Here is a 205,373-nt window from a genome sequence, read left to right as displayed (position 1 = left end):
GTCTATTTCTTTAGAGTCTTAAGCAAAGAAGAAAACTGAAACTCTTTTTTTTTTCTGTATCAATTGACTTTTTAAAGCCTCCCCAGGAGGAGAAAGGAGCCACTGGAGGGGGCCAGTATCAAAGTTGAAGAACAAAGATGACAGGTCAAGAGACACTTCTGTTTACATCAGCATGCTCTGCACCAATGTACCAGAGAATACATCAAAGCCACTACTAATGCCAGCTCTGGATCTCTTTGCTAGCAAATGAAACGTGGAAATATTTTCCTGACTGCCATCTAAAGTAAAACAGTTGCAAAGCACTCTCGTTTGATTGGGAACATTTGAGCTTTCAATTTTTCATAGTTACCCTGGCCTTATCCAAAATAAACGATGCCTCTAGGAGAATGAGACTGGCGATGTCATATATTGTAGTAAATGTAACCTGTCTACATGACTGAATCTTCTAGAATGCTGCTTATTTTTTTAATATGTTAAACCCCAGGTGCACTCTAAGGCTATTTACAAAAATAAAAGTGAACAGAAATATGTCTGTTCCTTCCCATTTAAAAGCACCCATTTAGTTGTTGTTCCCACAAACACCCATTCCTCCCCTCACCTTTCCCTCCTCCCAAGAACTGATTTACTCCACGGCATCCTGGGAAAGCAGAGAGTTATGATCATTTCTATTTTGGAAGTCAGGAGGTTTAACAGAGAGGTTGTGTGATTTGTCCAAGGCTTTGCAAAAGCCCTAAGGCAAACTGAGAAAAGAATCCACTTCTCTTGACCTCCTTGTCTGTGCCTTGTCTGCAAGGCTGCCCGTCTTCCTCGCAGCTGACAGAACTACTGACAAGGGCGAAGTCCGTATTGATCCTGTAGTTAGACACTGAAAAAACACCATCATTTAGCATCAGTTGGTTCCCGTAGGAGTCACATCCCTTGGACAGAATTTGACACTTAGAAGTACTAATTTTTAAGCCTAATTATACCTACTGTAATACCAATATCAGCACTTGATAAGTTGCTGGTTAATAAACGATAAGAAAATGCAAAAGATTTTTTCAAAACTAGTAAATATAGCTGTGATACATAGGGATGCTTTGCCAGAGAAGGTGTATGTAACTCTTTTCACCCTGCACCCCAGGCTCAGGGGTACCGTAGCTCATCAGGGATACGGGAGCTCATCAGTACGTGGCACAGATGGAAAGCCAAAGATCCAGTCTCAGCAGTGCCACACGGGCAGTGGGACAAACCCCTCCTGTGCCCTCAGAATGCAGCTGCCTCCTCACTGGCTCATCAGTCGGCACTGCAAAAGAAAACAAAATCAATTGAAATCTCCCCATTTCAGCAAGCTGAGTATGAACACGAGTAGGTGAGTGTACAGCTTGATAATGCACCCCCTTTGTAGAGTCACTGCTTGTTCACTTCCCCACCCAGTTTCCATTGTGAGAGCCTCTCAGGCCATCTCCTCTGATGGGCAGTGCTCCACTCAGGGGATTTTGGACAGACACTCAGAACAGCAACGTTTTGGAGCCGAGTAATCTACAATAGAAGGAAGAGGAAGATAAGCGCATTGTTAGTTTCTGCTCATACGCAATCAGAGCAGACAAAACATCCATCATCCTGTACAATATTAGTCTTTAAATATTCAGCTTTATCAGTTTCCCCATTCCTAATCCATCATTAACCACCCCATGAAGTCTCAGCTGATTAGCCCCACCTCTGCAGCTCAGCAAACCATTAACTCTTTATTATTTGTATTTAATTGAACATCAGTAGCAGTAGAAAATTCCAACCAGACACATTTCAGAAGCAGAACAAAGGAGATGGTCTCCTGCCTAAGGAATTCATGTTTTGGACAAGAGTGAAGTGCAGCAAAGAGGAAGTGACAACCATGCTGAACAAAGGCTTACCCATGTACCCTCAATTAAATTCCCTACCCCACAAATTTCTAGATTTTTTTTATGGATTTATTTTCAATGAGTTCCATCTCCTTATCCCTTAAAATCAGAGAAGATGATGTGATTTGGGAGGGTTCTGCAAGAAAAAAATGGTATTTTTTATGCTAGGTGAAAAATGGTTTGAAAAACACTACCTAAACCATGGAACAGTTATCAGGTAGTGATAAAACTAGGGATTATAGTCATAGGAAACTGGCAAATATACACTACATACACATTTTATGTGGACTTAAAGAAATGGAAATTGATTTCTCAGTTAAAATGCTTACTTCTTGGGGATTAAATATAGGTAATTTATGAAGTGTTATTTAGATTTTGCTGGTTTCTATTCACATGCATAATCAAAACATAGATACTACTCTAAATGAGTGGTTTTTTCTGCTGGTACTCCTGGGCTTGGACACCTTTTTCTTTCTTTCTCTTTTTATTACTTAGACTGGAAGCTAAGGCTGGTTGCACATTTCCTCTGAAGTAAATTTTGTAGAAGAAATCAGTGTCTTTGTTACCTCCACCGGGGTTTCTGTACCTTTCTATTTGTGAGTCCCCTTTGAAACATGCCTGAAAGATCCAGTTCCCAAGAAAGCCACTACCCACTCCCTGAGCAGAGCTGCACAGCATGAGCACTCCACACCAGAAACTCAGCACTGGCTTGCTGTTTGCTGATCAACTTTAAAGCCCAGAGCACTGGAGGAAACAGTTTTTTAAGGGACTTCTCTACCACTGTGCCCACTCACTGCTTTGCTACCAGGTGGAGAGTAATGCCTGTCTGGGAACCAAGCTCAGTATATGAAAGTGAACATGGATGATACAGAAAATGTTTTTTCAATTTGAGTTGGAAAACTCAAGTTAAAACCATTTGAATCCATCCTTGTAATTCTGTGTCTGAACAAAATAATGTATTTTAAGTTGCATTGACTAAATGGCTTTGAGGAAATTAAAAAGCTATCCATCCATAATATACGGTGCTATCTATATACTTTACCCCAGTCTAGGTAAATGCTTCTGTTAAAAAAAGGTATTGTCCAGTACTATTCCCTCTGCTTTTGAATTTATTCTGATGTCAGTCTGTTGAAGACAAAAGTGATGACTCTCAGGGTACAAGGGGTGATGCATTTATATTTACCTAGCACTCGACTTACTTGCATCTGTTCTCCTTTTAATCCCTGTAATTAATATGCCTGCCTCTTCATGAACTAAAATAGTTCATATTTGGACATCACAGCAATCATAGTTGCTGCTGCAGAAGGACAAGAGGAAGAACAATTGAGTTTGGCCAGCACAGTTAAGTAACCTATACAAGGGAAAACATAAGCCACTAATGCAAAATAGAATATGAGAGCATTGAGTCAGATGAAAGTACAGCTTGTCTCCCATAAGAGCCAGAATGAAATGATTCAGGCGATAGTTGAGAAATGATGCAAATATGGAGAAATAAGTTCTGTGGTGTGTCCACCCAACTTCCAACTGACTGCATTTTGGGGACTTCTTGAGCCAGATGCTCTGTCAAGTCTATCATGTTTTATAAATGAACATGGAGTGATTTCTCAGATCTTCCAAGTCTGGTTTTTTCAAGCTCTTCTTTGAATCTGTTTGCACCTATTTCCCTCCAAACATCCTGTGGATACTGTGTTCCCCAGTTTTTTTTAATGTGTTGTGTGGAAGAACCCCACTTCATTTAATTTATTTCAAGCTTCCTACCTGCAATCAGAACCATTGAGGAATGCCCAAACTAGTCTAAAATAATCTTGAACAACATCTCCATCCATTTATGCTTTATTAATTCCCCTCATCTTCTTTCTTTCCTCTGTAATGCCCTCTTTCTTTTTCCTAATTTCTGGAGGGTGTCACAAGCTCTAAAGGCATCCAATTTTACAAATGCATGTCTATCACATAGCAAAATTCAAATGATTGAAAGCACAGCAGTCCTTCAGGGACAGAGTCTTCTGCAATGATGTCACTTACTTGTAAGTTTAGTCTTAAACTTTGGCACCTCAGTTGCTTTCTGAGCTCTTGAATGACAGTGACCTGATTTTCAGAGGTGCTTAGCACCCACCAGGTCTCCGGGGGAGCTGCAGGCACTCCACAAGCACAAGAGAACACTTTTATGCAAAACATTTGCCTGACTCTGGGCACTCAAGTATTAAATTGTTGCTCTGGATTCAGCTTCACAGTGTAGTGACACAGGAAATCGTCAGCCCTGGAGTGAAGTTAAGAGCCTTAGGACTGCCAGTACAACCCCTACTTATGGTGATTTAAGGTAAGTAGTACTCTTTAATTAAATATTCCTAAATGTGAATATTCCCTTCTATTTTTTTTCAGGATCAGTGGCAAATTCTACAGAGGAGAATCATCCTACAAGTTTCACATACTATAAATGTACAGGTTTGTTATATCGGGAGTGCTGCTGGAACATCTGATTTTCAGCTTTGTATCTGTTTCCACAGTAAAACACCAAAACTTCAACTTACATTTTCACCTGCACAATCATCTAATAGATACACTTTCCATCTACCCTATAATTTTTTCTCTTTCTCTGTTCCTCTCTTGGAACTTGTTCAGACCTATTCTCTAGCCAAAAGTGGGTGGGTTTCTTTCCCTTCAGTGTACTCCTCTTTGCATTTCTTTTTGCTTTCTCGCCACCTTTCTATGTGTCAGCCTTGTTCCATTTCTTCTCCCCGGTGGCATTCAGAACTCCTGCTACTTTCATACACTCTCACCATTTTAAGCTGCTTTCCCACATGCTGCCTTTCACAGAACACCTTCCATCCAGTGATTTCCAAAGCACAGATGCTTGTTCACTTTCCATGATGGCAACAACAGCTCTAAAGGAAACATATCGTTTCCCCTCCTGCAATTCATGCACAAATGCCTGGCATGTGCTGCCTGGAGAAAGTCTTTCAACTTTGAATTTCCTTGCTTTTGTGGAATCTGTGAAAAAGTCTGATAAATTACAGCTTTGACAGTTATTTCAAATAACTTTATTTGCAGCCAGCTGAGGTAAAATCTGTCAATGGTGCCATCCTTGTGTTCTTTGAAAGGTTGTTGGTGTTTCATGAGGGAACTCAAAGTCAAGCTGGTTCAAAGGGAGGCTCACATTTCATTTTTTTCCAGGAAGGGTAGCTAATGGTGACAGGACTGCCTTACAAGACATAAGAGCTGAGGTCTAGTTGAGGCCATGAGTCTCTTCCAGTACATGTGTTTTGCAACTTTATCTCTCGCCTGATGATTTCTCATCTGTGAAACAGCTGTAATACTAACTGGGAGCTGTAATATTAGTTAACAGCACACAAGAAGACCCCAACTAATCATATGAGTGCAAGGTTTTGGAGTTGACCTTGGACCTGGTTTTAGTGTTGGCAGTTTGGGCAAGGCCAAGTCTGCAGCTCCTCTCACCATGGCTCAAGAGACAAGAGCTGTGACACACAGGGTGCAGCAGCAACTTCTCACATTGTCCCGAGGGCTGAGAGGAAGAAATAATACAGAGCCTTGGCTTTGAAAGCCACTGAGGCCTGAGCTTGCAGGAACTGTGGTGCACCTGGGGACCTCCAGTGATACTCAGGATAAACACCAGCATTGCAGGGTTTGCCATGTGTGTGAGCAGGATTTCAGTGCATGCTAATGAAAATAAGCACAGTGTTCCTGACCCTCTACTCCCAGAAGCTGTCCAAAGCTGAAGTCTCATGGGAAGCCTTTGCTGAGCCATCTGGGTGGATGGAAGCTATATGTGACTGTCTCCCATCTACACCCTCTGGTGACCTGAAAACAAGTGGTGAGAACATGTCAATTCTGCTTTAACCAGTAGCACTCTGAAAAGAAATCTATAACCACACTGGACTTCAAGAATCTTGGATGGAGAAGGATGATCATCTTTTAAGGCAAAAAATCCTGCCTGTGTAGGATTCTCAGAACTGTCTTTGAGCAAAATCTACTTATGGTAAGAGACATAGATTATTATCATTAATGTTACATGCATGATTTAATTAGGAAAAGCCACGCAGTTCATGAAAACAAAATATTTCCAGCTAATAGTATTACTAATTACCTAGAAGATCATGAATCAAAACAAATTTAATAAGATGCAGGAGAAAAGGCTGACAAGAATCTCATGAATTTCAGGAAAGAAATGTGAAATCCTGCACGCAGATCAGAACAATATTTGTGGTAACAAAGCTGGGGAAGCAGCTAAAAAGCAGCCTTGCAGGGAAGGCCCTGGGGACCCTGGTATCCAACAATCTGAACAGGAGCCAGCAGTGCAGCCTTGCAGCAAAGATTGCTGGGGTGCACTAGGAAGAGCACTGCTGCAGGTTAATGGATGTGATCCTTCCTCTCTACTCAGCTCTGGTGAGACACACCTGGACAGCTGGGTCAAGATCTGAGCTCCACCATGTCAGAGACATGGACACACTGGAACAAGGACTGTGGAAGGCCATGGAGATGATACAGGGGCTGAAGCATCTGATGTTTGAGAGGCTGAGACATTTGGGATTGTTTAGCAAGGAGAAGAGGAAGGTCCAGGGAATGTAGGATCAATGTGTATAAGTACCCAAATGGGGGGAGGCAAGTAGAAAAGACAGAACCAGGCTTTTCTCTGATAGGACAAGAGGCACATGGGCACAAATCGAAGTATACCAAATTCCATGTAAACATAAGAAAAGTTGTTTTTTTTTTACTATGAATGTGGTCAAACACTGGAAGAGGCAGCCCAGAGATGCTATAGAACCTACATCCTTTCTCATACTCACTCACAGAACCAACCTGCTTTGCTTTGAGCAGCGAGGTTGGACTGTGTGATCTCCAGAGGTCTTTTCCAATCACAGCAATTCTTTGATTTGCTAGATATGTGCCCCATCCTAGTCCTGAATATATCTCTCTTATGCATGCCCAAGATGCGTTTGGATTTTTTGACAGACTTTTCACCACATCAATGTGAAGGCATTGCCATTGTATATTAGGATATGTAACATTAATGTAAATGTAACTGAGAAGATCAAGAGATTGTATCACATGTTATGCAGGATTCTGGGGGACGCTGGCAGGAAAACAAGAATTGCAGTAGAAGAGTAATTGTCAAATAATGACATGTCAAAGCTCAACTTTTACCAACTCTAAATCATTTAGTATAGATTAGTGTAGTTCCCTTGACATGTTTCTTTGGGTCCTGGAAAGAAATGAATAACCCACTGTATCTTGTACATGCAATGCAGGGGGTAATTTGGACAAAATGATGTAATGTTTTTGAAAACATGACAAGAAAACTAAGGATGAAGAAACTCCAGAATGACTTTATGAATGAAAAGAACCTGCAATTGCTTTCCATCCCTTGACAGATGTTACTTAAACTGACATACTATATCATGCAACAAAGCTTACAGGGGAAATACAGGATTATGAGAAAATGTATAAACCACTATCATTATTGTAAAAAAATGTTTTATTCTACACAAAGAGACAAAAAAAGTAGGGGTACTTTTTAGGAAGAACTTGATGTAGACTAAGTTACCAGTATTTTCAGGAATTAGCAAATTAATCTATTTTTTAAAAAAAGAATGAAGTTAAAAAGAAGGGAGAACTTTCTGATGTATCCCAATCTCACACAATCTTTCCCCCTCTTCTCCTGACATTGTAGCATCTGGAAGTCTTGCCTATTTTTAAAGTAAAACCAGGAAGACTTTCTCCTGCCTCCTTCTGTACGGAGAAGTGAAATAATCGGAAGGGGAGGAAACAGTTGTTGTCAAGAAATGGTAGGTAAAGAAATGAATATGCCTTGTCTATAAACATTCTCAGTTCACCTCAGAGGGAGGTTTACAGCTTACAACTGTTGCAGGGAGAACAATTCTCCACCCCTCACCAGTTCCCTGCTTTTAATGTGTGTAAAAAACCAGGGGCACAGCACACATGGAGTGAGGAGGGTGCCTCAGTACCTCAGAGCTTCTCCAAAGCAGCCTTTGGAGATCAGCATTTTAGGTGTCAGCCCCAATGAAAGAAGAAACCCTCAAGAAAGTAGGGCTTAGTAAATGCTCTTACCAACCTGTGTGACAGAGCAAGTGGAGCACCACTTTGGACCAAATGAAACTTCAAAAATTCACAAAGTCTCTTTTTAAAAGATTAATTTCATTCTGAGGTACAGACCTTAGCTGTAATGAAGCTGCAAACCCATAGTTTGTCACAGCCGAGTTCAAGTCTGGTATAATCTGTCTAAGTTTTTTGCTCATCCATAGGTCCTTTATTTTTCTCTACCTGATTTTTGGCATTGCATTCAATATGAAAGCATCACAGAAGAGTCACTGAATAACCAGAGTGGATAGACAGAGTGTAGTAGTAGACAGATGATAAAGATTTTTCCCCACAGTCAATACTGATGTCCGGGACATATTTTTACTAATTTGTTTTTTAATGTGTTGCTCCCTTACAAAAAGGTTTAATATTGATTGACTTTTAATAGTATGGGTGTTCTCTTGTGCTGCAGACTTCTTCTTGCTTACTTTTGTTGTAAGGAACATGAGAAAATTAACAGGAAACAAAAAGGCATTTTAACAGGACCCCTGGAAGTATTTAACAAAGAATCATAGAAACAAGTTAACTTTTCTTTCTGTTTATCAAATTATGTGAGGATTCAGGCCAAAAGAGCAATTGTTATTAATAACTTAATAAGTTATATAAAGTTTCTCCCTTTTTGCCAGAAATTTAAAAAAGCATTAATGGTGGTAAGGCACTGTCTTGCCATTAATTCATACAGATTTGACATTGATACCCTAAAGCAGCACAAAAAAAAAAAAAAACAAAAAGAAAAAAGAAATATTCATCAATATTAAAATATCTCCAAACATTTCCAGACCTTTGTATTTGGAAAGCTGCCACTACTCCATTTCAACTGCCATACTGAGTCTGCTTTGCAAAAGCTACCTCTTGACATTTTGCAGAACCACCTCTAATCATCTAAGGAAGCTCTGGATTGAGATTAGTATCCACAGCAGAAAGGAATCTACAGACACTACTGTGTGCGAGTAATGCTGTGGGCGCTCGTCCAAGCTCAGGAACGAGTGGAATGTACCCCTTCTCCAAGGTATGGATGAAAAAACATCGCTGAAGTGAAAGTGGGGTTTGGGTGGAACTGAAGCAAGAGAGAAGCTCATATATATGTTTTCCATGTGTATGAAAATGACTGTCTACTTATTAAAAAAATATATTGGGAGCCAATATTTTAATTATTCACTGCATTTATTTGCTTCTGATGGCATAAATAATCTATCATCTTAGCGTGCCAAACAAAAAGTCAGAGGAACATTTCCACTTCAAGTCAAACAAAAAAAATATATAAACCAACGTAACGGAACTTTTCTGTGAACTCACATAATGAATTTCTTTGTTTAATTAAACACTTCAGCAAACCAAATACCTGAATTTAAATTGCTGTTTATTATGGCTTCCCCTCGGATACAGGTGAAAGACTGCATAGACATATGTTTTCCACGGTGACTGGCATTACCAAGCAACCTGATGGAGAGCTGACAACAACTTGGCAAGCAGGGAATAATAAGGTAAATTATCAGCGATATTAAGAGAACCCAATTACGAGCCTCACCTTTACTTTGGCCTGCGACGTCTGGGGCTGCTACTTGGAGGCAAAAAAAAAATAGACAACAGCCTCCCTTTTTACCTTCAGCTTTCCCCCTGCGAGTGTGGGTGGACGTGTGGGTTATACGTGCATAATCGCACGCAGACTGGTGCTTAAACACGTTTCGGTGTCCGCGGCTCCATGATGCGTTTCCCACCGCGCTGGGAAGGAGCGGGACAGGAGGGGGAGCTCTCGCCGCAGCCGCCGGGCGGGGATGCTGCTCCTCGGGCCGGGGCCGCGGCCCCTCCGCCCCCGCCGGGCAGCACCGGGCTCCGGGATGGTCCCGCTTGTCCCGGCTTTGCCTCTGAAAACCGGCGCGTTGTTTCCAGAGCGGCCCCAGAGCACCGCTCGCTTGTTGCTGCAGCCTTCTAAAAACCTTTGGCTTTGAAGCCGTCGTGCTGCTTACATATTTAGCAGCTGGAAAAATCAGGTCTGCTTGTTTATCTTGTCCTCCCCAGCAGGAAAAAAACCCGAGAAGAAATAGCTCATTAATAATATTAAAGAGACTTATGCATTGATAAAGGCCAAAATAAAGAACTTGGAGAAAAGTGTTTCTTTTGTGTTACCTAAAAAGCAGCTCTGGTATGTGGATAGACCCCCTTTTAAAACATTTAAACATTAATAAATAGAATATAAACAATAGAATATAAATTAAACCTGGGGTGATTTATTTTAGGCAATTCATTTGCACATGTAATTTTATATGATACTTATTTTTCAGAAGTCCAAATTACTGTGCTTGCAAAAAACCCAAGTGCAAATTCAGAGCTGGAAGCAAATCTGGATAGAACAAAAATAAGGAACTTGGTAAAACATGGAGCCTTGGGTGTAGAGCATGTGCTTGAGCAATGGAAGGAAAAGCTCAGGTACTTGCCACGACTTAGAGACCACCAGAAGGTGGACTCCCATAGTTTCTTCCCAACTTTAAAAGTGACCAAAAAGCCAACAAGCTTCAAACCCTTGAACCATCTTGACAGCAAGAGACTTTCTCTGATGCACTGTAGTTAGAGCACACTCTCTAATAGAGTGCTTTTAAATCACCTTCGAAATTTCACAAGGAATTTGGTCTCATTAAACTCAGGAGTAAACTCTTCACTGATTCCCACATGATCAGGGTTTCCTCTTTGGCTGCAAACTGCTTACTGATACCACATAACCCAGTATCTCTGTCTCCTAAAATAAATCTGAGCAGTTCTACTGATCCTATATGTCACCTTTATTCACCTGTTTAAGATGTTTGCAGAATCCATATTGAGAACTACAGAACAGGATTCTTTACCAAAAATACAGGTTTTTATACAAAAAATATGTGGTGCTGCCACAGTTCAGTAAATGTGTTTAATGTTAGGGTGCTTGTAATGTAAATAGCAGATTTATTTTCTCATAACTTTTTGGAGATGTTCAGATCAATGCCATTGTATGGCTGACAAATGTGTGGCTTCCATAGATTCTGATATTCTGCCTCCCCTTATGAATTCACGAGTTACCACTAAAACCTGAAAGTGTTCCTTTTTGTTAGTCATTCCCTCACACTTAGTAACAAGTGGAATAATTAGATGGTTTCCAAAACTTATTTCAGTACCTCTGATGTGTGTCAGATAACGTCTGAGCACTCTAAATGCATGAACTTCTGTGTTGACAGTTGATGGTCCTCCATATGCTGCCACTAGAAGAACAACTTCCCAAGAATATGCAGTGTAATAATATGCAATACATAAAGGTAATAACAGCTCTAGAAAAGTAGGAATCGTGACAGTTGCAGAAATAACCAGCTGTCAGATGGAGATATTATTATTAGGATACAGAGAGGTACAACTTTTGTATCCATCCCAGTCCTACATTAAATACTGAGATAAACAGGGCATGTTTTAAGACTGTGGCTTTCATCTGGTGGTTGACAAGGTACTGGGGGACTGGAGGTTCTTTTTAAAGAGCTTATCAGAAGTAGCTGAGAAAACGAGCCTACTGTCAGGAGAAATAAGTTCACATCTCCATTCAAAAGTATGCAGAAAAATACTGTGAAAAAACCCCAGCTGAATGCTGTTACTTTTGGTGATCAAGAAGTGAGAATCAGCATTCAGAACCGGTAGCAAAAGGGGTGGGAAGTGCTTCAATTTGCAGCCAAACCTTCAGATGCTAGTCAGGAAAACTGGAATGACAGACTTGATCCCAAAGAAAATTCATTCTGGTCTACTCACTCTAACCTGCTGTAGTCACATCACCTAGGCTTGCAAATACCTTCTGCAAAGTATCTTCCAACATTAAAGGAAGTTCTGTTTATGTTGGGAGTTTGAGATTAATCTTTTTGTCAGATTGTCGACTCAAACCTGTTAAATTTATGCAGTGCTTAATGAAACAGTGTCAGGGCTTTATTATGATACACATAGTAAGTGTTGAGAAGCAGTCCTCTGATGTTTCACTGAACAAGAGCATTTGAGGCAGTACTCTATTTAGCAAGAAATTTTAAGGTTTTCCTTAAAACTCTTCCATCCACTCTAGAGAGAAATTAGCCATATGTCTAATACAAGAACTAGTTTTGTCCTTTTCATTAGAATGACACTGTATCAGCAAGGTGGTGGCTGTTCAAAGCAGAATAGTCATCTGAGGCTGGCTGGCTTTTTCCAGCCAAAGGTTTCAAAGATCCATGTGAGTTTGTGTTTAAAAGCAACTTTCCCTTGTGCTGTCTGTTTTATTCTAATTGTGCAAAAGAATACTCTGAGATTCTAGGAATATCTCCTGTACTTAATGAGAGCTTAACTGTGCCCATTTGTTTGTAATAGAATACGGTAAGCAAAACATAGAGGTGAGGCTGGTGGTGGTGGTGGGGCACAGGAGGAGGGAAACCTCCCTACTGAGCACCATCCTTTGGACGTTACCTGTAGCCAAAAGTTAGTTTCCACAAGTTTGAGAAATCACTGTATTTTAAAATACTGCAAGCAAGAAAAAAAAAAAAAAAAAAACAAAAAAAAACCACCTTGTTTTCTTCTCATGCTTGCTGCTTGGTGGGTTTGACCCCAGACCTTGTGTTCCTGGGGTGTGTGGAACAGACCGACCCTACAGCACGAGCCCTGCTGTGGCTGAACTCCTGCAACTCTGCTGCCAGCAGAGCCTTCTCGGGGGTCTCAGCGAGGTCCTGCTGCTCTGCGAAAAACAAACCATCAGGGCTGGCTTTTTCTCAACATCTGCCTGATTCTTTCAGGCAGCGAGGGGAGTGGCAGCACCTTCGCCTCGCAGCGGCCGTGACCTTACCACTGCGGATGTGCTCTAGGATTTTACAGGTTCAGTCTGGTTGCTATCTCATCTTTTGATGCTCGATGCTCTAACAGCTGAGACTGTGCAAAATCCCCGTTTCTTCTTATTCTCAAAGTCACGGGGAAAAATGTTCCCCGTGTCTCTAGAAATCACTCTGACAGGCAGGCAAGGCTCATTTTAGTAACGAAACGAACAAAGTTGTGCTCAACTTTTCATGCTAAAAAGTGCCAGTGATTTAAAGCTTCGGAAACAGAGAATATAAATTAAACATTGTTGCACACAAACCGAACTTGTCTTTGACAGGCTAAACAGAGATTTTTATGGGGAGCCTACTCATGCCCACACGGAAAGCAGTTCATTTTCGACTGTGGGTTTGGGTGTTTTGATAAAAACCGTATCATTTTAAGGTGCACCGCAGTCATAATGAGAAACCCCGTACGATTACAATTTTGACTGTCGGAACAATGGACACCCCCGTGCCGTAATGCGTTGTATCGGGTAATCAGGGACTGCCAGGGAAAGCGGGAAAGCAGAGCCTAGGAATAATCAATGTATCGCCCCCAGCGTGCGCTGTAATCCGGCACCTCCTCGCTGAAGCGCGTCCCACCAAACCATTCATCCGCACCTCCCCGCCGCAGATAAAGGGAAAACCAGAAGTGATCAGGGGAAAAGCCTCGGTGAAAGCGGCGGGGACGGGACGGGACGGAAGCGGACGGGTCGGGTCGGCTGCGTAGGGGGCACAGAGCGGCCCGACCCCTCGGGCGTTCGGGGGGAGCACCGGGCTCCCCTCCCCATCCCGGGCTGGGGGCGGGGGCGGGTGCGCACCGCCCCCTCCCCTCCGCCGCGCTCCGCTCCGCCCGGTGCTCGGCGCCTCCCCCCTCCCCGGCTCCCATGGCGGGCAGCGGCGGCCGATTCGGTGCCGGCAAGCCCCGCCCGCCGGCGGTCCGGGGCCGGCCTCCCCCTTCCCTCCGCCGCCCCCTCCGCGGCAGCCCGCCAGCAGCGCCACAGCAGGCGCGGGGCCGGCTCGCTCCGTGCTGCCTCCCGCCCGCCCGCCCCGCCGCTCCCATGCGGGCCGGCGGCGAGGCAGAAGATGGCTGACTCGCCGGGGCACCCGCGCCCCTGCCCGCCCGCGCCCCCCGCCCGCCCGCCGCCGCCGCCGCCGCGCTCCCCCCGGGCCCTCCGCGGCGCCGCCTGCCACCACTGAGAGCCGCCGCCGCCGCCCCCCCGCGCCCCTCCCGGCCCCCCCAGAGCACCAGCAGCCATTTCATCTCCACCACCACCACCACCAAGTAGGCGCAAAAAATGGCAGAAATGGAGAAAGAAGGGAGACCTCCCGAAAATAAAAGGAGCAGGAAGCCGGCTCACCCGGTGAAGCGGGAGATCAACGAGGAGATGAAGGTAGGTGCCTGTGATGGGGACGGGAGCGGGGTCCCCCCCCGCACCCCCGCCTCCGAGCATGGAGATGAAATAAGAAAGGATCTCTTGTCATTTTTTTTTTTTTGTAGGATGCACTGAATGTGTCTCAACTCCGCCTCCTGGGCTGCAAACAGAGACGAATTCACAGGCTGCAAATCCTGTTCATTGACCAGCTTTATTTATTTTTTAAAAATAACTCTCTCGTTGGGCTTTTAAGCTCCTCGGGTGCCAATGATGAGCCTTTTTTTTTTACTCCTCTTTCTTTCTATAGTCACCCCCTCAGGTAGCTGCGAAGCCCCCAAAGTTAGGAAAGAAAGAGATCTCTTTTAAACACTGTATTTCTGTCCTTTTTTCAATCGCCAGCTGCAGCTGTGTAATTAAATTGTCAAAGTGAAACGTTGCGGTCTGAGCCGTGCATCAGTCCGGCGCTTGAGACCCCTTTTCTCCCCGTGCCCCTTTCGCCTCCTCCTCCACTGCACCGCTTGGCTCCGCGGCTCGCGGCAGCGCAGGGGTGTCGCTGGAAGGTGGCTTGTCCGAGGGCTTGTCCGAGGGTTTGTCCGAGGGCTGCCTCTGATGGAAGTGTGTATTCACCGCGCGGAGGGCTGTCCTGCTTGATAGGAACCGGTGCCACTCCAGCTGTGCTCCGGCGGCCGCTCCAGATGTTGGGATGGCTGCGATGGCACAAACCCGCTATTTTGGAACTTCTTTTATCATTAGGTCGCTGTTCCAGGCTGGACCGGTCCTGTTTTTTGCGCCGGTTTTCCATGTCTGTTCCCTGCCTGTTTGCTGTCTGTAATTCCCCAAAGTTGGTAACAATGTATTGCTAGACTTCAGCTGAACTTGTTGTTAAATGCGCAGATAAAGTGACTAAAACAGCGTAGTCTGGCTATGAGATAAAGCTGCTGAGATTTAATTTGAATATGTCATTTATTAAAAGGCTGATTATAAGTGGAAGACTGCCTGGAAAATGTCACTCGTTCACATAGTATGTATACTATATAGGCGAGTGTATAAATATGTATGATGCCTAGTGAAAATATCTTTGCTTTCCGGTACATTGATCTCCCCATATAAAATTAAACGGGAATGCGCCGTCCCCTCCCCTCTCCCCTCTTTTGCACACCAGTAATTTCGGTTAGGTGCCCTTTCCTGCCCGAGGCTGCCTGTGTATTGAGCGTGTACATGGGTCTGTGTGCACTTCAAGTGTGAATGTGGACAAGAGTAGTATTAGGGGTACAAACAAAATAATGTGCTGGTGCATCTCTTTGGAAACAAGCTGTAGTAGCTTCAAGTCCAGAGGAGCGGGATCTTTCTTTGTGAGATATGTGACACATCCTATTTTCGGAGAGGGCTCTGTGCAGCCACCGGAGAGTCACTGCTCATTGTAATCCCACATAGTTTTGAGGACTGCAGAGGTCTGTAGTGCAGGGCATTGGCCCCTCAGAGCATCGCCTAATGCGATCTATATGGATTGCAGCTTTTAAGTTTCATAGGTTCTAGAATTACAAATTAGCTAATTTTAATCAAAACATGTGAAATGTTATCCTGGCTGGATATAAAGGCTGACTGTGCTGGATCCTCTGGGTTTGTTTTGTTTACTTTGGCTGCAGGCACACTCAGCGGTTTGGGAGATAGTTGTTCTTCTACAGTATAACAGATGTTTGTCTGAAAGGGTGAGGAAGAAACAAAAACAACATTGTGTGAAGGAGAAAAATTACACAATTTTAAACTAATGCTTTGGTATTAAGCACTGGCATTAACCTTTGTGTAGAGAGTTTCTCTTTTTTAATCATGGCTAACTGCTTAAGGTTAAGGAACCTCAGTATTTCAGCTGACTTAAAAACTAAAGGTGTATAGAAAGGACATTTTGAACCCATGTAGTTTCTTGTTGACAGTAAGACAGCTGATGGCAGAACCTTCCATAGCCCACCTTTCAGCATAAACTATGCTATATGTGCTATGCATTTTTAGTAGGGCTGTTGGCTGCTGTCATCTAAGAAGGGAAAAAGAGGGGTGAGGAAAAATAAGTAGTTTGAATTTTTGACTGGTTGAGAAAGTTAAAATCCTGTGGTGATCATTTACCCTTGTTCTTTACTGGTGAACTGACGTCTAGTTGTTCTTAATAAACCCGGAGAATACACAAATGTAACAAATTGGTTACAGTGTGCAGAATGTTTGCAGTGAGATGACAGAAGGAGCACAATGTGCCCTTGTGTAGGTTTGTATCTGTAATGTTCAAACAGGCTGGCTGTTTCCCTTCATCTGAACTGCTTTCATCTGGACCAGTGTAAAATAAGCTCTGGTAAGTAATCACAGCAGAGCAGAAAGAAAGGAATGTATACAGCAATAGACAGCCTAAGCTGTAAAAACTGTAACCTGAGTATCAGCAGCAGATCAGATATCAAGGCTTTAAGGTAGGGGAAATGAAAGAGATGAAGGGGAGGAAAAGACGAGAGAGGGAATGGAAAAGTCAGCTTGGAAAGTAAAGGAGAAGTAGGAGGGCCCCCTCAGGGAAATTTGGCTCAGGGGTTAGGGAATTTTATCATGGTGTACAGTGACCTACTCAGGTTTCAGCCCACGTTGGATCAGATTGCCTCCCTTTGCTAGCAGAAAGAAAAAGGACTGGTGTATATGTGATTTCTTTTTTCCCCCCTTTGGATAATAAAAAGGCCATTGGTGCAAGTGTCTATTTTAAGTACAGTAAATTCAAGGCACTATGAATGAGCAATAATATTACCTCATCACAGAGACTTCCTTTGAGATTTGCTGTTTGATACAGGCAGATATTTACTCGAGAAGGATCACAACACCTAACTGCTTGCTTTAGTGTTTTCCAACAGTAGTGTCACAGTTTGGTTTTAACATGACTGGATGGATATTCAGGTTGCTCGCTCTTTCCTTATGCCAGATATTGAGTTACGTTTTTTTATCACTAACCTGATGTACACGATGGTTATAACAAATTTTAATTTGATACAATGTTGTGTGCAAAAAGTACATGACTCTGCACAGTTTTCTGATATTACGTTTCAATGAAAAATATATTCACGAGGAACTGTTTTGTTACACTGTGACCTTTACAGCCACTCTTTTATATTTTCTAGTTGTTTTTTCTTTTGTCCTCCTTCCTCCTTCAGATGAGACTTTCCAGTGTTTCTTCCAGAGGTAGCATTCACCTCAAGCTCTGGAGGAAAAGCAGATGGTTATTCTGAAATTCAGCTTGGTGTCATTTTCACTTGCTGGTGTATAACAGAACAACTCATAGATCCAAACCTATTGTCATCAGGGAACCCACTACTGTTTTAAGACCAAAATATCTGTAAAAGTTAAATTGATGAAAGCACTTGTCTAGGCACAGTGGTGGATCCCCCATCCATCTCTCCTCCCTTATTTCCATTTGTATTTCCATTTGCCATCCTGCTGCCAGGAAGCAGTGCTGCTCAGGAGGAATAGCTAGGTGCTCTGCAATGCTGTGAGGTGAGGTTACATCCAGTACTGAATTGCACTGGAAGTTCTCCTGCACAGATGAGGCACTGTATCCATGTGTCCCTAGCAGTTGAAAGATAAGCAATTAATTCATGTTGTAATTTCACAGGGATGCTCCATGTGCCCAAGGAGTTTGCTGTCCATAAATATTCTCAAGAACTAATTTGTATCTAAAATTGGGCTTTGTTCCTGGTGCCTAGAGCTTAGGGCAGCCCCATCTGTTATCATTTAATAGTAAACTGATCAGAATATCTTTCAGTTTAGTGTTTAAATAGTCCCTGTTTGGCATTTGAAAGTACTACTGTGAGAAGGAGGAAAGCGGTGAAGCAGGCGTAGCAGCCGTGCGCCTGGAGCGAGCCAGTTTGCTCAGAGCGCTCGGAAGATTCCAAGGAAACTCCTCCCTTCTCTCCTGAAAAGCAAAAAATATCTTTGGGAAAGTGGAAAAGCAGACAGACTTTATCAATTGCATTATTTCAGGAGACCAAGGTTTTTCTGTGGAGTATGCATGGAAGTTTTGTGGGATGGCTGCAGAGGGGTTGCCTGTCTGCACAGGGAGCCTCACCTGGCAGGGCACTGCAGAAATAGTGCTTCCCCAAACAAAGTGGGTTATACAGAACCAAATGTACATGGGAGGACAAAGGAAAGTAAAGCATAATGGAATTGTTCTTTCTGGTAGTGTAAAGGTCTAATCACAGAATTCAGTATGGCGACAACATAAACAAGCAAAGAATGTGAGGGCTGGGAAAAAAGATCCAAGTTTGTGTAGTGCCCCTAGAAACATTTTTATTTCCTTGATGCAGTGAAAGTGAAAAGTGAATTTGTGGGGCTCTGCACTGAGTGGGTTATGCAGGCAAGGAAATGGAGTGGAGCCACTATGCTTCCTCCCAGATCTGAAATAAACATTCAGCAGTAAAACCTCGAAGAAAATGAGTCTGACAGACTCATGCTCCCCTGTGTTTCCTGCCTCCATGTTTGCCAGGCCCCATTCAGTGAAGCCAGGCCTTGCCCTCTGTGAGTAATGTTCATAGAGGAGGAAAGTCAAGAGATCTAAGATGGAAAGACACGTGTGGCATAGTTTGAGAATGTATTAATTAGCAAAGATTTGGGGAAATGATGCATTGTAATGTAAAAAAATCAAACTGTAGGTGTATTGTTACGATGAAATGAATCCTAAAGTGGGAATAAATGTGATTATATTTTTACTGCCTAGCATATAAGTCAGACTCAGAAAGGAGGGAAACTGCAGTCTAGCGCATCAACACACTCTTCTTCATCTTTCAGGGGAATAGGGAGCAAATTCAAGTAGAAATACCAATGAGCATAGCAGTCAGTTATCCTGGCTCTTCCAGGAGGGAAGGTATTTCTGTGTAGTAGAAGAGTAGAGAAATCATACAGTTAAAACATGCAAATTCCACATTGCCCCACTGTGGTGATAAGTGCTTTGGGACTTAGCAGTGGGCAAAAGCTGGGTTGCCATCTCTTGGGAAGGAAGGGCTTCGGCTGTGGTGTGTGACTGGGGACAGCGGAGCGTTTTCGGGCCGGTTTCTTTGGCAGGCGTGAGCTGGTTGTGCCGCAGCCGTAGTGAATGCTCGGGCAGTCAGCAGCTGTAATGGTGCTCTGTCAGCTATGGAAGAGCAGGAGGTTTGGCTCCTGTGGGATGTTAACCAACTGCCTGGGTGCACTGGCAGCTGCAGAGGGGACTGGTGTTTCCTCTGTGGTCTCAAAAATGTGTGCTTGGTGCCTGGCACGGCAGAATGAGCACAGAAGGACGTGGGACTGGATTTCTGTGGTTTTCTTCTCAGCTCTGATGCTGACCCACACTGTGGGTGGCACCAGGGCTCGGTCTCTGTTTTTACACAGGGGACTGAGCATTGCCTCCACACCTGGCTGAAGTTAGACTCCATGCTGTACATCTGCAATGAAATCTGTGGGTCCCTACAGGGGGGGCTCCTTTTGGTCTCAGTGGATATAAGGGTCCCAGCTTAGCAGTGTGGTTGCTGACCTGAGATTTTACTGATTATGAGTAAGGTTTTCTCTCTACACTAGTCTTTCACATCATCCCAGCCCTTTGGCACAGCTGTGGGAGTGGGGTGGCAGCCTCATCCTGCAGATGCTCCACATCCTTTTGGGGAATGAGTCTGAAAGTAAGCATGGACTACCTTAATGTCTCTGCTGTCCTGTTCCTGCCAAAGCTTTGAATTGCAGCTCCTTGCACATCTTCCATTGGTTATCCACACCTGCCTTCACATCTTCCTAGTCTTTGGCAGGTCTATGATCTTGCAATTCCTCTGGCTCCTGTCTAGCCTGCTTGATCACAGCTGTTTCTGCATTCCTGCTTCAGTATTGAGTCCACGTTCCTGCTTTTCTCAAGCCTCAGTGTTACAATTGTCACCATTCCTTTCACTAAGCCTTTGACCCTTGTGCATCTTTCAGTGATGTTCTGCTCTGCATGTACAGGTTGTGTATTAATATGCTTTCTTCCTTTCCTTAGCTTCACCAGGAACTGGTCTTTGTCTCCCTTATTTTTTTCTTTTCTTCTTTCCCCCTTTCCCTGCATTCATACAGAGAAAAATTATCTAATCATTTGTGTATTGACTATCAGCCACCACACTGATCTTTACAAATCCCATCTCGTTACCATGTCTTGAATCCATGTGTTTTGTATCTATCATTGAAATGGAAGAAGGGGAAATACATGAAAACAATGAATTAGTAGTGGTCAGCTTCAGGGCAGTGGCTTCAGCATGATCTTAGCATAACTGTCAGGGTGTTAGACATCTCTGCAAATAGGTGTTGTGGTCAGGAGTCTGAGGGAAGGTGATGTTGTTTTTTGGATACCCATCTATGCAGTAGAGTCAGTGTGGAAAAAAACACTTTTCAGGTTTGACACTCAGCTTGCTGAGGATGGGGTCATGCTTTCCATTTGCTGTGAATAGAGCGTGGTGTAATGGAGCTCTGACTGTTAGTCACTGAGAGAATGGTATTAAGGGTGACTTGCATCATTGTAGTAGGTAAGATAAATTATGAAGGAGAATGTCTTAATTGTTTTCTTCTTTTATTTTTTTTTAAGTCCAAGCCACTCTTTTTGGGAAATCAGTGTAAAACGGTGCTTACTTTTGTTATTGCTGGCATGCAACCTCATTGTACTCTCATTGAAGTTAATAGAAAAGACCCCATTGATTTACTATTTTATAAAAGAGTCAGATCTCTATGATGACTGATTTTGAAATCCAATGTATTTTTTGTCAGTATGAGTGTTCATTTTGGTGCATCACTTATCATGGATAGTTTAAATGAGATGTGAAAGGTACTTAAATTTCGTGCCATTGCAAACCCAGCCATCATTTTGACTACATTTCAAGGAGACAGATGCATGTATGAATTTTCGGGAAAAAACAAACATATGTACAACCTTGCTTATGTATTCCTTGACAAGTAATTAGAAATTATTCATTGTCTGAGTTGATCAGCAGTGCAAATAAAACACAAAGCATCCACAGGAGGCAAATTTAGAGCTACTCAATTAATTTGGTTGCATGGGGTTTAAATTGGTAAGACTTTGTCTATTGGTCTCTACCTTGCTAGATTAGTCTCTAGGGCTGTGTCTTCATAGTTGAAATTTAGCAAAGCAAGGGAAGCTGGCAGACCTTGCCTTTGGGCCTCCGTGGCCCAAAGAGAAAAAGAGAAAAGTTTTCTAAAAAGCTAAAAGAAAAAAAAAATAAAAAAGAAAAACAACTTCTAGAAAAAATTTAAATTTTGCTAGTATTTAAAACACAATACTGCATCATTTAAATTATTTAGATAGTTGTTAGCCACATTTGCACTGCATTGTACTTATTGAAAGCTGTAGTAGTGGCATAACTCACATATCATACTTATAATGCTGAGTCTAGAAGCAGAGGTGGGATAATGGAATGTTTTCCAGAAATCTTGGGCTGCACAGGACAGCCACAGAATTGTGACTTCCATCAGATGGTAAGGTAAAAATGCATAGGGGAAAAAACAAAAGGAAATGGGTGCTTTAGGAGTCTGCTCTGGGGTTTTCTTTTCCTGAAATGTGTTTGTTGCATAATTGCAGAGATGATACTCTTGGAAGAGTACAAATTGCTTGTGTTTATTGCTTATAGCTGCTTTACAGTGCTCCTTGAGTGACAGGAACACCTATGTAATCTGGTGTGATGAATGAGCCAGGAGCAGTGCAGCGCTCAGAGGTTCTGGGACACACCGCCTGCTGCAGCTTTGAATTCAAAAGCAATTATCATCTGATTAATTTTATTTATTTGTTTAAATGACTGGAGAATTGCTGTGTTCTATCATTAGACTTTCTCCCACTCAAAAATTTAGCTAGAGCGGTTACTAGACAAAATCTGGCAACCTGCAAATTTGACATTCACCATTTGTTTTGAATTGGTGTTGTATTCTCCTTATTCCCTTGCCAGAGTCCTGGGAGGCAGTGCTTATCAGAGGCATTAATTTGGATGTCAAGATCTTGGAGGAATATGAAGTTTGGAATTTGTTCTAGGAGAGTGTTAATAAAAAAAATTGCAAAAAATTGCAAAAACCAAGTAGAAAGGCTCTGTGTGTGGCTTTTTTGTTTCAACTTATAGTTGTCATACTACTTGAAACTGATCTTTGCCATTGCAGTAATTTGTTAGCTGGTTTCCCTTGGCAGTTTCCTAAGTCCATAAGCTGTGGAGCTCTGTGGCACTATTTGGTTTCAGAAAGCTTTGTTGCCTGGCTGCAGATTTCTTAACTTACTCCACTAAATCTCCTGGCCCAGTAATGAGCATTTTCTACAGAAATATTTTTGCCTCATGACCTAGAGGACATATTTTTAATAGAAATTGAGGGTTATGACAGTCATGTTCCATACTTTACATTTCCATGCAAACATAAAATGTAACCACTCAGCCGCTTGGAAATTGGTTTGAAAATAAATACGGCAAAATTGAGAAAGGTTTTCTTAAACAAATATAAGAAACATTTGTATGAAAAATGATGGTAGAATGCTGTCACAGTGAAGAATCTTTAAGTGCTTTGACTATGCAAGGGCTTAAAACTGAGAAAAAATGTCTGCTGCGATTTTATTTGATTTGGTTCATGGGCATCTCAAGGAACTGTAATTGTGTCAGTGACCTGCTCCAGCTGAAAAGACTGTAATGCAGTAAGATTGATTAACTGCTGGCTGGAAAAAAAAATCTTGGTTTTCTGTTATTCTCTTGCTGCAGTCTTAAATATTTTATGGCAACACAGACAAGTTTGTGTGAGGAATGTATGTTAAAATATTTCTGACATTGAATGTCAGAGCAAAAGTCATAAATTACTCTCCTTTTCATTTTCTTTAAATTACAGACATATGAGTCTCTGTCATAATTACATGTGCCAGTCGGAGATTTAAATGCGTTTCACTTTATGCACTTGAGTTATGAAATGAACATTTGTCTTTGAGGAGGTGGGCCAAACCTGACACTTCCTCATGTAGCACAGATATGGTTCGATTTATGCAGTCCTCCCTTCCTTCCAAATGGTTATTGATTACATAAATAAGTAGGTAATTTTTCTTTTTCAGAACTTTGCTGAAAACACTATGAATGAGCTCCTTGGCTGGTATGGTTATGATAAGGTAGAACTGAAAGATGGAGAAGATATTGAATTCAGGAACTACTCAGCAGATGGGGAAAGCCGCCAGCACATTTCTGTTCTCAAAGGTAACGAGACTTCATGTTTCTGTGTTCATGTAAAGAGAGATTAATAGCTCAACCTGTCTGATTGGTGTTGATTGCAAAGCATGTTCTGCTGTTGTGTCTTGGTTGCTTTACATAAAAATACCTGAGAGTACCTTGTGGCACAGGGAAGCTGATAGGCTATGGGAAAAGTAATTTAACAAATTTGCTATTGGTGTATTGATATATTGTTATATATTGATATATATCTTCACAAATAATGCTTTTCATGTGTCAGTTGAAAGCCATGTGTCTGTGGTATCAACAAACAAACTACTCACAACTGGAGAAGGGAAGGAGTACTTTCTTAGCAGGGTGGCCTTAAGGAACCCTTTGGCTTCCCATACTAAGGCTGGTTGGCCTGCAACTTTTTAAAATATTGAAAGATTTTTAACTGGAATATTCACACATGTAGGAACAAGTGTGAATGTTCACAAAAAGCTTCTCATCCATGTTTGTACTATACTGTCTTCTGCACTGTGGTAGAAATTTTCCATGGATGAAGTTTGTTTGAGACATTGCTGAATCTTTGTGATTCAAAATGTAAAGGCTGAGAGCCCGTTGGTTTGTTTGGTCATTCAGTTCTTGCCTTCTGACTCCTCAGTCTCAGGGAATGGATAGGGGCTTGTCATCAGGGTAAGGAGAAGAGTAGAAAATTGCTGCATCTTGACTTATCCAACAGGAGTTCCTCAAAGGTGAGGTAAAGAGAGGAGGTTCCAGCAGCTTTTATCCACTTGGAGTGCTGCTTTTCACTGTGTTCATGCACAGCAGTGCTTGGGTTTTCTTTCTGATAGCCAGTAGCAGCACTGTATTCAGTGAGTGTTGCAATGAGTAGACACCAGAGAGACCAGTGCTGAGGGACAGATGGCTAGGAAAAAGGGGAAGAAATTAAAGGTAAGGTGAAACAACCTAATTGTGTTAAAATGGAATGTTTGCAGCTTGTTAGTACTATAACAACATTGGTGATCAATATTTATTTTTCATTGAAAACATAATGTCATTAAGCTACTTTTGAAGAAACTTGTGCCTGTGTAGTAATACAATTAACTTGTTTCTGTTTTAATAAATGCATCCTTTACTGAATGATTACTGGCTACAGTCTATGCTTGATCAAAATTGTGAAATATTTTTTTAACAGGCACATGATACAAATCATGTTTTATGTACCATATATGTCAAATGCCTGTGACAGATAGAAATTTTTGGTGTATGCAGTTTTTGGGAGGGGAAAAAGCATATTTCTTGTTCTGAAAGATGGGAGAAGAGGGAGTCCCATGGCTGGGAGCTATTAGAGAAATTCTTAGAAATAAGAATCAAGAGGTGATTTGGGATTAAAGAATTAGAATAATAACTGTCATCATTTTATGCATGCTTTGCTGTGATTTCAATATTTTGTTCCTTTATTTAAATTCCTTTTATTATTACTACTCATATTATTTATAGAGAATAGGAATTCTTTTATTCTTCAGTTCATGCTCCTTGTACTGGTGATATCACAGCACACCAAGTGTGATCACCATGCAAACAGTAGAAATGAAGTACAAGAATAGGATGCCATTGACTAAATCAGGCATACTAAGGCTATACATGACAAAATAATCCCACCTTTTACCTTCTGCAAAAAGAAAGTGTGAGTTTGATTTTGAAAAAAGAATGGAGCACTTCTGGAGATTACTGCAAAGTATCAATTTCTTTAAAAGGGAAAATACCTTGGATTTTTGTGCACTATTCTTATATTAGGGTAAGTAATTTAATGAAGAGATTGGTGAAAGTATGTAGGGCCATTTAAGAAATTTATGTGTCATACTGTACAATGTGTTCTTTGTGTTTTACAGAAAATTCTTTGCCAAAACCAAAATTACCTGAGGACAGTGTTATTTCACCGTACAATATAAACCCAAGCTACCCAGGGCTTGCCACAGGAAATGGACTATCAGACTCACCAGCAGGGTCGAAGGATCATGGGAATGTACCTATAATTGTCCCATTAATTCCACCACCTTTCATAAAGCCACCAGCAGGTAAATCCTAATGAACATGTAAAAATGGTTACTGTTATTGACAACGTCCTGAGATCCCAGTGTCTTAGCAAGAGGGCTGATTTCAAAATGATTAAAATCCAGTCACAGGGTACTTTAAAAATGAATGGGAGAGTGGCTTTAATCACTTTAGTATTCTTGAAAAACTCCTGCAAATGCAATGACAACAAACTTGCATTGCTTGTGACATTCCTCATGCTGGATTATGCTCTCAGCACTTCAACAGCATTTGCTTTTAGGAAAAAAAAAAAGCTTTTGTTCTGGTGAATAAAGCCTTTAACTAAATTAATGGAAGATTATTAAATTAAAAATAGGCTGCATGGAGGAAACAGTGAAAGAGACAAAGCCATCAAATCAGTATCATGTCTTTATATCAGGTTAACAAGCTCATACTGGGAATACTGTCTCTTGATTCCCATTGAAATCCCTGACCGCTGTCTCTCAAGGGTTTAATATGATTTTGACTCTACCCAGGAGACTGCATTGAGACGTTTTACATTTTCATTAGATTTTTATCAGGAGTGGTTTTCTAACATGCCATTCCTCAGAGTTTGCATGAAAAATGATTTATTCCCCTCTGCATGCTGCTTACTGTAATCTGTGGAAGGAGCTCTTACGGCTACACCAGGGTGATTAATTGTTGTGTTATTGTTTATTGCTCCACACGGTGTGAAAATTGGTGAATCCAGATAGGAGCAGGTGGCATCCTGCTTCCATGGGAGTCCCTGGGTGCTGTTGTGGTTGTTCTTGAGTGACCAAGGCACTGAGGAATGCAGGGTGACATGCAACTCCTACCCAAGAACATCAGCTCTCCACACACAGGGCCAAAGATGTGCCAGCAGGTGCCAGGGTGCTTCTGCAGAGGCAGAACTGCTTATAGGATCAGGTCCCAAGTCACCTCTGCCCTTCGTGATATTGTCTAAAGGTAGCTGTAAAATACTGATTGATCCCAGAAAGTGTTTGCCTGTTCTTGGTCTTGTAATAGACTACAGTTGCCCCTCCTAAATTACTGTTATGCCATTGAGTTTTATCTCTAAAGAAGTATATAATATTCAATGAATAATTTCCAAATGTTACTCAATACGTGCTCGTTGCCAAAGACTTTCAATCTATTTTATATGATATTTGCTAATTACCAAAGTTATTTGGGCCCATTCCTGCAGCCTTTACACAGCTAAAGATCTCAGGCCATATGGGCTGGATCCTCAGCTGTTGTTGATTTGGCCCTAAAGCTTTAATCAAGGGCTTGTGCCATCCCAAGCTATTTTCCCCTCCAATCTGAGTCACGAATGAATCCAGAATGCTGAATTTGTGGTATGTGAACACAAGGCTATAGCATGCATTGTGAAAATTGCCAGAGTTGCTGGATTTTTATGACACCAAATAAGCAGGAGGAGATTGAACTATGAAGTAGAAAAACAAATTACTGCAACAGTAGTTAAGTGGACACAAGGGAATCTTGGCCAAGTCAACTGCCTTCTGTTCTTTGCCTGTCCACCTGCAACATATGATCCTGTGTTCAAATGTACCTCTAAGGGTAATGTGTAGAGAGAGCTTTTCATAAGTCTTTCCCACCTTTAGGTTTTTAATTAATTCATTAACAATGAATAATGTTGTTGTACCTGCACAGGAGATATGAATGCATAATCTCTGCCTCCTCTGACTTTATCCCATGATCGGTAATGAGCACTAGATTACCATGACTTCTGAGCAGATGAATGTATTTATCTTATCTTTGTTTTAGAGACCAAAGCTTGGGAGGATTGGAGGGGGAGGAGAATCACCACCTTGTGGGATTTGCAGCAAGCATGGGTAGTAATGGTTTTGTTTTATCTTAGGGTGTTGGTGCCCTAGCCATGATCACCCTGAAGAGCCTGGCAAGAAACAACTGGTAGGAAAGGGAGTACAAAGGCTCCAGGAGAGCCAGTGTGCAAGGCAGTGGTCTTGGCACTGCACTCTGACACCGTTTTGTGGGCACTACATCAAAGCAGAAAACTTCAGAGTGATACAAGGCTAGACAAGAGTAACTCTGGGGATGTTTTCTTGGAGTCCCTCACAAGCATAGGGGGATGACTTTGGCAACAGCACAAAGGTGCTTCTTTGACTTGAGCAGGCAAATGATTAAACTCACATTAATTAATAAGGTGAAGGTTGACATTTTCAGCATGGGGGACAGTCAGGCTATGACTGACCTGCCACAAAAGCATTTATCCACGTTTGAGTGGATAAATGAAGTAAGGGAGCAGAGGAGAGAGGCAGAAGGAGGCCAAGAGCAAGTTTCAAGGTTAAAATGCTGGGCAGAAAAAGGGATCTTTGCAGCATATTTTGTGTGGACACACAGAGGGCAAAGCTACATTACAGACCAGAGAGAACACCAGGTAGTGATGCACTGCAGTGATTGGGAGGCTAAGAATTAGGATGTGCCCAGAGTTTGTGAATGGTGAGAAAAGCTTTTAGATATTGTACAGGAGAAAAATCTACAAGACTTCACTATAGCTCAAAAGGGAGTGCCCACAGGTGAAAATGATACCTAAATCATGAACCTGAAGGACAGAAAAAATGGTGCAGTCCATCCTTATTGAGCGAATAATATGGAGTGAGCACTCAGGGAGAAATTATTAAGACTTTAATTCTTGCTGTATTGATCTTGAACAGAAGGGTCAGCATGAGTAAAGAGGTGTCAGAGAGACAGGCTGAGGTATTCATTTGGACAGGAGTGTAATGGTCTGAAGAGGATAAGCAGATCCATTGAATTATTAGTTGAATAATTTTGCTGATAAGATTCAATACAGGTAAGAGGAGGCAGAGCAGAGCATGGGGCGTGCTCACAAACCTGAAGAGCAGCCAGAAGGAAACTGTGCACTGACATAGCAATTGCAGAGGTAGAAAAGACAGTCAGGAAGCCAAGGGAAGCAGGATTTCTAGGAAGGCAAATACAATTCTTTATCAGAAACAGCTATCAGTTTGAAAAAGTGGAGGAAGGGGTGCTGATCCTAAACTATCTAGGAAGCTGCCATTGAAGATTTCAGCAGACTAGGTTTTCCTTGAGTGTGCTGGAAAGCTTTGAACAAGGGTCGTGCTTGCATTCATATTTTGTATGACCAGGCTAAAACCTTGAAGAGTTGACAAAATTACCTTTCTTCCCCTCATGCCTATTTCGCAATAAAGTGGTTTTTGTTTTGGTGGTTTTTGTTTTGTTTTTTGGGGGTTTTTTGCTTTGTTTGGGTTTTTTTTTAAATTTGAAAACCAAATAATTTTGAGCAGTCTGACTAAAATTTTATCTTCAAGCTGTTCAGTTTCTGCTTTAATCAAATGAAATGTTAGGTTCCAATTTGCTTATATGATTCTGGAAAGAATTAGGGTGCTACTAACCAAATAGAAACAGCTCCAGTAAAGGCACTCTCTCCTTGCTGTACCTCATAATTAAACCCAAAGAAGGTTGAGTTTAATGCATGGGTCCTATGTGGTGCACTGAGTATCTACAGACTCAGGTTATGGTGTGTCAATGGAGGATGCTAAATCCAGTCATGGGAAGCATCCACCAGGAGAATGCAAGTTACTTGGATGGGAGGCTGTCTGCAAGAGCACTCCCCTGATCTGCAGCACCAGCCAGAGAGACCACACTGGAACAGTGCCCAAGTCAAACATCACTTTATAAGTCAGCATCAGCCATCCAGCCTGAATCTAGAAGCATGTGAGAAGTCAATGCAGCCTCCAGAGTGTTGCTGTAGGAGTCTCCTTGTGGCTAGTAAGAGTCCATCTTGCCCAGCTGGTTGGCAACTACATTTAGATCTGGCTGCAGATTCTCAATGATCTTCAGGGTTAGTCTTGAGTACAGCCTCTTGCAACAAAGTGATCCTAAGATTAGTTCTGCTTGCTGTTAGAAGGTTCTTATTTCCTGCACAGCAATGTAAAGAAGGCTTGTGAGGTTTTTTTATTTTGCTTGATTGGTTGGTTGATTTTTTTCCCATTTTAAAAGTCTCATATAAATAGTGAGGAACAGCAATGCAATAGCCTGGAATGACCCAGAACTAAAAATCTCCACAGTTGTGTGGGGTATATGACCTTAATATATAGTGTGCAAACCTTCTGTAATTCTGCAGCCTTTAATGCCAGAGTAAATTTGAGAGGGCACTTAGGGTGACTCTGCCCTTTTACTCAGGCAAGTCTGGACAACTCTTGTTACCTGGGATGAAGGAAGGCTGAAATCAGGGTAGTCAAAGAAGAATGCAAAAAATTCTTTCAATGCGGGTGAGAACAAGCTGCCTCCTTCCCCTGGCACCTGCTGGAGGCTATGGTGTCTCAGTTTTCCCATTTCTTTGAGTGCTCTTTGATTTGTTTTATCTTGTGATCCCCATGACAGTACATTGGTTGGTCTGTCCTTTGAGCATGAGGGTCGACAAAATCCTTCCCTTTCCTGCCTCCTCCTTTGTACAAGTGTTGCATGGAGTGTGCCAGCTGCTCAGAGCATCCCAAACAAGCTTCCTGCAATGCTGTGCTGCCAGGGGAGGTCACTGCCCAGGGACACAGGAGAAGGGGAGGCAGAAGGCATGATGACATGCAGTTTACTGAGATTTCCACAGAGGAAAAAAGTACAAGGGAGAAATAATGCTCCCTCCCAAGGTTTTCACAACATTTGGAGAAGGAAAGGGGATGTAGATCCTATAACCCACAGATGAATGTCTCAACAGAATGTTCGGTTCTGTATTATGGCTGAAGTTGTACCAGAAGTTATCAGAAACTTGTGAAGGTGAAGGAGGACTAGGCTGGAGGAATGGTATCTGCTGAGGCAAAATGTCTTAAAGGAGAAGCATTTCCAGTGCTGACTTGTAAAATCAGCCTGTAACCTAGGCTGGCAAAGAAATATCAGATTCAAATGCTAAAGTAAGTATTTAATTATTTTATGGAGGGAATTCATTAATTTTCTGTGTTATGGTTTAGCATTGCTTTAGAATTAAAATTTATAGGAGATTTTGTAAATGCAAGTGCAGATGAGTAACTTTGTGCAACATATGGGAATAAGCAGAGTTCCTGCCCTACAAACATTCTGGAACAGCCTGCTGTAACCTCTCTCAATATTTAAATTGCATTGGAGGAATCTGAAAGCATTAATGTATTTAGCAGGCCACTAAAACTTAATTCCAAGATCACCTGTCAAAATTCACTGAGGAATTGGATCTATAACTACAGTAGCAAGAAGTTTGATTCCAGGCAGAGCCGAGTAGCAGTTTTCCTTAAGTAAAGACCACATTATCAAATCTAGTCAGGTCTGTATATGAAGGAGACTTTCATTTTACTATGCTCTGGATCCCTCTTCAGTATTCTTCTGTGCTCATTTTACTGTGCTCTGGATCCCTCTTCAGCAGATATCTGAAGGCTGCTGAACAGCATTACAGTTTCTCTAACTGTAGGTTTTGCCCTCTGGTAAAGACCACTGCAACTAATCCTATAGTCACTACTCTTCAAATTATTTCTCTTGTTTTCAGTTTGAAGCATCATCAAATTTCCAGTGATTGTAGGGTTATTACTGCCTGGGTTTTTAAATGCCAGTGGTTGCCAGGATGCCTGCCCTATCTAGCCCGCTGTTGATGTCTTTTGCTCTCTCTGGAGGGCCAAACATTTCCTTTGTGCTAAAAAGAAAATAATAAAGTCCATGTATGCACCTTAATAGCATGTATTCAAGTACACAGGGAGTTCCCCCTCTGTTAGCTGAAATAGGTGCGTTTCTTGTTTGCATGTTTAAAACCTGCCTAAATGCCAGCTTTTGTGTTGTGCATTCAGTCCCTTCTGAGCTATGCATAAGAACGTGCCTCAGCTCATGCATAGAAAACGTAGGCAGGCTGTGGTTCCCCAAAATGACTTTTTCAAAAGGGGCTGGGACATTTTGCTTTATTGGCAGAGCAGTGAACTTGAAGAGACTGGTCCTTAAAAGGAAATGCATTGTAGAGGCTCTGATATTTCCATAGCGATGGCTGCAGCAAGCTTTCTATTGTCAGGCCTATATTTCAATCTTCCTCTGGTAGTGACTTTATAAGGTGCTTTTTGTACCTTAAGTTTGTCACGTGCCCCATCTGTTTAGGGGATGAGCACTTAAGGTGATATCACAAGGGAATCTGCAGCAATGTCTCAGAAGTTTTGTTTCTTCACCTTTTTTTAGTTTGAGATTAATTTGGTAAAGCATTTTGGGTGTAAGAAAATTGACTGTAATGGTGCTTCTGCCTTGCTTGGGATCAACAACCTCAGGAACTACTTGGGGATGAAAAATCTGAACGCATGCTACTTCGTTTTCTTCAATAGTGATCTGGGATTTCAGGAGCAGCAGGAGAGTAACTTGGAATTATCCAATTCTGAAATCCTGGCAGGTCCCAGTGGAAACAGTGAGCCCTTAATGTTATTGCTGCAGATGCTCAAGTTAAGTTAAGATCTTAAGTCTTTTAAAAGGAAGTTTTGCAGCTTTTGATTAGAAAGTAACAGTGAAAGCAGTTAAAATATTTAAAGTTATATATACACCAGTGGATTGAGTGCAGTTCCCAGCTCAAAGTAAAAGGGCTTTATAGCTCCCTACCCAAAAACCTAGGATCCAAGTTGCCTGGGTCAGGGGGTAGGATGCAGCAAAGAGAGAAAGAGAGGAAAGTAGTAGTGGAGAAAAATGGCTTCTGATAGTGTGATGGAAGGAAACTCATGCTAGAGATGAGTTGGTTGGCTGGAAGACATGGAGGAGGGATGAGATTCCAAAATATTTTTTGTATCAGATCATGGATACAACCAAGTCAAGGTACAGGTTTCAGAAAGGCTCGCTCAGTCCGGGTGCCATAGTTGAGATCTCAATCCCATACACTCCATCCTCTTGGTCTTCCTTCTGCATAGCAGTGCTGTGGTTGGGCACCTTTGGGAGAGATGTTATCTTCTTGCCAGAAGAGTTGACTATGTCCTGCTGGATTTCTTGCAAGGAAATATGGAAAATAAGGTTTTGAAGTACCTGTCCTTGAATCATCATAATATGCAGGATTAGAGCTGTAGCTGCATTTAGTTTCACTCAACTTTTTGAAGGTGGAGTTAAAGTTGAAAATACATCTCAGTTCAAAACAGTATTAGTAGAGTATCACAACCTAAAACTTAGTAAACTGATTCAGGATTAACTCCAGAATTGTAGGGATTTCAGGAACATTGCACTAAACACCATAGATCATGCTGGTTTGCTTAGATAAAGAGACAGAGCTGTTCATGATGGATTTACTCCATTGTACTCATTACATTCCTTCACTTCCCCCACCTGTTTAAATTATAGCTCCATATAAGATCGATTAGTGTAAACTGCTGCTCATTGGCTTTAAGAGGAACAATTTTCTGCAGCTCCTTCACATGGGTTTGAAAGGAAAAAAATTCCAAACATTCTGCTTAATTAAGACCTAAAGAGGCGGTGCAAACTTTTGATGATTAATTGAAGCATGCTTTAGACTGATGCATATTTAGTTATTATAATGTGATAATTTTATCTTGTTATACAAACTACTTCCTTTGGGAACATGATTTAACACTGCAAACACTCTGTGTTTATTGCATTGTTCATTATGAAAAATACACAGGATAAAAACCACAAGGAGATATAACTGAACAGTATCTGTGTGTTGGGTGCAGGGAGTACTCCTTCCACTTGTAATGACACAACCCAGAGGCAGAAAATCACAATATTGTAACTCCCACAATATCTCTCCCTGTGAAGAGTTGAGAACTCAGAAAAGTAGAGGCTGGAACTTTAGATCTTGTGCAGTATGTAGAAAGAATTTATCTTTCTATTACCTGGTCTAATTAGAGAGGACAGCAATATGTATGTTCTGCTGAAAGCCCTCCTGTTACTATTCAGTTGTGTCAGTCCCATCTCTTCTTTGTCTCACCTGTGAGAGTGCCCATGCTACCTGTCATAAGTGTGACAGATCTGAGAGCATGCTAAACACTTTGCAAAAGCAGGTCATAAAGTTGCAGGCCCAGATGGAGAGGGGAAAAAAAAGCAGTTATTAAGAAGTATTTTCTTTCACTTCAATATTATCTGTGCCAGGACTTGCAAGTGATATTTTTGTACTTTACAAACATGTGTCAGCATAGCTATATGTGTCCTAAAAGTGATGGTGAATGATCTTCACCAGAAGAGCTGCTCCAGTGGGAGCTCACATGATGGATGTAGGCATGGTGTCAGGATGAGCTCATGTTACTTTAAGCAGATATGCTAAGCTAGACTACCAGCAAAAGATTGACTATGAACAAAGGAGACTATTGCCAATGTAGTAAACTGGGATAATTATTGTGGAGAAGCTTTCTTAGTGCAGTTCTAATCAGGAAAAGATTAGAATAAATGTTGAAGACAGATAACCAGTCTTAAAACTACTGGATTTGAAAAATTCCTACTTCCCTGTGATCTCCTAGCAGCAAGTTCTTCTAGTTGAACACTCTAGGAACAGGGATTTGATACATTTTCCTGAAAGCAGGGCAGGAATCTGGTAAAGTGATTTTCAAAGAATTTGGCCTTGAAAAACAAAGGTCTGTGAAAAAGTGAGAGGAATTTTATCTTGAATGGAATGCAAGATATGAATTTCTGGTTTTAGATTATTCCAGCTTGCATTTAGCAGATGACAGCACTTAAATCCCAAGACTCTGTCTTTTCTTATTTCACACAGTCTTAATGTCTTGAGGCTACGTTATTGCTTCTCACTGCTGGTAGAAATACATGAAGTAATACTTTCTGCCAATGTTGCAGTTCTGAATTTTGGTCACTAAGCTTAATACACTGTAACAAAACATGCCTATTAGTTCTTTTCACAAGGTCTGCACAGATGTTTACCACAACCGGTGTGAAGAAGGAAAGCACACAGTCAGTCAGGTTTGGACCTTTATCATTGTCCCCAGCTGTCACCCATGCCCATAGGGCACAGCTCTGTATTCCCCCAGGTACCAAGCATGGCTCCCTTTCTCTGCTGTTCTTATCATCACTTATGGCTGAAAGAGAATATTTGAGTTTAGACCAAGTTTTCCTCCCACTGGGCTGGATCCAACTGATGGTCCATAGAAATGTGATCGTGGATGTTTTCTATTTCACTTGATGAACTGCATTACAAAAAGTTTGAGTTTGAGTTGCATCAAAAGTTGTCTTAGGCAAATGTACACTTGAGGGAACAAAGATGACTTGAAAAGTGATGTGTTAGTGTCCTGTCCCAGCAAGTGTGTACTCTGAACCCCCTTCTGAAGTACTGCTATTTCCTGGCTGCTTCACATGGCCGTACTCAGTTAATCCTTTTGTAGCAGTGTTCTTGAGTCTATCTAATTGAAGAGGCATCTAGTTCTATTATTGCTTTTACCATGAAATGAAAGGGATTACATTGTTTGATGACTATTGTGGGAAAGGAGAAGAATAGAGAAATAGTTTGAGTTCTTTGTGTATAGCTAGATTATTTCCTTCCCTTTTCCCCTTCCTTCTTTCAAAATGATGACCATTTTGACTAATACTGATGATGCCCCCTGGATATCACATATCACTTCTGGAAGTGCATACAGTGACTGGAAGTAGTAGTTTGTAAACTGTTCTCTGCTATTTTTTTGACCATCAAATCTATGGACCACTAGTGAAGCCGTGCTGCTTCAAGGGATTCTCTGTGAGGTGGTTGTGAAGTTCTGCTGGATGGGACATGGCAAGACAGCAACCTGACACGGAAGGTCCCTCTCTCTCTCCTCTCCTCCCCTTCCCTTGCCAGGATGTGTCTTAGAGGGCTTTGGTAGAGGGAGGTGGACTGAACCTGACTATCCTGCATAACACCTGCAGAAAAGTGCAGAGCAGCGAATAACATGGCTTTTCCATGTAAACAGCTGCTGCTGGTAGCCTGTGTAATTAGAAATAAACAATTATGTGTGTCTTTCTCATCATCTATGGGAGACTGTTCAAGTGAATTAGTGAACAGAAATTGAATGACAGCTGAGGTGTTCCCCCTATCAAATCACTCATGAAAGCCCCTGAGAATCCCAGTGGTGCATCTGTGTTTCCCCTTAAAAACTGTGCCCCAGACAAGCTAACCTGCTTCAAAAAGAGCTACTTCAGCACCTACTTTGCCAGTGAACTCTCTTTCAGCTCTGTAATATTCTTTTTTCATTTATGAGAGTTCCTCTCATCAGAAATGAAGGCTATTAGAAAGGTATCACTGGTAGATCTTCTCTTTTCCAGAGATAAAATGCTTCTTATCAGTAGGGGAATATATGTTACTGTTATCTGAAACAAGAGTCTGCTGTCTGGTTCCTTTGATTCAGAGGATCTTCTGTTGTCCTGGTACATTCAAAGGGGCAGGTTCAGTCTGTAAGGAATTGGTTTATTATGGTGCAAAAGTAGCTGAATCAGGGTGCCTTTGAAAAAGATAAGTGCTGCAAATGGCTCAGGACAAGAATGGGGGAAGAGCTCTAGGTCTGTGCTGGAGTAGTTGGCACCCTAGACAAGACCAGTCTGCAGAGAAAGTGGCATGCAAAAATCACCACCCAGCACCCTGTGTTACAGCAGCCTGGCTGATATTACAGCCAGCTCAGGGCAGGCTTTTTCACCCTAGAGTTGGCTAGTGATAATTTTGGCCAAATTGTTTTGATTTCCCTTCGTGTTCAGTATATGAAGGTGCTTATAATACTGGAAAATCCCACTCTAAAGGGTAAGTGATACAATACATTAAACACAAATCTGTGCTATAACTTGGCCTTAAATGTAGGTTTAAAGGTAGACAGTCTGATTAAAACTAAAAGGTCATTATTTTACATTGTAGAATTTTATTTGTAGCTGTAAATCATAACACAATTTGTGGAAGGAAAAAAGTTATTAAACTGGCAGTATTTATTCCAATAAGGTGAGTAAAATGCAGCACTTAGTTCTGAGTTATGATAGTCAGGGAAAGGAGCCAAATCACTCTGCTAAAAATTAGTTTGCCAATAATTTTACAGAACGATGACAGCGTAGCTTCAAAAACAAATCCTTTATAGGGAAATAGGATGGCTGCATGACAGAATCTCTAAGCTATGAATTCTCCACAGCTCATGGACCAGGAACTGCTTTAACAATTAGTCTCCAGGGATATTTTTTCCCAGAAGTTAGACAATGGCTGCTGTCTGTAACTGAAAGGTCATTCAGTATCACAAACTGGACATAAGAACTGAAGAATTCTGTGTTTTAAGTCAGAAAGATTCCTGCAAACTTCTTGACTTGATCTGTTTAGTAGGCTTAACTATTCACTGCTGTTGTCTGTGAACCTGAGGTGGGAGTGATGACCACAAAAAGATATTGCAAAAGGATATTTACATTAGTAAATAAGCTCGGTGGTATTTTTACATGCCAGAAGGCACACATGCCACATTTGTAACACATGTTAGAGAAGAGCTTGAAAGAGGCTTGTGAACTCTGCCTGAATTAAAATTTGACCAATAAGGATAATGACTGAAAAGTAACCTGGCAGATTTTGGCACAGTGCTGCAACTTCTGCCTTGTTTAAGTCTATGTTTCTGTGACTGCTGAATTCACACAAAAGCTTCCTGTTTTGTATGCTAGTCATTTCAAAATAATACAGAAAAGGGGTGTTTTATGTTCCTTCTTATTTAGAAGAGGGCTTGTGTTAGAGACCTGCCTTGGTGCAGCACCTTCTGGCTGTTTTTTATCAGCAGCTTGCTGAGCAGAGCATCTCAGGGACTCACTGCAGCAGACTGTAAGTAACAAGAGCAAAACAGCAATACCCACTAAACCTTCAGTCTTGGTTACTCGTTTAATAAAGTGTTGTGCGCTCTAAAGCATGCTAAAAAGTTCTCAAGATTTCCAGACATTTTCAGCAGTGCACAATTTTTGGAGTTAATCATCTTTTCCAGCCATTTTAGAAGCTTTGCCAGGCTGCTGAGTCTGGCTGGCACAGGTCACTGGCTGCCTGAGGATGAAGCTGGTGATCACAGGCAGGCACAGTTCTGATCTCTGACAGTGAGGGAGTTAGCAATAAGATGAGCTGGTGCTGCTTGTGTCTAAGAGTAAGTGTGCAGATGTCTGAGGAAGGTGTTTGCATCTCATGTAAACATTGTTCTTATATTTTTGTTGTAGAAGATGATGTGTCAAATGTACAAATAATGTGTGCCTGGTGCCAGAAAGTTGGAATCAAGCGCTATTCCCTGAGTATGGGAAGTGAAGTGAAATGCTTCTGCAGCGAGAAGTGCTTTGCAGCTTGCCGAAGAGCATATTTCAAGAGAAACAAGGTAAGAGAAATAAGGAAAGATGTAACCTACATAGACATGGCTTTAATCAGGCCCAGCCTGAGTCTCATTTAGCATCTAATAGAAACTCTTTTCTTTTGTTTTCTCTGTTTCACCTAGTCCCACCACTTTCCATCTGTATTGTCTGTTGGACTGTCAACCCTTTACTAACCTTCTTTCTTTCAGTTTCTCTCAGCTTTATACTTGGGTTTTGTGAGGGTCAGGAAATTTAAATACTAATAAGCATTAACATAAGACTCTGAATTTGGCCTTAGAGTCTCAGGATACTTCCTACATATACACAGCTAAGAGGAAGTATCAGAGAAGTAGAATAGAGAAAGGCTGTGTATGACAGTGCCACCAAGTCCCATGGCATTGGGGTCATGGCCAGTTGGTAAATGCTTTTAGGGCCTAAGTCTCAGTCCCATCACAATACTGCACATCTTTTCACTGCTGCTAGTGAGCTGTAGTTTCATTCTTTAAAAGTATATAATTTTTAATAACTTATCATTGCTAAAAAATTCAGACACTATTCAATTTTTGGGTTGGGGTAAGCAATGTTGGAACATCTAGAGTAATGTGAACACCCCTCCTACTCAATTTAAATTTAACTCCATCTAAAATTAGAAGCAATCCTAATATTGAATGTCTACAAAAATTGCTGTAATCACTGAAGCACAGTGCCTGAAAATGCCCTCTAGGTTACTTCAGCAGCTGTTTTTCTGCAGCAGAATTTGTAACATGTCATTTAAAGAAAAATAGAGAAGGAACCCCTCAAATTTTTAGTTGTTAAAAAACTAACTGTATCCTTTTGGTGCTTAATAATGTGAGCCTCTGGGTAACTTTATTGTCTTAGAAATGTTTCTCAGTCAGAAAACTCTTTACATTTTGGCTTCCTAAATGATGCCATTTACCCTCATCCTTCAGGACATTCCAAGCCTGTCAAGTTCAAACTGACTTCTGGTCTCTAAATCTGGTCTTTTACATCTGTCATGATAACCAATAAGTACATATGGTTTCTAGACTTCAGATGCAATGTTATAGCAAATTAATCTCCTTTATAAATTTGGGTCACATCATCCTGCCAAAAAAAAAAAAAAAAGCCTGAAGAATTAGGTTGCAAAAATCAGTAGAGTGGAATTTTAGTGGCAGTCTTGGAGAATGAAGCTCATAGTGTCTACTGGAGCAGACAGGCAAGTAAAAGTCACATGAGTATTCTGTGAAGAGTGTTGTTTACATTCTTTTTATCTAGAAGTGTAGAGGAGGGAAACATGTGCTCCTTAGATGCTCCTCATTTGAGAATAAATCTGCAGGGATGTATGTGCATGTGCACATGTGCACTTCTATCGCATGCAGTTCTGTGTGCCTTACAGTGTGCAGGGCAGTCCAGACACTCTGGGCTGACAGGATGCAGATCTCTGTCAGCTGATGCTCCTGTGACTTCCAGTCACAAATTTTCATGGATAAGATCCTTCCTAGTAATGGAGGCATTGTCAGTGATCCTGGTTAACTGGTCCTGTGTGACCAGAACTGATGAGTACCAGATAATTTGGGAAACCTTGGAGAGGCAGATGAAAGGACTTGGTGTATTCTTTCTCACCTACAGCTCAGATCCTGAAATAAGAGATTTAGATCTCCACTAAATGAAAATAAATGTGTGTTAACATAACGCATAGGGTACTTCAACCTTCTAGTAACCCGTTAGTAGTAGAATTCAGTAATAGTTTATGACCATGAATTCAATCAGTGAGGCAGTATATGAAAAAGTTCCCTTTTACCTGACTTACTATTTATTACCCTGGTGCTTTACTGGAGGTCTTCTTGTTCTTGTATTATGAGAGAGGATGAATTAGAGCTTCACATTCTCCTTGGTTCCCTTTCCTACACCTCTGTTAACTTCTGGCAGATGCCAAATATTTCCATCAAGAAAGCTCTCTGTATTCATTATTTTGTATGTGTGTATAGACAGACAGACAGACACACACACATATACAAATATATACAAATAAATACATATACACATATATGTATATAAGCACAATAGATGTTCCTAATATTTTCATATACCATCATATCCCAGTAAAATGTCCTATTATTCACTAAAAAGGTTTCAAACTAACAAAATGCCATGTGGGAGGACTTGGCAAAACATGGTGAGAAAACATTATCATGTTGATTGGCTCTGCTTCAAAGCTAAGCCAGTGAGTTAAATTCTCTTTTTCTTTGGACCTGTGAAACCTGGAATTTCACAGGATTTGGCTGAGCAGAGGAAATCTGTAGCTGTCCCTTGCATGTATTTATGGCATTAGATAATCTGGGGACAGAATATTTAGGAAGTGCTCTTCTTAAATGAAGATAAGCACAGTAAAATTCAGCAGACCCTCACGCTTCTGGTTTTGCACTTCACCTGTTAGTAACAGAGTGGAGTCTTGAGGAATAAGATCAAAAGAACCAGGATGCAATAGTTTCAGATTTAACTGCTGACCTTTGCTCTGTTACTGCTATTCCAACAGCATACCTGTCTTCTCCCTGACTCTAATGCTTATTTATGTATTTTAAGGAGTTATGCCACTCTACACTTTCTCATTTTTCAAACAGAGGAGCAAAACAGTCACGTTTCACCTGCCTTATGCATGTTTTAAACAGGGATCTCTGCCACAATATAGTGTTGTATTACATTAAATATGTACAGCTGCTGCATTTCTGGGAGCTGATAGGACTTTGTGGTCACTTTATTTAAAGCTTGAGTTTCCTAATGGATCACGTTAAGCAGTCTTCCCTCCCTCCCCTAGATAAGAAGTGCTGTAATAAGTGCTTGCCTCGGATGGTAGGACTGTTTAAGCAGTAAGGAATTAGTCATCACTAATGCCTCAAAACAGCACTAAGTAATGCTGTGAATTATCCATCCCTGAATGACAATTGCTGTGTTCAGAATGAGGACTTTTATAATCATTCTAATAAAAAAAATCTTTTCCCATACACAGGGCAAATGCACATTGCAGTGCTGCATGCCACAGATTCCCAGCTGGGAGAAGGCTTGGCATGAGCCCACCCTGAAGAGCCCTGAAAGGGCTCCACAAAGCCCCAGGCCAGCTGGGCACTGGCTGCTCCCAACTTCCAACTCCTTCTCAGCCCTTTCCTGCACTAGGTTTGGCAAGAGCAGCAACACACTGGGATAAGCTGGTGCCTTCCTGGCCTTGGGAGCTCTGAACCCAAGGAGTGAAGTCTGAGGTGCCCATCAGGCTTTCCTGCCTTTTGTCCTGCTGGAGTCTTGTCTATTTGTGCTCTGGAAGCTGGGCCTCGGTATCCTCTGCATCCATGCATAGCCAGGGTTGTCAGGGAGCTTCATGCCTGGAATGGGAAGTTTGTAAAGAAGAAGTCTGGTGCAACCTTAAGTTGCTTTTCTTATAAGAAATGCAAATTTTACTCCAGGTGTTCTAAAGTCATGACCGTTTAAAATTATTTTAGCCAGCAGCCATGCCTTGCAAGAATAGAAATATGTATGTTTTGAAATCATAAAGGCTCCCCCAACAGAATAAATTTATCTAAATTGTCAGTGATAAATGAACAAAAAATTGAGGCCTTTACCCCATTCAGCAAAACCCAAAGCATTTAGACAAGATCCAATTTAGAAAAAAACCTAAAAATAACACCACTGCCACCCCCAAACAAAAAATAGCCCAAATATGCATTCCTGCTCCTGTTTGTCCAGTTCACCCAGTCAAATGTACATATTGTAATAATGTATAATATTGTATATTGAATATTGAATGATGACAACCTGTTGTGTATAATAAAACCGACTAAAAGGAACCATTGCTGGAAAAGCAAGCATTTGGGACTAATGTTAGTAGTACCCAAAGATATAAGATTTGGATGCTTCCTTCTCAGATTTAATTTTAGAGGCCAACTAATACAAAGTTAAGTGCCAAAGAGTCACTTAAGGGCAAAAAGCACTAGACCACCAAGTTTCAGATTATGAAATTTAAAGGGAATGGTTGGACTCATAATTTGATCCAGTGAGTCTGAAACTTGAAAAGATTAATTTTGAAATTAAATTGTTTGACTCAATGGGTCAGAAAACAAATTTATTATGACCAAATAGCCAAACATAGAACTAGAACTGACTTCAAAGAGGCTATAAAATCTGCTCACAGATACATTAAAGAGTAATTTACTTGATTTGACTAAGGCTTTGGAGACATAGCGACTGCAAGGTTCTCAGGCAGTATTTTATACTTGACCTTGTCCCTGCTTCATACTGCCTCACAATTAGGAAGCAAGATAGATGTTTCTGTTTACAGAGCAGTCCAATTTCATTCATGCTAATAAACAAAAAGGCATAAATCAGAAAGTAAAAGTAAGCTACTCTGTAGCACCAAGAAGATGTAAACAAGGATGACTCTTTTCTCCCTGTAAAGTGTAGTGATGGGCAATACTGTGTGTTAGTAGTGCAGACAGGGAGTAGTGCAGACAGGTTTAGGGTCCTTTATCTCATCTGTGTGGCAAAAATGAATGTGAACTATCAAATGGAGCTGTAAGAAGTCATAGACATTTATTTAGTTCTGAGTTCTGTTGCATTAGGAAACCCCTCACATTTTCAAGCTATATTTAAAAATGATAAAGAGCATGCAACGTCATATCACTTTAGTGCTCTTGCCTGCATAATTTTTTGGTTAATTAATATCTATCACTAAGTGATAATATGGACATTTAGATACAAACATGTACTATAAACTGGAGTAAACAGCAGCTATCATTCCCCAGAATTATTACTGAGAATTGTCAGAGAAAGTTCTCTTGATTTCAAGCTTAATTGTGCGGCCTAACAGCGCATGAGAAATATTTAACAATCTCACTGTTAAGTCAATGAGTAATGGCAAAAAAAAGAGCCACTTTCATCTCTTCCTTATGCATCTACAAAATTTAATTTGTAAAGTGATTATTATTCATTGAAATTCAGAAAATTGCTTGGAGCAACTTGATGCAAATAATGCCCTGACCAAAAAAAAGAAAGCTTAGCTGTTCCTTCAGACTCCCTTTCTATAGTTGAAAAACATGGAGCTCTGAATAGAAAATCTGTTTCTCCTAGAGATTTAACTTGCGTTAATCAGGTGTTCAGAAAGGTCAGTGCAGAGCAGGTGTCCCACCATCTTTTCATGCAGTTGCCCATATTTGGTTCTGTGGAGCTGTAGAGAAAAGCAGGATTCAATAAATGGTTCACAAAGCGGCTCCTGCCGCTGCGGGTTTGCGTAGAACGTGCGTGCGTGTATTTGTGTGTGCACAGCTGCGTGTGTGTGTGCGCCTATTGCCACAGCAGCCAATTGAAAAGGTTTCCTGCAAATGCTTGAAGGTAGAGGGGAAAAAGACAACAAACATCTCCATAGCTGTGATTGCTTTGTTGAGACATAAATGAGCGCTGATGAGTGAATGCAGATGAGACGCTGAGTCTGCAGGGGAAACAGCTCAAGTGTGGGGCACAATTGCAAACTTCTTTGAGGAACTGGCTGGAGAAGGAGGGATAAGGAGAATAACCTAATTCAGAAGATGTTTTCAAGGTTTGTGGAGGGTTGAAGGCTGCATATAGTGACCAAGAACCTGGAACAGAGACTGAAATATTAAGAAAATCCTGAGGTGTGAAAAAAATGGGTGGCATTGGTCAGAAAGAAGATTGGCATCATTGTCTTGCTGTCATCAGCTGGCCTGGTTATTTACAGGATGCTAAACCCAGAAATCTCATAGAATTACTTTCCTAAACCAGAGCTAGGATTTTTCATTATTAGAAGAGGCAAATGAAATTCCAAATGAACCCACTGAGGCCATCAGTCAGAATATCTCGCCACTCACCCACAACAAAGCAAAATGTATTGCCATTGCTAACAATGAAATGGGCAGCAGCACCTGACTGATGCCACCAGTGACTTAATGAAGGGATCTGGCAAACCCAGCGTGCTTGTCAGTTTGCGAACTCAGTGGACATTTTAATGTCCATCTGCTGCCATTTAATACTATAAATTTGAATCAAATTCCCATTGTCTGAATTACTAGCAGGTATCCAATCCAATTAAAAGGCGTGTTCACTTTTAATTTTAACCACCATGTCACATTACATCAGTCGTGTTGCATTCTGGCTGCTTTGGTTCTATCAAGATGAATATGCTAATTACAGCTGCCTCTTGGGGGCCAGGCATTTGATTCAAACAAAGCTACCAGTTTATGCAAGGTGTCCTCACATCAGTTTTGGACAGCTTCAACAATTGCACTTTTCCTTTTTCCCAGAAGCAAGTTTTGTTTGCATACAGATGGTACTACAAAAACCACTAATTGTGTTAGGACTTGACTGGAAATGCTTTTAAGTTTCTTGCACACTGAGTGAATGCAGTTTAGAGCAATGATTTGGATTTAAATAGGTGTTCTAGCACCTTGGTATTGGAGAAGTGAAAGAAGTTTCTACCTGCAGAGTGACTGAGGGAGAAATATGGCCAGTAGCCATTTTTCTGGAGGTTACTAAAAAGCTTTACTGAGGCTTTAAATCACATAGGGTGAATTTTTGAAGGGGAGAGGAGAACACTAGAGGATAACAGACATTTTGCTCCTTTAAAAAGTCTGGCAAGATAGACTTCATGGTCTGCATCCATGGCATTTTTACATCACCAAGGGATTTTTGATTAAAGAGTTTAAATCAATAACAGTGATGCATTCAGAAAATGAGCAGATATAATACACACTGGTGCTTACTTTACCTCTGAACCCCTTTGGTTCCAACCTATGTGAGCTAGCCAATTGCTCAAAAAAAGATTGCTCTCCTCTGTTTCACGTCTCAGCTCAGGTCACCTTAGATTAACCTTGGCTTTGTACAAAATTAGGCACCTTTCAGCTTTGTTTTCTCATGCTCAACACAGAATGAGCATCAAGAACAGTCCTTGTTCTGACAAAAGCTCAGGGTATATCTCCAAAGTGAATCTAATTTGCACAGACTATATTTGGTGCCACTCTTCCTTTTCCTAATGAACACATCAATCATTAATACTAATATGAGCTGGGCAAATAAAGAAATGCATATTAAATGTTTGTTCAAAAATATCATGACATTTGAATAAATTATTGCCTTAATGGCATCTGTTCATTTATCAGTCAGCTCATTAACTTAGGGAAATATTGAAAAGGAGGTTGAGTATTTTTTTCACTCTATATATTTTTATTTGAAAACCAAAATTAAGCAAATATGGTTTTCCAAAATGTGTTTGGATTAGGAACAATGTTGTGAGCAACACCATTCGTACACACTTCTGAAAGGGTGTGTGGAATACAGAAATTAGAATTAGCGGCGTAGTTTAACAAGGCAAAATTCCACCCAGGCAGAGTAGCAGGGTGGGCAGAAGTAAAAAACCTGAGGGGCCCAGCTGAAGGTGGAAGGTAATTTCTAGTCCTAAAGTGTCTCAGGAGATGACATTGCTGTCACATTTCGCAAGTGGCAAAGTAATTTGTGCAGGTGAGGCAGCAATTCAGCGGTGTTGCGACATTTCTTGTCAGCTGACAGTCTGTATTTAATCACTCTATTACACTCCCAGTGTGGCGACTTTCCTCTCCACCAGCCATAGAAATCTTGCAATAAATTCAAGGATGAAACTGAGTTCAGACCAAGGGAGTAAATCACAGTGTCTATCTTTTGGGCCTCTTCTAGCCAGAAAATTTCATCCCCTTTAGGTTTGTTTGGAAACCTCTGCTGGTTTATGGGAAGACTGAAGAAACCCTTACACCCATTAACCTTGAGTCTGGCCTTGTGAGTTTAAATGAGGCTAGGAGAGGCCAAATGGATATAACTTATAATCTGCTGGGTGAACAGGAAAATGTACTACTGGGGATTGTTAGTTGAAGTCAGTTTCTTGCCATAAATCAAGCCGTGCTCACTGTGCAGGCGTTAAACTTGATGGAAGAATGAGGTGGATTTTATAGAGCAAAAGTCTGAAAATGTAAAATGTCTTTCCAGTAGAAAATCGTTTCTCCAATAATGTTTGATCACTTGGTGACCAGATAAATTCAGTTACTGGCTGTACTCTGTCAAAACCCCAAGCATTTACAGCTCACCTATTTGAATTTAAGTTGAAAGTAAACATATGTTGTGAGTTGTCAGACTTGATGCGATTTTGTATCTAAAATAAATGTACTCATCTGCTTAGTAATACTTAGAAACAGCCATTTGATGGGTGTGGAGGTGGGGAGCATGTGTCTTCAGATGTTTTTGGTTTATTTGCTCTCCAGCCTAAGAAGCAGGAGGCCAGACCCTGCCTCTGTCACACAGGGGTGGCAGAGATGCTCCAGCAGGAGCCAGTCCATTGGCTGGGATGAGGAGGAGACAGGGCTCTGTTGCTGCCCATTTATTTCCAAAGCAGAGCAGACCATCTCTCCAGCCTTTCTCTGGGCTTTGGGAGGGAAAGGGCCCTTAGTGGGGCATGGTAGCCTGGTGCAGCTTTCTTGGGGAACGTGGGGAACCACCAAGGACTCAACATCTCCATTAGATTGAGTGATTTTCCTCTTAGTACATGGATGGATGCAGCACTGCAGTGTCCTGTATGCCTGTGGCCCTTCTCTCCCTTGAAATTCAAAGTCTCAAATGAAGAGGGAAGCCTGTTGAGTTAGAAATCAAACATCTCAGTCTCAATAACTCTTTTATTATTTTTAATTTAGCCCCCAGGCTTTTGCGGTTGTGGTGCACAGTGCTACTAAAAATTAGGTGGAAGAAAGCTCCTAGAACTCAAAACATAAGTCTTAAAAGATTAATCTGGAGATTAAAGCAGTGCACCGACATTTAAATATTTATGGGGAGAAAGGTTTGAATTATTTCATTGTGTAGTGTTAAAATAATGGTTGACTTTGGCTATTGTTGAATGGTCCAGTCTCATGCCTCCTTTTGCAGAAGCAATTTATCAATATCACTGCCTTGATAAGGCAGCTCCCTCTGAGTTTTGACTAATGTACAAGTATTAAAAGAGAAAGTAGCTGTACTACTGAGTTCAGTGTGTGAAGGTGATAACTTCATCCTGAGGAAGACGGACCAGGAGCTCTGAAAGAGGAGGTTCTAAAATACCAAGGAAAAGGGTTAAACAAGAAAAGTTTTAAAAAGGGGGAGAAAAGAAGCATTGAATCTCTCTGGAGGCTATTTAAGAACACCATATTAGATGCACAGATGGTATGTATACCTCTGAGCAAGGAAAAGTAGAAAGGGGAGAGTAAATCTGGCATAGTTAAGTGAAGAAGTGCATAAGCTTAAAGGGACACTGTCAACTTAAAAATCACACTTTTACTGGAAAATTTGTTACCTACTACTGTTACAAACAACACCTATGATTACTGTAACTGAAAGATGAGACAAAAAACTCCCTCTGCTTTTTTGTGTACTTTCTTTGGGCGTGATCCAGACTCCATTGGCATCAGCGGGTGACATCCCACTGCTTGCAATTAGCTTTAGATCAGGCCCTGTGCATATTTGCCCTGTACATTGTGTACATGCAATTCAATTATTTTGCATCTGGTCTGTTTTCCTATTGTTTCTGTGGTTTTCACACAGCAAGAGAGGAAAAAACCATTTTTTTCCAAATTGGAAGTGTGGTTGTTAAATGATGGAAATGCCACCAGGGTCCTAGGCATACATGTAGCAGAAATACCAAATGTTTTGCCTTTTTAAGACAAAACACTTCCTTCAAAACTTTTGAAGACATGATCAATCAGTTATAGCTAAAGGTTCCTGAGGTGGAGTGCAGAAATTATCTGAAAGGTGCAGGTACCGGGCAGCGTAGGAAGTACAGGAAAAGTACAGAAAAAGTCTCTCTAGAAAACAAAAAGCCACCTGTAAGTCCCCTGTGCCTGTAAGCCATCCAGCCATGGCTCTGACCTCCTCTCAAAAAGTGGAACAGCAGAGAAACGGAATTAAATTTCCGATGTCCGTCTTCACCACAGAGGATGATGAGGAAATTCCTGTCCCAAGGACACTATCCACAGGAAATCAGAATGTGGCCTTATAACAGAAATTGAAGTCTCTTAGGATGAAGTTATGGACCAACTTCAGCAACTCGAGAGCAGTAAATCACCAGGAGCAGATGGTGCTCAGCCGAGTGTTCCTGAGGAAATAAAAGTGTGAAGCAGCAGAGATATTGACAAGGATCTGCAATATATCATTAAAACCAGCAACTGTTCCTGAAAATTTGGAAGCCTTTTGTATGATGCTTAAAAAAACCAAAACAAAAACAGAAAAAGAAAAGGAGACATAAGGTTACTTTCTTCTTGAGCACAGGAAATGAGAGTTCCTAAATAATTTTTATTTAATTTGCTTAACAGCAGAATAAAGTAACTTCAGTTAGGCATGACCTGGCAGGTAGTAACACTGTAAAGAACAGCTGGGATATAATTTTTATACATAGCAGCTTTTAGACAGAGATATTTAGGTAGTTATTTGGACCTCAGGATCATGTTTGCTGGATAGATTGGTTGGTTTTGATGTGTTATTTGGTGTCTATGTATAGTTTGATGCTCTCCATGGAAGCAGTGAATGCAGCATACTTCAGTCCATGTTTTCATAGGAAGCTGGACATTTATATAAGAAACTGCTTGCATTGAAAAGGACTCAAGTTTCCTGCCAAAAGAAAAATTACTTTATAATGCTGAGGAGTGTTTTTGTATGTGCTACACAAAATTTTAATTCAATTTTCTTGAGAAAAATTAGTTGTTTTTTGGGAAAAAAATTGGATTTTCCAACAAAAGGCAGATACTCAATGCACAAACCCACTCAACCACATTCCTGCTTTCTGTGGTTGTACCACATGGGCAAGGAGTAAGAGACAAGTACAGAGATTTTGCCCAGCAACCACGGCTAGTGTGTACACACGCACAGAAATCAGCTGAGGGACGCAAATTAGAAGTTCTAATGGATTTGAAATTTAGTAAAGCACTTGAAATGGCATCTCATGAAATCTTACCCTCAGATTAATTCAAATTACTTTGGATATGAACACTGTCAAGTGGCCTGAAAACAGGCTCAAGGAATAAAGTAAAGGGTGGTGATAAAGAGCAGCATATCAGGTTGTGGATAGAGCAGTGCCAGGGGGACTTTCGTGAGGTTGGTCTTGTTTCATATTTCATTAATGATCTCCAGGAGAGAACAGAGAGCAAGTTCACAAACTCTGCAGCTGATACTGAACTAGGAGGAGTTGCAGATACCAGACAGGACAGAAAATAATTCTCTGGAGGAATTAGAAATAATGAAGAAATCCAACTTGTACTTTTCCAAAAGCAAGATATTATGTCAAGGGGGGATAAAAAAGCAACCTGAAAAAAATATCCTAGGGGAATGAGTGAAGCTATACAACAGCCTGAAGCTGAGGATAGGAGAAGGGCAGTAAGTTGGATGATGCAGATATAATGGTAGTTGAATGAGCAAGGGTCTGGGGTGGTGGAGTGTTGGGGAGGACAGTTGGGTCGTTGCTGTAATGTGGATAGAACAAGGGGTGGCAAGATTTGGAGAGAGTTTGGATATGCAGAGTTCAGTGATGAGACAAATCAAAGATGCTTTAGGGAATATGAAAATGTTAAGCCTGTGGAGAAGTAGGAGAAGGGTGGACTAGAGGTTCATCTTTTGCAGTTTTGGTGTATAATACTCTGAGGTGTTAACACTTGTAGCTGGGGCATGAAATGAGCTGGTTTGCCTGGGACTGACTAAGCTGGGAAAAACAAACACTAGTAAACACAGTGGCTGGCACTGGCAGGGGGATACATACACCATCCTCTGTATTTTCTGTCTCCTTTGGAAATGAAAGGATAGCATTCTTGGATTCAGGAGTTATTAATTCCCAAAAGTACACTGCCCATTTTTAGACTCAACTGTTACAAATAGTTAAAGGCATGAGTGACAGGCCTCTGAAATAAACAGGAGTGCTCTGTTTGGAGTAGCAGTTGAACTGGTACTAAAATTAAATGGTGTAGTTGCAGAGGTTTGATAAAGCTGATTACTGTTAGCAGAGTGTATAACTAAACCAAGTGAAAGAGCAATAGGAACCAAATATCATGCATGAGAGATGTTGCCCGCTGTGTCAGCCCCAGATGCATCCTATAACTGTGTAGACTATAGGATATTTTTCATTCCTTCCTTCAGGTATTGGCTGTTGTCAGCTGCAATTTGCCAGATGAGATGAACAAATGGGCTGATCACTGTGGTGAGACCCATCTTCCTAATCAGAGTGGTTGCCCTGCTGGTATAGCAGGCATGAAGGGCTCTGTGACACAATCCAGATCCAGATTGACATGTCCCATTTGGTTGGGCAAATACATAGCTGGTGTAAACAGGCACAGCTTTATTAAAATAAACAGGGCTGCTTGGATCAGCAGTAATTTTGGCCCAATGTAGGAGCTGTAATGGCTCCATTTAGTTCTTACTGGGTCTGCAGGAGCAGTAGGTTTGGTATCGTTGTACTGGGGAGTTTTTTGTTAATATCACTCAAATGAAAATGTTTTGTCTCACTTTCAGTTATTCTCAAGTCTCTTTTAAAAATTTTCAGCCTTCATAATGCAGTTGTCAGGGTCGCCACACTGCTCTTTTGGAGTATTTTGAAAATGTCAATATTTTCTAGTATTTGCTGTTGGTGAAAATATGGAAAGTGTAAAAAAGACTTCTTATAAAAAGACTAAGGCAGAATGTGAGGTTGTGTTCAATCCCACACAATAAGGGCTGTTTTTAAAGAAGGGTCATGTAGAGCTCTAATTCATTATATCTGGACATTTCAGCATAAAACGTAATGTGTAGCAGCTTCACTATGCCTACCTAACTTTTCCAAAGAACACAGTAGAGATATTACAGCATTTCACCTAGTTTGTAAGTTGTTTCCTAAAATTGATTTCCTAAAGACAGCTTACAGCAAATGTGGTTATTTTGAGCATTTTATTTCTTCAGCCCTGAATTTAGGTTTGAATAACTCAATAGAAATTTCAGAACAGAATATGCAATAGCATGCTGACCACCAGTTTCAAAACAAAGGAAGTATTCTGGTCTTATGAGTGTCAGGGGCAATATTTCCACTGATGTCAGTAGGATGAGAACTGAATCACAAACTTCAAGCCAGTGGTGGCATTACAACAGGAAAAACAAGGAATTTGATATTTGTGCTCTACAACTATAACTTTTTGCTGATAAAGCTGTAAAAGGTATTTTAAATTTACCCTAATTTATATTAAATAAAATAAAGCTCAGGTTTGCCACAGTTAGGCTGGATAGCTCTTTATCTTCCAGTAGCCCAGGACAGGGTGGTATTGCACGTTTTTCCTCCTTTACCATTCTGTTTTATCCTTTCCCTTGCTTTATAATATGGAACCTTTCTATCCTTCACAATGCAGCTACCAAACTTTTAACCTCTCTTTGGCTATGTCTTCCTACATTTCCTATCCTCTTTGTGCATTTTCATTGGTGAGGTTAGGATAAGGTATGGCATTTTCTGTTCCCTATTGTTTTCTGTATTTGCAGCATGTCTTACATTGTCTTAAGGATATTTTCTTAGGTTCCTTTTTTTCATTGAAAGGTACCGAGGAGGGGAGATTCTCAGTTGTTTTTTCTCTGTGCCCTTAATGGGGTTTAACTTACCACCCCATTAAACAGTCATTTATGTGCAATTGTGATTGCTGGAATGTAGGTTGCTATTATTAATCATCTTTCCACTCTTGCTGTTACATTAATCATGTGAGGAGACATGGGCGTAAGTTTGGATCCAACAGGATGACAACTTCTTGTTCGTGGTGATCTGAAATTCAACCCGTGAAGCAAGGAATGACTTTTACAAGTCATTTTCATGTTTGCCAGTTTTGAAGGCAGCTCTGTGCCATTTTGCAGTACTCCATGCTAATTATGACCTGTGTGGATTTAGGGATTTCATGAATAATACAAGAGAAGCAGGAGCAGTTGGGGAAAAAAAAAACCACCCGGTTTCACACGTTGTTTGTGTCAGGGCTTGGTAATGGATTTACCCTCAAACAGAGTCAGCACTAAGAAGACATTCTGGCTTGCAGGGCCTCACACTGTGCATGCAGGAGTCGTTTCAGTTCTGCACGCACGGCGCTCTGGCTGCTCTCCCTTTGTTTCCAAATCGCGCGTGCTCTGCCGCATACGTGTGCCCTCCCATATTTCTACAGGAAATCTACTTTCACGCCCAGGAGGGGAAAAGTCTGGCGTGTTTGCTGCGTGTTCCTTCGGGAAGCAGGCGAGCAAAGAGGATGGTACAGCTGTAGACATTCTGCACGGAGATAATCAGTGCCCCAGCAGGAGCACCTTCTCCACACAGCTGTACAATTCCCTTTGCTCCCTGGAAGGCACTGCACCCTACGTGCAGTTTCCAAGCTACATTTAACACAATTGCCCATCAGCACTTAGGAAGCAGTTACCACAGAAACCCAGCAGAGACCAATTAGTCACATGATTAAATTAATTAAAATAACCCAGGGTATCTGCCATCTTGCTTCTTTCTGCTATGCATAGCACATGACCCAGGCAGAGATGTAATTGGGTAGCATTATTGTGCCTTTTAATCCTAGAATCATCTTCATACTGTACTGTAGGTGGTCTTTGATTTTTCCTTTTCCACGGGTCTACATAAATCCCCTCCCAGAGATCCGTCTTATTCCCCTGCTGTAGAGACGCTTTATTCGTTTTCTGGAGATCTGTGTTATTACACAAAAAAAATTCTCCAGCCCCCTCAATAAGCCAAGTAGTATCAAATTTACAAAACATCAGATTTAACAACAGCAAGATTTGTTATGTTTGGGATAAGAGGATTTGGAAACATTTTGAATTGCACAGCTAAGATTTTTGGAGGTCTTTAATGACAGCTCTAACAATACTTGCCAGGGAGAGCTCTGTAATATGTATTAGCACTTGACCTGAGAATTGTAAAGCACTAAGAAAAGACTGTATGTTGTGTCTTCATTTCACAAGTAATACTGTTACTGCAGTGGGGCGCATTTAAGTGGAACAAGCTGTCTGCCTTGTAATACTTCTTCCTGGGAAAGGCAGGCAGTTTGGTTTCCTCCCTCGCTTTTGAAACCTGGAAGCGCACAGTCATATTCTAACTTAGTAAATCAGTGCTTTGTCCTTGGTCATTTGGCTGCCCTGATAATGGCATCCCTGAATATCCATGTCAACTAGGGTTTTCCTCTATTGTGTCCGTGTCATACTTCTTCATGCACACAAATCATCTCTACCTGAAGCAGCATAAAACACAGAACATTGCAATTTCCATCTCATCAGAGATTTGCTGGTGACTGCTCTAAAGCTACCTTGATCCATACCACCAAAAGAAAGGAAAAATTAATACTATTTCTAGCCCCAGAGTAGAGAGCAGCTTGCCTCTCCAAAGCAGATTCCATACAAACAGACTTGACAAAATAGCATGCATAAATTACACGGCCCTGATGCATTAATTTGTGCCTAACAGAGCAAGTGGCAACAACACTACATCTACAATGGGTGGGTATAAGATGGAAGAAATGAAGTCTGTGGGTTAATGTATAAATAATCAACTGTTACGGAATTTGCAAATATTGTGGAAGAAAACTAGCAGGTTTTGCGTGTGCTGTATTGCTAAAGTGCCGTGCACAAACACATTTGCCAGGCTTAACTGGCTCTGAGTAGCCTGTCAGGAAGGATGTGCACGTTTGGCAGTGCTTAGGCACAGATGCTCAATATGAGATAGGGCCTGGTTGTGAGATGAGGTCTCTATCTACCAGAGTAATGTCAGTGGCAAAAGTGAGCCTCCACTAAGTCATAGCACACTTCGCGAGGTGAAACAAGCTTTGTGCCAGGTATAATGTGGGTCTGTGGTTTTATAGACATTATCCCCAGCTGGCCAGTGTCCCCTGCATCCAGGAGACATGCATGCACATACACAAATTACCAGGCATAAGTGACATCAGTGCTCTGTTTCCATTTTTCTTGTGTTTTACTTATCATGATTTATGTCATGCATCATGGGCTGCTGCAGTGTGCACAATACCTGTGGAAAAGTTGACTGTCTTGCTGTGTTTAATTTTGCTATTTTTGCAGTAAGTGACAATAGGAACACTGGGAAAGAAATTCTTCATGAGATCACCCTGGTTTACACTGTAGTAGTCCCAGAGAAATTGGTTTAATTATGTTCCCTTAAAACTGAGGTTAACTAGAGGCAAAGCTGGTTGAAAGATTGTAGGTGCAGCAGCCATGTGCTCTTGTTTCCAGAATTAAAAAAATGTCCTATAAATAAACTCATGAAAAGAATCATAATAAGAAAGCTTTCTGCTCTGTATTTAAAGTACTGTTTCAACAAATCTGCCTGTGAAGTTCTCAAAGCTTTTCTTCCTTTATAATACAGAAGAAAAGGCTTTTTTTCAAACTAGAGTGAGAAAAAGTTTTGACTGTGTTTTCTTGTCATGCTACATAAAATACACGTGTCTGAAAGCAGAGAACAGGCTCTTCTGTAACAGCTAAAGTGACAGCAAAAGCTGAGGTGGCTGTTTTGAAGTCTCCAATATAAATAGGAAGGGAAGGGGTTTTCTTTGATGTGCAGGAGCTCTGTGTTCTTGATACAATTTTCTTGCTATGGTTTCTGGCTTCTCTCAGGGAACAGACAGGCCTCCTTATCTGAGTTTTACAGAGGAGTGAGTTGTGATGGAGATGTGGGTCCCTCTCCCAGCTGTCCTTGGAGTGGGGTTCATAAATGAGAGAACAGGGACTGAAGTGGTCAGCCCATAGCTCTGTGCCATAGCTGCATTTGGGAGGGATGTGCCAACCTCTTCCCAAACCTGGAGAAAGAGCAGTTCATAGTGACCCTTCTGAGGTACAGCCACTGCTGCTGGAATGCTCCAGGAGCGGACAGATTAGAGGTGGGGATTGCTGAAAACGGAAGCACTGGAGACTAAAGGACATAATGTTTTGGTTGTGGAGGTATCGGGCAGGATCAGCAGGATTTCAGGCTTCCTTTGTAAAAAGGTGAAAAAATTATATTTGGCCTCTTTGAAATAAGAAAAAGGGAGGATATAAAAGGAAACTTGATGAAGTGCAAGCAATTTTGAAATAACTCTTGTGAGTGAGTGGTCCAAACACACAGTGAATTGCATGTGAAAATAAATGAGAGCAAATCAAGATAGTAGAATAATGTTGGTGGAATATTTTCTGCTTACCACAATAAGCAGAACAAAGAATAAAGAGCTGTGTCATAACAATTTGATTTTCCTAGATGTTGTAAACACCTCATCTTCCAGGAAGTGTGATGGGGCTTACAGCTAGACATCCACACCTGGGAAAGTCAGGTCATCTTTAGCCTTTAGTTTGAAGGCAGGCTGAAGCGAGTAGGAAGCTTGAGCTGAGTGGCAGTAAGTGATAAGCATTTGACTTGCATGTTTTTAAACAGGGGGAATGGATAAAGCATGTACTCCTGAATCATTTATGTATGGATTTTTTTTGTGTGCTGGAGGACACTTAAGGTAGTCTTCAGAGCCTAAGTAAATAGTCTAATGCATTGCATGAGAAGGAGTGGCAATGAAAGAGAAATTCAGTGCTCTCTCAGTCAGGAAGAAGGTAATCTAGGTGATAGGAGGTTAATTTTGGGGGATTTCTTTTTGAAAGAAATCACTGCTGCTAGTTCAGAAAGAGCTGGTGAACTCACAGCAGTCCAATATCCAGGATTCATCTATTCCTAATCTCTTCACTCATTTGTATTCCTAAAATGGCTCTGACATTGAACAAGTTAGGGCAGAAATAACCTCCTGGAGGTCATCCAGGCATTTCCCTACAATGCAAGAGGGCTTGTTTAATTTAATCGTAGTCTATGATCACAGTGTTACTAGATAAAAACATATAAAATATAGTCTGAGAGACTGTAAGGAGGTGCTTCTCTTTTGATATATTTCAATAGCTTTCCACAACTCCTTGAAGTTCAGAAGGTTCAAAAGAATAATGAAAAGTTCACAAACTTTCCCAGATTGTGTATAGAATTGTGGGGTTGAATTCTGGTCATTCTAATCAGTTTGTCTCCAGTGATTTCAATAGAGTAAGTTTGATTTTTTTTTTTTTTGGAGCAGCTGTATTCACAAGTGGACCATTGCTTTAAGCATGTTAGCATGAAGGATGTTGCTGGTGTTCTTGATTAGAAACAGCATACAATTTTGGATAAATGTCAGGTGAGAACTATCTAACTAAAAGCTGGGAACAGATTCCTAGTCAGCTGGGATAAAGGAAGGTCCAGGTGATTTTCCAGTTTAGGCATATTCAGCTTGTTCTAAGGCCATTTGGATAGGATCCAGTTTCCATATCCTCTGTGGCTTGTATTATCATTCAGGCTTTATTTGAACTGGAGGAGGAACCATTCTGCTGATGTCTGTTTCTCAAGAATTGCTTTGTCTGAAGGCCCAACACTTTTTACTTCTCTCAGAAGCATTTCCATTAGTCTTGATTTCCTTGTCCATCCTTGTCTCCCTCCTGCCAACAGCTTCTGATTACTCCCTTGACTTTCCCTGTCTGTCATACCTGCTCTCTGTTTCTGCCCTTATGGACCCCAGCACTTCCTACATGCCACTGACACCTCCTGTGAATTCCACAGGAAATCACAGGAAAACTGTTTCTAAATTCCATATAACTAAGGCTTTTTTCCTCCCCTGGAAGCGCTACCTTGTCTTTTAACCTATATTTATGCAAATTCCTTGTGCTAGGAAGCTGTAGTAACTGTGTGCCTGTTACTGCTCTGATATTGCCAGTAGATTCATGATACAATGGCAGCACAACGTGGCTCTGCCTCAGAAGATGACTGCCACTGCAGGTGGCAAGGGGCAAATGCCAAATAGGTAATGCTTTTATGAATGTGCTTTCAACAGATTCTTAGTGGTGTTATTGTTTTCTGTAGAAAGATGACTGGTCCCCTGAGGAACAAATAGTGATTCATGGGAAAATTTTATTTTATGAATGTGATCTGTGGATTGTCATGCCCCTTTTGCTTTCCAGCTGTCCCTTTTGCTTCCCTCTGGTCTCAAGCACCATGGCTGTCCTTTTCACAACTCCTCCAGTCTAAATCCTGGCCCCTTTGAAAGTCAAAGGTGGAACTCAGATGGTTGCAGAAGGGCAGGATTTTAGCCCAACCACTGAGCACATGCCAGTCCCACATTGTAGAGGGTGTGTGTGGCTCTCTCCTGGGGTGAGGCAGCAGTGTAGCAGGCTGAGTTAAGGGAGAGCTTGCCAGCAAGAGCCAGAGGAGAGGCTGAGGACACTAAACCAAGACATGTCAATGTTGTTATTGCTGCTTTTCTGAGCTGCTTACAACACCGCATGCTCCTCTGTCAATTCCACTCAGATTAAAAACCATGATGGAATGTTCCTTTTTGTGCTTCTGAATGGGAAATCAGAGATTACTTAGACACCTAATATGTATCTGAAAAGATAAGTGGGTTTTTTTCCCCTCCTTTGAAGAGTATTGCAAAAAGAAACAGTTGTCATGAACTATCTATAAATTGTTTCCTTCTCAAGAGAATTTATTACCCTTCATCTTTCATCATCCTAAGATATTTACAGGTAGCATCTTCATTACCTTGAACATTCCTGCATGGTTGTACGGGCACACAGTGCGCAGATGCTTAGGAGAGAGTCTCCTTAGTGCCCAAAGACAGGGATTTCTCATTTACTGTTTTCATTTCACTGCACCAAGCTGTGGAGCTGCAGCATAAGCAGCTTCGGACTTACTCAGCCTGCGATATTCAGCGACACACAGAGTTTTGACTGGTCACATTACGTGTCATGTTAAGAGCCTTTTGTCTCCATTCAAGCTTTCTGAAACAAGACAAATTATGATATTTTCCTGTTAATTTCTGTTAATTTCTTTCCTTAATGAGTTTCATTAAAATCAAAGCTTCCGGAAGACTGAGCCATGACAGCTGTCTAAAGACTGTTTCACTTGCTATGGGCTGTTTGGGCTGAATAATTATTTCAGCTTTGTGAGGATTATTTCTTTAAACAAGAACAATGATTCTCTGTTTGGGAAGAGGAACAAATGCTTGGAGTGGTGCAGTATAATTTCACAGCTCTGTCTTGTAGTACTCGATGGCTTTAGGAATACCTGGGAAAAACACATCTCTCTCTGTCTGACATGTTTCTTAATGATTTCACTTAAGGATACAAAGGCAGCTATTTCAGCTGGCAAGAGAGAGAGGGTATTGGCCTTTAATGAAGCAAATCAATTCTGCAATAGAGAGAAGGGCTTATTCTTTGCTCTTGCATTGCTGTGAATGTGACTCAAGAAAGAAAGAAAAATCAAGTCTTTCTGGCTTACCATTCATAAAATATTCCTATAAGTTGCAGGACTGATATTTTGATAAGATAATGGCAAATATTTCAGTTCTTTTATGTTACCAGCACTGTAAAAATGTTAGAGATGCATTGTGTTTTCCACGGCTATCGCAATTAAAAAGACAAGGCTTTTACAAGATAGTTCAGTCTCTTTGCTGAACTGACCAATTTTTTTTTGACATGGAAATTCTTAAATCAAGGGGTGGGAAGATGGGAATTTTACAGTAGTACACTACTTCCCAGTCTCAACTGGACACTTACCACCTGTTTTCACGAGCTGTTGCACCAAATTCCTTGTCAGAGTTGCAGAAAACCCGGCTGGTTTGACGGAGCTCGTGTTCTTATTGTGAGTCTCAGATTTCAACACCCAAATAGTAGATTTTTGTTTGGGGAAACTGAGCATACTCTGAGATTTAGGGACACCTTCTCAACTTCCTAAATCCTTGTTCCTTGACCCCAGTTTCTAATCCTCTGTCCTTCCTGGTGCTGATTTTATCACACTGCTCTTATTCCTTGAAGAATAGAGGCTAGTGACCTCCGCTTAAAATGAGATTGTAGTTAAGAAAGTGGTTATTTAGAAAAACAGCGCCTTCTTGTTTAACAAAGGAATTCTGCATGCTCTATGTGCTTCCTGTGTTGACCCAGATGGATCTTGTCCCTGTCAGTGTGCCTGGAGAATGACCAGATGCCTTCCTACCTCAGTAAGAATCATCAGGGTAATGGTCAAGAAAGCCTGACACGCAGATGTTTTATTACCAGGAGTGAAAATCTTTGAAAGGACACAGCTTAATTTTTGAGTCACAGGTGGATTTTATAGGACAGACAGCAAAGCACAATCCTGTCTGGCCTCAGAAAGCCACTGTTAAAATGGAAAACAAAGCCGAGCGTATCTGATGTAGTAACTGTCAAAGGGGGAGTCTTTTGGAACTGGTCTGAGACAGCAGTCACTGTCTGATGGATCCTCAGGACACAGTAGGGGTCAAAGTGTTTAAGGTAATTGTGAGCTGGCCAGCTGACAGCTGAAGATCTGCAGTGAATTTGCAGCTTGGACAGTTTCGCAGGGAGGAGCCTCTCCCACCAGCAAACAGCTGCATATCAAGCAGAGGTGGGCTTCTGCCACTTTGTTTTGCTTTCTGATGAAGAAGAGCTGTAGCAGTCAGAGGTGCATGCTCTCATCAGGAGAGGAAAGACACCCACAAAGGCACTTGAAAGCCAGGTGGATGGTCCTGCACCACATGAGCCCCTTCCTCCATGGAGCACCCACGAAGGGAGCCACCCTACAGGAACACCACATCTGGGCAGCTCTGATGCAGATGGGCATTTGTAACCTGTCATCATCCCAGCTCTGGAATGAGGGAAAGTGTTTCCTTTGCTCCTCTTGCCAAGCTTGAAATTTCTGAGAGCACAGGACAAAATTAAGCAACCGATTTCCCTGGGGAAAAAAATGGACCTTGTTTGCTTAACTTATACCCGGTCTTCTGAAAATCCAAGCTAAAGTGACTTTGTTAGAGGGAATTGCATGGGCTCTTGACTCCAACTCTGTTGTATAAATCCAGAATCACACCAAAATTTCCTTCTGTCATGTCTTAATTACTGTTGTGACATACAGTATGGGAAATTTCAGCAAGAAATTTCAGTTCCTCTTAAAACTTTCCTCTAAAGAAAAATGAGAAATAAATGAAAGGAATGAATGAGAAATATTAGCATTGTAAAATCAGTCACAATTAGACACTTTTCCCAGGAGACATGCTGTCTTTCTGGTGACTTGTTGGTTTGTTTTGCTTCAGTTCAGTTCTTTGCCTCTCTCTCTTTACTGTTTGATGACGTTTACTGCAGAGACTTGATCTCCAACCATGAAAGCTATTTCAGATTTGCTGAGAACCCCACAGCTTCTGTGCCCTGGGAGCCTTGGAATGAAAGCCTTTGAGTGCGTGATGGGCTTGGCTCTGCCACTTTCTGCTCCATAGCTAAAAGTAGCTGGCATAAACACTTGCTGCCTTTCTTATTGAGTGGCGGCTTTTAGAAATCAGCCCATCTCCTGCATGTTACATGTAGCAAACATAAAGGAGCTGGGTGCTCTGTTATCAGAGAATTGTAGTATGGTTTGTTTTGGAAAGAAATTTCAAGAACATCCAGTTCCAGCTCCCTTGCCATAGGCAGGGACACCTCCCACTAGACCAGGTTGCTCAGGGTCCAACTTCAACCTGGCCTTGAACACTCACAGACAGAGAAGGGGCATCTGTAGCTTCTCCGTGAAACCTGTGCCAATGCCTCATCACTCTCATAATAAAATTTTTCTGCCTAATATCCAGTAAAAACCTACCCTCTTTCAGTTTAAAGACAATCCCTCTTCGCATATGGAGAGGGGATACCCTTGGAGGGATGTTTAGAGTTTACACAAGTGTTGGTCACTTTTTCACATTAATTGCACTGCCCCATGCCCAGCCTGGAAGACAAATCCCAGATTTCTGTGCTTTCAGCCTCAGTGGGATAATCTGGAACCCAGTTACTTTTAGCATATATTGTGCATGGATGTCTAGCTGCCTCTCAATGATGTGGGAGCACTTAATTGAATGTAATCCACGAAAGATTTATTCTCCTGATCAGCTTACTTGTGATTTTAGACTCATCAAATTCCAGCTGTTGCTTAAATCCATTCAGCCATCAAGTCTGTCGATTTTTTTGTGAGTATTCCAGGTCTGTTTCCTGCCACAGCCTAGATATGGGTCTCCTATTAGTCTGTTTTGCATTTAAGTCAATCCAGAATGACACAGGTTTTCCTGGTGTATATGGGGATGAGCAAGGATGTGGGGGAAAAAAAAAGCGCAAGTTCATCTGATGTAGTTGATTCAACAAAAGTAGTTTAGAAACTCCTTTTCTGTAGAACTTCTGCTTCTTGCAGTCATCTGTCTGCAGCAACAAGCATCTGGTGACCAAGAGGGATGAAAAATGATAGGAAAAGGAAATAGGCTTCTCTGAGCTCTCGCAGCATTTGACCAGCCACAGCCACGTGTGGCAGCTCCACCCTTTCGTGAAGCAAGTGTTGTAGCTGCTTCACAACAGTTGTAGTTTTAGGATGTTTAGGATGTTAATTAACTTTAAAGTTTCTAATTACTTCCTGTGAGTGATGGAACTAAACCTAGAGATTCATGTTCATACATGCATTTATGCACACAGTGCGGCTGTTGTATCTTTTCCTCAGAACCAAGTAAAAAGAAATGGCATATCTTGGCACAGCCAAGAGTTTCTCTTCTTTTCCATTACTACATTCTACTTTCCATGTCCCAGAAAGACATAAATGTTGCCACATTCCACCTGTTACCAGGCAAGCGACTGACAGTAGCAAGAGACTGGTTTTGGGTATATTATTATATTATTGAAGGTAATTTTGAAGGTCCTTTACAACTAGTAAAACTGTAGTATTAAAGTTTATAAAAAATGTGTCCAAGGCTAGTATTTTTTTTAAATACATTTTTAATGAAGCATGTTTTAAAGGTCCTGCTCAGGGTCTAGAGAAATTCATTTCCTAGTATCTCCAGCTGCCCTTTCCCTTCCTGTTCAAATGCTTTAGGGAATGTCTCTTAGTAGCTGACAATATTCTAGCAAGCTCTCATTCCAGAAGTGCCGTTTTCTAGGATGCTCATTTGTAATTGTTTGAATTCCTCTGCGCAGCACTGCATTCCTTAGATTGAGAGAGAAAGATTTAAATCCCTGCTGAAAGCCATCACAAGAGTGATGACATTTCTGGTTGCTTCACATATCTCTAGGAGTGCAATCTAAGTTGTTTCCTGGATGACCATGTAATTGAACTCAGAAATGCAGGTAAAACTGAAGAAAACTAGGAGTCAGAGTGAAATTTATTTGTATTCTACTCATTACATGTGCATGTTTTCCTGTGGATATTTGTGTGTTTCAAATCTAGTTGTCTCTTTTTGGCTCAAATCACGACATTCAAAGTTGTTGAATTTCAGGAGTGCTGAACTTTCTCACAACAGGCATAGATTCCTAGAATTTTTTTTTTGTGGTATGAACAGACAGCTGGAAGGCCAGAAAAGCTGTGACCTCCTGGCTTTCAAAAGCCCTTCAATGACAGACCTTTCCTAGAACATGTATAAGAAGGAAAGCTAATCTGTGTCCAGTACTCTCAGGAGATACACACCTGTGTTTTACCCTTTCCCCTCTCAGCCAAAGTGTGGCTGTATTTGCTGTAAAAGTCAAATGTAGCTCCCATCTCTGAAGTCTCTTACCCGTCTCAGAAGCAATTTAATGACCCTTTTCTGGAGGTAGAAATGACAGCCCCAACTCATTTCCATGGGTTACTTTCAAGGTTTGAAAACAGATCCAGAGTTCCCATTTCCAAAATCAGTTCCTGGAGTTTGACTTGCAGGGAGGCCTGTGTGTCTGAAAGCTGCAGCTGAGGTCACCCTGCAGGCCAGACTCATGGCTGCTGGCATCGAGGCCATGGCTGCTGGAGCTGCTCTCATGTGGGAGTGCTTGTGCTGCTGTTGTTAATAGCTGATGAATATGCCCTTCCAAGAGGCATTACACTCCTCCTGGAATAGTGCATGGTTTTGACCTGCACATCACCCAGCTTGGTGACTTGTTCTGCAAAGAGTTATTTAAAAAAAAAAAAATTTTGCACATTCATTGAACCTCTAGCTTTTTACATTGTGAGAGACGGTGGATAGTTAATGGATAGCTACTTTTGCTACTTTTGCTTGGGTAACAAAAATATGGGAGCAAAAATATACCAATACTTTTTGGTATCATAAAAATACAGCATACAACATAGACTACTGTCCCATCCATTGTCTCTCTTTTTATTTTAAGTGGGTAAGTCCTTGTTATTGAATATCTTATTTAAGAACTGTTCCAAAACTCTGATTGCCTTTCACTGATACTATTTCCTCTGGTGCTAACCATGGCCAGGTTTTAAGGAGTAGTCTGCCATGCATTTAAAATAACTTTTGAAAAAGAAAGTTTACCCAGTGTGGACATGCAATTAAAGCAAATTGTTGAAAACGAACTAACATCAGCAGCAATTAGAGCTTGAGGCAAGAGCTTGTTATTTTTCCCTTCCTTTGCTTCTCTTTTATTTTCATATATTTGATAGGAGGAGGGGTGTTTGCTGTATTAAGGGCCTTAATTAAGGGCCTTAAATTGCTCCTTCTTGTCTGTGTGTGACAGTCGTGTCCCCCTTCACTGTGGAGTAGTCAGGGTGTCACTGACAGGGCTGGGGAAGAAGGCAGAGGGCACAGTGCAGTGTAAAAGCCATGGAGCTGTGCTCCCACGGGAGGAGGCAGACTGGCTAAACCTGGCTGGGGGTTGTGCTTCATCCCCTGCAGGGTCAGCATCTGGCTGCAGGACTCCTCCAGTGACATTTGGGCAGCCCCCAGGGGTAGCTGAGTCATGAGGTGCCACCATGCCTGTGCTAGAGGAAGGAAATCTCCTCTCCGCTGAGGGATGTGGTAGCAGCTGGATGAAAGCTCCCTTGTGGGATGGCTCCTCCCTCAGCTCCCACTGACAGGAGGGTCAAGCTCCCCTTTTCCCTTGGGACTGGGTGGGGTCCTGCCTGAGAAAAAGAAGTTTCTGAGAGGAGCAGAAAAGGGTGTGAGTCCCCTGGGGAGTGCCTGTGGAATGCTCTCCCACCATGAGGTGCTCTCCACATCCTCCAGGAAGCCCACCTTGAGAGTCAGTATCACCCCAGGCAGTGGAGGGGCTGAACAGGAGGGATTTTCCTCTCTAGCTGTGGAGCTCTCACAGCATCTGTGGGAAGCAGCACAGGTCAGCCCTGAGAAGTCCAGCACTCAGCAGCATAAGGAATTCATTCCTATGGGATCAGGAAGCAAGTGTGATGTCTCGAGTTATAGCTTTCTTATCAGGGCAGTTCCTCTGTGTCCTAGAAGTGCCATCTCACCTGCATTTTCCTTTTCTGTTTTGCTTACTCACCACACTTCCTCTGCCTACATGCACATATGGAGTCTGTCAGTAGGTAGGGAAGGAGATGTACTACCATCTCACCTAACTCAGCACTTCACAGAGATACATGTAAAACATCCATGGACACAGAGGCCAAACACTTATCAAACCTTTTACACACCCATTCCCACTGCCCTCAGGGCAGGTCTGTACTTCTGCAAGGAGTGGTAGCCCATTGGTCCTCAGATTCGCCTCAGGAGGGTGATACTGGCTGCTGCTGGGGACGAGCCTGAGCTCAGGCAGTTTAGATTTGACCCAGAGTGGCCATTCTTTTTCAGATTTAGATAGAGAGTCCCTGTTTCAAGGTTGTACTGAAAAAAAGCCTAACCAGACATCTGCTTCAACCAGCACCTGAGTTTCCTACCAGGTGTTTCCACTACCTTCAGCCCAATTTGCAGGGGGAGTAGAGAATGCAGGACTGATCCCAGCTTGAAAGCTGCTGTGCTGGGTGAGGAAGAGAGGCACAATAGCTTTTTGACTCCTGCCCACCCCCTCCTTGAATCCCTTCCTAGTGCAGGCTGCCTGCAAGCATAGTGGGGCACCAGGGGGATGATTTGCCTGTTTGCTTCAGTCACTGGGATTGGGAGTCACTGTCCTAGAGCAAACCAGCGATGCTATTTGTGACCCATGGCAGGGAAAGTCCAAAACATGAAGTTAGGGCTGACACTCCCTCTCTAACTTGAGCCACTGTGCTTTTCATCACGATGCCAGGAGTTGTCAGCTGTAACTCCGTCTTTTTTTGGCTTGTGTCACAACCTAATAAGTTATAGGCCAGCTTCTCCTGTCGATGTTTTTGCTGCACAGAAGGCTTCACATTTTGTAAGCTTTTACAGCACAGCTGTGCTCAGAGATAAAACAGAATGTGTATACAGTACAGTATGCATTCAACTGATGCACTAGATTCTTCCCACCATATGTATGGAGTGGTGTGCATTTCACTCCGATACCTCACTGCCAAAACTGCCAGAAGCAAATAAACAAATGGCGGAAGAGAGACACCATATGAGGCAGTGCCAGGCACATGACCCAGACTTCCAGAAAGAGACCCAGGCTGCTTTCAAAGGTTTGTGGTGCACCAATTTTTCCAAGCCTCACCTCCTGCCGTGTGAAATGTTCTGCCAGTGTATGCAGGTTGTTAAAGAGCACTCACAGATTTCCCCTTCCTGCTCAGCAGCCGATGGTGCGGCTTCTTGTGCTCAATACTCTCATTTCACCTTTCTTCCATGCCAGTGATTCCTCATCAAGTTTCTAAACTGAGAGAAGGGAACAATGGAGATGTGCAAAACACTCTAATTCTGAAAGGAATGCTACTCTAAAAAGACAGAACACATGTAATTAGGATAATGAGATTAATAATATTAGTAACAATTTAACAGTTAATATATAAACAATGGGAGACAAATGGTTGTTCCAGCTCCTTCCCCACAAAAAAAGTCACTAAGTTGCATTTCACAGCATCGATGGTGAAGATGCCTGTAATAAACTGACACAAACATTAATTACATAGTTAGATGTAAGTAATTTAGATGGTAATTCTGTTCCTGGAACTCACACTCTGAATATGAAAAGACGATTCCTCGGCTTCTTTTCTCTCTGACCAGGCTGTTGCTAACGAAAAGATGATGGCTACCACCACGGTCCTCCTCCTGCTAGTTAGTACTGGGAAACACAGACAGATTTTCCTGTCTACTGGCCTCAATCTTATGTTAGGCTGAACATCTGTCACTACCCCAGTGGTTATCTTGCTAGCTCTGGCCTTTTCCTAAGCTTAACTTCACTCATGATTGTGTGAAGGGCAAGTAGGTGCTTTCTTCACTTTAGAGTATCTGTAGGCACAGAGGGAAAAAGTGTACTAAGAACAACAGAGGTGAAGCCCATTCCTGTGCTTTACAAAACAAATGCAAAGTCGTCTGGATGCAGGCAAGAGAATTGGGCCTTGAATTTTGATGGAATAAATTAGAGAATAGAAAATTATGTAAAGTTTTTCAGATAGCATCAATATTTAGTAGAGTAAGTGTGCTTAAAGTGTTCATTTAGAGCTGGTTCTTTGCTTGATGCATTTGTACTTCCATGTAGAGGTCATAATTAGAGTACCAGTTTCCTCCAAGCCTTGCTGTCTCCTACTGCAATATACACTGGGACTAAGACAGACTCCACATCTCAGCCAAACAGTGGGGAGCTTGTAGAGCTGTGACAGTGGATGATAGACCAAAGGCCATAGTTCTGCAGGTTTCTCCAAACTCTTTTTAGACAGAAACATCCTTTCAGCTGAGCCCTAAACTGAGATGGATAACTCCCTGTGCTGGAGACAGAAGAGGCAAGCATTCAGTTCACAGCCCGGGGGTGCAGAAACATCAGGAGTGCTTTACTCTCCAAATATTGCAAAGCCTACCAGGCTGCCTAAATTCCAGCCCTTGAATGGAGGCCCCAGGGGCACTCACAGTGCAAGGGTGTGATTTTGACAGTTCCCAGTTCTTCAGCTGTGATACCAGCTTTGCAGAGGAGTGCCTATCTGCATCTTTTTTTTTCCCTGTTGAAGCAGTACCTCTGTTTTTGAGGAAAATGAGACACATGTGTGGCAGCAGACCTATGGCATAGGCCAGCAGCTGGATTTCAGCAGGCCCAGCAACACAATGGGTGGCACATTAGAGGTGACACTGAATAGTCCACAGAATAGTGAGGAAACATTAAAGGAGGTCAGGGCTGCAAGCAAGTATTTGGCTTGTATTTGCAATATCTACTGGCAAGTAGGAGCTATCTAAGGGTCAGTCACATAAGAGCCTGGAATAAACACATGGAAGTTTTGAAAAGCTGACAGTGCCACCATGAAATGGTAGGGGTGGCATGTAAATACTTGTACATATGCCTGACGAGACATCAGTGCTAACTGGGAGTTTGCAGAGTCTGGTGAAGCCCTAAGGGATGCTTTTCAAGACAGGAACTGAGTGAGAAGTTGAAAAGAGAATCATCGAATCATTAAGGTTGGAAAAGACCTTTAATGCCATCAAGTCCAACTGTCAAAACTGATCATCAAGTCCAACCATCAAAATCAGGATTACATGGCAAAACAGGCAGACTTTTGCTGTTTGGTAAGGGGCCAGGTGAGCAGGGGCAGAGCCATTCGAGTGAATGCAGAAGACAGAAAAATATGTTTCTTTCTATTCCTTTTTCAAGTAGAAGCGTACCCATTTTTAAGTCTATCTTCAAGAGTCAAAGTAGTATTTTTTTTTTTTGTAATAGCAATCCACAGAGTTGAAAAAAAGGTGTAGTCTGATAAAACTTGGGGCCTGAAGTAAACTGCTGGGAACAGATAGAAGTGGATTCGTTTTGATTCAAAAACCTGGCCAAAGATCTACTTTGCAACCATTCCCTGTGGAAAATGGTAGTGAAGGGAGCTGGGAGGATGGAGGTGTTTTTCAGCACATTTCATCTTATTGTGACAGAAGGGAGAGCTCAGAATGGGACTTTTCAAATCCCAAGTCAAGTTGGGAAAATAAATTATAGTCGGTTGCCTCCCGTTGCCTAAAAAGATCTGTGTGCTCTGAGCTTTCTTGTGAGTTTGAAGAGACAGTTTCCTGGTTTTAGACATGATATATGTTGTTGGAATCCCTCCAAATGACAGAGGGTTGCAGTGGGCAGTAGAGAACACAGGCATGCCACTGTGATTTAGGAATAACTTTCTGCCAGTGTTGGGAGCAAGCTCAGAGGTGTTTGGGTTAGGTCCCATTTGTCAGTGGGAGCGTGGCATCCCACATGGTCATGACTTCTTCTTATTTAAAATGGAGTGGGAATCCTGGAAAAGGAGGGGTACCTCATTTGGACTATATCAGCTCAGTACTCTGTGAAACGTCTTTGAAAGTAAAACTTTGAATAAAAGCCTTGAAAAAAGGTGGCAGGAGATGAGGAAGAAGTGCTGTGCCTGGTGTTAGACCCAAAGGCAGTGGCAATATTGTGACCTCAGTCCCTGACCTCTACCTGGGCTGCTGGGAATTAAAATGAATGGCCCTCACCACAAGGCAGGTTTTGCTTTTTTCCTGGTTGTATGTGCCACTATCCCACCTTTTATTGCAGCCATTCATCATTGGCAGAAAGACTGGGAGATGATATTAAGGTTGTAGAATATGTCTTTTGTATCAAAGCTTCCCGTTTCTTTTCACCCTCTACTTGCCTGTTCCCTTGCCTATATTCTGTTCCTGTTGGGTTTTGCCCCTCTCTCCAGACCAGTCATCCCTTGGCCCAGCTCATGAATGATTGCTTTAATAATATTACAGCCCCTCCATTTTCACGTGTGAATGACCCAAGTGACATGTGGCTTGTAATCAGACCAGGAAGAGATTTCTACCTTCACCCTTTAAAAGGCCACAGAAAATACAGAGAATAGGATCCTGCCTGTCTTGCAGTGGCCCCAGACAAGCATTTATGGCTGTGCAGTAGCTTGCAGACACTGCCCATTTGAGGGAAAGCTTTACCAGCCACACCTGGCCATTGTTTTTCCTTCTCTGCATTTATTCAAAGCTTGGAACCATGTGTACACCACAAAGATGGGAATTGAAGAAAAAGAGTACATGTAGAATTTACCAGCTGTTTAAGTCTTATTGTTGCCTTCTGTATCGATCAAATCCCTTGCCTCTTAATTGGATATTGACTGTTGTGAGGCAAATAAGGCAAGCTGTCAGAGGGGGGAGGGATGGGGCACGAGGTTTATCTTAATGGTATGTTGATCATGACTAGTCTATAAAAGCCAGTGGGAGAGGAGTTCATTAAACCAGCCTGCAATTGCTTTAAAAAAATATGCTCTGAGTCAAGATGATTAATCATATATGTGACACTGCAATCAGAGAAAATCCGCATTGTTGCTCTGGTATTTACAATGCAAAAGCTTGAAATACGCAAATGCATGAAAACAAATTCACTAGGGGCAGCTATCTGCTTGGTCTGTGAGCCTTAGGTAACCCTTACTAACATCTGACAGGGCTTTTTTTTCTGGTGTTTGTTTTGGGGTTTTTTTTTCTTTTATTTTTTCCTCCTTGGTCTTGTGTTCTGTCTCCCTACTTCTCTGGCAGGCTCATTGGAAATGTGTGCTTGCCCTGTGCCCAAATCTGTCACCTGGACAGGGGAACCCATGTAGAAATGGCAGCAGTGACAAGGGATACTTGAGCTATCTGACAGTGAAACACACAGAACACTTTGGAAATTGATTTTATCTCATAAATGGTAATAATCAGGGAATGTGAAGAGAGAGGGAAAGCTTATTGCCTATGCTGGTGTGAGCTCCCCGTTACACAAATGGGAGCTACTGGCAAGTCTGTCATATATTTTCATTTCTTTCCTGGCCATATTTTAGGCTGGGTATTGGATATGTTGCAATAACTGTCAGGCATGGTCCATTAGTGTCTCTGGATCAGGCCTGTTGTGAATCAGGAGGGAGATTAGCAGGATAGGCTCACGTTTGTGAAGATCCCACACAGCAGTGACTTGTTGAAAAAACGTTCAAGGGGGCAATAAACAAAGTTTATTTCAAATTATTTCAACGTTATGTGTTTGTTATTATATTTATTCTTTGACAATTTGTAAGTAGTTATAAAAAATTTATGATGTGGTTAAAGGTTTGTGCAGTTTGAAAAATTAGCTTTTGAGGAAGCCACCTGAACACTTCTCACATATCACCGTGCCATGAAGTGTCAGAGAAAGGGTAGTGCAGTCCTGTGGAAGGCAGGAGTGCTGCCTGGGTATTGGCTGATAGAGAAAGGAAGAGGCCATAAGTCTGGAATGCAGTAGGAAAGGAATATGAGGCTTAATGCAGAGTTTGCACTTGAGAGCTTTAGGCAGTTCCCTGCTTGAGCAACTGGATTGAGGCTGTACCACCTTATCTTGCATGTGTCCTTATCTTGCTTGAGTCACTTAACATCTCAAACCTTCTACTCCTCTTCCTACAAAAATTAGAAAAGCAATCCAGGGCAGTTGACACGCATGGTTTTAATTCAGTTGCTCTTTCTGGATGTACTGGGAGACTGAAAGTGATCACCAGTTTTTTCTAGGTGTATTATGACCCTTGTAGAAAGGACCATAAATGTACAGCATTGCAAACGGTATAAAAAGAAATACCCTAGTTCTGCCTGGAAGGATGAAAAGTCCAGCAGGAGATCAGGGTTCTTCTACAAAGTATATGAAACAAAACTGGGGGAAGGGGAGGAAAAGTTTTATAGAATCCAGAAAGCTGAATGCATTTTTTGGTGTAATGTTTAAGTGCAGTAGGATGAAAGTTATTACTTTAGCAGGTACTATAGTAGTACTGTTACTAGTATTTCCTTTTGATCCACTTATAATATTCCTTACATTATAATAGAGTTTGCAGCTTGCATTTTAAACATAAACTGTGGAGAATTTTATACCATGAAATCCTGAGTGAAAAATTTAATACATAATGCTGGACCATTCAGAGTCATAGCCTGTGGAAGGCAAGCATTAAAAAAAAAAAAAAAAAAAAAAAAAAAGATCCTTAAATAACTTTTTCAGATTTGCAGGCACATTTGTTTGGATTTTTTAGTGTGCTTCAGTTATGCAAGAAAGTGAACGTGACAGTCCTCAGTTGCTTTGACAAGGATAATTTCAGAAACACTGCCCTATCATTCCACAGTTTGGCACCTTCTCCTTCTTTGTTGTAATGCATTTTTTCTGAATTGGCTTTTCTCAGCAAAACTGCCTGTTTGTCAGGAGATTTTACATGTGTTCAGAAAAGGATGATGAAGTGGTGTGGGCTGGGTTTGGTTAGAATACCAGGTTTGACCTGGTGACTATTTGTTTTTGAAGTCAGGGAGTATTTTGTCTGTCAGCACAGTGGAGAAGTTTGCAGGATATTCAGAATTAGATATTTTCTCAGGGCTTAATCACACTGGCCTCCTGAAGTTGCTTCCATACCAAACTTTCTCCTAAACACGAGGACTTGAAATGTTTTTCTAATCTAGTCAGCCATTAGTGGTTTTGCATTCAGGTTTTGTATTTGCTTTTGAAATGGCAACTAAAATTTGAACAAAGGTTGGAGTTTGGGTCTAGATTCACCACTGTCTGCCCTGAACATGTCCCAGTAAGGCAAGAGCAGCTGTGAGCAAGAGCTGTGACAGCAACAGGGAGCCTTGTCTTGCTGAGGATACCTGCAGAGGATTGAACCTCAGGCTCTGCTTAGGGACTTTGCAGGGACATCTTTGCTCCTTCTTGGGGACCATATAACTTCCCTCTGGGAAAGGGACTCCACAGTTCTGTGTGGTAATGTATGGGAGCCAGGAGCAGCTGAGCGCCAGGGAGAGATTTCAAGGAAGTCTATGGAGAGACCCCAGGCAACAAAATGGCAGCAGAAGCTGTCTCCTGCAGTATGCCCTCTCCTCAGGGGCTGGGCAGAGCTGCATGGGCAGTGCCAAGGTCTGGCTTGTCACGGTGATGTTGTTCTGCTGCTTTCTCTCCACTGGTGCCTTCTTCCAGCATAAACAAGGGCTGGGTTCCTAACTGGAGTAATGGGTGGGGATGTGCACGTGTGTGTTGGTACATGTGCTTGTGTGGCCTGTCTGGGGAGAGGAGAGGAGGCAGCAAGTCAGCAAAAGCCCTTCCAGTTTTCTTTTGCATGCTTAGTAAAGAAGTTACAAGAGGGCATATTCCCAATTTCTTTTTAACTTTGTAGATCACCTCCAGTAGACAGATTGTCTCGCAGACCACTTCCCCTCCTCTTGGCGATCAAATAACATTCCTGTGGTGACTACAGCAGTTGCTTACATGGAAAAATAACATTAGGAAAGTATTTAATGTATTTTTAGCTGTCTTTAAATGCATTTTAGCAGCTGGAAACAAGGGGAGCACGTGACCTGCAAGCTCTCCATAGACCACCACCAAGTGTGCAGGAAGTCACTGCTGGTAAAGAGACTCCAGGCTGGAAAATGTTGGGTAGGGTGGTCATCTCTAACCCGTATGGTCACCAGAGGTCAGGCTAAAGAGATAAGCTCAATTTTTGTGGGATGTAAATGATAACAACTTGATAAACAATCAGCATGACTTTAGGTCCTTTCTTTTCACTGATCTGAGTCTTGGAAGATTTTATGAAATCTTGTTTTGATATGTTTTCAAAATACCTGTGACTTTTTCAAAAAATCTTAAGAAGATTTTAAAGGTTTGGAGTGGCAAAATATTACAACTGTAGAGATTAGTAAATAGAGTGCAGCTGAGAGAGGCAACAAGCAAGTAAATACCGCTTATTCCATCACTCTGTGATTCAGGAAAATCTTGAAATCCTTGTGAAGAGCAAACCTCTCATCAAACATTAGTGGGAGCTTTTCCTTAGGGAGGACTTTCTCTGAGCTGAGGGCTTGCTCATTCCTGTAACTGTGTGGTTGTTGAACCAGGGAACATCCTCTCTGGATCATCTTCCCTGGGCATGTTCCATTCCCAGCACAGGACCCTGGTGTTGGGCTCCCCAACCACCCAGCCCACAGCAAGCACATTCATATTTCTGGGAGAAATATACCCAGCAGGTGGAAGTTTAGTACTATTTTTACTATTGCTGGTACAGTGAATGTAAAGAGCATGATAATTGATTAACTGGGACAACAGAAATGCACAGGAACTAGAATTTCAAGGATTAGGGTCTCCCCGAGGATTTCCTTCGAGTTTCAGTGAAAGGAGAGATAACCTTTGTGGTGGAAACGGAAACAGAGCTTTCAGTTCCCATCTGCAGCCAGCCTCTGGAGACAATGGCATTAAGGGTGATGTGAATTTCCTCTGTTCATCGCCACGGGACAGGAGCCCCGACGCAATTATCTGCACTTCTATAGCAACGCCATTCAGCTCCTTGCAGCTTATTCTCTGTCCTAGCAGAGACATTCAGCTAATGCCTGCTGCCTTGAACGTATCTGGGGGTAGCATTCCCTGTTTCATCTCTTTTAAAGGACATTTATGGAAATCAGGTGGCAATTTTATCCCAAGTAAGCAGACTAATATTCTGTCACTCTGCCTTACTCAAGTGACTGTTGCTCTTAATGTTAGGTGGTTTCGGTTAAGTGGCATTAGAGTTTTGTGGACTAAGCAGTAGGATTTTGTTGCAAATGCATTGTCCCATTTTAGTGGAAGCTTTGCATTAACAAGTTCCATCTTAATAAATTATTTGGCTCAACCTGCCTTGTGACTTATACTATCGTAAGATCCTGCCCTTAATATTAAAATGTAAGCACAGATTTCCTTTCCCAAGGCTAAAGCTGCATAAAAAGGCTTGCACTGAAGCTCAGGAATCCTCTGTCTGGATCAAGACAATTTTTCTCTGAGAATAAGGAGAAGCAAATATCCACGCTCATTGGAGAGGAGGAAATTCTGCTGTAGATTGTTCTTCCTCCGTTGTGTTAAAAAAAGGAATCTTGACTGAATATATAGTCTGTTTCCAAACTATTGGCATCTTTCACAAATATAGGCTGGCTGGCTTACGAACAAATAGCACAGTTTCTGTAGCCAAAGATAGTTGTCATCATGCACTTATTAATGAGTACACATATCTCTGAACATCAAATGCTGTGCTATTTTCAGAGAGATCCTTTCAGATCCTGTTTTCTGGTTTGGTTTTTTAATTTTTTTTTTTCCTTAGCCTCCTGCCATTTTCTTTCAAAGCTCAGTGGTAGATAGCAGAGGAAAAAGGGACCTAGGAAAGGAGATCCTCTCACCTGTCCAGCTTCCCCACATCAGGAGCTACTCCATGCATGTCATTCCTGGCAGATGTTGCCTAATCTGCTCTTAAAAAACTCCAGTGATGGGGCTTTGACAGTCTCCTTAGGCAATCTGCTCCAGTGCTTTGCTGTACCTGTCATTAAGAAGGGCTTCTGATATCTAACCTGCAATTAAAGGCCATGATTTCCCACACAACCCATCATCAGGCTGACCTTACAGACCAACCACCTCCACCAAGTCAGCTGCAGTTTCCTCACTCAATCATCTTTGCCAGCCCCGCTCCTTGGGCAGTGTGCTCTGCTCTGGCAGTAGCAGTGTGTGTGTGTGTGTGTGTGTGTGTGTGTGTGCCACTGGTCTTGCCAAGTGTCCAGCCTGGTGTCCCAGAGGCTGGCAATGGGCCGGTTTCCCTCTCGGATCCCATGCAGCTGACGGGAAGGCGGCTGTCCGCCAGTAGAGGGTATTGAATTAGGAGAATCAGTAAATCCCAGGAGAGGCACTGCCACTGTGAAGTTGCAGCAGTTTTGCACTGATAAAACTAGCAGTGCTAACCATGGTTCCAGGCCTCAGAACATGAGCTGATGCCTTTTCTTGTCCTGGAACAAAATGTGCTGTGAGAGGAGTTGTTCCATATATTACATGTATGCATTCAATCACATCTAGCAGTTAGTGCATACATTTTTTTGATGAGTGCGTTCCTGTAATGATTTTAGCAGTATTAAAGCTTTTTTTAAAAAAATCAGAGTGATCACAGATTTGGCTCAGTTTTTTTTGCACTTGTTTCCTTTTGAACAATAGCATCCCACGGCAGCCAGGCCTGATGGCAAAGCTGTAGATGCCAGCTTGCTGTGAGTGAGATGCTGGGGAACCGAGGCAGTCACGAGGTGTGCAGCAGTGATTGAGAGTGGGTCAATGTAGGCACAGATGCATCACAATATGACCATTGCAAGATAAATTCTGAGCCACTTTTTTAATATGCTTAGAACAGTAATGAACATTGTAAGAGTATTTCCTTCTGCAAATTATTTACGACTGGAAGATGGTAGTAATGAATTAATGGAAAGATACTGGAGAATTAGTCCTGACTGCTCAGAACAGGTGTTTTTTACAATGGAAACCAGCTAGCTAAATTGGGTGTATTTCTGCTGCCTGAGCAAATTTTGGCAGTATGTAGCTAAACAGGTTTTGAGACTAGGAAATTTTAGTGACATCCAAAATTAAGTACAGCAAGATTTAGATCAGTAGGAGCAGGAGCATGTTTCTGTCAGCAGGGGTGAATAACCTTTGTGTAACTGGCAGTTTTGGTAAGCAGGTCAAGTTCAGTGGGGTTTGTCTCTGTATTTTGACAGATGCACTCCAAACACCCTGATATCCATTTCATTTTACAAGGTGTGTGTGTGCACCAAGGCAACACTCCAGAGGGTCACTGGCAGGTTACAATGTGCCAGCCATCACATGCACAATGCAGTGCGTGGTGCCAAGATAAAATTTCAGGGGTCTGGGGGCACCAACAGCGTTCAGAGCCCCACACAACACCTCTGCCCCACCAGTATCTCCCTAGCTGTCCCTCACTGAGCATCCCATTGGCATCTGTTTTCCCAGGCTGACAGGTCTCTTTCTATTTGTGCAAGGCATTTTTAAGGCGTTCATCCCCCAGCTGTCTTCTAGATGACCTGGAAGAACTTCAGTGAGTTGCCCATATTTCTTCAAAGAGGAAAGGACAAAATTTATTTTCAAAATTTATAGAATTTTGAGGTGTGTTTTTTTTAGAAAACCTGGTTAGATTTGAACTTTATATTCCAAGCAGCATGGAGGTAGATTTATTGTGAAAGAGAGCTTTTAGTTTCAAACTAATAATTGGAAGAATACATTTAAATCTTTGTCAGTATAAAAGTGACTTCAGATGTTCAGGAATCCTCTTTCTTGTGGTTTTAAAGGAAAATTTTAAACATTTTTTACCCCACAACTATTGAGGGCTTTGAAAGAAAATACCCATAAACTGTTAGGAATCATACAGAATGAACCTTTTTCCTACTTCCCTTGTGCTTGTAATCATCATCAATTTTAGGTACTTCCCAAAATATACCTTTGGACAAATTTTTCACCATTAAAAATGGCATTTTCTGTTGGGCAAACTGTGCTCACACCCCGTGGCTGACAAGCAGAGGCCCGAGTCAAAGCGTGCTGGAGTCAAGGGGCTTTCACTGAGGTGCAGACCCTGCATGTTTTCCTTATCGCCAGTGCTGTTAGGCCACATCTCCCCTTCCCCAGCCCATCTCCTTGGGGAGAGGCAGAAGCCTGTTTGAAGACAAACAAGTCGCAGAGCCTGCAAGGTGTAAATATCTTTCATAAATGCCAACGCCGAAAAGCCGGCGCGCCGGGCGCGTGACACGCGGTGACAGGCAGCTCTCGGCGTGCGGGGGGTGAGCGAGGTGCCAGCTCTCCCTGCCACAGGCACTGAGGTGTGCCCGGATTGCACCTGGGCATCCCTGGGCACCCCTGTCCTGGGAGCACACACGGGGCAGCAGCAGGGATGGGCGCAGAGCTGCGGCTCCCGGCCCCGCTGCCCCTGCCTGCACCCCTCGTCCCCGATGCGGTCACCCTGCCTCTGCCCTCCTCCTCTCCCCGGCTTCTTTGGGCAGGGGCTGATTTAAATAGGTTGGCAGGGAGCCAGGAGCTCATCATTTTAATGCAGTGTAAAATGGAATGTGCATAATTGTATGCAAGCCATATGTGAGGGAGACAGCTCAGCTGTGAATTTTGGGAGGCTGTGAGAGGGAGAGAGTGAACAGTCAGGAATCAGATGAGATGGAGCGGAACGGAGTGCAAGTGTCACTCAAATGAACAGTGTAATGAGCGTATTGCTGACACTCCTCCTTTCACCTGCTTCTCCCTTTTGCTTTAACTCAAAAAGCAGAAAACGCTCAAGATGAGAAGGGAAAAATACTATATGCAAGCAGGATTGGTAATGGGCTCTGGTAATGTCTCCATTTAGACTTCAGCTTTCTTAATTAACAGTGTAGTTACAAATAACCAGTAACTTTTAATGCATCTTTGTCATTAAATATTTTGACCGCATTTGACTGAAGGATCATTGTTCTCACTCAATGATTGCTCCTTTCAAAGCTTCACTTAAACATGGAGGGGGAATCCATTTATTTGTAATAGTATTACATGTAAATTATGAGTATGAAAGCTTTTATTTTTTTAATTTCTTTTTTGGCCTTACTGTTAAACTGAAAATACAAGTACATCATCTAGGGATTGCTTAAGCATGTCAAAAAGTAAGTTTAAACGAGTACATATGTAATGTAATCCTGAAAAATGCCATGGAGTAAATTGAAACCCTGAGTTACTCAGTTTCCAGCTCAAATATTTCATTTTGGTTTTGTCTTTTGTTGTTCTAATTATTACTCCACAATGAATTTGCATGTTCAATCTAAGCTATGTAAGAAAACAGCATCCCAAGTTCTCATATCTAAAAGGTGTACTATTTAAAGAAACTTTTTAATAATGTTGTATTTTGGGATTCCCGTCTGTTTTAATGATCTGAGCTGTTATGCTTTTAGCTATTTTTTTCCTTCCATTATTTGTAAGTCCCTAAATAGGCCATTATATTTCCCTTCAGGCTAGAGATGAAGATGGACATGCTGAAAATTTTCCCCAGCAGCACTATGCTAAGGAAACTCCAAGACTTGCCTTCAAGAATAACTGCGAACTACTTGTAAGAATAACATACTTACAACAAGTCTAGATTGTTACTTTAGCACAGTGAAAACCGTTTTTTAAAGGCTTTTGTTCATTATGACATACATTATGAAATATGATAGGTTTTTTTTTTACTGTTTTAGCGTTCTAATGCTAGTTCTGCTATCCGTGAACAGTTTAAGATCTTAAATTGCTTGGAAAATATCATATATTTGATGTCAGCACGTGAATGGCCTTGTCTTACTACCTTGTCTTGCACTGGTAAATCAAGGGGAGCCATGCGGGGAGTGGCTGGTGATGCACGGAAAGCCCCCCACCCCTTCCCCCAAGGCACCCCAAAACTCACTCTCCCATGCACCTTTTAGCTCTGCCTTGTTTTCGGGTGGTGGTACTGCATTTTGTTCTGCTAACAGGCAGTCCTCCCTTCAGAGCTCGCCTGTTCCTCCCCTTCATAGCTGCATGCAACCCAGAGCATCCTCTCCTCTCCTCTCCACTCCTCTCCTCTCCATTCCTCTCCTCTGCTGTGGGGAAAGAGCGAAAGCCAGGAAAGCACTTACAGGGAGCCTGGAGTGTTTACAAGCCATAAGAGAGATGATATCTGCTGTGAAAGAATCTCTGTTCCAAGGCAGGGTTAATTCACTGTTCATTTTAGCGTTTGCAGCTAGACAAGATTAAAAGCAAGCAGGAATGCCTATTATATTTCTATTAAATGAATCTGTTGGGACCTAATGTTCTTGATTAGCTTGCGAAAATTAGTGCTCCACCATGAGTTTTTCTGTTTGCCTAAAGTAAACAGAGGATGAATTGTCATACATTTAAAAGAGATTCATGCATGGCTTTCGAAAAGGGAGGTTTAGATACATGCATAGATCTCTCCCTTGCATTCCCCTTTCTTCTCATCTGTACTTAAGTAAAATGTATCATTTGGCTAAATGGAAGTGTTTATGGAGAGCCAGTACACGGGGTTTTACTTTGAAACAACATTTCTTTTTTTCTGGTTGTAACCAGAGAAGAGGCGGGTGGCAGTGCAGGAGCAAGCTGCGTTTTATCTGCATTATTGCCCGTGCCTGCTCCCGCAGGATGCCAGGCCAAGCGCTGCTCTGGGTGCCCCAGGTGCAACAGGCAGTGAAAGTCGAGCTGATGAGCTGATAACCCAGCACTGAAGCTGGCCTCCAGGTCCAGTCAGCTGGCCAGAGAAGCCCACAGCAGGAAGCAGCAGCTCAGGGCTGGTGGCCAGTCCCTGCTCCCCACACTGCCCAGAGCACAGAGCATCTTGGCCACTCCTGCACTACTGAGCCTGCGCCCTCCTGCCCCACAAGTGTCCCCTGCGCTGAGCCAGCCCTTGATTAGGTAAAGACAATGCTTTTTAAACCCATGAGTGTCACTTGGAAGGTTCAGTTTGTTACCAGTATAATTCTCCCCAGCCAAAAGCAAGGTGACCCAGGAGATCTGGTCTTGGGTCCTCTTAAACCCTTTGCAAAGTTCCTGGTGGTTTCTGGGTTAGCAGTGTTACATCCTAAGGAGAGGGGACTAGACAAACACAAAGGGTGGTTCCCTGGTGTACTCATAATTCCTGTGCCAAATAAATGAAGCTTTTTCATCAAGGCCATGCTTAATTACTGTGCTGCTAATCAGGCCTGACAAACCATCACAGCACACCAAGATGCTCCCAAAGTCAGTAGGGCTTCTTGGTGCTGGAGAAACTTAGTAATAGAGACAACATGGATATGTCATGTAATATTTCCATTGAAAATCTGCTTTATATTTAGTGCAAGCCATCAATGAACCAATTAACCCACTTTGTGCTATTAAAATCTAGCATTCTTTTAATGCCCAGTTGCTTATTCCTCTATTAATACACATTTAAGTTTTTGCTTTATTATATCACCACTGTGTCTGGCAAAAGCTCAAGTCATCAAAGTTAGTCTTTCATGTGCTTTTTTGGACAAGTTTCAATTCTTGTTTAAGGAAGTAATAAAAGCAATTTGTTATAGTTTTATTTTTCCTATGCTATTGGAAACAAAATTGGCAGGGATGTAATCTGCACTCAATTTGTATGTGGAAAAAATAGTAGGCAAATAATGAATATGTACCTCTGCTATCTTTAAAGATGTATTTTAGGAACTTTCAGTGAAAATATGATGTTGAGCCTAGGTGTGGGTGGTGGGGGAGCTAGTGTTATTTGTTGAAGGTTCTATGTGTTTCACTGAGAGGTAGTGTTATTCCTTCTACATTTTACTTTATGGAAACAATGCTATATTAAAATGTGCTCAAAATTCGAAAGCTAATTTCACCAGAACTGGCCATCAAGAAACCTTCTTTCTCTTAAAGGCTACTCAGTATCCTTGAGAGAGGAGAAAAAAACCAAAACAAACATAAAAGAAAGGAGTGGGGACAGCTGATCCTCTAAAAAAATATTTTCCCAATGGTGAAAACTTACCCAGAATCTAACAGCACGAGTCAGATGCTGGCTGAGGGAACAGACGAGATTTTATAAATCAAAGAGAAACTGAAACTTGTTTATGCTTTTGAGAATGAGGAAATCCTTGGAGCTTTCTGAGGGCAGTTCAGAGTAAATAGAGTAATAGTCTGTCAGGTAAAATTGGAGGCTTGAGCTCAAAAATGCATTTTTTGCTTTAGGGTTCAGCTGCCATTTTCCAGTGAGGTTAGTTTCGGCAAAGGCAGGCTCCTCAGTTTGGGAAATGCTCATGCTGGGAGAGTGCTGCCAGCCGGGATCCAGGGCTGGGTTGCCGCTGCTGGGTCTGCATGCCAGGGCTCTCCCTCAGGAGCCAGGCTACACTGGCTGAATCTTAACATCCCAGGCCACAGGCACACACAGCAAGCTTTAACTCTTCAGTACTTGGAGAGATTTTAAAGCATGGTAACATAGAGTATTAAAAATTTAACATGGAGGATTACAAATTGTATGCTTTCTTTAGTGCTTACACACCACAAGAGCAGATAATTTGATGAGATAGAACTCAGCTTTTCTGTTTGGTTTTTGTCTTTTTTGAATGTGAGCAAGTTTGATAAGAAATAGAAGGAAGAAAGGTATAATTTAGGCAGAGGAAACCCTGAAGTGTGTTCAGTAGTTCTGCTCATTAAGAAAAGCAGTGACAATTAAATATTCTGGTTAGTATAGGAAGCCATTTTGCAGTTATGGGATTAGAACAGGGAATTCATTTCCCAAGCTAAATCCATATATGTTGTGTCCTGGGATTTGTTGTAGGGCACAAAACCCAAAATGGTTAAGATGCTCTAATCAATGAGCAGATCAGATTCTCCTTGTGGACTTCACAGTATTTTTGAGAATCATGTTGTCTAAAGTTTAGCTATCCATGCTAAATATCGGGAACTACATAAAAGAAATCTATTTTTAAAGAGCCAGGTCAGCATGCTGTCTTGGCCAGCCATCCATTCTTCTCCCATAGGCACTGCCTCAGGATTTCAATTTCTTATTCCATGAGTGGCTGGAAGCTTTTCTTTCAGGCACATCTCTTTGTTTCCAGAAGGAAAAGGCAGAATTTAGTCCCTGCTGTAAGCTGATTGTCAAGAAACAGTACAGTCCAGCTAACAGTGGATGTGGGGAGAAAGATGGGATTAACTGCCGAGAAAGGGGAGGCTGGAGTGAAAAGGCCAGCAAGGAGCTCGCAGCCCCAGCTCTAGCCGGATGAAATTCCTGAGCCATTGCCTAGAGAAAGGAAAAATCCATCTGGCACCTACCCAGGTTAGTCAGGGTAGGGAGAGTCATGCTTGGTTGCCTTTTAACAAAAGTGGGAAAGAAAAACCAGAAGTTCGTCTTTCCTCCCCCCATTTACTCAAATATTGAGTCAAGTTTTCAGATTGGCATGCTGCTCTATGAGGCAAGGAGGGTTTGATGGGTTAAGGAAATGAAACATCAGGTTGCTTTCCAGATAATTTGTTTATGGAGATGATGTGAGTACCACCCACTGCTGTGGGATTATATGTAAAGCAAACAAATAACCAAACAAAACATAAATATCCTGGAAAAAAATTCATTTCCAGTCCTATACCTAGTTGAATCCATGCTTTTTGTGCAGAAAAATCCTCATCTTTTCATCTTTGAAATAAAAAAGTCCTGTTCCTAGTAGTTCTGCTCCGGGAGGATAAATTTGTGAATGCAGTATGAGATGAATTATAAGTCCTAGTGCTTGGAAGCTATTATGTAAAAGACTCAAAATAAAACATGCTTGCTATTGGATTTAATGCAAACTCACCTACGGCTAGTTATCTTTAATCATTGACAAAAAGAGGCAGAGAAAACTCTGAAAACACATCTACAATGGAAACATGAAATGCAAATTGTTCTCTTAGAGCAAAAGGCCTTTGGGGAGGCTCCGGCAAAGCTGTGGTGAGCCAGAGCTGCATCTGATGCTTTGCTTGAAGTCGTGTCACTGTGCTCTGCTGTTCCAGCACTAGAGGCAGAATCAGGACAAGGGGCACGTGTGGGGCACCCAGACAGGGCAGTGGGGATGCAGGCAGGTTAACTTCAGAATTATGGCACTGACATGTGGGAAAGATTTTGCACCTACTAGACTGATATTTGAAAGTACTGAGAGTATTTGTGATCAGATGAGGCTGATAGGTTTTAGTGTTGTAGATGAGTTAAATGTAAATATGCATATTGGTATCCTTTGAAGGTCATGAGAGTTTTGGTTTCAGAAAGTGAGGCTTAAATTCATTTTTTTAAGGTGCCTGACCTGCTTACTGTGCCCCAGTATCAAGCAAAACCACTCCCTATTAGTGCCTCAGCAGCAGAAGAAAATACCTCTCAGGCCATTTAAAATCACAGTGCCTTCAAAAAAGGACTGAATTAGGGAGAAATAGCTTTGCTCATTCTGTCCCTTACCTTTCCACCCTTTTTGTCTCTCCTTTTTGTCTCTCTCTCTTCTTATTCATAGCAGAGTGGAGAGAGGGGAAGAAGTGCACTTCCTCCTGTGCTTATTCTGGATCTTCCCTCTTGGGTGCAAATCAGCAGAGAGAAAGGGAGAGCACTTCCTTCATTCTGGCCAAGGATGGGAATATGCATAGCTTTTGGCCTGAAAGCTGGAGCAGAAGCGCTGCCCAGCAGCTCTGAGGGGTGCAGGGCCACAGCTAGCCTGTCAGGTACAATCCTGTGGTCAGGAGGCAATTCTGCCACCTTGGAGGGGCAGGAGAGGAGAGGGGGAAGAGACCTGTGACACCTTATGGAGTTCCAGATCGTAGAGCTACTGAGTCTGATGAGAGTTTAAAACCTCCACAGCCATGTTTAAATGCTGTTTCAGCATCAACAGATGCTTGTCTCACTGCTGGTGCAGTTTTTTGGTGGTTTTCTGATGGATTTCATCAGTTTCTTGCCTCAGTTTGTCTGAGGGCAACTGGTAGTCCTGCATCAGTTGCGCTGTGGCACACGCAGTGTTTCAAGCAGATGACTGTGCAAAACCCCCAACAACCATCATTGGAAAGCCCACTGTGGGTTTCAGGGTCCTTGGATCAGGCACAGAGAGCTGTCAGAGTGGTGGTTATGGCCCTGGAAAAAAAATATGGGGAAAAGCAATTGTAGCAGTGAATTGATACTGATGCTCTTAAAACCTCAGTAATCTTGGCCACATGAAATCCAACCTTTCTTGTGACTGAAATAACAGTGACGCTTAGGTCATATGGTGGATTAATCGCCTGTAGTGTTTCATTTTCAAAAACTAAATTGTCCATGAGCAATGGCAGAGTATTTTGAAACTAAACTCCCCAAAACCCCACTGAAAACCTTGCACTCTGTTTCTCTTCAAGTAAGGGCAACAAACCAGGAAAAATTATTCTGAATGGTTTTTTGTCCTTGATTGCCACCAGGCTGAATGAAGGGCTAAGTGGCACTTGCATGTTCCTGTTGAGTGCTGTGTAAATGCACTGAAAAAAGGCAGCATTCAGACCGTGGTCCTGTTTGCAGCCCTGGGGAGAGAGAGCCCTGACACCCAGCTCCAGCTGACCCTCCCTGCCTGCTGGCACAGGTAGGCACCAAGGAGCACTGGGTGCCTTGGCATCTGTGCCGGGATCAGCATCCCGCTGGGATAACACGGGATCAAACACAGAGCTGCAGCCTGCCAGCCACCCTGCCACACACTGTCCCCAGGAAATTATAGTCCCTGGGCCTGTCTGCACACATCTATTTACTGGGTAAGAACAAATGCAGCCACTGTCTTGCCCGGCACCCAGGCTGTGTCCTTCTTGGCCCTGCTTTGTAATGATAGGTTTTTCTATCCCACAATGGAAGAGAATCCATTCCTCACATTATGGCAGCATGGACCAGACCTGGGAGGTTTTCTGTGCTGCAAGAGACTTTCTAGAGGATCCTGAGAGATTTCCTTGGTCTTTCAGGCCTTCTGCTCACCTTCCCCTAGTTTGCACCACCATGCTACTTAAAGTATTATGCTTTTATTTCTTAACCCACACCATGCTTAGGACTCCACAACCTCTGATCCAAAGCCCAGTGAAATCAATAAGATCCCTCTTGTTCACTTGAGGTGGGTTCTGAATGACACCTTATGTTTTACAAACAAGAAAAGATGAATGACTACTTTGAGACATCTTCTCCTGTCTGACCAAAAACCTCAGCAGGCCACTAACAGCTAATTTGAAATGTAGAAAACATGATCTTTATTAATAATATCTAAGCCGAAGGCTGACATCAGAGACCTGTTGTAGGAACTAATAGAAAACAAAGGCCAAAGTCTGAGGTAGCAGATTTTCTGCTGGAAAGAAGATCCAAACCTCACTTCTTTTACACCCAGGGTTAGTGAGTGACCAGGACTTTGAGCACAAAGGAGGGTGAGGGATTCCCACAGCTCCCACAGAGGTGGGCAGGGGAGTACCAGTCACCCCTGGAGTGTCAAGGAGAGCCAGTGCCCAGCAACACATAAAATACAAAGTATGAAAGTCACAGGAGCATCAGGAAAGGGAAGAAGGAAGGGAATAAAAGGAATAAAATTCTCCTCCATGGTCAGGGATATGTCTTCCTCCCCAAGCAGGCTGGTACCTCCTGGAGCTCTACATAATCCCCATCTTTTCAACCCGGTGAGCCAAATTAAGGAGGATGATTCAGGGCTCTAAAGAGATGGACCCAAAGGTGTGAAAGGGGTGGGCAGCATGGGAAGAGGGGCAATGGGAATAGGACAGATTTGGGAAATACTATGGCTACAGGCAGTGAGTGTTTGGCCTTCTGGAGCCAAGGGTGAGCCATATCCCCTTTCCCACACCATCCATTTACATATGGGAAGCAACTTTGCCCCAGTGCCTCTAATTTAGCATTTTCCTTCATCCCAATACTGGAGCATTATTTTAGGATGTGGAATTTGACACTTTGTGAGCACAAGCTTGCCTTTTCTCAAAAGGAGGCATATTTTTAATTTTTAACATCACTGTTATTATTATTTCAAAAGAGAAGCAAAATGCATTTGTTAAAAAGGAAAACAATTAAAATCCCATTACAGCTCCTATTCTGTCATCTTCCTTCCCAGGACAAGTATTAAAATTTTCATTAATAAATCTGCACTTACTGATGACCTCTGAATAATTTCTCTAACCTTAATTTATCCTTACTGCAATACTGTGTTGTATTACTCTAGTTTTACTCTTTACTTTCCTTATTTGATATATTTACTGAAGTTACAATTTTTGTATTAAACCTCTTGTCACTAAAAAATTGATTTTTTTAAATATTAAAAAAGCCTGACAATCTTTTTATTTACCACAAATTTAAACATGTAAAAAGTTAAAAAACTACTAGATGAAATTACATTTGTTGATTAGGAGACTACTACTTAATAATGATTTCAATAAATTTTGAAGTAAAAAATCCCGGAAAAAATTGTCAGCCATTCCCCCACCCAAACCTCTATAAATTAAAAAAAAAAAAAAAAAAAAAAAGAAAGAAAAAAAAGAGGGGAAAAAAAAAGAAGGTTCATATCTCTTGGGAAGAAAACCAGTTGAGAATTGTGGCTTAGCTGTAGGAAACTGGCATTCATAACCTGTGTCAGGCACAGCATCACCAGCCAGGCAAGGGAGGGGATTGTCCTGCTCTGCTCTGCTCTGCACTGGGGCGGCCTCATCTCCTGTCCTGTGTGCAGTTTTGGGCACCACAATATAAGAAAGGCATTAAATTATCAGAGTGTCCAAAGGAGGCAACAGAGATGGTTGAGTCAACCAGAGTCAGTTTTATAGAATTTTAAAGAATAAAGATGTATCTTGTTCTAAAGGAAATGAAGTGTGATAAAATTAAAATTCACTGGACTTCCTTCCATATAAATTGGAAATAAAATTTCCCAAGTCATCACCCAAAGCTATAAATAAATATCTTTTTGAGGTCTGTGCAGGGGATGGAGATGGCTCAGTAGGGCCTGTGGGATACACTGGCAGCTACCTGGGGGGAACCATCCCTTGCAACATATCTGTTTGGTATCCAGGGGCTCAGGTTCTTTTTCCCCTCTGACCCTGGCTCTCAGTCATGCAAGGTGTTAATTAGAATGGGTTTTATTGGGTCTGAACAGGTGCCTACATTAACAAGTGTCACTTTTTGTAATGGTGCAGTTGGCTTAGGTCTCATCTTGCTCATGTGTTGTCTTCCCCCTTCCCCCTGAAAAGTGTTTGAAGGCTTTGATCCGTTGTAGAGCCAACATACAGCATTGAGAGTAGGGTTTTGAAAATCAGGAGACTGTATTCTTTTTGTCTCAGAGTTATGATCCAGCCAGTGGGAAGGATGGTTGAGAAGAGCTTGGCCACCATTCAAGCAGACTGCAGGGAGGTTTGGGGCTGCTCTGGGACATTAAGTGTCTGACTCCATCTCATTGGGAATCCCTGGGGCTGTGCAGAGCTTCCAGGAATGACATCCCAAGAAGGAAGATTAGTGCTGCACAGTTGTCCGGGGAAGATCTGAGTGCTGGGAGCACATATCTCACAGCTCACTGTCTGTGGCAGACACTTTTTTTACATCTCAGCAGTGACGTGTATTATATTGCTTTGGGGATGGGAAGAAAAACCCAAAATATAAATCCTGCATTTTATTATAGAAGTTAATACCAACAATTACATAAAATCTAATGAATTTCAGTTCTCACTTAATTGCTTCTGAGTAGTTCACTTAACTTATTATAAAGAAGCAAGGACATATTCATTTAACAAGCAGCAGCAGCCTTGGCCTAGCATCTGCCTACATTCTCTTTTCAATTAATCAATTATAGTCCAATGGTGTGTAATTACACATTAAAAAAGTTATTGGATATCACAGCATGGCTGTCCCAGGGGGCTCATGAATACACTAATATAACACACCTGTAATGACCTGTTCTCATATCTGCAAATTGCTCCCATTTCTCTCTCTCTCTCTCTTGTTGCTAAATGAAGATGAAAGCAATTACCATTAACTTTTTGAGTCACATCTAGTCAATGAGAGAGAAAAAAGATCCCTACCAGCATTCATAATAAATCTGGCTGTTGGTACTCGGAATTTTAACAGTAGCAGGCATCAGGCTTCAAGGCAGTAAATGTGCATCAGGATTATAAAGGGTTGTGGGCATCCCAGGTTTGTTCTGAGCACATGCTACACCCGCAGACAAGAGAAACAGGCAAGGTGGAAGGTCTTGCCAGTTCACTTCCAGGCATAATTTGCCTTTCTTGGTTGGAATCAAACTGAACTCTAGAACTGATCCCTATGCAGTGGCTCTAAAGTCTTTGCATAGCAACTAAGCCGTGTTGCTGCTTTGTTGGGTTTTTTTCCGAATGCGAGAAAGAACAAAATTTACTATGTAATGGCAGAAAGGCTTTGGTTGTGTGAGAGGATACAGGCACCAGTGCTCTCTTATTAATGCATAACAAATGAAACCAAGGAGAGACTCTTAATCTGCATAATGGAGTCTGACAGATTCTAAATTGGTGATTCAGTCAACTAAAGGGTCCAAAAACGCTCTGTGGAAGTGAGTTTTTGATGGCTCCATAAGTCAAAAGGGAGATGATTTCTATCAGCATTTTTATAAATGTTGTCTTGCACAGTGTTATTTTGATGTGCTGTTGTTTCTTACCCTGGGAAGAAGTGTCTGTTTCCCTACAAGAAGTTTGCTTGTTCTTGCTTTCATTTGCAGACCAGGGTCTTTCAGGTGGGTGTACATGCATCAGTATTTTGAGTACAGCTTTTTGCTTGTAGCAATCTGAAATATTCCTATGCTGTACACCTTTCCCCCCAGTCTGGCCCTAACAATTTCAGTGAAATCTTCATTATGCATGAGGTTGCTTCCCTGTTTGAAAACCATGCACATCTCCTTGTGCCTGATGTCTTTCAGGGTAGCAGGATAATCCTGTGGGATTCAGGTGATCAGATGTTGTTCTCAGCTGCATTCACAGTAAGGTGATGGATGTTTCAGTGTGAGCTTCAGCTAGATCAACATTTCACTCTGGTTTTAACCAGTGCCATGTTTCTTCCCAGTTCCACAGCACCCTTTGGTTTAGGACATGGTTCCATTCACATGCCTGGCTGGGGCATCTCAGTATTTGGCATCCAGGCTGGAGTCTCTTTCTAGGTCCAGGAAGGCAAGCACTTGTAGAGTGGGAATTAGGTGTTGATTTAGGATTGCTTAAGCAATGTTTAGACATGCCTGTATCTGCTCATTAACTAGATAAATACCTTCCATAGGACACCTACATTTTAGGTACTACAGTCGGTGGCTGAGCTGCATATTCCTGCATGTGTCCAACATCAGTCTTGCATGTAGAGCCACTCAGAGGGACTGCTTGTATGCTTGGAAGTTAGGTATCTACTAACTTTATGTTTAGGTATGTAGTCTACAGCTTTTAAATGGGGATGCTGTTATTTAATTGCCTTTGCATGCAATTTAAATTTGAGATTAAAATGTTAGAAGTGCAAAATGATGTCTCTTATTGAATGTTGTGTTATACTCCAAATAATGAACAACTGCATCCTTGGTATTTGAAAAGTTCATTTATTATGAATTATTATCTGATGCAGGAGTAAACAAGTACCAAGATTTACTTACAGGTATTTAAAAACAACTTGACTGCCCAGACATAGTAACTGAAGTAAGCAGAGCTGTGTGTGATAATCAGCTAAAAATGTTTCAAACAGAGAAAGGAACACAGTTATAGTCTAGAGTTTTAATATACAATACAATATTCAATTGTACAGGCTGGTTAAATATTCCACCTAAAGTACCTGTCAGTTGCCTCTCCAGCTGTATATTTTCTGTGTGTCTGATGGGGAGGAGGGTAGTATTTCACTCAGTTTTAAAAATTTGGTTTTAGCTCTATTCTCCACTAGAAGCTGTAACTCTTTACATGTCACTTTCCTAATTGAGCGATAAACTCTATATTGTACTAATACACTTTATTATGAGGAATAAACATACTTCTTCTAGACAGGCAGAGGAATAATTGACCACCTGTGGCCTGTCCCAAATGAACATTACTGCACATGACACTGAAATTAATGCGTCCTTAGTCAACATGCAAAGCAGTCATTTTCCAAGTGTTTTTTAGTGCTTGGGAAGGTAATACATCCCAATACGTTTCTGCTTCATTACTACATAGATTCCTGACTGCCAAAGGTAGAAGCACTTGGTATTCACCTGGCTACTGCCCCCTTCTCTCTCTGTTTCTTAGGCATTCAAACAGCAGCTTCATTTGTTCAAAACTTCAAGCAAAGGACGAGGTTCTGGCCCAAGCTAGGGATGCCTTTTCATCACTCTAGCAATGGAAAGAAGCCTCAAAAGTTGGTGCATATGAAATGCACTTAGGTGGCCCCTTTCAGCTGCCAGAGTGGTGTAAAAGAGTCTCAAGGTAGTTGACAATCTGTCCCAAACATAGGATTATGTAGTGCTGGAAGATAGTGCTAGAGACATTGTGCTGTTGTATCATTTTACCAAGCCATCAGGGCCAAAGGATGCTGGAAACTGAAATATTAAAGAGCCAAGAGATTGACTCCATAGATAGAAACGGTAAATGCTTCTCTTATCCATTATTTTTCACTTTGTATTTATAAATCTCTGGGATGGTATTTCATGTAAAATCACTGGATCCTTCAGGATCCAATCTCTTGCTTAAACTGGAAGCATCCAGTACCATACGCAAAGCAAGCAGGTGAGATTCTCAGGTGTGTTTGTGCCTGCAGCCTACAGGGCTTTTCCCAGACCATGTGCCCAGAGAGGAATGGGGGCTTAGCAGGGACAGGCACACCCTTACAGACACAGGGCTTGCACAGGGCCAGGAAAACACGTTCAATTTTATCTTAGGCATATCCTATTTCTTCCTTTCTGAGAGATTGCAGGGGACTGTGTTGAGCAAGCACTGCTCTCCCCAGTGGCTATGCTTGCTTGCTGTATTGCCACAGGGCTCTGGCAATTGCCACTGCACTGCTCCTTCTTTGTTACCACATGATGCACATTTAATGAGGGGTTATAGCTCGTGTGCTTGAGCAGTCCAGCAGTCCAGCTTTAGTTCCCTTTTTCCTCCAGCACAAACAAGGGCAGAAACTCTCCCCAGCAGGAAGGCATGGCCAAGGACCAGATGAGTGCAAGCTGTCTAAAGTTCAAATTATATTAGCTCAAGACCATTATGGTCAGTGAAAGGAAAGGCTGCTGTTGTGCTCCTTGAATAAATGGAGATATTAGTCTGTATTCATTGTCAGAATCCTTCTGTTGGGATCTTGCTGAAATCTCAGTTGCCCTAAGTCACCACACAACTGTAGTGACCTGTGTGATGGCTTTTCTCTCCAGTGCCACCCTGGTGAGATGTATTCCTTGGTATCTCTGAACTGCTGATGGGAGCTCATGTAGGGGCTAGGAAGAACACAGCAGCCTGCTTAGGGGAGCTGCAGTACCTTGCTCATGTATTTGGAAAGCAGGTTGTGCTTGTCTCCATGGAATTAACTATGATCCCACTATTCTTTCCCTCCAGTTCAGCTGTGTCTGGGAGTTTTGGGAGAAGCCTCTATGTAGAGGAGTTTGGCCCAATTACCCCCCTGTGTTGTTAGAAAAACCTGCTGGAAAAAAATCTGATTAGCACAGCAGAGAAAATAATTCAGCTGTAAAATGCTGAGGATTGCCACAAGTGCAGGTTGTGTGCCGAAGGCAGAATGCCTTTTTGGAGGTTTTTGGAGCAATAGAAGCTGCAGTTTGTGGTCTTTGCTGGCTGGTTTTGGTTCCTGGGTGCCCAGCTAGCAAAATGGTGCATGGTGTGGAGAACACACTCTTTATTTTCAGAGTGCCTTTCTGAGTGGCAGAGTGACAGCACATCTATATCATGGTGCACTGACACAGCAGGAGGTGCCACATCCCTCATGTGCAAAGCCCTGGTCCTACACTAAAATCCATCCATGAAGGCAGATACTCACAGCAGAGGGATGAGGTGCTGTGAGCATGGGGATCTCCCAGTGCTCTTGGGGTTCAAAAACTGCAAAAAAGGCAAATCAAAAGTAGCCTGGACCTTGGTGAAACTTCAGGAACTCCATGCAGCTCTGTCTTAAAAGAGGGGTTTAGAGAGTGCCTGGATTGTGGCTCTTGGAGGAAACCAGTAGTGTTTAGACTTCACATTTTATGTTTTCTCACTACTGTTTATTTCCTGGGTGGGATTTGCTCCTTTTTCATAGGTGTTAAGACAATGCCCAAATGAGTTCTGGGAGGAGCCTGATCACCCTGAATTGGAGACAGGTGCTTCATCTGAATATATATACAGTGTGCTTCATCTGAATATATATATATATATATATATATATATATATATATATATATATATACAGTGAATACCTAGAAATGGCAAGGTTCTGTTAGTTCCTCCAGACAGTGCTTTGATTCTAAAGCACTTCTGTATCGTGCTGTGGGCTGGCACAGGGGGAAGAGAAAATCGCTCACTTTTCTGTAAATGGAGAAGCAATGATTATCAGGATCTGGTCTGAGAGAAACCACTCTGCAGTCTCTGCAGTTTGTGCTGCCTTTTAGACCACCTCAGTCTTCAGTGAAGGCACTGGGGGCATTTTGAAGCTTTACCTGTTGTCCTTTGCCTGTAAGCATGACAGAGAAGGAGAATAACTGGGAGGAGATGAGAGAGAAAAGGGCACAGCCTTTTGGTGAGGTCAGGGAAGTGATTTCAGGTGTTTGTGACGCCACATGAACCTTGTATGGTTAGCTTCTTCCTAAGCGTGATGTACCCTGGAGGAAATGGTAACAGGTAGAGATGTGGTGGAAGGAGTGAGAACTACCTGCAGATGTGGCATCTAAATAAATCCAAAGACAATACAACTATTTTTAGCAGAAGTGCAAACAGTGATAGATGCCATGGGGCTGCTGTCACTAAAATTTGTCTATAAGCAACAAATTCATATTTAAACAAGTCAGCTTTGCACATTGAAATGAGCAAACACTGTGCTTGTTTGTTTGTTGTGCAGAAGCCATCAGCTTTCACTCCTTATCCCTTCACCATGGTGGTGATGCAGAGCCATGATGATGGATCATCTGTCTAGCTTATCTGCAAGGCCACAAAACATTTCTATCTTTTATGGCATGATAGGCTGTTCTCATGCAGCAGTGGAAAATAGAAATTTGGGGCTGCCCTTGCAAAAGTAGCATCTCCTGCACAGCACTGCCATTCTGCTAAGCTCACTTGGCACAGTTTGTACAGCTAAGTACATCCATTGTGAGACCCGACACCTGGCTGTACATGAATAAAATCACACAAAATCAGGAGAGGATCAAGCATCAGAGAAGCTTTTGAACGCAGGGGGCAAACCAGCAAGGATGGAGTTCCTGCAGTTTCTCTCCTGCTTAGAGGGGGCCTCTGTCACCTCTGGTATAAGGCCTCTAGCTCACACCAACATTATACTTGGCCAATTATCTTATTTAGGTATCTCATATATATTTAGGTCTTGAAAAAGGTCAACCACAGAGCATGTCTGGGCAGGAGCTTTTGAAGCTGTAGAGCTGGAAGCTTTTCTTCTAGCATTGTTAGAAAATAATTGCTTGTGAATGTCCAGGGATTTGAATTTACATGTTGGAGCTCTGAAAAGCAGGGCAGGAAGGTTTAAAACATTATTGAAACAGCTCCTGCTGGTGTTACACTCGCTGCAGATGCTGAGCAGGGAGCAGGTGGAGCTCGTCGGTGGGCACGGCTGCTGTCCCTCCCCTGCCTGGGTACCCTTGCACTGGGATTCTGTCTCCTGGGCAGCTCCTCTTGTGACTGTCTCCAGCACAAACAGCTCCTCTGCCCAAGGTTCATGCAAGCTGAAACATTTTTATTGAAAGTGCAGTGAGGCAGGGATTGTCTCTGTCGGCTGAGCTGTTTTCACCTAAGTGTACCTACTATTTTCCATTTAAAATTATTTTTGACCTTTGCTCTTGGTTTCCTGCTACTTGCAATTATTTTCTTAGGCTTCTCTTCCTCCACTGAATATCTCCCTTCCTCCATTACTTTATTTTGTTTCTTTCAATTTAACTATCTTCCTCAATTCCATGGTAAATCACGTAACTTTTTTTTACGTCTGCTTGTTCCCGTAGTCTTTGGCTTGTAAGTGCTGTTAGCTGTGGAAAGTCCCCATCCCTAAATGTTGTAAAGCCCAGATGTTGCTAAATGTGATCTTTGCCATCTAAAAGCATGTCAGTTGCCTGCCACAGCTCACAGCTTGATTTCTCAGAATTACCAAACTAGGCGGGTCTCTGAACGCAAGCCCTGAGTTCTTTGCAAGGAAGATTGCCCCAGTGCATGGTATTAGATCAGTCCTTAATGAGGTGCCTGTTCTTTCCTCAGCTCTGTTCCAGATATTCCCTCTGACCCCGGCCAAGTCATTTTATCTCTCTTTGTCTCTGCTTCCATTCATAAAATGAACATAATTGCACTTCTGGTGCTCACGTGGAATTGCGGTGATGAATTCCTCCTGCTTGCTTTGCCTTTACCTCATCCCTTTTGTCTGCACAATTGTCAGAGGGGATAAAACGCCACCGAATCAGGGCTAGCCATGGTTAGCACAAAGCTCCGAGCAGCTGGCCCGGCCACTCGCCGTATCCCAGTAGCACTGACAGCAGAGAGCCAGATTTGTCACTGCACTCTTGTGTGCTTTGAGGAGCTTCCTATGCTCTCTCTGTATAGGGAAAAGAGACGTTTCCAAGGCAGGGTGCTCAGGAGGGCACAGTGGTTGTTGCAGGACAAAGGGATAAAATGGCTACCTTTGAGGGCGTGCTCCACAGGATCCTTAGCAGAAAACATGGGGTCTTAGAAGAGCCAGAAGGAGAGGGAGGGAGGGAGGGAGGGAAGGGGAACATCCCAACTGTAAAACCCATCTCTGGTTTTCCTCCCTGTTGTCCAGCCTCTTTCCCTTACCCCCCCCTCTTTAGTTCTGTGATAACAATAAAATAAAGTAATGCAAGGTAAAGGCATCCCAACAGCACTTTTCTCTCATACACCTGCATCTGAATGCTAATATCATTTAATTATTGTGATGTTTCAAGTGAAGGTGCCCACACACAAATTCAATACTGCATGCCAATTAAACACATGCCACATTGGCAATTGCCACCACTGCCAAGTGGTGCATTTTGGATTTGTCATCTGATTTATTGCCATTTACCTCACATGCCTCAGAGAGCATCACCTGAGTCAGGAGCAGAGAACCAGCCCTGTGTGCGCAAAGCTTGCTCTTAAATCTACACTTCACAAGATAGCAGCAAGTGACATAAAACATCTGTTTTTAAAATACAGCTGGGAGTGTAGTTTTGAAGCATTCTCTCCATCTCATGCAAGGAACACAAGGGCGGTATGAGTTTTGGTAGACAGATGCATATCTCCAAAAGAAAGCAGTGCATACAATACAATTCACATACATAACATATGTCAAAAGACCTTCAATTAGAATCCAAACTAGACAGTAAAGAAAACCCAGCCTGCAGAAGTTTAAATATGTTGGCCAAGTCAACTAAGATCTGCAATCTTGGGCTTCAGTAGCTGAGGGCATACCTGCCTACCAAATAATAAGTGGGGGGCAGGGTGTTTCAATTTTTGGTCGCTTCCTGGTATTGCATTTTTCAGTTCCAGTCAGTCAGCCTTGCATTTTGAGGTGAGCCAGGGAGGCATGCTGCCTTGCTGTGCAGTCTGGACACATTTATAATGTTTTCCTACTCTCCCAACCTCTAAAGTCCTTCTTTGAATACTGTGCACTGCTCACCATGCAAGCAGCTCATTATCCCAGGCATTTCAAGACTAATTTATAGGACATTTGGCTAATTTGCATAAGCCATCCAGTACACAGAACATGTCTCCACAATAAAATAATATGCCAAAATCAGGATTTATGTGAAAACATGAATACAGGGGGGAGGGGGAGGGGAAGGGACAGGAAGGAACACATACAACAACATTTTTTAGAAGCTGTTGTTAGCACCAATCTTTAAATGAATACCCCTGACAAAAAGTCACAGAATCCTGCTCTCCACCTACTGTATGTGAAGCTCCCATATAATTTTCTGCTTTGAATCTTGCTCATCTTTTTATTAAGTAAGATGGGTTTTGATCCTTAAAACAGCATTGAAATATGAATACTTGGCGCTGTTGGCTTTGTCTAAAAAAGAAACAAAATCCCCCAAACTGAATCCAAATCGAGGGCTGCACATTCAGCCATCACTGCGAGGATCCTTGCACATCCACTGCTCTGATTATTACCTCGACACTGGAAAGAGGAGGACTTGTAATCCTTGAAACAGCTGACATCTGAAGCACTGATTCTTCCTGTGCTTTGAGTTAGTCACTCCTTGATCTCTGTGCCTGGCATGCAAGCCTGGCTTTCACTGAAACCTGACCTCGTGGTCCCTTCTTCTGCAGCCCCGTTTCTCTTGTGCCATTCAGAAATGTGCAGCTTCTGTCCTCAGGACTCTGAATTAGAGCTGCATAGGTCAAAGGAGCAAACAGGAGACTTGTCATTATTGGATCCAACACCTGCCCTTGATTTAGATGTCCTTGCATTGTTTTTTTTTTTTTTTAATAACAATAACTAAGTAAGAAGGTTGCAAGGTACTTTTTAAGCAAACCTTTCCTCTCCAAGGTAACACGGGCTTTCCATGATCTCTAATGCATGTCTGCTTCACCTACAGTACAGATGTTTTTGCTCCCTTCCTTGCAAAGCCAGCCTGGGATTTGAAAGTCAAGTTGAATTCTTTCTTCTCTCCCTAATATGTCTTCTGCCATTATGAGGCCTCTGAAGAGCACATTAAGTCCATATTTAGCCCTGTGCAATCTAATTAACTTACAGAATAACTGTGCAGGTGTAACAGAGATCTCAGTTTGATGGCAGCTTTGCTCCACTTATTATAATTGAAGGAACTGTTTGGCCAGCAGCATTTCTATTAGTAGTAATGCTATTTGAAAAGGAAATAACTTAGTTTTGGGCTGAATTTGTAGGAATAGCAGCTAGAATTGCATAAGTGAATGCATATATATCTGTTTACCTGCAAATAGAGGCTAACTGGAGCTGGAAATCACATGTGTAATAAACATGTAATCCTGATGCCATTGCTACAAATTCATTTCCCACAGCAGAGCTATGGTTTCAAGCACCTATTTCAGTGCTCTATTGTTTTGGAAGTTTCAACAGTGTTGGTTATTCATTTTGGTGCATCACATCTAGTTCAGTTAGGGGGAACCTGCTGAGTGTTTAATGTCTGGTTCAGCTTGAACTACAAGCAAATAGAAGGAAATAATATGTTGAGGAAGACAAGGACTCTGGATAAAGATTTTTTTTTTTCCCTGTTCTAGAGCCTGTTCTCTGTTACATGTATTATTCTAGGCTTTGAAATCAGTATTTTTTAATCAGACTGTACTACAGGTTAGGTGGAACTGACAGCGTTATCTATGAACATAGTGATTATTTTCAATAGGAAAAAAATATGCAGTTTTTCATTTCACTGTCTTGAATTGGTTTTTACTTTTCTAAGATTTAAGAAGCACATTTTTATCCTCTGGGGATTTACAGTTTATTTTAGTGTTTTGATTACTTGTGAATAATTTGATAAAAAACCTCAGTGGTGTACAGCATCTAGGTTGGATTTGGCTTTTGACTGATCCCTAATAGCTGAAGTTACTGTGTACAACAAAAACATTTGTAATGCTGTCAGACAGGAACAATCTCTCTTCTGCAACTTGACTCAAATTTGTTATGTGTATAGCTCCGTGAAGTTCACTAGATGTAAATACAGATTAATTATTTAAAAAGTAATAGGAATGAATGAGCTTCCAAACATGTAGTGTTTAATTATTTAAAACCTGTAATGGAATTTCAACCCTCGTGCATACCTCAGATCTCTCGCTGTGCTTGGACAAGTGCCTGAGGTTAACTGGCGTGTCCCCACCTCTTAGTCACATCCCCTCCTGTAGCACAGGGTGACAAATGTGCCTGGTACGTGTGAAGAACAGCCAATATTCTCAGTCATGTCTAATGGTAAATACACTGTACTTAACTCCATCTTCCTTTCCCTGCTACTGTGGTGCATCTCCATATAACAGTGTGTGTAGGAGTGCATAGTTGTAATGAGCCACAGAGAACCAAATCCTAAGGTCAGAGTGTGAGCAAAGCCCCGCTTGATTTCTGGTCCCAGAGGGAGGAAAGAGCCCCACAGGGATGCTGCACTTTGGTTGTTTGGTGGTGGATCAAGGCACCGGCTCTGTGTGAGTGACCGTACTGGATGTTGTACACACATGTGAGAGGACCTGATTCCCATTTCAAAACCCTCCTGCTCCAAGCAGGTTAGGCAGATCTGGGGAAGCCTTCTCCTGGTTGTAAAAGGAGGATCAAAGATACATACTGGAAATAACGAACACAGAAGCCTCCCAGCTTTAGAGACTTGCTTGGTCTCCTTTCATTCCTCTGACAGTGGATGGACACAGAGTTCTGCTGGGACCAGTTCAGAGCCTTAGGTTCCTGCTGTGATCCACCTTCCCAAGATGCCTACATCTATTCACAGACCTGAGCTGGGCAATCAAAATTAATATCTGAAATTGTGCTGTTTGCATTATTTCACTGCCTGCCCTTCTCCTTGTCCAAAGTTACTCAGCAGTTTTGTCTTTGCAGAGAATGACTAATGCCAACATGGCAAGTCCTATCTCAGTGCTGTAGCTATGTAACCTTCCTTCTCCTACTGCTCTAAGTGACTGGATGAGGAGCACTTGACCCAGGATGGGTGTTAAAATAAATTTAAAAGAAAGCTCTTTAAAGAAAAACAAACACTTGAGTTGCATTGAACAAATGCACAGTTAGAAGTCTTTGTATGTGATGGCTGCAGGTCTTCATTTGCCAGCCAGGTCTCAGCAGGTCCGATGAATATTTCGAGTGGTGCTCTACCCTGTGAAATCATTGTCAAAAGTAGTTTTGTGGGAAGACCTAGGGGAGGAAAAAGGCTGGAGAAAGCAAGACCGACTGGGTCCTCTTTGAGGAGGAATCTAAAGAGCAAAGCATTCTTGAGAGCTTTGCAGGGTGATGGTTTGAATATGTTGATTTCTTTTGTCCTGGTGTGCTGCTTCCACATAGCTGCTTTGTCATGCATGTCATGCAAGGAGAAAATCATCTGCATGGTCTTGTAAGTATGAAAGGCTTTGGCATGATGCATTTACATAATAGAATCTGTGCAGTTGCAGTGTGCATCGTGCACCCAGGCAAGGAAGGAGTGCCATCTACAGTAACACAATGCATTGCTAAAGAGTCCTCTGTGATTGTGTTCTCTACTGAACAGTGCATCTGATGCCTTCTGCTGTAATGTACCCTCCTTGGTGAGAAATTAATCCTTTGTGCCAAATTCAACTCTCAGTTACATGATTCAGATTGAAAATCAACACTAGCTTCAGTGGAGTTATCCCAGATTGATCCCAGGATTGCTAAGAATAGATTTGATTTATGTAAATAGCTTAGTGTCAGGTATGTTCTAGTGCTAAACACTTTCCAAACAGAGGGATAAGTAAGACCTTTTCATCGGAATAGGAAAGATAATTTTTTTCACTTCCATGCCTTACTTAGAAAGAAAGAGGTGTCAATCAGCAAGGAAGAAGGCACATTTTGCATTTCTTGAGATCCAGCAAATGTTTTGGGCCTGAGAAGGGCATCACAGTGGGCAAGCAGGGTGTGTGAAGGGCTGGCCCTCCCTCCCTCAGGTGTGGCACATAAGTAAAGCTGCTTGCTGCCCATCACCCTCACAGCTGTTGGCTCCTGTCAAAGGAGGCCTGGCTTCTCTGCAGGAATGTTCTTAGTAAAACAAGAGAGGCATTAGCAGAAGAAGACGACAAGGAAGTTTCACACACATTAGTTCACCATATGTTTGGCTCTAGGCTGCAGTTTCAGCCCTTTGTAACTCCTCATTTATTATTTTCAAGGTTATCCTTGAAAAATCTGAATCCTGAAAAACCATGGTTTCAGATAGCTAGAGACCATAATGTTCATGGTAAATCCTACCTACCAGAAACAGAGTAATCTTTTTATTCTCCTCTCCTCTCCTCTCCTCTCCTCTCCTCTCCTCTCCTCTCCTCTCCTCTCCTCTCCTCTCCTCTCCTCTCCTCTCCTCTCCTCTCCTCTCCTCTCCTCTCCTCTCCTCTCCTCTCCTCTCCTCTCCTCTCCTCTCCTCTCCTCTCCTCTCCTCTCCTCTCCTCTCCTCTCCTCTCCTCTCCTTTTTCCTTGTTTGAGGGATGTGCAGGCTCTTACAATCCCCATCTCTTCCATTCCCTGGCCATTATTTCGTTCTTCCTTGCTCCATGTAGGAGTGACCAAGAGTAATACCCACAGTTGCTCAGAGTAAGCTTCTCTCCACTGGTGATTTTGTGCTAATTAGGAGGGGGAAGGGGAGCTGGGTCTGTACCAAGGGACTCTGGGTTTCAGCCAGGATCAGTGCCTTGCAGCAAGAGAAGTAGAGGACTCAGAATGTTTCCTCTGTGTGCGGCAGAGCAATTTCGCCTACTTGGCTTCGTCTTCTCCAGCCCCCAACTCCAGAGGAAATGGGAAAATGAATTCCACTCCCAGTGCCCAATCTGCAAGAGATGTGACATGTCTCAGTCCTGGGCTGAAACTGATGTGACACATGTTTCCCTGATCCAGGCAGGTTTTGGATCTGGCCCAGGGCTGTTCTAATCAAATGTGGTTTCCAGAGAGAGGGCTGCTTTTCAGACTGAGCATACTCTGGGACGCAGGGTGGTGTGTACCGTTACCAGCAGCTCTCAAAGTGTGAATCACACGCATTCAAATCTCAGACAGCTTCGACTCCCTTCAGAGTTCTGTAGCCTAAACCCAGCAACACCTCTCTTGGGAAGTTTTGTGGGATTTTTTTCATCCATTTTTACTAATGGTCAAGTCAATCTTTCCCTAATCAAGTCAATCTTTTCCTAAGGTAATTTTTTCAAGTTAGTGGCTGATGCAGTCCCTCTAGGATTTTTATATGCTTGGGAAAGGTGGGGAAACATGCAGGGAGCCTGTGTCAGGTCGACTGTGAGACCCAGCCAGTTCTGCTGCAGTCTGTGCCACAGTTATGTATCTGTTACAGCACATAATACAGTGTAATGGGTCCTGGGTCCTGGCCTGTAAAAATTATTGCATGAGAAAGATTACCATGTCATAATAAAAATTGAAGAATTGAAGATCTCTTAGCTATGTAGATAGGGGGAAAACACAAACACACACACACAGACACACAGAGGCACACAGAGACACACACACATATATAATATTTTTTTTTCAAAGCACCCAGAGTCTTGAATTCTGTAAGCTTCTTACAGAATTGCCTGTACAGGCGTGAATCAGAAGAAAACAGCCCACCAGTCTCCCAACAGTCTGAGAGAGTTATGCCACTGTAAAATGGCAGTAGGTGAGAGGGAGAAATTTGACTTAGAGCCCTTCATTACAAACAAAGGGTAATAAATAAAGATTTCCCTAGGTTTCAGATTGTACTCCTACTTCCTATTCTATGGATTAATGAAATTTCAAATCTGGATTACAGTACTATTCTCTAGACCCACTAATATTACATTTAACTCTGAGTGATTTAATGACTGTTCAGTGGTGATTTTGGTTTCAGGTGAAGTGGTATTGGCCCCCAGCAATGCCTTAGGCTAAAAGCATCATATGCTAGCAAAAAACATTAACCTGCCCCTCAAACCTCCTCATTATTACATTTATAGTTCTGTCAACCAATCTGTGAGCAACTAGAGTAGTAACAGGGGGTTTTATTGTTATTTTTATATTCTCTTGAATATAAAAAAGAAAATATACTGGGAAAAATACATATAAGATATTACTAGATATAAATTCTAGCCAGATGGGTAATTTTCCACCTCACAATGTCTGCCATATTATCAGAATAAAGTTTTGATCAGAAAACAAGATGAGTGAACATGTTTATTCAGACACTGAATAAAAAAGCGAATTAATTAGAGAAGTAAATCTTCATCTGGCTTCTGAAGTCATCTGCAGACTTGGTTGCATGAGATTCCTAAGGGTGCAGATTTCTCATTTGGAAAGATTTTGGTCAATACTGATTGAGCCTAGTAAAGTGCCCCTTTGATTTTTACCCTAAGGTTTTTTTTGCTTAACAGCATCTTTATTTCTCAAAAGAATTTGATAGAACAATTGGCAGTGTCAGTTGCTTCCTTTCTTTTCCCAGTTGCTGGGTTGGATGCAGGGAATGCTGCCGTGCCTGGTGCATACAGGCTCTCTTTCTCACTGCCCTTGTTGGCAGATGCTCTGCAGAAGAAACCTTCTGTGGCTGATGTTTAGTCCAGTTCTCCAAAGGAGAAAGGAGTGAGGGGTTCCTGTCATGACAGAAGTGCTGGCCCTGTTGTCAGCTTGGGCACTGATGGGACTCTGCAGCTTGGCTATCCCAAGGATGGAGAAGCTGCTCTGCTGCCTCCTGTAGCTGAACGTGTGGAAATGTAAATTATACAAAAAATTCTCCAATGTCATGGAGGTGAATGTCCTCCTGAGGAACAAAGTGCATTTCCACTCTCTGAGGAAGAGGAAGGAGGGTATTTCCTAGTGCAACCTTCCCCTGCTGCCCCAAAGAGACAACAGGGCCTGGGCACTCTGAGGAAGTATTTCTAAGCCCCAGAAATGTTTTTCCAGATGACAGCTCTGATTTCTTTCTTAAGAGTTCCTGAATATTCAAAGCCAACATTTCTTGTCCTGCTGTCAAGGTGTTTGCAATGCTTTTCCACTGCTGATACCTTGCACAGCGTTAGTGACAGGAGTTTGATGAAGTTCATTTGTATCATCTTTAGGAAGAAGTGAAGCTCCTGCTGGGGCACTAACAGCTTAAGTATGATAAAGCAAAACCTCCTGTTGTGGAAAGGGACAGGCTGTAGTTCACCAAGACTCCCAACTTCACCTACTCAATGTAGTTGTTTCTGTCTGCTGAGTTGTTTCCCACCATCATCACAGGAGCAGGGCAGTTTGGGAATGCACATCATGAGAAGCGTTGGTCTGTACATCAAGTGTTGAACATCAAGGAGACCAATGCCTACATAATCCAAATTAAACTTCTTGACTGACCAGCAGATGTTTGCACCACTGCTCTGCCAAGCTGGCTTCTCATGGTGCCACCCAAGAAATAAGGGCCATGAAGAGCATGGTGGTGGAGACACTCAGTTTACTCCACAGATCCCTCAAATTATGCTCACAAGAAAGGTGGCTACTGACACAGTTGCATGGTCTCCAGTCAGACTAGATTAAGTCTGGAAGAGGAACTGTTACTTGGCCTTTCTGTGTGATGAGGCTTGATGAGAGTCCAGGATCTGAGTGAAGGACTTGATGGCTTGAACTGTGGTTTGCTCTGCCCCACAGACTATTGCATGCCCAAAGGCCAATATACTTGGTGTGGGATGAGGTTTCCAAGGCATGGGAAACCCATGGCATGCCCTTTTGGAAAGGACATTCAGACTGAGGTGTTCTTCAGATGTTTCTGAAATGTGTGAGACAGACTGTCTGACCTACTGAGGGCATTTAACCCCCAGCTCTCTCCTGTTCTTACCCTCCATTTATCTTATGCATCACATTCATTTTATTTAGGACTTCTGTCACTGCTGCAGTGGTGGACTTAGCCAGTACTGAAACAGCCATACAGACATGCCCTTTAATCTGCTCTTGTATAGCACCCCTGTAAAAAACCTTAAAGATTTTAGATTTAAATGCTGCTATTGTCCCATTCTCTGTTATTTTAGCCAGGAACATTTCTGGGGAGAAGAACTTCCCTCTTGGCAAGCCCCACCTCACAGTACATTCATTTTCCCTGAAGTTTCACCCATCATATTTTGGGCTTCACCAGTGGTTTTAGATCCAAAGTTCCTTCTGTGCTTTCAAAGCCTCAGACTGAAGGTGAAAACACAGAGCTCAGCTGTTTATATACAAAATCAAATATGTAGCCACTCTGATGAAATAAGACCCAACCTGGATTTCCATCAGGCATTAGCATAACTCACATTCATTCTTCTTGACTGGGAACATTAAAAAGCCCCCCAACACAAAGGAACCCAAGGGCTTTGAAAAGCCCTATGTTTTAAATACCACAGATGACAACTGCAATGATTCAAAAAATGGAATCAATTTATCATTAGCCATTAATTACCAAATAACTCTATTTTCTCCTTATGCTTCATGTAGCTTAGACTTTTGCATAATTAGGATGAAAAATGGAGACAGAGTGAGTCTTGCATTTAAATGACATAAAATCAGTATTCACTCAGAAAACTGGGTAAGATTTTTGAAAGGACAAGATGTTCAGGAGGGTAACATCAGGGAAAGAAAAAACAATCAGGCAGGCAAGCTTTGGTATCTTTTTTACAGAGAGAAACTTGTCACAGGACAGTTTTAAGTTGTAGGCAACTGCAGTGTTCTGTTTTGTCAACTGTTTTTACACAAAGCTCCAAACATTGTAAAAATCTGTTTTCCTTCACACCTAGCATTGCTATGAGCTATATTGTAACCACATTCACAGTGTGTTAGAGCCTGCCTCGGGGTTCCTTCGCAGCAGGTTTCAGCTGGAATGATTCTTTTTGTTTTTTATAATAATCACTCCATTCAAATGGAACAATCAGTATAAAAAAATTATCACAAGCCATCTTGGATAGAAAAATCTTGCCACAATAAACATGCTGAATGTTTTACAATAAGACATCAAAAATGGTGATCGAGGCTGGATAACTGCTTAGAGCCACACTTAGGATTATGCCTGTTACAGTATTGTTTGACATTTGGTAGTGAAAGAGCATCAATTCCCAGTCATGACAGCTGGGACTTAGTCATAGTTGTCTTCAAAGTAGGCACTGTGAGCTGCCCTCCCCCTTCAGGGACAGTCTGATGCCTGCTGGGGACCCCCAGACAAAGCCCCCAGCCCCATGGGCCAGCACAGAGCGGCTGCAGTGCTGGACAGGCAGATCCTGCACACCCTGCCCAGCCCTGGCTGTGCCCCAGGCTGCCTGGTCCGTGTCAGGAGGAAGCCTGAGCATGGGTGTTTTGGAGGAGGATCAACCAGAGAAATGTGGGACACACTGGTGAGCGACAGCAGCTCCTGGCAAGGCTGCACCCACTCTATCTCTTGGCGCTGGGTGCTGGCAGCTGAATACCTTTTGTGATAACTCAATTAGCTGTGAAAAAAGCACAACAGCATTAGGCTATTGTGCTGATTGTTGCTTACCTCTCCAATGAGTTTGTCATTTTCCATCATCTCTGGGTGGAACACATTATCCCCCTCTTCCTCACTCTAACTCTATTCTTCTGAGCATGGTTGTGTCCTTCTGCAAATCTTCACCTGCCCACCTTCTCAACTGGCATGGCAGTGTGCCTACCTTGCTCTTCTTCATATTTGTCTTTTTCTGAGCCAGGAAATGCTAAAAGGGAACTTTAATTCCTTGGAACAATTTTTGTATCAAACAAATCGGTGTGTGTGCTAAGAACTCAGAGCCTGATGGGGGCTTTGGCTCCTGAGGGGCTGTTCTGCAGCAAGTTATCCTCAGAAGGTGAGCAGAAGAGGAGGTGAAGATTGATACAGACCCAAACTGATGTTTGCAGGAGGTCTCAGTCTAACCCAGAGCTCCACTGGGGCCAGAGCTTCTCTGTGCTCACAAGTGTTGGATACATTAACACTTGAGGTACAGCTCTTGCCCCAAAGTTTTTCAGTTCTTAATCAGGCAACAGACTGCAGAAACAGAGCCATTTGCAGGATTAGCATTGCAGGTGGGCTCTATGAGGGGATTACCTTTTAGGTGACCTGCTCTGAAGAGAAGCCTTGTTGATGGATAAATGGAGAAAAGTAGGGAGGCTGCAGATAGCCACATTGCCCAACAAGCTTGGGGAGCTGTTGAGGACGGCAGAGAGAGGTTTCACACTCCTTTGGAGTCAGTTGGGTACATAGTCCAGCAGGACACACAGATCTACGTTTCTTTCCTTTTGATTGACTGAATTTTCCCCTGGTGTTCTGCTGGGAGTGCTCACAGCCTTGCAAGGGGGCCTGGGGCTCAGGGTGCTTTGGTGTCCGTGCTGCGGCAGCTGCTGGGTGCTCTGCAAAGGGTGTGACTGAGCTGTGTGCTAGAACACTACTTGTGACTCATTTGGCTGTGTGCTAGAAACCTCTGTATGTGTGTTTCTAGCCGCTTCCTAATTTCTAGATTTTTGCTGTGTCCAATGTTTGGCAGACTTCAAAAATCTTGAGCCCTTGCAGAAAAACTTATGGCTGGTGTGTCGGGTTCTCACTGGGCTGCAAGGCAGGAGGGGAGAGGCATTGTGTCCTCACCTTGTGGCTTTTGGGATGGGGTGGGAGCCTCTGCCTCCATGCCTCACACATCCTGACTGGGTGGCAGTACTGGAAACTTCAGGCATCTTCCCAGACCTTTCCAGGACCAGTCTGGGCTAAAAGGAAAGGCAACCAGGGCCAGAACAGGATATAGGAAATGTGCAGTGGTGTTCGTGAAGTCAGAACATATGCCTGAATGTATATAAAGAGACAGCACTTGGATACCACAGTGAGAAAAGGAAATAGGAACTACTCAGCAAAGTAGAATACACGGATTTTATGCCAAGAAATGAGTCTTTGATAATCTTCAGCATCTGTTCAGCATCTTTGATAAAAGCCTGGTCCTCAGATGTGATTCAACCCTCACTTGTGCAAGGCATACCCCAGTGGCATTGTCCTGAGCAAGGAGAGGAGCTTTGTCAGTCACCTTCTGGTCCTGGAGAAGCTGAAAATGGCACGTCTTTGCCTTAGTGACCACTTTCTGTCCTCTTGCCAAGCTTTACCATGGAGCTGATAGTTGTCCAAAGCATTGTGTAAGAGGCATAGGGAATCTTTCATCTGAGCAGGGTTTTTTCCATTGCTACTTGTTCCTGGTTTCTCTAGGGCTGGTGTAAATACCTCTGCAAACAGGTTTTGCCAAGTGTATTTCTTAATGAAGTAGTGTCTGATACTAGATTATTCTTCAAAAGTTAGTGGTGGACTGCACCAATGTGTGAACTTTGTGCCTGCATTTGACAGCCAATTGATTTAAGTATTAATTATCTGGTGCCTGGAGTCCAGGCCCTTTTGGGCACAGCAGAATCCTGTGTTGTGCCTGCAAGGCAGCCTTGTAGCCATGTCTGGACTCCACTTTGGGTGTTTCTATCAAAATAAAGATATGGATGCAAACAGGAATGGCTTTATTCCCACTCTTTGTGTTAGAGACATCTGAGCGTTACGGGATCCCTCAGTGCTGGCTGCCTCAGTGTTCCCATTTCGGGCACGAGCTGTGTTTCTGCTGATGCAGTGTCTTCTGAGTTGTCTCCTGGTGTAGGTTGCTGTGTGTTTCACAGGAAAGCAGATAAATGATACCAAGTCACTGAGCTTATAAGTAACATGCTGGCAAGCTGCCACCAAAATATAAATACATTAAATGTACTGAAGGAATGTTCATTCTGTTGTTTAGCCTTGGATATGCCCCACTTCGGTAAATTTAATCTTCTTGAGGGTTGTTGCACTGCAGCTGAATGAGATAGGCCGTTATCTTAATACTGATCTTTCTGTCATTCAGGATTCATGTTCTGGCATTCATGGTGTGAAGTGTGCTTCTCCCAGAGCGGTCCTAGAAGTGTTTTCCAAGAGAGATGAAGGTGCATAGGAGATCTGTTAGCACCTTGCAAGTTTTCACCCTCTTATCTTGGAAATGTTCATGCTTATTGTCAGTGACACCACTACTGGTCCAACCTCCTGTTGGTAGAAATGTGTAAAATGGTGGCTGTGCCTATGTTTGTTAGGAAATGTCTGTAACTCAGTCTCACAGCATTTATTTTCTTCCTGGGTATTTCTCCTGCAGCTCCTTCCAAAATCCCTGTCCCTGTCTCTGCTGCTGTTGAGATTGGGAACAAAGCTCTTGATGACTCCAGGGTGAGCAGAGGCCATGGTTCGGCAACAGACCCAAAGCCGATGGATTGCATTAAAGAGGAGCCTCTTAATGTTTTCCACTGGTGCTGGGTCAGGACCTCCAAATGTGATCCTACAGCATGAATGCTTGTGACTAATCCCACTGAAAGCTGGGGAGCTGCTCCCATGTGTGAGCACTCCCAAATCCAATGGGCAGTGTCAATAAGCACTCTGCAACAGTCCAGCTCTTCTCTTGGTTGTACAACGAAAAGAAGGAATAAGGCAGGAAAAGGGAAGGAAAGGGAATACATGTGCAGAGAAATTCTGAGCTGGTTGTGAAGAACAGTGATGTTCCATACAGAATGCAAGTACTTAAAAAGATAAGACATCAGCTGTGTGTTCTACAGATAAGAAAATGTTATTTTATAGAATGGAGAGATATATATGTTTTACCTATCACATCTGAACTAATCAGTGTAGGCTTTTAGAAGAAATCTGTAATTACTTTGAGCACATCATTAGTTAGATGTAAAATGAATGATATTGCTGCATTTTATCACCTTTAGTAATATAGCCATTTGTATCATAAATTCATTGACCTCATCTTAAATGATCAATTCTGTAAGACAGACTTGATTCATTAATTCTTAAGTGATATTTTTTTCTCCTTTACTAATTTCCTCATTGTTGTAGAGACAGTTTTTCTGCCTTTTAGTATGGTATTGTGAGGTGTCATATTACCTGCATATTACCTGCATATGAGTCCCACATTTTTGTACCTTTTGTCTTAACTAAGCAGCACAGACTGATTGCTTATGTAAGTAAAAAGAATGAGAGAAAAAACAAAAGAAAATTATGAAATACATGAATGTAGAAGATGGACATTTTACACTGATGTTGTAGCTTCAACACTTTGAGATATTGCATTAAATCAATGAGATAATTATGGAATATTTGGTCTATGCGGGGTATTCAGAGGAATAGATTTGCTGCCTTTAATTTCTATGGCTTTAATTAATTTTATCTACTGATAAAATATACAGAAGGGTATGTGATCAATATGTGAGTGAGGCAGAGTTTCTTGTTCCTCACCGAATTATTGAAAATTGGAGAAATCAGTAGAGAATTTGTAAGCAGGATTTCTAAATATTTTACCAAGGAAGAGAAAATATTTGTTTAGCCAGGAGAGACACAGGAGCCCACTGGAGATAAACAAATCAATACAGCAATAATACAGTGGAGTGTTTCAGTGAATTTTGCAAATGCTAACAAATGAAATTAAATTATTAGAAAAGATGCCACAATTTTTTGTGGAGCTGTATTTCTCTTTCAGTCCCTTTAATTAAGGTCACAGATGGGGCTCTTCCTAGAAAGAGAAGGAGACTGGGTTTGCTCTCTCATATTTCTCAGGCATTTCTTTGGCAGGGGGTTACAAGGTGGTTTATTCCTTGTCCCAAAGGAAGGGCAAGTCTTCAGTGCAGATGCACCTGAAGTCCTGCTCCATCCCTTTCTGCAGGCACCTCTGAGGCCACTCTCCTCCTTGTCTTTCTGCTGCAAATAGATGGTGGTGGGCCAGGGTGGGCTTCATGCTGCCCCAGCCTGCCTCAGGAGCTGTGTGGGAGCTCCTGGTATCTCTTTGTACATCTCCTGGGGTACATGTGGAGTCTCTCTGCATCTTTGCCAGCCCTTGGGGCAAGAGCATACTCTGCAAGCAGCAGGAGGAGTGTGGTGGAGTACATCCTGATTCCATGCATGCAAAATAGATAGCATTTTATGGCTACAGCAGTGAGCTCTCACTCAGAAATAACTTTAAGGTAAATTCAGCAGTTCTACTGAGTTAAATGTATCTTATTACCTCATAGTGTAGACTCACAAATTCCCCTTTTGTCTGCTTTGAAAACAGTGGCAAGCCAGAAAATTTCAGGAGGTTGATTACAGGATGGTTCCATCATGTGTGCTGCCTTGCCAGGTGGGTGGCAAACCCCCAGCCATGCCAAATATGCAGGATGGTTCAGTACCACTGCTGTGTGCTTGCACTATTTGCAGCACAAGCTCCAGGGCTGTCTGTGATGGCCCCTGAGCCTTCCTGTGGGGGGCTGACACCTGATAAAATCCAGGAGCTATTGGAAGTGGCATTGTCCCCTCTGCCCTGCTTGCTGCACTCCTGCTTTCCCATCTGCCCCGCGCCTGGGGGATGCATGCACCATGGCAGTGCAGGCATTTATCCCAGCACTTCTGTGCATTTCACAGCCTTTTTGCCCACACATTTTAGGGTGTGACAACGTCACTGTATGTTCAATGCAGGGCTGGACTTGTTTGCACCAGGAAATTTCCTTTTTTGCCATGGGGCACCATGCTGGAAATACAGACTTACTGATGCCACATGTGCCAAACAGCACCAGCAGCCCCTCTGCTTTATCTCACAGGGCACAGTGTATGCTTGCCCAAGCTAAAAATCTGGGTCCTGCATTCACAAACTTCAGGGCTGACTTAGGGGATGCTGCTTCTCGATTGATTATTTAGCTTGATTTAAATGTTGGGATAAGAGAGAGGAGGGAGTGTGTGCCTGTGTGTGTGAATGGGGAGGGGAGCAAGAGGGAAAGAAACAGTGACCTGGCAGGATAGCCAAAAGGTGGAGGAGTTAAATGGGCTAATAGCCATAGCATACCATGTGTGTGTGTCTATATACATTAAAGATATATTACTGAAAACTCAAGAATGTCGCCACTGTTTATATTAAAGGAAAACTGAGAGTTAAATGAGATGGGTAATCAGATGCCCAGCATATGTTGTTTTGAATTGTTTATATGGCCAACAGTTATTAAAATTAATTATCCTTTTAATGCAGTCTTTTCACAATCATAGTCTTCTTTGGGGTTTTTAGTGTATTTTTTTCCTCTGTACAAAAGATAGAGTCATTTCAAAACAAGCTAATGTGGGCTATTTGGAAAAGGCAGAGCAAACAATACCAGGATATATTATGACATGGTCATAGGCTCAACATGCTGATAGAAAGCACCAAAAATCTCTGTCAGTGGAGTATTTTGAGAACTAATGTAAATGACAAAAATGGGGGGGGTTTGTGTGTGTAAAATTCTGTCAAAAAAGTGAGGCACTGAAAAATCTGACATCTGTTTATCTGTTTATAGCTATGGCAAGATTACTCATATTAATTCTTGTTTAAAATGCCATATGAAGGAAAGGCATTTGTGCAAACAAGAGTCATATTTGAATTGTAGATCATGTCTTCACCATCTGTGAGAGCTGTTGGTGTTGCAAAATTAATGTGTTAATGAAATCACAATAATTTCTCTGAAGTAATGGATTCTGAAGCCTAGAATGACTATTTTTTGAACTTTGGTGTCTAGTGGTTTACAACTGGGAAAACCTTTCACAGCTTAATTAGTTCTGCAGCCTTATTTTAAAAAAAATTGGCTGTGCCTTTACCACACCAACAGCAACACAAAAAAAGGATTAAATGGAAAGCAGAGAAACAAAACAAAATTGAGCCTGCAATGCAAACTTTTTGCCGTAGTATTTGAGAGTTGCTAAACAGGTCCTTGCTTGCCAAGAAGTTTTACTCAAAGTGACTTGTACACAAGAGTGGGCAAACAGCTCAGAAAATAATTCCAGCTTGCTGAAACATCACAAATTGGGACTATTCGAACCTTACGCAAATATCCCAACTTTTTCCAAGTTTCTCCTTGGAACGAAGGGCAAAGAATCAGTGATGGTTTTTGCTTTGTGATGCCATTTTGAAATATCACACTCTTTCCAGCCTATTATTTGATACCCTTGGTAGAATACTAAATGTTACTGTGGGCTGCAGTTTAGCAGAGAATGGTTTGCATTCATTTCCAGCAATTCTCTGAGTCCTTTTCCAGTTCTCGCACTCCTTGTGTAGCGTGGCATCTCAGATGGCACAGGCATCTTAGATTGCCACCAAGGAGTGATCACAGCCATACTCATATGGACTTTGCATGCTTACATATGTGTGTTATAACAGTTTATGCCAGCTGAGGATTCTTTTCTGTGCTTTGGGTTTAAAATATATAAAGCATCATATAAGGTAGAACTGAGATCATGGGAGCCAGAAAAGGGAGTGGCATTCAATTCATTAATATGTTGGGGGGGAAAAAAGGGTGCAGTTTTCACAAATGCGACTTCTTTTTTTCCTGTTAGAAAAATAATGTGTTTAGCAACTGAAAAATTACTTTTAAAATAACACTATGAAGAGAAGATTGCTTTTCTTACCTGATTTGATTTTATTACTGTGTTGTAGGTATGTGACTGGTGTAAGCACATAAGACACACAAAAGAGTATCTGGATTTTGGGGACGGGGAAAGAAGGCTTCAGTTCTGCAGTGCAAAATGTCTCAATCAGTACAAAATGGACATTTTCTACAAAGAGACACAGGCCAATCTTCCAGCTGGACTGTGCAGTACATTACATCCTCCAGTCGAAAATAAAGCAGAAGGCACTGGGGTGCAGCTGCTGACTCCAGATTCTTGGAATATACCGCTAGCAGATGCTCGGAGAAAAGCCCCATCCCCAGCGTCTGCAGCTGGCCAAATTCAAGGACCTGGACCATCAGCGTCTACCACTGCCTCTCCGTCTGACACTGCCAACTGCTCTGTCACTAAAATCCCCACACCAGTTCCCAAACCTATTCCCATCAGTGAGAATCCAAATATTCCACCAGTTTCTGTCCAGCCACCTGCTAGCATTGTGCCTCCAATTGGTGTCCCTCCTCGCAGTCCTCCCATGGTGATGACAAACCGTGGGCCAGTTCCTCTGCCCATATTCATGGAACAGCAAATTATGCAGCAAATCCGTCCACCGTTTATTCGTGGGCCACCTCACCATGCCTCAAATCCTAACAGCCCTCTATCAAATCCAATGATTCCTGGAATTGGTCCCCCACCAGGTGGTCCCAGAAATATGGGTCCCACCTCTAGCCCCATGCACAGGCCAATGCTTTCCCCCCATATCCATCCCCCCACAACACCTACCATGCCTGGGAATCCTCCTGGCTTGTTGCCACCTCCCCCTCCCGGGGCTCCTTTGCCCAGTCTTCCTTTCCCCCCTGTCAGCATGATGCCAAATGGTCCTATGCCTATGCCACAGATGATGAACTTTGGATTGCCATCCCTCGCCCCACTGGTGCCACCCCCAACTCTACTAGTGCCATATCCTGTCATTGTCCCTTTGCCCGTTCCCATCCCCATTCCCATCCCCATCCCTCACATCAACGACTCCAAACCCCCCAACGGCTTCTCCAGCAATGGTGAAAGCTTCATTCCAAGTACCTCCAGCGAGACGCCTGGGGCAAAGCCAACCAATAGCTCTTCATCCCCTCGAGAGTCAAAGCAAGGATCATCCAAATCCTCTGACTCATCACCGAGCTGCTCAGGCCAGTCCCTTAATCAAGCTAAAGTGCTTCAGGAGCACAGTAAAAATGAAGTTGTTGATTTGACTGTCAGACCTAGTAGTCCAGCAAACAGTAAATTTGGTTTCCCCAGCGTGCTGCAGGGTCCACAGGACGGTGTGATAGACCTAACAGTGGGCCACCGGTCTAGGCTGCACAATGTCATCCACAGGGCTCTGCACGCCCAGGTGAAAGTTGAACGTGAACCTAACAGTGTTGTAAATTTGGCTTTTGGTAGCTCAGACAAAAGGAACTGCAGTGACTGCAGGGACAACTGCAGCCCGGTTGACTCAAAAACGTTACCATGCAGTGACGGAGCTCACTGCTGTCCCGTCTCCTTGGCCTCTGGCACGCCAGGACTGGAAGCTGGCGCAGCGGTGTGCAACGTCATTGTGAATGGCACAAAGAGCACAGAGGGTTCCAAGAACCCGGAGCCGCCCCAGGAGCCGAAAAAGCCGCAGTCCCCGGAGGAGCTGGCGGTGAGCGAGCTGGAGTCCGTGAAGGAGAACAACTGCGCCTCGAACTGCCACCTCGAGGGAGAGGCTGGCAAGAAGGCTGGGGAGGAGCCCCTGGCTGGGGGAGACAAACAGGACCCAAACCTTAACAATCCAGCAGACGAGGACCACGCGTATGCTTTGAGGATGCTGCCCAAGACAGGCTGCGTGATCCAGCCTGTGCCAAAACCAGCAGAAAAGACTGCTATTGCGCCGTGCATTATCTCAACGCCAATGCTCAGCACAGGGCCAGAGGATCTGGAGCCACCATTGAAAAGGAGGTGTCTCCGAATTCGAAATCAGAATAAGTAAAGGTTTGTGTAATCACTACTGCCTTCTATGTGAATAGAATTCAGTATTTTCAGGTGTGAGGGCAAACTCATGTGGATGTCGCCTTCATGAAAGAGAAAGATACAAATTACAATTTATGAGCACTTTCAGAAAACTACTGGTATTTGTGTTGTAGTATTGTTTTTTGTGTTGTATTGCATCTGTACTTGTCAGTACTCCATTCATCAGCAGCCTCATTACACTTTTGCTCACAGAACATGTCATGATGGTTCTGGCTGTGAAGTTATTGTGCTGTGTATGTCAAAATCAGTGGTTTTCTGCCTAGAATATGGTACAGGTCTGGGCCATTAATCTGCTTACTTATTCCAGCTGAGTTACATAGCAGCTCAAGCCTTCACGATGACTGAAATTGCCCTGCAGTGTAGCACAGAGCCAGATGACCCAGCAGCTTCCTGCTAGCTCAGATCCAATGGACTTAGCAAATGGTCACCTCCAACCATCTCACTTTGATCTGCCTCCACACTGCATCCTGGCTTTCCACTGAGCTGTTCTCGAGAGACTGAACTCCTCTCCATGGGCTTTCCTTTCTGGGGTATTGGTGCTTAGGGACTGCCTGCTGTTTGGGACCTGCCCACTATAGCTTATTGCAGCAAAACCTCTGCCATGGGGCTTTAGTGAGGTATCTGCCTTTGGTGCAAGTCTCCCACCCTAAAAAAGCAGCTGAGATTTGCCCCAGCCCAGTGCTTGGTGTATGTTTGTGGCTCCTGGTAGGGCTGCAAAGCAAGGCAGAGATTTGGGTATCTCCACCACCCTCCTTGGCTTGTCCAAGGACAGTGCTCCATATGCAGAAACTTCTCATCCTTTGTTTCCACTTTCCAGCCTACTGAATCCCTCTGATAGCATAGCACCTTTGTAAAACTCTTTGTTTAGTATGTGTCTGATGCTTCAAACCTGCAAGTGAGAAACTGTCTAATGAATCTTCCTGTCTGACCATGCAAGAACGCCTCTGGCAGTCACTCTTGTACCACCTGAGCTAGGACAAAGCCCCTCCACAGCTACACACCCCACACTCACACAATCAGACCAGGCTTCCTCACTGGCTTGACCCCAGGTTTTCCACATCAGAGTTCTCAGATATCCCAATCATTATAACAATTTCATCATGGTGCAATAAATAAATAACAAAACAACAGCTCGAGCTGATGCCTTTGAGTAGGGATGCAGAACAAAGGAACCCTGGGCTTTTTTACCTTGTATACCCTCAGAGTCTAAGCACAGGGAAGCCTGGGAGTTGTTGGGGGTGTGTGGTCACCCTGTGTCCTTTGTTATGGAAAGGATCAGTGCCCATTCCCACTCTCTTGCCTGGTGCTCAGGCTTGGGCTCTGGCCCCCCCAGAGCTCAACCTGCAGCTGGCACTGCAGCTGCACACTGTGCTACCTGCACTGAATATATTCCTTAACAAAACTAATGTAATGGAATTTATTTAGATTCACAAGCACGAAGAGCTTCTTTCAGGAAAAGGGGAAATGGTGGGTGTTGCAAGAAATCTGTTCAGCAGTAAAATACTGATGCTTAGCCGGATGTGGCTTGGTGACATGCCAGATTTCATTACAATCCATGGAATATTCTGTAGCCTCCAGTAAATCCCTGTTCCTAGTAGCACAAATAATGACTGCAGTGGTGTTTGGCACCTACAGCCACAGATAGCAGCAGCAGACTGTGTAATCTGGGCCATTGCAGTATCTCCCTGCTCCATCAGTGTGGGCTAATTGCACCATCAAAGATATATAGTATAGCCAGGACTGCCTTCTCATTTGTTAACACAGCCTTCCCTGTGCTCATTGCAGGGCTGGAAACATTTCTTCCCTTGATCACCAACAGTATTTATTTACTTTCTTCGGTGGAATACAACCATTATTCTTTGCTCTCAGCATGTGCTGACACACATAAAAGATACACTAACAAGAAGAGAGGACAACTATCACATTCCTGGACTAGTAATCAGCATATACAGGCACTTGAAAGTCAAATTAATATTTAAATCTTTACACACTCCTAGGTCCTATTAGTGGGGATCCCCCTACCCACCCCTGAGGTATGGAATGTATGTCCCTCAGCAGCAATATCTTTATTGCAAACCCCTGTGTTACCTTTGGAGCTTGAAAGATTCCCGTCATAAATGTATGCATGCTTCTACCTAGGGGTAGTGATTTGATCTAGTGAGAAGGCCACTATTTGGCTGTGTCCTTTTTATTAAATTTTAGGAGAGCCATGGTTAACCCTTTCCTACCTCATTGAAGCTCCTCATAGCTGCTTATTTCAAGACAGTGCTAGAAGACTTGCATATTATGTGCTTACTCTGTAGTCAAAGACAGGCTGATTCTTAGCATCTATTTCTGCTTGCCTGGACTATCCAGGCTGCAGCAGTGCTGCCTCTTCAAGGTCCCAGTCCCATGAAGAGTTTAGTAACATTCAAAGCCAGAGCCTGAACAATCAGAGTGAGTTCTGGCTTCGCCGAGTAATGTGTTTTTGCCTGTTGACATGATTATTCATGACATCACAGATAGTACTTGAGAGAGAAGGTTGGCAAGCTGAACAAGCTGCATTAGAAAGACAAGGATTCTTTATCATTCAGTTACTGTCCTCAGCCCTTTGTATTCTTTAAATGTCAATAACTGCCACTGTGATTATCCTCAGGAATAGCGATTTTCCCTTTTATCCTATTTCATATTTTTCATATTTCTTTGCCTCAGTGTAAGGGTTGTCTTACAGGAAAGTTTTCAGGTTGCCAGGCAAGATTAATCTGACCCAATACAGACATCTGTAACAAAGATGCAGCTGAGCTAATTGTCTAAACTCTCTTTAACCTAGAGAAGCAGGCACTTCAGAGAGACAGCTGAGCTCATCCCAGAGTCAACAACTAAGACAGCTCAGATAAATTGTGCCCTAGGAGTGCCTATTTCTGCCTGCAGTGAGGTAAACTTAGGATGAGTGGCACAGACCTAGATTTCCACACAGACACTGGAAGTTAAGAAGCCCAGCCCAGGTGTCTGCCATTCCCCCTGGGGCTTGTGCAGTAGCATAGCACGGCATGGTGATGGTTATTAGTCTGTGTCCATCCCCTCATTCCTCCAGGAAAAGAAAAGAAGTAGCCTCTGTGCAGAAGATATGGGAGACCAGAGTCCCTAAGTGCTCCAAGGGAAAGAGGATACTCCAAATACTCTGCAGAAGTAAACAGCATGGTAACCATCTCATTCCAGTGCGTACCTCAGTGAAATGCGGGTGGGTTTTGAGCGCCTCAAGGCACGCACGAGTGATTTGTGCAGCTCTGATGATTGATTTGAGGTGAGGACTCTGTGGTTTCACGAAGAGCCCTTCTTTTGCTATTTCAGCATTGCTGGTCATAGCCAGTCTGGGGGAGCAAAAGGGCTGGCTCTGCCTTAGATTTCTGCCCTCCCTGCCTGTGAGGACTGAGCCTGTCTGTGTCTGTGCAGACGAGAACATCAGTGTAGCCTCTTGCACCCGCAGCCCTGAGCTCTGCCATGCACATGGGTTAGTTCCTCCTGCCCAGGCCTCAGGAAGCAGGGGGATAAAGCCCTTCTTCTGCAGTCCAATTGTGGGGAGGATGTCTTAAGAGAGACTCCAACCTCATAGAAATTCTAATAAATTAGAAAGAGGATAGAAGCTGCACTAACAAATGGGTTGATTTGGACCCTTGGAGGTTTGTATTGATAGCGCTGGCTACACTAACCTGGGAGAAAAAAGTCCAGCCAGTTGTCTTTTTCCCTCTTGCTTCTCACCTACTTGAATTGGAAAATCTGAACATATTGCTCTAATGTGCAACTTTTCCTGGATTTTATTTCCCATCAAATTGTGTGACAAGAAGGAAATTAGCCAAATATTTTTACGCTAGAGTTCTGGACAGACAGATTGAATTCATGTAACAGCAACATGGACTCTCTAAAAAGGAATCAGTGCAAGCGTGACCTTTTTGGGCAAGTTGCCAATTTCTGGATTATTTAATGTACCAATTACTTGATTATTGAAAGTGCTAATCAGCAACATCATCCTTGATGTGAAAGTTTAGTTTCTCCATCAGGATGTGGACTGTCAAGCTGTTCTAACTTGATGCAATTTGAAAAACTATCAAAAGATGTCTCAGTGCCAAAGTCCTGCTATGATAAAGGAATGAAGCTAGGAAGAGTATTCTGTTGAGTGTTATATTCTCAAGTTTGAGCAATGTGAGTTTCTAAAATTAGCAGTGTTAGTGTTGCCTGCCTACATGCTTTATGCCCTGGCGGGATCAGTTTTTACCCGCTAGCTTTGATGTCAGTGTTTCCTAAAGCAAAGAAATGAAAACACTGAGGTCTGCTTGGATTTAACATGATAGTTATGTTAAACTAAATGAGAAAACGAAGTGGCACATGCTAAACTCACAACTAGCTTCTGTGTGTGCATATGTGTGTGTGTTGGGTAATCCTGTGTTGGGGACAGAGGGGTCAGGAAAGGAAAGAGTTTTTCTGCTTGTGACAGCAGAATTTCTTCCAGAAGTAATGGAAATAGTAGGTGTATGGCCATCTACAGAGCCAACCTGTATGTCTCAGGGTCAGCATCTGCTGAAAGTGAAAGATCCAAACCTTCAGCTGTCTAGTCCGTGCACTGTACTCGTAAAAATATACAGCAGGCAGAACACTCAGTTCAGAGCAGAAGTAGTATATATCCCACTTTGAGCTCCTCTGCCCATAATGGTCCAGCACAAGATTTCCTACTCTGGTCTGGATTCCTGAGGGAAGGAGCATAGCTATTGACCTCTTTTTTTTTAGCCTTAGAGATTTTAGATCTCCTCTGTCACTGTGGTATCTTATCTACCAACATCTTTCTTACCTCTGCCCAGATTGCTCTGACAAAATTTGACCTTAAACATGTAGTTGAAAATAGTTTTTCTGTATTTGAACACATTTCTATGCTAGTCATCTTTGTTGACATGGTACTACAGGCCAGAGCCTTAGCTGATTTTAACTGGATATAGTTCCACTGGTGCCAAACTAATTTAAATCAGCAGAGTAATTGGACTCATACACTTAACACCTACTCTTCTGCTTCAGAAGTTTTCCTTCACCTGGCTTCTTATGAGCCTACAGAAATTTTCCATTTATCCAAAGGGGGAGAGGAGAGAGTTTTAACACCACAAAGCCTTAAACACATTTGCTTGGAACTGAAGCTTTGCCCTTGAGAGCTGCCTGACTCTGGCAGTGTGATCTTATGTTTCAAAATTGCTTGTATACCTTCTCAGGTATATTAAATCAGAAAAAGGATTTCCCAGGGGAAAAAAAAAAAAAAGGAAAGAAAAAAAATGTTCTCAAAATAGTGAAGTATAAAATGACATACTTCCAGGGTAGCTTTCAGCTCCCACATCTTGCTGGGGTGTGGGAGTGCTAACTTCCGTCTCAGTGGCAGTAAATAGCAGGCTCGTGGTACGCTGCCATAGATCACTGCACACTCTTCTGATGGGCTCCTCCTGCTTTTCTATAAAACCTCCTAGGGCACATGTTTCAAATATGAAATCTGATTCTTGAACTCAGTTTAGAAAATAACTGCACCTAGTCTGAATTGTAAAGGTAATAATCATCTAGGGCTGTTGGCAAACAACACACACGGCCAGAACTTGACAGCCAAAAAAGACATAGCTCAATTGACAGACCCAAAGAAATCTGAAGAACGTATGACACCTACAGACTGTAGCCTACCTGACAGATCCCAGGACCTCAGATCACCCATTTCAGAGATAATTTTGGTGTTTACTTGCCATTATTAGTTTTAATTGTCTTATGAAATTAAAATAATTTGAACTGAAATAAGCACCATGCATTCCCTAAGTTGGTGCAACTCACATTCATATTGAAACAATGAGTTGCTCATAATTCTTTGCCAGGCTTTAAAGACTGTTCAGGCACGTTCATACTTATAAGGTCTAAAATGCTCCTCTTATTTAAATTGGTTCAAAGTGGGTTTGGCTGCACTGAAAAGTGTTAAGTGTGAAACAGCCCTACGGGGAGACTCAAGCTCTTCATCAGCCTGTCCTTGTGCTGTTGAGCTACCAAAGTCAGTGGTACATGGAAATTTTATGGCGGTGGGGAGGAAAGCACCTCTCATAATTAAATACAGAGTCCCTAACAACAAAGACCATAGTAAAACAGACTCTTGTAAAAACACTTGTAAAAACATCATCTAGACATCGATTGCCTTGGCATGCAGGGGCCAAGATGCTGGATGGTATGTGTCTGATTGCCACTGAAATCTGATGAGGAGCTAACAGCCTTTGTGAAGCTTGACCCTGAAACACCATGCCAACCTCAGTGCAGAGCACTGAGCTCTGAACAACTGTGAGAAGATTATAAACTATTTAACAGCAATACCTGAAAGTGAGAGAGAAAAGAGCAAAACGCTTCTGAGGACTGTGGTTGTAAAAAAGTTGGACATACTCAAGCAATGAGGTATAGATTTTAAATAAAATTAAATTATTGTTTGAAAAAACACAGTGGAAGATTGAAGAAAAGTAGAAACAATGCTCTTTGAGCAAGAAGTCAGGCAGAAATCAGACAGTGGCAAGCAAGACTTTCTGAAGCAATTTTTGCTTCCAGATTACCTGCTGAGTCTCTCCTGTTGGTCCCATAAAGGTAAGCACATTTCTGGGTGCCTCCACCAGTCAAAGCCTCACAGCTGAGACCTCCTAATAATGACCTTATTTACATTATTTTGATAATGAGCTGCAGGACTGAAAGTTGTCTTTGGAAACATGTGTGATCATCTCGTGAGAGCCATGAATTGGAGTAACCTCTAACATTCTGCAGAGCCCTCAACTATTTAATGTTTGCTTCTTCCATGAAAATTACAGCTGATTAAATATCTGGGCTTGATCCTGCTCAGTGCTGTGTGCACTCAGTGCTTGGTGCCTCTAATGCAAACTGAAGGCCCCCAGCACGCTACAGCTCGAGGTCCTGCCTCCGACTCCTTTGCGTGGCTTTGCTTCCCCAGACACAACTCTGGTATTTGAAAAGAATGGTATTCCTGTACAACATGTGTCTCAATTTGTAATGATATCCGCCCTGCAGCTGGCTTGCTTTTCCAAGTGTTTCTGAAACATTGCTGCCTTAAATTCGAGCCAACCTTCAACAACAAATTATCTAAAGGCAAAGAGGCTGAACTGCATTTGCTGAGAGGACACCCCTACTCCCTGCTGTGCTCCATCTTCCAGTCCAACTTTTGGACTTTCATGCAGTGTAATGTAATCATCTTCTATGAAGGCAGATATTAAAAAAAAATAAATTAAGAAATAGGGGGTTTCAGGATTGGGTAGTGTTGAGTGACATAACTGTGGAATTCTGACCTCTCTGGAAGGATCTGCATCCCATCATCAGGTGATTGATATTGAAACCTATGGTTAAGGCAATTTTCAGCTATTTATTTGGAGCCCACATGCTTAAATGCAAAACTTTGTGTCGTCTGCTTATGCTCCAAATATTTATAAGGTTTCATGAACTACTTGTGCTGCCACTTCTAAGTTCCTAATCCAAAAAGAGGAGAAAAAAAGCCGCTTCCCACAGGAATTCTCCAATTGAGAGAGTCTTTACACAACTAGAGAGGATACATGACAAAGTCACTGAAAATTTGAATTGTGACCCTAAATTTGAAAGATCAGCTAAAATGCCAATTCAGTTTTATTTGAAGCAGTTTGCCAATTATTGATGAAATGGTTGGTGGTAAAAACATTGTTCCTTTGTCCAATTGTCTTCTTGGGGTGAGGAATAGAGAAAATCTAAACCTGGGCCCAATCCAGGTTTTTCAGTGCCCAGTTCAGTGCTGAAGATAAGGGAGATGCCCTAAGGTATCTGGCACTGCACTGAGGTCTGTGCCAGGTCTCACCCACTTGCTCCTTATGTGCTCTGGACAAGTTTTTCCTCTTCTTTCTCCCACAAGATAATCCATGTGACATTTTTGCCACCTGAGCATGCCGCTTTGCTTTTGGATGAGTCTGCATCTGCTGTTGTTAAGACTTGAAAAGAACCAGAACAAGGGCTGTGAAAACCAGGGAGAAACCCCGTGAGGACAGTGTCACGCATGCAGTCCTGGATGGTTATGGACAGTGGAGTTGTTCATGGGGAAAACGGGAAAATGTTGATTGCATCGTGATATAGGATGCTGAAACTTTTCACTAAGAAAGTTCATTGCTGTTTCAGAAAGTTTTGTTATTGTAATTGTTATATTTTTGTGGCCCACAATAACATTTCAGGTTAAAAAGCCAGGCCCAGGTGTAGCCCAGGTGAGAAGGACTCTCTCAGGGAGACACAGGCTGTGCCTCAGCAAGACACCCATCCTCACCATCCTCCTTACCACCACCAACAGTTAAACTGCCTTTCTCTGGCTATTTAACTGGTTTTACTGGAGAGATCAGGTTGAATAACAAAATTGAGAAGCACCTTGGAATAGTGATTTAGGCTCACAGAAGACTGCTGAAATGCTGAAGTTACGGTTCTGATTCAGACAAAATCAGAGGTTTAAAGAAGGGTTATTGAATCACAGTGGTTGCCTGTTTTCAGGAAAGGAGAGTAGAAGCTGTCTGGATTAGGTTTACCTTCTATTTCAGTTTTTCAGTTTTGGGGTTTTTTTTTGTTTGGTACAGTTTGGTTTTGTGGTTTGGATTTTTTTGGGGGGGTGGGGGGGTTGGTTGCTTTCTTGTTATTTTTTTTTTAAATACCTTGCAAAATTTCAACTTTATCCCAGCTTAGAATGGGAGAATTTGTTGAAAATTTGGCTGGTTTTTTTTTTTTTTTTCAGAGGAAAATCATATCTTCTGCCACATCTGCACACCAGTAGGGCAAAGCACACTACTCACAAGGCTGGCAAACACACTGGTGCTGTACTGACTGGGGGAGACTGGGCTGCCTTGCTGTTGTGGAGATATACCCAATTACAATCAGGACTGGCCCTGGCAGGCTCTGTGGTCTGCCATAGGAGTCACTTCCAGTGTAGAGATTAGAAGTCCAAAACCATGGTGGCATTTTCCTCTTTGCATGATCCATGTACATACCTCAGAATGTCCCAAAATATAAACCAGAGACCCCTCTGTCAGTAGTAGCCTGGAGAAAATGGTGCAACAATTCATAGACTTGGGGGTGTCTTCACCACTTCCTCTGCCTAGGCAAAGAAGGCAAACCCCAGGGCTCTTCCCCAGTGTATTCCCTAAAGTCACAATGTTTGCTCAGATTCCAGCTCATGTTTTGGTAGAAGGGAGAACTGAGTTCCACAGGTGACCCAAAGCTGAGGAGGATCTTTTTAGCTTACAAGGTCAGAGCAGAAGGAAACCACTCTCTTTGAAATCCAGCATTGATGCTTAAGGACTCAGCTTGTTCTCCCATTTGAGCTAAAAGCCCTCCCTGACTTTTGCAATGTGGCATCCCTTCCATTAGCTCATGGAAAGATAAATCATAGAGTATTCAAAGGGGAAGGTTTTAATGAAGAAGCTTGAACTGCTTTAAGAATTGTAAAAAAAATAAAATTAAAAATTACAGAACTATTACAAGTAACAGATGATTCCCGAGTGTTTCCAGGGCTGAGCTTGCTCCCATGCTGACTTTAGCTGCACTCTTGTGGTTTATCTTCAGAGCAGTTTCCCTGAGAAAATAATTGCAGTGCCTTTACTCTAGGGCCATGCATGTCCCAGATGAACCAGGCCTCTTTTAGCACATCAGCATTCATTGTCTGGGTGAATAAAGTGCTGTGCTAAATTATGGAAACTCTGCCATGCCAATCCACATTAACGGTTGTTTCAGCCTCCCCACCCAGTCTCCAATTTTTCCTGAACAATAAGATGTGAATCTGGAGACAGAAATGTTCAACGGGGCATAGAATGACAGGGAAGCAACCATGGAAAAAACTGTGTGTGCATCTGGATGTGTGTATGAGTCCAAAGCCATGTCAATGACATGGCCCCTCTGAGGGAGCAGGACATGACTGGGGAGGCCGCTGTGGAAAAGCAGCTCTTTCTGGTGGCCATCAGGAGCATGCTGCCAGCTTGGCTCCTGGGCAGTGCTGGGAGCAGATACTCAGGGATCAGTGCTGGGGTGTGGGGGAGCATAAGGATGACATCTCCCCACAGCTGAGCCACCCAGCTCCTCAGCATGGAGGGGCAGGGAAGTGAGGAACACTTCCAGCATTTGGCTTTACCAGGCAGGACCAAAATTCCCACCACAGGATAAAGGGCTGTAGCTTTGCAACAGCACCTGGAAGTAGCTGGGTAACTGCAGAGAGGGAGCAAAGAGTGGGGAGGCTTTGCCTGAGCTGCCAGATTGACCTGCCATGCTCTAATTCTGTGCTGCTCTGGGCAAGGACTTAAATCCTTGCAGGTCAGGCATCACCAAAGAGGAAGCTCTGTGTGGGTGAGTGCAGCCTGTGTCACAGCTGCCAGTTGCTCAGGTTTTGACTAACAGCCATGCAGGGCACCAGTGCAGCTCTCACCGGTTGTACAGGAGCACTGCCTCACTATCTGAGCCCACACAGATGAACCTCCAAGCCACCTGCTGGAGCTGGGTCGTCATCCAGTTGAGTTATTCTCCTTCTCCCCACATCAACAATAGGGCAGAAATGAGCCTTCTTACTTGTTCTCTTTCCCTCATCTTTTCCATGCTGCTTCCTGGGTTTGAACTACAGTCTGCCTCTAACTTCTAGGTGGTCTTCCAGCCCGGGATCAGCCCAGGCCTACTTGACTTTGGAAAGCAAGCAAAACCCAGTCTGCTTACCTCAGCACAGCTCACATAAGTTCAGCTCCATGGCTTTACCCTAATGAAAATTCTTTTGTGGTTGATGCAATTTTTCTATCTGATCAGCAATATTTGATGTGTGTTGAAGGCAGGTTCAGCTAGGGTGAAGAGCATATGTCGCTCTCCTGAAAAGTAATTTGGGGTTTTTTGGGGGGAGATATAAATAGCTGACTTTATTGTGCTGGTCATGCACGCTAGTGCTGGCACGAGGTGTGTAGCATTGAGCTCCCAAGCAGTGATGACTGGTGTGTTCTCATTTCTTTACAGAACTTTGCCTGTGATGCCTGATATGGATTTTTATTTTGTAACTTGAATGCTACAAAGATGCATTCATCAAACGAGATTACTGCCATATGAGCCAGTCAACAGGGAAGGTCCTTCCTGCCCTTCTGCACACCCTGTTACACTAAGTCCATCTGCACCACAGGAAAACAGACAGAACTGACACAGCTCTGCTCCAGGCAGAAAGCATCAAGAGCCACTGAACTTCTTTATGCCTTCCCTCCCAAATCCCTTATTGGTCTGTGCTGTCCATGTACTATGAGTCTGGTTAGTGAGGAATGGAAATTCATTTCCCTTGATGTATGGAAAGAGAGAGCAGTATGAGGTTTCAGACATTACAGGTTTAATTTTCTCTGCTTCCCTTTTTACACCAAGACTTCAAGCCAAAAAATGTGACAGAAAGCAGTCATGTGACTCACCTTAGTAGGTGGATAGATCCCAATTCTCAGTCTAGTTCTTGTTCACAGCTCTCTATACACACAAAGAAGCTCATCTCACTGGGCACATTGCCTGAAAGCACAAATGTTACTCCTTAACCTAGATATCCTGGTCTCCATGCCATGGAAGTTTATGTTAGTCAACATATTCCATGTGCCTTCCAGTCTCTGCTGTAAGGAGGGTGGACCTTTGGCAAGGGGATACAGGCAAGTTGTTGAGAGGGATTGCAGAGGAGCCAGTGTGAAGGGAGATTGTGGAGCAGACTGAGAAGGGAAGTGTGCCCCAGCACCAAAACTAAGGCTGATAAGTACTGCAGAGTTTCAGTCCAAATCTGTAGGGGACAGCAGATCCTGTCCAAGGAGATAAAGTCTAAAGCTCCCTGTGTAGAGAGACAGAGGGGACAATCACTGCTAGGTAGCTTATGTGGCCAGCTGATGAGGGAATCACTGGTGCATCTCCCAGTATCCCCTAGAAACACTAAGACTCAGGAGCTTATACCTGCCAGGGTGTTGTTGATAATTAACTATCATTATATCAGCTTCCAGCTTTGTATCACAGGAATTCCTCCATCTCCCTTTCCAGGGGCCTTGGAGGCTGCATGTCCCAATGGCCCTTGAGGCACGAGGGGCCGGCGAGGCCGGAGCAATGGGCTTGTGCCTCGGCCTGGCTGCCTGCCCAGCGTGAGGCCGTGTGGGACCTGAGCTCAGGCAGTGCCCAGCCTGCCTGCAGTGAGCCTCCTGCTGCTCTCCCTGACCCCCTCTGCTTGTCTGCTTTGCAGGAGCGCTCACTGACAGGGTACCTTGCATGGAGAAAGGGAGCAGAGCAAACCACGTCACTGCACCGAATGACACCAGCTGGTCCGCTCACCACCCCTCCGGCTGAAAGTCCAGCAAAGAAAGAGCTTCCTGACATGAAGCCCCCGAGGAAGTCTCGGTCCCACGGGTGCCTTTGACCCAGAAAACAGCACATCATAGATCCACACAGTGTGCTCAGCATTCCTGTGACCACCCCTCTTCTCCTCTTGGAACGCTTTTTCCTCTTCGTTTCTTGCTGGGGGGATTTTTCACCCGGGTTTCAAAAACCACATGGACCAACATAGGTACTTTTCCCTCACTGACTTCGAAGTTCAGATATGTGAGAACTGGACAGTGATACGGATTTTTTTTTTTTAATTTTTTTCCTTTGAAAAACTGCTGTGGTTTTGCTGCTACACTAAGAATCGTGATTTGCATTGTATGGTTTTGGACCTATTCAAGTTTTGATGGGGGAAAGGGGTAATACTGGAGTAGCAACGCTTCAGAGTCATCTCTGTCCTACCCATGATGCACTTTTAAATGAAGAGTTAGAATATTTTATTGGCTAATATACTTTCCTTGTTATTTTTACAAAGGCCACCTTTATCCTTTCTAATGCCATATTTTCAGTGTTACACTTTTATGGCTTTTAATTTTTGATTTGACAGATGTAAGAAGCAGCATGAATAGTTTATACTGTGGTTTTTCAGAGACTGAATGCCAAGAGAACTCAGTAAATGTTTATTCTTCTCAGCTTTCTCTTTAAATTCCCCTAAATAGCGCCCCATTTGGGAACAGAGCAAGAGTGTTGAACTAAAGACCAAAATTCCCTCAAGGTGTAAAATAATCTGAGGGGAATATTTGCTGGGCGTCACGAAAGACTTGGATGAAATTTCAACCCTGATGGTTTTCAGTGATCCAGGAAGGCAGTGAGACAATCTCTCCATATGCATAGCCCTTTCATGATAATTAGAATGGTATGGACAAACCAATGAAAACAAGGGTAAAGTGAGAAAGATCCCCCATGATTCTGTTTCACTGTTTGCTTTCTCCTGTCATGGTTAAGAGAAATGTGCAATTTGATCCTCAATCAGTGGGTGGAGGATAACAGGGTAGAATTTACTTGTGTGCACTTGTACAGTTGTAGCCAAGAGTCCAAAAGTACACTAGAGCATGTTATACTGGCACTGAATTGGTAAGAGAGTTGTGGAGTATCCCATTCTGACAAAAAAAAAGAAAAAAAAAAAAAAGAAAAGAAAAAAAATACAAAAACGTGTAAAAACCCCACAAAAAATCAAAAAGAAAGAAAAAAAACTTAAAAAAAATTTCAGATCACCTTGTGATTCAGTGTAACTGTTTACTAACTCGAATAAAGCAATTGTTCACTCTTGAGTGTTCAGAGTACACCTTTTCTATAAGGCTGCTGCGGGAAAGAGAGGAGGGAGCAGAGTCTCTGTGTCAGCGGTGTTGGGAGCAGGGCAGCAGAGTCAGTTGAACAGAGCCTTGTAGTGATGGTGCACTATGAGCACTATGTATATACTGTATTTCTATATTTTCCTTTGTACAGATTCACTTAAGTCAAGCTACTGTTTTACAGGTGCTCCTTATTTATTAGAGCTGTGAAAGCTTGGAAATCACACCGGGCGAGTAAGCTCGCTTTTTAAAAAAACAAACAAACAAACGAAAAAAAAAAACAACAAAAAAGAAAGGGGTGGGGGGGGGGGGGAATCCAAAAACTCCTGAGTCTAGGGAGAGAGCTCAAAGACATTTTGATGAAACATCTTCAAGACAGCAAGAATCTGAAGCACCCTCAGCGTGCTCTGCTTTCCTTTCGGTCTTGCAATGCTTTTCTCTCTCCCTGACTGGTGTCAGATTTATTAAAACAAAATAAATCTCCAAGAAAAAAATGCACTTAAATGTGCTGTTGTTTTATTTTTTTTTTTTTTTTTCCCTCTTTGTGCATGCAGTTATTCATTCCTATACCTGCCTGGTCACAGACAAGAAGACCCCTGAGTCTGAAGCCACAGAAAAATATGTGTAAGTTGTTCTTGAAAGCTGTATCTATGTCCCTTCCATCTTCGTGCCTCCCTTGACACTTCTCACTTTCTGCAGTGTTTAAGGCATGGGGAGAAAAACTCCTGCACTTAGCACAGTACAGAGTGAGGTCCTGATCTTAGAGAAGATCCCTGGATAGATGCAGTGGCTGCAGCTTTGTTGATTTCGGGAGGATCTGTGCAAGCACCCTTTTCTCATGCTGCCTCTGGGGCAATGTACAGGGAGTATTCTGCCTGTCTTTTGTGAGGATGGGGCTTTTCTGTGCATGAACTCCCCCTGAAATCAGAGGTTCTTCAAAGGACCAAACTCCTCCCAACTGCCCCCAGACTTCTGCCACAGCTGTCTCGCAACAGCGGTTGCTTCCCAGCTCTTGGCCAGCACAGCCAGCGCTGCTGATGGAGGGCTTGGAAATGTCCGGTGAGCTCTGGAACTCTTTGACTGATTTTATTTACCAGCCATGTAAGGCAAACAACAACAGCCTAAGCACGCCTGCTTGGAAGGGCATGTAGAGTGAAGCTTGTCTCCCTAGTAAACAGCTTGCTGCATCTCTATTTATTCATCTGAACTTGGCTGTAAAACGAAGGCCGTGTGTATTGATTTTGCTTTTGTCAGTGGTCCAGAATTGTTAGCACACATTTTCACTCTTCTGAAAAACAACAGACTCTTTAGAGAAATCTTTCTCTCTGGTGAACTGGTTTTCTTTTCCAGAAATGGAATCAGCTTGTCAAAAATCATCAGGACAGCAGAGGTAGAGAAAGTGATCTAGGCTAGAGCTGGCGTCACATGTTTCCAGTGATCACGAACTTGCCTTAGCTTTCCTGAGAATTTGCTCACCTTATACTTTCTTAACATCTTACCCCAAAATTCAGAATGTGAACAACTGCTTTGAACAGCTGAATCGGTTCATTGTTTGCTATTGAAAAAATATCTCCAGCTGCATATATGGGGAGAAATATCCAAGTATACATAAACCTTGAGGAAAATGCAGACCAAATGGTACAATACATTATTCAAGAGAAACCTGCTTTATTTTTGAGGCCAAATCCATGCCTTGTACGATGCCAACAAAATGAATGGAATTACACAAAGGATGTAGAGGTCCTTCGCAATTAACAGGAGCCCAGCAAACACTTGCAGATCGGTGCTCTCCTGCTGCTGACATTATTTATTGAGCACTAAGACCTCATAGCCAAGCCAAGCTCTTTCCTAGGAAACTTGCCATCAAGGAGCCAGACAAAGAAAATCCAGGAGATACAGGGGAAGGTTCCTGTGTGCAGCAGCCATGGCTCCAGCCCTTACACATGGGTTTGGGATGCAGAGACTGTCTCCATCAGCAGGGAGAGGCGGCTTTGCCTCGGGTCTCGGAGCAGCTGGCCGTGCGTGCGCCCCTTCACACTGCCGGGGCAGAGGGGAGTTTGCTGTGATCAAGCTGCATGGGCCCTTCTGCTAGCACTGAATTCTTGCTGTCAGCGAGCATTTTGCCCTTGTGATAAAAGGGGGTCTGTGTACTGCAAGCACTCTGCATTAATTTCCTCCCCTGTTGTCTTAGATGATTTTGAGAGCTTTATTTTTTTCAGAACTACTACACATGACAGTTTTTTGAGTGGCCCGATTCCGTGAATAAGGATGTCCCTCAAAATGAAAACAATTTGTGCTTTTTCCATGCTAAATTATAGAAATAAATTTGCTTTGTTCAAATAAGTGCTGTGAGCCAAATCTGCAAGGATGCTTATCCAAGTGAGATATCCCATTCTGAGGTCCATATTTGGACACTCAAATCAACACTCAGCCAAACACATGCATGAGGCATTTCAATGCCATTTGGAGTGTCCATATATAGAACTGGATGCCCAAACTTCATTGCCTTTGTTTTAAAAATAGACCTGGAATATAAAGACATCATTTAATAATAACAACTATGACAAACATTCTGTGTGCAAACTAAGAGCAAATTTGCTGATGCTGGTTCAGGTTGATTCCCCTGGATTTGCTCTGGATTTACAGAGGTGTAACTCAGAAAAGAAGCAGTCTCTTAAGTTGTTTTGCCTTCCACTCTCACTGGAAGTTGACTTGATATTTGGGATCTGTGAGTAAGGAAAGGTGGTACTCAGTATCCACAAGTGTGCAGCAGAGGGAGAGAGAATCCAGAATTGAGTTGAACCTGCTTCACACTGAATATAACAGCTGAGATGTTTTTAAATGGGGAAAACAGCTTTTCATAGGCTTACACACATTTTAGTTGTCATTTATGTGGTGTTGAGCAAAGAAATGCATTGCTACCTTGAGCAATACTGGACATTTTGCAGAAAACATGGGAAGCACCAGCAAAACACAGAGAGCTGTGGAAAAGCACAGCAGAACAGCAGCTTCTGGCTGTTTGCTTCTAGGAATGGTGGGAGCATGGCTCCTCAGAGGTGCAATGGATGCTGACTGCAGGGCACTGCAGCCCCCCAGAGGGGCACAGGGTATCTGATACAGGGGCGCCCCTCGGTCTGACATGTTGGCCAGTCAAGACCTGCTGGGACCTGAAGTCCTGTGACAATGTGAAGAACTGGCCCAGCCACAAGGAAGAAGAAGAAAATGGTAACTTAGGCCACTGACACTCTCTTTTCTCCAAGCTGTTCCTTGGTCTCTAAAGCATCACCTATCTGCTGGAGCAGGTGTGTCCCAGCCACTTCACCCACTGCCCTACTGAAATAAGCTTTCCAAGCATACTCAAAACACAGAGAGGCAGCCAAATGCCCAGGAGCTTTCCTTGCAAATGATGCAAACATCTAAAAGTTGTGTGTGCCTACATCAATAGTCCAGGCACATGACTGTCACCAGAGATGGGGCAGCATCACCTGCTCCCTCTTGGAGCTCTGTGACATCTGAGCAGCCCACACTTGCTGCAGGTGGAATCCTGCCCCAGGTGGGAAGGAAAGTTTGTTAGGTTGTTATCTGCTGATAAGATAGTTGGGGACAGAGATATGTTGTGATTCTCAGCTCTCAGTAGGCCTGCTTTTGAAGGAGCTTGCTGGACCTATTTAGTAAAAGAAAAAGGCTTGCAGAAGAAGGAATGCTGCCTTCTTTTCCAGAAAAGCGTTGTACTCTGGGGGTTTGCTGAGGGTCCAGGAGACTCAGCTTCACACCCTTTCCTCAGCTGAAGGAAACGAACCCACACAGGCACATGCAAAACAAATTGTTGAGAGAGGCTGTTATCCCTTCCCATGTCCCAAGCCAGAATCAATGTGATACAATCTGTCCTGGCTGGTCTACTGGGGCACAGGTTATGCCAAGAAAGGCAGGAGGGGTTCTCTTCATTTTACAGGGAAGAGACACAAAGATGACATCCACAGTGCCAGGAAGAGGAAGCACAGTCCTCCAGCTAGTGCTTGAGGCTCTCTCCTGGAAAAAAGGCATCTGCTCTTCCTCCCAAAAGGGCTTTAGAGTTGCTTCATTTACAGTGGGCCGTTACAAAGCCCACTTCTGAAGCAAAGGAAGCCTCCCTCAAGCCAGCTCCAGGAGCTGACTTCAGTGTGCTGCAGCCTCGCTGTCCTCCACGCTTCCTGGGCCCTCAGCACAGCAGGACAGGGAGGGCAGGCAGCCAAAGGGCTCCCTGGGGCAGCAGCACTGGCAGCAGCACTGGCAGCAGCACCCAGGCAGCTCTGGAGCAGGGCAGAGTGTGCCAGGCTGGCAGGGCTGCCCCGACACATCTGCCCCACATGCGCTGGGTGATGCCGGCCCTCATTACCCGCCCTCTCCTGAGCACCTCGGGACAGAGATGTGGCTTCTCCTTCTTGCCAAAAGACATTCAGTTCATGCATCCCAGTGGCTGTCATGGTCTTTGGCATGACAGGCCTTATGTGAAATGCAATATTTGGACACACACGCACACAGGGCTCGGGAGCAGCTGGCTGTAGAACTCCCAGTTATCTCCCAAAACTCATGGCTGAGCAGGGGCCTGAGTGCTGAGCACAGCTGGATGCTGGGGAAAGCTCCCTGTTGCCTGCACACCCTTACTAGAGACCCAGCAGGATGATTTATGGGCAGAGTCAGGTAGAGGAGCTGACACAGACCGGTCAGAGAGGATGGGTGCCAGCCCACAGGCTTATTGTCGGTCGACATCCAGGGAATGAGGTGGGAAGAGGGGGGAGCATGAGTCGAATTGCTTAATAACGTGAATTATAAAATCATTTCCTGTGTTAGGGGTTAGGAAAGAGAGCGCAGGACCCGGAGATCTTCCAAACAGAAAACAGCTTTTGTTAAGGCTTTTGGCCTAAGGAGTTTGAGGAGGACTGGGGGGGCGGTGGGAAGGGAAAGTGCTGGCACATTTTTGGCTGCAAGCCTCAGACAACATATTTTTTATTCTAGTCTTTATTTTTCAAAATAAAATTATGGCAAAGAAACAACAAAGAGGGGGGAAGAGGGTGAAATTAGGAGGAACAGTACCCAAGTATATTCCACTTCTTTCTGTCCCTGCCATTAAACACACAGGGTGTCCTTTATTATATACAGTAGCGGGATTAAGCCAGCAGCCCAAAGGCTAGGAATGCAACAAGATCCTTCTATACTTATTGATCCTTTTTGTTTTTTTAGGGAGATTGTTTTCATGAAAGTTTAATTCACCTTTTCTAGCTTTTGAATCTAACTGCCACACATTTTATCCCGCTTCTTTGTGAAATGCTAAATCCATCGGTAGGTTTTAGTTTTCCTGGTGTAACTTTTCAGAAACTGTATATCTGCATAGCAACCCCACTGCAGGCAGCTTATGTCACGGTATCACATGTCAGAAAGATGAAAAGAACTCCAAATCTGAGCTGCTCTGCAAACTTATGTCCCCCATTCTCAGACATATATCTTCTGTACTTAATATAAGTGTCAGGAAGGCAACTTCAAGGCCAGAGAGGTGCAAAGTTTTATCTCGGAGATGACAAAAAAAAAAAAATTACCTCAATTGAGCCTTATGCAGACAGTCAAGTGAGAAACAAAGATTGTCTTTTTCCTCCTCTCCCCATTCCCCCTGACCCCCACCTCCTGTGTCCCTGTTGTCTGCTTCCAACTGCAACCTGAGCCTGAATCCTGAGCCCAGTGTCCAGATTAGAGATTGTTGACTCAGATTTAGTGGTGAAACTTGAGCCAGGCCCTCTTGATGGCATAGCCTTGAAGGAGCAGGTTTACTTCAAGCCAAGAGAGAGATTACATGTCAGACGAGAGCCTGCCTTTTCTTTATCACAAACTTCCTGATCTCCCTCTGTCCTAATAGTGCGTGTGTGTCCCCTGCCTTGTGCCCATTTTCAATTCCTTCTATAGGGTGTCATAAATCAGGAAATTAGCAAGTGTGTAGCTGCCCTTTGCCACAGGCAGAGACAATGAGCTTGCTGTGTTTTTAACCAGTGGGTAGCACTTAACATAATCAATGGAGAGCTACGTGCAGAAAGGATGAAAAATTTGGTCTCGGTCTGACCACTTACAGGGTATTTCTCATCACCCAGGCAAGCTGCTTTTATGAGAATATGACATGCCCTGGAAGCTTGCTCTCCATTTTGCAGGAGAGTCATTAAAAGAAATCATTACATGTTTTTTTTTGTTCCTTGGCACACACGCTGCTTTTCCTTGGCTTCTGATTTCATCCATCTTTCAGGCGCTTCGTGCCTTTAGTAATTTATGTGCAAGATTTTTCCAAACCTCCAAATGTTTTTCCATTTGGCAAACTGTGGAAGCCTCCACAGAATGTAACTGTAGAGTTTTCTTGTACTTCAAAACATGAGCCCTGTTAGCACAAAGATGCATCTAATACTTGTAATCCTGTACATAAAAGCTATAAATTCATCTAAGACAATCAAAGACATCGTTCCTTCTTGTGAGCCTTTACCAGCCTTGTTGCTGTAACCCCTTACTTGATACATGGAAGGAGAATTTCTCTACGAGCATTGTTGTTTTCTTTAACTATAGTTTTTGGAACCTTTATGGTGCCATATGGAGAACTATTTTATTCTGCTGCTGGTAGCTTTCTCAGTACAGGCTATAAATTAGATAATTTTCCTTGTGTCTGATAGCCACACACTATCAGTCAGACACATTTGCTCTCACAGGAAAATCCAGCAGAATTCAAAAGAAAGAGATAATCTTCCCACCATATAGAATCTAGTGGAAATTTTTATTTCCTACTGTAATACTTACAGGAGTTGATTAAAAAAAAGTACCATGTATTTCACTGTCCATTAAGCTCACAGGTTTGTAGACTGCTTTTTACAGAAGTCTCCTCACACTGCTCCTGTCCAGCCCCTCTGTTTTGACAGAGATACAGGCTGGCAGATACTCTGGCTGGGCTTTCTAAGGGCTCCCAAGGGGACCAAGAACTCCTATGCATTTTGGGGAGACTTAAGGAGGTCGCCCAGCAGGGCAAGCATGGCTTCAAGAAGCAGTTAGGCTGCCATGAGTTGCAATCTGGGCTGCTGTGGCTTTCTTCGGGAATGCAAACCCAAGGGGAGATTCATTAAATGTTTTTGATAATGCAGTCCAGTGAGTGACATCCCCGAAATAGCAGGGTATGTAACCATGAGAAAAGAGATCTTTTTTCAGCCATCTATGCTCCTGGGAAATTATCAGACACTGAGGAGCAGGAACAGTATCCTCGCTTTTATGTTTATTTTCAAAATCCCTAAGTAGTTTACAAGGTTGCACTATAAAATACTTTCATTTTCTGGAAGTCCCAACTGGACCAGGTTCCTGAAAAAAGAGTCTGTTTTGCCAGTAGATATTGGTCCAGTGCAGACCTAATGTATTATTTGCACAGAGCTGTGCTCCATCCTTGCCTTTTCAGCATGTGCTGCCCTGCTTGACCTGGAAATAAATTCTCAGTGAGACTATAGAATAACTGGTGGGATAAGTAGCTTCAACAGTCCTTCAGCCAGACTCCTGCATCTAAACTGAATTTACATGGGAAGAACTTTATATATTTCACTTAAAAAAGGACATCTCTGTTGTCTGCCAGCGCAAATCCCCCAGAATCAGTCTGAATCTACCCTGGAACAGGAGAGACGTGAATCAGACCAGCAGCAGGGACTCCTTTTTTAAAGAAATGATGCTGAACACTGAGAGCTTTGACAGTCCATTCCTCTCTTAGTGTCCATCTGTGTCAATCCAAGGAAAGTGGATGGAAGGGTCAGTGGAATTCTTCCAGGCAGCACTGCTGGGATGGAGAGCAGAGTTGGTCTCTTACATGTCATTCCTCAGGCTGCCAAGCTATGATGACATTTCTCTGAGACACACATGACATCCACATTAATGGCTGAAGATGTCATTGCAACCTGAGCTACTACAGTGAATTTATCGCTGTTATATCACTTTCAAATAAACTATTCCCTAACTAAATGAAATTAGGAGTACTTTATCAATGTGGGTGTGAGGCACATTTTCTTCTCGTAATTTCCTTCCTCTGAAGTGACTCTAGATTTTGCTTATCTTACTGGGTTGATAAACTGGCATGCTTTATTGTCAACATGCATTAAAAAATACTGTCTAGGTGGTAAGGGAGAGAATGTGTGGAAAAGACCAAGGTCACCTGGGCACAAGTGTGTGCTTTGCCCAGGCTATTGAGCTGCAACATTTTACCATTTTCACAGCTCTTTTTTAAACCTAGTTTTTGTTTTTGACTGGCTGAGTGCTTTTCCTGCTCTCTCAAACTCCTCTGCATTGCATCCAGTTTGCTCTTCCAGAACTGATTGACTAGTACAGCAGGTCACCACCCCTGCTGAAATCAGCCAGCAAGCCGACCATAACCCCAGCAGATGTTTGTGGTTTATAGGCCAAGCGAGAGCCCCGCAGACCAGTGAAATACCAGCACCACAGATGTGGAGCCTGGCCACTCCACACGAGCAGCACAAAGCCCCCTCCTGCCCAGCCGGGCTGGGACTTCCAAAGGAGCAGAAGGTCTGAGAGACTAATTAGCCTGCAGAGCCAACACGCTGGCCTATGCTCCATCATTCTGATCAGCACAGAGTCCCCTAATGAAACGCCACATGAGTGAAGTCAGATGAGGCCCCTCTGTAACTTCACCTCGTAGTCTGGCAATCACCTGGGTTCATGATGTTCCCCAGGATGTGCCAGCCAGCTCTGCCAGGCTCTGCCACTCGCCCCAGCTGGGCTGGGGTGGCCAGCCAGACTCATTACTGCAGTCTGCACTGCTCCCGTACTCCAAATGAAAAGTGGGGACATAAAACCATGACACCTCCGGGAAAAAATGTGTGTCTTTTTTTTTTTCTTTTTTAGCTACAGACGCTGCTGGTAATTACTGAGGAAAAGAAAGGCCAGCAGCTCTCAGCAGGACCCCAAAGAGATGGAGGACGGCACAGCCCATGTTCAACCAGCCTCTTTTGTGCAAAGGACGTGCTATTTCTCTGATGAAAAAGCCAGGCCACCTTCTTGTGTTTCTCACACGAGAGACATAAATGATCTTTGTGGTTAATATTGGCTTCCGAAATCTCCGAGGCGTCTTGCGGTGCAGATTGCCGCGGGAGCATCGGGAAGGTGTGATGCAAAGAGAAGGTGGGGGAACAGCAGCAGTGCTGAGACACACGGCCAGGCAGAGAGGGACCCCGAGGCCGCGTCCTGCTGCCGCAACGGGCCTTTCCCCGCGTCCCAGTTCTGAGGGAGCGGGTGGGGTGCCGAGGGCCGGGGGCGGCAGGGATGTTCCCTGAGGATGGATCAATGAACGAGCGAGCGAGCGAAGGAACCCGCGGGCTCCCGGCGAGCGCGGCCATCCCCGCCCTGCGCCGCCCCCTGCCGGCCGCTCGGGGCACGGCGGCTCCCGGCGGGATCTGCCCGGGATCGGGAGCGGATCGGGATCGCCCCGCGCCCGTCCCGCCCGTGCCCCGGCCCCGCTCCGGAGGGACCCGCGGCCGCCGCCCGGCGCTGCCGCCGCCCGGGGCCGACGTTCGGGCCGGCAGCCGCCGCCAGGGGTCAGCCGCGCTCCGGGCAGGGCCCGCCGCTGCTGCGCCCGACGGCGGCTCCGCGGGGGGCGCGCCCGGGGCCCCCTCCGTGGGGTGATGGATGGCGAGCGACGCCTCTGCAGCCCCTGCTCTCAGCACGGCTCGTAAGCCGTCAGATGCCGGCCGTGGGTGATGCCCGGGGCTCTGCGGGGTCCTGCGGATATGAAAATCTCCGTGCTCAGGGAAGATCCATCGAAGATGCGGAAAAACCTACTCGCGTCAAAGGCATTGAGATCTCTGAGAGTTTCACGGAAGCGAAGCACTTCAGAAGGAATTAGAGACCCGAATGTTGTCAGAGTGTGAGTGGCTCAGCGGCAGAAGTGCCACGGTAGATACAGGGACCCGGACTGCAATGTTTTGAGCTGGCACACAAGTCCACTGGCCCTGGAACCTCATCACACCGAGGTTTGTGGGGCTGCTACGTTCTACACCCGCTGCGGGCAGGTGCATCTCTTGCAGGGCTGCTCTAATGGCACACACGGTCTCCAAAGGAATGACATTGCCAAGGTCCCTGCCATGGGATACCTCTCAATCCTGTAGGCAGTCCTGCAGGCTTCTCTTCTCCAGGCCTTGATTCCCTGCTGGGAAGCCATCACACAGGATCTGGCAGCTCCAATAAACCTGGAGTCAGTGAGCTGGTGGATTTTGCCAACAAGATCCAACAGTTCTTTGTAAAAATTGAGTGGCTCTGTTGGAGACCAGTATACATCATACTTTAAATAAGTCTCCTTTTATTGGTAGGAGACAGGAAACAACAGAGTGATTAACTTATTCCTAAAGTATGTGCTTAACTCATGGAAACAGAGAAGCTTTCTTCTTTTTTTTTTTCCTGCTTTGTGTGTAGTTATTTATGATGTCTACTGAGGAGCCAGGTCCCAAAACTGTTCCTTGTGCCCCAGGTAAAGAGCAGGAAACTGATTTCTCACCTGTTCTTTATTATGAACTCTAGAGTTCATTGCAGATTGACATTGGCTTCTACTGTGTATAAACTTACAGCCAACCTTTGCAGGGCTGTGAGCGGTCAAATGATGTCTCAGAAAATGCTTTGTCTGCACCTGGAAATGCAGATCCTGGAAGGGAAAGCAGAGCACATTTAAAAGGAAATGATCCCATTCTGTGACTGTATCTGATCCAAAGGATCCTTCAGATGTGATGATTTCTTGGATTAGCTCTGTTAATCCCACATGATGTCAGGATGATCTCTCCATGGCTCTCCTTTAGAGTTATGGCTGTGGAGCAGAGGGTGGAGGCTGCTTCCCCCATGAATGCTCTGCTGCAGCTGGAGGGCTGAGATGGTGTTTTTGGCAGAGGATTGCTCTGGATTATGCTTCCACGTAACTGCTTTTATACTCTGCTCTCTAAAGTATTCAAGCACAGAGAATGCCTCACTGAAGAGGTTTCTTCTTCTCAAATAAGAAGGCATATGCAGACTTCCTGCAGATTATATTCCACAGAAAAAACAAAAAACAAAACCAAAGAGGATATATATAAATAAGCCTTCTTGTAGGATGCCCTAAGTCAGATGGGGTGTGCAAGGCACCACAACCTTAAAGAGAGAAACTAATAGAAAATATTTCACTTCAGGATCAGAATTAACCTAAATTGGATGTACAAAACAACTTGAAAGATAAAAAGAAACCAAAAATTATTATTTCCTAATGTCCAAAGAGTTATTATTGTAAATGTGATCAGAGAAAAAATAGTTATTTCCACAGTTCAAATAAAATTACAAAGGGGGTGTAGATCTTTAAACAGTTGTTCCCACATACTCCTTTGGGATTTTATCTGTAAAAAGTTCAGTAAACTTTCTGTATCTTTAGCTGTACTGTCAACCCCCATCATTAAAATTAATTGACAAAATGACAATAACTACTATCTTTAAAAAAAAAGAAAAATTATTTCATTAAATGGGTTTCCCAGGCCAAATGGTATACTTTTCTGCACCTTTTTTTTAGTCCTGGAATCCTTTTTGAAAAAGTACAAGAAAGATTTAGGGTGAAGAGTAGTGACACTGTTTCTTTGAAATATTTTGCTGCCCCTGTCCTGCCCATGCCTTTGATACTCCCTTTATTTTTATGGCTTTCCTCACTTTTCCTGACTCAGAGGGGAAGCAGACCTGATCTTGCTCAGCAGGCAATGCTGGGGGAAATATTGCTGTGACCCCCAGGCCACCTGCTTACAGGTGTGTGCATCTTCACGGCTGTTTCTAGGGCAGGCTCCATCCCCTGTGGAAGAAACCCTTACTCAGCAGCTGTGGATAGCTTCAGAGCGTTGGAACAGAGCACAGCTAATGAATTGCCTGTTAATGCCCCATCCATGCTTATGACAGCTAGTAAAGGCACTGGTGACAAGGTAATTTTTAATAGGATGAGCAGCGTGTCAGAATACTAATAAGGCACTAAAAGAAGTGATTTCCAGGGCAGTCACCTCATTGCTCAAGTGAAAGAGGGGATAATTCCCTCCGGCCCTTTCCTCAGAGCTCCCAAGGACTGTCACCTATAACGATCCAAATTCCACACCCTCTTCTGAACTACTACTTAATTGGGAAAGTACTTCAGAGGAAAAAAAGGAGACAATTCTGCAAGCCACCGAGTTTCCCAAACCTCACTGAGCTTAACTTAAACCTTGCTTAAGGGTTCCGCTAGACTTGGAGGTTTCAGCTAGTTAAGGGTTAATTATTTGTGTTGTCAAAATAGTCCCTGCCAGTGACTGAGCCCCTCAGGGTCACAGACTGTCTAGAAAATAGGAAAAAAACCAATCCAAAGACCTTGTTGGCACGGAATAAGATGAATGCCAGCCCCTACACACAGACTGGCACAGGAATACTGTGTAATAGTGCATGCTGTGGTTGAGTTGGACCTGCTTACCTGGACATAACTGTGGGGCAAACAAATGGGTACTGAGGATGGGTAGCAAAACCAGTTGGAAGTGTGAGAAGGTTTACATGCAAAGGACAGGCAGATGGATACATCTTTCCTTGCAAGGAGACAATCACAGAACAGTGGCAAGAGGGGTAGGTTAAATAGTGCCACTTACCTTTCACAGCGTGGAAAGAAATAGAGAAATCAGTATGAGCATTTCTTAGCATTGCATATTAATTTGAGGATAGCATTGCCACAGTACTTCAGAGGCAGAGGGACTTTTAAAAGGATAACATGTTTACAAAAAGATAAACACAGTTAGCTTTTCCAGAGCACAAGCCAGCTGTCAGCTGTCAGGGACTGGCAAAACACCTGGGTTTATCTGTGCTTTTTGCATCTTCTTCTGATGCTTCTATTGAGGGCCAGTCAGGGAGATGCTACACTCTGAAAAGGACTTGGAGCTCCCAGGCAACTCTGCCATGGCTAAGGCAACCACTTGCACACTTAAAAAACAGACAAGTCAATCCTTTGAAAATACAACAGTAAACCCTGAAGATGCACATGCTCAGTTGTTGGCATTTTGTGAGCCTTCTGCTCTTATTTTTTCACCCACTGGTGCAGTAAATGCTGGGTGCAAGACAGGATAATGTTGGCAAGGTTATTCCCTTGTGTGGTAGAGAAACCATCACATCTTACCTGCTGGCAGGAAATGTATCAAGGACCACTCTGCAGAAAAATGCTGTCAGTTGTAGATCACTGGCTTAATAGTGGAAAAGAAACACACTGACCCTTGGTCTGGAAAAGTTACTACATTTTACTGCAAATGTGCCTGAAATACATTGCAAAAATTGTGTCCCGGTCAGATTTCTTTGGAAGAAACATTACAATCCTCACTTCTGCAAGGAACCCCACCAAAATCAATGAAACCATTCACTTTAAAAGCTTATTAATGTGAGAGCACGTTTACTTTACAGGAACCAGCAGCAAGAGTCCTCTCTTACCAACCAAAGATTTATCTACCTCAGGAGGATTTATTGCTCTGAAGCTAAGGTTGAAACATGTATATCTGTATATCCCTGTAATTACAGTATGTGTCCTTTCAATTGCTTCATATATCTTAGAGAACTCTGAGTGGCCTGATAGCTGTATGTCAGCAAGATGTGAACTGATCCTCTAAGAGCCTTTGTGCTTAAATGTAATGTTTTCCAAGCACTTGGCATCACTGATATCCCTGGTTTTAATATTAGTATCATCCTGGTCACAGGTAGGGCTGTTAAACAGTAGCCAGTCTTCCTTTTATAAATGATAACTGCTTTTTATTAATATTTTACATTTTCCTCTAACCTCTGCCAGCAGCCCCAGCTGTTTGTTCCAAACCCCTCCTGGAAGCTTTTAGCCCTGACTTGGATTAGCTCTGCAAGAATCACTGTTGCTGTTTGGTTCATCCTGGGGGAGGAAGGGATTTGGAGGAGGAGGAGTAGGAGGGAGGGAGGCAGAAATGAGCAGTGAAGCAGGGGAGGCAGCAGCCTTGCGTCAAGCAGCTTCTAACACAAGAGAAACTTTCTCCACCCATAGTAGAAGATCCATTATCCTTTCTTTCCCACACCTCAGTTATGTTGGATGGAAAATCAATTGTTTTTCTGGCAATCCTCAAGCTGTGGGGCCAGAAGCTTCCCTCTTTTAAGGGGACAAGAGGAACAACACACAAACAATCTTTGTTTTTACTATATTCTTCCAAATCAACGATCAATTGCATTTACAGAGCAAAACTGGCAGCTGTCATCACAGGTCTGACACATTCCTGATTGATAGACACCAAAAAACCTGTGTATATCAATATAAACCAATACTCACCTGTCACCACCCAACCTCGCCTTGTGTGTTTGCAGGGAGGGAGCACTCACTACCTCCCTGGGCAACCTGTTCCAGTATTTCATCACTCTCATTGTGAAACATTTTTCCTTATATCTCATGTAAATCTGTCCCCTTTTAGTTAAAAACCATTACTCCTTGTCTTATTGCTACAGGACCTGCTAAACCTGATAACAAAGTTTGTTCCTGTACCTTTCTCATAAGCCCTTTAGGTACTGGAATGTGCTCTGAGGTCTTCCTGGAGCCTTTTCTTCTCTGGCTGAGCAACCCCAACTATCTCAGCCCTCTCAGTCTTCATATTAGAGTTCTCCAGCACTCTAATAATTTTGTGGTCCTCCTCTGGACTTGCTCCAACAATTCTCTGTCCTTCCTTTGGAGACCTGGATGCAGCACTCCGGGTGGGGTCTCACAAGAACAGAGTAAAGGGGCAGAATCCCCTCCCCAGCCTCCTGGTCGCAGTTCTTTTGATGCAGCTCAGAGCACAGTTGGGTTTCAGAGCACAGTTGGGTTTCTGGGCTGTGAGTGCACGCTGTTGGCTCAGGTGCAGCTTCCCAGCCACCAGAACCCCCAAGTCTTTCACCACAGGGCTGCTCTCAGTCCTTTCCTCCCCCAGCCTGTATTGACACTGGGAGTTTTCCCAGCCCAGGTGCAGGACCTTGCAAAGTAATGAGGAAAGCTCTTTTATTTGAATTCTTGAAATTGAGCGGCACTGTAAAAGTCTGGGCCAAAAATTAATTATTTTATGTGACAAGTACTAAATCATTATTTTGGTTTTATCTGAAAGAGATTCTCAGGTAACAGAGTTACAAAGGATGATGAGTAAAGCGCTAGTTGGGTTTTTCTCTCCCTGGAAGCCACTGGGACAGTGCTGTGGAGATTCAAGAGTTTCACAGTTCATATGGATTGCCAGTGGGGTACAATACTAATTGGACTTTGATGATCCTTGGGGGTCATCAAACCTCCCAACTCAGGATATTCTATGACTCTGTAACCTAGAGCACTTTTACTTTTCTATGACTCTGTAACCCTGCACTTTTACTTTGCAAGCCAACCAGCAATGCAGAACACACCACGAACCTTTCTCAGAAACACCAGCTGGTCACCTAGAGCAAATGCAGAGCTTCTGGGGGCCAAGCATGCCATCTGCCTGAACTGGATTGGATGGACATGGTGGAGCTCTGTTTCCTTGTCTGGGACAGGCTGTGGTGGGAGTGATCTTGGTGCACCCTTTCCTGCTGGGCTGGGGCTGCACTGAGGCTCGCGCTCTTGACCTTGCAGGGTCAGGGGTGCCCTGTGAGGGAAGGCAAGCCAAGAGCCAGGAACTGTTTGTCTGAGTCTGCTGGGAGTCCACAGCTCAGCACACAACATCTCTGTCTCCTGTCAGGCCAGGCTGAGTGTTCTTTCCATGGAAACTTGGCGGGTGGTAGGATGGCAGGTCCAGGGAAGATGGCCAGAACTGCACTGCTGGTGCTCAGGGATTACCAGACAGGATTATTGCAAACCAGGAACGCAGAAAGCTCTTGTCCTGGGCAAGTCATTGTGAAGGGAATTCCCAAGGTGAAGGGAAATAAATCCTGGGCAGAAATAACATTCTGATTTACAGATGCAAGCCCCTTCCATTGTGGAACATGGCAGCTTGAGCAGATCTCTCTGTCCCAGGGGCTCAGCCTGCCTGCAAACCACAGCAAGGTCAGGGAAGGCCCTCTTTGGGTTAATTTCTCTACCCCAGCCTCACTTCAGGAAAGTTTTCATTAAGGCTGGAACGTTGGTGACAGCTATAACTGAGGCTGCCAAAATTTTTTCCATTATGTTATATCTCCCTGTTTTCACTTTCTTGCAACTATCCAAAAGTTTCACCTAGAAGGCTGAAATTTTCCAGGCCTCCTCTCTAGCTGGAGGTGAAGGTTTTTGTGGAAAGTTGGAAAAAAATAAAAAGAGAGGGAAAAAATTGTTCTGCTCTTTTTGAAACAGCAACATCCAGGCAGAGGTCATAATTTAAGAGAACAAAATTTAATAAAAGCAAAGAGTGCTATTATGCCCTCAGAAATTACTGACACTTTGAATCTTGGATGAATCACCAAATAATTTTTTTAATATTAGAAGATATAACTAATTTTTACTTTCCTTTTTTTCTGCGTCCTTTCCTTTTAGCTCAAGGCATCTTCAAGCAGTGCTGCCTGCCATGTGCTGCTCAGCCTCCAGCTCCCTCTTCTCTCTGTGCTCAGCTCCAGGCTTGACACAGGCTCTGTGACCTGAAGCTCCTCTCAAACCTCTGAGTCGGATCCTGGATGGCTCCTGTGACCAGCAAGGCTCTTCCCTCAGCTCTCATTGCCTGAGGATAGGTCTGTTGTGCTGAACTCTGTGTTGTGGTGGGTGTTTAACTTGCAGAATTCTCCATGTGGAGCTTTAATTCAAGCGTCCTTTCTGAGCCAGGGGTGCGCTGCAGACTGTTAAACCACATGGCCATGTAGCATGAAACTGTAGGTAATAAATTTACAATATAAAAATCAATTAACACAAATAGTGTTTTTATTTGCAGCAAATGTAGGTGCTGGGATTTCTCTGGTAAGCAAGCAAAGCAGAGAAATCTGAAGCTAAGTAAACTGTAGCAATTAATCATGCTTTCTAATTCAGTTGACTTCTTAAACTGGGGAGTCTCTTACTCAGATTGCTCATTTGAAATTGGTTCTGAGCTAAACAAGGGTTGCAGTTCTAGGTCCTTGCAGCTGGTGTGTGGAACTGTACAGTTGGCTTAAAATGAACCAGTTCACTTTTGAGAACCCCTACTTCACAGTTCTCTGCAAAAGAAGCAACCAGTCACTTCATTAACCATCAAAGGAAACACAGAGAGCACCATTTGTTCTAATGGAGGAGTTTTTTTCCTTCTAATATCACAGATTGCCTTGGAGATTTGCATACTCTTTTGGATAGTTTTTCTCTGGAGAAGGGGGAAGACCACTGCTGCCCATGGCTGCTGTTGGTGCTTCTTGTTCCCAGGCAGTAACAGGACAGGGTTTGGCTGTGAAGGACCCTTCTCAGTCCCTGCTGATGGGGAAAGGTAGAGCCAACAAAAATACCCAAGTCAATAAAATCAAGACCAAGTTGAAATACTTCAAACTGGATAAACAAAACACAGGAGACAGCTTCATGTGTGGAAATGGAAAATTAAGACCTGGAAATTCAGAGAAAAAACACCCCCTTCCTGCCTTCCCCATCACTGCAGTCAGCTCTCAGTTTTGTTGCTTTCAGATGAAGGTTTTCTTGCAACTCAGCTGGGCTAGCTGACTCTGTTAAATACACAGGAGCAGATTTGTAAATCATTCATTTCAGAGCATTACTCAAAACTCTATGATCTGACTTTCATGCTCCTGTCCCTGCACAAGATGCCCCTTCACTTGTGTGTGAAGGCTGAGATCTTCCTGAAGCTTGCTGAGAAGAAGCATTACAGACTAGGGCTCATCTTCAGCTTTATGCTCTCATCCCAGAGTGGATGGGCTCTATTTGCTGGAGGAGGTACTTCATTTCAATAAAGATTCATAGCCTTAAACCCCCTGGAACCAGAGGCAAAAATATTTTTTTTCAGAAACTCAGAAGAGCCCAGTCCTTCTAAGAGACAACCTGGTGACATGGTGGCAGGTTTTTTATTTGGCAGCTTGGTGGCTAGATGGCTTGTTGAGGTTTGGAATATGCCATCATAAATTTACAGCCCCAGCGAAGTTCACTGTGCCTAACTCTAAGCTTGTTAAAAGCAGTTAAAACTTCAGGTGGATGCCAGCACCTGAGAAATACTAAAAATATTCATTCAGAGAAAAATTGTTATTAAGTGCTGTGTGCGGGTTGGTGCACTGAGGTAAAACCAAGGTGACTTGACAGAGTTAACTTAATATTGAGCATCCTTGGCAATAGGGAGAGAAAAACTGAGAATTGCAGTGGAGGCCACTTACAGCCTTCATATTGTACAGCTGAAACAGAAAATTAGTTCCCAGCTTTCTAGGCCTGTTTCCTGGAACTTGAATTTCATGGCTGTCAGCATTTTCCAGTTCAAGGCAGAAAACTCCTAGCTGACATTTTGTTTCCTAGACAGTGATCTTGAAGGAAGGATCCACCAGGAATCAGATTTTCTGGTGGAAAATACAAAGTTGTAAGAGAAGAACCAAGCTGTTCTAAGTGAGGAGAGCAAGGGACAGGGAAGCAATGATTAATAAAAGGTTAGCTGCTAAGTGAAGGAAGGATACAGAGATGCAAGCAAAAGCAGGAAAATATGTGCAGAAAATGCAGAAAGTAGAGCAAAGCCAAAAAATACAGAATTCCATCCAAAAGGAAGCTGTACATATCTCTAAGAGAAAGCAGAAGATGTGTTAACAGAGATGAAAGTGAAGAGGAAAACACCAGACATCACCAGCCAGCATCATCTTGACTGAGAAATTCACAGGAAAGCTTTTCAGTGCCAAGAAAACATAGCACCAGGGATTCAAAAGGCACTTTGGTATCAGGCCCTGACCCTCTGGTCCTGGGCACTTCTTGACTTCTGACAGGCACTGCTTGCTCCAGTGAGGATATCATGGAGTGCACAACATATTTTGTCTTTTCCTGGGCCACATATGATTCTCCTTCAAAAAAACTGTTGTCTTTCAGCTTTTTCCCTGTGGCAGAAAAACTTCCCTTGAACCAAAGCACAATATTTCCTGTCTGCTGCCCTTACACCATTCGACCACCTCTCCTTCCCCAGGGGATCATGGCTTTTTTGCCTGCTCCAGAAAGTGGCTGCCCAGCAGCATTGGAAAAAAAAGGGGGGTTGGTTCCAAAATGGGGAAAGAGAGGGGAATAGGGGAACACTCCCATCAGCACCAACAGTGAGAGCCTCCGGCCTGCCCCCACCCAGGCACAGAGGCTGAACAATGTGCTCTGCAGGCCAACCAACATCCACCAGCCCTGAGTGGGAACATGCTCACTGCTGTGGGGTTAGCATGTGTCTGCTTGTATCTGTGCACCAGTCCTATGCAGAATTAGGAGTGCAGGGCTAAATCCCACTCTTACCAGCAGCCCAGTAAGCCTGAAGCTGCTGCTGAAAGTCATGGAGGAGTGTCAGTCACGTAGACACTTTCTTATTAAATAAGTGGACAGCAAAAGTGAGGCTGCCATGTCCCTGCAAACCTCATTTGGCACTGGAGGGAGGAGTTTTGCCTAAAGCAGCTGACTTTTGCATGACTGTCTCTAGAAATGTAGATAAAGAACACTTCACACTGGAAAAAAGCCCTGCTGTCGAGTTAGCTATTGGCACTCTTCATCTTCCATTTCCAAGCAACTGGATGGGCTCTGAATTTGGCTGTGTCTGGGATAGGGAAAGCAGTACAAAAGGGACTGGTAATTAAGGAGTGCCTCCAGCTCTCTAACCGTAATAAAACACATTTTTGTACTCTTCTTTAGACACTGATGGCAAAGATTCTACTCTCTTAGTAAGAGAGTTGAAATCCGGACTGATGATTGCATCAGTGGAAAGAAGCCAGACTTGCAGTGCTGTAAGCGAGCAAAAGATCTGGATGGCAATCAAGATGCAGCATTATAATGAAACTTTTCAGGTTGTTTTCTTTTTAATTTTGTCTTGTGACAGGAGCCAGTTCTGATTTCACTTACATCAGGCTATGACTGACTTTAGGATGCCTCTCGTGCTACCGCAGCATGCCTGAAATCAAAACTAAGCATCCATGGTTTCCATTCCCCTTCTAAATATAAATTTCAAGGTGGCAATAAATACCAAGACAAAAAAGATATGTAATTTTAGTGACAGGGGAGCAAATTGATGCAGAATGTGTGTGACATTTTTTCAATTTTCCTCTTGTTTTTCCTGATGGTGTTTTGTGCTAAACATTACATTTGCAGACGCAGAATTTAAAGAACACTTTATCTTCAGCGCTGAGAAACATAACATGTAATTTGCAGCTTCAGCCAAGAGTGATGTCCTTATTAGTAATGGGAATTTACTGATTAACTGCTGTTAGCAAAACATCATCTTCAAACCCGTTAGTCTCAAACTGGCAGCCGCTCTGTCGGCAGGAGCTTTTTTTATTTCATCTCGGGGGAGTTCTGTAGAAATATTTCTCATTTAAACAGCTTTAGCCTTGGCCTTTCAGTAATTTTTATGGTCTCCACTAATAGGTTAACAATTGGTTAAGAGCAACTATCAGCTTAATGTCAAGTCATTCACAGGGAGAAGTTCAAGGAGAGAAGTAACACTATTTCAAAAGAGGGCTTATTTTTGAACAAAGAGCTCCCATCAGTTTAAAAAGCCAGAGGGATAAAAATGAATGCAAGAGAGAAATGGAAAAATCAGCACTGGGGAGGAAAGCAAGGGATCTCAGTGGGACCAGAAGAGGGGTGCCAGTGTCACTGGGTGGGAGGTGGAGGTGCACCATAGTGCCCTGTGCTCTTCAGAGGCTGGCATGGTGTCACAGGGAGCGTATGTTTGTGGACTGGGGAGAGCTTATGCAGATTCAGTCACTGCTGCTTGCAGTTCTCCATGGGTGCTCCAGGTCCCTGCAGCGATTCCCAGGCTCAGGGAACCACAGAAAGCAGCATTGTCTTCTTACAAACCATCACAATCGAGAGAAGAGAGTTCCTTCACCAATTTGTCCTACTGGTTTTTTGTTTGCATGTTTGTTTCAGCATATGCCCACTTTGCTTACAATTCCTGTCTTTCCTATTTTCTCCCAGTCTCAAGCAGTACCACCAGTTCCCAGCCTCACATTTATGTCCAGGCTTTAGTCCATTTTCCTACCAGCCCATCCCTCAGACCCAGCTCTGCAACCCTGCTCAGGATACATCTCTCTCCTTCATGCTCTCTAGGTCCTAGCAGGGCACTGAGCAAGTTTTCAAAGGACATGTAGAGCTATGCTTCTGTGCCAGATGTCCAAGTGGCCTACACACAGCTGGGCAGGGAAGTCCTGCTCAGCTGTTGGTGGCACGAGTGCAATCAAGAAGGCACTGGCAGACAGATGAGCCCATCAGAATGAGTCCCATTGCTGGGGCATGAACAGGGCTTGGTTTTGCCTCCCAGAGCTCTCATACAGACAGATCTTGGAATTATTTACAGTGCTGCAAAAGCGCACAACATTGCCTCCAGAGTAAATCTTTGCTGAACTGGAGATCTCTGATCCTTCTCCTGGTTGTGCAGAGTGAGGCAAGGGCATGGGAAGCAACTCCCATCTCCCGACAGTTTTTTCCAGCTTAATAATTCATCTTGTCTGGACATAATTTTTAACCAGAAGTTTTCTTCACAATAGCAGCATATGAAAATCCTTCCTAGATGTGTTAGTGTAGATTGACATGGCAAAGTTGAGCAGGCTTTCCTTCCAGAGATCTGAAAAACCTGGGAATACCCAGGCATATTACACTCCCCTTTTGCCTGGTAGTACCAGATAAACAGTCTGTGCAGAGGGCTGTGTAAAACATCATCACTTTCCATATCCCAGCTCTTGGACCAGAGGCTCCTGACAGATGTGCAAGAGGCAGACAGCTGCATGAGCAAGTGACTCCAATGGACTTGTATAGGAAGAGTTCTTTATGGGAAGGACATCACACCAGGTAGCCAGGGGAATTAAAACAAAATAAAAATTTACATAATAGTTACAGAAAGCATCCAGATATTTTGTTTTCTTTGCATTACCAGTTTTGTCAATGGTGTTTTGCTGTCTCCATATAGTGCATTGTATATATCCTTATAAAGACATCTCTGTGTATCTAGACACACACACACACACACACACACATATGTGTATATATGTATATATTCATCCATTGCCCAAAGTCTAAATCATGGTCTGTTTGCTGTGCAAGGCAGGAATGCTGATGTCTTATTTCCTTGTGTGATTCCTTGTGGAGCTGGGATGTGAGGCCCAGCTGGGATCTTTAGACAGAATAGTAAATGAAAGTGCCTCATGGCCTGTGTTATTCAGTGATCTTCAAGATCAATGCTGGCTTCCTGAAGTCCAGTCTACTCTATACACTTCTCATAATCAAAGGAAGGAGCTTTCTCCCTCCCCCCATTATTTATTACAGGCAGTGTCTGAGCTTCAAACTGAGGCCACAGAGTCCTTTGCAGACACATAAACCAGCGATGAAGTTGAATTGCTTCACCTCAGAAACCAGGCTCTAAATGACTTCAGACAGCTTCTAAATATATTCAGTCAGAAGGAAAACTTTCTTCTGGCTTTAAAGCCTGGAGATAAAAGAACTGTCTGCTGAAAAAAGGCAAATTTCTCCTTGTCAGAAGAGCCAAAATGCTGCACTTGATTGTTTAAGGGCACAAGGGAAATACACGGCTTAAGTCAGGCTTGTTGTATGAACTGGGACTCACTCAGAATATGAGCATCCATATCAGGCAGAGGAACCTCTGGCCATCAGCAGGAGTTGGCCCAGAGCCTCCTGTCAACTCTGCCAAGGCCTTTGGCCTCTCAGAACTGGCATATGTACTTTCCTGCCCTTTCTACTGCCCCTGGAATAGCAGCACAGCCACAAGCCACAGCTGGGGATGAGCAGCAGCTGGGTTTCTGTGTGTCTCACAAGCCTTCGTTTTTGGTCTTAGCCTGCAAAGGCATAGCATGAGAAGAAAACAGCTTTAAAACATTTTTTTTAAGTCTACCTTAAATTCAAGATTCATAAAGAGAGTCCAGAATCAATGAAATCAAGGGGTGTCCTGATTCATCTACTTTTCCTGCAACATTAGTGTTTGCATCTGATTTCTGTCTGATTAGGGAGAGCAATAAGAAGATAGAACCCAAAGACTATTATCCAGGGTCTGTACTCACTTTCACTGACATGGATGGCAAATTGACTTCAAGGGAAACTTCATCAGGCTGTAGATTTGATAGCATCATGGAGGAAAATGTAATTAAAGGGCAGAAAAGAGGGGAATCATCCAATGCAATGTATTTCTTGGATAGCTAGAGCTGACTCTATGTAACAGGGAAAGCATTTCTTATTTTCTAGGAGAAGATTTTTAATGATATTTGAGCTGAGATTTTTTGGCTGTTTTTCAGGCGTTTTATTGAGACATTGCTAGAGTATTCCACTAGCTGCTAGAGTATAAAGGGGGCAGATGAACCTTGAAATATTATGTCCTGGGACAACTCTTGCTCTTGTTTTCTCCCCAGTATAAATCCAGAATAACTGTAATGACTTCAGCTGAGCCACCTCAGATTTACATCAACACAAATGAGAGCAAGGCATGCCTATGCAGAGGCAGCCTGGGATTAGGAGTCTGCCTCAAATTGACACCCCAGCCTTAATTCAGTGGAGAACCCAAGGAACTGCTTGCCCTGCAAATGAGCATTGGTGCTGATGTATCACAGCAGGGATTTATTGAGAGGCTGGCACCTCAGTATCCATCTCTTGTTTACATAGCAGAGAAGGGTGAATAAATACATGAGATTAGCTCTGCACTGGTCAGAATAGGAGGTAATTCTGGCATTAGGAGAGCCCAGCCTCAGGGAGCATGGTAGGTAAAAGTGCTTTGTGTGTTGAACACAATGAATATTGCAGATGCATAAACACTGAGCCCAGATCCTTTTTTAAAAAATAAGGTTTATTAGAGAAAACATACATAGAACCAAGTAAATACAATTCTTTATTAAAAAATACAGAAATAATTTTGCAATAGTAAAAGAAAGTACTGGCTTTTTCTATGAAACATAAATCTGAAATTTTAGGACCTTTTTACCTTATCACAGCTGGTCCCCTTCCATACTACATTCTTAAACATACTCCATCAACTTGTGAAACCCAAGCAAAAGTCTGTACAAAATTAAGGGTACAAAATTAAGAACATTTAGACCAGAAATACTCAGCTTATTTAAGATGCAAACAGTATCATAAAGCACACAGAACAGGCAATATACAGATATACATTGAAACATGCCTCTAAATAGTGACAGAGAATCCACTGGATGGTATAAATTGCAGTTAATAAAGAACAATGTCTGAAGAAATAGAAAAAGAATCACGGTTTGACACTATATTTGGTAAATGGCTGCACATGTACTGAAACACTGTACATACAAAGAATTATTATATTGGTCCCACCCATACAGAACATGCTAAAATAACTTTTTATTTGGCTCAGATGAATGAAAATGTATGATGGGCAGGTGCATATCTGTGTACATACATCAGACCAGTGCATACATACACGTGGAAAGGCACACACCTCCACAGCTGAAGACAAATCACTTCCAAAAAAACCTTTGAGGCAGGGTGAGAGCAATACTAATACACTGTTTGTCATAATCCAAACTCCTGGATTATGACAAACAGTGTATTACTTTGGGAATCCAGGCATGTTATCCCCACTTGTAAGTTCCACATTCATTTTACCTCAGCTCTCCCAGGTCTGCATATTGGCAAAGTGAATACAAAACTATCCAATATAATGCAATGTTCACTGTTAGAGATTAGTTACTGAGGGAGGATTTGATAGCTGAGAAACAGCAAAGTATGAAAGGGTTTGCATTGTTTTTCCAATAAGAACTAAGGGGCAGATGTTTTATCCCTGACGATTGTTAGAATCATATGGTAATCCTGGCATAATTAAGAATTTATCCTGTATGTTACCTTTAGTAAGATTTTTTGGTCAAAAATGGAGAAGGCTTATATTAAGAAGAGCTGTAGGCATCTAAATCTATGTAGGCATCTAAGCAACCCAAATTGTTTATTATCTCCTGACAGTAAGAGAAAAATAACGTTGAAATATGGTGATAAGTAAAATGAGTGGACAGCAGAGTGGACATTAGGCTTTCCAGAATCAGAAATTACCAATATTCAGCATGTTGAATGTACAGCTTGAGACAAAGCTCAAGACTTATGGCAATGGTACAAATGTTCAGGCTTGTCATGGACTGGCACAGAACTGCATTGCTGCATGGGGGCCTTGAAGCTGCTCAGAGGCTAAGATGCTTTCTTGTTCCTCGTTGAAAGAAAGCAAAACAAAACAGCACCAAGGCAAAGATGTGTAAAAGATGAATACAGAAATCCTGACTGCTCTCTCGTCAGTGAGTGTGCCATGGGTAGCCTTGCACTGATGATCTGGATTTATACCAGCATCAGGAAAGAAACAGCAAGGAAGATTTACATGCTCAAACACCCTGTAAAGCTGTGTGGTGCTAAGGACTGGGGACAGGGGTGGGAGAACTCTGAGAGGAGTTGATGTGGTCTTTTCTTTCCAAGGGGGCACTCAGGCAGCATCACTCCTGTCATGGCCCACAGGGCTGCCGTTTACAATGCTGTACTGCCAGTGTAAAGAAAAAAATAAATAAATAAATAAACCTCACAGCCTTTTGCCAGCAGGAATAGAGTAGGAGCCTGGTGACAGCAGCATGGTAGTGCCAAGTAAAACCACACAGGACAGTGAAAGGAGGGGGACAATCTGAGCCAAGGACTTTTGAAAGTCCTCAGCCTTACACACACCTCACATCGAGTCACAGAATCATAGAACAGAATCATAGAATAGTTTGATTGAGTCATCAGCATCGTTCAAGCCCATAATCTTATCATGACAGCATATTTTTAATAAATAGGAAATCTAGTTATTTACATTCTATTTTGAATATATAGTCTGGCAGGTGAAAGAACCCTGGTGAGCTATTGTATGCACACTGACTTCTCTGTTATGAGGTCACTGATGAGAAACCTGTGCCATGTGCTGGACAAGCTCCTGTTATCTCCTTTGGGATTTGCATGAGAGCAGTCACAAATGTGTTTTTTTAATGATATGAGATGTGAAGATGTGCCTATCAACAGTAAGTGGTATAGGCTGTAATAAATTTGGGAGTGCCAGAATGCAAGTTTGAACTCTTGATTGTAACCAAATTGCTTGTCTAGTCAGGTTTGACTCTCTCTAGCAGATATTACATATGCTTGAAAAAATTAAAATAACTATATCATCACTTGATATGTGATGCCTGTTACAAAATATCTACTCCTAAGGTTGAACAGTACCAGGAAAGAGCTGTTATTCACCTTTCAAGGTTAGTAGATATATAAACAATTCCAATGTTATAAAATATCTGCAAGATGTGATGAACGATGCCCTACCTATATAACTGCTGCAGAAATGGAGGCTTATCTTGCAAATTACAGAACATTAAAAATCAAAGCTAAGACACTTTCACCCCAATTAGCAATACAAAAACTGATAGCTGTACATACATCCAAAAAAAGCCCTGTACATGCTTCACTAGCCCTGGAAGATAATGCTGAGGATTTGGAAGAGAACTCAGAACAGAATTTAAATAAAAAAAATTAAAAAGTGTGAGCAGGAATTGCCTCTGTTTTGTGGCCTGATTTAAGGTTGCCACTTTCCAGCTAGATATAAATGGTTCTGCTCTCATCCTTGCTCTGTTTGGAAGCAGAGACCCAGAGCCAAGATCTGATCTCATTCCTACTGGTAGAAGTATGCAGTAGCCCCACAGAAGCTACAGCCATTACTGCAAACCCGCACTTGTGTGCAGCCATGCATGCTCTGCCCTGCACTATTGCACATATTTCAGTATGAAGGATGATGCTGTAAATATTGAAATGCCAGTTGCGCAACAGATTTCTTTCCCATCCTCAATACAGGTTTACAAGCCTGGCCTTCCCTCACTGCTGATATTGTCTATCCCACCGCCACCTTCCAGCTGGCCAACATCACTTCTCTTCTTCCTCCAACTGGATGGTTCTTTCCAACCTTCTGTTGCCCTTATCACTGGCAATGGGCACCTCTTCTTTCCAACCAACTTTCTGATGCTGGCTGAAAGCAAGCTGGACCTTCTCCAAGCCTGGGGAAGCGATGCTGGTGGCTCTGTACACATCAGTGCTCACACCTACCTAATGGTGTGCCATTCCCAGGTCCAAGCCTGCTCCATGTGGCCATCAGCAACAGGGTGGGAGCCAAGGATTCATCCCAGTGAGCAGTGTAACAGGGACTCTTCAGAAAAGGAGAATTTTAGCAGCTTGACTATCAATAGGCAGCACAGGAAAAGATGGAAGCTACGGGGAGAAGCTGCACTTATCCTTCATAAAAGTGCTGAGACTTTATTGAGATATTTATTGCAAATAGTCATCAGCCAACTAGTTAAAGACCATTCTCAAGAAGTGCCTTTCATGCTGCTGAATGAAAGCAGCAGAAGAGTTTTTCTATGAGATAAAGAGTGTGTCAAAAAGTGTACAGACAACCTAATTCAAAGATGTCAGTGCATGGTAGTTTCTGTCACAGTAGAACTGGTACAAGATTATCCTGTAAAGGGCACTTGATTGAAAGGAAAGAAAGGGTTGCAGAAAATTAGACAAAGAGAGAGGGGAAATGGAAGAACAGGGAAGAGCCAAAAGGTAGAGAAGGAATTGTGGCAAGGATGGAGGAGACGTGCATGGTTACTGAGAGAGGGAAAGGAAGGAAAAGAAGAAATGCTGCAGGAATGGAACTGGGGAGATAAAAATGAAACTACAGTGGGAAGATAGGAATGGAAAGGGGTGGGAAGCTCCAGGGGAAAAAAACCTACATAGCAGAGGAGAAGAATGAGTGCAGGGCAAAGGACTAAGTGATGTTTAAAGGCCCATTTGGGTATTATTTTTCAGATTCATAAGGATGTAATTAAGGGCTGTGTGAGGACACAGATGTGGACAGCACTGGGAGAAAAGACAGAGTATAGTGAGAGCAGAGGGTCTTGTGGCTAAGGCACTAGATTCAACCAGGAGGCTTGGGTCCAGATCCCTGGCTTCACCAAAGGCCAGGCTTAAGAGTGTTGGGAAGGAGGCAATGATGCTCACCTTCATGGAAGCTTTGCTTCATTTTTCTCAGTGTTCTGCCATTTTCCACTCACATCATTGTGGGAAATTCATGCCATTTACTTCTATTTTTTTCAGCATTTATCTACAATAGAAAACAAAAACTGTCTCCAGGAAACCTTTCTCCTTAGGTTGTCTCTCTTGCCCTACGAAGCTGTCAAGTCTCCAAGACAGGCTGAGCATCTCACAGTATCCCTGCACAGCATTGGACACAATCCTTACATGTCATTGTGACACAAATACTGATGGCAAGTTTTGATAACAGCAGCCAAACCAGCTTGCATTTAAATTTCAGTATTGTCAGAGGACAGGTCTATCAAATGAGATACAGATTTTGTTTAAACTGATAAAAATGTGTAACAACTCTACTAAATTTAGAGTGTCAATAACTCTACTATAGTTAACACTGCCATTTACAGGGTCAGTGGAAGACTGGAATCTAGGTTGGCTTCTTGTATGTACATAGACAGAGTAAGCAAAAGAATTTTTTACTGCTAGGTTTCTGAGAGGCATAAAATGAAAAGCTGGGTATGTTGACCTGCTACACAGCTGTGGCTGTAGCTGCTTTCTGAAGTTTTGTGCCACAAGATTAAAAAATTTTTAAAAAAGGAAAAAATATGTTTTTCTTTAAATACTGACTCTTACCAAGCTGATCAGAAACTTTCTGGATGCTATGGCATATTAGAAGAACCATGAAGAAGACAGATAGTTTTTAGAGACAGTCATTTGGTCTGAGTGGAACCTGGACATGCAGATCTATTCACTGCACTGCCACTACAGCAAATGCTCAGGGCCATAAAACAGGAAACCATCAAAGTGAGGGATGATATTAATCACTAGTCTTTCACTAGCTTGTAGTCACTTCAATTCAGAAGTTATTTTTCTCTCCTTCTACATTTCAGCTGGAAGACACTGAAACCTGTGAAACTGCTCCACCCTGAAATGTCCTCATTCCACTTGGACTTCAGATTTTTGCTACTCTTCATTCTTTTAGAGATGTCTGACAAAATGGAGTTGGTTGCACTCTCAAAGGGCAGCGTGATCCCACTTTTATACAACACCATGGGAAGACACTGGGTAATAAAGACATGCTGTGCTATGCAGGGCAAGTTCAGTACAGACAGGGCTGCCTGGAGACAGGGCACAACCTCCCTGGGAACCCCAGGGAAGCCAGAGGCTTTCCCATTTTTAAAAGCCCCTCCTTCCTAGATGCTCTGTCCTTCCATTATTTCACTCACTTCACAGCCTGTCTGTGCAGCCAGGCAAGCCTCTCTGAGCAACCCACAGACACTCACACATTCTCCCCAAACACTGCTTTTTGGCAGCTGCCCATGGAGCAAGAGGAGCAAGACTGTAGTCAGAGATGGAGTCTCTTCTGAAGCTCTTTGAGCTATTCCTGTCCAATTATGGCACTACCAAGAGACTTGACCATTTGAAGTATGATGAAGTGTGGTGGATGCTGAAGGAGCCAAAAGTTGTGGGTCACTGAGACTCATTTTGAAAAGTTTTATTTTTAAATTCCACCTCAGCCTTTGCCTCAGGAACATGTGGAAATCTCCCAGTACAGTCATGTTCGGATCAGTGCAAGTTTCTGCCCAGTGGCACAGCTGAAATCCTCGGGGCATGGGCTTTGGTTTGCTCCAAAGTGGAAAACCCAAACCACCTTCCATGAAACTCATAGCTAAAATGCAGAGCTAACAGGAGAAGGTGTTGGGGTCAGGTAGAGGTGCAGCTGGAAGAACTCTGTTCCAGTGAGCTAGCAGCTCTGCTGGGAGCAGGGGAGAGGGAGCTGGCCAGCAGCGGTCTCTGCTCTTTGTAAGAGAGCATGGAATAGCTTGTTAGGCTCTGGTTACTATGGGATATGGCTGAAGCTTGACCTGCTTTTTGAGCCAAGCCCCAGTCTTATGAATTCAATAGAAAAACTTTTGCAGACCTCAGTGGGACCTGGGTTTGGCCTAACATGCTTTATTTAGAGTCTTGAGTGAGGGAAACATTTTTCTTTAGATTACAGTTGAAGGATTCTTGGGTTTCAGCTTAAGTCTTATGGTGGCAGGGTATTGTACACTCATATTTCTTTCTTTTTCTTTAATAAATCACTTTTCTCCTGTGCTTAGCCTCTGACCAAAACCTGTCTGCTTGAACTGCTGTAAACCTGGCTGGTCAATGACATCTTTGCTGAGAGCAATCTGCTCCAACCACACCATGCACGCACTGGCTGACCCCCAGGCTGCCACATCCCTCCAGCCTCACCCCCTCTTGCTCCAGGTACCTGGTGGGGAGCAGAGGCTTTGGGAACGAAGGGAGACAGAGACTGTAAATACATCTTTCTGTAGCTGCACTTCTGAGGCACAGGGATTTGCTGGAGCTGGGGCCAGAATGAGCGAGCTGTGCTCGAGTCTATCGGATTTGTGAAGTACAGATGTGATAATTCCGCTGCAACCACAAAAGAATTTACAACAGGAAGTGTTGCAGCTGTTGCTTATTAGCATTAGTACAAATTATGTGAAGCAAATTGTTAGCAGTCATGTTTCCATGATATTTAACTCATGGCAGTGAATAAAAGTGATTCTTTCTCAAGGAAAATTTTAGATTTCCAAGGGAATCAAATTCCAATTGTCCATGAAGGAAGCATGGATTGGAGAACAGCATGCAACTCCTTCAAGGCATCAGAGGCAGTGTGTGCAGCTACATGCTTGTGTTCTCTGGTAAAAATGTGTGAATTTAGGGCCATATTCTGGAAAGGAGGAAAATCCCTATGGCTCCATATGACCCAGTTGCCAGTGGGAAGGTGTGTGGGTGTGTTTTAACTTTACCTCGGCCAAAAATCAGCACATTCTGCCCCATAGTGGAGCTGCTGAGTAAAGGTCTGCCCACAGAAGTGCCTGGAAAGGGAAGGAGGATCTTGCTGACCTGCTGTTTCCCTGAATTTTTACCTTCAATGCGCTTGTTATGACTTTCTTCCCTAGCAACCCCAAGCCTGCTCATGTGGAAGCAGCCTGTGCCAGCAGAGCAGTTCCCTAACACAAGCTCAAGAAGTTGGATTTGGAGACAAAATCCATGCTGCAACAGACTGAATGTGCAATGACTGAAGGTGCAGACTGAAACATTGGGGTGTAACCTGCATGTATCTGACAGGAAAATCCCCCAGACCAAATCCCTGGGCAAATCCCTCTCTCCAGCCAAACCAGTTTCAAACCAGAGTTGCAGCTGATTTTGGTCCTTCCATGCCTGCTGCCTTGCTGGATCAGCCAGCAGCAGGCAGTCCTTTCAGGCACCTCCCCTGTCTCCCTCCTTGCTGCTTTGGGAAGAAGTGAGAAACTGGCTCTGTGGAAGGAGGCTGTAGGTCGGAGAGGGGAAGGACGTGAAAAGCACTTAATTTTAATTAAGAAAAAGGGGGCATTTAATTTTTGCCTCCCTTTCTGGTGCAGAGGGAGGATCAGTTGTATCCAGGCAGATGTCTGACCATGGAGATGCTCCTCTGTGGGGTGAGCTGAAGGGTCATTCACAGACTGCTTGAAGGATCTGGGGATCTCCCTCGTGGTGTCTTTCTTTCAGACAGAAGCTATTCAAATGAAAAGAGTAGGCAGGCAAACAAAGAAGGCACTAACTAATTAACTGAGAGGTTTGGGTATATTTTGGGGCAGTAAGAGCTGAGATTCCTCCCTGAGATTGCTCAGCCCCTAAACAGTGCAGCCAGTGATGGGGGGTGCTGCATCCATGGGCAGGAATGAGCCATGGGGTGGCTGTGCCAGGGCGAGAGGAATGACCACCCAGGGCTGCTGCAGCCAGGACCAGGCTTCAGAGGAGGAGGGTGTGTGCTCCTGCTGCTGATCCAACAGCGGCATTCTTTCCACACAAAAACTTTATCAGCCATTTTCTTGTTGTTTTGCTAATTATTGCTGGTTTTGCTAATAATGTTCCATTTAATCTCTCACAGCCATCCGTCCTTTACAAAGGCATGAAGTGTAACTCATGAAGACTGCTGACAAGCTATAGAAATCCAGCCATCAGTTTAAGGCCAATAACAGCCCAGAGTGATGCTTTACATGCCCGTCCCAAGGGTGCCTGCCTGCATGAATCACGCTGAGCAAAGTTGCTGACGCTGCAAAGGCTGCTGCTCTCCTCTGCCTGCCAAGCAAGGCAGTGGGCTCAGAGAGGTGGAGGCATTCCCAGAGGCATTTCTTGAAATGCAATTAGGTCTGGCTGGGAGGGAGGCATTTGCTGGTGCGGGAGAAGAGGCAGGTGGATGGGAAGCAGTGAGGCTGGCCAGTTCTGGCAGCTGGGGCTGAGCTGGTCAGCCATGGTAGATCCAAGAAGATGGTGTGCCAGGGAGCACTGGCTCTGTGCTCCCAATGCCCTGTAACCACCACTCAAGCACAGGAGGAATGGTCCCCAAGTCCTTGGACTTCAACTGCTTGCTTTTTTAAGGAAAAAAATAAAGTGAAAGCTCACAAAGAATTGAAACTGCCTGGAGCAACCAAAGTGCCTTTTGATCCAAATAGAAGTGCTTAGAAGAAGAAAAGAGGCACATGTGTTGCTTTTAAAGGTATTACACATCCACCCACCTGTTGGGAACAGTTAAAAAATACAACTGGCTGGCTACAGTCTGAAGGGAGAGCTGTGAAAGGAATAGCAAGCAAAGTAAGTTCTACAGGCAAAGCTTAAAGCAGCAGCCAGTGGAGAGGCAGCTGACATGGATACTCTGGTTCTTTAGTGCCTGTTCTGAGGAGACATCCTGACCCCGTCAGCACAGCAGAGCTGCTTAATTACCTTCTCTGACAAGATTTGAAAGATAAAAATTAGGTACAATTTCTATATTACAGCGATTGCAATAATGTTTGTCTCCTAATTGCCTCTCAAGTGAAATAAAACAAAACAACATCATGCAATGAGGAAATTACTTGCATGTAAAAGGACTCCACTAACTGCCTCCCCTGTGAAAAACAGAACATTAAATATCATGGCCTGGACGGTCCTTGATGTACCTACAAGTGTGATATCAAATGAGATGGCACCACTGACTGTGTGTGTCAGGTGCATACACGAAAACCATCTCAGCATGTTAAATCATGTGCATGAACATCATTTCCACCATGGAGTCTCTTCACACTGTGTTGGTATGGTCAGCCCCCTCATCTGTAACATACAGAGTAGGGGCAGGGAGTGGAGGGAAGGGGTGAGACACAGAACAGGCGTTAGACACAGAACAGAATCAGAAGGCTTCTTGATGAGGAAAATCTAGCTGTGGGTTGTGGTTTTCCCCCCTCACTCTCAGAACAAAATGTGAAGCTACAGATCCTCCAGGAAAACACAATCAAATGCAAAAATATTCTTGGAACAAAAATGTTCCACTTCCAAAATGTCAAAATGATGTTTTGACACTACTGAAAGCTGTAGTTTCAGTTAAATAGAATTTAATGTTAGAAAGTGACATGCTTTTATGAAGAGTTTTGATTTTGACAAAGTGGGATTTTCCAGCATTGAAACCATCTGATAAAGTCTAACCAGCTCTGATTACTGATACATTACAGCAAGGTGGGATTTTAAGTGAAAGAATTAAAATCCCATTTTGAGAAATGGAGAGAGGTTACCTAAGTTTGTAATTATGAGGGGAAAAAAAGATTGTTTGAGGACTCTCTGAAGGAGATGTTACTAATACAGCAAGATTTTTACATGTTTTGGGAATGTAAGAGTGAAAAATTATCTGTACAGGTTTGCTGTTGATGGAATGTCACCTCTGCCTCAATCAGACAGCTGACCAAAGAGACTTCCATTCTTTATACCAGAGACACAAAGTAATGTACATGGGTGCTGCATTACAAGCATTGGCACGTTTAGGGTTCCCTATATTACGTCACTCAATGACACATATGACTTTTCATTTAACACAGTTCCTCAGCTATTCCTATTTAGGGTATTTCAGCATGCAGAGAGGATTTGCTGAAAGCTGGTCAGTCCTGTAGAGATCCAATCCTGCAAATTTATGACAAGTTTTTTGAATTAGGAGACGAGTCCCCAGGAGTTTAGTTAAAGTCTTGTAGGATTTGGTTTCTCCTACTTTTAAGGATGTCCAGGAGCACATCTTTGAACGGGTATCATTTTGTAGGAGTTCTAGTCTAGCAACATGCATCAAGTTGAATTTTATTTCATGAGGTATTTTTGGTAACATTCTTTTCTACATAAACAGGGTCAAACAATCTTGCATACTATCAGGACCCTGTTTCTCAGTAAAGTTGAGCTAACAAGCTCTAAAATCACCTGCATGACTTACAAACACTTGCTACCTCTCCCTGTCATGCACTAGGGGTTTGAACTGTATGGATGTGTCCCTTCATAGTCATCCTTTGTGGATGAAAGTAAGGATATACTCATTCCACAGATTCATACACATTGCTTAGCCTGAGACCTGTTTTGTCCCCCTCAGTTACATGGAGTGTCAATAAGCACCTTTTCGATTTGTATAAGAGGCAGAAGTGAATTTTCAACTCACTTGAGATAGTCCAACACATCTGTCTGTGTACTGAAAGCCACACCACAGTCAGGAACCAACCCTACAGCATTTGTCCTGGGCCTGTGCAAAGTGCACAGCAGGAAGAATCACACCCAGCTTCCTTGTTTTTTAAAGATGCAAACAAAAACAAGCGCAAGAATTCAGATATCTCCGGGAGTGGCACAGAGTGTGTGGCAGACAGGCGGCTCGGGGAGCGGAGCTGACAGATGTGCGCACCAGACACCGTGGGAGCCATCCATCCATCCATCCATCCATCCATCCATCCATCCATCCACCCACCCACCCATCCATCATCCATCCATCATCCATCCATCCATCCATCCACCCATCCATCCATCCATCCATCCATCCATCCATCCATCCATCCACCCATCCATCCTCCATCCATCCATCCATCCATCCATCCATCCATCCATCCATCCATCCATCCATCCATCCATCCATCCATCCTCCCTGCCTCCCACCCCCCCTCGGGGGGACAGGAAACATCCTGCCACAAACACTCCCTGCGTTCGGGCTCCCCTTGAATGGATTATCTGCAAACGGCGGCGGGAGCATCCCGCTGGGAGCCCGCGATTCCTGGGCGGTGTTTACGGACGGGCTCGGTAGGAGTCATGACGGCCAAAGCCCATCGGACGCAAAGCTCCGCAGCATCAGAGCTCAAGCCTGCTAGGGCTGCTCCCTCTAGCGGGATAAAGTTCTTCAGCCGGGGGAAAAGCCTTCCCCTCCCTCTTTCTAAAATTATTTCTTCTTCTTTTTTCTCCCTCCTCCCCTTTTCTTTGTTCTTGTTTCTTTTTAAGTGAATAATTCAAGTTTTGCGGATAGTGCAAGACACGGGGCAGTTTCCATCAGACAAAAGGTGACCAAAGGCTGCACTTTTCCAGCCCTGTTTAGGGTAGAGCATGGAGAGTGGAGCTGGTGCCCAGGCAATGCAGGTCAGCGATTACTCCTCAGAGGCGGCAAGCGAGGGACTCTTGGTTTGTCTTCTAGCAGTCCTATGCATATGCTGCAGCTGTGTTTGGTTTTGATTTCCCACTTCTGGTTACAAAAATAGGACTTACTATAATCATAATAATATTAATGATACAAAATAATTATTGTAATTATATACTTTTTGGCAAATTATTAACACAAAGCAGCCCAAAAAGATCCCATTGGATTAAAAAAAGGTGACAATGCACAAATGTCAAAAAAGACAAAGTCTTTGATAAAAAAGAAGGAAAAGCAATCTGCAAATGAATGCATTTCTGTAAGGCAACGTTACCTTTAGTCTTCCATCTAGATTTAGCTCAGATTCTGTTGTTCAAGAAATTATTAGAACTTGGCTTGCTTGAGCTTATCAATGTGGTAACAGAGTTTCAGTGCTGGTCCCAATTTCAGCCCCAGGTATTTCATGATCATGTCGCTTTTCAGCAGTAACAAAGCATTGCCATCAATTTCCTGGTTTCAAAGAGAGGAAGAGAATCAAAATGTGTTAACCCCCATTTAAGTGCTGTGTCCTGACACATTAAACAAGGTGAATTAAAAACAGCGTGTCATTTAGGATAGAGCTACCTGAAATGTCATGCATTTTGAAATTTCATTAAAAAAATTGAAATCTGAGATGTGATAGGAGAAAGCCATGAAGGAAGGTTTAATTAAATATTACTTTTTATTCTTCAAGGAACTATAAGATTAGTTTAGGTTTTCAATTTACTTTGCAATTAAAAGTAGAATTTTTTAAAATCAGTGCTGTTCTAAGTGCAATTCTGAGAAAAGCCAGTCAGCCTTGAGAGAAAGGTATGAATGATGGAGACAGCGAAGGATGAAATCATATTAAACTGCTAAGAGAACACCTCTGGATCTCAGTTTCAGTTTTGTCCCCAGCTATTTGTGGGTTTCACATGTCCCCAGTACACTTATACCCAGTGTTGCAAGTATATGGTATACGTGCATGTGCGCATATATATATATGGGGTTTTTTTGGATTCAAGAGAGTAATAACTTGCTTATTTAATTGCATTTATTATTAAATTTGCTAGATTTTAATTTAACCCTCATGTAAATGGAGTAAATTGCCACCAAGCTCAGCTGTTTATCTCAGAACTGTTGGCTTGAAAACCTTTTGAAATTATGAAGTACTACTGCAAAAGAAGCCTGAACCCACAGTGAAACAGACTCTCCTTTACTATGGGCTGTAGACCCATGCTTTCAGCTGTACTGTTCTTCCTTGGACCCAAAGCCTGTCTGTTTTATCCTGAGTCTATCAGTGGATCTGCCAAAAAATACTGCCTATTCCCACAGCTTCCAGCACATTTACACACTTGAAGTGTCAGAGCTAAAGCATCGCAAGTGCTATGTGTGTGTGCAAACACATACACAGATACAGACACACCAATGCTGTCTACACTGTGTTCTATGGTTTTGATGGCCAGATCTTTCCACTGTGATCCATTGCCTACTTATTAAGCAATGCTATGGATCCTAATTTGCCCTGATCATTATTATTCCATTCACTAGGTGATTTATCTGATGAGCAGTTAAGGTCACTTTCTGATTAACTCAATCAATTAATGCTCCTCATTTTGCAACCCCCACTCTATCCATAATAGCAACTCTCTCCACCTCCCCGCTCTCCTTGCCATTATTTTAAGGAAGCTAATGTAAAGTGAGAATAAGTGTTACATATAATTACTATTTGCATAAGAAATAAAATAAGAACTCCTTTAACTGTGGTGCCATAGGGTAAAAACACTGTCAAGGGTCAGGTGTGGAGGCAGCTGCTTCTAAATGTTGAGTTCAGCATTTTATTATTTCCATTATTATTACTGTGTAGGGGTCAAGATTAAACTCCATGACAATAGTATACCAGAGGGAGCATTCATATCCAATTAAATAGCCCATATTAGCCATTTCCCTGTGCAGGTCCTTGGCTTGACTTCTTTACAGTATTACTGTGTCAGCCCTTTTAAAAATAATTTTAAGAAAGAAGACTTTGATAACGTGGTTCCCACATGTACATTAGCCGCAGCAGATTTTGAACCAGGTCTGGAACTGGTAACATTCAGTGCCATCAGGGCCACCTTTCCCCTCCTCCATTTCCTTTCCCCCCTATCTTTCTGCCAAGCCTTTCCTGCTGATGGAGTCTCCATGGGATCTCACACGGTGCTGCTGCAAGGTCCCTGGCCAGGGCAGGGGCTCCTTTCTGTGAGCCCAAGAGCTCCATCAGTGATGAGCTCGGCTGTCCCTGGCACACAGCCCTGCTGAAAGAGCAGGGAACAGCCGATGGGAGGTGCAGGAAATTTCTCAGTCTTTAGCGGACACTCTCAGGAGCTACCTGTGACAGAGCTCCTCAGGTGTCTTGGCAAGAAGCAAAGCTTCTGCTCCTGGTGGGAAGAGCAGACAGAGCCAGGACATCCTGCAGCATCTTTTGGGGCAGTGAGGGATGTGGGCTGCAGGCTGGAAGAGCTGGCTCTCAGGACTGAGGTTGACACCCAAATGGCCTGGTAGAGCAGTAGGAAAGCACACTGCCCGCGTTCAGGATACATCCTCCAGCTGTTTTCTTCCTGCTGGTCCCAGCAGCCTCTCTCTCCCAGCTCAGATGAGCTGATTGCCAAAGCAACTATTTCGGGCAATAGCTGGGCCTTGTCAATGACAGTGAGTGCTTCTAAGTAAATTATGCACCTGCTCCATGGAAAGATTGAACGTACAGGAAGATATGGCTGAGGTTAATGGACTAATCACTTGTGTCTCACCCCTGGGGTCTTTGTGCTAATCCAGATGAGGTTTGAAGGCTGAAAAATTGCAGGGATATATATAACTCAAAGGTGTAATTGAATTGAGTTGTGTGGCAATCATACACAGGTTCTCACGCCTATGGCATATTTTACAAGGAAACCAATGATAAGTAGAGCCCATGGGTGCTGGGTGTGCAACAAAGGATGACAGGGACAGTCTTTAGTGGCAATTTAGCTTGATCTCTTTGGTCGCAGAGCAGCTGCAGTACCATGGCATTCTCCAGTGCAGCTGGCCCATGACTGCCTGGAGCGTTCCCAGGCCCTGCTGCTACATAAAAACACACTTTGCTACAAATGGGAACTTGACAAAATTAGTGCTTTTGCATTCTCCATATTTACAATAAAAACTTTAAAAGTTGGGGGTTTTCCCTTTGGGATATACCTGTATGCCTCAGACCATGTAAATTCTCACTCTCTTGCATGAAGATTTTCTCTTGATGCACAGCCCCTTCTGATATTGTCAGAAACTCATTTTATAGCAAGGTCCTTCAAATCTGAAAGTGGCTTGTTTATCTGCCTGGTTGCCCACATGAGCAATATAGGCCATGCTTTCATTTTCAGCTTATAAGGCAGAAGGCAGGAAAAGCAGGTCAGCACCTAACCTGTACCCGCAGATCTGGTCCTACACTGCTGTGCCTGCTGCTGTTCTCATCCCACAGACCTGCCTACAGAATGGCAGATGGCCCCAACACCTTCCTAGGGGGAGCAGACACCAGGACCTCTGGTCATCTTCATTTTCAGCTGCCCCTCAGTCACCTCCTCTCCTGTACCTGGAAGCCCTGGAGGCAGAGTGTAGCTGGAAGTGCATTTGCCTCCCTCAGCTCTCATCCCTCAGCTCTCATTTGCAGCTCCACAGCCCCACTTGTCTCTGCTGGCACAGGGTCAAGGAAGGATCAAGCCCTCTTGTTGTCTCTGCAGCACTGGGTGTGCTGGTCAGCACTAAGGGCTGGGGAGCAATTCTCATTCAGACCTAGGTCCAGGCACTTACATGAAAACTTATGACCCCCAGCCAAACACAAACAAGTCACTTCTAGAGTAAAATCCATTTTTCATAGCCAGACTGAATTGATTAAGGAGAGATGGAGAAGGCAAAAAATGCTAATAGATACATTGGTGTCAAGTCCATATACAGCAGCAGAACAAGAAACTCCAGATCAGACAAGTTTTGCCTTTACTAATTAAGGATAATAAAATTTCCGTCACTGGAGGTTATCCTCACAAAAGCAACTATCATATCCTCTAGAGAGTCAGAAGGTATGTTAAATTTGGTTATGTAGTTACATAATACTGAGGGGGAAAAGATTAAAATATTGGCTGTTTTGGGTTTCTCCTGCTAAATATCTAGAGACACATAAAAAATGCTCTTCAGAGAAGAATCATATATATCCTGAGAAAAAAAATTGTCATTGAAACGAGGCTTTTTTGTGCCAATCTGACAATGAAAAATGAGCACCAGATCCTCAGTGCTTTCTCTAAGGCTTGACATAGAAACAATTTATGCTGGAGTAGCTGGGAATAAACAGTGAGCATTTTCTAAAGATACTGTTATGGTTTCCCCATTGAAGTATAAATGAATAGAGTAGCATAATATAGCACAAAATAGAGTGGAATGGAATGGAATGGAATAGAATAGAATAGAATAGAATAGAATAGAACAGAACAGAACTGTTTCACTTGGAAGGGCCCTACAATCATCTAGCCCATCCTGGTGTTTAACGACCATGTCAAGGGATAAGTGAAATTTCTTCAGCCCAAACCCTCCAGAGGTGCTGAACTCCTGGCCAGGCCCTGCATTCAACCTGGTTGAGGAAGCCCAAGGCAGCTGAGGGGCTGTGTATGACATGTGCTGGCTGTCTCTTATGACTTAAATTACCTAGAGGTGGTAAGGGTAGCCTTCTACATACGTGTTTTCTGAAGAGCTCCACGTGAGGGCCTAAAGCTTGAGGGTCTGCATCCTTCACAAACCACACCACGTCCTCCACCGTCCAGGTCAAAGGATTCTTGCTTGATGGCCGAGCTGCATCTTGTCGTTCAGGTGAAGGACTTGAGGCTACGGTACAAAAAGCCCACAACAGTGTGTTACAATGGCACCCACAAATTTCCTCAGTTCGGGATTGTGAGTGTGCAGGGCTTTGGCAGCCTCACTGCAGCCCTGGACATTGGCTCTCTGAGTGCAAGTGTTGGCCTGAGATGGTGGCATAGGGGAAAAAGGGGACTTGCAGGAGTTTCCAATCTGATTGCTTATTGGAAGACATGATCCCAGCTGGTGAAGTGTGTTAAAATAATGAAAGCCTTTGGTCCCTGCTGGAGAAGGAAAAATGTGCCAGCTGCCAGGCTCTTAAACCAAGCTGCCCCTGCTGTCTGATCTGCAGCAGCAGGGATCTTGGCCCAAGAAGACACTACACTCACACCTGGAGAGAAAAGTTCTTCAGCACTAAACAAAGAAGTTTGCCATTGAATGTGAAGGCTAGAGGATAAAATCAGGATTTAGCAAACACGGTTTTTAATTTGCATTCAGATATTCATACTTCTTTTAGAGCTTAGCTGAAGGTTTCAGTCTGTATCTTCCTAATCTTAGACTCTCACAGAGCTGATGGTCCCCAGTGAATGCCAATTTGGGAAGTTACTAAAACATGTGAAGATGAACATTGCACATGTGACTTTTTAATGGTATAACCCCTCAATGATTTAAGGCGACTTCAGCTTGCTGTAGCTTTAAATCAAGCGAATAAAGGCACATTGGAATGAAAGTGCATTTATGTTTTTATTCTTAGTCTCTGCAGAATTATAAATCTCAATCTCCACCTGAATATAATTTGTACCCCCTCTTATCCTGCTTCTTACAACAAGAACTATATTATGCTAGGCTATAGGAAAGCTGTTTCCATTTGTTTATATCCACACCAAGCAAACTTTGCATTAGCAGGCAGCAGCACACAGATGCATTAAATGTTACTTGCTCACATCTGCTCATCTCTTTCTGTCAAAGCCCAGTTTTTAATGAGAGAAGTGCAAATGGAAAGCAAGTACATGCTGCAGAATACCAGAAATCACACAGAAGAGTGTGTGTAGAGGGAGATCACAGACACCTAAACTAGAGCCTGGAAGTGCCCCAGGTAGCCAAGAGGCAATCCCAACTGCTGAGGAGAGAAGAGATGAGCTCTCCAGAGAAACACTGAGCTTACAAAGACAGATGAGACGTGTGATAATCTCCATGCATGACTCCAAACACAATCCTAATGCATGTGAGTAAATGTGGGTTGGGACTTGTGTAGATTGTCATTCTATTGACTTCAATAGAGCTCTGGTGATTTATATTAGCTGAGACTCTGCCCATATACACCCAATAATGGGTTTATGTGCATATTTGTCCTTCTTCCCTTGCCACCATGCTCATCTTACAGTATAATGTAACGAGGCGTATTTGCAGTTACTCAGAATGAACTCCAGAAAGCAGCAGTGCTATGAATGTGCAAATCTGGTCGATGGTTTTCATAATGAGATGAGATGTAAATATCATGATAATTGCACTCTCATTTGCTAAGTCCCTGTTCTGGATACAAAGGACAAGGAACAGCCGCAGGTCCTTTTAATTAGACAGCGAGGACTGGTGTTTGTATGGACTCAGGTGACCCTGGGCTCTGCTCACAGAATAAATGCAATACACAACGGTACAGACACCATCTGGAGCCTTTGGCATGAAACAATGAAGACAGAGAGTGCAAAACAACAAACAGGGTAGTCTTGGCCAACCCCTGGATCATCAGTAACAATGAAGAACTCTGTCAGGGACAAGTGGGAGAACTGGGACTTGTCTTGGAGGCACAGGGGTATTTCTCCCCTTCATGGTCAGTCGATGGTTTGGATGAGAGCTGATGTGTGGAGGCATTGGGCACTCCATCACCTCAAACCTAAGGTCAGGAAAAATACCAGGCTTTTGCAAATTAGTCAGAAAATAGGGGGAGGAGAGAAAGGTTTGGCTGTGAAAAAAAGACTGCAGAAGTTTCTCTGCTACTGCCACAACGTGGTCAGGGTAAATGTGTCACTATTGAGGAGAGTATTTTTTCCCTTTAATTTGTATAAATGTAAGGAAAGCCCAGAGGATTTAGCCTTGGATTTACACCAGGAGCAGAAAGGGCAGCCTGCAGCACACTGACTCCTGCCTGCAACCTGCCCAGGAAAGGGCAAAGGGGAGCAGAGAGCTCCAAGTGCAGCTGGGAGCCTTCACAGGTATTGGAAGTATCTGTAATAAAAGGAAGGGGGATGAGAAGAAAAGGTTGAAATGACAGGGGGAATCTATTCACTCCTTTGCAATCTAGCAATCAATAGCATAAATGTGATTTCTGAAAGACAAATATATAAATGACCTTTCTAAAGAGACTGTATGGCTAGAACTCTTCCAGACCCTAGCAGGTGAAGATAACCCTTTCAAATCCATGCCAGAGAGATAGCAAAATATCATAATATACAAACAACCATTATGTGTCAATACTACTTCTTAAAATACTTTGTGTACCTACCTAGTATCAAGTTTTGGATTCTTTGCTGCTTTTTCATGAATTAAGGTGTGTTAATTTACTTGTGTGAAAGAAGCTACCTTTAAATGTTATTAATAAAACTGAGAAACCCCCAGTTTGCAGCAAAATGTCAGATTTTAGCTGATGAGTCTGGAAACAATCTGGTTTTCCATATATTTTATAATTTATTTTGCTGATTAATTTATTTGGCTTTTTAATTTTGTAGTTTACCCATCTGAGTGTAATTTCTCAATTTACAAAAGCAAATAGATCATTTCATGTCTACACAAAGGCACGGGGTTTCTTTCAATAGCATCACTTTGGTGAAAGATTATATGAAGCACAAAACTGTTTGATGGCGGCAGGGCAAGTGCTATACATTCTTTTCATATCTGAAGGTATTCACACTTAACCTAAGAATTAGATAAATGAGGAAGTCTCATGTCTCCTGGGTATCCTATGCCATCCTGTCATCAGAATTAATCAAGATGATAATGAATACTCAGATTACAAAGAGATGGGAGTGCTTGCGACCAATAATTATTTTTAGAGATCATAATCTAGGTCAAATCCAATTTCCTGTTTTTGACAGGTGGCAAAAATTTGTCAAATTAATGGAATGAGATATGGAAATTTAGGTAATCAGAGGGAAGCACTTTCCCCTCCTGCCTCAAACGATATTGGGGAAGGACAGTGAAGAGGTTCCTCTGCAGGGGAACGTCTCCAGGCATCCCAGTCAAGACCATTGCCCACACAGAAACAGCTGGAACTACCAGATCAGTGGCAAAAGTTGAGTGAAGCTGGGAGAAAGAGGTGGCCTGGCTCAGTCTGAGTTTTCACCCCATACCTTTCTCTACGACTCATCTCTAACCTCTGGACCCTCCTGAGAAGGAGAATGGAGACAGAGTCAACAGCCAAATGGCTGCAGAGGCATGACAAGGAAATAAAATGCTAAAATGGAGTTAAACCTGCAAAAGAAGGAAAGACAAATAACAGACTCCCTAAATATGTTCTTGGCAAACAAACAGAGCCCAGAGGGAATACAGTCATTGATAGATAAGAGTGGAAAGCGAGTGACAGATGAACTTTAATATTGCTGCAGGCCTAAATGATTTCTTTGCCTCAGGGGAAGGGGGTGGGAATGAAATTTTAAAAGGTTCTCTCTGATTGCACTGGAGCAGATAATAAGGAGTAGCAGATCTACTGAAACTAAGCAGAAGTAGCAGACCCTCAAAGGTGCAGGGAAATGGGAATTATTTTTAAAAACAAACCACCCTCCACTACAAACAAGGAAAGGAGGAAGGCTTTAAAATACTTTTCTAAAAATCTAGGGTACACCAAGCAGGAGAAGAAGAGATGCATCAGACAAGCAGGGGACTGGGAGAACACAACTACAGGCTGTTTGGGGCAGGGCAGGGTGTTGACAAGCCACGATCAGCAGAGAGCTCTGCAAAGACCAGGCTCAGCACACCTGCTTGCACTGGCCGGCGCTGGCAGGACCTGTCAGGCACCACCTGCCTGGTGTCCTCGCCTTGCAAGTTGTCCCAGCAGAGTCCCTGTCCCACGGGGTGGCAGCCACTCCCGCGGGCAGCACCGCGTGGGGATGCAGCATCGCCAGGACCAGCCAGCATCCACCTGCACAAGATGTGGATATCAAATATTTATCTGGGCTTTTCTTGCTTTGCCTTGCTTTTGTAGGTGAAACAAAAAGGCAGCTCGCTGGAAGCACTGAAACTTTCAGACTGAAATGTCCTAAAAAATTAGCAGGCAGGCTGTGTTTGCTGAATACAGTGCTGAGGGTCATAATGTCATCAGCAGCTGCTTTGCCTTGGGGCAGTGCTGGATCTGCCCCCAGTGAGCTGCTTGCAGCATTATTCTGGAAAAAGAGAAATTTCAACTCCCATGCCCCCAGATGTTTTCAGAAAATATGTGTACTAATAAGCAGGACTGCCCCTTTAACAAAGACCCTCAGATGAAAATAATTAACTGCTAATACTGGATAATAAAATCTCCATAAAAATAACAAGCTACAGGGCGAGGTTAAGGTTATTATTTTGTGGTTGAATACACAATTCTTCATACTTGGGATAAAGGCTTTGTCTGTTATGTAAGCAAGCTTTGAAAGGTTTATGATGTCCTTGACCATTCCTTCCCCAATTTAAAAGCTTCAATTTGACAAATGATGACAGGGAAGTGCATGTTTATCTGTTTGCAGCCCCAACTGGCTTTCTGAAATGAGATTTTTTTTTTTACATCTTTTTTTTTCAGAATTTTTTAGCATAATCAAGGAGAATTAGGCATCAAGCTTCCGATCGCATTAATGAGAGCTTTGAGGTTTAATCTCATCCATTCCACTTGAAAGACATGTTCTGCTCTGCACTGAGATATGTTTTATGATTATGGCTTTTTCCATGATATTTGCCCACCATGATAAATAAGGTAAGCTATTTTTCAAAACTATCCATAAATAAACAGGATTGGTTTGAGGTTTCAGAGATAAATTCTTCCTCTTTTTAATGAGCCCGTCTCTGCCTCATAAGTATACAAACTGAAGAGGATAAGAACAGAGACTGACATGCTCCACTTACTCATCTTTCCTTACTTATGATTCAGCAACATATAAATTATGCCTAGAAAGAAGAAAAACACATCCGCAGATTGTTAGGGACCTTGGCAGCAAACCCTGTATGGGTTTGCATGTAGGCAAACCCTACACCCTACCTCTACTCTGTCACCCATGGTAGACCCTAATCTACAATGGGTGATATCAGGACTAATACATGCCTAAAAATTAGGAAATCCTCAACAACAAAGATGAATCCAAAACCATTTTAATGATGGTCACTGCATGCATTTCTGTTTTAGGAAGCCTTTAGTGTTGAGCTGGCCAAATGACCCAGAGACCTCAGAGGAACTAGGCTATGCAAGTGTCAAATGATTGTCACATAAAAATTACTAAGCTGTTTTCGGATGAGTTCTGTTAACCCCAGCTAGTATATATAGCAGTTTCAAGTCACTTGTGACTGCTTCAGAGGCACTCATGTCATGGATGCCTGGTTCAAAACCAATCTCTCCCTCTTTGCTCCTCAAAGTGCTTTTAGTGATTTTAAGCCAGAGAAATACAGGAACCTGTAAAGCCTATTGCATGACCACATGATGACTTTTTTGTTGATCTAGTTCTGGAAAAAAACATGAGCCCTATTTCAGCCTTCTATTTTGTAAAGACTGCAGATTTTGTGGGAAGTCACAAAAAGAGAGATGGAGGTGTCTCCTGAATTTTAGCTTCCTGCTCGGCACTATGTGGAGGTTTCACAAAACATTGGCCAAGACTGGGAAACAGTGACATTCAAAGTCTAAAACAAAAAGGGAAAGCAATGCAGCTGAACAAGCTTAAGAAGCTCTGATTTTAAGCTTCAGTCCCTTGAACATCGTTTCTGTCCCCTGATACTAAGGGTTTTCTCCACACAACACATTCTTAGGCACAGAAGTTCTGTGTATTCTGAAAATTCACAAAGTATTCAGTAAGTCACCAAGTGATCCAGAGGAAAAAAAAATCTGTGGAGGGTTACTATGTATGAATCTACCACCTCTGGTTGAGGTGATCAATCTTTGCGCCACAAATTCCTGAGGGCAGAAAGGGATGCGCCACCATCTCTGTATTTGTCCCTTTCCTTGGGGCACGCTGCTCTTTCCTGCTGCAGACAAGATGTGTGGCTAGACCAACCTTTGCTCTGAACTGCCCTGGCTCTTCATTTGTGCTACAAAGAGATGATGATTGATCTCAAGAAGAATGATCAAGATTTTTAAGGCAAATAAGTATCAACATTGTTAAATCTTGGCTCCTCACAGCTGCCAACTATAAAGCTTGGTGAAAGGGTCCCAGTTCTGTTAGGAGGCTCTAAGGAAGTGGTGGGAGAGGGGCAAATGAATCCTCTGCAAAGTGAGCCTCTTGTTCTCCCAACACCTGATTATGCCACTCTGAGAGGCACTGAACAAGATCTGAAAGAAAATGGCTTTTCATTTCCTTTTCTTTGTAACTAAGGCCACCAGTTCCCACCAGTTCCTAGTAACAAACTTTTACAAAATGTTTGTAGAGTATTTCTGTACTATCCACTTTGCTTTGATTAAAGTTGACTCTGTAAGTAAAGAATGAGATAATTATGAGAACCAAACACTTATCAGTGGTCTCTATAATAGACTAACACAGAGCTAAACCAGGAAAGCAAGTGTGTAAAAATAATAGCAAAGTCAGTGATAGTTTTGGGTGGGTATTGAATATCTAAGAAGGCAAACCTAGATAAACAAATAAACACAGAGGGAAATACTTGTAATACATATTTCGGAAGAATAATGTTCTAAAATATTAAATAGTGAAAGTTCAGGAAGAAGAAATAATACAGATGTTGGGGAGGTGAGGAATGTGAAAGAATTAAGTAAAGATTAAGCAAAGGATACTAGAAAGAGGCTCTGGATTGGCTTCCAAGCAAGAATATGCAGAATCAATGGAAGCTTCCAAGGGAAATGCAAGGGCAAAAAGACAGTGTAATGTGATAATGGTAGACAAAGGGGCTAGGAGAACCAGTAATCTTCTGCAAATATATCAAGATTTAAAAAAAATAGTACTAGAGTGGCAGTAGATTCCATTAATAAATGAGGAAGGGAAAAAAAATTAATGACTTTAAAATGGCTGAAACATTCAACTCCTTTGTCAGATCTGTCATCAGAATGAAAAATGCATACATGAAGTTTGAATAATTAGTAAGAGGTGAAGACACTGTTGGCATCACTACTGATAAAGACCTGTTGACTGAGAATTTGGAAAATGCAAACAAAGTTAACTGAAGTTCAGTGAAATAGCTAACCCATCTGATGAACTTGGGTAATTTCAAGATGAAAAAAAAATGTGGCCACCAGGAACTGTAGTAGAGTAGAGCAACTGCCCCAGCAAATGGTAAGTGAACAAAAATACAAAGAAAGGGAAGAAGAATCATCAAATGCAGTGGTTTCCATAGTATTTCTTGAATTTGCATATAAACTTCTTGTGACTTTGCTTCCTGAAGAATAAAAGAGGCTTAAGCAATAAGCTGAATGATTTTTAAAAACATATGTTTTGTTGAGGAGTCTTTTTCAAGCAAAATCTGGCTTGGTATGTAATTAAAGGGGCAGAATGGGCACAGAGCTAGGAAGCAAAACCTCTGGGTAAATGCTTTGAGGTAGGCACTAATATTTGGGTTTGCTCTGCATCACCTCTTGTACACAGCTGGTATCACACAAATAACAGGAACCTGCCTGTAGGCAGTATAAATTTTTGGGAGGAATGCCTTATATATTAATGTCTTTAATGCTGATAATAACAAGTGTGATTGCCACACAATTATATGTAATGCATATGTTTACATAACAACAGCATTAGAAAACTTCCACCTTTTTACTTAATGGGGAACAGACTGATTTTGTGTTTACACAGGTTATTATTTCCCCTTCTAAATGGAAGCAGGAGTGGTCTGGATGGATTCCATCACAGAACCACCTTACCAATTTTCTTGGGAATTTGGGAATGAGTTAAGACTGCAGCACAGCAGCAGCACAGCAGCACACATTGATAAATGGAAGGAGGTACATTACCACTTCTTTGGTGGTTTCCTTCAAGATAGGCCCCATTCCTGGTCGGACTGGAGGTCTGGTGCCGCAGCCCAGTAGCTGAGGAGCCCCCTGAAGCCATGTGGGCAGGACGATGGCTGCAGGAGGAAGAGGAGCCTCCAGCAGGGTGTCCATCTGCAGGACTCTGGCGCACGGTGTACACGGAGCCTGCGGAGCCCAGCGCAGCGTCGGCAGGATCCGCGCTGAACTGCTTCCTGATTGGAGCATCGGCCAGGCAGTCCTCAGGTATGACTGTCTCTGCTCAGGAAGACCAGGCACAAAACATCAGCAAAACAGAAACCTTTTTAATTCAACCCTTGAAAAAAAATTTTTAGCCAAAATTCCCTTTTTTTTTTGTCACAAAGTGCAACTCCATTATCAGCTTTCTGTACAGACAACTGTCCCCAGGAGAGGTCCTTGCTGAGAATGAAACAGTGAAGGGGAACACAACCATTCAAAGTCAGTAGAGTCAAAAGAGCGAAACCATGGCTTGATATGAGTCATCTGTGTCTGCTCACAATATTATTTTCTGTAAAATCCTGGGCCACTTAGCCCAGGTCCAATTGGACTCATGGTGCTCCTCAAATACACCAAGACCAGAGGATTGAAAGGAAGGAGACAGGGGAAGACAACAGGACAGGCAGTTTGTTCAAAATGCCTGGCAGCCAGTAGGAAGGAGTGAAGGTAATAAAGCAAAGCATTCTGGCTGCAATTACCAAAATTAATCAAAAGCATCCTCAGCTGCAGACATCCATCAGGCCCAGTATCCCACAAGGATACAAGCTTGATGACTGATGAGCACACCCAAGGTTTTTCATGGACAGTTCTGTGTTATGTGTGAGTCACTTGGATCTGACTCAGGTTCAAACGTGCCAACATCATAGACAACTGCAAACCATTGCTGTGATGGTTCCTGTTCTCTTCATTGCAATTTTCACACTATGTAGGAGCAAAATACCATCTTTTCAGATTTCTGGCAATTAACCAAATTCTGCACTTCAAGACCTATTTTGGAGACTTATGCCTTACACTCCCTTATGCTTGTCTAACACACAAGAATGAGGCAGGTCTAGCTCCAGGTTTTGCAGCACACAGGTATTTTTTGCCATTTCCCCTCACATTTAGGCTCAGGTTTGTCACTGACACTTCCATATCTGTGTCACTGACTTCCTCCTCCAGTTTACTCATATCTATGTCTTTCCTATTAGCCTTTTTTTTGTCTTCACAAAACATGGCCACAGGTCTTCCTCCTCCTTTTTCCCACTACCATTCTCCCTACAAACCAGGCCTCCTGTCCCCCAGCCCCAGTATCACTGCTGGGATACAAGCAGAGCCTTTGGAAACCTCTATGAGATCCCAGCCTTCACAGAGCCCTGCTGGCAACCTGCACTTCAGAGATTCCCACTGGGTGTTAACACCTGGCAGGCAGGGAGCCCCTAGATTAGAGAAGTGCCTTCCATTGCCCCATGATATTTTTCTGAGCAGTTGAAAAGGCCACTTTCCTCATCATGAGCACTCTCCCTCCAGAGACACCTGAGCAGGGTGAAATTACCCCCATGGTGTCACACATCAGCTCCCTGGCCTGAGCAACACTCTCCTCCTGGTGTGTTCTTCAGCCTTATTGAGTAACAAGAAGAATTTGTGCTGTAATTTATGCCATAAGACACAAACTCCATTGCTAATAGATGTTGAGGGTCTATATAACAGAGTATTCCTTTTAATTTACATTTTCACTCTTTTCCTTAAGAAAAACAAACCAACTTTACTTGGCTGCTGTGTGTAGTAGTTGATGGTAAATGAACATGATTTATCTCAACAATTCAAATACTCAGGAGTTGTGCCATGATATTATCTTGGCTTGTGTGTCAGGCCACAGCACAGGTTTTTGTTACATTGTTCTATTTTATTGTTTCTTTTAAAGTTTTGTCCCATTCAGGGCTAAGGCTGGACTCACCATAAGGCAAACATCAAATTTGAAGGAAAACTGCAAATGTGAAATTTCCTCGCTTTTGGGCATTTGCCTTTGCGACTGCAAGTAACTTTCCTCTAGCAAGGCTTTTTTCCCTTGGATGATTTGGATTCTTACAGCATGCATTTAGGTGTCCTGCTGCTTTCTGCCAGGAATTTCTGAGCTTGATTCCCATATAAATACAGATAGGGTGTAATCCAACTGAATTCAAGGGAGTTCAGATAACATAATACATAAGAGAAATGGGAATCAAACACTCTGAACCTTTCCCCCTAACGTCCAACAGATGCCAAAATTATATAACAATTGAGCTAAATACCTTGCTTTTCAAACTCCTCCCAATAAACCAAGGAAAATCCAATCAAGCCTCCTCATTCAAAGGAATTTAATTACTGTGTAGAACACTTGCAATAAAAGCCTCTTATGCATAAAGAAGATGGCTCTTTCTGCTGCATCCTGCCTGCACTGCATGGAATAATTATGCCTCTTGTGAATCATTACCTCTTTATTCCAGGAAAAGAATGCTCTTTTAATATGATTACAATATGAAGAAGACATAGACTATCAAAACAACAAACAGCACATTAAAAGAGCCCTGCTAAATAAACAGCATATAGCTTTTATTGCCATGGATGTAAATTACTCCAAAATTTTTGAGCAGACACCAGGGATTTTTTGACGGATGTCAGACTGTCTCAACAGCCTGTGTGAAATAAGACATGCACAGATATCACCTCCCTGTGGAAGGGAGAACACCCATGAATTGTGTACAAGACTAAAACAAGAAGCCAATCTCCGTCAGATCTCTTCCTAACTTTTCTTGATCTAGATCAATTTATTCCACATCTCTGCTTTGGGCTCCAGAGTGGGAATGATGATGCCTATTGCCATGGAACAAGACAGCGCCTCCATTCATTACTCTATGAAACATCCCACAGTGGAAGGTGCTCTGGGAATTTGAAAAGTTGTATTAATGTCTTCATGAGACCAAGGGGAGCAGGGATCATCTCAAGTGGCCCACTGCCCTGCCCAAAACCAAAAAACCCCGTGGAAGCTTTTGTATTCCTATTTTTCCAGCTCTCTGTTAGTTTGCACCACAGAGAAGCTGCATGACTTGAGGTTCCACTGATGATGTGCATAAAAAAATTCTGCATTTTGTAAGCTCCCAGAAAGCCTTGTAAAGTGTACAGCCATCACAGCTTCTAATCCCACTTTGGCCAATTAGGGAAAAAAACCACTTTTTTGAGACAATAGAAGAAAATATAAATTTCTATAGGGGTTGAAATGCAATAGTTCATAAATCTGTAGCTTAGCCCTTCTGTATTCTGACTCACTTTCATATTTTATTTTGTAGGTAGTCACTCCCACATATTAGTGAGAAACTAGTACACAATGCTTTAAAGGATTTATGAAAAAGCTGCTTTGAGCTTTTGCTCTGAGCACAGCAGTCTCTGTTACAACTGCTCAGCACCCCGAGATGCTTAAGCCGTTTTGGCAGTTTTCCTTTCCAGGAATGGTCCACAGGCAGCTGGATTGAAAAGCCCAAGTCTGTTACGCCCGGCACACCTTAAAATGCATCAAAGGAGAGAAAAAAGCAACAGTTGCCTTCCCAATTAAATAAATGTGCATTTCTTTTGCTGAGCTTCTTGAAAGTAGCAGTCTGTAGGATTCCTAGCCAAATTCCTGAAGATGTGTGAGCTGAGAGTTAAAAGAGCCTGAGAATGTGCAGCTAACATCCCACCTCTGCTGCAAACCTCTGGAGTGACCTTGGTCAGGTTATCTGTCATCTCTGGACCTCAGTTCTCCATTAGGATGAAGGAAAACTCTTGTTTTGTCTCTCACTTCTGTAAAATGTTGAGTTCTTTGCCCCAGCAGTACTCATTTGCCACTGTGGAGTGCCACATGGATGCATGCTGCATGTGTGACTGCAGAGCACAAACACTGGGCCATTGGTAGCATCTGGGAATAGAGACACTCCAGAAAGACTAAAGAATTGACTCTCATTCCACATGAGGAAAGCAAATGAAATCCAATTTCAAGTCAAGCAGGAAATGAAGAATAGTATATACCCAGGAAAGATGATCTCTAGCTGACCTTTTCCTGAGCAGATCTAATCTCTTACTTTTTCTTCTACATCTTAAAAAAAGCCCAAACTTAGTTTGTTAGAATCTCTCCCACAGGCAAAATCTCTTTGTACACTCCAGAGACACTCTATTCTGCCTTCTCTGCTCCCGGGCCAAACATGTCTTGCACCACTTTCCTCACCTGCTGCTGCTCCCGCATCACTGCTCATGTTACATCTTTCTCTCCCTTTTCCTCTCTCAGCCTCCATTCCCTTATACCCCCGCCATGCTTCTCCCTCTGTTCTTCCCTGTCACCACCTCCTACTTCTCTTCTGCCAAATTACCACTATTTTGACTTGATTCTAACACTGCTTTCCTGCACCTACATCACCCTTTCCCATTTTGCCAGTTATTTCCCTATCTCTCTTTTCTACTTTCCCTCCTGCCACACATATGATTTTCAGAGCCATTTTCTCCCCAGGCTGGTCCCCTTCCACCCATCTCACACTTTCATTGATCCAGATTTCCCTTTCCTGGTACTCCCATGCCTTTTGCTGGGTTCATCCCCGGATTGCTGCCTGGACAGCAGAGCCCAAGGTCAGGGCAGTGACATGCGACCAGAGTCCCTTTCCCAGCTAACAGGCCATATGTTGAGGCCATGAAGTGGCTGCATCTGGGTGAAGGCTGCCTTGGCCACTGCTGGAAACCCACACTCCCTGCTCTGAGCCTGCTGGACACTGATCCCCAAGCCAGGCAGGTCCCCTTTTATACACCAGTAGCTTCCCAGGACAGCTGCCCTTCCTTCCAGGACAGTACTTTAATGTCATTTCATAACCTTTTACTTTACCACCTGCAATGCTCCATCATTTGTATTTTCTTTAATTAAATTTCCCATTAACTTCTTTTCCTCACAGTCAATACAGATTTATTTCTGTCTTTCTTTTCTCTGCCCCCACTATTCCTTTTTTGTGTCGTCTCCTATTCCTCACATCATTTAGTGATGGGCTTTGCCCTCTGACCCTTCCCTGTACCTTTTAAAGTGCTACCATATATTGTCTATAATGGGCTGACCAGATGTGAACTCCATATTTTAAGCAGCATGATATCATAGCTTCCTCAGACCTCTCCTTTCTCATAGCCAGGGACAGCCTTTTTTCATCTCCCAGTCATTTTGAGAGGAGCCAGCCACAGTGTCAAAATCCTATTGAGAGGCTCCTTCTTTGCATGGTTTTATCTTTGCCTGTATTTTATAGTTCCTGAGCCCGGCTCCTGCTCCCTGCACAAGGATGGCATTTGCCCTGTTGGGGAGGCGGCAGGGGGGAGGGAGGAGTGGGAGAAGGGGGGAGGGCACAGGTTTAAGCAGCAGCTTAGAAACCCTGCATCTCAGCCTTCACAAAAGGAAAAATAGAAGTGAGGAAACACAAAAAGCAAATGCTGAAATGCAGGAGGAAATCCTTCAGATGAGTTTAACCATCAGTTCGATCTAGTGTAAGCCAGACGGGGAGAGAGCAGAAAGGTATAAACAGTATTTGAGATTGTGAAAGATATGCCTTGGCTCTGAACTGCTATCCTCTGTTTTAAACATCAACTCTTAAAAGATTTTAAAAAAGAATTTTTTCTGTTCCTTCCAAACAGCCTCACACATTTCAGTCCAGTCATGAATGTACCACGGCCCTTATCTTCCCTGCAGTTTGAGCCTGCATGCATCTATCTAAAGATAAGAGTCTCCTGTGATAGATTAAGACTTTCCAGCTCTGGCTGCTGTGATTTACTCTGGGATTACCGCACCAGCCCATTCCTTTTAGCTCCGTTGCCCATCCAGACACGCAGCACAATGAAAATATGATGTCACCCCTTAGCAGATGTTTCTGTACCGTGTCAGCACCACTCTGGTGCATGCATCTCCCCCTACACAGCTGGGCAAGGACCAGGCCTTTTCCACACCAACCCGTGGCTGGACAAGGGAAACATTACAGCAGTGACATCTGGTTTGTGGCAGCAGAGCCGAGCCGCTCGCTGCCTGCCAGGGCAGAGTGGCACAGAGACATCCCCAGGGAGCCACAGCATCCCTGAGGCTGCTGCAGAGAGGCAGGGAGGGAGCAGGCAGCCCAGGGCACCCGCCAGCAGCGGGCCAGGGCTGTCACGCCTGCGGTTTTCAGTCTATGGGAGAACATTTGCATGGGGTATAGGAACACACAGTTGCATCCACAGGGGAAAAAAAAGGGGGGTTGGTAGTCAGTCAGAACAGGAAAATGTAAATAAGTCTCATTCACTTGTGAATGCAGATATTATGAACACTGAAACTATGGTCACACTGTGGAGATAAAACCTGAAATGAATTCTCCAGGGTTTAGTCTGAGGCTTTACTGCACCATGTATCATCTAGCTGTGTCCTAGCTGCTAGAAAATATTTTGCAGTAACTGAAATGCTGAGTCCCCCAAGGAGAAGCTGCCAGTCAGTTAACATCAAGAATCTAAATTTTTTAGAGAATTTTCCAAAATCCAGTGTTGTCCTGATTAGGTCTTCAGCACAAGCAATTTTTTTTTCATTATTTAAACAATTTCCCTTGAGTGTTTGCAGCCCAGACAAGAGCCACATTGTGCTTAATGCAGTAGAACTAGGGAATGAAACCAGCTGGGAACAGATCAACATGGTTTTATTGTCCAAACTGAATAAAAAGGTAGAGTAAATTCAAATGCTAGCTGCTGACAAATATATTAGATTTAGTAATAAAAGGTGCTCGTGTGAATAAATAACCCATTGAGGAATTTTTTCCATTTTCAAAGTGCTTGGGGAGGATTGAGTAAATGCATTTGTTACAATAGAGAGATTTCAGTCCTATGTTACAGCACAGGCAAATTGTTTAGGCACATGCACGAGTGCAGGCAAAGGGATTTCAATGACACAGGGATCTAGGCTGTAGTAAAAGTCTTCCTTCGGTCTCTTCCACCTGATTTCAGACCTGCTCCTCCTCTCTCTTCCCTCCTCCCTTGCCTTTATGTTATACCAAAGTGTACATCATGAAAAGAAGATTTATCAGGGCTGTACAGTTTTGTGTCTCAGCACAGCAATGGTTCTGCCATGGCAGAGGGAGGTGGGAGAGGCTGCGATCGATCTTTTCCCTTTCCAGCTTCTAGCAGTAGCTGGAGGGGTTTTTCTGTCAGGGTAGTTTATAAGGCACTCTGTATCCCTATAAATCAGCATTGATAGAAGTTACAAAAAAGCTGTATACAGAATAGACTAGATGAAAATGACTGTGTTATTTGAAAATTTCAAGGTATTATATACTGGGATTCTCTGCAGACGAAGTACTTAGTGCATTTCTGTTTTGCTACCACCATGATGAATGTCCCTTAATCATATTGCTTAGTACTGGCTTAAAATATTTAACAGTAATTTTTTTATTGTTTGAAAAACAAATAATCTGAGATGCAAGAAGTGAGATGTCTACAGCAAAATGCAGTGACTGCAAAATAAGCTGTGTTTGCTCATTAATAAATATAATATTCTCATCCAGAAATTGGGTAGAATAGTACATATAAAACATGAGCCTGTGCACATGATTGTATGCAGGTATAAGATCTTTTATAAAGTCTTTTCTTCATTTCTCCCTGCCCAGTGCTGCTGCTCTGCTGAACTTTCTGATATTTCTTCTGCCATATAAGAACAACATATATGAGCCCTGAAGTCTTAGTTCCCCTTCACAAAATCTTTCTTTTCCTGTCTTCTTTGCTTCTGCTTCTGACATACCTGGCAGACCTCAATCCCAGCAGCTAGGAACTTGCCAATTCCCCTTTGCTGAGCATTTTTATCCCCTCCTCTTTCCATGCTCCAACAGAGCCAGTTTCCCTCCACATCACTGTCTGTGCCATGTTGCTGGGGAGCTGGGCTTACCCCTGGGACCCCATCCTAGGACTCATCCCCAGCCTCATCACTGCATTTTCATGATATCCAGCCTCTCTGATGAAGACCATCAAGCCACTGCCACCTTTTTGTTTAAGTCACTTCTGTACCTTCACCTTTTCTTTTCCATGAAGAATCTCACCTTAAAGGACCTGATTCCCTTCCCCAAGCCACCTTTTGCAGCTTATTTTCAGTCAGAGGATGTAATTCTCTTGCCCAGCTGCTGGTGGTGCAACTCCTTGTCTTGCACCCTGACCTTGCTCACTGCTGTCCATGGCCAGCACAAACACCAAACTGCATGTCACCACCAACAATTTGCTTCTGGTACTCTCTCAATTGCTTTAATCCCCTGCTTTGCACTCATTTTGCCAACAGATTAATGTTCTTCAGGCAGATGCTGCGTGTTACTACTTTCCTAAAGGCATTTTGATGTACTATGTATAATTACTGCAAACAAATAAATCCTGAGGAACTGGGGAACCCTGTTGATTAAAAAGTGGCCAAGACTTTTTGAGAAAAAAAACAGTGAATGATTTCCATGGAAATGCCACTGTGTGTGGGTTTCCATTTTTTTTGAGTGAACTGGGAAAGGATAGAAAGAAACAGAAGGTAGATAAAGACAGATAAGGGAGGGATGACAATAAAAGGCTAAAAAAGAGACCAACAGGAGGAATGTGAAAAACTGAGCTGAAAAACTGAAGAACATCCAAGCAAAAATCAGTAACGTCCTGTGCAAAAAAATTCTGAATCTTCTTTGAAACCAGAAGCATGTTGAAGCAGCCTAAATATCAAATTCCCTTTCCCCACTCTCAGCTTCCTGACATGGAGGTGCAAGCCCAGGCCTTGCCATAGACACCACATACCAGGCAGTCCCAGAAGCAAGGGCCCTCGAATCCAGATTCACAAGCAGAAGTTCCCCTTTCTTCCAAAACATTTCTTGTTTCACTTAATAAGTGCTGGATCTTGAGGTTCACCTTTTTTCACACTCGTATCTTTGAAAACCAGGTGAGTCATATTGATTTACGCTTGCAGCACTTGCAGAGGTTTCCCACCCCCAGTTCTGGCTTGTGGCCCGCTCATCTGACTGCTTGAAATACTGGTATATTGGATCACAGGTATTTGGATCAATATTTTAAAAGTTTAGGAATGAAAATTCCTGTTTCAACTTTAATTTATACTATTTAAAACAAAAGCCTGGATTTCTAGCTTCAGATATCTCCTAGAGGAATCATATAACTCTAGGGAGAAGGTCTTAACCATTTAAAACAAAGTTAAATCTAAACCTGGAGCAAAAACAGAGTAACAATCACATAATTTACCAGACTAGGGCTCTGAAAGTGTCCGTGCTTCCTCCACATGACTGCTTGTAAAGCTTGAATTAAATGCATATACCCAGGGGTATTCTTTTCTGTAGTGGATATGATCTCATCCATCATGCTTCATGCATTTATACCCATCATTTCATCCACTTTCCTTATGCATACCCTTTGATATGGAGAAATAAAGCATCCTTAAATTCTATTTCATAGCTTGGCTCTCTTTTCCAACCTCCATGTCTGCAGCCCAGGCAATATCCAGCACTGTTGGTGTCTGTGCCACAGCACTGAGCACATCCTGGGCTGAAGGACAAAAAGGCCTTTGGGCTTTTCCCCACTCACTGCTGAGAGCAGAGTGCCTACTCCCCCCCAGGGGTAGCTTTTCAAAAGGGATGAACTTCCTTGCAGCCCCTCAAGTCAGTGAAGGCAAAACAGCCCAGCATATTGTGGGAAGGAGGATTTCCCTGGGGCTGGCTGCTGAAGAGATGTCTGCTTACAGCTCCATTGCTTAGCATCCACAAAGAGATACAGTTTCATAAACTTAAAGGAAAAGAGTCTTCATTTGTGAGTTAGCAAACAATAATCTCACAACTTAAAAGTCAGAAAGTTCAATTTATCCAATTCTGCCAATTCTATAGAGTCCAGGCAAAAAAACATCACGGCTGAATTTTCTCTCTTCCATCCATCTCTTATTTTTCTTTCTGCCAGGATTTGCTACTTAGTGTGCATCAGGACCTCAGCACCAGGGTCCTTGGTTGGATGCCTTGCCTTGTGGGCAGGTATGTCAGGTGGGGAGGGAGAATGCAGTGGAAGGAAGGAAGGAAGGAAGGAAGGAAGGAAGGAAGGAAGGAAGGAAGGAAGGAAGGAAGGAAGGAAGGAAGGAAGGAAGGAAGGAAGGAAGGAAGGAAGGAAGGAAGGAAGGAAGGAAGGAAGGAAGGAAGGAAGGAAGGAAGGAAGGAAGGAAGGAAGGAAGGAAGGAAGGAAGGAAGGAAGGAAGGAAGGAAGGAAGGAAGGAAGGAAGGAAGGAAGGAAGGAAGGAAGGAAGGAAGGAAGGAAGGAAGGAAGGAAGGAAGGAAGGAAGGAAGGAAGGAAGGAAGGAAGGAAGGAAGGAAGGAAGGAAGGAAGGAAGGAAGGAAGGAAGGAAGGAAGGAAGGAAGGAAGGAAGGAAGGAAGGCTATCCCAGCCTTTCTCAACTGTACTGCAGGCTCTGCCATCAATCCAAAAGCCTCAAAGACCATATAAACTTTTTATATTATACTTTGTTGTGGCTGGATGTCTCTGCTCCCTCTTTAAGACTGACCTTAATGTTTTATTTATTGTTTAAAAGATAATGATCATGGTAGAGGAATATATGAGGCAATAAATGGCCTTTGCAGGTAATTAAATGCTGAGGAGCACTGAAGCTATTGATAGCCATAAAAGTCATTTATTCTGAGTGTGCTGAGAAGCCAGGAGTGCTGTTCCTCATAGCATGCAACAAGACAAGATTAAACAAGCCATGGTACTAGAAAGGGGAAAGACAGCATTTTTCTTACTCTCTCAGGACTTGAAAATTCTGAGCTGCTGTTTATTTGGTGTTTGCAACAGAAAATATTGATTGTAATAATATGTGGTTTTCCATCATATTATTCCTTTTTTCCTAGCTGTTTTAGAAGAGCTTTGCACATGTTGTCAAGAATTATTGCCCTCCTTTGACACATGCTCAAATAAAGGCACAGCAGGGAAGAGTGGCTTGCCCACATAATCAATAGCAAAGTCTCTTATAAAAATCCAGTTCCCAGGCCAGTGTCTTGCCTACTTAGTCACACTCCTATTGTGCATTGATATTGTGCTTGTCATACCAGCTTTTCGAGGGCTTGTGGATAGGAAGAGCCCACCTTCCTACAGACAGGGGCACTAGCATCCTGCTGTGCTTCTGCTCCATGTAGATCCCTACTTCCAGCCAGTGCCACCAGAAGAGAAGCTGTTCTCCTGTGGATAGTGGAAGGGAACTCCGTATGGTTCCAAATTTGACTCGGCCATGGGGAGCAAAGCAGCCTAGGGACCTTATTTACAGACTTTACCACTTCCCCTGTGGTAAGTAAAATACAGTGTGGCCACCAAAGTTCTTGCATAAAGTTTTGCTGCAGCCACATGCAGCTGTGCTATATGTGGAGACTTCAACTGTCTCACGGCACAAAATAGTCAAAACCCAAGGTTTGGGACAGAAATAGCAAGGAAAGGATTGACTGAAAAGGAAAGTGGATGTTTATCAGACTTAATGCTTCCCACATGAGAGAAACTTCTTCCATTTCTGTGCCTACCACCAGGTTACCATCAGAAGTTTTTTAGTAAACATGGTTTCCTCTGAAGAATAATCTAATATCTCATAGGTGCATGTCAACAGTGTATAGGTGTCCTAGAAATGAAACTTTCACATGCTGCCATCTAAGCCTCCATCAGCTGAGCGTGAGACAAATGGTGAAATCTGAATGCAGAGTGGAGACACTTTACAGGATCTCTGTTGGCTTCCCATCATTTAGCCCCTGTCCCACTTGACAGGGTTTTCTGCACAGGTCACCCAGGTCTTGCCATCATTTTAGCTCAGATTGCTCTACTGTTCCCATGGAAAATGTTGGGGCGCAGGTCCAGAGGTGCTTTGAACCCAGGTGCTGGGGTGACAGGTAACATCTCAGGATTTGCCGTAATGCAGACCAGAAGCTGGGCATTTCCCAGGAGGCCTGGAAGTCATCCCACAACTGCTCCCACAAATCACTCTCAGGAGCCAGAAGGTCCCTTCGCAGCTGAGGAAGAGCCCTGGGCAATGTCCCATGTGAGGCATGAGACAGGTGAGGGCCCTTGGCAAGGCAGGCAGAGCGTGGGGCTCAGCTGCAGGGAGGGTGATGCACAGCCAGCAAGGCTCATTGCAGAGGCCACCTCTAGGCACAGCCTGATGAGTGTGCACTTCCTGGGCATGTACAACACAGTTGTAAGTGAGATGTGCATATGTCAACAAATCCCACCTGGCCTGTACACAGCCATTAGCATCTGGCAGCTTGCTGTGAGCACAGGTGAGTTATGGCTTAGGGGCATGTGCTCTGGGGCAAGGTTAAGAGGTGACTTCTGTGTGGGGTAAGTGGATTAATATGGCTGGACACGATGCTGGCTTCTCCTCTCCCTTCTGATGGTGTAAATCAAGGGTAACTGCACCAAAGTCAATACCTGGATTAGATTCATTGGTGCAAAGGGGCTGAAAAGCACATGATTTTAAAAGAAGAGACATCTCGATTACAAGATGGGGAACAGAAACAATGAAAAATGTGGCTGCTTTGTGTGACTTCCTATGGTGTTTTTTGTGGCCCTGCTCCTTCCATGAGAGCTTTACCCCAACAGGAGCCCTCACAGACCCAACTGGAGCAGGGCTCCTACTCATCACTGGCCCTCCTTGTCTCTGCACTGTGGGGAGGAAGCCCTGTCTCTGCTCTGTGCAGCAGAGGAACCCCCATGCTGACCTTGCTGCAGAGAAATGCTGGCTCCTGGGGGGATGGAAGGAGATTTAGGCAATGCAGCATTAAACATAGCCTCAGTGCCTCAATCCAACCTGCCTTGAACACTTCCAGGGATGCAGCACCTACAGCTTCTCCAGGCAACCTGTTTCAGTCCCTCACCACTCTCACAGTGAAGAATTCTTCCTCATGGCTAATTTAAACCTACCTGACTAGCCCAGGCTGCCCAGCCCATGCTGCTTCTGGGGGGCTATTGATAGCACACACACACCCCACCCCACAGTGGGAGACCCAGGAGAGAAGCTTTGCCTACACCCACATCTCTTGTCTAGTCTGAAGGAAAAATAATGTTTTGGCCATCCTCAGTGTCTGGGGAGATCCAGTGAAGATGGTGGCAGGGAGATCTCCATTGGAATTTTGTGGGGGTGGAGATGCTCAGAGTGTAACAGCAACTGTAAAAACTCTGGTTGAGGAATTGCTTTCTCTCACACACAGCCCTGCCGTGAGAAAGTAAATGCAAATGTACATGCAAATTAAAATGCAAATGCAAATGCCAGGCCTCCTGGGCTGCACTCCTCGGTGCTACAGAAATCCCTTGACCTCTCAGAAGAATTCAGCTTGCTGCAAATGTCCTAGTGGAGAGGAAAGTAAAATACTGCTTTTCAGTCTGGGCTCCTGCCTTTCTTCCCCCATGTGCAAGAGTGGCAGTTGGATTTCTTTGTACAAAAAGGTGTGTGTACACAGCCCTCTCCTATTCATTGGTTTCATGTGAATTGTTTTGACTCATTGACCAATCAGGATCAAGCTATGTCAGACTCTGGAGAAAGAGTCACAAGTTTTCATTATTATCTCTTAGCCTTCTGTAAGTATCTTTTCTGTATTCTTTAGTATAGTTTAGTTAGTATTCTTTTATATAATATAGCATCATAAAATAATAAATTAGCCTTCTAAGAACATGGAGTCAGATTCATCTTTCCTCCCTGCCGCAGGACACCCTGCAAATACAATACAGCACCAAAAAAAGGACAGTCATTCCTTCAGCTGGATTACATCTCGAGTCAAGGTGACCAAGCAGCCTACCTGCCTCCACCCGTGTGCTTTCACAGCCCTCGGGGCTCTCTGTGCTGGCACTGAGCTGCTGGAAGGGCTGGTTGCTGAAGAGATTGTCACACAGCAGGCTGCGACACAGCTTCTTCAGGAAGCGCAGCACGTACCCAATGCTGTTCACTACCAGCAGGCTCTGGAGATGCTGCTTCCCCTCAAAAGAAGCTGAAACTGGAAAGCAAAACAGGAGCAATTCAGTACCTGTGGGTGCATGGCAGAAGGGGGAATGACAGCACGGGAAATAATTTTACTCAAGTATTTGCATGTCAAAAATATTTTGCAAAATTACTCTGCCTGAAGCGCACAACAAACTGGAAGAGCTTAAGCAGCTGAGTTTGTGTGACCCAGATCACCTTTCCCCTGGAGGGCTGAAAGATGCTGACTGGCATGGCCAGCAGTGCAAGGCTTTCTACTATATGCAGCCACCTGAAAATTGTGTCGTGTGATTAGAAGGAAGCTATCATGATATACTTCTCTAAGGAAGGGCAGAGAAAATGATGTGCAGTGATCACCAGTAGTGATGGGTAGGCTGACTTCAGCAGCACCCAGGGTTATAAATGATAATGGGGAGATAAGAATTAAAGGCAGGGTTGTGAAGGAATGAAAGGTACCAGGATTGTACTGAAGAGAGAGGTAACAGCTTCATCGTTGATCTTTATTTACTGAGTTAACTGCTTTTATAGGCAAGGGAATGTTGGCAGTTGTGGTCAATCCAGAATTCAGTAGAGAATGAGAAATCTTGCATTAAACTGGAAATGATTGCACAGGAGGGGTGGGTCAAGAAATGGCAACAGGGTCTGCTGGCAGGAGACCCCAAGTCCCAGAGAGAAGCCAGCAGCAGTCTGTGCTGGCACAAAAGAGATTTTGTGGATGCTGTAATCTGGCAGACATCACCAATGGAGAAGAGGCCTGGGAGATTGCACAGAAAGGGTTGACTGATTTTGACTTCCGTGATAGTAAAAATGGGTGAAAAAAAATCTGGAAAACAAACATACAAAATGTTTAGAAATCCGTAACTCTTTGAAGAGGCTCAAAACAACCCGGTGGGACAAGAAATGATAATGCAGGCTTACCAGATGCCCATAAAACAGCAAGGTGACAGAGTCATGAAAAACTCAGATATATTTCTAGAAGGTGTGGAACAAAACATTTCCAGGAGTGTTAAAAGCACTATACAAAGTTCTGGAGAAACCTGAGATAGATTGATGGATATCATCTTGGTCATACAGGCTGAAGAAGAGGGAATTCACACTTGCAGAAGTGCACAGGCAGACTGCATTGGTGTTTGGGGAACATAAATTTTTCCTGTGGTATTGCAGCCACCACCATCCTCCTATGTGGGACTGTGCAAGACGCCTGCACTCCTTTCACTGGTGCAGTTATCTTCCTCACCTGAAAGGAACTGTGTATTTCAGCCTAGCAAGATGGGGGTGGCTCTCTTACAAATACATTTAAGGGTAAGAACAGGGCAATTAAAATTCCTGCATAAGCTTGTCATGGGGGCATACTTACCCAGGAATCAAAAAAAGGGCATAAAAACCATGGGAGGGGTGGAGGGGTCAAAACAGATCCACCAGGATCAGTTGTAGCAAGACACATTCAATTTCAACAGATTTGTAGGGAGGACAGCATGATATAGCTGCCTGAAGTCTTCCACCTGGAAGGTTCTTTCCCAATCCTATAGTTTAGCTCCCATCACTACTAACAAGAAAAAATTGCAACATTAGACTTATAATTTTGGGGATAACTTCAGAGATTTCCTGTTGGCCTGAGCTGCTGTGAGGGATCATGCTCCACAGCTGGTTGAGCATCTGTGAGCCAAGCCATGGGAAGATTGGAAAGCCTCTGACAAAACTCATCTGCACTGCTGGGAGTGAAGTGCAATTACAGAGCCACACCATGACTAGGAGGCCATTCACCCCTCTTTGATGACTAGAAGAACCATGAAATTGGGAGAAATGTTGACCAGGTGCTTTTAGTTCAGGTGAAGTTGAAGCTGAGCCAGCTCAGAGGAGCTGAGACCAGGGATTTTGGCAGGCTTGGTGCATAATATGACTCTCCTGATTCTAATGAAAGTCATATATGCAGCACAAAACTAGGCAAAAATGAAACTTTGCACTGAATTGATTCAGTCTTGTGTTTCTGTGAACAAGTCTGGATCATTCTCAGAGTATTTTTGGCGTCCCTTAGGGAAGGCACACCTGTGATTACAGAGAACTTGAGGAGAGGAAAGAAGCAAGATTTATATGCTGCACAGAGGGCTAGAGCTTGGGCTCCCACACAAGAAGGTCCCAGTGGCACAGCTGAGCATCTGCAGTCCCTGTGAAACTGATTGGACTTGCAATCCTTGGCTTTGTGTCTGTGCCTGACTCATCTGCAGCAGCTCATTGGAGAGTGCTGATCCCCTATTCCCATCATTGTTTTGCTCCCACTGCATCCCCATATGCCAAAAGAATGTTGTGACACAAAACTCTTACTGTGATAGAAGAAAAGTTCACATTCACACTGAGAACCAGGCCAGGGGATTCATTGTGGGACATGGGATTTTCATTGGGGGACATGGGAGTTTCATCAGGACACAGCAAGAAGTGCCACTGCAGGAAGACAAGGAGCTGCTGGGAAGCTCCCCTTGGTCTTTGATTCTCTCTGATATATTTGTGTAGACTCTGTGCAGTCCTGCTGCATGGGGAATTGCTGTGGGACTTTTGCAATTCCTGCAGCAGACAGCAGGTTTGGCCCATGAGCTGCAGGCAGGGCAGCTAAACTCCATTAAAATTGTCCTTTTGTGAAAGACAGAATCATCAAGTTATATAAAGATTTCAGCTGGAAGGGACCTTTACAGGTCACTTAGTCCAACCCTCCTGCAATGACCAGGGACATCTTCAGCTAGCTCAGATTGCTCCAATACACATCCAGTCTGACCTTGAATATATTTGAGCTTGGGGCATCTGAGTTTGGGGCATCCATCCATTGTTCTCTGGACAACCTGTTCCAGAGTTCTGCCACCCTCATCACACGAGGCATGCATGTGTACTTGTGGTAGCAATGTGCGTCATGAAGTGGGCTGGCATTGCTGCCCATGCTTGAACAGCTGCATGGAAACAGCTCTCAGCCCTGGCCTCAGCACTGTTCCAAAGAGTGGTAAGAGGCACACTCTGGAGTGCACATTCCTCACCTGAATCACCACTGCAATACCCCTTACCAACATTCTTTCATCTGACTCTGAGGTGATTCCTGCAAGCAGCTCATTTTGCAAAGGCATAAGTGATATTCAGAGCTGGTTGCCATCCCACTGATGGGAACAGGACATCCAGGGCAGTCAGGATTAGGGAGCATATTAAGCACTTCCCTACTGTGCACAAACCCCTTACCTGACACCATCTCTCCCCCGTAGCCCTGCCTGAGGAGGGAGAAGACCACCTTTTGCTGGAGGGCACAGTCGATGCAGGCTTGCACTGCCTGCTGCAGGGCTGCCGACGGCCGCTCGGGGCCAAAGTGCTCCGGCAGCTGCTGCACCTTTCTCCTGTCCAGGTACGGCCCCAGGTTCGCTTGCTTGTTGACATAAATGCAGACTGTAAACATAAAAGGCCAACAAGGTTATTGCAAAACAGTCCTGGGAGCATCCTAGGAAATGCTAGCATTCTACATTTCTATTCATTTCCCAAGTTCTTCCTTCACTGGTGAATTGTTGTCACTTGTGATGGCAGAGCCAGACTTCCTTGTGCTAATGACCCATTGCCAGAGCAAAGCAAGCTGAGTTTAGGTCTAGCTCAGTGTCACAGGCTAGGATAAGCTACATACATCTCAAAAAGCTCCTATATATGCCTAGGGTTTGCTGTCTTGAGTCCACTTTGTCCATGCAACTTGTGACCAGAAAAATGTTTTGGGAGTGCAGGACAGTGACTAGCAGTGGTGACTTCACAGCAAGGAGGGAATGCCAGCCTGAGGTGTGTTTTCAGATTATTTTTTTCCTTTGTTTTTAGACTGGTTCATTGAGAGCTGCTATGAGAAGCACTGCTCTGAGATGACTTTTGTAAAGCCTTTGGATGATTCCTTCTTCAAACGCAGCTGTAATTTCTGGAGGGTTTTGCTGCACAGTGCCATGGCAGAAATCTGGTCTTTGGGAGCTTCCTAACTCTCCATGACCAACCTAACACTCTACAAACTGCATTAAGTTGAGGGAAAGTGTACATGGCGTGCAGAGCTACATTTTGGGACTGCAACAACGTGTCTGTGCTGCAGAGGGGTCCCTGAGGGAGTCTGCCCCAGCCTCTCCACAGCCAAGCCCTGCACACCCCCTCTCATAATCTGCAAAGGCAGTTTTTCTACATGCCATCAGGCCTGCCAGCAATAGCCAAAAACTGAGCGTTCTCCTCACTACTGTGAACTTATTTTAAGCTTGGCTGAGGCTAACTGCATCTCAGGGGAAGCAGGGATAGAGCTGGGTAACTAAGGGCGACTAAGACACAGCCTGAAGTCAGGCTAAAGTGAGACATATTATAATAGCTGGCTGAGTGTGCTCGACCTGTCATCTCTCAAACAATATAACATTATCTTCTGACAGAAATCAGATATGTGACAAAAAAACCCCATCAAGCAGAGTGGAGGACATGATGACAGCTGTGTAAAGTTGGAAATAATTTACAGTTTGCATCACCATAATGAAAATCTAGTGCAACTGTCACAGTGCACTCTGCTCCCCCATCTTGCAGGGACTAGCAGAAGGGGCTCAAGCCGTACATCCAGGGTAAACAGAGGGATAATACCAATCATACTTATCATTACAGTGCTTCACAGCTTCCAAGTGCCAAACAAACAAAGGGATAGTACACTGAAAATATGGCAGCAGCATGCAGGAATTGCAGGGAGATGTCAGAGTGCAGCTTTCCCAGAGTGCCACACCTTGACAAATCTGTAGAGTGTGGTCTCTGTGTGACAATCCACTGGTTTTGTCGGGGCTCAGCTGTGGGAGGGACTCTGCAGCTTGCAGGCAATGTGCTGAGTCCCCCACTGCAGATCAGGATCCCTACAGTCCTTCTGAAGCAGAGAGGGAGATAAAAGCTGGCTTGAGCTTCCCTTCACCTCCTGGCAGGCCCACTCTGGTGGCAACCTGCATGCTCTGTAGGGAGGAAAGGTGCCAGTGGCATGAGGATTGTGGGCTGACCGAGGTGTGGGGCACTGCCTGAAATGACCCACGGAGCCTTTGGAGCCACCCTGGTGGCCTGGCAGGGCTGCAGGACTGTGCCTCCCTGTCCTGCTCCAAAAGCAGCCTTGGGCACAGCCTCTCAGGGCACTTCCACCCACTCAGCTGCTGTTTGCCAAGCGCTTTGCAGACTTTGCATGTGAAGGGATAAACGAGAATAAAATATATTATTGTTGTTGTTGCTGGGTTTAGTATCATTCTGCCACCAGAGCAGATGGAAAACTTCTCCTCTGTGCATCCCAGCTAAGAAATAATGGGATTTATGTGTTGTGTTTAGATTCTAATGTTATCTAATCCATTTCTCTGCTGAAATCTCAGGGTAAATCAGCTGTCTTGTTGATTTTCTTCTTATTTACATCTGTTTAAAAGCCTTGACCTATGTTACTTTTGGTAATATAAACAAAAAGAGGGAGTAAGACCGTGTTTTCTGACTAGATTTGGAAATGACGATGCCTGCTGCTGTGATAAGGCATTGGGGTTTTTGTGCTGGCAGCCCCGCCTACAGTCAGACCATGGCTCCTCCCATTCTTCTCCCCACAGCTGTAACAGATGCTTCATGTTCACACAGGGATTTAGGTTGATCACTGCAACATATTAGATGGGATGAAAATGTTAGGTATAAAATGGAGCATTCATTGGTTTTTGATGTTCACATTTCAAGAGCAAGGGGACTGACATATCCACTAAACTTGACACACAGCAGTCAAAATACAATCTTGCAGGATAACTCTGCTCCTTGTCACTGGTCGCTAGACTAATCTGCAAACACCCCATTTTCATGAGCTCCCCCTGCTCTGGAAAGCCCAGCATCTGGCTGTGACATCTGGCTGTCAGCTCGTGGCTCCTGCTCACCACTTGCCCAAGGAGCACTTGAGGCTGAGTACCTGTGAGAGCCTGTGGGGTGTCTGAGTCGGGTACCGTGGCTGCATCCTGGGGGATTGAGCTGATATCCGGCTCCGGCGTGCTCCTCGGCGGAGAGATTGCTAAAGGAGTCATCAGGACACGAGATTTCAGCTGCAGAAAATAATGAAAGTATACACAAGATATTCCAATTTTATTCTATGGATGTCACGTCCCATGAACTCCCACTCATTAGCAATCTGCTATTGCATCACTTTCTCCAGGCCAGAAGATCCATCCTGCTCCCAGGAGGATACTGGAGCCTGAAGCCTGACTGATTTGCTGCAGACAGCAATGCCTTAAGCTACAGGATGCAAATATTATGCCACCCACCGGGTAGTTATTTACACCTGAGCAAATTGAGCCTAACACTCCAACAAATCAGTGCAATGGCATTTTATGAGCCATTTCATGCGGGTGTAAACAATGCTCCACAGCTCAGAAAAAGGGGGTCTTTAACTGCATCATAATTTAGGGCCAAATTCTGCTCTTGGTTGCAGAGCTGTAAATCTTGTATAAATCCAGTGGCACCAAGAGGCTACTCTGGGCTGACACCCATGTAAATAAGCTCACACTGTGGTCCAGACTGTGCTATTACCAGCTAGTAAATGCAAACTGCTGCGCTGCTGCACCCAGTGAGCTTTGCAACCTGCAGCCCAGCTTGGAAAAGAGAAGCATGATGTGAATTTGTGGTGCAGTATCACTATGTCTTTATGCTGCCAGTACATGACAACATCTCACCAGTCAAATGATGATCAGGTCCTCATATTTAAAAAGGACTGAAGTGATGGATGTGACCTGAAGGTACCACTCTCGTTTTTCTTTTGGTGAGAAGGGAAGTAGGGGGAAAGCAGAGAACCAAGCCCAAAGCTTGCTGGTTTATATATTTACACATCCTACAGCAAAATGTTCTTCTGAGAGGTATTTATTTCCTTTTGTTGTGTTTCAATGGACAACGTAGAAAGTATATTTTAGGTAGAAATGAAGTCAGACAACTGCGTCCAAATCAAACCTTGAGCAATCCCGGATGGAGAGTAGAAGTTGCTTTGGATGAAGACCTTTGCTGTCCCTGACTAGGAATTACAAATGTCTAAAATAATTGTCACTGTTTCAGTATAATGATAAAACTAGAAAGCTGGGGAAAGGAGAGGAAAGCATGTAGGACTTAGGAAGATCTAAGTTAGTTTTTACCACCACCTCCCCTGGGGCAGGCTAAATCCTTTTGTTTTCAGTCTGAAAGGGGGAAAAATAATAAATAAGTAGATCTGGGACAAGCTGTGGATTTGACCTCCTGCTGTATGGCAGTTGTACAGTATGAGGGACCCTGAACTGGCCCCTGGTTAGTGCCATTTCTCACTTGCCTGTGTTGTCTTGTTTTTGCAGAGTTGTCTTGCCTTCAGATTGGGATCAATAATGATCAGCAACAAAGTGCTGTCAGTTTGTTTTCACAGAATCACTGACTATGCTGAGTTGGAAGGGACCCACAAAGATCATCAAGGCCCTCCACAGGACCATCTCCAAGAGTCACACCCTGTGCGTGAGAGCATTGTCCAAATCCTTTTGAACTCTGTCAGGCTCGATGCTTACTTCCTTGGGGAGCCTGTTCTTGTGCCCAACCACCCTCTGGGTGAAGAACCTTTTCCTTATATCTAACTTAAATCTTCCCTGACACCACTTCATGCCATTCCCTCAGGTCCTGTTGCTGCTCGCCAAAGAGAAGAGATCAGTGTCTGCCCCTCCTTTTCCCCTCATGAGGAAACTGTAGACTTCAATGAGGTGTCCCTTCAGTCTCCTCCAGGCTGAACAAACCAAGTCACCTCAGCTGTTCCTCATATGTCTCCACCTCAAGGCCCTTCACCATCTTTGTTGTTCTCCTTTAGATGCTCTCCAATCGTTTAATATCTTTTTATATTGTGGTGCCCAGAACATCACCCAGCACTGGAGGTGAGGCCGCCTCAGTGCAGAGCAGAGCAGGACAATCCCTTCCCTTGCCTGGCTGGTGATGCTGAGCCTGGTGCCCCCAGGACACCACTGCCCTCCTGGCTGCCAGGGCACTGCTGACTCATGTTCCACTTGTCATCAACCAGGACCCCCAGGTCCCTTTCCACAGCACTGATTCCCAGCCTCTCATTGCCCAATCTTTCCGTGTATCCATCCGAGGTGCAGTATCCAGCACTTTCCCTCATTAAAATTCATATGGTTGGTGATTGCCCAATCCTCTGATTTGTCAAGGTCTCTCTCCTGGGCCTCCCTGCCCTGGAAGGAAGCAACAGCTCCTCCCAGTTTTTCATCATTTGTGACCTCGCTTAGTGTCCTTCCAGTCCTGCATCCGAGTCATTTATGGAGATGTTGAAGAGCACAGGGCTTGGGATGGAGCCCTGTGGGAAACCCATCAGTGACAGGTCACCAGTCCAATGTCACCCCATTCCCTGTAATCCTTTGTGCCTGACTGGTGAGCCAGTTGCTCACCCATGGCATGATGTGTTTATCCAGCTGTGTGCCTGACATTTTGTCCAGAAGGATACTGTGAGAGACAGTATCAAAAGCTTTACTTTTGAATGGGAAGAGAATAGAATTTCAAAAATCAAGGTCTCCATCCAGTTTGGGATTTATTCCATCTAAGAAGGTGAGAAGCAGCATGATTTATTACATTCTAAAGCAATAAGTCGATTATTCAGTTTTCTATGGCAAAGTGGGCTGGCAAGGTGAAACTTTGGGTAGCCCCTATGTTAGGATTCTGGGCTTCTTTTTGATCACACATATATATACACACACATACACAAAGAATGTAAATGTACATATGTGCATTTGTACGCACTCTGTATTTATTATATAAAATATATGTGTTTATAGAGAGATGTGCAGATATAGAATCACAAAAGCATTTAGGTTGGAAAAAACTGCTTAGATCATCGAATCTGATCATTTCCTAACATTGCCAGGACCACTACTATACCATGTCCCTAAACACCTACATATCTTTTGAACACTTCCAGGTACAGTGATTCCACCATTCCCTTTGTTCCCTTTGCTTGAACACCCTTTTAGTAAAGATTTATTTTTTCCAAATATACAATCTAAACCTCCCCTAGCACAACTTGAGGCCATTTACCTTTTCCCTATTGCTGGTTGTCTGGGAGAAGAGAGCTACACCCTCCTGCCAGGTGGCTGTAGAGATTGAAAAGGTCTCCCCCGAACCTCCTTTTCTCCAGGCTAAACACCCCCAGCTCCCTCAGCTGCTCCTCATAAGACTGATGCTCCAGACCTTCACTGGCTTTGTTGTCCTTCTCTGGACAGGCTCCAGCAACACTTGTATGCTCTCACTCTTACATTTCTCTATATGGATACTATTTTTGAGAGAGTACACCTGACAAATTCTGCTTCACTTACATGTTGGCTCCCTAATATCCTTACTGGCTCACGTTCCTGTGGTCCCAAACAGAGGCACAAAAGTCCCCTCTTCAGCCCCTGAGCCTCGTAAGTGTGTGCTGCCCCACCAACGCTGTGCACTGCCTCACCAGCATCATCAGACCTTTTTCTCCTCCTAGATCTTGGAGGCCCAGGCAGGCTTACATTCAAGAGCAAAAGAGCAGAGAGCAAGGCTCGTGTAAACTCTGTTGTGTGGAAGCCCCTTTATTTGTTTGTGGAAACCCCCCTGTTTTAGTGAATAATTTACTGCAAAATTAATTGCAAGAAAATGTGCTCTACAGCCTCTGGGTAGAGATAAATGTCATTTTATTAGGGGTAGTAGAGAACTGGCCTTTGTTAAATCAAAATGAAACAATGTGTGATTAGTGCAAGAGATGGAACATTAAGCAAACAACAGTTTAGCTGCCTCCTGGCCATTGAAATCCTGAGTAGTCCCTCAATATAATGAAGGGTAAATCTCAAAGTATTCCACTTAAAGATGTCTTTTCTTGGACTGAGTCTTCTCTATGGAAAAGCCAACCCAACCACCAGCTGACTGACTGAGAGCTTGCCAGTAGAAAGCACATATGTGTGAGAGTCAAAAAAAGCAGTGAAGAAGAGGGAAAGAGAAGGAGAAAAAGAGACAGAGGAAATTTGTCAGAGCACATTGGGAAATCCTTGTGGTAAGGCATTGGAATCAACTTTTGACTATCAAATGTTGTGAGTTTTAATATGTACAGCATGAGATGTAAAAGTGGTCGCTTTAAAACAAGATCTACAACCAACCCCCCACTCTTATGGGCTTTCTACATGGAAATGGGATCAGGGAAAGATGAACAGGGATTTTGGGTAGGAAATAAATGTGTCTACTTTCTCAAAGTCACCATGAATTAGATGCAGAGAGAGTGGGCTTTTGTGCCATTGATGATGGCTACAAGTTTGAGTATGCAGTGGCTGGGGACTCTCCTGAGTCCTGGAGTTTTTATTACAATCTGCACACCTCTTCAGAGAAGCCTGGATTCATCTAACTGGTATTTATGTCATTCCCCATCAAAAAAATGAAAGAGGGTAAAGAACATTTGCCAGGCAACTTTTTTTTTCTTTCTGAAGATCTCTGCCAGCTTGTATAATACATGGGAAAGTAACATGATGAACCTCAATACAATTTCCCTGCAGTTTTCTTAAACTATTTAGATGCAGATTCTCATTTTTATGGCTTCCTGTTCCATTGTACCAGTTGTCCCTTGTCCTGAAAAAAGAATTGCTAGAAAAGGCTGGGATTCACCCCATCCCCGTGGGTCTTTGTCCTTCCAGAGGGCAGAGGCACCTCCTGGCAATGAGAGCTTTTGCTGCCAGAGAGAGAACCATCTCCAGCCCCTGCAAATGTGCACTAAGGTGAGTGTCTGAGCCAGCCTGGTCCTGCCAGGTGGATTTCTGATGGCTGGACAGAAGGTTGCCATTAAACATACACCAGGGAAGCACAGAGCTTCTGAGCACATGTTTTGGGGTCCGTGGCTCTGTGCATTTGGCTGTGAGTGAGGACACTCATAGCACAAGCCCAGTCACTGAGGGTGAGAGAGGAGGTCAGCTGGCAAAGGCAAACACAGTCCAAGGTCTTTCCCACCTTTCCTTGTGTTATGCAATAACTTCCTTCTGCACAGCAAATGATGCAAGCGAGTCTGCACACAGCCTCCTACATCCCATCAGCGTTTCACAGAGAATGAGGCAGGTAACCTTGACAGGAGGATATACAACCTTGAAATCCAAGGCTGTATCACAGGACAGGTGAATAAACAGGACACTTTAAGGTTGCCTGTGCAATCTCATTCCCAATGCATCCAAATCCTGACTGCTTATTTGTCATCATTAGTATTGACTCCTAGGGCAGCAGGGTAACCTGTGCCCCGTAATGGAGCTGTCACTCCACACGTGTGACACTCGCTGCCCACCCCACCTGGCTGATGGCTGGGCTGGGGCCACCTCCCCAGGTGGGAGCTGCACTGGTTGCACAGAGGGACAAGCTGCCCTCGAGCTGCTCAAAGGCTGCCATGGCTTTGCTGCCCTCTGGGAGGGACAGAGTGTGGTGGTGTGTGCTGCAGTGCTGCCCCATGCGTATCCCTCCATGTCCTCTGACAGGGCAAATCCCTGCAGGGTGCTAACAAACCCTTCCCTCTTACAGCCTTCCCAGGCAGCTCTTCAGGGCTGCTCTCACTCACAGCCACAGAAATAAAACCCATCCATCGACTAACCTCCTCCCCTGGCTGCCAGAATAGGCTTTTTCCCAGAGATTTAGACAATCAGAAAGAATATTGTATTTTGGAGAAATGTAACATTTTATGGCAAATAGCTCCACATAAGGTACAAAACGTTTTTTGGAAAAACAGCTGATGAAATTTTATAGCCAAAGCTGTGAAAAAATAAACAGGATAGCAAAGAAAGGACTTTTCTTGGTGATGAAGTGTGATGAAATGTCATTTCAGGAAGACATAGATATTTCCTTTAATATCAGTGAAAACAGGCAATGGGTCACCTGTCTATAAAGAGCATGTGATTGAAAATGCCTGTTATTCACATCTTGGTCAAAATAAATTTAAATCTAGGCTGTAAATTCCGAGTTTCTTAAAAATTCAGAAGTATTTTTCCATCTGTTCTGTAACAATTCAGCTCTCTGGCTGCTATAAAGAATTTGGTCGTCTGCCATTTGGGCAGGGAGTCATTTTTTAAAATGAATTTAAGTCCTGTGGTATCTGAAACTCATACAATTATCGAGCTAATTAAATCAAGCTAGAGTTCCCCATCAAAAAATGTAATTTTTGACTCAGGCTGAGGAAGTGCTTTGGATGGAGAGGGGCTCACTTCAGCTGAGCACACAACGTACAAAGGCGCCTCATGGAAAACATTGCTTTGGTGTGTGAATCCTACAGCTCAAATCAACCAGGCCAAGTGCCATGGGTGCTGCAGCTCATCAGTGTCAGCCCCATCCACCTGAGCCACTGGATATAAAAGGATGCCTTGTTATGTGCCATGCTCACCAAGAAGGAGCCTATCTCAGATACACTGCTGAAGGAGGAATGCTGTTGCCTCCTCACCAAGTGCCTGGGGACAAAGAGGAGGAATGTGTGGTACCCAGCAGGGATAAAGTGTCCCTTTGGAAGAAGTGGGGGACACAGCAATCAAATGCTCGGCCACGTAGGTCCAAAGCACAGTGTTACTGCAGCATTTTCAGGAATTTAAGTCTACCACTTCTCCCCTTTATATATGTGTGGTGATTGGTGAAAGACTTTTTTCCAGGTGGATGGGTACATTTGGGATAGCATGGAACATATTCCTCAGCATTTTTTTTGGTCAAATTACAAATCAAATGCAAATGCATGAGCAAGAAGTTGGGGTCACCAAGACAAGCAGGGACAGAAGGGACAGGGTCTGAAAAACCCTGTATACTAGGTCATTGTTGTATTTGGCAAATCACTAAATCTCAAACCTCAAAGACCCAATTTCAGCACATCTCCAAAGTATTATTGTCCAGACTGGATGGTTTTGATCTGAAGAGTCTGCAAGTCACCCATTTACTGATAATAACTAAATTACTTGAAATAAATATGATATATAATAAACTTGATATAAGAAATACCTCTAGTAAAGCAATTCAGATATTTCCATCCTGGAGTTTTATCCTGATATGGAAGTGAAAAAATAAAAAGTATTTCCATATCCCACATTTTACAAAACACTTGAATATTTGTCCCAGTCTTAGCTTGGAGTTCTATTTTGGAGTACTGTTAGACAGAGATTAGGGGAAAGGAGAGAAAGGTAAAGATGAGGGTAGCCTGCTCTAGATTAAGCTCAAGTCCAAGGCTCACAGCAATCAAACAGTTGGTCCCTGTGTCCAGAGCTCAGCCAGCAGCACCATGCATGGGATGTCGTTGCCTGCTATGAACCAGGAGAGCTCCATGGAAGAGCCAGGCAACACCCCAGACAAGACCTTCTCCAGGAAGGCTGCGTCAGCCTTGTGCATACCCTGATGGTTTTATTTGCTTTTCTGTCTTGAAACCACAAACCCAAGCAGCTCTGATTTTCCAACAGTCTGCAATTTGCCCTCCTTGTGCAGCACTCTGCATGTCTGTGCCAGTGCCCATTGAAAACAAGGAACAGGCATGGCAAACATGCACAGAGCCCCGAGCTGGCTGGGGACGGAGACAGAGAGATTAACAGAGCAATCTGCTGAACACACAAGACCCCTTACTAAGCTGTGGCTCAATTTCACTCCCCAGAACAAATTCTCCTTCCCTAACCATCACAGTCCCATTTTTGCCTGGTGTGAGGCATCACAGTGGCACTGCTCCCACTGGTGCTGAGCCCACTGCAAGTGTGGTGGGAGAGACCCAGCCCAGCAGCAGCAGCAGAAGGGCTTAAGGCACTAAGGACTCCTGGCTTTCTTTAGTTCTGCCTTTGCCCCAGGGCTGCACAGAGAGCTGGGCAGGGAGCAGACAAATAAAGTGAAATACCATTATTTTTCTCAAATGCCCCTCTTTTCTTTTTTCCTTTGGAAAGTACCTTTTCTCCCTCCCCCTCCCTTTATTTCCACTCTCCTTCTCTGTATTGCTTTCCTTCTCTGTTCAGTTTGTTCAATTTCTAATCACCATAAGTGAGAGAGAGGAAAATGAAAAATGAGAAACCCTTCCCCAAAGGTGTGCAACCATCCCACACACCACTGTGGAAAACATTTTCAAACAGACCAAATTAAAATAACTTTAACCTTTGGGAAAACACACATGGTGTGGTTCTTGGGATGTCCTATGCAGGACCAGGAGCTGGGCTTAATGATCCTGATGGATCGCCTTCAACTTAGAATACTTTATGATTCTGTGATTTTTTTCACCAGCTCAGGTAGAAGAGAAACCATCTTCTCTTTTGTTTTGGTTTGGTTTGGTTTGGGGTTTTTTTTGGTTTTTTTTTTTTTTTTTTTTTTTTTGTTTGTTTTTTCTTTTTCTTTGCATTGCTCTGCCCCTGACTTGCACAACTTTTCCTCTGTTCCTGCATTTCAGCTGAAATTCCAGAAGAAAATGCATGAAGACCACCAGGAGGTGGAGAAGGAATGTGAAAGCCATGCTTCTACCTTGTGCCCAGGTTTTCTCCCTCTCTTCTTTGGGATCTTCATGCCTGGCAGAGCACTGGCAGGCGCTGAGAAGAGGTTGTGAACAGCCATTTTGATGGGTGCTGGCTGGAGCGGGGGCCGCCCTCGCTTCTTCCCTGCCATCCTGGGGGACTGCATCTCCCCAGCAGCCAGGCTGGGGTCCAGGCACGGTGGGTGGCTCATCTGCCCTAAGGAGACCAAAAAAAAAAAAAAAAAAAAAAAAAAAAAGCAAACCAACTCTTTATTTAATTTTCATTTTAGGTTTTTGGTTTTTCTTTTATCCCAAGGCAGTTTTCTCGATGCTGTCATTTTCCCTCTTACCATTGCTCACAAAGCAGCAAGAAACACACCACAGATGTATGACCTTGGGTGGGATTCACCTGACCACAGCCTTATCTTCACCTGACCACAAAACCCCTATTTTTCCCATTTCCCTCTCCTGACCATGAGTACAGTAGGGAGAGTTGCTCAGGTGGTGAGGCTTCTATTGCAGATGTCCAAGAGGTGAATCCCACAACCTTGGGGATACCACCTCGACCCTGCATCCTGCAGATAGGTGTGATGAAGGCTTGATCTTGCAGCCATCAGTCAGAGGGGTTTTGGAGTAATGATCTCCTGCCAACATGGTTTTTCTCACAAATTCTGTGGTTCTGCAAATCCTGCCTCACCTCAAAAGTAGTACCAATACCAGAATGGACTTCTCTCCTCTTCATCCACAGCCCTCCTGCGTGGGGAGGCTGGGCTGGGCCATGAGGTAGCCAGGACAAGGTAGCCATGTTAGAGGGTAATTGCCAAACATTTCCTTTCTGCAATTTTACAGCATCTGTTACCATGCATATTAGTAGTGGGCTTTTGGATCTACTCCATCAACACAGTTACTTCACCACAACTCCATGCAGCTGCTGAAGTTGAGCACGGATGATGGAGTGGAATTTGGTCCATTTTCCTCTGCCCAGATTTTAATAAAGAAAACAAATATACAGCTATATGCACAATGCCAAGGGAACAGACAACTTCTGGTAAGGGTCACCTAAGAACAAAGGTTAATTAAAAAAAAAAAAACAAACAGCTGAAGCAATATGTTTCCAAATGTTGTTTTGTCCAGGCATTTGATTTCCTGCATATGGGCAGAATAGTAGTCCCAGTCCTGCCTGCATGCATTGCCAGGCACAAAGGTCCAAGCAATTCTCATAACTTTATGATAAACCTTGCAATGGCTAATGTTATCAAAATTGTGCTCCCTCAGGCCAGTGATAATGGAAGGTTTCCTGTTTTCGGGGGGTTTTTTTCACAGAGCAGGCTCATAGCTCTCTCAGCTTCAGAGAAAGCCTAAAGATGTGGTTCAAGAGCATTCTCTGCATAAAGTAAATAAAGGTTTGTTTATTACTACAACTAAAATTTTTTACAAAATCTATAAACTATAAAACCTACAAATTTCCCAGAGCCTTACAAATTTCTCAGAGCACTTCAAATGTCACAATTTCAGAGCCCAGTGTGACCAAGCTGA

General features: G+C 43.3%; 2 protein-coding genes across 2 annotated transcripts; one reads left to right on the top strand and one right to left on the bottom strand.

The window, feature by feature from the left end:
* Positions 1 to 14,015: 14,015 nt before the first annotated feature.
* On the top strand, positions 14,016 to 126,706 carry SOBP (sine oculis binding protein homolog). The gene is made up of 7 exons (XM_059469410.1): positions 14,016 to 14,205; positions 23,279 to 23,417; positions 25,268 to 25,453; positions 37,569 to 37,720; positions 77,356 to 77,451; positions 111,099 to 113,053; positions 125,346 to 126,706. The coding sequence occupies exons 1-6, from the start codon at positions 14,110 to 14,112 to the stop codon at positions 113,049 to 113,051; spliced, it is 2,622 nt and encodes an 873-aa protein (XP_059325393.1). The 5' UTR covers positions 14,016 to 14,109; the 3' UTR covers positions 113,052 to 113,053; positions 125,346 to 126,706.
* Positions 126,707 to 162,761: 36,055 nt separating this feature from the next.
* SCML4 (Scm polycomb group protein like 4) lies at positions 162,762 to 204,049 on the bottom strand. Its single transcript, XM_059469422.1, has 7 exons — positions 203,849 to 204,049; positions 195,309 to 195,438; positions 192,593 to 192,793; positions 189,198 to 189,392; positions 175,366 to 175,638; positions 167,128 to 167,273; positions 162,762 to 162,887 (listed from the first exon to the last, which is right to left on the bottom strand). Exons 1-7 carry the CDS (start codon positions 204,047 to 204,049, stop codon positions 162,762 to 162,764), a joined length of 1,272 nt encoding a protein of 423 aa, XP_059325405.1.
* Positions 204,050 to 205,373: the final 1,324 nt, after the last annotated feature.

This window comes from Ammospiza nelsoni, chromosome 3, assembly GCF_027579445.1.
Source record: "Ammospiza nelsoni isolate bAmmNel1 chromosome 3, bAmmNel1.pri, whole genome shotgun sequence".
Classification (NCBI taxonomy): domain Eukaryota; kingdom Metazoa; phylum Chordata; class Aves; order Passeriformes; family Passerellidae; genus Ammospiza; species Ammospiza nelsoni.
This window is presented reverse-complemented; position numbering and strand designations above follow the sequence as displayed.

Coding starts and splice junctions, on each gene's coding strand:
- SOBP (XM_059469410.1), top strand. CDS start 14,110: ATGGCAGAAATGGAGAAAGAAGGGAGACCTCCCGAAAATAAAAGGAGC. Junction 14,206..23,278: donor AGATCAACGAGGAGATGAAG/GTAGGTGCCTGT, acceptor TTTCTTTTTCAG/AACTTTGCTGAAAACACTAT. Junction 23,418..25,267: donor GCACATTTCTGTTCTCAAAG/GTAACGAGACTT, acceptor TGTGTTTTACAG/AAAATTCTTTGCCAAAACCA.
- SCML4 (XM_059469422.1), bottom strand. CDS start 204,049: ATGAGCCACCCACCGTGCCTGGACCCCAGCCTGGCTGCTGGGGAGATG. Junction 195,439..203,848: donor GGAGAAAACCTGGGCACAAG/GTAGAAGCATGG, acceptor TATTTTCTGCAG/CTGAAATCTCGTGTCCTGAT. Junction 167,274..175,365: donor AGGAAACCACCAAAGAAGTG/GTAATGTACCTC, acceptor TTTGTACCGTAG/CCTCAAGTCCTTCACCTGAA.